Source organism: Heterocephalus glaber, unplaced genomic scaffold, assembly GCF_053883595.1.
Source record: "Heterocephalus glaber isolate CG9 unplaced genomic scaffold, H.glaber_assembly_v1.0 deba00001463, whole genome shotgun sequence".
Classification (NCBI taxonomy): domain Eukaryota; kingdom Metazoa; phylum Chordata; class Mammalia; order Rodentia; family Bathyergidae; genus Heterocephalus; species Heterocephalus glaber.
The window spans coordinates 919,942-1,156,645 of record NW_028258310.1 but is presented as its reverse complement, the minus strand read 5'-3'; the positions used below and the strand labels follow the sequence as shown (position 1 = coordinate 1,156,645).

The following is a 236,704-nucleotide window of genomic DNA, read 5'->3' as shown; positions in this document are numbered from 1 at the left end:
TCATGATTATGTGTTATGGTGATAAAATAAAATCCATGACAATAATTGTACAAAATTTCATTGAGGGCAAATGGAGGTAACATGTCCTGAAGTTCTTGTATTACCCAGAGACAAAAGTAACAGGTAAAATTAGGCTTTGAAGAATCAAGAATACAGGCTGTAATCTCTAGCATAATTAATGAAAGAATAATAAAACAGTTTATAACTATGAATCTGGTAGAAACAGCATACAAAGTATTAAAATCTGTTCCATCAGGGCCGGGGATTTAGCTCAGTGGTTTCGCCTCCTGCTCCACAAGCGCAAGGACCTGAGTTCGATCCCTGGTACCAAAAAAATAAATAAATAAAATCTGTTCCATCAAATCAGAATAAAATGAGAAAAGACTGAAAGGGGAACATAAAACAGGATTTAATGGAAGAAAAATGTTAAGATGTTGGATGTAAATCCAAACATGTGAGTATGTTAAATGTAAATAGGCTAAGGGCCGGGGATTTAGCTCAGTGGTTCTGGTGCCTGCTGCACAAGCACAAGGTCCCAAGTTCGAGCCCAGGTACAAAAAAAAATGTAAATAGGCCATATATTTTTTAAAGATAAAGATTATCAAGCTTCATTTAAAAATCAGTTTATGGGGCTGGAGTCGTGGCTCAGTGGTAAAGTGCTTGCCTAGCATGTGTGAAGCCCTAGATTTAATTCCTGGCACTATAAAACAAAATAAAACAAAAAAGCCTTTAAGATGTGATAGTATATGTACCAATTCCCCAAGATGAATGTAATTGTAATGTATTGCAAACATATACTAATAAAAATTTAAATTTAAAGAACAAAACAAAAAACCCACAAAACCATATAAAATTAATTTATACTATTTATAAGAGACGTATTAAAACAGAAAGTGAAAGAGGAAATGTAGAATTTTTAAAAAGTTAAACCATCTATTCAGTAACGGAAAGATGCTGAGTTATATTAATATCAAACTTTAAGGTTAAGAAAAAAGCATTACTAGAAATAAAGAGTGACACCTCACAATGACAAAAATGTAATTCATTAAAAGATAATTCTAGATTTGTTTGCACTCAAGTTGTCTCACAATATGTATAGCAAAATGTACAGATCCACAAAGATAAGTAGTCTACAGTGACGATGAGATATAGTTAAATATCCATCTCGCCTTTCCGAGCTGCCCAGCAAGGGGTCCACACAGCGTTGTTCTTGATTCCCATTGTAACTTAAAGGGAAACTTTCACAATGTCCGGAGCCCTCAGCGTTCTGCAAATGAAGGAGGAGGGTGTCCTCAAATTTCTTGCCGCAAGAACCCACTTAGGTGGCACTGACCTGGATTTCCAGATGGAACAGTACATCTACAAAAGGAAAAGTGATGAAATCTACATCATAAATCTGAAAGCGGACCTGGGAGAAGCTTCTGCTGGCAGCACGAGCCATGGTCGCCTTTGAAAACTCTGCTGATGCCAGCGTCATATCCTCTAGCAACACCGGCCAGCGGGCTGTGCCGAAGTTTGCCGCTGCCACTGGAGCTACTCCTATCGCTGGCTGTTTCATTCCTGGGACCTTCACTAACCAGATTCAGGCAGCCTTCCGAGAGCCGCGTCTTCTGGTGGTTACAGATCCCAGGGCTGACCACCAGCCCCTCACGGAGGCGTCTTAAGTCAATCTGCCGACCATTGCTCTGTGTAACACAGATTCTCCTTGGTGCTGTGTGGACATTGCCATCCCGCGCAACAAGGAAGCTCACTCAGTGGGTCTGCTTTGGTGGATGGTGTCCCAGGAAGTGCTGGGCATGCGTGGCACCATCTCCCATGAACACCCGTGGGAGGTCATCTTCTACTTCTACAGGGACCCTGAAGATTGAAAAGGAAGAGCAGGCTGCTGCTGAAAAGGCTGTGGCCAAGGAGGAATTTCGGGGCAAATGGACTGCACCAGCTCCAGAGTTCACTGCTACTCAGCCTGAGGTTGCAGACTGGTCAGAGGGTGTGCAGGTGCCCTCTGTGCCCAGTCAGCAGTTCCCTACAGAAGACGGATCTGCAGCCCCCACTGCTCAGGCCACTGAGCAGGTAGGAACCACCACTGAGTGTTCTTGAACAGTTTGTTCTGCAGACACTTTAGCAAAATGGGAATGAGATTTGATGGAAAATAAAACATGAGTTTCTAAAAACAAAAATCTATCTATTAGTAACTGCTATAACATGTAGATTAAAAATCAGTGGGGTAGAGAAATGAATGCAGAGCTGACAGCCTGGATCTACTGAATTTGTACACGGAATACTGAACCCAACAAGGGCAAAATCAAGAAGAATCATTCAGATCCTGTGTGACAAAGCAAGCATAAAAGAATGAAAAAATAGAATATGTTCTCTGATCCCAATATGAATAAACTAGAAATCATTAACAAAATGATGATTTAAAAGTCATGTTTTAAAGGTAAGGCACTATCTATCTACGTAGCACAAGTCAAAAAATGTAAATTAGAAAATATTTTTAACTGTAACAATGAAAATACTTAATTTTAATTAATGCAATTTATCACACTAATAGAATAAAGAGAAATCAAAGGAAATCACATGATTATGTCAATAGAAACACTGATAAACCTCTCCAGATTTGGAACAAAGTCAAGGCATATGAGTTTGTTACCACTGCTGTAACAAAGTACTCCAAATTGGGTCACTTAAGACAACAGAAATGGTCACAGTCCCAGAGGTTAGTGGTACCACATCACGGGTTGTTCTGAGAGTTCTAGGACAGGATCCTTCCTTGCCTTTTTCTCTCTTCTAGTGGTTGCCAGCAATCTTTGATATCCCTTGGCCTGTAGACTCATCACTCCAGTCTATACCTCTATCTCCGTATGGTGTTCTTTGTGTGTCTTTGTCTCACCTCTTTTTTTTAAAAACACAACATTTACTGGTACGTTTTAGGCATACATGATGATGACATTCATTATAGAGAATTTGCACCTGTACATGGTACATCCTGCCCCTTTTTTCCCATGCTGTCTCATCTCTCTTTAAGAGAACACCAATCTATAAGAGGAGGTACACTCTACTCCAGTATGACTTCATCTTTTTTAAAAAATTAATTTTATTGGTACATTTTAGGTATATAATGACATTCATCATTGGAAATCTGCACCTTTACATAATCTCTCTTGGTTCTTATTATTTCCTCCTTCCCCTGCCCTCCCTTCAACCCTTCCATCCCTCCCTATTTACAAAGACTTTGTTTCCATTTTTTCATTTTCTCTTATTAATTCCATTCCCTTATTTCCTTTCCCCTACCCTTCCCACTTCCCCTTCCCCTTCGCCCCTTTTCTTCCTATTTCACATTATCTATTATACCTTTTAGTCCTTATTTACACTTTCAATTTCTCACACTAGACAAACTATTCAGTATTTACATGTTAAGATGTCCTATTTATTTCACTTAAGACTATCGCCTCAATATGCATCCATTTAGCTATAAATGTTTCTAATTTCTCATTTTTTATGGCTGAGTAGTACTCCATTTTATTAAAAAACCACATTTTCTTTATCCAGTCTCCAGTTGATGGGCAACCGGGTTGCTTCCAAGTTTTCACTATCACGAATTGTGCTGCTATGAACATGGGTGCACATATAACAATGTGGTATGATTCTTTTAATTCATTGGGGAAGATACTCAGGATGGGGAATAGCTGGGTCAAATGGGACTTCCAGTCCTAGCTCTTTGAGGTATCTCCATACTGATTTCCACAGTGGTTGCAACCAGCCTACACTCCCACCAGCAGTGGAGCAAGGTTCCTCTTTCCCCACAACCCCGCCAGCATTTGTTATTGGTTGATTTCATGAGAGCAGCCATTCTTTCTGGGGTGAAGTGGAATCGCAGCGTTGTTTTCATTTGCATCTCTCCAATGACCAGTGATGCTGAACATTTTTTCATATGTTTCTTTGCTATTCCTACTTCTTTGTCTGAGAAATGTCTGTTCATTTCAGATGTCCATTTTTAGAATGGATCTCTAAATTTGGGAGGTCTGACTTTTTAAAGTTCTTTATAGATTCGAGATAGTAGACCTTTGTCTGAGGAACAGCAGGTGAAAATTTTTTCCCACATTGTGGGTTGTCTGGTCACTCTTTTGGTGGTTTCTCTTGCTGTGCAGAAGCTTTTTTTTTTTTTTTTTTTTTTGGTACCGGGGATTGAACTCAGGACCTTGCACTTGCAAGGCAGGCAACGGAACCACTGAGCTAAATCCCCATCCCGAGAAGCTTTTTAATAAGAACAGATCCCACTTGTTGATTGCGCTAACTCAGGGACAACTGTGGTTTTATTCATAAAGTCTTTTCCTACACCATTGTCTTCAAGAGTTCTACCTAACCTCTGTTCCAGCTGGTTCAGCATTTCTGTTTTAATATTTAGATCTTTAATCCATTTTGATTTTAGTTTAGTGCATGGTGAGAGATATAGCATGACTTCATCTTAATATGTTTACAGCTATAAAGATTATTTCTAAATAAGGTCACATTCACAGAGATGGGTTGTGACATTGATATATCTTTTGGGGGGGCAATTAAACCCACAAAACAAGGACTCCCACTGTTGCCACTTCCTTTTGTATTTTAAGTCCTAGCCAGTGCAATAAGTTAAGAAAAAGAAATAAAAGGTGTAAAGATTAGGAAGAAATAAAATTGTCATTGTTCATGGATGGTATAATTGTCTATGGAGAAAATTTTACATAATTCATAGATAAATTATTCGAATGAGTAAGTTTAACACGTTTGGTATACAAGTTAATATATAAAATTTATTTTATTTCAAAATAATAAACAGGAAAATAAATGTTTTAAAAAGTATAATTGACAATGGCATACAAAACCAAACATTTGGAAATCAATCTAATAAAATATGCATAATACTTCTGGGTTATAAGATCTTATTGACAGAAATTAAAGAAGATCTAAATATATTATGTCCAGGAACTGAAAGATTCAATATTATAAATCTTCCAACTCCTTCCAAAATGATCCATAGAGGCAATGCTATCCCAATAAAAAAATCCGTTATGTGGAAACTGACAAGCTGATTCCCAAGTTCATACGGACATGAACAAGGTCAAGGACAGCCAAGAAATTACTGGTCTAAGATAAGGGAACATGTACTAATGAACATGGAGATTTATTATAAAGCTAGTCTAAATTAAGACTGTGGTATTAGGACAAAAATAGACAAGCCAATGAGGCACAAGAAAGGGCCCACAACAGACCTACGCTATCCATGTATGCATGACTGGTCTGTGGCAGGATTAGTATTTCAGAGTAGTGAATGAAGAAGAGACTTTTTAATAAATTGTGCTGGGACAAGCGGATATCCTTACGGGGAAAAATGAATTTGCCCCATCCTGTGCTATGCACCAAAATAATGCATGCAAAACACAGATAAAATTTTACAAATAAACATTTAAGCAAAAAAATATAGTAAGATTCCATTCATGCAAAGTTGAAACAAAACCAAACCATTAGTGAAAAAGTCAAAGTTGCAGGTAACTTGGGGAGAAAAAAGTGAATAATTGGAAGGCATAAAAGAGGAATTTCTAGAGTGATAACACTCATTTCTTTGCTTTGGGGGGTTATAAATAGTGGTTAGATACATTAAGTCATTCAACAAACAAATACTTAGGAATAGTTACCACTATATTCAAGGCACTGTACTAGATCTGGGTAATGAAAAAAAATAGAAACAGCCTGACTCAAGTGCTCTGGTGGTGCTGACCTCTGAAGCAGAGAGACAAAAAAATAATCACAGCGATGAGCACAGATAAATATATACAGTCACCCAGTGGACTGTGGCTCTGAGTTACCCTTCACCTGCTGCAACGGCCGCTCCTTATTGGGTGCGGGTGGGGAGAAAGCCATTAAGGCCTTACTGGACTGGATCATAAAAAGTTATTCGCGCCATCCCTGATGAAAAGCAGCGGCCCCTCCTTTTATCATAAAGGGTTCCATTGTCATTTTAGATATAGGAATTCATCGCTTATCCAAGGAAAGCCTGACTTGAAAGTCAATTCCTTTAAAAAAAGAAAAAGCCAAAGGAATACTATTAATTTTAACCTTAATCTTAGAGATGTTACTGTAAAATATAAAAGTTCCTTTGATTCCTAAGTTAAAAAGCAATGAGTTTTAAAATGACTTTTCCCTAGGTTACAAAGTACTTTCTTGCTCGTTGTGGAGTATCTGAGAAATCAGAAAATTACAAAAGGGACAAAAATCCATTCTATCGCCATAGCTACTGTAAATATTTTCTTGGGTCTCTCCATTTTTAGAATGCCTTTATGCCATTATATCTACATTTGAGATCAGACTTCCTATGTGGCTTTGCAACCTGAGTTTTCCAGTTAAAATCATAATGGGGGCTTCTCCAAGTCCCCAAAGAATCTTCTTAAAACATAATTCTTAAGTTAATAATCTCATCCTCGACTTGCATACTTAAAACTCAGTCTGATAACTTGGTTTTCACAGGAAGGAGTTTTGTTTGGCCACGGTTCTGGGCTTGGAGTGGGTAAGTGCTGCCGGAAAACAGATCACGGAACCACTCTCCAGATTCGCGCGTAACCCTCATTAGTCTGTCGAGGGCAGAGGCTGCGATCCAGAAACTTCGCTTTTCCCCTAAACGTGATCACTTCAGCCAGAGGACTGGGCTCAACGCCCCGGGTGCCCCAGCCCAGGACCGGCCCCGCGCCCCGCGCCCCGCGCCTCGCACCCCTCTGCCCGGTCCCGCCCGCCCCCCGCGCGCAGGCGCAGCCCCTCCCGCCCGCCGCCCGCCGCCCGCCGCCCGCCGCCCGCCGCCCGCCGCCCGCCGCCCGCCGCCCGCCGCCCGCCGCCCGCCGCCCGCCGTCCACCGGCGCACCATGGGCCCCCGGCGACTCCCGCTCGCGCTCTGCCTGGGACTTTGCGTGCTCGCGGCGGCTTCGGGGAGCTCGGGCGTCCGCAGGCGAGGCCCTTCGGTGACAGCCAAGGTGACAGGGCAGCGGCGCCCCTCCGCGGGCGGGCGGGGGGCTCTGCCTCTCCAGGGCGGGTCCGCGTGTCCAGCCCGGGCCCCGCAGCCGGCGGGCCTCGCTCCGGGAAGGGCGGCCCGGGAGCCTCCTACCGCGCGGCCTGGACCCGGGGGCGACGGGAAGGGCGCCGGGCGTAGGCTGCAGGAGCGGGCTGGGCGCAGTCCTGCCTGCCTGTCCGGGCCTTTCCGGGAAGGGGCGCCTTCACACCGGGGTTCTCCCGCCCGGGTGTGTGGCCGTGCTGGGCCGGCCAGGGCAGCGCCTGTGTAAGGTGCTCTTGGGACAGTTGGGGGGCGGCGTCTGCCGGCGCGGGTCCTTACACCTCGGGTGCTAGGCCACTTAGTTCTCTTTTGAGCTGATATTACCCAGGATTAAAAGGTAACAGGGACGACGTGCAGAGGGAATATTGCCCTGCAGATCGTTCTAGGAAGCTTGGCATCTGGGAGGAGGGGCAGCTGGAAGTGGTCCTAATAATTGGTCAGGGCTTGCCAGAGGAAATGATACCTCTGAACTAGCAGAATACGTGGGTTCTCTAAGGCAGACCCACCCAAGGCGTGGGGAGGACCATGGCGAGGTTTGGAGAGGGAGGTCCAGCCCGACCATATACAGCCAAGGGACAGGAGAGACCCGCCAGGGCGCAGGCTGGGTGATGAACTCAGGCTGTTTCAGGGAGCACGGATTCCACTCAGTAGGCCCTTCTTTAGGAGTTCCAGCTTTGGAAATCAGCTTGTGCAAGGCCACAGAGCTGAGCAAGGTACTCTTTAAGGTCTTTGGATAAAGTCATAAACATAAACGAGAAATTTATATTACTATGAGATATTGAAGGATATGAACTTAATACAGATGGGTGACATTTTGAAACACCTGGTGAATGAGGACAAAAGCTTAGTTGGCAAAGGGCATTGCACGTGGAGAGGTCTCCAGGCGGAGAGCCATCAGTAGGGTGGTGTAACTGAGGACTGGCCTGAGAGCCGTGGCTGGGTGCACAGAGGTGAGCAGCCAAGATTGCCCAGGTCTCAGAGGCCACAGTGAGGGTGTGAGCATCGAGGCAGTTGTTATTAGAATTTGAGATCTTATTCTAGGTGCAGTTAGAGCCGATGATGGGCTTTGAGAATAATGTAATCTATGATACACTTTAGAGAATGATTGTGGTCACTGAGGTCATTTGGGGATGCATGTCCGGTCCAGAGGATTGCTTGGATCAGGGTGGTAACTTTGGGAATGCAGAGTAAAGGAGGAACTTGAAGTGGATTTTGGAGATACAACAGAAACTGCTGTTTAGGTGGAGTCAGAGAGAGGGAGAATTGCAGTATAAAATACAGAATGCCCAATTACTGTGGGTGTAAATTTCAGATTAATAACGAATAATCTTTACAGTACATCCCTGTTATGTTAGGGAACACGTTCCACCTGGGAAGAGAAACTTACTGATGCAGGACCCACACGAAGCAAGTCAGTCACCATCTTCGGGGGTGGGTGGGGCCAATGCTTACCTTTTAACAGCAGTCTAGTGATTCTGAGGAGAAGCCAGCCTGAAGCCACCGGAGGAACCAAGAATGGGGCAAAGTAGGGACATCCTGTGCCCAGGTCTAGGTGTGACAGTGAGGGATCTATTCATGGCATGGTCACTTAACATATCTCCTTTTACTTTTTCCATCACGTTTATCAAGATCTGAAGACTAATTGTATAGGCAAGCCTTCTGTAGATTCAACTGTTAGATTACTTTCAATGAAGGTTTTGAAGCAACTAAATATACTGGAAAACGAAGACATTAAAAATTATGGGCCGGGGATTTAGCTCAGTGGTGCTGTGCCTGCCCCACAAGTGCAAGGTGCCGAGTTTGATCCCTGGTACTAAAAAAAAAAAAAAAGATTTCTCTGAGTGCAGAAAAGTAGATTATTTGATCATTGTTCTAGTATATTGTTCCCCAGCAGTCTTTTCCTTTACTTCTAATTTTGTTTACATATAGGAATCTGTACATAAGAGGCATGAGGTGCTGTTCTCACCGTGGGACCCGTTAGTGGTGCTCACCTAACCCACCCACAGACCGCGCTGACAGGCCAGACTTGCAGCTCCCTGTCCAAGTGCCAGTGCTTTTGGAAGCCCAGCTGAGCCCCACAGATAATCACCCACCTTCCCATGACACTGTACACGACTTGTCTTATAAAGCCTGGCTTCTTGTCACGCACGTTACAGCATCTGGTGTGTTTTTCCGCTGGGCTGCAGGCTCTGTGAGGGTAGGTGCTCTGTCACCCACCTGTCCAACTTGGCCTTCTCAGGGGTGCTCAGCAAGTTCAGGGATGGGTCTGGTGTCTAGTTTGCCATGCAGCCCCACCTACTATTTAGGGGGTGCGCCCTGGCCCTCACGTAGTATCACTTGACTATGAACCATTTGACATTTTCCACTGTCTGTCTGTTCTGACATTGTGCTGGGATGCGGGGAGCAGAAGACACTGTCTTTCCTTTAGGGGTTCCCCGTCTGCGCTGGAGAGCTATGTAATAAGTCACAGTTTAAATTAGCCTTGCATTGAAATTCTGACTCACACTCATGGTTGGGATGCCTTGTCAACCATTTACCCTCCCTCACCCCTCCTTTTCTCACTTGTAGATTAGTGATGATAGTTGCTGGTCCTCCCCCCACCTACAAGTGGTGAGGATTGTTATAGAAGATGGCCTAGGGAAAGCACATGAGACACCACATGAGTGACATCTTTCTTCCCCCTTCCTCCCCAGCTAGTTCCTCCCTTTATTTAAATGCCTCTCCTTGCTCCCCTCCTTACAGTTTCCCAGCCTCCTCCAGGCAGCCCAACATAATCTCAGTCCCTGCATCTGGGTGAGAGCCTCCTATTCTCTTTCTCCTTCTCAATACCATTTGGCCTCTTTTCTCTCCTTCCCTCTTTTGAGTGACAGAACTTGAGTCTCAGAGGCTGACATTTCTTTGCTTTCTGGAACTACTCAGCAGCTCCTTTCCCAGCACCCCACATCCAGCTGTGGCCACAGGGCCATGCAGACCACATTCCTGCCAGTACTTTGGTCCAGGAAGAGCTGCCAGGTGGGACCTGTGCCACCCTGGCCCTTGGAGACTGCCCCATTCCTTCCAGGCCTGCTGCCCATCAGAGCTTCTCTGGGATGCCTCCCCTGGCCTGTGGCATTGCTCCTGCACTGGCTACCCTGGGTCCTACGGCATCTGTCACATGCTGGCTTATACCATGGTTCTGGGTTTGCTTACTTCCCTGTCTTTTACTTTAGGGCATCTCAGAACTGGGATTCTCTTGCACAGCTTTTGCCCTCACATTGCCTTTCGGAGAGATCTGTAATAAATAACTGCTTGACTAAATAAGATTTTTCTCATTTCCATTGAGAGTTGAGCCAACTCTGTTATGTCTCTATTCTCTCTGCTGTCCTCATGAAGGGGCACTGCAGTTTGGGAGGTCATATTGCTAGGCATGCTTCATATATGTGTCAATAGGATTTTTATTCCAGAACTATGCAGGGGGACAGGCACTTTTCCCCCATTTTTTCATGCTGCTCTCTCCCAAGTTTTATTCTTTTTTGCTTTCTAGATATTCACAGACATAACTCTCTCCTTTATTTAAAAATTCTGGAAAGCCCTTTTAAGTGTCTGTGGGGTCTGATTCTCGTCCTGGTGCTACGTTGTTACTGTCCACCCTGCCTCTGCACATGGCTTGGAAACCCTGAGAAACTGCTGCTCAGCTCCATGTGTTAAAGCAGTGTCTTGGCTCTAAGTTACTCTGTTCTCTTCCCTGCAGCGCCTCCCCTTGAGAGCAGGGACATTCATGCATTCTGTAAAGCTCTTCTGTATAAATAATAATAAAACTTTTGCTGCCTTGGCCATGTAAAAACTGTGAAATGCCACACGGAACACTAAATATCACATCACCCTATGACAGACGTACTGATGTATTGGCAGAAACCCTTATCTTGAACTAAAGCTTGACAGTCTTTACTTAGTGATTTTTCTAAACTGCAAGACATCTTTTTTCTTTGACAACCCTTCTTATATTTTTAAAGCCATCTCTTGAATGTCTTTTTTTACCTATTCATACAGTAAATTGGTTTGTTCATATAATCTAAACTCACTAATAGAATGCCCTTTGACTCCATGGCCTTTTCAGGCCTCTGTCTGAGAATCATCTTAACTCAGTGATTTCTGAAGCAAAGTGTATAAATTCATTTCAGATGAAAGTTTTTTTAAAAAGTTGAAGAGAACTTTTAAGGTTTAGTCTGCAAAAAAGTGACTTATACTTATTTCTGGATGTTTTCTTTCTTTGGTTGTAAGACTAACGTCTTACAGAGAAAGAACAGTCTGCTTATGGGACTGGGCCATGACACCAGAATGCAGTGTCTGAGTCTGCAGGGTAAATGGCTTTGTCAGGCCCTGAGCAGTGTCTGCTGTCTGTTCGATGAGACTGGGACTGGTGCTTTACTGTGCAGGGTGTGAGAAGCCAGCTTCTGAAGGATTTTATGTGTTCTCGTTGTCTTTCACAGTCCCCATGACAGCAGACAGCTATTGAGAACTCACTGGGAGTTTAGCAGTGTTTGAAATGACAAAAAATAAATCTGGATGGTTAGCCTTTCACTCCTCACCATTTATTCCCCTCATGCCAAGACTAGAAAGCATTACCTTTTAAAAGAACATTTGCCACTCTAGTCTTCATCCACAGAGCCAGGAAACAGGAGGCAGCAGAAGTGTTTGCCTAGGGTGTGGGGGAGAACAGAATTCCTGAAGACTTTCTATTGGCTGACCCTCATGGTATGGAATCAAGCTTTAAGCTCAGTACCAAGAACAGCACCTGGCTCATGGGGGGTGTTCAGTAAATGTTTGTTGAGTGACTATTTGTGAGTGAACCACACCCACATGGGTGTTTTAACTGATACCCTGCTCATCAAGGGGCAGTCTTCCCTTTGTGGATCGCTTCACAGATTTTAACTTTGACCTGTATTGTGCTTTTGTCTTCTCTACATTATAACCTTTTTCTCTGTTTCACCTACCAACAGGTCTTCTTTGATGTGAAGATCGGAGAGAAGGATGTGGGCAGAATTGTGATTGGTCTCTTTGGAAAAGTTGTACCCAGGACTGTGGAAAATTTTGTTGCTCTGGCAACAGGAGAGGTCTGAGTTTTATTTCTTTTAGCTGTGCATGAAATTATGTCCTTTTTCAAAGTCAAATAGAAAGATGTCTTCTACGAAAATAAGTATGAAATCATTATATCACTTGAACCTGTGACATCTTATCATATTTTACTTTATTTTCCTATAAAATCTTACTATTCAGGTACTCAGTGCCCTTAGGCTTCCAGAAATTGGGGAGAAACAATCAAGTGAAAATTCAGATTACTCTTTTTTCATTCAAACTAATACTTTATTTCCATAGTTTATTGTTTGGTCACCTAATGATAAGTTTCTCTCAGTAAATCATTGCTGGGACCTAATCAGTTCTATAGATACTTTAATTTTCTCATTTGCAGACAAACACTGAGGTTTATCTTTCAGTATGGTTAATTCCTACTTGTGTATTCAATTGAAATTACCTCTTTAGAAAGGCTATGGATACAAAGGAAGCACCTTCCATCGTGTCATCAAGGATTTCATGATTCAAGGAGGGGACTTTACTGCTGGAGACGGCACTGGCGGTAACATCTTCTTTGCCTTTCTCTTCCCTCACTTTCCAAGTGAAACCTAAGATTAAGCCATTATATTTCCCCAAAATACTGAAATTCCAGATTTAAGGAAAAATCTATAAAGACGACTAATTCTTCAAGAGGTATAGCATTTTGAGGGCTTCGTCTACCAGAATCTTAGTAGAAATGAATGCGTGAGGCTTCCTAATATTAAATAGGAGTGGTTTGGCATTCATTGCTTTCTCATAGTGGAGATGTGTTCATTTGGCAGCCTCTTTCACAGTTGTTAAAAATACTGGACTGCTAGTTTGTAGCAGTATAGAACAATGTCTGCCATAGGAAGGACAAGGTAAAAGCCTGGTGCCCTTGAGGTGGTTGCTAGCAGCACATGTGGTGTGGTGGAGAAGGACAAGCTGGCATCTGAGTGGCAAGATGGCAATGATACCACCCCTCCTTCCAAAAGCTTTTCCTTTTGTCAGTTTCTTTCTTTTTTGGTGCTAGGCATTGAACTAGGGCCTCACACATGCTAGGCTAGCACTCCGTCTTTGAGCTACACTCCCAGCCCTTTCTAAAATTTTGTACAAGGTCTCAATAAGTTGCTCTGGCTGATTGCAAACTTGTGAACCTCCTGCATTAGCCTCCACAGTAGCTGGGATTACAGGCAGGTGCCACCACACCTGGCACTGTCACCTTTTTTAATAATAAATTTAAGTCATAGCTGAGTAATGAATATAAGTCTTTAAAACAAAGTAAAAGTTCAATAAAGGACAAATACTTTTAAATTTCTAGAGTTTCAAATCCCTTTCAGTTTATTGTTTCTCATGGAGGATTACAGCTACCCAGTTCCATGGACTACTTTCCCGCTGAAATGTAGTGAGAGTTCTTTGCCTGAACACACACTATATGTTTAACTACATGGAATGTAAGTTTAATTCGCATTTAGGATTTAAATAATGCATTTGGTTTTTCTTTTCTTTCTTTTTTTGTACTAGGAATTGAACTCAGGGCCTCACGTGTGCCAGGCAGGTGCTGCACCACTGAGCTACATTCCCAGGCCTTTTTTGCTTTTTTGGGGGGTGGATATTAGTTGCTAACCTCTTACAGAAACAGGCCATTTTGGGGCAGCATTTCTCCTTTTATGTTTATTGCAATGTTTTATTTATTTAAAGCAAAAATAGCTACCATTCAGTTTTTTAGGTTGCCTGGTACTTTGTGAAGATTACTTTTAGTTCTTGCAAAATAGCTACATGGTATGGGGGTAGAAAGGGGCAGAGAAACTTGTTCAGGTTCCTCCGGTAATCACGTCAGCACTGGCTCTCACAGGGAGACCCTGATGCTCTGGCGCCGTCCCATGGTACTGGTGCGTCCTTCCTACCACAGGGTCTCAGGAATGGTCTACCTTGCCCTCTTTTCCATTCTGTCCTCTCTCTTCCTTGGCTGCCCAGTGTTCGTATGAGCCTTGGATTAAAATTCTCTGAGCTTTGGAGAGGAAATTGTGAACTGTTTCTGTTTAGCCTTAGAGCCTTCTGTGAGGAGTTCCTGCTAGGGTACCTGCATGTCCTTCACCAGTCAGTTCTGAGTTGCTAGGTTCTGATAGCCACTTCTGGTCCTATAACCGAGCCAGAATTTTGAAGTTGGCAACCAACAGATGGATCAGAACCTGGCGGAAGGGGTGATGGGCAGGACAGGCCCTGCAGGTGTTGGAGATGGGCAGATGCTTCTTACGGACCACAATTCTTCTGGAGAAGGGGCTTCTGCTATACCTGCTGCTTTGCTAGGAGTCTATACCACATGTTCTTCTGTGCAAGTTGATCCCTGGGCACTCCCAATTTCGGTTATCTTCTGTGCCCTTCTGGGCTGGGGAGTTGCTGTGCTTAACTTTATAACTGTTCCCCCAGGGTAAAATAGAACTGAGAATACTGATTCTGTAGGGTTATTGTAGGAATGAAAAGCTGAGGGCATATATTCAGTGCTTGGTGTGCCCTGGTTTGGTGCTAAAGTGAGAGTGACCCCGGACAGGTGACCTGAATGTAGGACAAAGAGCCACTAGCATGGCTCAGTACCTTTCTATCTGGCTTTGGAGCACCCTCCTACCCTTCTACTCCTCCTTTCAGAGGAGAAGTCACTGACTTGCTCTGTCAAGGTTTGGCCCTTTGTTTCAGGTCTTGGTGCCCTGCTTCCTTACAAAGTTAATTTTATCCCCTTCTTCTCATGTTTGACCATCTTTTCCACCTTCCCACCTCCTATAGGCTTCTAGTAACTGATTACACTAAAGCCTTGTGTTTCCTTTCAACAGTTACTTTCATTAAACATCTGTTCACTTTCTTCCTTCTTGTTTTCTCACTCAGGCGTGAGCATCTATGGTGAGACGTTTCCTGATGAGAACTTCAAGCTGAAGCACTACGGCATTGGGTGGGTCAGCATGGCCAATGCTGGGCCCGACACCAATGGCTCCCAGTTCTTCATTACCTTGACCAAGCCTACCTGGTTGGATGGCAAACATGTGGTATTTGGGAAAGTCCTCGATGGGATGGTAACTTGATGTATTTTCTTTTTCAAAGCTTTATGTTTGTGAAAGTACCTTCAGTTGATTCATTTAAATTTTTTTTTGGTACCAGAGATCAAACTTGGGTCCTTGCGCTTGTGAGGCAGGTGCCAGAACCACTGAGCTAAATCCCTGGTGATTCATTTACATTTTAAAATGGGTTGTTAGAGATCCATTATTATATGGTGACTGGCCTCTTCAAAGATGAATAAATTATGTATGGCATGGCATTTTAATTGTTAGGGGCATTAAAGCAGAAGCCAGGGACTTAACATGGAGAAGTTAAGTAATTTATTTTACTACTGGCTATAAATGGAAAGCCCTGTCTAATGGAACCAAATAAAATCATGGCTCCATATATAAAAGCAATGGAATATTACTCAGCATTAAAAAGGAAAGACATTCTGACACATGCTAAAACACAGAGAAGCCTTGAAGATCCTGTCCTAGGTGAAATAAGACAGTCACAAGAAGACAAAGCCTATGAGTCCAGTATCTAGTCAGATTCATAGAGAGAAGAAAGTAGAAGACTGGTTGTCAGGGGCTGGTGGGGGTAGATATTTAATGGATACAGTTTCAGTTTTACAAGATGAAAAATTCTGGAGATGGGTTGCACAACAGTGTAAATACACTTAACACTACTGAGTTGTGCACATAAAATAGATGAGATGGGAAATTTTATGTCATGTGTTTCTTACCACAATTAAAAATAAAATATTAAACCCTGAGCCTGTGTGGTTCAATCCAGGCACCAGGTCACATTCAAAAACACGCACTATAGCAACCAACAATTACTAAGAGAATCTGAATCTGTGCTGTTACTCCTCAAAGAATAACAAAGGTATCTATGCATAACCCATAGTAGTACTTCTACAGCTCTCTCTCTCTCTCTCTCTCTCTCTCTCTCTCTCTCTCTCAGCAGCTGCCCATAGCAGCTCTCTCAACTCTGAAACTGGCCACCGTAAAGTCTGCCTAGCCCAACCCTTGGCTATCCTTGCCTCTCTTGACCTCTTCTACATTTTGTTTTGTTTGCATGGGAGTTGTTTTGACCCCCAACCTAAACATAATTGAGCCAGTCTTATTCATGGCAGTTCTTCCATATCTTCTACCTGCTACTTTGATTCTACTCAACCAAAGTCCAGGAATTGAGCTGGAGACTCACTGTTTGGAAAGCCCATTTTTCTCAGTCTGTGACATCCTCCCTCCGTGCAGAGCCAAAGTGGCACATTGGCTTGTGAAGCCTTCCCAGCAGAGGAGGCCCTTCCACCACTGTGGTGTTGGGGTATAGGATTCAACCTGCAGAGTAATAGCTTGGGAAACCTTTAAAATGGGCAAACCAGGAACTAGGTCAACTTTTAAATCTGCTTTCTTGCCCATTTTATTAGACCTAGACCTAGAATAGGGTGGAGCTGAAACTGACCAACTCCATGTTAATCTTATATTGGGCTGTGGCAGTTGATTAGAAATGCTTTTTTTTTTTGGTACCAGGGATCGAACTCGGGTCCTTGTGGTTGCACAGCAAGCGGTGAAACCACTGAGCTAAATTCCCGGCCGAAAAATGCTTTTTTCATTGTATAGATACATGCTTACAAAATAGCTAACTATTTTAGAATATCAAATGTTTGCTTTAAAAGTGAGGAAATATACTAATATATTCTTTGACAAACAAGGTGGTTTTTCTGTTGTCTATCATCTATCTATTATCTAAACATTCGAGTTCTGTACACTTAGCTTGTATGGTTTTTGTAATGATAAACTTTCTTTCCCCTTGGGCTTCCAGAGTGGATATATGGCCCCCTGGGCTGCTGCAGCTGCCCGTGAGAACTGAGCACTCCTCTGCCCTCTCTCCCCAGACTGTGGTACACAGCATAGAGCTCCAAGCAACCGATGGGCACGATCGGCCGCTCACCAACTGCTCCATCGTCAACAGCGGCAAGATAGATGTGAAAACACCCTTTGTGGTGGAGGTTGCTGACTGGTGACACAGCTGGAAACCAGAAGCACGGTCCGCAGGGTCTTGTCCATGTATGTCTTTGTATGTGTGTGGGGGTGTAGGGCACACATGTGCCTGCCTGCCTGTCTTTTAATTCTTCAGTTACTTTTTTTTAGCTTTCTTTTAATTTATCATCAAGTTCACAAGAGATTTAAAAATCACCCACTCAAAATTTAGTTTGCATGAATTTTGGTAAATTGCCTGTTTAGGGACTTTGGACTGAAAAAAGACATATCCCTTCTACCATTGGTGCTATTTTTAAATTAGAAAATTTTGTACTGACTACTTACTTTTAAGAACACGATCATTTATTTGTTTTTGCTAAGTTTGTTGTTATTCCATGTGGGGTAATGCTAAAGATTTTTTTTTAAAGATTAGGACATGAAGTTTATTGTTTTGTATTCAAACAGTTCTTTTCAGGTAAAAGGAGATTGGATTTGTTTAATCTGATGTATGTCATAGATATTTTTCCTGATAAAAGGTACTTTGATCCTCTCTACAATAAATACTTTTTAAGTGAAGCAGCTCTTTTTGTAAGACTTTAAAGATCTTCAAAAATATACAAGATTAAATACACTCTAATGATAACAATGAACAGATCAGAGAAAGTTCTACAAATCAAAATACTAACTCAGCTGGACAATTTGGGATGGGAAGGCACAAAAACCATGCTCATCTATATCCCAAGTACGTAAATCAGTTATTAATTTTTACTTCCTATAGCAGTTTTAGAAAGCTCCCCTGAGCCAGCAGCAGAGGAAAGAAATCTTTTACTCGTGTACATAGAGGGAGTTAAGATGGGAAAGTGTAGTCCTCGGGGCCTTGATGTGACCTTGCTGGCTGGAGAGAGTGCTGAGCTCTGTTCAGATGGGAAGAAGATGGCCTGGCCTGTCCTCCAGCATATACACAATGAGCATCCAAGAAACACCTCTTTTGAATTGTACTCTGAGAAAATTGCCTCAACAGGCATTGAAAGTGGGCATTCCTGCCACTGGTAAGAGGCGTAAATTACCACCATCCTCTTGGAGAACAAAGTGTTTATTTCTTTTCAAAAAAATTTATTAAAGGGCTGGGGATTTAGCTCAGTGGTGCCGCCACCTGCCTCATAAGAGCAAGGTCCTGATTTTGATCCCCAATACCAAAAAAAACCCATCATTGAAGGTCTTAGATGTACCCAGTCCTAGTTTGAGTTTTGGGGATATAACAATGAGCAGAGAGAAAAGGGCTGGATGAAGCTGACATTCTAGTAGGGAAGAGGGAGGATAAACAAGAAAACAAATAAAAATGGTAGTAAGAGCTGTTGAAGACAATACACCTCTGTGTGCTGGGGAGGCTGAGCAGCTTAGGCTGAAGGAAAATTAGAGGGGCCAGATAAGACCTTTGAGGATGACCTCCTAGGCAGCAAGAAGAGGGCATATGAGGCTCCCGAGGTAAGACCTGGATTCCAGGGTAGAGCAGAAGCTAGTGCATTGGAGCCTGGTATGTGAAGGATTAGACAGCATGAGGGGGTGAGGTCAGCTGGGCTGATCAGCTGGGGCCTGGATGCCAGGGCAAGGATTTTTGTGTTCGCTCTAGTGGTGACTGGGAGTCATCAGTCTTCAAATTCAGAAGAGACAGTGTGTTATACATTTCAAGAAGATGATTTTGTCTGCTATCAGGAGGATTTTTGTAGTGCGCTAACATGGAAGCAGCAGTTAGCAGCAAACCCAAACTTTTCCTTACTGTTTCTACTCCCAGGATTGTCTTAAGAAGCAACCCATGCTGTAATGGACACCACTGTCTCAGTCAGCTTAGCATACTGGCTCCTCGGTCTGGTTATGGCTGCTTGATTAACTATTTTTTTTCTTTCAGAGAATCACAGCATTCCTTCAACACTTCTTGTCATAGGTGGGCTGACCCTATAGTTAGGAAGACCCTTGGCCTGGTGAAGTCTTTCATTAACTCATTTGGTATTTATTTATCAAGGGCAGGATAGAGCTACAAATAGTATCAGCTCTTGTGCTTCCAGGAAAGCAGACAGACCATTCAAACACATCACATAAAACATGAACCTGTAACAGAACATCAGGTAGTAAGGAGTCTGTGAGGAAAAGTAGACCAGGAAAAGCAGAGAGCAAATGAAGTGTGGCCAGGACAAGCTTCTGAGTGGGGACTGAAGGGAGTGAGAGATCAGTAATCCTTGAAGATACATGGAGAAGAAAGGCAAAGAGAACAGGAGCAGTGGCCCTCAACGAAGGGCAGGCAGGAGGTGCACAGAGCTGGGTGGGTGGAAGAGGCAGGAGTGTCCACTGGGCCCGCAGGCCTTTCCCTCACCTTGTTCACAGGGACCAGCTCAGGCCTGAGTTTTTGACCTCAGTCATGCTAATGAGCCTCAACTGTGGGACTTCTGCTGGAATTACTGAGAAAGAGCAGCTGTCTTTCTGCAAGAGGATGTAAAGGAGATGGGTTAAGAATGAAATCACCAAAGAAGGAAGCTGGTATAGAAGAGAAAAACGATGGACTCCTGAAGACACCATTTAGCCCCTCTATCTGGAGGTGTCTAGTCAGTGTACTCCTAGTTTTTCACTACACAAGCTGATCCAGCTCCTTTGATGCTTAAGCCAGAGCAAATTGATTTCCTTTGACTTGCAACCTAAAGTCTTTTATCTAATACAGCAATATTGAAAATGTTTTATGTATAAAGATGTGAGGGGTAGAATTTTGATAGCAAGATAACAGAAGCAACCTGAATCCCATAAAGGTTTTAGGGCATACATCTTATCATAGAGCAGTATACACTCATTAAGATTAACATTACAAAACTTAGAGTAACATGAGAAAATGTCCATTTTAAACAAAAAGTAGAAATTCTGTGTACAGCAGGACTGCAGTTATGTAAATACAGTCTCAAAGGAAATGTAACAAAATGTAGATTCACACAAAGGCAATGCAAATGGTGGATCTTGTTACTCTTTAATATGTTACACTTTTTACAGGCTCTCAATTTTTGTAGGGTGCATTTTATTTTTGTAATTAGAAGACAAATTTTAAATAAAGGCAACACAGGAAGACATTGGAGACAAATGACTTCATACAGAAGTGCCTTCAGTCTCCTATGTCAGAAAGCACAATAGGTGTCGTGTGCCACCCCCTCCACAAGGACATGCACCTTCCACCACATTGGCTATCTATGATTTAATAAATATGTCTCCAGAGACAGCAAAATTAACTCATTTTAGAAGTGCTAAAATTCTGAGGCCACTGGTGCACAGGTGGCCAATTATGTCTGATGCCAGATGACCGACGAGCTAATGCAACCCCTGCTAGAAGGAATTTGTTTCTTATACACTGAATGTCAGGCCTCAGACTGAAACGTTAGCAAATTGATGACTATCAAAGTGGGGAATGTTGCTCTTTATAGTCTTAATTTTTTTTCTGCAAAATCTTTCAAAATAAGCAATTCACTGTTTTGCAGATCATGTTACAAAAAGAACTAGCTGTGGGCTAGAATGGAATCAGGAAAAATACCATCACCAAGCCCACATTATTACAATTTAGTCTTAAATCATTTTAAAAAACAATTTAAAACATTTTGGCATCCTTAGCCATAATATATTTTATTCTCTTACAAGTGCTAGTTGGCAATTTTCTGGATCATCAACTGAGAATTCAATAAAATTTATTCTTGGGTCAGAATAGTGACACTTTTGGAATTATCAATTACTTCATTTGAGATGAAGTTTTAGATTTTGAACAAAACTCACCATGTTATTTCAGTTCAGCCGTTTTGAGTTACATAAAGACAAAAACATGGCGAGGATTTTATAGCAGGAAAGGATTTGTCTTTGTTTTTTAACATTCTTATAATTCAGACAGCTGAAGAAATCTTTGATCTACAAGGCTTGGAAATTCAAAGACCCGTCAAGGCACTTTTTTTTCAAATTAAAGAGAATAAAAACAGTATTTGTAGTGGAAAATTGTGATGCTATTAAGTACATAACAGCTTTTATGTAAGTCTGTAGTTCATCTTGTGGATTTAAGAGTTTGGCCAAGAGTGAGTTTTAGGTGTGATATAGCCTACTCCAGGACTTGCTAGTTTTCCTGATATATTGGAGTGGTGGAAAAACAGCTGGCATTAATGCAGAATTATAGCCACTCATCACAGGAATTGTGTCAGAAGAATAAAAGGTCTATGTGACAAGAGACAAAACAAAATGCATTCAAAAATCCAGTAATGGAATTTTTGTCCCGCCTCTAGTTAAAGCAGAATGTTAGGGAGTCACAGATTTGGAGGACTCAACATATCCAAAACCCTTCTTTACCTACTTTGAAGTTTTACTAACTTTGCAGAGTGCAAAAGACTTTCTTCCTGCAGCACCCTGGACCTTTACGACTTTGGTCCCCTTCTGTCTTACTAGTAAATCTTATACCTTTTTACCTGGGTAGATATCTCTCTTTGCAAACTTGAACCTTTTTCTTTCAGCTGGTCTCAAAAGATGGATCTCCTGATAGTCATACCAGGAGCCACAGTGACCACCATGACTGGCCAGCCTGGAGTGGAGAAACTGAAACCTCAGTTTAACCCTATTGGCCTTAACATAGAGCTGTCTTATAAGACTTGGGGACTCCTGGACTGGCTCCGTGCCTGGTTCCAGCTGCCCTCTACCTGGGGTCCCTTGTACTCTGTGTGGCCCCTGTGGAGGCCAGCACTAGAAGCTGCCTCATCCCCAGGCCCAAATCTCACTGCCTGGGCAACTCCTTGTCCTCCTCGCAATGGGCGCTCCTCTAGGGCAAGGAGTAGACTTTGTTCCTACTCTTATCACCACATCATGTTTTACACCTAACTGATCCTCAGTATGTTCAGAATCAGTGGCCAGAAAGAATACATCAAGATTTATACTATGAGGTATTATAATCTCTCCTGACCCGAAAGATTGGCAAATGTATTTGTCTTTCAACTGTTTCTACTATTTTTCAAAGGTTTTTTTTTTTTTTTTAAACAAACCTTCCATTTATTTTTCAAGTTGAGGTTTGAAGGGCTTGATAGAAGTAGCTTGGCAAAAGAGAAGGGAATGGCCAAGGGTGAGAGCAGCCTGGCGCTGCAATAGGATGCACTTTGACAACGTTCATTTGTTTGCTCTCCGTGCTTTTTTCCTGACTACAGAGCATGTTCCTGAACCCAGGGAACTGGGCAAAAAGCTGGCAAGGTTCAACACAAATCTATCATGATAGTAAAAATCTAGGCCCGTTTCCTCATGCTGGTGGGTCAGTATTGTTCTAGTTTTGCTTGCAGGTGGCTGCAGACATCCTAGTAAATGGGGAATCAGTGTGTCTGAACTGGAGGAAGGGATAGCCCTAGGAGGATTTCACCAAGTACCTGGTGCTCTCTGAAGACACGTCCCCACCATCTACTCTCAGCCCCTGAATACATAGCACCGATGTTCACAGGGTTGTTCAGGCCAGAACTCATCCTGACTTCTTTCTGCCTTCCCTTTATCTCTCACACTCAAGTCCATCTGGAAGCTCACAGGTAGGCGCGTGAGACACTGTGAGTATCGGCACCTCATCCTGTCTACACCTGCCTGACACCAGGTCATGACTACCTAGATTATGCAAGTGGTCCCCAGCAGTCTGCTGCACACCTGGCAGCAGTCCTTTCCTCACAAGCAGCCTCCCTGATCTTTGTAAAAATCAATCAGATCAACTGTGATACATTACTTGAAATTGCATATTATTTGCTAATGCCTGTGAGCTGGTTAGGTTTTTAAAACTTATGCCTAATAAATACATACATATTAGAAAATAGATCATAGCCCTCTGGTTCAAAAAATCCATCTGTGGCTTCCCATTGCACATTGGCTTTGAGCCAAACTTGTGAACACTACCTCATGAAGAGGGTGCTGGGGTCTGATTCCTGCCCGTCTCACCAACCTGAACCACTCCCCACCTTTCACACTTTCAGATTTTTTTCAGGACCTGGATGAAAGTTGTCTTCTGATTCAGGGCTTTGGAACCTGCCAATGTCACTGCAGCATCCTTTCTCTTCCTTCCCTGGCCAGTTCCTCCACCATCCTGAAGTGGTCAATTTCAGGGTCACTACCTCAGAGAAGTTTCCTCATCTGCCCAAATCTAAATCATCTCCCTTGTATCTAAGTGGACTCTTTCAGTTCTCCTCCATAACACTTGAGACATTTATATTACAAACTGGGAATTCATCCAGCCAGTATCACATTCTTCTGTAAGTTCTAGAATGACAAGGATTCTAGTTTACTCAGGAGCAAATTTAGTGAGATAGCAAGGATTTAGAAAGACATGACATTATCTTCTGTGGATGAGGAAAAATTACCATGATAACCAGGTACAAAAGTTTATGTGATGATAAGTGCATAATATTGCTTTTACCAATTTAAAATATTTATTGGACTACATACTTATAAAGGGAACAATACAAGAGGAAGAGATAACAATTATAAATATAAATGCACCAAATAGCAGTGCATCCAGCTGTATAAAACAAATATTAACTGACATGAAAAATCATATAAGCACTAACACAGTTGTAATGGGAGACCTCAATACTCCACTGTCACAAATAGATCAACTAGACAAAAAAATCAACAATGATAGATCTCAACCAAACTTTTGAACAAATGGACTTAGTAGATGTCTACAGAATGTTCCACCCCACAACATCAGAATGCACATTCTTTTCAGGCTGCACACAGGATGTTCTCCAAAATAGATTGCATCCTACCTCACAGAACATGCTTAAGTACATGCAAAGAAATTGAAATTATACCGTGCATATTATCAGACCACAGTGCAATGAAATTGGAAATCAGTGCCAAAAGAAACCACAAGAACTTCATAAACACATGGAAATTAAATAACACCCTCCTAAACAACCAGTGGGTCACAGATGAAATTAATAAATCAGATGGTTTCTACAGTTAAATGATAATGACAATACAACATACTGGAATTCTGGGGATACAATGAAAGCAGTCCTATGAGGGAAATTTATAGCAATGAATACCTGTATCAGGAAAACAGCAGGCTCAAATGAACAAACTAATGTTGAACCTCAAGCTTCTAGAAAAAGAAAAGCAAGTCAAGCCCAAAGCTCATACGAGGGAGAGAATTACAAAAATCAGCAGAAAATGCAATGGAGACTCAATGCTGCTATTTTTCAAAGTCTTTAATGAAATTGAAAGGGAAGAAATACTCCCAAATTCAATCCTGGAAGCATGCATTACCCTGATACCAAAAACAGAAGGATCCAACCAAAAAAGAGAACTACAGGCCAATCTTCCTAATGAACATAGATACAAAAATCCTCAATAAAATACTGGCAAACAGAATGCAGCAAGTCATCAAGAAGGTCATACACTATGACCAAGTAGGATTTATCCTAGGGATGCAGGGATGGTTCAACATACATAAATCAATAAATACAATACAGTATATTAACAGAGCCAAGGACAAAAACCATATGATCATCTCAATAGACGCAGAAAAAGTGTTTGACAAGGTCCAACACTCATTCATGATAAAAACTCTAGAGAAAATCGGTATGGATGGTCTTTACCTCAATCTCATAAAAGCCATCTATAACAAACCAACAGCTAACATCATACTAAATGGACAAAAAATGAAAGCTTTCACTCTAAAATCAGGAATAAGACAAGGATGTCCTCTCTTATTCAATACAGTTATGGAATAATTAGCCAGAGCAATTAGACAAGATAAAGAAATAAAAGGAATAGGGATAGGAAAGGAAGAAGTTAAACTATCATTATTTGCAGATGACATGATACTCTGAAAAGAAGACCCCAAAAACTCCACTGAAAGACTTTTAGATTTCATAACCAAATTCAGTAGCGTAGCTGGATACAAAGTCAACACTCAAAAATTAATACTTTCCTGTACATGAATGAATAACTCACTGAGAGAGAAATTAGGGAAACAACACCTTTCACAATAACATCCCCCCCCCAAAAAAAACCCTAGGAATCAATCTAAGAACCCTAACCCTAAGCCTAAAAGACCTTTACATTGCAAACTACAGTACTCTGAAAAAGGAGATCAAAAAGGATACCAGAAAATGGAAAGATATACCTTGTTCTTGGATAGGAAGAACCAATATAGTGAAAATGGCTATACTTCCAAAATTGTTATACAGATTTAATGCAATCCCAATCAAAATTCCAACAGAATATCTCACAGAATTAGAAAAAACAATCTTAAAATTCATTTGGAAGTAGGAGAGACCTAGAATAGGAAAAGCAATTCTTGGTGGGCTGGGACCACCATTTAGCTCACTTGGTGAGCTAAATGGGACCATTTACCTCAGTGGCACTGCATCTGCTTCACAAGGACACATCTTTCATCATGAACTAAACTAAAAATCAAAATGGATCTAAGATTTAAATATTAAAACAAAAAAATATTAAAACAGAAATACTAAATCTGCTGGAAGATAGAATAGGTAGAATGCTTGAGGACACAGGAGTAGGCAAAGACTTCATGAACAAAACCCAGACTTCATGGGAAATACTACAAAGAATGAACAATTGGGACCTTATCTTATTGAAAAGCTTTTGCACAGTAAGAGAAACCACCAACAGAGTGAAGAGACAACCCACAGAGTGGGAAAATTTTTTTACCAGCTATTCATCAGACAAAAGACTACTCTTTAGAATATATAAAGAACTCAGAAAAATTAGATCCTCCCCCAAATTTAAAGACCCAATCCAAAAGTGGGCATCTGAAATGAATAGACATTTCTCAGATGAAGAAGTAGAAATGGCAAATAAATACATGAAAAAAAATGTTCAACATCACTGGTCATTTGAGAAATGGAAATTAAAACAATGCTGAGATTCCATCTCACTCCAGAAATAATGGCTGTTATCAAGAAATTAACGAATAACAAATGCTGGAGGATCTTTGGGGTAAAGGAACCCTTCTTCACTGTTGGTGGGATTTCCACCATTGTGGAAATCAGTGTGGAGATTTCTCAAAAAACTAAAACTAGAGATTCTTTTTGACCCAGCTATTCTCTTTCTTGGTATCTTCCCAAAAGAATTAAAAGCATCATACTACAGCGATATATGCACACCCATGTTCATAGCAACACAATTTGTAATAGCTAATTGATAAAGATGTGATTTTTATACAATGGAGTACTACTCTGTGGTAAAGAAGGGTGAGCTTCAGACATTTACAGCTAAATGGATGGACCTTGAGACCACACTCTTAAGTGAAATAAATTGGATACACATGTTTAAATACATCATTTCTCTGGTGTGAAAAATCGGAAGTGGAAATAAGGACTAAAAGGTATAGATATTGGGAAATGGGACAAAAATGTTCAAATGGGAAGGGGAACAAGGAAAGAGAGAGGGAGAAAGGAAAGAAGGGGACAAGAAAAAGAAATAGAAAGAAAACATGGAAATAAACTCTTTGTACATAGGGAGGGAGGGTTCATGGGGGGATGAGAAAAAAAGGCTAGATGTATCATGTACAGGTGCAAATTCCCTGCGATGATTATGTATGCCTAAAATGTACCAATAAATATTTTTTCTAGAAAAAAAGAAAAAAATATCTATTGGGTAGGAAGATTTTAATAAGGCTGAGATTTTGGTATTTACAAATGAGTTAATTTCCTAGTGACAATGACTTTATAGTTAGTGAGAGGTTGTCCTTATTTGGGGGTGAACTGTCAAGAAATCTCCAACTTACTTTCATGCAGCTCAGCAATCAAAGCAAACAAACATCACAGATAAAGAGGACAAAATGTGAAAGATTTAAAAAGTTTTATTAGTGCATGTTTGCACTACATAAAATTGTTGAATCTAAGAAATTGTTATTTGTGTTTACCTGTACGATTCTTTCAATTCTGTATGTTTGAAATTTAGGTCGCTGGGAGAAATGGTTTTAACAACATTGTGGCAGGGGTATTCCATAAATGAAAGTAGAAAATGAAAAAAGATACTTCACTGGTTTTGTCCAATCATCCTGATACCCACTCAGACTCTTGTGATAAAGGTCTTTGTAGTAGCCGCCTCGCAGTTCTGTTTTGTGCCTGCTCCTCCTAGAATTTTTTTTAAATTAAAAAACATTTAAAACTTTAAAAAATGAGATGTGAAAATGATCTGATATGCCCCGGGAATGGGGTTGTCAAACTTGGTAGTGCCTCAGAATCACCTGGGTGGCTGGTCTGAGTGTCCCGATCTGAGTCTGGGGTGGCAGGGGAGCAGGAATTTGTGTTTCTGAGGAACATCTGGGTGATGCTTATTTTCTGGCCCAGGAACTGTGCTTCAAATGCCACTGCCCAGGGTGTCACGACGCCGCAGGATGTAATCTTCCAACTGGCTCATTCACTTGGAGAGACTTACAGGCATTTATTTCAGAGAGAAAAGTTGGCACATTCAGGGAACGAAAAGGCTACCATTATCAACAAAAGGTATACCAACGAACTTGGAGAGGGTGGCAGGAGTTACATTTTGCTCAAAGTGGGAATGGAAAGTACTGGATGGTGAGCAAGTAACATGATCTGAGGGGCATTTTAAAGATCACTCTGGCTTTTGGGTCAAGAATAGATTGTAGTAAAAAATGGAAGCAGAGAGAGCAGGAAGCGGGTGCTGCTAGCATAGAGTGTGGTTTAATCAAGGGAGGCAAAATATTTTGTATTCAATCAGCTAGTGCATAAATGTGAGCAACTATTATACTACCTTCTTCCGATTTGCATATTTACATCTCATTAAGACTGCACATAAATCCAGACAATTCTAATGTGACGCTGTCTGGGAAGTAGATTAGCTTGAGCTCTGCAGATGAAAAGTTCAGATCCCAATGCCCTTTATGAACTGGTGGCTTTGGTCAAGCTATTTCACCACCCTGGTTTTGCTTTTCTTATTATAAAGTGCAGTAATAACACACCTCATTCAAAATGCTGTGAGGCTTTGATGATACAGTTGTGAATAGGAGCTAGCCCAGGGCCTTTGGGCCCCACTTGGTGCTCAATCATGTTAGCCACTTTTTTTTTTTGGTACCGGGGATCAAACTCGGGTCCTTGCACTTGCACAGCAGGTGGTGAAACCAGAGCTAAATCCCCAGCCCAATGAGCTACTTTTTATTACCGTGAATCTCTGATCTTCAGCTTCTTCTCTAATGCACTGGGCACTACACTCAGCCTCATAGTGTAATTAATGGGATAAAGTATATAAAACCCTGGCCGGACACATGTGACACCCAGGAGACGCTCAGTATGTAAATTATGGAGTATCTCATCTAGGCACACCTTCGATGTCACTGAGATTGCCACTACACTTGAGGGCAGAAAATGGTCCACAATTTAGGTCAGATTTACAATCATACTCTTAGGGAGCAAATTTTTTTCTCTAGTAAATGACGTGTACTGCTATGGCTTTGGATGTATTACCCTCCTCAGGCAAAAGGAAATGCCACTTGCCTTTGTAGTACGAAGTCTGTCCATGTGCATCTGCAGGATGGAAACAAAACTGCAGGCGTGTTAGTTTGGAGTTAGTGGCTGCTACTTTCCTGAGTTTCCATGGCTGTATTTAAAATCTATAATTATCATCAAGGACAAAAACAAAACAAAGCCAAGATGATGATGATGACTTCCCAGGGGAGTAGACAGATTGAAGTTTTTATCCAATTCAGTAAAATAAAGACACTCCCTAGCAAATGGCTGAAAATTCAAGAAAAACAAGGACCATGTCTCTGTTCTTTAGACCACTACCACAGTGCCTTAATCCAATGAAGGAGTGCAAATGAGTCTTGCTGAGTGGCTGGGCGAATATGTGACTTGCCCATTGTGTACAGTCCGTTCCTGTGGCCATGGGTAATATCCTGACTGAAGAGGGGTTTTTTTGGTAGTGGATGCTGAGGCAGTTACAAGTCAATAAATGAATCAGTCTGGTGCAGTAGAGGATGCCTGTAGTTCTAGCACTTGGGAGGCTGAGGGAGGATCACTTGAGCCCGAGAGGTAGAGATCAGCCTGGGCAACACAGCAAGACACCATTTCAAAAGAAAGAAAGCAAGAAAGAGTCAGAAAAACAGAGACAGGGGGCAGGGGGAGGGAGGGAGGAAGGAGGAAAGAAAGAGACTCTCCATCAGGCCATCAGACTGTCAAGGTATTGGAATCAACCCAGCCGTGTTTCTAACTACCCAAGACAAGCCCCAGCCCAGATTATTGATTGAGAACCCTAACTGATTCGGAGGCACAGCTCTAACTTAGAACTATTATTTCACAGTCTTCAAAGTTGCTAGGGAAATGAGATTAGCAACTGGCAGATGTGCCAAAACTCCTACAGTCAGAGCTGAAAGCACTGGTTACTACACCCCACTCACTGAGCCTGCACCCACTCAAAACCCTTTTTGAAGTCACTTTTACTGAGGTAAAATATACATGACTGACATTGGTCATTTTAGCCATGTTTTAGCACACAGAACCTCAAGCACATTCACAGCAGTGGGCAACCATCGCCATTATCTCTGGAACTTTGCCATCTTCTTCACCCAAGACCCACGAACCAACCCTCCATCTTTCCCCTTTCCCAGCCCCTGGCAAAACCATTCCATTTTCTATCTCTGTAAGTTTGACTTCTCTCGGCAACCCACATAAATGTAATCATACAGTACTTGGCCTTTTGTGACTGGCCTATCTTACTTAACATGTCTTCCAGGTTCACCCATGTTGCTTCCTTCTGTCCATTCTCCATTGATTGACATTGAGTTGTTTCTATACTTCAGCTTCTGTGAATAAGGCTGCTATGAACACAGATGTACAAATGTCAGTCTGAGCTCCTTTCACTTCTTTTGGGTGTGCATCCAGAAGTGGAATTACTGGATCACATGATAATGCTATTTTTTGCTTTCTGAAGAATCATCATGCTGTTTTCCAGGGGCTGCATCTATTTACATTTCCCCCGGACATTCAGGGTTCTAATTTCTCCATATCCTTGTTGACATTTGCTATTTTCTGCTTTTTTAATAGTAACCATCCTCAGAAGTATACCAGAATCTTTCTTACCACAGCACATTAGGGAGCCACTCTCAAGTGATTGAAGTTAACAAAAAGATGAAAGCCATTTGTTGTTTCTGAAATGTGATTATTCCTCCAAATTGTGATTATGAGATTTCTACACTAGCTGACATGAGTTTGTTTCTGCAGGATTTCCCAAGCAGCAATGGTTGTAGTATTACTCAACATGCGCTCGTGGCTGATTCTGTGAAACAGGAGGACACCAAGAGGAAGGACACAGGTGGCCAGAGACTGGATGGACAAGAGAGAGCTCAGCCTAAACAGCGCTGGAGATGGCTCATGCAAAACACCAAGTCCAAAACTATTCAAGCCAGGAGGTGGGCTGACAATAATAATAAATGATAAGTCTTTTTCTTTTCTTTCTTCTGGTTTCTTCTCTCTACTTCTCTATTGCCTATGAATCCTGCTTTGAATAAACTAGTTTTCTGTTACTCTCCCAAGGGCAGATTCCAAGCACGACTCGGGGATGCCTTTCACCCTGTATTCCATGTGAATGACGCTGGCCAGACTTGTGCATGCACTGTCTGTGGAGCAGCTTTGGGCAACTACCCCCTAAGAAACTCACAAGAAGATACTAGAAATAATGTAAATGTGTGCTTACACATCTGTCAGCCAGAGTTTTTAATAAAAGTTTTTATAGTTTGACTTTAGATTTATGAAATTAATAAAATATGTGATTTATAGTCATTTACATGTACACACAAAATTATTGTCTGTGGCATTTTTTATAATAGAAAATAGAAACAAATATCCATTAGTATGGGACTAGTCACATATATTGTAGCAGATCTATGCAACTGTGAAGAGGAAAGCACTTAATGTACTATATGGAAAGATTGCCCAAATGTATCATTAAATGGAAATAGGTTTAAAAAAATGAGTATTGTATGCTGCTGTGTTTGTAAAAGAGGGATACATGGAACATGTGCATGTTAAATGCATATTTGCTTGCACATGGCTGAAACAGCCTTCAGAGTGCTACACACATAAACTAAGTACAGCACTGCCTGTGGGAGAGGATCTGGATACATGAGAAACAGAAGAATCTTTTTTATGTACCTTTTTATGTTTTTCGTTAAATTTTCAACCATGGAACTATATTCTATCATCTTTCCAGTGTTCCTTCCTGAGCTGTGACAAGAAGGCTATCAGCTCCTTCCCAGACTCTTGCAGTGGGGTATGGGCGCAAGCTTCTGTAGCTGATGCACAAGAGGTGCTCAAAAGACACAGTGAATGTTTACACATCTACAGAACTGAGTAGAAGACACAATGCTGTTAATCTTCCTTGCCGAGAACACACTTATCCCATTGTGCTTGGCAATGTGTTTTTTACTGTAATACATTTTTAAAAATTTAAACATTTGCCATATTTTTCGATGACACCTTGTACTTTGATGAGAAGTGGAGGTGAGTGAATATAGCTTCTTGCTGCTTTGGGTGGTGGTTGCTGGAGGCAGCAAGACCATGGTGTGGGCGGCAGCTATGGCACTGGTGTGGCTGCTGAACACTTTGTCTCAGTGCCCAGCGGCTGGCTTCCTGGGTGCTCCTTTGAGGCAGTTACAGCAACCCAGTTCTTCTTGCTCCCCTTGCTGTTCCCCGGTCTGCACGGTGCTGTTTAGCAGCTTCTGACTCACTGAGTTCCTGTGTAAGGCACAGGCTGGGGCTCCCTGGCAGGTTATGTGGACCTCTAAGGCTTTCTGAAGAGCAGTTCCCTCCTCTTGTCCTTCCGATGGGCATTGTAAGCATTCAGCTTTGAATACACAGCCCTTTATGCTTAAAAGACCTCCAGTGGTTTCTAGTTCCTGCAAGGATCCCAACTGATTAAATTATACGCTAAAAACTTAAATATAAAAGCGTAATATTTTCCACACTGGGAGGGGGCTTAGAAACCACATTCTTCCTGGGTCCCTCTAGGCCACTCCCAGCATTCCAGTTTTCTCGAGATGGGTTTGAAGGGGACCTGGTGTTTCCTGTGGTGTGGGTGCCTGGGGGACTGAAAGAACAGGCAAGAATCCTGCTGCCCCTCCAGATCCCAGCCCAGCTATGGTCCCCGACGCGGCTGAGAGAGGGCTTCCTTCCCGGGAAGGCGAGCGGGGGGGCGGGGGTTGCCTACTTCAGCAGGAAAGCTCGACTCTCTTTCTGCCACCAGCTGCACAATGTAGCATCAGTCAATGACTCCACCATTTGAAGGTGACAACTAAGTCTACGGCCATACCACTCTGAACACGACCAGTTTCGTCTGAAGGCAACAACTGGGAATACTCGGCAATCTTCCTTCACCCCATTTCTCAGTGGCCCAACTGTCCAGCTTCCTCAGGCCTGTCATGACTTTCTCATTAAATTTGTTCAGAATTGCCGAAAACAAAAAACAAAAAACTTAATATAAAAATGAAAGTCATTGCTAAGAAAGTACTTTAGTTCTCAAAAAAGATTTCTTGAGCAGTGTTCCATGCTTGGTTGTTACTTATTTTAAAATTCTTATCCTAGTAAATCATTGAATATTTAATGAGTATCTGTTAGCTTAATAATGGATGAATTAAAAAATAGATGAGTTAATGTAACACCCTGTCAGGTCAGAAGTAAATGTCTATGTGAAGATGTGAGTTTTATGTTTGTGTGCATATGTGAAAAGGGAGACACAACCCTTATTTCCATTAAATTTCGAGAAGACAACTTCCAATATTTCTTGTTGCCTGTTTTTATTTAACTCAAAATAGCAAGTAACATAAAAACATTTCAAAAATATTGCTAATGGTTGAATATTGTCATTTTTGGTTGAGAACACCTCATTACTCAGTTCTTATTTCCAACATGTAGTGACATAATCTATCACAAAACATAATCTTTAAGTTTGCAGCAGCCTTTAAACCTGTATATTCAGATTGTAATAAAAAATGACTTAGTTATTAGTTACAATTTTAAATATTTTTCTCCCACACAGAAACTTGTTAAAACTAGTAACCATAAACAGGCTATTAATTAGTATTCGATGAAATGCCCACATATAGCACATACATATAGGTAGTATATATGCTTTTATCCTTTACTACCCAAAATAACTAATGTTGCTACGATGTTCAGTGGAGTTATATACACATTTAAACTTCATTAAATCAAACATGAGGTCAGTGAAAAGGAAAACAGTGCGACACGCTGCAGCCCCTGGCCCTCCTCAGAGAGTGAGGTCCTTGCAAGGTCCATCTGCTTTCTTCCATTGTGGTCAGCTCACACCTGCCTGTCACCAGCGACCATCTTGCAGGGCTAAGTGTGATTCTAGTGTTTGAAAGGATGTGCTCTTTATACAAAATGGCCTCTAAAAACACCAGCAATGTCACTTGGTCTTCAAAGAAACCCTCCTGGCTCCAACATGAGAGGAAAGTCTTGATGGGGTGATGTACAGGCTTCTAGCCCAGTGCCTTTCCAAGGCTAGGGTCTTCCTAATGCCCATTTCATCTTATTGCTGACGTCAGAGGCTAACCCCAAGGTGTGACACAACTTCACTGTAATGCAAATCATGATTTTAAATGCCACAGTATTGTCAATATAATGTAACTTCCAGTTTGGTTTCTTACTTGCACTTAGCAGTGCTTCTGGGTTACACTTCTGGTTGCCAGTACTTTAGAATGTACCATCACTGGCTGAGAAAATCTCATGTACAAAGATCAGTGTGTGAAGAGATTTGAACAAAAAAGTGAGCCAAGTTGATCAGCCTAGTATAATTCAGGATATGGTTTTCCATTAGAAAATGGTGCAGTGAAGCAGAGAGTACCTTCGCTGTGTTACAGTTGGTACTCCCAGGAATCTACCATGGCCTCTTCCTCATGGGTTTCCAAGTTGGCAGCAATGTTCTACTTAAACACTTGGCTTTAACCTGATCATCGCCCTGGTTCAGTTTCTATTTTTAAAAGCACCATTCTAATGGAAATGTCCCTGCCCTGAATTAAGCTGGGACTGAATTTTACCACTAGCTACAGCTGTTATGTCATAGAGTTTAGGTTAATTTGGTAGATTTCGATTTCCTTGACTACGACTTTGAAACCTGCTTCAGCTTCTTTGAGCCATGTAGGGTTTCTACCTGGGCTGCAGATGAGGGTAAAATATCCCGCGGAGCACTCCTTCAATAACCACATCTGGAAAATCTGAAAAACAAAAGGAAAACTGATTCTCTTTTGTGCATCAATAAAATATAATTGCATTCAGCAGAATTTAATGAGCTAAGGCCTCCGTAAGTGAGGAATCCGCACCGCCGTGCAGTTTGCCTTGTTCACGACATGCCATCACTCATGCTGCTGCAGCCAAGAGCTGCTCTTGCTACCACCAGGCACTACAGGAATGCATGGCCAGATTTGTAGCTTATCGATTGAAGGGATGTTCTAATGGTTAATACTGCTAGGCCCCAGCTCTTTATCTGAATGTTTTCTCACATGGAAGATGGATTACACTGGCAATTCAATTTCTAACAAAATCTCAATATACTTGAAGGAATTCCAAGATTTCTACTGGGAATACTTCGCAGCAGTTTTTCCATTGTGGTTTACAGCAGTGCTTAGTTCAAAGTTGTCTTGCGTGTACTTGTTCTATTACACTGGCTTCCAGAGGGCGGAAAGATGGGGGTCTGTCTTCCTAACTTTAAAGGGCAAATTTCCAACAAAAGCCATCCTGTCAAATTTGAAAAATCAGCTGCTTTTGTGTAGGAGACACAAAGGGAAACCAGAGGTGCACAGTATGTTGTGCCACATGCCAGTTATCAGAACAGGTAAAATATGAATGGATTGCTTGAATGAGAACCAATTTGTCTCATGGTTCAGCTGTTTGTTCTAAATGTCAATCTGTACATAATTATACCCAGGAACTATGCTAAAGCTGAGCACTTTAAATAAGTATAGTTATTATACAAGGAAATTCAGTAATCTTATATTTTATAGAAAAGAAATAATGTTTATTAATCCATCCTCTATAAAGTACCTACTATGTAAAAACCATGTCCGAGGGTATTAGGCCTCACTGAGGAAGGTAGGGAGGCTGCCGGGAGGACAAGCTGAGGTGGGGCGCTAACAGGAAGGCAGAGGGCACCCTGGTGGGCACAGAGTCCTAAGTGGGAGCTCTGTGGCAAGGAGGAGGCAGGAGGAGGCGGGGGCAGGGGAGGGGAAACCAAGTCACACCTGGGTTAGAACCAGCCGGAAGTTTGGCTTTACTTGAAATATACTGAGAAGTTGTTGAGGGATTTTAAGCAGAGTGAGACAGGAAAAGATTGTGTTTTAAAAAGCTAACCCTGGCTGCCACTCCAAGAATGGACTGAAGCACATCTGAAGCAAACACAAGAGCACTTCAGTTACCAGGCTGCTCGAGGATAGTGTGGTGTTGCATGCAGAAAAGAGGGTGGGTTCTGAGGATGGATTTGATGCAAACAGTGAGCAAAGGGGAGGAAGAAGGCAAGGGAGCCTCTGCCTTGCACAACCACAGGGTGATGGCGGAATGAGAGGGAACCAGATGATAATTCAGCTTTGGACTTGTGTAGTTTGAGGTCCCCTGAGACTCACCAAATGAGAAGTCAAGTAAGTAAACACAGTGACAAGTTTACCTCAACAAATATTTAGTAAAAGGCCACTGTGTTCCCGAGAACTACTTAATAGCTTTATGACTGTGAGTTTTTTAACTTCTCTGTGCCCTCTTTTCTTCAATTGCAAGGTGGACTTCCTAACAATACCTACTTTATACTGATGAGGGAAACCAGGTTCAGAGGCCTGGGCTTGGCATACAGGAAGTACCAGATATGATTAGGTATCAAGTACTTCTTTATTGTAAATATAAGTGATAGTCTTGGGCTATGCTATAGAACCCACATGCTAGCTATTTTTTATTCTGAAACAGTCCTGCTACGTCATTATATTGCCCAGCTTTGGCTTAAACTTGCGACTTCTGTGCCTCAGCCTCCTGGAGTGCTGCAATTATAGGCATGGCATTCATCTCTGGCTATCTAGTTTGTCTGCCACGCCTGGCCTTCCCTCCATTTTACACTTTGGATTTTGGCTTCATGGCATGCCTGATTTAATACAAGGTCCATTACTGCTGGAATTACTCAGAACACTGTCCTTGTTCTTGTTTACCCTGAGAGATGATGAGAAAGAATATGATTTAGGGTATACGTTTTATTGGTTTTAATCTTTTAATGAATGTTTATTGCAAACCAGAAAAAAGAGTAAACAGGTGAAGGAGGGGCTCTCGAAAGCTCCATTAGAGGGGGCGTTGGCAAAAGCTTCTGGAGCTGCATCATTCGGCATAAGGCCTGGGAACTGAGAAAGACAACTATGTGTGCAGACCAGAACATTCAAGGAGAAGCAGCAGCAGGTGTTGTGTGAGGGAAAGGTGGTTGGCACGTGAATCCCAGAAAGAATTCAACGGTGGTGGGCCCAACTGTGTGAGATCTTAGTAGAAACATACGTTGGGGCATACCACAGGAACCTCATACTAGGTGGAAATACTCTTCATGCCTCAGCTTTGGATATGGGGTGTGCAAGACCATGAGCAAGGAGGAGATTATTAAAACAGTGGAGTGAGAGGGTCTATACAGCCTTCAGGTGAGCTGCTCAGGACGGAAATGGCAAAGCCACCGGAGATGGGTTAGAGGAGGGGAATGCGGCCAACACGTCTAATGCTGATGAGAGGGTAAAGAAGATGAAGAACAAATCCATCCAGAGGGCTCGGCCACGTAAGAGGCCATGGAGAACCTTTCAAAGAGTTCTTTTGAATTTCCCAGAAAAATCAAAACTAAGGTCAAAAGTACATGGTTTTCAATCTGGTAAGAGGGACAAAAAGTCTTTGGCCCCTGATGTTAAAAGCTAAAAGGATGTTTCATTGTTAATATTTTATAAGAAGATAATATTTAAATGTCAGAACTTTAAAGGTAGATACTCCTCTGACTTTGTAGGGATCAGTGTATCTATGAAAATATCTCCATATTCAGTATTCTCTGGAATAATAACCTCAGCATCTTGCTAAGAGACCCAACACAAAAATGTGATATAAGTGAAGTTTCTCTTTAAGTTAAGTGCTAAATGTTTGCAAGAATAGATCATTAGGATAAAATTTCTAAGACAACAAAAATTTGATTTATGAATCTGGGCTGGCTAAAATTCCAAGAAAACAGATGTGGTGACTGCCCCTCTCATACCTGGTTCCGTCTATCTACCAACTCATCATTTCCATTACTCTCCTAGGGGAACCCTACATTTTGCAATTCTTCGTCCACGTGCCCATGCTATCATCAATGCGTACTTCTTACTCTTTCTAGCTCCACATGTTTTCCCTGATTTTTTTTTCCCCAGAAGGCTCCTCCAGTTCTTGGCTGTCAAGCCAGTTATGTGGTGGCATTTGGTGGGAGCTGCTTATTAAGCTGGATGAAGTAGAGTGAAGAGTCATAAAATATCTCCCCTCTTCCATTAAGTACCTTGGGTATTCTTGTCAACAGTAATCATTCCATTCTCTGTATTTCTGCAGGAATTTTGGTCAAGTGCATGAAATATCTGAATAAATAACATCCTGAAAAAGTACTTATAGAGCCATTTGTAAAAGATAATAATATTTTACAAAACTGTCTACTTAATCTAGACTAGGTTATATTATGAATATTTTATAAATATAGTATTGTAGCATATATATATATATATATATATATATATATATGCATTAATCATGGGAAGCAAGTGCTTAAGAGAGGCAACTCTTCCTCACTGAAAAGACTTCACAGGAGGAACAGTATGGACTTTACAGAAAGGCCGCTTGCCTGGCCAGGTACCGGGACAGCCACTCAGAAGAATGGGGCTGTCCTGGCCACTCTTCTTTCAGCTGATAGCTATGGGGTGATCCAAGTGTGAGCGCCTTTGCTACAGACAACAGTTCCCCTTCTCTTGATGGTGACAGAAATTTGCTGTCAGAAACAAGGCACAGTTTAAATGAATCATTCGTCTATTGCCATCTAGTTGGTATGCTATTTAGTGACTCTCAGAAACAATGGCTGAAAATTACTTTCTGCAAAAACCACAGGAGAACTCAGGCAACAAGAGGTCCATGAGCAATCAAATCAAGTCAAGGACCTCTCAGAGTCCTAATTTTTTCACTTGACCAATGATTCTATCTGCCCTGCCTATTTCAAAGAGTTGTTAAGAAACTGAGATAATGTCTGAGGATGTACTCAGAGAGAGCTGCCCAAGACAGCACTCTGAAAGGGACTCTGAGGGACCAGAACTTTTTTTCGAACAGAGAAAGGAAACAAGGCTAACATACTAAGTTATACTTAAATAAATTAACTATATTTAAAATATGCAACCTTAAAAATACATATATACTTGGTTGTCAAAGATGCTACAATCTAAACGAAAATGGAGATACAACTGCAATATATATTTTGAGAAAAAACATGTTTCAGAAGGACTAGAGCCTTAAATTTGAAGCCTGGCATCTGGATAAAAACAAACAACAGCCCAAATAACACCACCAAAAAATTAGGCAATAAATACCTTCCTATCTTACTGCTTCTTACTCTAATTCAAAATGGCCTGGTAAGAGAGAAAGAAAAATTACATTTCCTGCTGAAAGGCTGGCCCCAATTAAAACTCTAAATGTCTCTTACACTGAGAGCACTGGTTTATTGGCAGATTATTAAGCCTTGGACCAATGTCACTCTGTTAGACCTGTATTAAAAACGTGGTTTATGTGGTACAGGGTCAGATCAGTAAAGAGCTGTTAGCAGATGACAGGTTTGATTACCGTTGGCTGCAGGCAAGACGTATGGATCCCTGAGGAACAGCAGCACTGGCTGGTGGGACAGTTTGCTAGAAAGGTCAAGAATAAGCATGTCAGCATCAGGGGACAACAGTAAACAGAAAACACTACAAACTAGCTTTGAGGGGATCAAACTGCTGGGTGGGGTTGTCTTGAGGTTTATGTATCTCACAGTGCGGGGGGAAAACAGCAAACACAAGGAACACACCAGCACCACACTCATCTTCTGAATGTTTCTTTGTGGAGTCTGAAGCAGATATGCAATCTATACAACACACCATGGCTGAAAAGTCCTTTCTTCAAAGTTTCATAATATGATCATAAAACAGGGCTCCTATTATATAAGACAATGTGGGGCTCCCTTTCCATCACTCCTAATTATAACTGCTTACTCCTGCAGCTCCCTGTCAAACATTCACAATCTTAAAACCAATTTTCTACAAAAGTTTTCCATTAAGTTTATTGGTACATTTTTGGTATAAAATACAGTTACATTTATCATTCGGATCATGTACCTGTACATGACGTATCTTGGTTCTTATTTTTTCCCCATTCCCCTGCCCTCCCTTCACCCCCTCCACCTTTCCCTATTTACAAAGACTTTCTTTCCATTTTTTTCCTTTTCTCATATTTTTTCTTTTCCCTTCTTTCCTTCCCTCTACTCCTCCCACTTCCCCTGCTCCTTTAGATTTTTTCTTCCTATTATGCAATATCAATTATACATTTTTAAAAATTATAATATCGAGATTTAGAGGACATTACCACAGATTTTACAGAATTTAAAAGGATCTAGAAAACATATTACAAAAATATTTTTTGAAATATATTTGACAACTTCTATGAAGTACCTTGGAAGACAAATTAATGAAACTGACTCTGGAAGAAATATAAAATTTGAATAGCACCTATTAAAGAAACTATATTCCTAGCTTGAAAACCTAGCTATATGACAACAACAGGTTCATATATATTTTAACTGATGAGTTATATCAAACATTTAAAGCAGAAAAAAGAAGGAAGACTTCGCCCCTCATTTTAGGAAATCAACATTGTGCTAATCCTAAAACTGAATAAAGATAATAGAAGAAAAAAGTATGAACATAGATAAAAATTTGTTTAACAAAACAAACAATTAGAAGCCAGATCTGGCAGTATGTAGAAAGTGGTTGTGTTTTTTTTGTTTTTTTGCTTAAATTCTTCTATTGGTACATTTTAGGTATACAATACGTTTACATTTATCATTGGGTGCTTGTTCCTGTACATGATGTATCTTGGTTCTTATTTTTTCCCCATTACCTGTGCGCCCTTCACCCCTCCACCCTTCCCTATTGAAAGTGGTTTTATTATAGGGATGGCAGTGTTGGTTCAGCATTGGAAGATCCACCCCCAAAGGTCATCATTTTAACAGAGGAAAGGAAAAAGCCACATGATCCTGTCAGTAGTAGCAGAAAAAGTAATGGACTAAATTCTACAGCTGTTCATGGTAAAAGCTATCAAGAGACTAGAAGTAGAACAGAACGTTCTCAACAGAGAAGCCATGTACTCCATACTTCCAGCAAAAACGCCTTATATGAATGGAGAAGATACAATGTTTTCTCCCTAAGCTGGGGAACAAGGGCAGCTATACCTACTCTTCATCTGTCCATTAAACTTTGAAACATAGACCCAAATCAAAATAGTCTGGCAATAAAATGACACAATTAGGATAGGATTGGCAAGGTGGAAGTAAAATCTTTATATGTAGATGAAATGATCATCTAAGAAATCTCTAGGAGCCAGTAGAACTTGTATGTGAATTTAATAGGATTAGAAAACACAAGGTATATATAAAAATTCAGGTCTATGTATATTTGCTGTAAATGAAGAATTGGATATTGAAAGTTAAAAGTTATGTAGGAGTACAAAGGACCTGGAAAAGTAAAAAGAAAAAAATAACAGTGTTGGAAGACATTTATTACCCAATTTAAGACCTCCTCTAAAGGTACAGTAATCAAAGGAATGTTGGTGTAAGGAAAGACATATAGATCAATGGAATAAAACAGAGAATCTAGAAATAGAACCATACATATATGATCTACTGATTTTTGAAAGATTATTTAACATTAACATTTTATAGAACATAAACTCAACAAGAGCAGAGGAAAAGATAATGTTTTCAACAAATGATACTAGAACACCTGGTATCCGTATGTAAAAAATTAACCTCAACCCTTTATTTCCATAGATAAAAATAACTTGAAAGGATCTATGAACTTAAATATGAAAGCCTAAAACTATAAAACTTTAAGAAGAAATTATAAGGGAAAATGTTCATGAATTTAGAGTAGGCAAGAATTTCCTAGGATACAAAAAACATGATGTATAAAAGAAAAAGTTGATAAATGAGATTCCATCAAAATTTAGAACTTTAAAAGACATCATTAAGAAAATGAAAAGTAGTCCTTAACCAGAACATATTTATAATACATATAATCTATGGCCAGAATATATAAAGAACTCTTACAGCTCATTAATAGACAGCCCAATTAAAAAGTAGACACAAGAAGATGATAAATAGCCAGTAAAGCACAAGGAAAGGTGTGCAACACTAGAATCAGAAAAATACTAACCAGTACAATAACAAGACTGAATTATACACTCATTAGGGAAATGAAGTAAAAAGTTTTAAAAGAACAAATGTCAGCTTAGGTGTGAACCAGTTAGAACTTTCTAATACTGCTAATGTGAATGTAAAATGATAAAACCATTTTGGAAAACAATATAGAAATTTCTTGTATTACTGTTAAGAGCCAATAGTTCTGTTCTTAAGTTTTTACTTAAGAGAAATGAAAACACATGTTCCAATAGATTTGTACATACAGGTTGACTGTCCCTTATCTGAAATTCTTGGGACCAGAAGTGTTTCAGATTTTGGTTTGAAATCCACTTGATCTGCAAAGAGGATAGCTACTTCTGCTTTTTTTCGGGTTCCTGTCACATGGACTATTGTTTTCCACCCTTTAACTTTCAGTCTATGAGTTTCTTTTTGAATTAAGTGTGTCTCTTGTACGCAGCATATTGTTGAATCTTGCTTCTTGACACATTCTGCCAGTCTATTTCTTTTGACTGGTGAATTGAGACCATTAACATTGATGGTTATAACTGATACCTATTGACTTATCATTGTCATGACTTTTTCTTTTTGTTGGATTCTCCCCCTTTGTGTTTAATTTCTTGCGCCTGATGGATTCATGCTTCTGGGCTTCCTGGGGTTATGATCCTCATTGTCTTTTCCTAGGACATTGTCTAAAATTTTTTGGAGTGTTCGTTTGGTATTCATGTAGCTCCTGAGGTGCTCTTTGTCATGAAAGTATCTTATTTCTCCATCAATTTTGAAAGATAGTTTTGCAGGGTACATCAGTCTGGGTTGGAGACTGTTTTCCTTTAGGGCTTGAAATACATCACTCCAAGCTCTTCTAGCTTTGAGGGTTTGTGTCAAGAAGTCTGCTGTGATTCTGATGGGCTTTCCTTTGTAAGTGATTTGTTAGTTTTCTCTCACTCCTTGTAAAATTTTGTTCTTCTGTTGGGTTTCTGGAATCTTAACAATTATATGCCTATGTGTAGATTTTTTTTTGATCATGGCTAGTTGGAGTCCTATATACCTCCCTTATCTGTATGTCAAGTTGTTTTCTCCTCCTTGGGAAGTTTTCTGTCATCAGTTCTGTGAACAGTTTTTTTATGTCATCTGCACTCTCTCCTCTTTCTTCATTGACTCCAATCAGTCTTCTGTTATTATTTGCATTGTCTAGCAGCTGCTGGATTGATTTCTCGCAGTCCCTTACTTTTCTTTTCCTGGGCACTAATTGCAATCTGATCTTCTATATCTGAAATTCTGTCCTCTCATTGGCTCATTCAGCTGCGTAAACTTTCAATGGAGTTTTTAATCTCCTGGAAATCTGTTTGCATCTGTTTTATGGATTCCATTTGTTTCTTATGTTGGGATTCCATCATGTTCCTCAGCTCCTCTATTTTTTTATCTGTATCCACTCTAGATTTTTTAATCATGTCTTGCTCTATGGGCACAATCTCTGCTGTTATCTGAGAAATTATTTCTGATTTCATTTTTCCCAGATCCTCTTTTGTTGCCAGTTCAGGGAGTCCAGGTGGTTGAGTATCAGATTATTTCATCTCATTTCCCTTTGGGGTTGCCTTAAGTGATTTGGAAGTTTGATTTTGAGACTTTTTTATGTGTCTTCTCATTTCAACAGATGCAGCCTGCTGTGCCTCTGTTGAGACAACTTTTTGCTCACTTAGTGGTCTTCAATCCTCAGCAAGCCACCTGCTGCTCACCAGTACACAAATTCCTGGGTTCAGAAAGTTGGTCTTCTGGATCCCTGAGCTGACCTGTTGTCTGGGTGAGCTTCTGGTCAGGGGCTATGCACACTTTGGATGGTATCTAGGTATGCCATTGGCTAGGGCCCCTATGTAGCTGTTGTCTGGGAGGGCCTATGGCTGGGGGCTGCGTACCCCAGTTCTTGTTGTGTGAGCAAGCTTCTGGCTAGGGTCTCATGCACTTAGTGATGGTACTGGGGCGATCCTCTGGCTGTTGTTTGTGTGCCTGTGCAGCTCTTTTCCAGGCTGGCCCTTGGCTTGGGCTGGTGTGCCCCAGCTTCTGGGCTCGGGGCGGAGCCCTGGCTGGGATCTGCTTGCAGTCATGCTGCTCTGGTCCACACCACTGCTCCCCCAACTAAGGTGGTCTGGTGTACCTTTGTTGCAGAGATTTTTTTCACTTTTCCAGTGGGCTTTAATTTTCATCAATGGGCCTCAGAGAGACCCTCTTTCAGTTGTTCATTTCTACTCTATCTTCTCAAGCTCAGAACAATGTCCTTTATGACCCCTGCAACTCTGCAGTGTGGATCCAGGTAATGGCTCCACAGAGCCGGGGGCGGGGGGTGGTGGTAGTGTGCTGGTGGCCGCTTGGCTCACCTCCTTGGCACTCTGAAGCAACAAAAGTTTTCAAGAAGACTTGACTTCGACATTTTATCAGGGTAACTAGATATTTAATAAAACCATTAATCCTATTTTTGGTCTGTATAACCCCTAATTGACTAATCCTAGTTCTTACCTTGACTCCTCAGATTCTGTCTCATCAAAAGATCTAAAATTTTTGTAAAAGAAAAGAGAAAGACCAAATGAGTACAACCCATGTTTATGGCAACAAAGTAAAAACTAGCCAGTATTATTACAGCATTGAATTGGGAACCATTAAAAAAAAATGGTGGCTTTGTGCTGAGCCACAGTGTAACTGTGGAAGCCAGGAAGACTCTTGGATTTCCATTTTTCTGGAGATCACTGTAAAATCCTAAGGTTTCAATACTACTTTGGGGCTTGTGTAATGGATGAAGACTTCACTCACTGTTATTTGTAATGTCTCTTCTTAAATTATGTAACTGTGTGAGCCTAACCTTGAGTAAATAAACTCACATAGGCTCGTGCTGAATACATAACAACATAAATAGTTAAGGGTGGAATTTAATTCTGCTCTGGGGCCAGTGGCGCAGTTCTGGTGAGGAGCTGTGACAAGTGACCCCAGCCTCTCATCTCACAGCTGGCTAGGGCTTAGGAGGACTCTGGGTGTGGCTAGGTGTGATGATATTGTAGTTAGTGTGATTCCTTCTGGAGAGACTGCAGGCTGGAGAAAAAGTTGGTCAAACCCCTGCTCTGCTGGGATTTTTGCAGACTTGTTTCCCTGCCAGTAGATTTACTCTGCAGGGATATTGCTCACTGCCTTCAGAGGCTAGCTGAGCCCAAGGCATGTGCTCATAGCTGGTCAAGGGGCTTGCTGTAAGTTCTTCAGGAAAGCCTTTCCCAATCTGGGGCTATCGGACCTCTGGCTCCATGGTAGACAGGGAGTAGGATCTGCAGCCCGGCTGCTAGAGGTTCCTGAGGAAGAAGTAGCAGGACAGTGGAGAAAAAGGGCTAGCACTGGAAGGCCTGGGTTCTGCCAGCTGTAAGGCAGGAGATCTTGAGAAAGGCACTGAATTCCTGTCTCTGTTTATTCAACTATTAAATAAGGGGATTTGGATAAAATCATTTCTAAGGTCATTTATGGCTTTAAAAATTTTTTTTTTTTCGGTAAAGGGATTGAACTCGGGACCTTGTGTGGCTTTAAAATTATATGACTAGGTACACCAAGGGGATATGGACTTGGCTCAAGTACCCACAAATAAATGGTCCCTAAGCAAGATATCTAGATTCATAATTGCCATCATATAGTTTCACTTACACAACAGCATAATTTAAAAGGTCATTTCTTTATGTCTAGACATGAATTAGTGTGTGTTGGCCATTTGGCCACAAGACAGTGATGAGGACTTGGGAGGAATTCTTCTGACTACAAGCAGGGGGCAAGCAAGTGCTGTCCCAACCAAAAGATTGGGTGTGGCTGGCCCGGCCCTTATGGCATCTCTCTGAGGTGCTTTTTAGACCAATCAGCTATTGGAAAGTAATTTAAAATACACACCCAATATGTAAACAACAATTCTTACCCACAACTTTCTGCCTTTGGTAGAGAGGGCAAGTGTCTCACATTTAGGAAATCAAGAAACAGTTTTGGAAGCTCTTCATTTTCTAAAATGACAGCCTGTGAAAGAAAAAAAAAAACAGAATTAGAAACTGAAGTGAAGTGTGCCAGGCAATCAATCAAAGGAATTATATCAAAAAGTCATAACTGTCCATCAAGTCCTCACCAGCCACACTCCTCACGATCACTACGAGGAATGGTCCCCAATTTACCCACCAAGAATCCAGGGTGACACACATGCTATGCAGCACCAGCGAATGGTGGATTTTATCCATCCCTTCATTAAGCCAGCATTTACAAAGCACCTCCTTCACTTCAGATGTGGTGCAGAACACAAGACCTTGGAGAAGTAGCTAGATAAGGCCCCTGCCTTCATGGAGATTCTAATCCAGAATATTTCAAAACCTGAGTATGTCAATTTTATTGCTTAGATACATAAACCAGATTTTTCTTAGTGATAAAGTGGTCTGGTATACATGAATGTATTTCCACAAGAGGTTACCGCTGTTTAGGAAATACTATAAGTTTTTCTAACTGAAAGCTTTAATCAAACCCCTCAGCTATCACCTGTTTCAGTATTAGTATCAACTGACATTGCCATTTGGACAGCTCCACTTAAAGGGTCAGTAACAACTTTACTGCTACGTGTAAATCAGTGTATACATTGAAAACATCTATAGTGTTCTTTCCTTTAAAGAGCTCTGCTAAATAGCTGGCATAATGGGATAACCATGTCAGTATTCAGAGATCCAAATTATGCAATTTCAAGCAGAAATCTGATACAGAACTATAGAGCGCATTTTCATATCTACTTTTAAAAAAGAATCTGCCACAGTTTGAACTGATTATATAGTGCTACCTTCCCCTCCTATTTCCTTCCTATTTACCCCCAAAGACCATGAGTGAAAGGCACCAAAGACTATGTAACAATCTTTGAAATTAGGACAACTATTCTCAGGGGTCCTTTTTTATAACTTACCATGGGCAAGTTATTTTTTTCCCGCAGTAAGTACATGTTGTTTAAAGAACAATGAGAATTTATGGGTAAGTATCATCCACAAAGCTAATCAGGAATGTAAGCTGGTGTATAAGATAACATAACAAATGACAAAAGTCAGGCCAAACTATGGGTACATAAGTCTGTGAAATATCTTGTTTTTAGCCATATTTCATATTGAGTTGCCCCATTTCTTGTAAGGTTTTGGAATCCCGTTACCCAGCCCAGAACAGACATACGGTGTCAGGGACACATAATCTGTGGTCCTGCCAGGCTGAGTTCTGTGCCACACTAGTGTCCAACCCTCCTGCTGCTTAGTGTCTGGAGAGGGCTTATCTGGAGAGCTGCTGTCTGGGGCTGTCACTGTTCCTCACATGGCCCACTGTACTGCCAGAAGGTATGGCATAGAAGAGAAGAAAAGTGACTGGGAATCCTGTTGTATTCATTAAACATTTACTGGACATCTATTAGGCACGGGGATGTATCAGTGAATATCGTGGGTCCAGTGGGGTGTGGGCTGATGGGAATCCTAGTAACAGACAAGTAAATATACATATACAATTTGAATTTGACTTAGAGGATAGTGATATAAAATCAAAATTCAGTACCATTCTCTGAATGTTTTCTCATCCATCCATCAACATTATATGTAATATTTATTCTTTCCTTAGTTATAAAAATAGAAAAATGAAAAGTTCAGTCAAAAAAAACCCTGTGCCTGAAGGCATAATTTTATTCTATTTCAGTTAATTTCTCCCAAATCATTTCACCTTCATTTAAATTTTACTGACCCAAGGGAGTTTTCTGGCTGCTCAAAGGTTATTATTTTAATACCTACAATACAAAAGTTCTAAGAATCACAATACATATAAAACTCCAAGATGTTCCTAGATATCTGCTTAAGAAGATGATTCAATACCTATTTGAATGTTTAAAAACTTAGTGTATTTTGGAGCTCTTTAACTGGGCAAGTCTCATCTATATAAGTAGTAGCTTTCAGATTTAAAAAAAAAAAAAAGACAGGGGTGCAACATTCTTATCTCCACCCCCACCTTTTTAAAATAAATTAAATCAATAACAAGTGTGGGACACTTTTAATGACCTGGACTACTTAATTTCCAGGATCTTTAGACATGTCATCCATCACTGCAGTATGGAGGAAGACATCTCTGGAGTGTTCAGGGGGTTACTTTGGTTTTATTAATGCAAGATTTAGGGAATTTTAACAAGGTGAATTGTTTATTTGCCTTGACAGATTGGCTTACAATGCACTGGCTACATCTACAGCATGATCATTAATGACAAAAGACAGGCAAAAAGCTGTTTACATCGAAACACGGGGATGGGAATTAATCCTGCTCAGCCTCCCCAGAGTTCTCCAAATAGATGATCACATTGTTTTAGGTAAGATGTGCTGGCAAACAGGAATACAGAAAACTCCTCCAGAAACTTGTGTTTATTTTTGTTCCCTGAATATTTTCAATTAATAATTTCCAGGAAACAATGATCAAAATGTTCTTTAGGACTTGCAGGTATAAGAAAAAGGCAGAGCTAGGGGCTGGTTGTTCAGCACTCAATTATGTAGGCAGGAATGTTTCCTAAACTCCATTAAGAAAACTTGTATGAAAAGAATTAATAAGTCCAAACAGAGATGAAGGATAACACAGGACAATTTACCTAACTTAATGTAATATGTATGAGCAAAACAACTGTCATTATTTACACAGAGATGCAAAAGAAGAATGAAATTACTTCCAATCTTTCAGTTCATAAACACATGATCTCACTCAGGAGAGACTGAATGGTGAAGAGGGGTCTCAGACTGCTCCATTTACATCTTCTTCGGCTCTTGGAAAGCATTGCCAGGATGAACGATGCCTCCTGGAAGCTGTAGCCTACCTTATTTCATATCCTCTGGACCCTGTCTGGTTAAAATCACTCAACTTTATTCCACAGATAAGCTCTTTATTTAAAAAGTAACATATTTGTACATCAAATCACCTCTCCTCATGGCTTTCGATTGCTTGTCTTTGTTTCTTATAAATCTTCAATGTTTAGTCATTTTCATTTTTCAGAAAGGCAGTGTGGTATACAGATAAGTATGTGGGCTTTTGAGCAAGACTTTGATTTGAATCCTTCCTATCTACCTTCTAGGGTCGTTGTGAAAATTAAATAAGATGCTTCCAAGAGTCTGATGCATACAATAATTAGCATTTGAGAGATGCTAATTATCTTTCCTTTAGGTATTATTGTTGCATCAATTCCCAACAACCTGCTTTATCCATTTTGGAAGTTTGTATTATTGTCCATTTGGTGAACAGAGCTTCTGAGCCTCTATGATTCATGGATTCTTCTGAAAACTGGAAAAGAGCTGAATATCTTGCTTGCTGAGAACTACACATAAATATATAATTGTGCTTTCAGAGGTAGGAGGTTCTCAAACGCTGACAGCCCAGTGAAGAGCACCTCCTTTAGCTCAGCCATGGCAGTCACACTGCTGGGTACTCTTCCTAGGCCAGGAGCCTGGCATACACCCAGGCTTCTGCTGTGTGCCAGCCGCCAAAGGTCACACCAGCCTTCCTGTTTGTTTTCCACCTCTTTGCCAATTAAAACCCTGCCAGAATGTGTGTTGCCTTGCTATTAGAATTCATTAATGCTTTCAGCTCTGGGCTGCAACTGAAAATATATGCCTGGCAATGAGCTACGATGGTAAAGGATTCTTCCTAATAATCCAAAATGCTTTGCCAGTTCTAGAAAGTAGTTCATATTTATAACTCCTGTGCCTTCTATGTATACCTCAAAAATTCAACATTCGGTGGTGTGGAAGGATCCCATACTGGACAAAACAGTATGGAAAATATGATTGTAAGCTCTATAACTGCTAGGTGAGTGTGCAGCTGTGAAGACCAGCTGGCTGGCCACACCTGCAAGGTGAGGGGCTTCAAAGGCCAGGGGCGCAGATCTATCTAATTGATCACCTAGGACCTGGTGATAGAGTTCCACTGAACACCACTCAGACCATTCATAGAGGCAAGTAGGCAAGCATGGCCCAGCAACTAATATATGCTGTAAGATATCAGAATTCAAAATGAAAGTGACACGTTGAAGAAAAGCTAGAAATAAGTCCCATTAAATTTTACAGGTATAAGCACTGAGTAAAATACTAGAAGAGGCAGAATTAATTACCCAGAGAGTGTCTGTTTACTCACAAGTGCTGTAGGTCTCAAGAGGAGGTCAGCAAGAAGTGCTGCTTCTATAAGGTGCCAAACAAATGAGTCAACACAGTGCTCTTGCTGAACCTAGCACCATATGAGCACGTCCCCAAAGAAAGAGAAGTGGGGATAGACATAGGAAGAGCTACAGGCAAGCAATGAAAATAACTAAAAGATTTCAGCTCCCATAAAAAAAAGAACATCCAATAGTGGGTACCAAGCATGGAATAAGGCAGTTGAGGGCCAAGGGGAAGGATCTTCAAGTTAACTAACTGCTGTTATGGAGGTGGCCACTCGGTGAAACAAGAAGAAAAGACTGTCCCAAGCAGCAAGGAAGAATTCTGTCTCTATCTGAAGCTGTCCAATAAAACTAGCAAAAGTGGCACAAATGGGAAGAAGAGGCAGCAAGGTGCAGCTAAATAACTTGGGCCCTTTAATACACATGCATGTGGGAGATCCTATAGAATTAACAGAAAAATGCACTGAAGAAATTTCCATACAGGTTATCACTTAGAAATAAATTAGAATAAAAATCTGATTATTATTAATATGGCATAAGAAAGGGATTAAATCAAAGAACTGTAACAAATGTGTGACAGGTAATTTGACACTTTGCTATTACTATACCTGACTCCAAATAAGAATTAAAATTGGACAAGTGAGTGGACTTTGTAAGAAGCAAAAGCAATTATCTTTATTCATACAATATTACTTTCATAAGAATAAATGACTTTCTTTAGAGAAGACTAGATATTCCTTCAGCAAAAACCACTCTAAAAGATAAATGGAAGAAAATTTCATACTTTACAAAAGCATTTATAAAAAATTGCCTGAACACAGCAGAAAAACAACATCACTACTACCAGCGGTTCCTGCAAGCTCAATGTTTACTCCCAGAGAAATGTCTTTTTTATTGAAAAGGTGCAATTATCATCATGTAACACAAATCACAAAATCCCGATTTTTCTACCTTATCAGCTTTACAAAATCATGTTCCCAAAGGATACCATTGATTGGTTGCACATGTTCTTTCTGTGACATCCCAAATACTTAATTGTCAGTTATCTTTTCTTCTTCAGTAAGTAAAATGTAGTCACAAAATTACAGAGGGACTTGTTCCACCTTAACCTTCGTGAGATGCCATCATGCAGCAGAAAACACTGATAAAATATCACAGGATAACACTGTCCAACAAGGGAGACATATAAACACTGTAATGATTTCCCACGAGTTTCCATTTGAGAAAATTGTCACTAAGGCAAGCATAAACGGTGACACATCTCCACCGAGGACACGGGGAAATCGAACGCTGGCATTCTAGTTAGGTCCAAACCTACCCGGCAGCCAATTATAACAGGAACAGAACATCTTGTTGAAAACTTGGACAAGACCACTTTGCTAACCTTCCAGCATCACTGCACAAAGCTGTGCTGTTTTCACCGATTTGATCCTTTTATTCGCTTTTCAAAACACACACACACACGTCCCTATTGTCTATCAAGGTTGCTGTACACTGTCGGGAACCTCTGTGTCTCAAAGGCCAGGTTACAGAACTAAGTCATGGGTTTACAAGAGTCCTTAGGGCCCTTTTCCCATTCTATCTAGTTTGCTCCGAAATGTCTGATTTCTGGGGTGCCAAAGTTCACCATGACATTTTTTCCTCTCTCTACCATGAAAGATGCTTCACACCATACCTACTTCAGAGGTGCTGCTAAGAACAGGGAGGGAGAAAATCAATACCCCTCACTGCAGTAAGCGGGCCACAGTACCACCATCCTCTGGGCCCCACACCTGCAGCTCAGAGGCTATGAGGCTCAGTCTTCCACGCCCACTTTCCAGCACTTGGTCGCTGTTTTGCAAAATGAGCCAGGAAAATCAGCAAAGAAACACAAAAATTCAGCCAATAAACAAATCTAAGAAGAGGCATCACCATATAAATCTAAAGAATAAAAATCAGATGGGCTTTTGAAGAACCCACTGCACACACCATGTAGTCTTCTTGTTTGTGACACCTTCCCAAGATCTGTCTGTTCGGTGCCTTGGTAAAAACTGCACCATTTGTGAAATTCAAACAGCCACCTGCTAAGGTTTCATGGGGCTTTTACAGACTATCTTACAAGAAATTCAAGGACCCTCAATAAAAGCTAAATGCTTCAAAGGGTCTATTTAAGGAGTAAAGAACTTGTGCAAAGAAATAATATAATTTGGCTAAAGATTTAAAAAGTTGTATCAATTTTGAAAATGTGGCTAAAAAGACAAAGTTAACTGCAGAACAGTATAAACTAGAAAATCAATTCTCTTTTGAGTTATTTTAATATCGAAGCTTTTACTCTGTGTTTTTGGGTTATTTATTCACATAAAAAATGTTAGTCTTTCTTAAGTGCAAGCCTGGTGATGAGGACACAATGTTTAGCTAAAAGAAACACAGTCTTGCCCTCCCAGTGCTTACCATCTGGTGGAAAAGATGCATGATGTTCAAATAATCACAGTAAATGAAACTGCAAACTGAGTTAATACCGTGATAGGAAGGGTTTCCTTGGTGATTCGTTACAAAGCACCCTTATTAACTCGTGGGACGAAGAAAAGCTTCCCTAGGGAAGTGACCTTTGAGGTGGGAGTTGAATGAGCTAATGAGGGTAAAGGGATGGGATATTCCAAACACAAACACAACTTGTTCAAAGGCATGTGGAAGGGAGGAGAACAATATTAAAAAAACTGAAAGGTAGCCAGAGAAAATAATGAAGCTAAGCAATGAAATGGGAGAACTTGCGCTGAGGTAGGTGGGGTTTCTGGGTCCTGAGAAGGATTTTGTTTTTTTCTCTTCAGTGAATGTGGGGAACACGAACACTGAGTGGTCTTGTATGGATAGATGGTGGCTGGGGTCTCTAGGTGTCCAGGACAGGATCTGATTTGTATTTTGACTGCACTTGGAGCAGCAATACCAGTTCTCAGAGCCCATGGACATGGCTTCAGTCTGCTCTTCGACTGTCTCTAAATACTTAACTGGTGCATTGAGTTAATTCTAATGACTACTTTTTTCATTTCATATATAGTTCCTTTTCAAATCTTCCTGTTCTCTTTTTCCTTTTAGATTCTTGTTCTTTTCTTTTGTATTCCATTATTTTAAACATGTTTTGGTTTCCATTAAATTGTTCTTTTTACTTGAATATCTTGGGATCTAATCCTTTTGGACTCTTATAGCTTTTATTTTCTTCTGTGTTTTGTAGTTTTGGTTCATGCGCACATGTTCAGCAGAGATTTATCTGCAGGAATCCACTCTAGGCCAAGTTCAAGGTAGGTCCCTCCTGAAAGATTTTGCTTCTGCTTCTAAGAAGCAGATCTTTGGAATTCTTGGGATATAGTCAACTTTGAGTCAGTGACTACATTACTTTCCCAGACTAGGGCTTCTGAGATCATGCAGATACTAAAAACACAAGCTTTAAATTCTTAGGAAACATTGTTATGAAGCACTGGGAAAGCTTTTGTCCATAGTCAATGGATTTTTCATACCCAGTGGCCTCAGTGGCTTATGGACATATGGAGAGCTAAGCCAGGTCATTAATTGTGATTCAGGAAAAGATATCAGAACTTATATTTCCTTTTACAATTACAACACACAAAAAATTATCTTTTCTAGTGCTTAATGTGTGGAATTGCATGTATAAAATTTATTATTAAATGTATATTGCAGTGTTATGCTAAAACACTTTTAAATGATAAGGATGTATAGATCAAAGCCAGTCTATTATACCTCTGATTATAGCATGTTAAAGAGTTAATAACTGGCAGTAAGCCCCATCTAGCCAACCAACCTACTTGAAACAGCCTATCTTATCCTAGTTTATCCTGAGGCAAACTAAGTAAAGGTGTACACTGTCATTGGAAATGCTCTTCCCACCTCTTCTCAATTGGCCAACTCTACCTTATCCTCAAGTTTCAGCTCAAGGACTACTCCTTTTGTAAACTTTCCCCAAACTCTCAAGTTGAGCTATCTTTTATTGTAAAATAATGGAATCATTTTTTGTGATGTGATAATTAATGTTGGGTTGAATCATATTAACTTTCAATAATTTTAATCTACCAAATATAGCAATTTTGTGCGGTTTATAACAATAATATTTAATGTCTACCCTGTGCCAGACTCCTTAACAGATTTAATTCTCATTAATATTGTGAGCCATTACCATTATCCAGATTCTACATATGAGACTTCGGGGCTCAGAAAGGCTTAATGACCTGTGCAAAATTCTCAGAGGTAAAGTGACAGTCTCAAGTGGAATCCAGGGCTCTCTGGTTCTGATCTACCATTCCAGTGGATATTTTGATCCACTTACTCATTCATTCATTTTCCAAATATTTAGTGGCATTTCCTGCATGCACAACAGTGCCATGTTACACAGTTTAGTCCTTTTCTTATTGATTTTTCTTGGAATATTTAACCTTTCCCAACACATATTTTTCTATTAAAATTATAAACTTAATTTATACCACAGATAAATTTAAGGAAGTCATTGAAATTAGTTTCTTTACAATTCATTCTTGATTTTCCTTGGATTTTACATTTACCTTAAGATCTCAACATCTTAAAATCTTAACATCTTCTTACAAGTATATAAAGACTTCCAGAAAACCAAAGGCAGTAATCTTTTTTATATTAAAAAACTGAAAACAAAACAAAAGAAACTGGTCTCATAACATTTCAAAACTTGTTAAACAACTTCTGATCAGCTCAATTTTTTCCAAGAATAAAATTATTTAAAGTCATATTTTGGAGCTGGGACTGTAGATCAATGGAAGATTACAAGCCTGGCATATGTGAGGTGCTGGCTTCTAATCCCCAGCACTGCAAAAAAATTTTTTTAAAAAGTCATATATTGGGCCAGGCATGTAGCTCAGTGGCACAGTGCCTGCCTGGCAAGCACGGGGTCCTGAGTCCAATCCCCAGTACACCCCCAAGTCATATATTATACACATTTGATGTGTTTAAATTACCTATATGTTGAATAAAAATGTGCCTCAGCTATACGTTGTAGGTAACATCAGAATTTAGGAGATGTGTTCTTAATGATTCAATAGAAAAAAATTCTACAAACAATTATAAAGTAAGTGTTTACCTGTAAATCAAAACTAAGATCAGGGGAGTAATGCAGTTGAATAAAACAGTGTGTTACAAAGCAAACTAAAACTGATTTAGTAATTCAAATTATGTGGAAAGGCACTAATTTAAATACAAATTATAGAATATGTTTATGGAAGTACTGTCTTATTAAAGAAGAAATAGGAATCACAACTAGGCTTGTAAGGTGCCTGGAGGTAGCCTCAGGAGACTGGATTTTAATGAAAGATTTACAATTAGCATAGCCCATGTGTGTTGACGAATTGATGTTTTTAAAGTGCTTGAAAACAATTTGCCTTCTCAAGTCCCTTACATATTCTTCCAACTACCTAGATGATTCCTCTAGCTTGTCTAACATTCTCTTCCTTTATGTACTGTACACTCTGACTCCACTTCAGCACAGCTGGGTCTCAAGCGGTAATTAAACAAATTAGCCTTCTGAGGTATATGCATACCTACTGCACTATGGTTAAGATGTAGTCCACTGGGCTAACATTTTTTTAAAAGGCGACTTCCAACACCACTTCGTATTTGTCCAGGTATAAACATTTAAATGCTAAAATAAGTCATACAATTAATGTTTTACATCAATTTAAGAACATTGATGAGCAGGGCTGGGGATTTAGCTCAGTGGTTCCACCGCCTGCCTTGAAAGCACAAGATCCAGAAAAGTGGCCCTTGTGAGCTGGCTTGTAGGCCTAAAATAAAAACATCTGTGCAAAAAATAATGAAAGGTGGGAGGAGGAGCTTGGCTTCTTTGCTACAAAAAATGCAGTCAATGAAATCATTCAGATAAAACACAAGGTAAGTTGACAGTAGTCTAAAGGGACAACACCAAGGGAGACAGAATCTAACTGAAGAAAGGTGAGAAGTTAGGCCTGTGTGGACACGGCTGGAACCTGTTCTCTGAGTTCTTGGAAAAATATTCCAGCCCTTCTCCCAAATCTAGCTTTACGATAAATCCTCCCATACCTTGAAGTTACATTATAGATATTTATTCAGGGATCTATCCCAACAGCTATCCCGCTGGCCCTTTCCTGGGATTTGTATATATTTTACCAGTCTTTCCTCAGTAGGCTCAGCTATCCCCAGAAAGCAGGCACAGGATGATCACACAGAAAGCTGCTCTGCTTGAGCAGAAGCACCCAGAATTTTTGCCTGCTCTGCCACTGGAAGCCATCAGGCCAGACTGATGGTGTCTACTCAGGATCAATGCTCCCCTTCTTCCTTGTTAACAAAACACTGATTTTGTTGGGGTGTATGGCAAGTTGTCATGCCAAAACAAACAAACAATAATAACAAAAACCAGGGAAAATAATCTCTTCCCTCAACACTGCCTGGCTCCCTTCGAATAGGGCTGATCTGGCCAGTGAGCTTCCAGTGAAGTCACTTTATGAGGAAGATCCATAGCTTCCTTAGAGTGACTGGCCAGGCTCCAGTGGCCTCTAGACCCTTTTCTGTTGCCCAAAACATGGGCATGATCTTTACTATTGGCTACATGATGAAGAGGATGAAAGAATTAAAAATTCTAATCCTTGCTAATCTTGAACCAATAACTCAAACCTACAACTACTCACGGCTGCACTTCTCAACACTTGAAAGATAAACCTCAGTTTTAGTTAGTCCTTTTGGGGGGAATGTTATTATTTGTGGTAAAACACAAACCCCTATAGGCACCTTACCTCTGCAAAGTGTGAAGTCCTGTTTTGGCCCATAGAGCAGAGTACTAGGTGAAGTACTTTAAGGGGGGTTGGGGAGAGAGAAAGAGAGAGGGGTTGGGAGAAGAGACACAGAAGAAAAATACTGTGATATTCTAGTTTAAATGTACCACCTTAGTACTGGGTAGAATATTTGGAAGGAAAAAAAGAAAAAAACAAACTTGATATTCTGTTCTCAGTTTACTACTTTAAAAAGCCCGTAACATATGAAAAATTTAAAAATAACTAGGTTCATAATACCTTGTGCCATTATAAAAAGCAAGAAAAGAACCAACACATGAAAAACATGTATGCCTAACTCAGCAGGTGCCAGGAACACATAAGACAATAAAGGAATCAAGCTTATCGTTAATGAGATGAGACTAAACAAGGAAAAATGTAAGCTGATTATCTAGAAAAATGTCCTCCCAAATTGGGTCTTTTAAACAAATCATAGACAGTATCCCTATGGAAATGGAGTATTTCATTAAACTTATTTTATAAAGGACTGTCCAAATCACTGTAGAATGAGCCACAGGGAATAATTTAGCATTGGCTTGTGGAAGAGAAGACAATTCTACTTTACTATGTCTTTTTAATCACATATTTTATGATCTTTTAACAGCTTTCTATAAAGAGCAATTAAAGGGAAATAGCAAAGATTCACACAAATATTTTAGCAGGTTAAAATGATGATATATATGTCTATCTTGAAGACCGTAGGTAAGTCTGAAGGAGAAACAAATTTATTTTTAAAAGCAAAAAGGAAGCAGCAGCAGCAGCAGCAGCTGGGAGAATTGCTTCTGGTGTATCAAGGTTACATTTTTGGGTCAATTTCTCTTCATGCTCCTGGCTGTCCCTGGATAGAGCTGCTGAGGGGCCAAACATTACCCTGGTGGGACAGAGGCTTGGGAGATCCAAGGGACCACCAAATACCACAGAGAGGAGAGTGCCTGAAACCCCAACAGCCTGGTCCCTGACCACTCCAGGCAGCCATATAAACTGCCCCAGGGAGCACCTATTTGGCCACCCTCACCCCAGCCAGTCCCCATTGTGCCCCAAAGTGGGGCCCAGGAGGTGCCTGGAGCGCCTGGCCGACATGCTCCCATTTCCTGCCAATGTGTTTCTCTACCTATCTTATCAAGGGTCAGCTGGTGTAATCACCCAGGGTCCACCAATGATCAAGTGAAATGATATTCACTATTTTATAATTACTGAGACACGATAGGTAGTTTTGGTTTACAAGAATTGTGTGAATTGCATGTGCTCATTAACATTTAAATTGTTTCAAATTCATTGTAGGGTAGTTTGTGCCTCTGTCTCTCAATTTCCTCATTTGTAAATAGGGTAAATAACACCATGTACCACAGAGGTGGAGACTCATGCCTGTCAACTTGCTACAGTGCCTGGTACACAGTAATAATCGAATGTCTGGGACACCTAACATAAGCTGTTATTGTTATTATATGAACAAAATAATCTGTTGGAGCTGAGTAATTTTAACAGCTGATATAAAGGGAACATTTTCTTAAATGTTTTTACTTATATCATTATTAACTTCTCTTTAAAAAGCTTGTGTTTTGTATGCAACCCAACTATGCTTTAACTTCCTGGCCCCTTCATAAATGTAGGCCAAAGAAAGCATTTGCTCTATAGATATTTTTTTTTTTTTTACACAGAATTCATTTAGAGAGCTCTTGAGATTGCTATCTTTGTAAGCCTCCAGTAGACTCAGACATGGCCCAGCTTTGCTGCCCAAAGGTCCTCTGCACACTGGTGTTGTCCACCACTGTCAGAGAGACATACAAGCCACTAACCCGCTGCTTCCTCACTTCCATCAGCTCACTCTTACTTTCCTGCCCTCCTTGTCCAGCCTAAGACTCCAGGATCTACCATCGGATGATTCTCCAGATGTTACTGTCCCCTTCCCTCTGCTATCCTCAGGACATCCATGTTTGGTTGAACCTCAGCAATCTCTTATCTGCACTTCAAGCCAAGCAGCTAAACACAGTGAGAAAATCACACAATATGAACATGCTTGTAATGATTTCATTTCATATTTCCATGGTTTTTGGCTACTCAACTCTAGCTCCAAGAGGGCAGCACTGAGTGTCTCATTCACCAATTTCACTTTAAATTCAACCTCTTATCCTCAAAATATTGTTCAGCAGTCTTGTCACTTTTCCCTAGAACTGTGGTTCTCAAACTTGAGCCAGCCTAAGAATCACCTACAGGGCTCATTAAAGCTGTCATCTGAGTCCCACCTCAAGAATTTCTGACCTAGCTGGTGTTTGGTAGGATCTAACAGTTTGCATCTCAAAAAAGTTACCAAGTTTCCAGGTGATGCTGATGCCCTGGCGTAGGCACCAAACTCTGAAAACTAGAATAATCAACCTTCACCTATTTGCTCACTTTCTCTTTTCTCTCTGTACCCTTCCTCCATTCTCCCTTGCAGCTGATAACCACTCTAAATTCAACAGCCACGTCTGTCCTAACTGTATTCAACTTCCCAGCAGCCACCATTCAACTTGATGACCACTTTCCCACTTCCTGAAATACTCTTCTTTTTTCCCCCTTGACTATTCTTGGTTTCTTCCCAATCACATCCCCCATTTCCTTTGTTGCCGCTTCATTTTCTATCTGACCTCAAAATGTTAGCATTTTTCAAGGCTTACCTGGTATCCTCTTCTCTCTACATCTTCTCCCTAACCAAGTATACTGCCATGAATTTTTATGCCTTAATGCTGATTAAATGCAAGTTCACATCTCTCACCTAGGTTCAAGATTTATAGAAATATCTATTTGACATCTCCACCTAATTTCTCACAATATCTCCAACTCAGAATGTCCAAAGAAACATTATTTTCTTAAACAAAAATTTTCCACTATATCTCCCATCACTTTCCCCATATTATCAAATGCTAGCACCATCCATCCACCCAGCTGCCAAAACTGGAGAGCCTGCTTTCCCTCCCCCAGAGATCTATTCCCCCAGCCTGTGAAGCTGCTGCCACAGTGGTCTTAGCCAAGCTGACTACATTCCTTCCACCCACAGCCTCTGGATACACCGTGGCCTGCCTTCTTCTGTGTGATGTGGTTAAGGCTCCTCATTCTCAAGTCTCAGCCTATATGCATCACAGGTACCACCCACCAGCCACCCAAACCCAGGCACTCTCATTCTGATAACCTTTTTCTTGCTCCCTTACTTCCTTCATAGCACTTGCAATTATTTCATGACACATTTTCTTGGGTTTTGTCCACTCAAGTCCAGCCCAAGGAGGGCAGGACTGTGTGTACCTCATCACCACAGCTCCCCTGCAACCAAGACATAGGTGTGAATGCAAATGGGTTCTTCCAGATGCAGAGCCAACAAAGGTAAATACTGAGAAGGCACATTTTTAAAGAGAATGTTATAGCTGAAGTCTTCTGGTGGAATGTTCTGTTTTGGAAGGTAACAAGTACTTGACCAAAAGCAGCTGGAGGCCCAGGCTGTAGGAGTCCCGATGTAAGGATTTAGACAGGCAGGAAATTAAGGAAGGGATTTCCTAAGGAAGAAATAACAACATCTAATACCTGCACAATGTTTTATGGCTTGTTGAGTGGCCTCACAGATACTGGATCACTTGCTTCTCAAGACCATATCTGAGTTGGACAAGCTCAAGAACACTTCATGGATGAGAAAATGGACTTGGAGACATTCATTGACTTCCATCCTTAATAAAACCCTGACTAGGTCCTTCAAGGTGTACCATGTCAGCCTCATGGGAGGGGGATTGAGATCCAAGTTTGCATTCTCTCCCTAAGTACTCTTAGGGATCCCTCTCTCACCACCTTCTGGTTTTTAAGGGTCAGCTGCTTCCCCTTCACCCTCTAGCCAGAGGTGGATCCACAGCCCCACCCAAATCTCTCCAGCATAGCCATGCTGTGCCTGACTATGTACGTAGACTCAACCAAGAAGGACAGAGGGAAACAAAGAGGGTCATGAGGCTTGATGATGTGCCTTGTAAGATACCAACAAAATAAGCCATTGATTGCTTAAGTCTTGGGGAAAATAAACCAAACCGAACAGAACAGTGATGCTTTCATTTGGGATTAGATTTATCCTGACACCTAAATAAGTCCCTTTTGGACCTCTTTATCGAGTTCATTGCAATATGAATCTCAGGATAAAATGGGAAACTGGAAACAGCCTTGTTTAGTACCCTTTTAACACACATGGGAAAACGCAGGTTGAAAACCAACTAGCATAATTTGTTTTTAATTTTTAAATCTTGTAAGTGCTAAAAACTAGCGTCAAATTTTCAAAAATTTTTGAATTTTTTTAAAGCAGCCAATCACATCTTCATTTCTGTAAGAGGAAAACACAACTTGATAGAACTATCTGTCTGGAGTAAACCTTGGCAATGAGAAAACGACTAAGTCGGACAGCAAACTGGACTCTTTTACAACATACCCCAAGAATGCAGTGAGAGGAAGCTTCCTAACTATGATAACTTTCCTTGTTTTGTCTCACTGATATTTCCTTATGAGGGTTTTTTGGGTCAGAGTAAACTCCTGAGGACTGATCTGACATTCCCTTTGAAACTAATTACATTAGACAGCAGGTGCCCATTTCAAGTCTGAGCAAGGGAATTCGAGATGTTCAGGGAAGTTAGTGCACTTGGGGTTAATGTTCTCATTTTTAGGAGCTTCTTTAAGCTTAGCTATCCTCCACTCCACTAAGTGTGTCATTTCTATAGAGATAAAAGATGGATCAATCTGATAAATTGAAATAAAACATTATGAAATACATTTTTTGGTGTGTGGTAACGGATGTAAGTATACACTCGGAAATGTTTAAGTGCTTTAAAGTAAATCGCCTAATCATAATTTCAGGGAACAAAATCTGCTTAACCAAGTTAGATCTTTCATCAGGTTGCTGTGATGATCACAAAAACCTAAGGGAGAAACAGGCTGCAGAAAGAAGGGTCAACAAACCTGTAAGTATTTGGATTTTCTACCAGTAAACCCAGTTTTGGGGAAAGAGCCATTTCTTCACTGATTAATACATAGAAAAACTATTCTGGAAAAACCACTGATGTTGATGCATACCAAACAAATTAATCTCCATGATTTTTCAGTGACCTTCTGCAAATGTAATGAATGACTAACACAATTAATATGAACATTTAGCAAATCCCAAAGCACATATTTTCAAACATACCAACTTCATTCTAAATGCTTAAAAATAATTGTTTCCCACTTAGAATCTAAAAATGGTGATGAAGTCTGAATTGCCAATCATTCTAACACTACAAGCTCCCTCCTAGTTTTGGTCTCAAAGTCTTCCTGGATCAGCGACTCCAATGATTTGGAGATGCACAGAGCCTAAGGTAAATAGGTTGTAGGTGGTACACAGTATGGCTAATAGCAAAAAAATGTTTAAAAATCATAGGTTCTAACTGCAGACAAAGAACAGAGAGAAAAATTATGAAATACCTTTCAGTTATGTAAAATTCAACAACATGAAAAATAATTATTTCATTTAAGAGAAAAAAGAAATGAAAAAGAAAGAATTATAGAAATATAACCTAAACTGATGTACTTTGTAAACACTTGAGTTTACTTGAGAATGGCTATGAGTCTCATTTACATTTGTATTTGGGACTAATTTTATAATTTTTCTTTTAAAACAGAGAAGAAATAGTACTTTCTGAAAACAGAAGTTATAGCCTGATGTACTGAATTTTTCACTGAAGCAAACAGGTCAGTTTTGGAAGTAAATGTTCAAAATTTTATTTGGAGAAGTAGATTAATAACTACTGATACCTTGTATTATCAGCATCATTACAATTTTTATTAATGAAATACCTTTTTAAAAAAAGAATACTTTTCCAAATAAAATATCTCAAGTTTAGGTGATACTTAATGTTGTATCTATTGTAGATAGTACAAGAAAATCCCCAATAAATAGACTTAATTTTTATTATTCTTATGTTCAAATTTAATGTTAATTTTGATTCTACTAAAGCATTTTGTTAAAAGCTAAGTAACTTCGCTGAACCACCTACGTGACAAACTAAATTGATTCCCCCTTTAGTATTTGTGCATGACTTCACAGTTCTTTGAAGCGCACATGTCACACTGTAGTAATTTGTTTAGATATATGAATGGCCAACCAAAATTACTCAAAGGCAGAGATTATATGGTAATAATTTGCTCTGTACTCAGCAGCTAACACAGATTTCTATGCATCTACTGAACACTGGCATCTTTCTCTTCATCTGTGGATAGCATGATTCTATTCTGATAACTACAAAATTCATTCCATGAGAAATGGTTTTGGTATCAGTTATCATTGGACATTACCCATAAGTCCTCTCTTCTTTCTAATAATAAAAATGATTAAGTTGCCTTAATTCCAACTTTTTGTAATACATAAAGTAATTTGCCACAAAAATACATTTTACATGGTAAATGGAGTATGATTAATATGTTTTAAAAAACTGCTCAAGAACAAAGGGTAAATAGCAGCAGTGGAATATGACACAACAGCAGCTCTTCAGTTTAATTCCACCACTCGTAGGAAGCCCAGGCAAGTCCCTAAAACATGGCAGGTGCTCAACCCATTCCTTTCTGCCTCACACATTTACACTAGTGGAGAATGAGGGATGAAATTACCACAAAAAAGGTTTCTACTTTCTACCAGGGATTCTTTCCTGGAAAACAAATGTGTTTACCAAAGGAAATGAGTAAGGCACAAATAGAATAAAAGTTAAATTACTTTCTTCCTGCCTTCTATCTCTTTCTATTGACTATCTGGGAGGGCAGTTTCCAAAGGCCACATTTTACTACAGCCATGACCTTTCAAGATGGCCTACATTTCAGGGACAAGTCACTTTCCAAACTTAAAACACATGAGTGAGCAGACAGGGCAATAGGTAAGAGAGGGGAAGTACCACCAATTGTACTATGTATTTGATTTTTAAAACTTCAAGTTTATAATGAAAATTATTCAAACTATACAGGCAAAAAATTGATGCTATGGGCAGGCCAATTTTGAGGGTGATATAAATGTTCCAAAACCTGTATTGTGATAATGGTCACACATTTGAATTTATGGCCACATGTGAATTTAATTTAAAAAGGTTTGAATAGTATACTATGTATTTATGTAATATAAATTACATCTCAATAAAGCTGTTTAAAAATGCAGTTTTTTCATCCTTTCACTCTTCTATAGCTGATATTTGAATCTGTCAGCTAATTAGGCTAAATACTAGAAGATGTTGACCAACTGTGTTTTGGATCAGCAAAACAGATTGTTGAATATGGCTATTGCTCAGTATCAGGTGTGGCCAACAGAATGCAGAGGATTTTTTTTCTGATGAAAGACTAACTAAGCATACCACTTTTTGTATTTTAATTGCAGGTCAAGGTACAAATACTTTCTATTAAAAACATATAAAATGGGCACAAATGACAAATGTTTTGTCTGAATTAAGACAAGTGCAAAATGAGAAATTTAAAATAGATTTCAATAATTTAAACTTTAACTGCCTAAATGAACCAATCTTAATAATTTTGCCTTAGTTTTTTTCACATATCAACATATTGGTGCAATGGAGTGCTGATAGTGTGATTTTAAAGCATTCAGATATCCTTTCTACAGGATTATATGCATCTTCAGCTTGCTGATTGCCTTTCTTATTTTATTTTTTATTTTTGGTACTGGGGATTGAACTCGGGACCTTGTGCTTGCAAGGCAGGTGCCGAAACCACTGAGCTAAATCACTGGCCCGCTGACTGCCTTTTGATCTCATGGACACAGCTCTTGTTTGTTTGAGAAAGGCATGAACATTGCCAACCTCAGAGGCTCTATTCCTGACCAAACAGTACAATCCATGGAATGAAGGACTTTCTTCTTTTCAACTTTCATTTGAGTGTGACAAACCTAATGTTAACTATTCCTATCTTTCAACCTTAGAAGTGAGAGCTTGTATTTCACGGAAAAGCACTGAATAGGTATTCTGTACATCACACTACATAATGGAAGAGACATGAATAAATCACAGCAGCTAGTCACAGACCTTCAGCTTAACACACTAGCATTTCAAATATGCTTCACCTATAACTTCCACTCTCCATGCAAAAGGTTTAAGAAATTAGTTGGGGTTTGTGTATTTAAAGAAGAAAAGAGAAAGAAACATAAAGTTCATCTTCTTTTGTTATAGAGAAATAAAATTTCACCTTTATTGCCAGGGTTGGGTGAGGTAGGGAAGAGACAGACCTCATATTCCCCTGGGACCCAGCAAAGTGAACTTGACTCTCCCCGCCACAAACCAGGAAGAGGACACATAGTAAAATGTTTCCACTGTAAGAAATAAATGTTACAGAAAAGCTTTCAGAATCATCATTTGATATAACAGTTAGGAGAAAGGGCCCACTTAAGACCTGCAAAGTTTTGTGATTATGGGCAAATGCTTTCAATGTAAAGTTTTTGTCAAGTACTTTACTTATACTTAAAATTATAAATTGCAAACAATTTAAGTTAGATAAACATGACTAATGTATTATTGAATAATGAATTCATGTTTTATTATAGTCATATATATGGCTATATAATAATAATATATAAATATGTGGCTATTATATATATTTGTTTGTTTGTTTGTACTGGGAATCAAACTCAGGGACTCGCACTTGCCAGGCAAACACTGGATCATATATAGCTATATTTACTACTTGTCCATATTGTTTTGTTTTGTTTTGTTTTTTGAGACAGAGTCTTACTTTGTAGTTCAGACAACTGTCCTTGAACTGACTATGTAGCCCAAGCTGATTTTGAATTCTGGACAATCCTCCTGCCTCAGCCTCCCAAGTTCTGGGATTACAGGGGTGTACTACCAGGCCCTGCTATTTGTTTGTATTACTTTTAACAAGAGGTTTCCAGTATTTAATGAGTCAAAAAGGGGTAAACACACACACACAGAGGCACATACGTGCCATAACTGGTAGGTTAACTTATCCTTAGTTTTTGAGATACAAAGTCATTGTTGGGCACAACTTCAGAGAAAATGTCTGTAATCCAACATCTGTAATCACCTATCATGGAAAGACATTTCAGAACCAAATGTGACTGCTGACAAAGGGTGTGGGTGGGCGCTGCATAGGCAGAGATGGCGTGACTGGTAAATGAGAGGTGGGCTGTCAGCTCAGCTTGTGTGCTCACACTGCTGAAGGCCAGAAGGCTCCCTGGAAGGCACTGCTGGCCTGTCTGACGTTACCTAGTTTACCCTAAAGCCAGGAGGAAAGGTTTTATTTAGTTTTCTTGAAAGAACACATGGTTAAAATTAGTATTCAGTGATTATTACTCTATGTGTTATTCACTGGAGACATCTGCATAAATAATGACCTCAAATGTTTTCTTTTAAAGCACCAGTGCATAAAGTGGCCCTATTGCTTCTGATTACATTAATTCACATTTTCATTTTAGTAGATATACACGAGTTACAAATAAGTTTTTTTTTTCCTTAAGATTTTGGGGCAGGCTCATCAGTCCTGCTTGGCTTCCATCCTGGTCCCTACATCTACACCCCTCTTCACAATGCAGGGGGCATGCCGGGTTGCAGGCTGCTCCTTAACTACGGAAGCAGATCAATAGCAGCTGAATGCCATCTGCTTCGGGCCGCAGAACAGAACCAGAGTGTGAGCCATGCATCTTTCCTTATTGAAAGGTTATTTTATGCAAGTAAACAATTCATCGTCTTCTTGCACGCTTGATGCTCATTTACCACTTTGATCAATAAAATATGCAAAACAACAAAAAAATTGAATCCTAAGAGTAGTTCTGATGCCAGGGTGATAGTTAATCAATACCCAGCCTGTTTGCTAGAAGCAGTTGGTGGGGGTACTCTTATTGTAACCTACGCAATCCAGACTGGTAGACACAGCTCTTTCAGAAGACTGTTTTAGAAGAGAGAGACATTACGCTTACCCTGTAGATTAAATAAAACATTCTCCCTGAATTAAATCAAAACACTAACATCAACAGGCTTGAATGTTACTGATCCAGGCCAGTACTTTCCAAAGCTCAGGAAAAAGTAATTTGGGGTCATATGCTTTTTAGAGTCTCAAAGAAAAATATTGGGTGAGATCATCTACATCGGACCTTTGGACAGCAACCCCTTTCAGCACTTCCTACACTCTGCCTTATTAAGTCTTGGTTTTCAATGTATTCACATTTCAGGTGAACTCAGTTTTTCTTCTAAAAACAAACTGCTATGGGAATTTCTTGTGCACAGTGTTTCTTTTAGTCATATCACAAGCTGTCTTATTATATTAAATCTCTTGACAATTGATTCAGGCAGAATACCTTTCTCTCAACAAAGAAAACTATATCATCTCATAGATGCTGCTGTGTAAAAGTCCTCAATTCAAGACTGTTTCCTAGCAAAATGCAAAGCACTAAAAAAGCTGGACATTTCCCCATTTTAACTGGCTCCTGCTGAATTGTGAGTTTTAGTGCAGTAGCACAGGAATAAAAATAAGATAAAATAAATTAGGTATTCTCCTAGAAATTCGAACAAGAAGCTTGCTAGAAAAGTACTGCCATGTAAAATAAGAAGTGCTTGAAGAAATGGCTTTTCTTTTAGCAGTTTTTCACATTTTCTGTATTCTATGAAAATGACAAGTTATCTATTAACCAAATGCTCTTTAGTTTTCCAGATAACTATTACAACCCAGTTAGAACACCTAAGTCTCTTTATTCTTTACCCTGATCTACCAAATTCACCACAGTATAAACACTTCTCTAATCATCAGATATAATTTGTATTAATCAATAAATATATTTTACCTTATTTTTCCACATGTACAACAAAGTGCACTTTTAAAGATCTAAGTGATGTATGGGGAAATGAGCAATGCTGCTCATTATGTGGAAGGACGTAAAGTAAGTATGTAAAATCTCAATATGATAACTTTAGTATGAAGAAAAGTACAATGAAAACTAATCCACCAAATTCCTAGCAATACATATTTATATGTCATATTACATCAAGTACTATTAAAAATACTTTTCTTTACAAAGTATTTTTTGTCACTGAGACTACAAGCTCTCCAGTATGAAACAAGTTAAATTCTATAACATTGATTGCACAAAGCAATTTCCTTGTGATATTCCTAGCTTCATAAAAACTCAAATGATAGAATTTTGCATTATTTTGAAATCATCATTCTAGACCTATATCTAATCCATCTCAGATTTTTAAATCACTACATATAAATATTTAAATATTTATTAATGTCAAACAATTGTGATGAAATTAACAACAACATGACTAAAAGTGGAGTAGCTTTGAGTCAATGACCCAACCAGTGGCCAGGGTATAATTTAAAGGCAGAAATTTCCAGTGCATGCACCGTTAGCCACAGTGAACCTGTTACTGCTCTAAAGGGAATTGTTTGCCTCTTATTAGATTTTCTACAGCACAGCCATAAGTGATAAATGTACTGCTGTACTCACTGTCAAGTTAATCAATGCTGCCAAAGTTTTGTTGACCTAACAGTAATCCATAAAGCAAGCAGCATTTTCTCTATCCCTATGACATCTCAGTCCACAGAAGGGATACGAATCTAAAAGTAGCTGCATACAAGAAAGAGTGTGTGTGGCAGTGGGCGGGGGTGACTGGAGCCAAAGGTTGGTAGGATAGACAGATTGGATGATTTTCAGAATTAGCAGGTATATGGGTCCCTTTGTCCTGAAGAAATAGCATTTAAAATACAGTGATGAATAGAAGTTCACATTTGATGTTCAAAACCTAATGAATAACTGTCCTAATGAAAGATGGTTCCTTCCACAATCCCCCTTCCTCACTTTAAAGCAAAACAAAATGCAACACCCCAAACCTTCCAGAATCTCAACGCAAAAGAGTCATGTCTAGTGCATGGTCTTTGCCTGTCTACAGTTCAAAGCACTGATCAAATCCAGTACAGGGCACTAGTAATAAGAATGGTAATGAGGACAAGAAAAAAAAGTACAAATTCTGCTTCACTGTAAATCGGAGTTTGTGAAAGACATGGCCATTAGAAACGAGAAAATAAAGGAAACAACGAGAGGAAAAGCTGCCCTGCAAACAAACCACTGCCATGCTTTCACAAGCAATTACAGATATATGAAATATGAATTGCAATTGATTTTCTTCCCGGGGTCACTGTGTTCTGCGTTTTACACACCCTAGGTGTTTATTTGGGCAGCAAACTAACAAGTTTTTGTAGAGTGACCTGAGTAGTGTACTCTTTGTTCAATCACGGTGGTTCATTGTGGCTTCTCTTCTTTGACATTTGTCCCTCCCAAAAACTCGCTGGCAAGGGACTCCTCAATAAAGACATGGAACAATGCAATTACCGGTGTAAAGGGCTGGCGGAACCTGACCAGGGGATGTTCGGCAACCTTTTGTGTGCCAATGAAAATAAATAGCAACCACCAGGAAGAGTGACTGTCATCTTTGTAGCTCTACAGAAACCCTCTTCTCTGCCAGTGATAATAGAGCAGGATTGCTAAACTCATGCAATTCATCTTAACAGTAAGAAAAATAGCAATAGGAAGTTTTGACTTTAAGAATAAAGAATACATAATTCTTATATTTAAGCCTTTAAAAAACTCTAATTATTGAAAGATAAAAATGATAAGATCTTTTATTTGCCTATTTTCTATGACTGATTATAAGATCTTCCTGCGTTTTGGTCTTTACAGAGCACCAAATGTGAATGGTACTGAGTAGAAGACAAAGCATTATTATTTTCTTAAACTTGTCTCTGGAGAATTTCTCCTATTTTTTCTTTATCAGTGCACAGTTGTTGGGCATCTTTTCCTATCAGAATACATAGATTCACAGCATTTGTTGGAACCACTATGGAATTTTTTATAAATGGATATTCCTATATATTTTTAACCAATGCCCCTCTCATTGCACAATTTTTAATTATATTGCCATGAAAATGCCTTACATACAGCATAACTGAATTATGACAGAATAAATGTAACACAGTTTCATAGAAAGAACTATCAAACTGCTTTCCCAAGAGGTTGCTGTACTTTGTAGTCCCCATTAAAGACACACGGGAATACTTATTTCTTTGTTATCCTTACCAGTGATGGGTACAAATGTTCCATTTTAATCTTTGCAGATCTGAAAGTGAATATTTATATCAATTTACCACTGTCTGATTAATAATGAAGTTTCTTTCTTATTTACTGACCATTTATTTTCTTTTTGAATGAATAAATTCTGCCGATTTTTTAAATTGGATTGTCTTCCAGTGATTTGTAAAAACTCTTTGCATATCATGGGAATCACATTTGTCATATGTATTTTACATATTTTCTAGTCTATTTGTTTCATGATTTAGATTTGTGGTGACTTTTCTGCTGTACATAATTTTAAAATTCTTATGTATCCCAATTTTAAGTTGCACATATCAATACCAACACACCCATCCACTCAGAATATGACAATGACAGCATAACAAACACATGACTTATTTGAATCTAAGAGTATGTGCCAAGCTGTCAAAGAAGAACAAAAATACATAAATTCATTTTCAACAAACCAAAGAAAGGTTAAAATAGTATCAAATATCTATGAACATTACCTGAGAACAATCAGGGTGTGCTGAGTGGAAAGCAGAAGTGAGACCAATACTCTAAGAGCTATAACAGCAGGTCAGTGTGAAAGGGTAATGGTCAACTAAAGTGTCTTAGTAATTAAGAATTTCACATATGAGTGTGGACAATAGAGGAAGGTCCCATGAAAGAGGAAGAACTGGAAATCAGTCTAGAGGGTGCTCTGATAAACAGATGAGAAAAGGGGATGTGGGGATGCACAGGTACATATGGGGATGACAACACATGGGCCAAGACACGCTGGAGACAGTGAGTTCATGGGGCTGATACATACATAAGTGTGGAATTCTAAGCACCTGGCCTAAGAACATTACATCTGGTACCAGACAAGGAGCCATGAGAAGTTTTTGGTATGTAAGTATTGTGATGAGAGATGAAGTTGGAATGGATTACCCATTGAAAGACTGTGAAGGTCAACTATAGCAGCCACAGAGAATGAGGAAACTACCATGACAACCTGGGACAAAAGGAAATATCACAATCAATGGTAATGGTAATAGGAGTGACAAAAAAAGAAAGCACTTCTTTGACTAAGCACAAATATCTTCCAGAGTATCATCATGGGATTATTTTTAGTGAAGAGATTTTATAATCAGAACCTAAGACAGGCCCAGATTTTCCCAAAGTAGTGCAAGAATGGCCTGTAGAGAAAGTCTCCAACAGGGGATGAGACAAAGAACAAAATGGTGGAAACAAGCAAGCCCCAGGAGCAGCAGGTTGGGTAGAAGGATGCTGAATGTGAAGTACATGGAGCATAAGGTCTCTGTGGGGCCTGAGGGGCCCATGGCTATCCTATAATAGATGGGTTAAAATAATAACAGACACAAATAACTGGAGCGCCAATATGGTTCAAATGGCATGCCCTACCCTCCTACCCCGATGTAGGAGGGATAAAAAGAGAAAAGTTGGTTTGCTTGTATGTCTGGCTCATACCAAGGAACAGAGGAAATGGAGTCATGTCACAATTCTGGTGGATTTTTAAAAAAATACCTATTCTGTAAACATGGGCAGAAAAACTAGGAGAGAGAACCAGGAAATGTTTTAGAAAGTATTTAAGCCCTTCGCTCCATTGCTACAATCAGAATTCACACTGGATTCAGGTGTATGGAAATAAGGCCCTTCAGCCTGCCCCAAAAACTCCTCATACTCATAAGCAAGTTTGTCAAATTCTGAATGGGAAAGGATTTTTAAAATGACTTTTGGGAAACAGGGCACCTTATTTAATGAACTGTAAGCCTCACAGGAGGTGTATCTTTTCCTTTAAAAAGTTGTAAATGCACTGTCTCTACACTGTTTTTCTTACTTAAAACTGTTGGCAGAAATGGACCCGGGGGGTTTCACTGTTTCCCAAACATGTTTCATCACACACAAAGGAAAACAGGCTGAGCCCTCACCCTGAAGGGTACACATTTATTCACTTATATTGACACAAAGGAACTATGGTGTCAGTTTATGTACCATTTAAATATACACATGAAGCATTTAAAAATAAATACAAAATAAAATAATATTTAAAATACTCTTGGGGTTGAGGGAGGGCAGGGGAATGGGGAAAAATAAGAACCAAGGTAAGTCATGTAAAGGTACAAGATTCCAATGATGAATGTAACTGTATTGTATACCTAAAATAAACCAATAAACTTAATAGAAAAATACTTTTTATTATATTTACTAATAATACAATGCCTCTTGTCATTCATATTTAATAATGACAATGATATTTTAAAATGTGAATATCTGTCTCTGAATATGCTCAACTAGGTTGGAACACAGTAAATATTCTTTATTCTATTCGAGTGACTAAAAATTCAGTTTACTTCATAAAGATTTGTTTTTAATGACTGCCACTGTTGAGAACAATATCTTTTTTTTTTCTTAAATTCTTTTATTGGTACATTTTAGGTATATAATACGTTTACATTTATCATCGGGTGCTTGTACCTGTACATGATGTTTCTTGGTTCTTATTTTTTCCCCATTACCTGTGCGCCCTTCAGCCCCTCCACCCTTCCCTATTTACATAGACTTCATTTCCATTTTCTTTTTCTTTTCTCCTAATTTTTCCTTTCCTTTCTTTCCTTTCCCCTTCCCCTCCCACCACCCCTACCCCTTTGAACCTTTTCTTCCTATTTCAAATTATCAATTATTCATTTTAATCATTTTAACACTTATTTACACTTTCAGTTTCTCACACTAGGGAAACTAGTAGGTATTTACACATATGTGTCCTATTAAGAACAATATCTTAATAAGTAGATACAACAACTGTACTGACTAAATCATAATACTGATTTTTTTCAATTCCACTGACTAATAATGCAACAACTTTCTGATGAAATTTGGCCAGGAAATTCTCTTCTTTTCTTTTCTTTTTTTGAAGGGGGCGGTACCAGGGATCGAACTAGGGACCTTGTGCTTGCGAGACAGGCAGCAGAAGCGCAGAGCTAAATCCCCGGCCTTCCTTCTTTTCTTGATGTCACCCAGTTATAAAACAAGTAGAAAATGCTGCATTTAATTAATTTTTGGACAAAGACCAATTGAGACTCTTCCTATGAAAGATTTCTGAACAGGCTCAAAAATTCTGCTTCCAAGTTTTAAGGGAGATAGAGAGTTTTTATAGGTTACATACATTGCTCTGGCAACAAAATCTCATATCAACAGCAACTTTTTCAAACACCCATGTCCAGGATGGTCTCACCAAGGCTTGAGTTCTTTTCAAAGTCACTCACTCACTTTCCTGCTGGGTGTTCACAGGGCCTTTGCCCTCAGCCTCAGGTCCGATGAGAGCTGCAGAGAATATGGAGGGTGGGAACAGCATCTGGACCGAGTAGCTGTGGCTCACATGCACTGGCCTCTTCTTCACCCTCAGTCTCCATTTTGGGGTGGGACTGCTATCATGCACATGTGCCTTCTGTGAGCAAATGCAGATAATAAAGCCCCAAATCCACCTAATCAGGTCCCACAAACTACCATGGGCCACAGTGAAGAAACAAGTCAGGCCCAGGGTCAGGCCCTGACTGTGGGAATGTTCAAATCAGGTGGGACCCTAGGTTGTCTGACACTGGAACTCGGGAAAGTGTCAGTGCCAGTCTGCACAATTCATTTCTTTATCAGATTAAAAATAAAAGGGAATTATAAGTTTCCTGATCCCTCCTGCACTTCACCTGGGCGACTGGCTAGCAAGAGGTCTTCTGGCTCCGGGAGACTCCCATATAGGCACTCTTTAGTCAGATCCTGTGACTACCTGGGTCTTTGTTTGTCTTTATTTTATTCTTTGCCATGCTGGCAATTAATCTGAGGGCCTTGTGCATGGTAAGCAAGCACTGTAGCCCTGAGCTATATCCCTTGGCTCCACCAGGATGTATACACTATTTGCTACTAGACTGCTCCATGAGGAAAAGCCACATGCTTCACCGTCAGGCTTCGCACATGGTCTTAAGCCAGTATTTAGGCTGAATGGGAATACAGATGACGGCAAGGATGGTGATGACTGGGAGGTAATAAAAGTAAAGCACCTTGCAGAGGTCTGGCCTAGAATCTGCCCTTAAAAGATGTTTGTGAATTAATAGATAAGTGAATGAATGGCTAAAAGATTTCATCAGAACTTTCCAGTCCCAACGTGCTGCACCATCTTTAAAATTTTCACCTTGCCTGGTCCCAAAGAACATTTTAAATCACGGTTTTCACTGAATTGTTGAGATGGTTCCTTGAAAAATATTTTGTCATTTAATTTTCATGATTAAGAAATTAAGATTAGGCATTAATTCCTGTGACTTTTCTGGGAATTTCTGGGATTTGGGGAAAATGAGGATAAGGCACCTATGCCAAATATGGCCTGCAGAGAAGAGCAAAAATAGTAGCTATTTTTTACTGTACACCTAATATATTTTAGGAACTGCATGATGCTTCATGTATGCTAGCACAAGTAGTTATTATTAACAACTCTGTGTCTTTTTATTCTCCTTTTACAGAAAAGATGCTCAGAGAGGTTAAGTAACTACCCCAGTTTATACAGCAGAGAGTGGAGGCTCAGGGTCCCGAAATCACCACCTCCTTATGCCAGACTGTGCTCTTCCATGGCAGCCCTCCATGGTAGCCTGCCACCCAATCTGCCACCACCCTCTACTCCAACAGCCAGTGTAGCCCAAGGGCCAAGTTTGGTTTGTTGCTGAACTTTTAAATAAAGTTTTATTGCAACTCCTCTCCTATGGAGTTTTTACACTGCAATGGGAGGGCTGAATAGCTGCAAAAGAGCCATGTGATCTTTTATAGAAAGTCTGTCAACTCCTTCCTGCTCTAGACATTCTCATATTTGCAAGTCCATCCATTTCTGTCAGAGGAAACATATATACTTCTCTTAATTCAATCACTTTATCTCCTTTCCAAATTCAAGGGTCAACTTCGACCCAGAACACATCAGACATCCTTCCCATATAACTAGAGATTTTAAAAAGAAAATAGTTTGGGTACTAAACAATATGATAATATTTAATTGTGTTTCTTTTTATATTAGCCAGAGGTACAAGTGATAGAGTTACCATGCCAAAATTTGCCAGGTTCAAATAATGTTGGTGCACATTCCCTATTATAAGAAATCTGGAACTAATTGCTCTCAATTAATTTGCTCTACTCTTTGATAGCTTATTTATCAGATTGGGAAAGATAGATTTAATAGTGTTTGCTGCAAACAGGTTCTTTAATTGGAAACATCACAGCATTTAGCTCACTCTGTAGGCTAGCAATTAAGAACAATTTGGAAAAGTGTTGTTGATTTTTTTTACGCTATTGTCTCCTTGATTAGATTTCCGAAGATCCAGACAAAACAAATGACAATACTAGCTAGCACTATTGGTACAAATAAAAGCCCAACAGCCAGATTACTTACTATGAGAAATGTGGGCCATCCTCATCCATTTAGTCAGAGTCGTACATTTATTTCCCCATATCCTTGTCTCTTGTGTAGGTAAGTGGCGATATCTCTTATAAAAGGCATCATTTTGCACCTACCTTTACACAATTATCTTTTCTCCAAATAAGCCAAATCAACAGAAGAAATTATTTTTCTTGATTAAGCACCCACATTTCTCTTGGGAGGGAACAAAACAAACAATTAATCTTTCCTTATTTGTTCTCAGAAGTCCCTGCCTCTTTAAACACAGGCTATCCAGGTAACTGTGGCAGCCAGTCGGCAGCAATTAGGCTTGAGCGGAAAATGAATGGACTCCGGGCTGAGGGCCTAATCTGCTGAGAGCCTTCGAGAGGGGCAAGGTTATACCAGGAAAATTCCCTTGTTGTCAGAACACTGTTCAAAATTACTACCTGACTTCAGCATAATTAACCAGGTTTGGGAATGTATATGAACTAAGTAATTGGAAAGAATTAGCAAGAGATATGTACATTAATCTTTACCAGTTACACAGTGTTTAATGAAATTAAGGGCCTTCTGCTCATTCTCCCCTTGCTTAGTTGGCACACCTTCTACTTCACCTGTAGAATAAAGAGAATATGCCGTATACAGATTACAGAAAAAGAAGACAAACCCAAAACTCCAACAAAATAAAATTTAAAATTCTATGGAGAAAATGAAAAGCAACTCCCAAAAACCAATAATAGGCTCTTAAAGTATACTGCATCCATATGATAGACTATTATGGAGTCTTTATTAAAATGCTTCACAAAGACAGTTTATCTATTAGAGACAGATCCTGAAATACTTATGGGTGAAAATATGGTATTAGGGTATTTGTCAAAATACTGTGAGGGGGATGGGGTGAGCGTGGGGAACAGGCGACGTAAGATTTCCTCTGAGTTGGTAACTGTGGAAGCTGGATGATGGCAACCTGGGATTTCATCACATTGTTTTCATATATTGATAATTTACATAATGGAAAGTTAAGAAAAATGTAAAAACCTTGTCTCATAGGAATATTTAATACATCATAAATGTTTATGACATCGTTTTAGATTAAGAGTAAAGCATTATAGATGACATAAATATTTAAAAATACATGATTATAAGTGCACACAAGAAAAATAAAAAACAGTACAATTTTGAGGTACCTAAGCCATGTTTTAAAAACCATCTCTCCTGACATTCTGGGCCAGAATGGTCTACTTTTGAGATCTGTCCACTGTCCCGAGTGCTGCAGGAAGGCAAACTCTGCCTGCTTAAGGCCAACAGCACCCTCGTCCTCAGCTTCGCAACTGAAAATGTCTCAGACATTGCTGAACATCCCTGTGAAGCAAAAGTTGTTCCAGGTTCAGAATCACTGGTGTAGCCAAGTGTAGTGGCGCACATCTGTAATCCCAGCACACGGGAGGCTGAGGCAGGTGGATTGCCATGAGTTCAAGGCCAGCCTGAACTACATAGCAAGACCCTGTTTCAAAACAAACAAACAAAAAACCAAAAATCCAAAAACCAAAACAACAGAATCCCTGGTCAAAGTCAATGGGTTATAGAAAACTATGAGAAAACTATGTTCTTTGTTTTCCAAGGTTTTTGAACATGGATATATGTGTACATAAAGTCAGAGTAACAAAGTTCACTATTACTTAAATCATATTAAACTTCATGAAGAGCTCCTGATTGCTGTGAAGAAACAGAATGCTAATATCAGAAAATGAAAGACCATAAAATAGATATATTGTAATTTTCCCTTAATTATACTGGTGTCCTCTAGCTAAAAGCAAACCTCTCTAAAACAGCAAGTTCTTCTAAAACTCATGATCCCTTCACACAAATTTGATAAAATACAAATCCCAAAGTATCTCATGAATAATGCCTATCTTCCTAAATCTTCCAAATGAAACAGTGCAGTTCTGAAGAGGGATTAAAGCCCACTATGGTCACCTAAAGGTCTGACAGTCACAGAAGTATAATGCTAGCTCAGGATATTAAGTTTGTTATTGGACAAAACCACCTACTTTTTAACAGAAATTTGAAAGTGAAGAAGAGGCAGTACGTATGTGATCTTTTTCTCTCTCCACATAAATGAAACCACAGTGGCAACAACCTGCTTGGGAGGGAGCTCTGAGTGCAGTGACGCCCGTTGGCCTCTCTAGGTCAGCTGAAGGGGAGGCGCTCACCAGCGGCTGGCTCTGGAGGAGAATTTCACCCACAGTATTCTTCCTGTGAACACAGGGCTCTATTCAGGACGTGGAACCTTAACACACATTATTATAAGTGCCTCTAAAAGAAAGGGTCCACACTGCCAAACTAGGTGGGCAACAACTGCTAATTCATAGGTTTAAAACTCCCAGGGCTTAGGGTTTAAGCCCAGTCAAAGCCTTGGAGCCATACTATGTCCTATTTCCAATGTATTCTCCACTCTCACATGAATTCCCCCATGAGATCATAAACATTTTGAGATTCCCAAAGCTTTTCAAATTGCCAATACTCATGGCGGCCTCCCCTGACCTGACTCACCCCAAGTTCTCATTTGCCACCTCTCTGTAGGCATGGCTGCCACCAGCCTTGTCCACCCAAGGTGGGCAAGAATGCATTATATGAATTTTCAATATACTGGTTTAATTAATTGTCTTGAAAGAGGAATGTACTGTTTGCCTTTAAAAATAATATATATGGCTGATTAAGGAATTTAAAAAATCTGCTCTGCACTAAAAATTAAAGTATATATTATTTTGAGATCAATGGAAAGCATGCAAATCACTACAAAAACAAAATGTATTTGGAATTAAGCAGTGTAATTCTCCAGTTAAAAATGCAAGGTCTTTAAAATATATAATGAGAAGAAATATCATACACTATCCTAAGAAATATTTGTAGCCTTCATAAAGTGTTTCCAGTTTAGCATAAAAAGTCTTATAGAATTACCATAAAATATACAAATCTATAGGTCACTGCCTACCTCAATGAAATTTACAAAGACTTCTAAAGTTTTCCTTATTTTTTGTATTTTGTCAATTATTTCACCAATTATGCTGACCCACTTGTCTGCCATATCTTAGATTAGTGGTTAGGGTTTTCTTATATGAAAAACCAACCACTGAAACAAGATTATAAGATTTCTAACCAGCCACAACAGAAACCTATACACAACAGAATCTGAAAACACTTGCTAGCAATGATGGATTTAAGTTATTAACAGATCAAAAAGAGATGGATGGTGGTTTGCTTTTCTTAATCTACATCATCATCTAGATCTATTTAAAGATACGTGGTGCACTAACAAACTTGGTTAAGGTTTCGATAAAATCAGTAAAAATAATTTGCCCCTGTTACATTGAGTCTATATCGATCAATAAAATCACTTGTACAAGGAAGGTACAGTTAAGTACTGACAATCCCAGTCATTAATATTATTTAACACACTGTTCACAATCTTTAACAAGAACAAAGAGCAGTTTGTCTCATGTTATAAGAAGGACCTTCATAGATGCTGTTATTTCCACAAGTTTCTGTGGTGATTTTATGAAGTTCTAACCATATCCCCCTCTTCTACTAACAGTCTCCCTTTCCCCAGTACTTAAAGTCTTATTCTTTACTGCAGTTTAAAGGAAATCCTTGGTAAGAACAGAAGCTGCCACTACAAATCACTGTTTCACCTATGAATTAAACTCAACATTCCAAGGATGCAAGCTGTAAGGGTTAGTGAGGTGACAGGAAAATCATAGGGCATCCCTACTGTACTCAGACTTTACTCGACTTCATTAATGCTTTCCTTGTCAGGGATGAAATAAAAGAGAAATTTTTAGTTAATCCTGAGCCAGAGTTAGCCAGCAACAGATATGCATACATTTAACTTGGGACTATAAAAATGGAAGGTGGAGAAAAAGTAAGGATAAAAATATTTTATGTAAGAAATGTTTTTATCTTTAAGGGTATCTATGATTTTATAACTGATAGTAATGAAAAAAAAACTCCTTTAAAACGTATATCTAACCTGGACGGGGGTGTAGCTCAGTGGTTCTGCACCTGCCTGGCAAGCACAAGGTCCTGAGTTTGATCCCTGGTACAAAAATAAAAAATAAAAAAAAGTACATCTAACTTAGAAATAAACATAATTCTAAAACATTTATTAGAAACCTCTTCCAAACCTCACCTTTGAAGCTTTAGCTACTCAAACTCTTAGCAGTTTATGATATGATATGATGCACAGTGGTTTGTATTTTGCTGAGATGAGCAAGTGGGAGCCTCTTTTCTGGTAAGTGGATCTCAAAAATGATAAAGACCTGAATCTTAGTTCCATTTGGTATAGTCTGTTCTTACCTCAATTATGTCTGCTATGCAATTTTCATAAAGTGTTTTAAAGAAAACAAAAACTTCAGAAGTTATATAGGACTTGGAGAAAGTCCCCCCCCCCCAAACAACATTAATTGCTAGTACTCTTTTAAAGGTGAGAAAAAGGAGCTGGGGATTTAGCTCAGTGGTTCCGGCGCCTGCCTTGAAAGCACAAGGTCCCAAGTTCGATCCCCAGTACCCCCCAAAAAGATGAGAAAAAGGTGGAAATGTACACCTAAAATGGCTCTTGCCCATAAAATAGGTAACTAAAAGGTAAAAGATCAACTTTTAAGTGGTTTATGAAAAATAAGTCCACCACTACACTGTAGAGTAAAAGAAAATGTACTTTGCAAAGTAGTTTCAGGGCAAACTTCTACTGGTGTAGAAATTGCTCACCAAGTGACAGAGATGACCTGAGAGAAGATGCCAGGAGGCACCAGAAGCCCTGGTGACTCTAAGGACCTTGTCCTTCTGGAGGTCAATGGGGCCTTGTTCAAGCATGCCATGAAGCAACAGGTGATGACAGCAACAAGGCAGCTACTATCTCAACAATTTTCAAAATAGAACACTGATTCTTGCATACTAGAAGCAGTTTTCACTGCCTAATGGGGAAGGGGGTCAAGTTACTGCAGAAGGTTTTCTTTAGGAAAGTGAAGAAGTACATGTAAATAAAAGCTAAGCAAGGAAAATATGTCAGATGCAGAAGGCTGCCAACTTTGGCAGGAAACATCTTCAGCACCAACGATGGTTGAAAAAGGTCAAAGGCAGACACAGAGACCCTGTTATTCATGAACCCATGACAAGCTTACATATAAGCTATGTAAAAAAAAACAAAAAAGGTCACGATACAGCCTCTGCTGGGATTATCCCATGGGAATGCTGAACATCTCTGTTATGCCACACGTGTGCAAGTACAACAGGCGGTGTTTTACGGGCTGCACACTCCATGTTGGCTGAGTTGGAATGCACAAGCTATATGATCGACCCACCTGCTGCCACAGTGGACAGCCCCAGAGCACCTGCGTCAGAGCCACTCCACCTCACCTCCTGTGTCCCCGCTCCTGGATAGGAGATAGAGTCTGTTTCACGTGGCAGGACAAAGGATCTCCTGGAATTTTGATTTGGGAAGCAAATAGTCAAGTAAAATTTTAAAGTCAGTAAAATAACTAAACTTGTTATTCAAAACTCTCCACATCTGAAAGTCTATCATAGGAAAGCTATGGGCATCATTTCAGAGAAGTCTACTGAACAGGTCCTGGTAATATCTGACTGATCATGAAGAGAGACTCAGTATCTGAAAACTCACTAGTGTGCTCACAATTTCTTGAGAAGGAATTATTATCATCCCAAAATGTAGGTATTAGAAAAGAGACTTCCTTACTGAGCTGATTTTAAAAATTTTTAAAAAGAGGGTTCTGCAGCACCTTTAAACTGAACATAAACCAAGATCGTGACAGGTAAGCAAGCACCAGCTGGCTGCCATCCAGCATGCTGCAACCCCTAGAATCTGAGTATCCACTTTGGAGGCTACAAGGGCCTCAAGCTCATGGACAGTCCCTAGGTTTGCTTCAGGTAGGTTGGGGTGGAAATCTAAAAGGTGATCTTTAAATACAGCTTGTGCCTCAGAAGGACATATCTGCAGAAGAAGGGAAAATAAGAAACAAATCCACTGTGAAGAATGGTCTGAGCCTCACATTGTAAGAACTCATAATCACAAGCTGGTTAAGGTAAAAAGTCCCAGCTGACAGACAGTTTTCTCAGATGACTGACAAAATCATACAGAAATTCTTTCTGTGTGATGCAGTTCAACCATGGCCATAAAGGAAGACCTTATATAAAGATCCAGGGAACTTATTCACCTACTCAAATAAATAAAAACAAAATGTCTCTCTCTCTCTCTCTCTCACACACACACACACACACACACACATGTGCATGCACACACACAACCAGGAAACAAAGAACCATGGGCAAGAATCAGCAGCTATAGGAGATGGTCCATCTGGGCCTGGAAGACAACAGTTGTTAAATCACCTGACTCCAAACAGAAAACAGAACAGAAAATGGGGAAGAGTATCAAGGATATGATTCTGCTCATTCCCCAGAAATGTTCAGGACAAGGAGTGTAGCTCAGTGATAGTCCAGCATACATGAGGCCCTGCATTCAATCTCTAGTACCACACACACTTAAATATATATGGGATATATAATATACGGTACATATATATATAATATATATATTACATGATATACACCACATATATGTATCATATATAAATTTTTAAAAATCAATACCTAGATAAAATAAATACAGCAATTAAGTTCCACAGTAAAACTGAAGAACACCAAAAATAAAAATAAGATCTTAAATTAAGCAGAGAAAATGACATTATTTTCAAAAGATAGAAAATTAAGGTAGCTCTATTTGTAAAAATTGACATTTCATAATTTTTGTTCTTTCTTACATGTCTTTGAAGAACAATGAGAAAGTTATATATCTTTAAAACTAGAATAAAATTCATTTATTATTATTATTATTATTACTGTTTTGGTTAAACTGGGGATTGAACCCAGAGCTGTCACACAGAGCTACATCCCTAGAATTTTTCTGTTTGTTTGTTTATTTACTTACTTATTTTTTGAGACAGAGTCTTGCTAAGTTGCTAACTTGTCCACACTGGGCTCAAATTTGAGATCTTAGGTAGGATCCTTCTGCCTCAGCCTAGGTGCTAGGATTACAGATGTGTTGTATCCTACATCTAGATATCCCCCAAAGCCTCATTCAGTCACAAGTGGGGCTTTTTCAGAGGTGGCTGGATCTAGAGTAACACTGGGATTGATTCATGCTGCAATGCTAGGATTAAGAGCGTGGTTACTAAATTAGTCCACTAACTGGTTTAACACCACACTAAACTGGGTAGCTAGATAGAATATAAAAGGGACAGAAAGAAGCTGCTATTGCCAGTTGTGGCTCATCACTTGTTGCTTTCGCTGGCTTCTGCCTGCCATGTGATCCCCCTCTGCCAAGCCAACCTGCCTTGGCGCCAGATGATTACGGACTGAAACTTCTATAAACTGTGAGCTAAATAAATCTTTCCTCTTTTAACTTTGGGTGTTGAATATTTTGTCTCAGCAATGAGAAAAGTAACTAAGACAAAGTGTGAGCCACCATGCCTAGCATTCTCCCCTTCCTTTCTTCCTTCCTTCCTTTCTTCCTTCCTTCCTTCCTCCCTTCCTTCTCTTCTTTCTTTGAAATGGGTTCTTGCTACATTGCCTACTCTTGGGCTCAAGCAATCCTCCTGCTTCAGCCTCCCAAGTAGCTGGGACTACAGGCATGAGCCCAGCTACTATACACATATATCAAAACATCACATGGAACCACAAAAATATGGTTAATTTTTACATCAATTTAAAAAGTAACAAAACTGTTAGAATAGTAAACTTTATGTTATGCATGTAAACAATTTAAAAACTTGAAAAAGAAATAAACAAGAAGTCAGTGGATGGACTTCTATTTTTGACAAGATGAAATCGATTACCTTTATTCTTCCCACTTAATTCAACTAAAACCCCTGGATTTTTATATATTTTTAACATATAAAACATAAGATTATGAAAGGCCCAAGGAAGAATGGAGAACTCCCAGGAACACCAAGCACCAAGGAATGATACAGAGCTTTCATCTCCCTGAGTTTGTACTTCTTCAGTACTCCAGACTATGATAAAGGCGGCAGGAAATTCTAAGAGTTGCAGACAAAGCCCCAACAGAATCTTATTTCCTCTCACCACAGAACCAGATGAGGGCAGCCACACAAAGCAGAACACTTTTAAACATCAGCCACTTTCTTCAGCCAAACACCATGGGAAAACTGACCCTAGCTCCACTCCATACCCACAGGTGAAGGCAGAGTGGGAACCCAGACACCTGCCCTCGGGCTGTAAGGAGTAAGGGTCAGAGAAGTCAAGGGAGGAGCCAGGACTTGCACCTCCACCAGGGTATATGCTCCCTCCAGTGGTGTCAGTGGGACGAGAAAGCCCTGTCCATCCGGCAGGGACAGGCTCCCTCCCATCTCTGCTGTGCTGGCATCACATGAGACCTGATGTAAAAAAGAACCAAATGAGAACTTTAGAACCAAAAAAATATAATAACTAATACAAAATGCTCAGTGTATGGGCTTAACAGAAGAATGGAAGGACCAGAGGAAACAATTAGTGACCACAAAGAAAGGAAAATGTAAAATATCCAATCTGACCTCCTAGGAGGAAACAGTTTGAAACAATACAGCCTCTAGTCACACGGAACACGCCTAATCAGCCCTCTACAGACAGGCAGGTCTGTGCACGCCCTACCAAGGTCCCAAGTCAAACAGAAAATGCCGAATCACCCCACTGCAGACAGGCAGGTCTGCCCACGCCCTACCCAGGTCCCTAGTTGCACAGAAGATGCTGAATCACCCTGCTGCAGACAGGCAGTCACCTGCTTCCACACTACAAAGATGCAGAAGAAACCACACCACTAGACCACGGTACTGAGTCCCGCTGCTCCCGGCCCAGAGGTAGGGGCTTCTGAGGCACCATCCCACTGTTACTGGTCCAGAGGAAGGGGCTTTCTGGTCATCATCCCTCCCGCTGCTCCTAGCCCAGAGGAAAGGGCTTTTAGGACACCTTCTGTCCCGCTGATCCTGGCCCAGAGGAAGGGGCTTCTGGGCCACCATCCCTCCCGCTGCTCCCAGCCCACAGGAAAAGGCTTTTGGGTCACCATCCCTACTGCCTCTTGTGGCCCCTGTCCCACCTCACCCAGCTCAGAAGAGGTAATCCCTGCAGGCGCTAACAGCCCCAAGGCCCAGTTGAAATGAGAAAACACATAAATAAGTCTCAAAACCAGACTTCCAGATCACCTACAGCAACCCCAAAGGGAAATGAGATGGGTCACTCTGATACTCAACCACCTGGACCCACTCAACTGGCAACAAAAGGGGATCTGGAAAAAATGAAATCAGAAATAATTTCTCAGGTAACTGGAGAAATTGTGCCCCTAGTGCAAGACATGATTAATAAATCTAGAGAAGAGATGAGGAACATGATGGAATCCCAACATAAGAAACAAATGGAATCCATAAAACAGATGCAAATAGATTTCCAGGACATGAAAAACTCCACTGAAAGTCTACACAGCAGAATGAGCCAGTGTGAGGACAGAACTTCAGATATAAAAGATAAGATTGCAATTAGTGACCAGGAAAAGAAAAACTGCTTTAAAATTATAAGGGAACATGAGAAATCAATCCAGCAGCTGCTAGATGATGCAAAGAAGAATAACATAAGACTGATTGGGCTCAATGAAGAAACAGGAGAGAGTGGAGATGACATAAAAAAATCTCTTCACAGAAATAATGGCAGAAAACTTCCCAAGCAGGGGAAAAGAGCTTGACATACAGATAAGTGAGGCATATAGGACTCCAAATAGCCTTGATCAAAAAAAATCTACACATAGGCATATAATTGTTAAGATTCCAGAAACACAACAGAAGAACAAAGTTCTCCAAGCAGTCAGAGAAAAGAAACAAATCAAATACAAAGGAAAGCCCATCAGAATCACAGCAGACTTCTCAACACAAACCATCAAGGCAAGAAGAGCTTGGAGTGACATATTCCAAGCCCTAAAAGAAAACAGCCTCCAACCCAGATTGATGTACCCTGCAAAACTATCTTTCAAAATGGATGGAGAAATAAGATACCTTCATGACAGAGAGCACCTTTGTAACTTCATGAATACCAAACCAGCAAGCCAAAGAATTTTACACAATATCCTAGGAACAGACACTGAGGATCACAACCACAGGAAGCAAAGCAGAATGAACCCATCTGGCATGACAAGAAATTAAATGTAAAGGGGGAGAACCCAGCAAAAAGAAAAAGTCATGGCAATGACAAGTCAATACGTTTCAGTTATAATCATCAATGTTAATGGTCTCAATTCACCAATCAAAAGAAATAGACTGGCAGAATGGGTCAAGAAGCAAAATCCAACAATATGCTGCATACAAGAAACACACTTAATTCAAAAGGAAACTCATACACTGAAAGTTAAAGGATGGAAAACAATACAGCGTGTGACAGGAACCGGAAAAAAAGCAGGAGTAGCTATCCTCTTTGCAGATCAAGTAGATTTCAAATCAAAACTGTTTAAGAGAGATGAAGAAGGACACTACATCCTTGTAAAGGGAAGAATCCAAGAGGAAGAGATGGCAATCATAAATATCTATGCACCAAACACTAGTGCACCCAACTATATGAAACAAATACTAATGGACATGCAAAGTCATATATGTACTAATACAATTGTAGTAGGGGACCTCAACACCCCACTGTCACAAATAGATAGATCAACTAGACTAAAAATAAGTAATGAAATACTAGAACTCAATCGAACTCTTGAACAAATGAACTTAACAGATGTTTACAGAGTCTTCCACCCCACAAAATCACAATACACATTCTTCTCAGCTGCGCAGGGGTCATTCTCCAAAATAGACCACATACTCACACATAGAACATGTTTAAGTAAGTGCAAAGGAATTGAAGTTATCCCCTGTATATTATCAGACCATAGTGTGATGAAATTGGAGATCCATAGCAAAAGAAACTCAAAAAATTTCATAAACACGTGGAAATTGAACAACACACTTGTGAATAACCAATGGGTCACAGAGGAAATTAAAGAAATCAGACAGTTCCTTCAATTAAATGACAATGACAATACAACATATCAGAATCTATGGGACACAATGAAAGCAGTCTTATGAGGGAAATTCATAGCAGTGAATATGCATATTAGGAAAACAGAACGAGCCCAATTAAACAACCTGATGCTGAACCTCAAGCTTCTAGAAAAAGAAGAGCAGGACAACCCCGAAGCTCATACAAGGGAAGAAATTATAAAGATCAGAGGAGAAATCAATGCAATGGAGACTAAGAGAATGATACAAAAAATTCAGTGAAGCCAAGAGTTGGTTCTTTGAAAGAATCAACAAAATTGACAAACCTTTAGCCAACCTTGTCAGAAAAAGGAAAGAAAAGGCCCAAATCCGTGCAATTAGGAACGAAAAGAGTGAAATGACAACAGACCCAGCAGAAATCCAGAGGATCATCAATACCTACTTCCCGAACCTATACGCCAATAAGATGGACAACACAGAAGAAATAGACAGATTCCTAGATACATATGAATTACCAAAGTTGAACAAAGAAGACCTAAAAATTCTGAACAACCCAATATCAACCAATGAAATTGAAAATGTACTTAAAAACTTATCAACTAAGAAAAGCTCAGGCCCTGATGGCTTCACTGCTGAATTCTACAAGACATTTAGAGAGGAACTGCTGCCACTACTGTTTAAACTCTTCAAGGAAATTGAAAGGGAAGCAATACTCCCAAATTCATTCCTGGAAGCAAGCATCACCTTGATCCTCAAAGCAGAGAAAGACCCAACTGAAAAAGAGAACTCTAGGCCAATCTCACTAATGAACATAGCTGCAAAAATCCTTAATAAGATACTGGCAAACAGAATGCAGAAGATCATCAAGAAGATCATACACCCTGATCAAGTAGGATTCAACCCAGGGATGCAAGGATGGTTCAATATACGAAAATCAATCAATGTAATACACTATATCAATAGAGCCAAGGACAAAAAACATATGATTATTTCCATAGATGCAGAAAAAGCATTTGACAAAATCCAACATGCATTTATGATAAAAACCCTACAAAAAATTGGAATAGAGGTATCTACCTCAAACTGATAGAAGCCATCTATGAAAAACCAACAGCCAATATCACACTAAATGGTCAAAAACTGAAATCCTTCACACTAAAATCAGGAACAAGACAAGGATGTCCACTATCACCACTCTTGTTCAATATAGTTCTGGAAACATTAGCCACAGCAATTAGACAAGAGAAAGAAATAAAAAGAATAAAGAGAGGCAATGAAGAAGTCAAATTGTCATTATTTGCAGATGACATGATACTCTATATAGAAGACCCCAAGAACTCCACCAAAAGTCTTCTAGACTTAATAACCAAATTCAGTCAAGTAGCTGGTTACAAGGTCAACACACAAAAATCAATAGCTTTCCTCTACACCAATGACAGACTCACTGAGAGAGAAATAGGGCAAAGAATTCCTTTCACAATAGCATCCAAAAAACTGAAATACCTAGGAATCATCCTAACAAAAGAAATCAAAGACCTCTTCTCTGAAAACTATGGCACTCTAAAAAGATAGATTGAAGATGTTATCAGAAAATGGACAGACATCCCCTGCTCCTGGGTAGGAAGGATTAATAGAGTGAAAATGGCCATACTTCCAAAACTGCTATACAGATTTAATGCAATTCCAATTGAGATCCCAGCAGCATACTTCATAGACCTCGAGAAAACAATCCAAAAATTCATTTGGAGCAAGAAGAGACCCAGAATAGCAAAAGCAATTCTAGGTAACAGAGACATGGCAGGGGGTATCACAATCCCCCACCTGCAACTCTACTACAAAGCTACTGTGATAAAAACAGCATGGTACTGGCAAAGAAACAGACTTGAGGACCAGTGGAACAGATTAGAAGATGCAGAAACAATGCCAGACACACTCAGCCATCTCATCATTGATAAAGGAGCCAAACACCCTCACTGGAGGAAAGATAGCCTCTTTAAAAATGGTGCTGGAAAAATTGGGCTTCAGCTTGCCAAAGATTAAAACTAGACCTGTATCTCTCACCCTGCACTAAACTAAAATCAAAATGGATTAACAATCTAAATATTAAAATAGAAACTCTGAACCAGTTGGAACAGAGGTTAGGTAGAACCCTTGAAGACATCAGTGTAGGAAAAGATTTTATGAACAAAACCTCAGTTGCCCATGAACTAGCACAAACAATCCACAAGTGGGATCTCTTCTCATTAAAAAGCTTCTGCACAGCAAGAGAAACCACCAGCAGTGTGAAGAGACAACCCATAATGTGGAAAAAAATCTTCACCTGCTGTTCCTCAGACGAAGGTCTACTATCTCGAATCTTTAAAGAACTTAAAAAGATCAGACCTCCCAAATTTAAAGACCCAATCCAAAAATGGGCATCTGAAATGAACAGACATTTCTCAGACAAAGAAGTAGAAATAGCAAATAAATACATGAAAAAATGTTCAACATCACTGGTCATTCAAGAGATGCAAATGAAAACAATGCTGAGATTCCACCTCCAGAAAGAATGGCTGCTATCATGAAATCAACCAATAACAAATGCTGGTGGAGCTGTGGGGAAAGAGGAACTCTGCTTCACTGCTGGTGGGAGTGTAGACTGGTGCAAGCACTGTGGAAATCAGTATGGAGATACCTCAAAGAACTAGGACTGGAAGTCCCATATGACCTCGCTATTCCACTGCTGGGGATCTTCCCCAAAGAATTAAAAGAACCATACCACAGGGATATATGTGCATCCATGTTTATAGCAGCATAGTTTGTAATAGATAAAGCTTGGAAACAGCCCAAGTGCCCATAACTAGAAACTGGATAAAGAAGATGTGGTTTTTTTTATAAAATGGAGTACTACTCAGCCATAAATAAGGAGAAACTAGAGACATTTATACCTAAGTGGATGCACATTGAGGCGAAACTCTTAAGTGAAATAAATAGAACACACATGTATAAATACTGAATAGTTTCTCTGGTGTGAGAAACTGAAAGTGTAAATAAGGACTAAATGTATAATAGGTAATGTGAAATAGGAAGAAAAGGGGCAAAAGGGAAGGAAATGGGGAGGGCTAGGGGAAAGGATAGCAGGGAATGGGATTAATGTGAGAAAATGGAAAAATAGGAACAAAATCTTTGTAAATAGGGAGGAATGGAGGGGTTGAAAGGAGGGCTGGGCAAGGGTGAAAAATAAGAACCAAGAGAGACTATGTAAAGGTTCAAATTTCCAATGATGAATGTCATTATATCGTATACCTAAAATGTACCAATGATTAGAATGAATAATCAATAATGAAAATAGGAAGAAAAGGTCCAAAGGGGTAGGGGTAGTGGGAGAGGCAGGGGAAAGGAAAGAAGGGAAAGGAAAAATGATGAGAAATGGAAAAACTGGAAATAAAGTCTTTGTAAATAGGGAAGGGTGGAGGGCTTGAAGGGAGGGCTAGGAATGGGGAAAAAATAAGAACCAAGATGCATTATGTAAAGGTACAATTCCCAATGAGAAATGTAATTGTGTTGTATACCTACAATGTACCAATAAAAGATTTAAAAAAAAATACAGCCTTAGGAGTCTGTGGGACTATAATAAAAAATCCAACATTCCTGTTATTGGAGCCCCAGGAGAAAAGGATGAGGGAGGAGCTGAAAGTGTGTTCTTTTTTTTTGTTATTCACCAATTTTACTAGACTTTGGACGATTTAATGTACACAAAAATATAAAAAAGGCCCAGAGACTGACACATTACTGTTTTTTAATATAATGATAATTGGATTACATCAAGATTTCATACCTGGTAAAATATGGACCTTATAATGATCAAAACTTTCCAAATTTATGTACTTGCTACATGTTAAGGTCAAAATAAAAGTTAAGGATTTGGTTTTCTTTTATTTTGTTTTGAATTTATATTAAATGTTTTATTTAAAAGCTGTAACATGAAAAAAGAAGAACACAAGACAGATTACATTATGATGACCAAGTCAGTGTTCTACATGACAAAAATCAAAACAAATGTATACAGTAAATATACCAGTGCTGAACACAGTACTTGAAATTTACCCCAAGATACATATGCAAAAAATGATCTGACTACAGGATTATGCAAAATAAATTTTTTAGAACACCAGAATGTCAACCATTCTGACTATAAACTGACTTATTTCCCCTAAAGAGTATTTTGAGACAATTTCTATATGACATGAAAAGAAGTGACATAACACTTAAATACTACAAAAATAGTTGAAAACATATTTGTGATGCAGTTCTCTATAAAATATACAGTTAATTTTATTCCTTAAAAAATTGAAAAGCAAAAGACCACCCTGAATAATGGTGAAAACCTCAACAAAGAAAAATGCTCATCATTTGGATATCATTAGCAGAAAAATGATAAGATTTTGTTGAGGGGAACAAGGAAGGTATCTAATGCAGTCATTCATGTAAAATTTGTTCCAAAATGTTCATACAGTTGTAAATTTCTGCTTGTAACATCTTAAAATATTATATCATGAACACACTTTCTACTATTTAACTGGAGGACAAAAGAATATCTGGAAGAAAGCGTTTCTCAAAATGAGGTTCAAAAGCCCAAAAGAACTCTAATGTGGGCTCAGTAATAAACATGGTAAACAAACACCCTGGGTGATTATTCTACACTATGAAATGCCCTACAGCAAAGAGCAACACTTAAAAGCAAGATCATAAACATATTTCTGACATGTTAGAATTCTCTATAAGTTTATGTTGTGAATACTGCTTTTTGTTTTAAAACAAGTTCCAGGCTTTGAAAAACATACATGCCTCGGAAATGAATATGTGAACGTCTATATTTTCCTTTGATGTTTTCATTAGTTTCAAAGTAAATTATATGAAGAAAAGACAATACACGAGTACAAGCTTTGGAAAAGTAATACTTCTCATGAAATGGGGCATCTAAAAATGGTTAAAAGATAATCTCTTAAATGTTTACAAACCTCAAATCATTCCAAATTCAAAACCAGATCATTAACTAAAATTAGGATGCTATATATCATCCTTCTGTTTTAGTATCATTTTTAGCCAAGGATTTGAAAGGTAACCATCATCATCTAAATGTAAATAAGTTATAATGCTACAATCTTAGTTTAATTGAATTTTAGTTAATGATCCAGTTCTAAATCTAGAACAATTCAAAATTTGTAAGCATTTAACAAATTATCCCCCAATCCCTTTCAGATGCCCCACTTCATGAGAACCACCAACCCTCCAAAGCCTGTAGTCGTATATTGTATTTTCTTCATATAAAAAAGATACAACTATGTGTGTTTTTATTCACAATTGTTGCTATGTTTTGGATTTTCCTGAAGACTACATAAACTGACCCCAAAAGGTGGTCAGTTTCAAAAGTGTAGTTGGAGAGAAACCAGCATAGGTAAGATATTTTACTGAAAAGACAAATTGTTTTCTCGTATCATAAGTAAAAAGAAAAAATATTAGGCATTATGTCCCACTCAATAAATGGAATGTATATACCAGTGTGGTTAACAAGCAATTGCCTCATTTTTATTTAAATCAGTTCATAAAAACTAATCGATGAACCAACAATTCCATATTCTCTACTATAGACTATAAGAATCGAGTATTACATCTAAATATAACTTCAAAACAATAAATTAAAATTCCAGACATCGCTGAAATGGTTAATTCTATCCAGGCTGGTAACAAGTTTTCCAAGCATTAAAAGGCAACATAAGCAAAATGCATAGTTGAAAAATGAGGATCAGACCCATTCTTCTTCATACATCATAAGACAATTGATATACTCAAAACCTGCAAATTCATATCCATCAAGCTCTCTCATGATGTCATTATCATCTGGGGTGAGGTGGACAGGTTCATTAGTAAATTCAGGATCAAAGTTGTCCAAACCAAATCCCTCAGAGATATTTGGTTTAAAGGGAGGCACCACCTGTTTTGCTTCATCATGTCCCAGTCCACATTTTGAAAGAATGGATGCTCCTGAACATCAGCAAAGCCCCTGTGAGGATGACAACCCAGTTGTTCTTTTGGGTCCCTGTTCAGAAAACTCTCTAGGACATTTGCAGCTTGTACAGACAGAAAACAAGGTATGACAATGTCTCTTTCCAAAATTTCTTGTAAGACATACTTGACTGAGTTTTCATAAGGGTTATCAGAGAACTCATCAAGATGGAATGGAGATTCTCTGATCATCATCATATATAGCAGTGCTCCAAGATTCCACCAATCCACACTGAAACTGTAATCTTCCCCTCTTATAAGTTCTGGAGCCATGAAATTAGGAGTGCCACCGAAAGTACGGGTAATGTGTCCTGGCTGTAAGCCTTCCTTACACAAGCAATAATCGATGAGTTTAATGTGCCCTTCTGAGTCCAGTAATACATTTTCCAATTTTAAATTTCTGTAAAGTATTCCTTGCTGATGAAAACAGTTGACTGCTAAACTGATTTCTGCAGAGTAAAACCTGGCATGTTCTTCAAGAAGCATTCTTTGTTGCTGCACATGAAACAGTAGATCGCCCCCACTGACATAGTTTAGAACAAGGAACAGTCTGCTTTTTGTCTGGAAGCAAGCATGCAGTGCAACTAGAAAAGGACAATTGGATGCCTGCTGTAGAATGCGCTTCTCTCTCTGTATCTGATCAATGTTAACATGCTCTTTTTTCAATGCTTTCATTGCATACATACGATTTGATTTTTTCAGTTGGACTAACAGTACTTTCTCATAACTTCCTCTGCCAATCACTCGGAGCAAATCAAAGTCCTCAAGACCTAAACCAGATGAAGCTTTGCCACTTTCCCTGGTGTTACCTGCCTCATTCTCTTCATCAACTTGTTCTAAAGCCCCATGAGTTGAAAGGTTATGTGGGATCGCTGTGTGTGCAGGGTCTGAAACCATGGATGATGGATTGACTGGCATTGTGGGCTCTGATGGTAAAGAATGCTGCCCACATTCAATTGTGACATTTGTGGCACTTCTTGTGAACCGAGAGTTTACAGTTGGTGCACTTATACACCTGGTAGCCAAGTCCCCCTACATGGTCTGTGCAGACAGCACAGCGAGCTCGCCTGCTGAAGCATTTGGCCTGAAAAGTGTGGCCATTTGCATAATACAACTTTATCCAGCAGCCTGCAGCTCTGTGGTGGATGGATTTCTCTTCTCCTGGATAAGGTGCTTTAGGATATTCTGGTATACAAGGTGATGAATGAATTAAGAGCTCAGAATCTTTCTTTAGCTCAGAAAGCCTAATGGCCTCTTGTAACTCCAACTGAGGTGACACAGTATACGGGTCTCCTTCCTCCTCTACCCAGTATGTGGTGAAAAGCTGTTTATTGTCCAAACACCACACATCTTGATCTTTATCACACAGGCCCTCAAAGAGGATGGAATTCTCAAGAGACCTTGTCATGATGTCTCTTCCCAAAATCAGGGCTGATCAGGTAGAGGTATGGGTCTTGGAGGTGCCTGGGAAGAAGGTACCATAGATGGGTTGGCTGCCCAGGGAAATAGGCAGGCAGGGCTCAGAGAATGAGAGGGGCCTGACTGCCTGCAGGGACCACACTGGCCAGAACTCTGCAAGGCTCTCTGTGAAGTTGTTTCCAATAGCGGCAGCCAGGCCTGGATGGATGTACACCAGGCTTCTCAGTGTTGCTTGGGAGCTGGTGACTGTGACTTCAGTTTCACCCCCTGGACTTTGACTCTCTAGGTTTTCTGTTCCAAGCTCTGGGGAGACCTGCCCAGAGCTACTGGGTGTTTCTGGGCCTAGTGATACTTGTCCTGTGCTCTTCCCAGTTTCTGTGCCATTGGTATTTGGGCTTAGGGAGACTTCACTGGGGTATCTTGATTGTGGTAGGTCACTGGTGGTCACTCCCAGGGAGACCATCCCTGGGGTGTCTGTGACAGTCATGAGGCATCTGGATGGAGTCAGCTATCTTCTCAGTCTTTCACAGATACTTTCCCTACCTGGGGTGCTGAGGCTGCAGCCTCTCGAGGTAGAGAAGCAGGTCAGTATGTTCACTGTTGACCATCTCTGGCCAAGTGAGCTTGGAACACAGCTGTTACTAGATTGTGACATCCATTAACAAGGGTTCCAAGTTCTGTTTGGAGATGTTGCCAAGGAAGTGAGCTCATGTCTTGGGGTTCCATAACCAGAGTCTCCATGTAATAGAAAAGCCTATAGCCCCTCCCCAAAGTTCAGAGAGATGGCAGAACAGGCTTAACCACCCGTAAAAAGCTGACAGTCTGTTGAGGTTGCACCTCCTCTTCATGCTGTACCCTGCAAAGCTTGGTTTGCTAAGATCAAAAGGAAAAAGAACCTTGGCCCTAAGATGTAAAGAACCCCTGAAAAGACCCTTCCCTGTTGTCCCTAGTAATGAGCTAAGTTAATCATTAACTAATCAAGTAGGGATGCCCTCAGCCCAGAGATAGGATAGGCCCCCAACTACTATAAAACCAGCATCTTGAGCTCCCCTTCAACAGTGGCTCCGTTTCGGGCATCCTTGACTGCCTCTCTGTGAGAAGGCAGCTGTACTCTTGCATGCTTGCTGAATAAAAGAAAAACTTTGCTTCTATGCTTTCAGTCTCTTATCTGATTCTTCCACAACCTTCTGCTTTGGGAGAGTCAGGCCTGGGACTGTGGGGACTCTCCCCCTGTCTCCGCCCATGACAGCCATTTTTTCTTCATACTAAATAAATCAGTGGCCACTTATTTTGGTGTTTTTTTTTTTCAGTTCTTTATTGGTACATTTTAGGTATACAATTTGTTTATATTTATCATTGGGTGTTTGTACCTGTACATGATGTTTCTTGGTTCTTATTTTGTCCCCATTACCTGTGCGCCCTTCAGCCCCTCCACCCTTCCCTATTTACATAGACATCATTTCCTTTTTTTTTTCTTTTCTCATAGTTTTTCCTTTCCCTCATTTCCTTTGCCCTTCCCCTCCCTTCACTACTTCATCTTTGGACCTTTTTTCCTATATTAAATTATCAATTATTCATTTTAATCATTTTAACCCTTGTTTACACTATCAGTTTCTCACACTAGTGAAACAATTTGGTATTTACACATGTGTGTCCTATTTATTTCACTTAAGAGTATGGCCTCTATATGCATCCATTTAGCTATAAATGACTCTACTTTTTCGTTCTTTATGGCTGAATAGTACTCCATTTTATAAAAAACCCCACATTTTCTTCATCGAGTTTCCAGTTGATGGGCACTTGGGCTGCTTCCAAGCTTTAGCTCTTACAAACTGTGCCGCTATGAATATGGGTGCACATATATCACTGTGGTATGATTCTTTTAATTCTTTTGGGAAGATACCCAGTAGGGGAATAGGGTCAAATGGGAACTCTAGTCCTAGTTCTTTGAGGTATCTCCATACTGACTTCCACAGTGGTTGCACCAGTCTACACTCCCACCAGCAATGGAGAAGGGTTCCTTTCTCCCCACAACCCTGCCAGCACTTCTTATTTCTTGATTTCTTGAGAGTAGCCATTCTTTCTGGGGTGAGGTGGAATCTCAGTGTTGTTTTCATCTGCAACTCTTGAATGACCAGTGAGGTTGAACATTTCTTCATATATTTCTTTGCTGCTTTTACTTCTTTGTCTGAGAGATGTCTGTTCATTTCAGATGCCCATTTCTGAATTGGATCTTTGATTTTGGGGGGTCTGATTTTTTTCAGTTCTTCATATATTCTAGATAGTAGTCCTTTGTCTGAGGTACAGCTGCTAAAATTTTTTTCCCATATTGTAGGCTGTCTGTTAGCTCTGCTGGTGGTTTCTTTTGAAGTGCAGAAGCTTTTTAATAAGATGAGATCCCAGTTATTGATTCTTTCTGCTAGTTCCCGTGCTGCTGAGGTTTTGTTCATGAAGTCTTTTCCTATGCCAATATCTTCAAGAGTTCTACCTAACTTATCTTCCAGAAAGTTTAGTGTTTCTGTCTTAATATTTATATCTTTAATCCACTTCGATCTTAGTTTAGTACATGGTGATAGGTATGGGTCTAGTTTTAATCTTTGGCAGGTTGAAATCCAGTTTTTCCAACACCATTTATTAAACAGGCTAGAAATTATTAAAATTTCTGCCAATGATGGTGGTTGGCTCCTTTGTCAAAGATGAGGTGGCTGAGCATGTCTGGAGTTGTTTCTGCATCTTCTAATCTATTCTACTGATCCTGAGGTCTGCTCCTTTGCCAGTACCATACTGATTTTATCACAGTAGCTTTGTAGTATAGTTTCAAGTTGGGGATTGTAATACTCCCAGACACGTCTCTGTTGCTTAGAACTGCTTTAGCTATTCCAGGTCTCTTATGGTTCCAAATGAATTTTTGGTTTGTTTTCTTTAGTTCTGTGAAGTATACTGTTGGAATTTCAATTGGCATTGCATTGAATCTATATAGTAGTTTTGGAAGTATGGCCATTTTCACTATATTGGTTCTTCCTACCCAGGAGCAAGGGATGTCTTTCCATTTTCTTGTATCCTCCTCGATCTCTTTTTTCAGAGTGCTGTAGTTTTCAGTGTAGAGGTCTTTTGCTTCCTTTGTTAGACTGATTCCTAGATATTTCAATTTTGTTGGATGCTATTGTAAAAGGAATGGTTTCCCTAATTTCTCTCTCAGTGAGTCTGTTGTTTGTGTACAAGAAGGCTATTGTTTTTTGAGTGTTGACCTTGTATCCAGCTACTCTACTGAATCTGTCATTTAAGTCTAGAAGTCTTTTGGTGGAGTTTTTTGGGTCTTCTATGTAAAGTATCATATCATCAGCAAATAATGACAGTTTCACTTCTTCTTTTCCTATCTTTATTCCTTTTATTTATTTCTCTTTTCTAATTGCTGTGGCTAATGTTTCCAGAACTATATTGAACAGGAGTGGTGATAGTGGGCATCCTTGTCTTGCTCCTGATTTTAGCGTGAAAGTTTTCAGTTTTTGACCATTTAGTATGATGTTGGATGTTGGTTTTTCATCGATAGCCTTAATCAGGTTGAGATAAAGACCTTCTATTCCAATTTTCTGTAGGGTTTTACCATGAATGGGTGCTGGATTTTGTCAAATGCTTTTTCTGCATCTATTGAGATGATCATATGGTTTTTGTCCTTGACTGTGTTAATATGATGTATTACATTTATTGATTTACGAATGTTGAACCATCCTTGCATCCCTGGGATAAATTCAACTTGGTCAAGGTGTATGATGTTCTTGATGACCCTCTGTATTCTGTTTGCCAGTATCTTGTTGAGGATTTTTGCATCTATGTTCATTAGGGAGATTGGCCTGTAGTTCTCTTTTTGGGTTGGGTCTTTCCCTGGTTTTGGAATCAAAGTGACACTTGCTTCCAGGAATGAATTTGGAAGTATTGCTTCTCTTTCAATTTCCTTGATGAGTTTAAAGAGTAATGGCATTAGTTCTTTAAATGTCTTGTAAAATTGAGCAGTGAAGCCATCAGGACCTGGGCTTTTCTTTGTTGGTAAATATTTTATTACATTTTCAATTTCACTTATTGTAATTTGGGTGTTTAGAATTTCTATATCTCCTTCATTTAACTTTGTCAATTCATATGTATCTAGGAATCTGCCCATTTCTTCTGTGTTTTCCATTTTATTGGAGTAGAGGTTCTCGAAGCAGGTATTGATGATCCTCTGGATTTCTGTTGGATCTGTTGTGACTTCACCTTTTTCATTCTTAATTGCATGTATTTGTGCCTTTTCTTTCCTTTTTTTGATAAGGTTGGCTAAAGGTTTATCGATTTTATTTATTCTTTCAAATAACCAACTCTTAGATTCATTGATTTTTTGTATTGTTCTCTTAGTCTCCATTGCATTGATTTCTGCCCTGATCTTTATAATTTCCTCTCTCTTGTACAAGCTTTGGATTCATTATGCTCTTCTTTTTCTAGGAGCTTGAGGTTCTGCATTAGGTTATTTATCTGAGTTTTCTCTGTTTTCCTAATATGGGCATTCACTGCTACGAATTTCCCACGTAGAACTGCTTTCGTTGGGTCCCATAGATACCTGTATGCTGTACTGCATTTTCATTTACTTGTAGAAACTGTTTAATGTCTTCTTTAATTACTTCTGTGACCCACTGGTTGTTCAAGAGGGTGTTATTCAGTTTCCATGTGTTTGTTGGGGTTTTGTGGTTTCTTATGTTATTGATCTCCAATTTTATTGCACTATGGTCTGATAATATACAGGGGGTAACTTCAATTCTTTTACATTTACTTAGATATGTCCTATGAGCTAGCATGTGGTCTATTCTGGAGAATGACCCATGTGCAGTGAAAAAGAATGCGTATTCTGATTTTGTGCGGTAGAACACTCTGTAAACATCTATTAAGTCCATTTGTTCAATAGCTTGGTTCAGTTCTAAAATTTCCTTGTTACCTTTTTCTCTAGATGATCTATTTGTGATAGTGGGTTATTGAGGTCCCCCACTACAATTATGTTAGTGTTTATTTGGTTTCTCATGTCTATTAATATTTGTTTTGTATAGTTGGGGGCACTTGTATTTGGTGCATATATATTTAGGATTGTTATCTCTTCCTCTTGAATTGTTCCCTTCACAAGGATGTAGTGACCATCTTTGTCTCTCTTAGTTTTGATTTGAAATCTACTTTGTCTGCAAATAAGATTGCTACCCCTGCTTTCTTCTGGGATCCTGTGGCATGGAGAACTGTTTTCCATCCTTTTACTTTCAGTCTATGAGTTTCTTTCTGAGTTAGGTGTGTTTCTTATATAAAGCATATTGTTGCATTTTCCTTTTTAATCCATTCTGCCAGTCTATCTCTTTTGATTGGTGAACTGAGGCCATTAACATTGATGGTTATAATTGATAGATATTGATTTATTCTTGTCATGATGTTTTACTTTTGTTGGCTCTTTTATTTCTTATTTTTTCCCCCTTTCCCTTTAGTATCATACCTTGCCTGGTGGCTTCCCTCTGTTGGGCCTCATGGACTTGTAACCTTCATTGCTTTTTTTCTAGGCTATTGTTTAGAATTGCTTGTAGTGCTGGTTTGGTGTTCATGAAATTTCTCAGGTGTTGTCGTGGAAGTATCTAATTTCCCCATCAATTTTGAAAGATAATTTTGCAGAATACAACAGTCTAGGTAGGAAGTGATTTTCTTTTAGGTCTTGAAATACTTCACTCCAGGCTCTCCTTAATTTGAGGGTTTGTGTTGAGAAGTCTGCTGTGATTCTGATGGGCTTTCCTTTGTAGGTGATTTGTTTCTTTTCTCTAACTGCTTGTAGGATTTTGTTCTTCTGTTGGGTTTCTGGGATCTTGACTATTATATGTCTTGATGAAGATTTTTTTTTTTATCATGGCTAGTTGGAGTTCTATATGCCTCACTTATCTGTATGTCCAATTCTCGACCTCTGTCTGGGAAGTTTTCCACTATTACTTCTGTGAACAGTTTTTTATGTCAATTGTGCTTTCTCCTGGTTTTTCATGGACTCCTATCAGTCTTATGTTATTCTTCTTTGCATCGTCTAGCAGTTGTTGGATTGGTTTCTCGTGGTCCCTTACTATTTTTAAGAAATCTCTATTTTCATGGTCTCTAACCATGATCATGTCTTCTATATCTGATATTCTATCTTCAGATTCCCTTATTCAGCTGTGGATACTTTCAATGGAGTTTTTGATCTCCTGAATATCTGTTTGAATCTGTTTCATGGATTCCATTTCTTTCTTATGTTGGGCGATTACAGTTTCCATTTCTTTCTTATGCTGGGTATTCATGGCTTCCAGCATGTTTCTGAGCTCATCTATTTTTTTTTATCTGTTTCTGTTCTAGATCCTCTAATCATGTCTTTCACTTTGCTCACCATCTCTATGGATATCTGGGAGATAATTTCTGCTTTGAACTTTTCTAGAGCCTCATTCATCTGTTTTGTTACTTCCTGTGCTATCAGTTCAGGGTATCCAGGTGGTTGGTTATGGGACTATTCCATCTCATTTCCCCCAGGATTTACCCTTGGTGGGGTGGAAGTCTAAGTTTGTGCCTTGCTTAAATGTCTTCTCATTTTTGTTTTTGGTACTGTCCTTGGTTTAACTCCTGGGTTGATAGTTTGAAATTGCTTATTGTAGGTATCTTTGTTGCTTGTAATTAGAACCCTTTTGGAATAATTGCTTCTCAGAGGTGTCTTCCAGATACAGCTGGTCTTTAAGTTTTGAGTCTCTAATGACTCTGAGGCTATCTCATTTTCCTTAAACAAGGAAGGTTCATTGACTAGATCAATAACAACACCTTAGCCCAAGTGATACAATCAGCAACATCATTGCATCAAGTACATCTTTGAAAATGATACTTTGTGTTAGTCATTAATCTATCACCTTTAGCTGTGTGAATTAAATCAAGATCGAGGACCATCCCAACATATAGTGAATAAACTCTTCAATATAACAACTTTACCCTTTGGGATGGGGAGTTAGAAGGGGTTGTGGAGGGAGGGATAGATGGGAAGAAGGATAGGGGAAGGTTAGCAGTGTGGCCAGAGGACAGAGGTGAGAAGGAAAAAGAGAATAATAGTAAAATAAAAATGAACTCCGAATGAGGACCAAAACAGGGACAATAAGGGAAGATGAACCATGTGGGAGAGCAACAGAGTGAGTGTAAGAGAGAGAGAAAGGACAGAGAAAAGAAAGAAGAAAAGAAAAAAAAGGAGAGAAAAACAAATATTTGCAAAGAGTAGGGAAAAAATTAAAGATAAGAGGAGCAAAAGAAAAGAGAAAAAACCCAAAATAATAAAACTAATTTTGGGAATAAAAAATAATCATGAAGATGAAGGGCCTCTTTCAGGGTATGTCTCTGCTGTCACAATAGAAAATGTGGGCTGCAGTGTGCAGATATAAGTCAATGAGTCTCAGCAAGCTAGTCGCAGACCCATGTGATTCAGGCAGATTTCTGGCTGCAAGTCCCAAGTTGAGCTCCCTGTCCTCCTGTAGGGTTGAACTCTGCAGAGTTGTATTGCAGGTTCCAGCTTCCCTTCCCCCTAAGATATTCCCAGTCCTGATGGGAGGTGAAGATGACTCCAACTTACCCAGTACAGTGGTCTGGTGGTCCAGTGTCCTCTGCATTTTTGTAGTGTGGAACTATGTGGCTGTACAGAGGAGCAGGTGTGTGGGGGGTGTCCAGTGGATTGCTGCTTGGGCGTGGGCTGATTCGCGGCATTCGGCTTGACTGGCGACGTTGCTATGGTGTCCGCAGACCTGCCTGTCTGTGGCCACTTATTTTTTTATTTTTATCTAAGTATCTATGAATATTTTTATCTATTTATCATTTATCTGTTAGTTTTTCACTTTTGCATTACTGGGGCTTGTACTCTGCATCTCCTCAGTGAACTATATCCTCAGACATTTTACTTCAGATACCCACTAAGGGTCTCACTAACTCACTGACGTGGTCACTGGGGTCGGGGGAGAGTAGTGCTTCTGGCACCCGCGCAACTCACCGCCTCGGCACTGGGGGGGTCTCTGCTCTTCCAGTTTTTTGCTGTTTTGCACTGTGAAGTACATCTGAAGATTTTATGTGGCTATGGTGTCCCTGGGCCTACTCTAGAAAGTTGTACAACAAATTTCTTCTACATGAGGGTCAACCTGATACCAGCAACAATGAGCTATTGAAATCTTAATTTCAGGATCTGCAAAGAGGTGAACCTGAAGAAGATAGCTTGTACAGGACAGTCCCTTTCAGAGCACCACTTGTTTACCCTTCATGACTGTGTGGCCAGCTGGGAGCAGCAGTGTTTATCAGGAAGAGAGTATCAGGTCATGTGTTGCCAGAAAATTATTAACTGCTTCCAGATGTGGTGGAGGATGCTTGTAATCCCAGCACTGGGAGACTGATATGCATTTGAAGTCAGCCTCAGCTACACACTGTGTTCAAGGCCAGCCTGAACTACATAGCAAGATCCTGTGCCTTGGGCTGGTGCGGCTTCCGCACCTCCATCACAGGGGCTCTCTGATGTCCAAGAGGAGGCAGCACAGCTCCTTGTCCTCCCTGCACTCCCAGATCCTGATGTCTTCACAGAAATCAGCATCCTGGTTCAATTATCACTGCACAAGGAACCATCTCAGATTATAAAGACTTCAAATATCTTCAATATTAGGGACCATGAGTCTGGTTGCATCGTCGCTTCTTCAGCTGATCCTGCCTGCATCATTCTTGGAGCAACATTCCATTAATGGACATTCTCAGTAGTATGCCTTGAAAGAACACCTACAAGTCACTGATAGATACCATCGCTGCTGTGGATGATCAGAGGCACAAATCTTTCTTGCTGAGATCAGAAATATGGCAAAGACTTCTCTTCTCACAATTTTTCTTCAATATCACAGTAGAAGTTGTAGCTGTGCCTCAGAGCCAAGCCTAGTGCTGGACACCAAAGCCTGAGCACCTGTGTGTGGTGGCAGGAGCTCCATTGACTCCCACTACAGCAGGTGTGTTCATCAGGGGTCCGGTACCTTCTGGTGCGTGGCTGGCATTCGTTGCCCCCTCTCAGCCATGACTCCAGTCCCTGAAGGTCAAGAACAAAAAACTGGAGGGTGTAGAGCCCAGTGGCCCTGGTGGCAGTAAAGAAGTCACTGAGACAGAGGGTGCTGGACAAGCTCAACCACTACTACCATGGCTTCCATCTGCTGTGGGAAGTTAAGGTTTTGGTAACTTGATAATTACAGTAGTACATTGGTTCACGGACTTAATTCTTTCCATAATTTTGGTTGCAAACTGAATTGGAGTTCATAGAGGTTTCGGTCCATAATCAGCCAACTCCAAGGCAGGGATGACAAACAGGTATGGCAGAGCAGAAACAACATGGGGCACAGAGGCAGCAAAGGTAACAAGAGCTGAAAGTGTATTCAATGAAGTCATGGCCCAAACTTATGAATCTGGCAAGAAATGTTAATCTACAGAGTCCAGAAGCTGAGATCTTTAAAGGGAAAAAACTCAAAGAAATACATACTAAGACATGAGACAAGTAAACCTCTAAAAATAAATGACAAGGGGAAAGTTCTGAAAACAACCATTTAAAAATGAATCTTACAGGTAGGGGGGAAACAATATGGCAGTAGATTTTTTTAAAAATCAGAAAGCATGAAATAGTACCATATTTTCCAAGTGCTCAGAGAACAGAGCCCTTATATTCAGGGTGATCAAATTTAAAACATTTAAAGATCCTTATAATGTTCAGAAAGAAAGTGGAAATAACATGTATAAACTAACAAGGGGTGGTGGGAACAGAGAAAAAGGAAAAGGAATGTGTCACCAATCCAAAAAGAAGCAAGAAAAAAAATTTATAGAACAAGTTTGATTAAAAAGCACACGTGGTTGAAAGAAGCCCAATTATATCACTGACAAGAAATTTAAACTGGGGCATTTAAGCAGATATTTTCTCTCACAGATCCAGCAGCCACATTAGGAAATGAGAGACTTAAGCAGCTTGCTTAAGCTTGATCTTAACTATATGCAGTCAAGAATTAAGAGAATACACATTTTCAAACACATGTACTCAACTTTAGTAAGTATTTCATGTACTGTTGGAAAAGTTAAGAAAAACAATACTCTTTGATCCACTGTGGATCACTGACCTAATGAATATTATACTACACTATCCAGGTGAAAAGGTCCTAGGAAGACGGTATCCTGTGTCTGCTACCCATGTAAAAAACCAGGCCCCCCCTACCGCTGCTTCAACACTGTTCTCTTCAAATGAATTTTTAAAAAGATATTAGTGTTGTTGGCTTAGATTATTCTTACTCTTAATTTCTTTTTTTGGTACCGGGAATCAAACTCGGGATGTTGCGCTTACGAGGCAGGCGGTGGCACCACTGAGCTAGATCCCTGGCCCTCTTACTCTGAATTTCTATGGGCAGTTTCTGCTTAGCTCCCAACATTCACTATATGTTTGATTATTGCTCATTCTTTATGAACCACATGAAAATATGAACAAGAATGGTTGTTCTCAAGTGAGAGATGTAAGATATGGGTACCTTTCTCAGAAAGGTAAATTTTCCATTATTGTAAAGAATGGAACAAGTAATGAATGCAAAATTACCATGAAAAGCTTTTGTTTAAAAGCAGGCAGGTTTGCAATTTAATGTTGCTACAAAAGAATGAAGGGGCCTGACTAATAAACTAGCTTGAAAAGAAGAAATGAAACCCTGACTGGATGAACCTCGACCTTACCCATCAATTTTTTTATAAGATGATAGATTTTATTTCTAATGTATTGAAATTTCACCAAGTATGTCTAGACATTGAGGAGCTGATGTCATTCTTTGTTTCTGTCCATGGAGAACTTATTTTTATGTAAAAAGTCATACTCTCTAGAGAACTGCCAAATATTTTTCCTTTGATTATTCCCTTCCTTACTCAAAAGCAAACAAACAACAACAACAACAACAACAAACAGTGATGGGGACTGAACCCAAGGCCTTGTACATGCTATTAGCACTCTATTACTAAGAGCAAACCCTGACCCTACCACTGAGCTGTATACTTTGTCTCTCTTCCTTTCATGTATTGTCCTTTTCTTTTTTCTAGGACTCCTGAAAGAAGTAGGATATTGGACTTGGATTTGTTCTCTATATCTTTTATCTTTTGAGAGTTTTTGTGTTTGTACATTATGAAATAGGTCCTAGAGAGAGATAGCTTCTACTGAATGTCTTTGATTGGATAACATATTTAATTCCAAGTCTCCTACATGTTCTTCAACTGTTTCCTTTACATAGCACTCTATGATAGTCATTTGGGTATAATACCTTTATGAAGCTATCTTATTTTATCAAGTCAATTTTAAGGTTTGTGTCCTGAATTATTTCTTTCCTGAAGACTCAGTTTAGTTCATCTTGGTCTTTTTGTTTGTGCTACTTGTATTCTCCAGAGGCCTGGTTATCAGTGCACACGGAGAACACAGCCTGGTGGCCAAGGGAGATCTCCTCTGCTCGATGCCAGCAGGATGCTCCACAACCTCCTTTCTAAGTGAGCCCGGGTGGAGTCAGGTCAGCTTTTCCTCGGAATAAGTGAGTGGGGAAATGGTTGTCAGCTTGGGGGCCCAATACCCATTCTGTATATTTGCTGCTGTTGTTGTTGTTGTTGTACTGTTTTGTTTTTAAGGGAAAAGTATTTGGAACTCTGTCTGGTGATGAATATCAAGCTGCATGTATTCTGTATAGGAAAACTGGTCTGAGCCCCTGTTCCATGCAAATGCTCTGGTGAATTTCAACTTCTATGTCCCCTGCCTCTGCCTCACCTGTAACCTGATCCAGAGCTGTCCAGTGTGGCCACCAGCAGGCATCCTCCACCTGCCCCACAGGCTCCTGAGGCCCTTTCACTCTCTCCCACGGTGTCTCACATGCACCCAGGACATCCATCTTCTAGGAAGTTATGAGTTCCTTTGATGATCCCTTCTTTTCCTTGGCAATTCACTGTGTAACTTTTGGTGTTCATTTCTTCTTAACTTTCTATATTTTTATTTCAGTGGGGTCTTGGGAAAGCTAGAAAGTCATTTCAATCCAGGAGACAAAACCATCATATAACCTGTATTGGATGGTTGAATCAGTTTGGGAAACAGCAACTTAATTTACATTTAAGATTTTTGCTTCTCCAAAATCCAACAATATGCTGCATACAAGAAATACACTTAATTCAAAAAGAAAATCATAGACTGAAAGTTAAAGGGTAGAAAACAATACTCCATGCAACAAGAACCCAAAAAAGAAGCAGGAGTAGCTATCTTCTTTGAAGATCAAGTGGATTTCAAACCAACACTGATTAAGAGAGACAAAGAAGGGAGTCAGGTATTTAGCACAGTGGTTTTGCTGCCTGCTGCGCAAGTGCAAGGACCCGAGTTTGATCCCCGATACCAAACAAAAAAAAAAAGAAAAAGAAAAGACAGACAAAGAAGGACACTAAATCCTTGTAAATGGAATAATCAAAGAGGAAGAGATGACAATCATAAATATATGTGCACTAAACGCTAGTGTGCCCAGCTATATAAAACAAATATTAACGGACATGAAAAGTCATACATGCACTAATACAATAGTATTAGAGTGGGACCTCAATGTCCTGCTCTCACAAATAGATCAACTAGACAAAAAATAAGCAATGAAATACTGGAACTCAATCAAACTCTTGAACAAATGAATGTAACAGAGGTTTATAGAGTGTTCCATCCCACAAAATCAGAATACACATTCTTTTCAGCTGCACACGGGTCATTCTACAAAATAGGCCACATATACAACATGTTTAAGTAAGTGCAAAGGAATTGAAGTTATCCCCTGTATATTATCAGACCATAGTATGGTGAAATTGGAGATCAATAGCAAAACAAACCACAAAAATTTCATAAACACATGGAAATTGAACAACACACTTCTGAAAAACCAATGGGTCACAGAGGAAATTAAAGAAGAAATCAAACAGTTCCTTCAATTAAATGACAACAACAATACAACATATCGGAATCTATGGGACACAATGAAAGCAGTCTTATGAGGGAAATTCATAGCAGTGAATATTCATATTAGGAAAACAGAATGAGCCCAATTAAACAACCTGATGCTGAACCTCAAGCTTCTAGAAAAAGGAGATCAGGCCGACCCCAGAGCTCATACAAGGGAGGAAATTATAAAGATCAGAGGAGAAATCAATGCAATGGAGACTAAGAGAATGATACAAAAAAATCAATGAAGTCAAGAGTTGGTTCATTGAAAGAATCAACAAAATTGACAAACCCTTAGCCAACCTTATTGGAAAAAGGAAAGAAGAGGCCCAAATCCATGCAATTAGGAATGAAAAGGGTGAAACTACAACAGACCCAGCAGAAATCCAGAGGATCATCAATACCTACTTCCAGAACCTACACGCCAATAAGATGGACAACACAGAAGAAATGGACAGATTCCTAGATACATATGAATTACCAAAGTTGAAGGAAGAAGACCTAAAAATTCTGAACAACCCAATATCAACCAATGAAATTGAAAATGTAATTAAAAACTTACCAACTAAGAAAAGCCCGGGCCCTGATGGCTTCACTGCTGAATTCTACAAGACATTTGGAGAGGAACTGCTGCCACTACTGTTTAAACTCTTCAATGAAATTGAAAGGGAAGCAATACTCCCAAATTCATTCCTGGAAGCAAGCATCACCTTGATCCCCAAAGCAGAGAAACACCTAACTGAAAAAGAGAACTATAGGCCAATCTCACTAATGAACATAGATGCAAAAATCCTTAATTAGATACTGGCAAATAGAATGCAGAAGATCATACATGCTGACCAAGTGGGATTTATCCCAGGGATGCAGGGATGGTTCAACATAAGCAAATCAATCGATGTAATACACTATATCAATAGAGCCAAGGATAAAAACCTTATGATCATCTCAATAGATGCAGAAAAAGCATTTGACAAAGTCCAACATGCATTTATGACAAAAGCCCCCCGCAAAATTGGAATAGATGGTCTCTGCCTCAATCTGATAAAAGCCATCTATGAAAAACCAACAGCCAGTATCATACTAAATGGTCAAAAACTGAAATACTTCACACTAAAATCAGGAATAAGACAAGGATGTCCACTGTCACTACTCCTGTTCAATATAGCCTTGGAAACATTAGCCATGGCAATTAGACAAGAGAAAGAAATAAGAGGATTAAAGATAGGAAACGAAGAAGCCAACTGTCATTATTTGCAGATGACATGATACTCTATATAGGAGACACCAAGAACACCACCAAAAGTCTTCTACACTTAATAACCAAATTCAGTAAAGTAGCTGGATACAAGGTCAACACACAAAAATCAATAGCTTTTCTGTACATGAACAACAGACTCACTGAGAGAGAAATAGGGCAAAGAATTCCTTTCACAATAGCATCCAAAAAACTGAAATACCTAGGAATCAATGTAACAAAAGAAATCAAAGACCTCTTCTCTGAAAACTACAGCACTTTGAAAAGAGAGATTGAAGATGATATCAGAAAATGGAAAGACATCCCCTGCTTCTGGGTAGGAAGGATCAACACAGTGAAAATGGCCATACTTCCAAAACTGCTATATAGATTCAATGCAGTCCCAATTGAAATCCCAGCAGCATACTTCATGGACTTTGAGAAAACAATCCAAAAATTCATTTGGAACAAGAAGAGACCCAGAATAAGAAAAGCAATTCTAGGTAACAGAGACATAGCAGGGATTATCACAACTCCCAACTGGAAACTATACTACAAAGCTACTGAGATAAAAATAGCATGGTACTGGCAAAGAAACAGACCTGAGGCCCAGTAGAACAGATTAGAAGATGCAGAAACAACGCCAGACACACTCAGCCATCTCATCTTTGACAAAGGAACCAAACACCCTCACTAGAAAAAAGATAGCCTCTTTAATAAATGGTGCTGGAAAAATAGGGTTTCAACTTGCCAAAGATTAAAACTAGACCTATATCTCTCACCATGCACTAAACTAAAATTGAAATGGATTAAAGATCTAAATATTAAAGTAGAAATGCTGAATCGGCTGGAAAAGAGATTAGGCAGAACTCTTGAAGACATCGGTGTAGGAAAAGATTTTATGAACAAAACTTCAGTTGCCTGTGAACTAGCACAAACAATCAACAAGTGGGATCTCTTCTTACTAAAAAGCTTCTGCACAGGAAGAGAAACCACCAGCAGTGTGAAGAGACAACCCACAATGTGGGAATAAATCTTCACCCGCTGTTCCTCAGACAAAGGTGTACTATCTAGAATCTATAAGGAATTTTAAAAAATCATACCTCCCAAATTTAAAGACCCAATCCAAAAATGGGCATCTGAAATGAACAGATATTTCTCAGACAAAGAAGTAGAAATAGCAAAGAAACATATGAAAAAATGTTCAACATCACTGGTCATTTGAGAGATGCAAATGTAAACAATGCTGAGATTCCACCTCACTTGAGAAAGAATGGCTGTTATCATAAAATCAACCAATAACAAATGCTGGCGGGGCTGTGGGGAAAGAGGAACCTGCTCCAGTGCTGGTGGGAGTGTAGACTGGTGCAACCACTGTGGAAATCAGTATGGAGATACCTCAAAGAACTAGGATTGGAAGTCCCGTTTGACCCAGCTATTCCTGTGCTGGGTATCTTCCCCAAAGAATTAAAACCATCTTACCACAGCGATATATGTGCACCCATGGTTATAGCAGCACAATTTGTAATAGCTCAAACTTGGAAACAGCCCAAATGCTCATCAACTGGAGACTTAATAAAGACAATGTGGTATTTTTATAAAATGGATTACTACTCAGCCATAAAAAATGAGAAATTAGAGACATTTATAGCTAAATGGATGCACACTGAGCCCATACTCTTAAGTGAAATAAATAGGACACACATGTGTAAATACCGAATAGTTTCTCTAGTGTGAGAAACTGAAAGTGTAAATAAGGACTAAAAGATATAATAGATAATGTGAAATAGGAAGAAAAGGGGCAAAGGGGAAGGGGAAGTGGGAAGGGTAGGGGAAAGGAAAGAACTGAATGGAATCAATATGAGAAAATGAAAAAATGGAAACGAAGTCTTTGTAAATAGGGAGGGATGGAGGGGTTGAAGGGAGGGCAGGGGAAGGGAGAAAAATAAGAACCAAGAGAGACTATGTAAAGGCGCAAATTTCCAGTGATGAATGTCATTATATTGTATACCTAAAATGTACCAATAAAATAAAATATATAAAAAAAAGATTTTTGTTTCTCAGAAACTAGTAAATGCCATGAGATTATAAATTTGTTAATTTTCTAGCTTCTAGTTTCATTGGTACTAATACTTTAAACGTAAAAGTAAACTATATTGGCTAATGTGTAATTATTATTTTATATTTTTAAAACAAGAATGAAAGGAAAGAATATCTCTGGACATTCAAGGATAACTGTGACTTTCATTCCCTAGAAACTTTATCTAGGAAAGAGGGTTGAATTTTAGTCTCAGGAACGGCCTACCTTTTCATGATTTTCAGCAGTTCACTCAGACTTCCTAAGCTTCATCATTCTCCTGGGCATCTGCTGACTGGCCTCTGCTCCTCCACTCACATTCAGGACACTGCCTTTTCTTTTACAAGACTGGTTATTCCTTAGGGAATCACCCACCCTCACGCCTGGCTTCAGAAGCAGGCTTTGGCCACAGCACAATTCAGAGATGGGTAAGTATGTAAAAATAAGCTAGTAGGACCAGGAGAGACTTCCAGGGAAAACCCTTCTCCTCCTCCCCTTGTATCTCCTAATGGAAACCTATTCTCCCTGGGCTCCGGGGTATGCGGTGAGAGCAGGTGAGCTCTGGAAGTGTACAGCCCCTCTGTATCCTCTCAGGGCCAGATGTGAAGCTTGCACCATGGAAAGCAGAGGAGAGAAATAGATAAAATAACTACCGTTACCTAATCTGGGCTAGGACTCAAGGGTTCACTGAGGCTACATCCACTCTTCTGCCCCAAAGACTCCCAGTACTTGGTGAATACTTACCAGTAAGTAAACTGACTTATTTTTACTTTCAAGTTAAAACATCTCCTAAAGCAGATGAATTTCTAGTACAGATGAACCTCAAATTTCAAATTTATGATGGTGTGAAAATGACTAGCATTCAGTAGCAATTGTACCTTGGATTCCGATCTTTTTCCTGCAGTAGCAATATGCGGTACTGAGACCAGGAGAGACAGGGACAAAGGGCAAAGTCCTGAGGAAACTGGATAAACTGAGATAAGCCTTAGGAAATTGGAGCACAGGGGACAAAGGCCTAATCAGAGGGCAAAGGAGAAAGGACTAATAAAATCTGCTGCTGACAAAAGCTGTTCAGTAGCAACTGTACACATTCATTTTGGCACATCTTTCTGCCCCTTTTTTGTGCCAAAAGCTGCATATAAGCCCCTAGATTCAGGCACTTCCTTGGTGTCCTCCCTTAAAGCCCCCTTGTCTAGGGAGGGCTTTTTTTGCTCTTTCTAATAAACCACACCCAGCTCAGTTCCCTGCTGCTGAGCTGTTGGCTTCGTTTTTCCACTGCCCTTAGGACAAGAGCCCAGAGGGAGCGAACTGGTGAGAGTCATGTGAAGCTGGCCAGCAGTAGCCAGCCGCAGCTCCTAGTCAGCTCTGTGATCACAAGTACAGACAACCTACACTCCATAGTGCACTACCGTGTGGCTAAGCTTTGGGCTCTGATATGCTAGGTGTATTAAATGCATTTTGACTTCTGGTATTTTCAACTTACAATGGGTTTACTGGACATAACCCCATCATAAAGAAGGCATATCTGTACATACAATTTGGAAAATAAAAAGTCTGTAGAAGGAAAATCCTTATTTGGTACAGACTTGGGATTAAAAACCAGTTAGTTTTCTCCTATTCATGTAGAAAGATCTTGTGTTGCTTAATTCTATTTTTACAGGAGATCAATTCCCTCATTTGTTAAACTTTAGGGAGTTTTTCTCAGGTGTATTACTTAGAGATTTAAAAGAACATGACAAGTAAGAGTTACTAGATTCCTATTCAATACACAGAAAATAATTCCAGAAAATAAAATTAAGGTTCACTGTTCATCAAGGTTCCATACTTCAAATTACTCAAATCAAGTAACTTTTAACCTATCCTTGGTTTACTCTAGTTTTTTATTCTAAGACATTGTATGTACTTAATTTTTTATTTTTTTCTTAGAATTTATTTCTAATTCAATCATTTCAAAAATTTAGGTAGGAAATGGTAATGGTTCAAAACATACTTTAAAATTAAAGATTCACTTATGGACATATTGTCTTTTTATAATCCCTGGGCAAGTAATTCTATATGTTAGCTACAGCTAGCTATTGTTAGGATATGTGGAAATGACCATTTTCTAAACTGGCAGAAAGTTCTAAAGGTAAAGTCACCGAGTAGAACTGAACTACATGCTGCACAGTTATCATTTGTACTGTGGTTATATCACACTACCTTTATTCGATATGCTTAAATTTAAAAATGAGGCTTTTTTCTTTTTTTTTTGAGATGGAATCTCACCATGCTGCCCAAGCTGGCTTTGAAGTCCTGATATTAACTGATCCTGGTGTCTTCACTTTCCATATAAATGGGACAAGGTACACACGCCATCGTGCTTGGTAATAGGTTGCTTTTTGAAATAAAATGTAAAATATTTTTAAAATAACTACACTCAAACTTACACTAGGAAAAGTTCCTAAATCCGTATGTCTTTGCTAATGTAATTTTTAAAACTAAAATTATTTAAATTGAATATTTAATTGAAATTGAAAAAGAGATGCTAAAATATAAAAGAAAGAAAATATTTACAAATTATATCTTGAAGATGAATATGTTGCTTTTATTTATGAACCAAAGAACAGCCACACTAGGTAGGTCATGCTGAGGTGGATTCATGGGAGGAAGGAGCCTGTTGGGAATTGGAGTGGCACCACTGGGGGGTTCAGACCAGCCCTGAGGGTAAAGGGGATTCCCGCTGGAGTTGTAGAAGCAAGCAGAAGAAACTGCAATGTATCTATCTTATTTTTTAAAAGCCTAAAAACTTAAAATCAAGAAATGATAGCTTGGCCAGGGTTTGCATTTCACTTGAGATGAATAAAATGTTCACATTTTTCTCTGCGACTATCATCTAGCTCCTACTGCCTACCGACAGAATTCAGGTAGAAAAGGGGAAAGAGAAAGCTTCCCTGAGGGAAATGACAACAAATTGAATATTAAATGTACAATAGAAAACAAGCTCTCCCAGCCCTTCAACCACATCTTTCAAGCCCTGCTTCTGAGAATAGAAAATGCTAAGCTCAATTTGAGTGTCACTATAAACCCCTCTCTGTGCCAGATGATTTTATTCACATATTTATATCCAAAGTAAAAACAACTTAAAATGTTTACACTGGGTAGTAATGGAAGTCATGTGTCAAATACAATGGAGCGGGGGAATAAAGCTTTCTTCAGAACTGAAGCTGGAAGATATACAATATCTGTGGAAAATCTGGCTTATAAATGAAAATACATTGTTTACCTATTCCATTTAATTACAGAGAACACGCATTTTTACCCTTTGCATCCAATTTCTGAAGTCTCATTTTTTGGTTTTTGGTTTGTTTTTTGCTCTGAAGTATTGCCTGCAGCTATGGAAGTATCATAGTTCCACCCAAGGAGTCTCTAGGAACATGGCCACACATTCTTGTGACTTGGGATCCCTATGTCCTTTAAGCTTTCACCCCTAATGAGAGACAGTAAAAAAGAATCCTTCCACCAAGCCCAAAGCACAGGAGGAAAAACAGCAAAGAGAGCCCCTCAGCCATCCTCAGCTATCTCCAGCATAGCAGCTTTCCTATTGAATGCTGAAAAGAAAAAGACAGTACTGTATAAGAGACCAGAGCTGGACTTTGGCATCGTTCTATGGAAAAAGTCCTCTGAATTTGTCACTAAGTTCAGGCCTGTGGTGACATCCTCTCCTTAGCTTCTAATCACCAATGATTCAAGCACAGTTGTTCACAAAAGCTGAAGAAATGGCATGCTCACTTCACAGTTTTCCAGTGTCCCTCCTAAACAGAATCTATCCGAGGGTTAAAACTTAAAAGGGGCCATAAAGGTGCCAGAGGAAGAAAAGCCATGGCTGTTGTTTTCTCTGATGTAACATGTCTTAGGAGGGTCAGCCACGAATTCATAACTCACATGAAGTCCAGCTCTTCTGTTCTGAGGCAAGACACCCACCCTTGTATGTTCCCCTCCACGTTCTCACACACCACTTCTCAGCTGGTACTCTGCTGATCTTGGGCCATCCATCCTCCTACCTGCCCTGAGCAGGGCCCTGGGGACTTCACTGAACATCCACCTGAGGCCTCTGGGCCTTTTGTTTTAAAACTCAGAGAAGCTGACTCAGTTTTGCCTTTCCTTTTGCATTTCCTGTCAGTTGATGAGAGAGTGCCTTTGTCATCTCAGGTGGTCCTGCTTGAGCCTCCTAACACACTGTTCCTAAACACATGTCCTAATTTTCAAAGAAGCTGGGCCTCCATCATAGGCAATGTTTTATAAATACATTCTTGATGTGATTCCACAGATGTGTTAGCCAGGCCCACTGAAAACTCACTTTTTCTCACTACCCCAACCAGCTTGCAAACACCTGAAACAAAAAGGCCCATATTACTATGAGGAAGTGGCAAATCACAGCAGAGAAAATAAACAAAAACAAAATAATTTGTAGAGTTGAATTAAAAATGGGGAGGCACACATCTATGATCCCAGGACTCTGGGAGGCGAAGGCAGGAGGATTGCAAGTTTGAGCTCAGCTTAGGCAACTTAATGAGATGCTGTCTCAAAAAGGAAAGAATATTTAAACAGGCTGGGGTTATAGCTCAGGGCAAATGCCCCAGATTCAACTGGAAAAACAAAACTAAAACAACAACAAAAACACCTGGACAGATCCTCTACTTCAGATCTGTCTTTTATACTAAATTTTCACTTCCCTAATGCATAAACCAATTTTAAACAGAACCTAATAAAAGCTAAACCAACCAATCAACAACATACTTGTAATTTAAACTTTCTTTATTCTAATTAGGACTCTTTGGCTGCTTGATTATTTGTTTTTGTTTTTGGGGGGTTTTTTTTGGTACCGGGGATGGAACTCAGGATCTTACGCTTTCGAGGCAGGCAGAGGTACCACTGAGCTAAATCCCCGGCCCTGGCTGCTTGATTATTTGTATTACACTCATGTCCTGAGAAAAAAATAGTAAGACACAGATAATTTAAGTCACAATGTATTAAGTGAATAAACATATCTTACCTGTAAATACATTTCCAAACCTTGCCGTCGTTGTTCTAAGACTTTTGGGACCCAGTTCCTGACATGCTTAGAAGGGATTTCTGGAGTTTTTATACATTTCTTAAGCTATAAATACACAAATAGAAAAAAAGAGAGATGTCTGTTAATTATAATGGGATTATTTCAAAGGAAAAGCCAAAAGAAAACAAACCACTGCTATTTCCAATTTTTAAAAAGGGAAATATAATTATATAGAAATTTTGTCAAAAAAATTCTTTACTTAGGTGTCCTCACTATTCAGGTTTCAGGAAGGGTTTTGTGTTTTGAAAGTTGAAGAATTGGAGTTATTGATATTTCAGATTGAAATTATTTTTCCTGAAAAATTAAGTCTAGTAAACGAGGTAAAAGAAGTATTGTAGTTTAAAAATCAATTTATTTTGTAAAAATCAATATAACATAATTTTATTTGAAGTATTTTTCTGATAAGAAGTCTTTCCTTTTTTTTTTTAACCTAAAAAAAAATAATGGTTTTTTGGAGAAGTTCTTGGAAATTCTATAATAAAATGAACTAAGAAATACAGAGGATAATCTCTTCAACATTCCTAACAATCAGGTTCAACTTCTATTCATGAATGTTGAATACTGGCTTTTAGCTAAGTCTTTCTGAACAGTACTTTTAAGGAATAATATAAAGAAAAACCTATTGGTAGTTGAGTTAGAGCTGCCTGAGATAGAAGAATCTCCCTCCACCAAAGACGGCCAAATCCTAAACCTATGAATGTTCATATGGCAAACAAGATTTTGTGAATTTGGTTAAATTAGTGATCTTGAAATAGGGAGATTATCTGGCAGGCTCAATGCACTCACAAGGATCCTTTCATGAGGAAGCCCAGAGGGCAAAGTGAGAAGATTATGGCTGGCCTTGATGATGGAAGAAGGGCCGAGAACTCAGGCAACCTGTGGCAGCCAGAAGGGATTCTATGGTGCGGCTTCCACAGGGCACACAGTCCTGTTGACCACCTTGGTTTTGGTGCAGTGAAACTCCTTTTGAAGCGTGGACTTCAAGAAATGCAAGATAGTCACTTCTAGAAAAACGGTGGATTGGTAAATAGCAGCAAATCAGCCTCTCCAAGGTTTGGAATCCAGACACTGGAAACATAACAACTTGGGGAAGAAAAAAAGGAGGGAGGTGGAGCCCTGGGATCCAGGAAGGATGTGAAGAAGAATTAGAGTCCTCAGGCAAACTGAAGAGATAGACCTCGATGCAGAAAAAAGAAGTGGCTGGGCCAGGGATTTAGCTCAATGGTTCCACTACCTGCCCTGGAAATGCAAGGACCCAAGTTCAATCCCCGGTACAAAAAAAAGGGGGGTCCATACAGAAAAAAGAAGTGGTAAACTACATGTTCTCTCTGACTCCAGCATGAGAGGAGGCTCGAATCTTCAGAGATACAGTGAGCACAGGTGACTTCAGAGGCTTCCATGGAGAAAGGCATCAGTAGAAGGGAGGAATAGATGCTATGAGCTGCAACAACTAGTCAGTGACTCCAGTCCAAGTGATCCCTGAAGAGAGTTCTTGGCCAGATGCCATTTTAGGAAGGGTCTAACTCTGCCCAGGACTCAGAGCAGCCATAGGTTGGCCTCATCTCAAGCCTCCCAGTGACTACGTGAGGCACAACCGTGGGAGACATCTGGGGTCAGGGAACTGAGATCAGACCAGCAACAGACACCCAGAGTGTTGTGGCCTGAAGAACTCAGGCCCCAACTTCACAACCAGAGGCTACAATCAGTCTAAACTTCTGTGAAGTTGAAAGCATCAGAATTGGCACCCCACCCTATTCCTACCACAGGAGGGTCGGGATCATCCACCAGCACAGATTTGAGCTCTGTCTGCCTGCTTTGTCTGCCAGTAACAGTGGAGACACAACCTGAATTAGACACTACCGTACCAGAAGATAACCACAGGCATAAAATCTTTTACTTTTCTTTTCATATTTTTTCTTTTTTCTTCATTGTTTTTGTTTTTTCATGAGTGTGAATATTGTTTTTAGTTTTATTTTATTAAGTTCTTATTTTTGTTTTTTTCCATCTTTTTTTCCCTCCTGTCTTCTTCACCAGTTTCTCAAAGCTTGGGTAATCTTCAATGGTCCTTCAGCTTTCCTTCTAATCTCTTTCTCTTCACTTATTTCTCTATTTTTTCCTTTTATCCCTTTAAAATTTTCTCCCCTGGAGGTAAAATCATTCTATTGAGGGGATATTTACTGTGTATAATTTTGTGATTCATTTTAGATTTTGTCATGTAACTATAAATCTTTACCGATGGTTAAAGGTGGCAAATTAACAGTTACCATAGTTTGTCATTTTCTAGACTGGGCTTGATGATATTGTTATTACAGATTGTACTACCATAGCAAAGGTGGCATAGTTATTGTGATCAGCTGTTCTTCCTTGCATGTCAATACCAAGATTGCCTAGGGGTCATAAACAATACTATAGTCCAGTACCAAAGAACTGGGTGCTAGGCTAAATAGGCCGCAACTTCTCATCCCTAATAAATTGAAGAGGCAGGATCTTGGGTCAGACTCAAAAGCCAAAAACCAGCTATTCCTAGAAGACATCTCTGAAAAGTAGGCATTTCCTAAGGAAGTCTCAATACCAGTAATAAAGCTACCTACTATAAGCAATTTACAAGCATCAAGGCAGAAAACAAATTTTGAAAAATACAAACTGAGAAGACATGGAAGCAAGATGTAACCCCAGAACTCCAGCTTGCCCAAGGAAAGTCTAAGGGGTGCATTAAGATGGAACGAATCAAAAGCCACCCAGCTGAACTTTCTGAAATACTTGCAGTGGAAGTAACAAAGTAAATGAATTAGGGTCTAGAAAAAAGCAAATTAGAAAGAATTTCACAGAAAGTTAAAGAAATGATGACGAAAATGAATGCTATGGTTAGCAAATCTAGAGTAGATACAGACTGAAAAAAAAGTAGAGGAGCTTAGGAAAGTGACAGAAACCATGAATGCCCAGTATACGAAATAACTGGATTCCAAGAAATAGAAACAGACAGATACCAGGAAGATAAAAAAAAAAATTCTATTGAAAATGTATGCAGCAGAATCAAGCAATGTGAAGCAGAATATCAGACCTAGAAGACAGGATTGCAGTTAACAATTACAAAATGAAAGACTTCTTAAAAATACCAAGGGTCTACACACATACATGAATCAATCCAAGAGTTTCTAGATGATGCAAAGAAGAATAACATAAAATTGATCAGAATCAATGAAAAATCAGGAGATAGCACAAAGGACAATAAAAATCCTGTCCACAAAAGTAATGGCAGAAAACTTCCCAAGCATAGCAAAAGAATTTGACATACAGGTAAGTGAGGCATACAGAACTGCGATTAGCCACGATCAGAAAAAAACTATACCAAAGTGTGTAATGGTCAAAGTTCCAGAAATTAAATATAAAAACATAGTATTAAAAGCTGTCAGAGAGTGGGCTGGGGATTTAGCTCAGTGGTTCTGCCACCTGCCTCGCAAGCACAAGGTCCTGAGTTTGATCCCCGGTACCAAAAAAAAAAAAAAAAAAAAGCTGTCAGAGAAAAGTAACAAATCAACTACAAAGGAAAACCCATCAGAATCACAGCAGACTTCTCAATGCAAAACCTTAAATCAAGGAGAGGTTAGAGTAAAGTATTTCTGGCCTAAAACAACTTCCAATCCTAACTGATGTACTTAACAAACTTATGTTTTAAAATTGATGGAGAAATAAAGATACTTCATGATAAAGAACACCATATGAAATTCATGACCACCAAACCAGCATTCCAAATAGTTCTCAAGGATATTCTAGAAAAAGACAACAATTCCATGAATCCCAGTAGAATGAATCCACCAGACAAGGCAAACAAACAGAGGGAAAAGAAAGGGAATCAACAACAAAAAAATAATATGACAAGGATAAGTCAATACATATTCTTTTTAACCATTAATGTAAATGATCTCAATTCACAAATCAAAAGAAATAGACTGGCAGAATGAATCAAGAAACAAGATCCAACAATATGTTGCATTCAAGAAGCACATTTAATTCAAAAAGAAATTCAGAGACTGAAAGTCAAAGGATGGAAAACAATACTGGATGTGACAGGAACCCTGAAAAAAGCAGGGGTAGCTATTCTATTTGTAGAGAGAGTAGATTTCTAGCTAAAATTGATCACAAGAGCAAAGAAGGTCACTACATACTTGTTAAGGAAATGATTCAAGAGGAAGTGATAACAATCATAAATATATATGTACCAAATACTATCACATCCATCTATATAAAACACATATTAGTGGACATGAAAAATCAAATAAGCACTAGCACAATTGTAATGGGGGACCGTAATAACTCACTGTCACAAATAGACACATCAACTACAGAAAAAAATTTAACAAAGAAGTATCAGAGCTGAACCAAACCTTTGAACAAAGGACTTAGTAAATATCTACAGATATTTACTAAGATATTTCCACCCCACAACAGAATACACATTCTTCTTAGCTGCACATGGGAATTTCTTCAAATTAGGTCACATACTAGCTCATAAAATATGCTTAAGTAAATGCAAAGGAACTGAAATTATCCCATGCATATTATCAGATCATAGTACAATGAAGCTGGAAATCAATGGCAAAAGAAACCACAAAAAATATATAAACACATGGAAATTAAATAATACCCTCCTGAACAAATAATGGGTCATAGATGAAATTAAAGAAGAACTCAGTTGCTACAATTAAATGATAATGCCAACACAACATATCCAAACTTATGGGACACAATGAAAGCAGTCCTATGATGAAAAGTTACAGGGGTGATTTCCCACATCAGAAAAACAGAGCAAGCTCAAATAAACAACATAATATTGAACCTCAAATTTCTAGAAAAAGAAGCACAAGTAAACCCAAAACACATATGAGGGAGCAAATTACAAAGATCAACTGGAAATTGAGGCAACTAAGACTAAGAAAACAATACAAAATCAACACTCAAAAATCAATAGTATTCCCATACACAAATAACAAGCTCATTGAGAGAGAAATTAGGGAAACAATATCTTTCACAATAGCATCAAGAAAAATGAAATACTTAGGAATCAATCTAATGAAGGCAGTAAAAACCTCTACTTTGAAAACTACAGTACTCTGAAAAAGAAGACCAATGAGGATATCAGAAAACAGAAAGACATCCCTTGTTCTTGGATAGGCAGAATCAATATAGTGAAAATGGCCATACTTTCAAAACTGTTGTATAGATTTAATGCAATACTGATCAAAATACCAGAAGCATACCTCACAGAATAAGAGAAAACAATCCTAAAATTCATTTAGTACCAGAAGAGACCTAGAATAGCAAAAGCAATTCTGGGCAATAAAGACAAGGCAGGGGGGTGTCACATCCCCAATCTGAAATTATACTACAAACCTACTGTGATAAAAACAGCACAGTACTGGCAAAAAATAGACCTGAGGATCAATGGAACAGATTAAAAGATGCAGAAACAACTCCAAACATTCTCACCCACCTTATGTTTGACAAAGGAGCCAAACACCTTTACTGAAAAAAAGATAGCCTCTTTAATAAAAGGTGCTGGGAAGCCGGGGATTTACATTACATCTTGAGTTTGATCCCTTGTATCCCCCCAAAAAAAGTGGTGCCGGGAAAACTGGCTTTCCACATGCTGAGATTAAATGTAGATCCATATCTCTCACCATGCACTAAACTAAATCAAAAGATCTGAATATTAAAATGGATACAATCTGCTGGAAGACAGAATAGATAGAACTCTTGAAGACATTAGTGTAGGCAAAGACTAGGAACAAAACCCCGATCACACAGGAAATACTACAAAGAATCAACAACTGGGATCTCATCATATTAAAAAGCTTTTACACAGCAAAAGAAACCACCAACAGAGTGAAGAAACAACCCACAGAGTGGGAAAAAATTTTTACCAGCTATTTTTCAGACAAAGGATTGGTATCTAGAATATATAAAGAACTCAAAAAAATCAGACTCTCCCAAATTTATAAACCCAATCCAAAAATGGGCATCTGAAATGAATAGACATTTCTCGGTAAAGAAGTACAAAGAGAAAATAAATATATAAAAAAATTATCAACATCACTGGTCATTCAATAAATGCCAATTAAAACAACATTAAGATTCCATCTCAGTCCAGGAAGGCTATTATCAAAAAATCAACCAATGACAAATGCTGGCGGGGCTGTGGGAAAAAGGAACCCTTCTCCATTATTGGTGGGATTGGTACAACTAATATGAAAATCAGGGTAGAGATTCTTCAAAAAACTAAAACTAGAGCTTCCATTTGACCCAGCTATTCCCCTTCTTGGTACCTTCTGGAAAGAGTTAAAAGCATCACACCACAGCAATACATGCACACCCATGTTTATAGCAGCACAATTTGCAATGGTTAAATCTTGAAAACAGCCCAGATGTCCATCAACAGATAAATGGATAAAGAAAATGTGATTTTTCTATACAATGGAGTGCTACTCTGCCACAAAGGATAAACTTGAGACAGTTTTCAGTAAACAGATGCAGCCTGAGACCATACTTTTAAGTGAAATAAATCCAGACACATATGTTTAAATACTACATTGTCTTATATGAGAAACTGAAAATGTAAATAAGGACCAAAACTGATGTTAGATATTGAGAAGTAGAAAGAAAATGCTCAAATGGGAAGGGGAACAAGGGAAGGGTGGAAGGAAAAGGGAAGGAAGGGAAAAGGAAAAAAAAGAATAGAAGAAAAAATGGAAACAAAGCTTTTGTAAGTAAGGATGGGAAGAAGGATTGAAAGGAGGGGAAGCAAATGGGAAAAAAAAGAAAAAGAAAGATATATGATATACAGGTACAAATTCCCTATGATGAATGTGATCATTATGTATATCAAAAGAGTACCGATACAAATAATTTACAAAAAAAGAAATGCAAGATAATATATTTGTGTTGTTTTAAGCCACTAAATTTATGACACTTTGTTTCAGCAGCAATAGGAAACTCATATACTGTCTCTAAAAATGGAATGAGTCTTAATGTGCTAATTAAAGTCTTAGAAAAACTTACCAAGGTTGCTCCTTTATCCTAATCAAAGAAATAGCATAATCATGAATAAGAAAATACACACAAGCCTGGGCAACTAAAAATGTAATAAAAAATCTTCCCCTATGTAAGAATATACTCACCCTGAACTATTCTAGGCTGAAAGTTGTCACATCGTGAAGGCAGATCTATATATTTCACACACCCAAATTTGAGTTGCAGCCCTGAGGCTCAGCCTGTGTTTGCCTCCTCCCTCCACACTGCCATTAAACTAAAGTGTGAAAGCAAAGCCCAAAATCCATTCAGCAAGAACACCTATATCGGTGCGAATAAAAAGAATAAACTTTGTTAAATTTAGCTTAAAAGCTAAATTTCCCCAATGCCTTTGTAATTTCCCCAATGCCAATCAGGTAATCGAATTCATGCTGAAGGGCTTTCTGCTAACTCTTTCACAGTGGAGCTCTGAAAAGCTTTTCACCTGGCTTGCACCTTCTGTCCTTGCCCCTGCCCTTTGTTCTGTCTGTAAGGTGACCATGACAGCTGTAGCTATTGCACCATTAGCTTTCATTTGGGAATGAAAGGTGAGGATGGAAGACAAGTGATCCAAAGGATGGAGAAGAAAGAACCACCATGCCTAAGAGCTCGTAACAGCCGTGGGCTGCCCATCACCACACTTGCATTTTGAGAGGAAGAAAATAATCCTTTTTTTAAAAAGTTATGAACATTTTGACTTTTTATGTACCTGAATATAATCCTGATAGACAGTGAAAAGAAACAGGGAGAGAGGGAGTCATAGAAGTAGGAAACAGAGCAATGAAGAGAGAAAGGCAGAAAAGAAGGAAGAATCACCAAGGGAAAAATTAACAACTTTCTGAAAGACAGAAAGAAGCAACACGTCAATGAAGAGAAGAGCAGAGGAAGCCTGGACCCAGAACACTGTGGGGAGGGGACTGCAGGGAGCTGGAACTCATTTACTCAGCAGAACCAGGAGGTTCTGTGCCCACATTTACCACTGGTCACTACCACTCTAGTCAGCCTGGTTTTTGTGGAGCCCCTAGTTCAAGCTGTCGCTTTCTCATTCCTTATAGGAAGATCAGACTTAGGTACTCAACACAGAGGAGCCAATGACAAACACTCAAAAAAATTAATCTAGTTGGATATACAGTCAAGGTTACTTTCATAGAAAAGCCAGCACTATGAAAGAGAAACAACAAGAAGTGAAACAATCTCAAAGGAAACATACATCAAATAACAGAAGAGATCCTTAACAATTCTTTCTAGTATCTGCAAAAACATTCAAGGAGTCTTTTTTTTTGAGACAGAGTCTTGCTGTGTAGTTCAGGTTGGCCTCAAACTCACAGTGATCCTTCTGCCTCAGCCTCCTGAGTGCTGGAATTACAGGCAGGCTCCACCATGCCCAGATTCCAGGAGCCATTGCTTCTATAAACTAAGAACAGGTTAGGCCAGGGATTTAGCTCAGTGGTTTTGCCGCCTGCTGGGCAAGTGCAAGGACACGAGTTCGATCCCTGGTACCAAAAAAAAGAACAGGTTGCTATGAAAAACAAAGTGAAGAAGAAAGAGCTTCTGGAGATTAAAAAACATGAAATAGAAATAAAAAATTAAAAGGGTAGAACATAAAATCACGGAAATCTCCCAAGATGTCGAACAAAGTGAGAGAAAAGATCAATGAGAAGATAAAATAAAAAGGGCATAAATTCAGGAGGCTTAATATTAAAATTAAAAACAATCCATTTAAAATAAGAGAAATTCTCAAAAACATAATACATTTTCATAGGACCTAACAAAGACATATATCTTCAGATTAGCCTGTTCAGTCCTGGCATAATAAAATATATTTTAAAAGACTCATACTTACCTACACTTGTCTATTGAGATTTCAGACTATCAATGACAGAGAAAAGATAAAGAGAAAACATGACATCACAAACAAAGGAAACAAAACAGTGGCAGCTGACTTCTCCTTGGAACAGTGGATGCTTAAGAGCTAAGTTGAAAACGCTTTTCTATAACCAACTACAGTTCCAATCATGTGAGAGAGAACAGGCATTTTCAGAATGCAAGGACTCTGTTTATCTTCCGTGCTTTCTTTTCTCTAAGGAATAGAGGATTTAATTCCAGAAAACAGAGATTAAGCAAGGGAGGGCAAAAATGGGATCAGGATTCATAGCTCTACCCCATCAGGGTGAGGAAGAGAAATCCAATGATGGCCAGGCACAGCTTTCTGGAAGGAGGGCAGTTCTATGGAAGAGGGTACCGAGAAGCTGGAGAAATTTTAGGATTTGTTAAAAGTATTATTATTTTGCCAGTGTTTAAAAAAAAAAAGTTCCAGAAAATCAAGAGCCCCTGAAGAAGGCTGTGGAACTGAGCTCTTCCTATAAATTCCTTGGTGCTAGGAACACCCCTGTCCTTGTGGGTTTAAGGCATGAAAAGACAATAAACAATAAGCAAGTTAATAAAACAGAGCAAAGACTGAGAGCACTGGAAAGGAGGCAGGAGTTGGGGAGCTGGGGAGGTCTGTGTGAAGTGAGAAAGCCTGGAGCAGCTCAGTCAGTCTGGGAGGAGGAAGGCAGGGGCTGAAAGAACACTCAGGCAGAGACAGAGTCACAGAAAGGGAGGGACACGCTCAAGATGTTTAAAACCAGCCAGGGGGATCAGAGCAGTGCAGCCCATACTGCAGGGCCTTGCATGCGAGGTGGGAACTGGGTATTATTTTAAATGGAAAGCAAGATGAATAGGTTAAGCACAGGAATGATACAATTTTTACTTTAAAGAAATCATGCTGGACAATATGAGGGAGAAGGACCATACGGAGCCTGGAGTAAGAGCAGGGAGCCTATCCATAAGGTCCTACAGAAGCCTAGGCAAGAGATGATGGGTCTTTAGACTGTGCTGGCAGTGGGTGTGGGCAGACACAGTGGGTGACAGACAGGTATGGAAGGCAGAAGTGATTAAGATGACTCCAAGACAAAACCCCAGTCTCAGGTTTTTGACCTCCCTTGGAAGCCATATTTTGGGTGACCTGGCTACCACTTAGTAAAAGTGGTTGAATTGCCAGGTTTGGAACAAGTACAGATATACTAGTTATCCTCCCAAATCATTTCATTGTCCCTGTGTTTTATGGAATATAACTCCTAATTTTTGGCTGTGTTCATACCATCCAGAAAAAAGAACACATTTTCCACCACCCACTCCATCCCAGTTATGTGTGGCAGTGTGACTGAATTCTGGTCACAGGCAGGTAAACAGACATGTGTGTAGCATCAGGAAGGACTTTTTAAAGGGAAGAATCTTTCCTTCCCTTTCATTTTTCTTTCCTGCTAACTGAACTGCCCATACAAACCCATGCATATGCCAAAGGTTGAGAAAGGTAAAGCAACAAGACCTGGGGTCCTGACAACCAAGCCTCATGAGCTCTAGACACTGTGTGAGAGAGGAACACAGTGATGTCTATGGATGTCACCATCATTCTGGTGTTAGAGTCATTTCAGCCAAATCTAATCCCACACGAGGGGGGGACATGGTTGACACTGCCAGCTGCCTACCCACTATTCATTCCTTCCTTCCTGAAAAAAATTAAAATCCAACCACCAAACCAAAAACCAGTGTCATTCAGTGTACTAACATGCTCAGCTAAAAATCTTGATTTTCTGAGTTCCCTTGCAACAATGGTGGCCACAGGCCAGAGCTGTTAATGAGATATAGTGTAAGTCTACTGGGGAGAGTTCCTGTTTTCCCGGCAAAAAGCAGTAGCTCTTCCTGTCAGAAATGTGTGAAGCAGAAACACAGGAGGAGCCTGGAGCATGGATACTGGACTGCCACACCAGAGTGGGCTGCTTGACTTTAGTTTTCTTGTGTGCATGAACAACAACTCTTGCTTAGGAAACCTAGTCAAGTTTCTATGATATGTAGTCAAAGATACTCCTCACGTCAAAGAAGCAATTGCTGCCTAGAGGTACAAGGCCACAGGCATCCAGGAGATGATGTGTAATCAGCTGTAAGGGAGCTAGGACACTGGGGCACAGAAGCAGTAGGTGTACTTAGAGCTGTGGAACTAAAGGAGACAACAGTGTGTGGAAGTCCCGGATGGAAAACAGGGCTGTGGTGAGCAGAGTGGTACACATGCCTGAATACGCCCTCCCCTGGGTTTGGGCCAGACCTGGGAATATGGCAAGACAGTCACTTCCACGACTGCCTTATGTTGGGGAAGCCTCAGTCCTTTCAGACAGCATGCTGGCTTTGAAGTAAATCATCACGCTGTGAGGAGGACACAGGACTAGGGCCCTGTGGTGGCCTCGAGGAGCTGAGAGCTGCCTCTGGATGATAGTAAGCACAAACAGAGTGGGGGGCTCTGTCCTGCAACTGCAAGACCTGGAAGTCTGCCTCGAGCACATGGAGGAGGCCCCCAGCCTCAGTGAGGTCATGGCCGTGGCACAGCTTGAGTTCATCCAGGTGAAAATGTGAGCAGAGAGCCCAGGAAACCATGCCAGACTCCTGATGGTGCAGACATGCAAATAATAAATGTGTGTCATTTCAAGCTCATTAGTGTGTAGTGATTATTATGCTGCAATGGAAAGCTAATGAGGGCCAAGGCGAAGACATCCAACTCTGAGGGGCAAGGCAAAGAGAGTGGAGGGGTAAAAAGCAAGTTCTGCAATGGTATTTAAGGAGGGGATGACAAGACTGCCTCGAATGACAACTAAAATTCATTACTCAGGGGATGGGAGGGATGTAGAGGCTTCCTCTTCAGAGACTTCCGAGGGATGGAATGTGGTGGCAGAACATGGTAAGGAGCACGTGGCCACAGGCAGGCTTTATTCTGATAAATGGGAAGGACTTTAACATGTTCCCACATCGTTTTTTAAAGTTGTTTATTGACCACATTATTCCCAGTTGCAAGGTATGTGGAGTTGCGTTTTTTGTTTTCTCGGTACCAAGGATCAAACTTAGAGCCTTCCGCTTGCAAGGCAGCCATGGTACCACTGAGCTAAACCCCCAGCCCACATTCTCATATTGATAAGGTTGATCCAGCACTAAGGGGGAAGCTAACAATGCAAGAGCGAGGAGGAGCTGGAGTTTAAGATTGCCTGCCAGGAAATAAATATCTCTATACTATGTAAGGTTTGTCACAACCAGAACAAGGCCAAAACTCTATGCTATTCTGTGGCAATAAGCTTATTAAATCTAAAGGTAAACACAAAGAATCTTCCTTTAAAACTATTGAATCCTATGTCTTATAACTCAGAATAGAAAATCAACTCCATTATCTATCTCTTCTCCTTTTTTCTCCTTTGAATCTTGAAGTTATAGCACTGAAAACATTTTTCCTTTTTGTTCATGTGAGGAGTATTAAGGAAGCTGACCGTCATAGTTGAGGGTCTGTGACACATTTTTAGGTAAGTAATGAATTGCTTTAGATGAGAGACAAACCCAAGACAATATTCTTCCAGGAGGGCTCAGCTGCTTATAAGATAAATGCCCCTCCGCCACCTCATCTGATGATTAACTGTCCTGGTCATGCTCTGCCCAACCAAAAGTCCTTTCTGATCCACGCAGATAAAGCACCAGATTCCATGATACCACAGACATGATTCCCCTCTCCTTAAGTAAACACTCCCTTTTTCTTCTCACCCTGCTAGAATTTACACAGAACTTACTACATGCAGACTTGCCAGCATATACACTGGTTAGAAAATCTACCATTGTCCACAGAAAGGGTCAGAAATACTTCTCATAAATACATGAATAAAAAGAAAAACTTGAAAATTAAGGAGGCTGGGATGTTAAGGAACAAAAATCTAATCTTCCCCCATGCCATCACCCTCATTGTCTCAGGGCTCCTGTAGAGACAGTGCACAGGACTGGGTACTCTTGGTTTGATCTCATATGACAGCCTTCTGGTTCTTCTGCAATGTGTACTTCATCAAATTAAACAGAAGAGAATGCAATATTTGACTCAAGCCCAGAGTAGGCAACAACAAAAATGGGGGCAGTTAATTTTACAATGAACATGCACCATAGTTCACTAAATACTTTGTGAATAAAAGGGTGGGCTGGAACTGACAGAAAACATCTGGGAAGGCATGGAAAATAAAATATGCTTAGCAATTTGCAATGCAGGGAAGATTTTCTTGCCCATGCATGAGATTTGGGCCTATGAGGTGAAGTCCTCTTTGAGCACCAACATCAAAGATGGTGAATTACCTGGCTGCAGAGGCCACAGTCAAGGGCACCTGGGACACAGGGGAAGCACTGCAAGCTGATGGCTCACCTTGTCACAGGAGCCTGTGCCCCAGCTATGGAGAGAGCAGCCCATTACACAGGCAAGGATGGGTCCTTGTTTTGTCAGTATAGCAGTGGTGTTCTTCCCAGCCGGTACCAGCAAAGCAGGAATTAAACAGGAACCGGAGCCGATGGGGCCCAGGGTCAAATTGACAGTGGACATGAGCTCCCAACCTGGTGCAGGCAAGAGGTTCTCCAGATACCCCATTCACCGTGACAACTCAGTGCCTAATATGTGCCTGACGCTCTAACAGTGCGGAAGACACAAAAGACAAGATGTGGCCCCCCCAAATTATCTTCTAATTAGACAAAGTTTAGGGATAACTATGTTTTAATTCCATCTCGGACGTTTTGATGTTTAAGTAGACAGCTCTATTCATAAACACAGAATAGGAGTTTCAAGAACAAAGAGATTAGGGAACAAAGGAAACCAGTTTAGAAGGAGAAATTCAAATGTCTGGGTTTAGGCTAAATATATCAGAACACAGAGCCTGGCAGACAGAGAAACTGTGATTTTCACAGCATAGACTGCATCCAGAACAAAGTAGACTGACATGGCTGACATTAAGTTTTCTTAGGAGCAGTTAGAAATATGGTCAGCCAGTAAAGAGTCAGAGACAGAATAATGGTGCCCTCAAAGATATCCAAGGACGTCTACCTCCTAGAATTTATAAATGTCTTTCCTTTTATGGGAAAAGGGGCTTTGCGGATGAGATTTAAACTAAGGATCTTGAGATGGTAATCCCTCCACATCATGGGAGGGCCAGTGTTACCACAAGGGGAGGCAGAAGGACCAAAGTCAGAGACAGCTGGAGGGGTCTGACCTGTGGACTGTGGAAAAGGAAAGGAAACGATTCTCCTTGAGCTTCCCACCCACTAAAAAAAGGAATGGAGTCCTGCCAACAAACTTAAGAGTAAGATAATAAATGTGTGTTGTTTTAAGCCATTAAATTGTGGTGATTGGTTATAGCAGCACTAGGAATCTAATGCCAGGTTGAAGAACAGTACCAGGTTGAAGAACAGTACCAGAGTCAATGTATGTGAGGTAGCAGATGATACAGGCCCACTTCTGAGTAAGAGAGGAGGATGGACATGAAAATGAGAATACATGAGACAGGGATCAGAGATGGTTAAAGCAACACTAATGCAAAGTAATACAACTCTGCACTGGAATGGCAGGAGGACAAAAGGAGACTGTGGGAGAGTGAATCGGCAGTGCTCAGTGACATCCTGGAGACCTTCAAGTTTCAACACAGGCTCCATGGTTCTGAGCCTCGCAGGTCCCTAGTGTGGCAGGGAGGGTACAGAGGGCTGTGTTTAAAGAATGCCCTTAAAAATATGATCCACAGGAGAAATTCTCAAACTTCAACCAGCATGAAGATGCTGTGTGGGGCTGGCTTCCCATGGAGATTCCTGGGCTCCTTCAGATCTGACTCAGTGTGTCTGGGGCAGGGCCCACGAATCTGCACTTAGGTGATCCTAAGTTCACACTCTGAAAAATACTAATCTAGAAAAATAAGAAAGAAAAGGAATGAAATGCTCATCTTAGCTCTAAAAGAAATTTTAAAATCTTAAATAAAGTCTGACCACATGAAAATATAAAATTCTTGCTGGGGATTTAGCTTAGCGGCACCATGCCTGCCTCACAAGCGCAAGGTCCTGAGTTCGATCCCTGGTACCAAAAAAAAGAAAATATAAAATTCTTGTGGATTAAAATAACTACCATACTCAAAACCCAAAAGACCTTTGGTGAAAAATATTTTCAGTAAATGACTAATATTTTACTAATAGGCCACACAAATTAATAAGCAAAAAACTGAGACCCCAGTAGACAAAGAGAAAGCACATAAAAACAGACAATTCAAATAAGAAGGACTTCAAATATTAAACAAATTTAAGAAATACCAATCAAAATAATAAAAGGCAACATAAACACTTGCTAAATAAATAAATATAATTTCTAGAGGAATAATATTCAAAATCAATGAGATGGTATGAGCTTTATACTTCTATACTTGCTAATTGTACTATATATCTGTTACAACCATTTTGGAAAGTAATTTGAAGGGAGACATGGTGGTGCATACCTATAATCCCAGTACTTGGGAGGCTGAGACAGAAGGATGGCTTTAAGTCTGAGGCCTTAGTGAGTGACTACATAGTTGAGTTCAAGGCAACTGAACTACACAGCAAGACCCTGTCTCAAAAAAATAAAAAAAGTTAAATTAAATTAAATTTAAAAAGAGAGATAAAAAAAAAGAGAGGATGTAATTTGGTAACATTTGTTGGGAAATATTAAAAGAACCATATGCTTTGACAGAGGAGTGCTTCTTTATAATCTAGCTTAAGGAAATAGCCTTGAATATGGAGAAATATATAGGTATAGATATGTAGATATCGACTATTGAGAGCTCACCATGGGTTGCACACGGGCTGTTTATCCTAGTAAATTAGCACTCCACTCTTATGTCACAGATGAGGATATGAGGTACAGGCAGATCATATTACTTACTCAGAACTCAGAGCTTGGAGGGGGTAAAACAAGCTTGGGAGTTTTCTGCTTCCATAGCCCATGCTTCCCTTCCATACCTTAGATACACCACATGGGAACAAGGTGAGCACAGCAGGGTTTATTTTTCAAAAATCCAATTAGATAACTAAAGGAAAATAGCAACTGTATTAAGATAGTAGAAACAGCATTAGGATAAACAGGTAACAAGGAGTTATTTCCCTGACCTCAACCTCCTGTACAATTCAGCATTCACTGAGACCCCCCCACCTAGGGATTGAATCTAGGGCCTCTGCACTCAACTACATCCATAGTCCTTTTTTAAATTTTGAGACAGGGTCTCATTAAGTTGCCAAGGCTGAGTCTGAACTTGAGATCCTCCTGCCTCAGCCTCCCAGAGTGTTGGGATTACAGACATGTCCCACTATCCCTAGCTAAGATTTAGCTATGTAATCTAGGAGTAACTTGAGGAGAAAATAATTTCATATAGAAAAATCATTTTTAAATTTCTCCAAATGACAGAAAGAAATCCTAAGAAAAGTGTAAACAATATTGTAATATTCTTAACTACAAAAGTTTAGTCCATATAATTACTATGGACTTTCTTCACGATGTTGAATAGGAGATAGCTTTGGTTTCTGCCTCAAAATTAGCAGTGACAATCAGCTAGGGGCATTTTTGTGTGCATGTGGCACAAAGAGAGAAGTCACACAACCATCATCCCAGAGGTGCAAGGCGCTTGCTAACAGTTCATGTGTTACTTTAACGTCGACTTGGGGACACTGGGTAAACACTATTAGCAAAAGAGAACTATAATGTAGAATGTAAAAAAGATCAGGGCAGGCAAAAAAACAAATTGTGTACACTGTAGAAATGGCTGGTAATTTCAAGAAAATTAGGTGACAATAGATTTAACTACATTTAAAAGGAAAACATTTCTCATAAACATATAACATTCATAGCCTGCCACAAATTCAAATATGGAAATTGAGAGAAACAAAATTGTAATTAAAGGATAAGGTTCACAACAGGACAACAATAATCAGTAAGTCTGTGTTTAGTGTGATATTTTACCCATCTCAATCCTCCTTTGGACAGTTTTACAGTCGAGATGACAGTGCAATGTTTATTTTTATATCTTACTATTGCTTATATTGAATTGCCTTTTATAGTTACCTTTTTGCCAACTCTAATACAGTCACAATGGAGCAAGTAAAGGAGACTTCTAGCAGTGGCTATTCCCTCTGTAAGGCAGAAGATTTGATAATGCATCCCAACAAAAACTGCTCCATAGATCTACTTTTATCTCTATGTTCCTTTAAGGATGTCTAAAATATTTTAACAAAGCTGCTAAAACTATGCAAAATTGATAAATGTGAGAAATTTTACTCTATGAACTCTGAAAGACCTCATTATATAATTATAAGCCTGCTCAACTCATTAACATAACTGCAGAAATTAAGAGAAGAGTAAGTCCTAGAAAACTCAGGAATGTTTTCAATTATGATCATTGAGAACTGCCTGTGCTGACTGGGGAAAGGATCCTCTGCTGCAGAATAAAATGAGTCATTTTGGAGAAGAGAAGAGGGGGTGTGAGACTCCATTCAAGCATCCTGGGCAGCTCAGGACAGGCCTGACCTGCAGTCACACCGCTGTGCCTATGTCGTGTGGTCCCCCAGTGTCTGGACAAGACAGTGGGGCTGGTGCAATGGGTGCTCAGCCAGGGGTCAGGAAGGACCCTGCACGTAACAGACTGCTGGGTCTAGACCCCTGGGCAGAAGCAGAGCAGAATGGGTCTTAAATCTCCCTGTAGGGACTTGGTTCACCAGGTACCCAGCAGAAACCTCTCTAGAACCTGTTTCCTCTAAAACAAACAAAAACAGAATTCCATGGAAACAGAATTCCATGAGAAGGAAGTGAGACCCAGATTCTGGGTCTTGCTTCTTTCCGAGTCCCCTGGGGTTGGTGCTTTGGTACAGTCTGCGGGCAACACTTGCATAAATCTGTATTCACCTGTATTGTTTCATTTGGAAGTAAACCTTGGCTTGAAAAGAATCTTATTGGAGAGTTAAGTGTGACTTATCTCTTGCCTTCCTGACAGAGAAGTGCAGGGAAACAGGCTAATGAGTCTGTCTGTAATAATCCTGGTGAAGTTCATGCAATTCTCTATTTTCCTGATTATAAGGTAAGAAAACTTAGTTTAAAAAATACTAAAGAACTTATAATACAGAGCTAGTACACGACTAGGTTATTTATATACTAGTATTTCTCAGAAAATTTAAGAGGTCATTAATGAAATTAAGAGAAAAAATTTTCTTAATATACTTCACATACATACTATCAAACCATCTGATTTTTTTTTTTTTTGGTACCAGGGATCAAACTCGGGACCTTGCTTGCAAGGCAGGTGGCAGAACTGCTGAGCTAAATCCCTGGCCCCCATCTGATTTCTTATTTAACAAAGGAAATAAAGAAATTGAGTTTTGTCATGCATTGTGTGTATTTATTTTATTTGTATCTTTCATATGTATGGGAGTATAATATGTCCATACATATTCCAAATATATGAAAGAAAAAATAGTAAAATTGTACTCATACCTAGTGATTTTCTGGGCAATTTCATAAGGTATTTCTAGTTATTAAATAATTTTTAACTCCCTAATAATAATTTATAAACTGTAAAAAAAAATCAGGGTAGATGATAAAGTATTCAGTTGTCTGATCATTTCTCCCTCCAGTTATTATTTCTGAGTCTCTGCTTCTTTCATCTAATACTTTAGTGAAATGTATCCTAGAACTGAAACATCAAAAGAAAGCTACCAGCTATAAGCTTCTTTTACATGCGTTCCCCAGTTCTTGAATACACGTGTACCTGTATATTATCTTTTCCAGGTACATGTATGTATAAATTGAGTTAAATAAATTTCTTCCTGTAAAATGATCATTTGCTTTTTTTCCCTATAAAGTATACTAAGTATATTTCATGGATTAAAACAGGGCTAGGATTTTATTCTCTTTGAACATAAAACATCTAATACAATACACTGCAAAGAGCTCACAGCTTCAGATTTGTGTATGTAAGTAGTCACAACCAAAAACCCACCTACTATAGAAAGCACTCCTTTAAGTGACTGAACAATGTCTTTAAAAACAATTTATGTCATGATAAGAGAAACAATTTATGTCATGATATATACACAGCAAACACTAGAATCACAGAAGAGTTCTTAATATTATGCCATCTGCCATACACAGAAAAGGAGAAAAAGAGCAAAAACCAAGTTACCTTTTTGTGCAAGGCATGAAACTCGCTGTACCTTTTTTCAACAAAATGTTTTCTTCCATTCATTAGCACTTCTATCTTAAACACCTAAGGAAAAAATTAAAGAGATTAATTCTACTAGTTCAAGACCCTCAATTGTCTGATGTGGTAAGTTTGTGACCATGATATATTTCATCCCTTAATTACAGTAGTGGATTTCCCCCAAACCCAGAAGGCTCAGGAGACCCTGGCCCAACAGCACTGATTAATGAGCACTCAGACCAAATGCTCACTAACCAACTGCAGGATTTTCCAAAACCATGTTTAAAATCAAGGGACACTTAAAAGCACTGAAATACTACTTAATTTTTTAAGCAGAGATGTTCTTCCCCTAAAAATTATTTTATCAAATGTATGATGACACTGAAATTAAAAGTGTGATACAACAACTATGTTATCTGCTAAAAATCTCAGGCATGTGGCATTCTGTTATGGGTATTTCAATGCAGTCAATACCATGTCATGTGTAAGACAATCATGCAAAGAGTAGTGCATTTTAGGTTAATTTCTTCCTAACCAGCATATTCGTCTGTAGTCTCAGCTGGGCTTATTCTGCTGTTTGCAAAACAGGAAAAATGTAATAAAGCCTCATTTTCCCTGCATGATGCAGGTGACAGCTTGTGCTCCCACCTCCAGAAGGTTGAGAGGCCAGAAGCAAAGGCCCTCTGAGCACACTAATTAGAAGAAACTGACGTGACACTTTTTTGATTCTTGGGTCAGTGGGTCAAGACTGGGAACAAGGGGTGAGAAGTACTGTGAAATGCTCAAGAAAATACAATGTTCAGGTCAGGCATGGAGGGATGCTTGGCAGGGACTGAAGAGCAGGTGCTCTGTTAGTCCAAGAGTTTGTATCTGACCCTTATTTTGCTAAGTGAGAGTTTGTAAACATCAAGGTGAAAGAATATTGTTTAATTATTTGATAAAACTAATTTCATGTTTTAATGGCCCTTTTAGAAAAAACAAACTGAACTGTAAAGTTACATGACACTAGAATATAAAAAACTGCTTACTTTAAGCCTAAAAATAAGAACTAGTCAAATTTAACATAAATAAGGTTACATATTTTCACTATGAAAACAGAGCCAAATGATTCTATATTTCTGCATTATATGTCAACATTACTATTTTAGAAATTGTTATTAAACATAAACTCTACATTAAGAAATGTTTCCATTTTCGTACTTTTCTGAAGCAAGAGCAAAATATTTCAAGTACATGACTCACTTTAAGTAACCTGGTTTTAAATAACTAGAAAATATTTTACCAATTTAATCAATATTTTATGTATTTAATTTTTTCAATAAATCTCCCTAAAGAAATACTTTTCTTTGGTGAATTGATGAAAATGTTTTCTTCTACAAAATATATGCATGTGCTTCAAACTCTCTGACATACATCTATTATTTTTAATAATTCTGCTTATTAATAATAATAAATAATTACTCTTTTTAAATAATTGTTTATTAATTCACTAAAGAAAATCCTTCTTCCGAGACTGCCAGAAATACAATCAGAAAAACACCCCAAGATACACAAGCAAGAGTGACAGAGCTTTAACTTAGGGCTTGGTCAATCAACTAGAGTCCCCTTTTTAGTGTCAGCTCCCTGATTTAAATCAGGACAGTATGGTAGCAATAAAAGTAGTTTCTATCTGCCGAGATGTATGAAATAAGTGAAGTTATGTTCTAGGTCTAGTTATTTAAAGGTTTGTCACAAAAGACACTACTTCAACTGGCACATTTGCCATGGAGTCTACTGAACAGGGAAGAGTTCGAAGACTCAGTAACCTAGCGGGCCTCCTGAACCTGCTCCTTCCTGCCAGTCACAGAAATGACGCACCATGTAGTCTGCTGGAGACACCTCATTCCTTTGCCTGACCAGAGGCTTCCATAACCAAGTCCCACAGGTACTGTTCACACAGTGGGAAGCAGAGGGGTGGGGATATACCCAGACACGAAGGAGAGTTTATTATAAACTTTGACTCTTTATTATGTTATCATTGAAAAAATACACGGTATACCTAGTACAATTAAGACTTTGTCTTCTAAATTCTGGGAAAATATCTTAGAAAGACAGTTAGACAACCAGGATTTCCACGGTAAATTGAAGAAACGAAGTCAATATAATAAATCCTATTTTTCTGAATTATCATACCAGACTTTTAAAAAATCATTCTAATTTTCTGACATCTATTGTTTCCGAAATGTAAAAAAAAAAAAAAACCCTTTTCTCACTTTCCTCTCCTAGAAAATTCCCAGTGTTGTCTAACTCATAAGGCATTTGGAAGGAACCCAAAACAGTATCTGGAACTCATTTGCTTATTTATTAAGCAGATATTCACTGAGGGCCTAGAATGTGCCTGGGAATTGTTCTAGGCCCAAGATTTAGCAGCGAACAAAACACAAGAGGCAGCCTTCATGGAGCTCGCACCCTATGCTGAGGGAGGCTGACCACACATGCACGAACAAATACGCTGCCAGGCAGCACTGCACTCCGCAGAGCCACACAGCAGGACAGGACTCAGAGCCTGACAAGAGCTATTCAGACAGTGAGGTCCAGAGAAGGCCCCCAAGCACACAGGCAGGGAGGGGCACAGAACCTGGGGGTAAGAACCAAGAAAAAAGGGTACACGAGTTAGTATCTTTAGTAATATAAAAATACCTTGCATCCCCCCAAATACCCAGCACGAATAAGATAAAATTCACAAAGTCTAGCATCTAATCAAAAAGAATCACCGTGGGTGGGGGATGCAGCTCAGTAGTAGAGCACTTGCTTAGCATGTGTGAGATGCGGTCTGATCCCCAGGACTACATTTAAGATGAAGCAGCTCAAAAATACAACTCACAATGAGAAGAAAACAATCAACTGAAATAGACTCAGAAACAACACAAGACAGTAAGTACACAAAGGCATCAAAATTGTTGTTGTGAGGGAATTCCTTACATTCAAGACCCCAGAAGATAGGCTGGCCATGTTAAGGTATGAAAGGGAGACAAGGAACCCCAACAGCTCTGAGTCCCACTGATGAAATTATCAATGTCTGTGATTAAAACACACACACACACACACACACATACACACACACACCATAGGACTCAGAGCAGAAGAAAAGATTAGTAATGAAGACCTGGCAGTTGAAACTATCCAAAATAAAACAGAAGGAAAAATATTTACAAGTAGATAAAGAAACAGTATCATTGAAATATGGAACAATACTAAAACACATGAAACTGCAATCCCCAAAGGAGGGGGTGGATGAAGATTAGAAAAAAAGGGCTGGGGATTTAACTCAGTGGTTCCAGTGCCTGCCGCGCAAGCACAAGGTCCTGAGTTCGATCCCTGGTACCAAAAAAAAAAGAATAAAAGATTAGAAAAAAAGACAAATACATATGAAGAAATCATGGCCAAAATTTATCCCAATTTGATGAAAATTATAAACCTATAGATCTAAGATCAATGGACACCAGAAACTTGGAAAGCAACTACAAAAATCAAAGGCATATCGTAATCAAATTGTTTAAAACTAGTATGAAAGAGAAAATCTGAAATGCAGGCAAACAGAAAAAAGGAACATTATACAGAAAAAGAAAAAGTATTGTGACAGCAAACTCTCTAATACTACTACAAATCAAAATCAGTGCATATATACTGAAATTATATTTTTAAAAGATTTTTACAGGACTTATTTTGTGCAGGCACCATCCCTACCTCTACTCATTTTAATAACTCATTTAATTCTCACAACAACCCTTTGTGATAGGTACTATTACTGCCATTTTTCAGGCAAGGAAACATTAAGTAAGCAAATGGAGAGATTACACTCTTGACCATGGTGGAGCTGCATTTTGAGCCCTGTTTTTTGGCTCCATTCTATTTCTTAACCACTGCACAACACTGACTTCCAGTGAAGAGACTCCCCAGTATAGTGCTCCTTTTCATGGGGAAACTGATCACTTGGAAGAGGAGAAACGCTGAAATATTCTGGAGTGAGGACCACATGTCCTGTCCCTTCTCCTCTTGAGGTTCAGTCTTTGGGGGGGTGTGGTTTTCAGGGAACAGACCTAGGAGGAGGAGGGGACACACAGTCTTTACTCCCAGTGACTTTGAGCCTGTGTACCTGAGAAGTAAGAGGGTGAGAGCAGAACGGTAAGTGAAGTGAATCAGGTACACAAGCTTAGATATAATATGCTTTCTCTTGTATGAGAACCCCAAACTATAAAGTGTAAAATAAAGATAGATAATAGGAAGTAGGAAGATAGATCTTTCTTAATTGGGAAGGGGATCAAGAGACGGAGGAAGGTTTCTCTTGCTGTGCAGAAGCTTTTTAATAAGAACAGATCCCACTTGTTGATTGTTTGTGCTAGTTCACATGCAACTGAGGTTTTGTTCATAAAATCTTTTCCTACACCGATGTTTTCAAGAGTTCTACCTAACCTCTCTTTCAGCCGGTTTGGTGTTTCTGTTTTAATATTTAGATCATTAATCCATTTTGATTTTAGTTTAGTGCATGGTGAGAGGTATACGTCTAGTTTTAATCTTTGGCAAGTTGAAACACAATTTTTCCAGCACCATTTATTAAAGAGGCTATCTTTCCTTTGGTGAGGGTATTTGGCACACCAGAAAGAATAGCCGCTATCATGAAATCAACCAATAACAAATGCTGGTGGGGCTGTGGGGAAAGAGGAACCCTTTTCCACTGCTGGTGGGAGTGTAGACTGGTGCAACCACAGTGGAAATCAGTATGGAGATACCTCAAAGGACTAGGATTGGAAGTCCTATTTGACCCAGCTATTCCCCTGCTGGGTATCTTCCCAAAAGAATTAAAAAGAACCATACCACAGTGTTATACATGCACCCATGTTCAGAGCAGCACAGTTTGTAATAGCTAAAACTTGGAAGCAGCCCAAATGCCCATCAACTGGATACTGGATAAAAAAAAAAAAAATGTGTTTTTAAAAAATAAAATGGACCTAGAATAGCAAAAGCAATTCTATGCAACAGAGACATGGCTGGGGGTATCACAATCCCCAACATGAAACTATACTACAAAACTACTGTGATAAAAAACAGCATGGTACTGGCAGAAAAACAGATCTGAGGATCAGTAGAATAGATTAGAAGATGCAGAAGCAACTCCAGACATACTCAGCCACCTCATCTTTGACAAAGGACCCAACCACCATCATTGGAGGAAAGATAGCCTATTTAATAAATGGTGTTGGAAAAACCGGATTTCAACCTGCCAAAGATTAAAACTAGACCCATGTCTATCACCATGCACTAAACTAAGATGAAAATGGATTAAAGATTTAAATATTAAAACAGAAACACTAAACTTGCTGGAAGATAAGTTAGATACAACTCTTGAAGACATTGGCATAGGAAAAGGCTTTATGAACAAAACCTCAGTAGCATGGGAGCTAGCACAAAGAACCAACAACTGGGATCTCATCTTTTTTTTTTTTTTTTTTGGTACCAGTGATCAAACTAGGGTCCTTGTGCTTGCGTAGCAGGCGGTGAAACCACTGAGCTAAATCCCTGGCCCTCTGGGATCTCATCTTATTAAAAAGCTTCTGCACTGCAAAAGAAACCACTAACAGAGATAACAGACAACCTACAATATGGGAAAAGCTTTAGCAGTTGTACCCCAGACAAAGGACTACTATCTAGAATATATAAAGAACTAAAAAAAAAAATCAGACCCCCCCCAAATTCAAAGACCCAGTTCAAAAATGGGCATCTGAAATGAACAGACATTTGTCAGACAAAGAAGTAAAGGCAGCAAATAAATATATGAAAAAATGTTCAACATCACTGGTCATTCAAGAGATGCAAATGAAAACAACACTGAGATTCCACCTCACTCTAGAAAGAGTGGCTGCTATCAAGAAATCAACCAATAACAAATGCTGGCGGGGGTGTGGAGAGAAAGGAACCCTTCTCCATTGCTGGTGGGAGTGCATACTGGTGCAACTACTGTGGAAATCAGTATGGAGATACCTCAAAAAACTAGGGCTGGAAGTCCCATTTGACCCAGCTATTCCTCTGCTGGGTATCTTCCCCAAAGAATTAAAAGAATCATACCACAGCGATATATGTACACCCATGTTTATAGCAACACAGTTTGTAATAGCTAAAGCTTGGAAGCAGCCCAAGTGCCCATCAACTGGAAACTGGATAAAGAAGATGTGGTTTTTTAATAAAATGGAGTACTACTCAGCCATAAAGAACAAAAACTAGAGTCATTTATAGCTAAATGGATGCATATTGAGGCCATACTCTTAAGTGAAATAAATAGGACACACATGTGTAAACACCGAGTAGTTTCTCTAGTGTGAGAAACTGACAGTGTAAAGAAGGGTTAAAATGATTAAAATGAATAATTGATAATTTGAAATAGGAAAAAAGGTCCAAGGACGTAGAGGTGAAGGGAGGGGAAGGGGAAAGGAAAAATTATGAGAAAAGAAAAGAAATGGAAACAATCTATGTAAATAGGGAAGGGTGGAGGGGGTGAAGGGTGCACAGGTAATGGGGAAAAAATAAGAACCAAGATACATCACGTACAGGTACAAGCACCCAATGATAAATGTAAATGTATTGTGTACCTAAAATGTAACAATAAAAGAACTTAAGAAAAAAATATATATATAATGGAGTACTACTCAGCCATAAAGAATGAGAAATTAGAGACACTTATAGCTAAATGGATGCACATTGAGGTGATACTCTTAAGTGAAATAAATAGGACACACACGTATAAATACCAAATAGTTTCTCTGGTGTGAGAAATAGAAAGTGTAAATAAAGACTAAAAGGTATAATAGATAATGTGAAATAGGAAGAAAAGGGGCAAAGGGGAAGAGGATGTCAGCGTGGTATGGGAAAGGAAAGAAGGGAATGGAATTAATATGAGAAAATGAAAAAATGGAAACAAAGTCTTTGTAAATAGGGAGGGGTGGAGGGGTTGAAGGGAGGGCAGGGGATTGGGGGAAAAATAAAAACCAAGATATATTATGTAAAGGTACAAATATCCAATGATGAATGTCATTATACTATATACCTAAAATGTACCAATAAAATAAAAAATAATAACAACAACAAAAAAGAGACGGAGGAAGGGAGAGTGACAAAAGAAATGTTATGTACATGTACCAATTCCCGCAGAGAATGTATTGAAAAAGAAAACTTTTAAAAAGAAAATAAATGTTGAAGAAGATGGAGAGGAAGAAAGAAAAGGAAGAAAAGGAAGGAAGGAAGAGAGAAAGAGAGGACCCTCACTGGTCGATATAAAAAATGCACAACTCTATAAGCAGAAAGGTCCTTTTCTGTGTTACCTCTTCCTGTCAGTGTCTGGCCACCTCACTCATCAATCTCCTTACATTATAGTCCAAACCTTAGATTGTACAGTTTTTATTGAAAAAGCAGTATGTGATTAAAGAGGGAAAAAAAGACAAAAACTACAGAATGGTATAAACTGAAAAGTATAAGGCTCTTACACGGAGACTTATCTAAGTCCTTTGAACTCAAGAAGTATCTTAAATATTCCTTCAAAATGGCCTGCACATACATACAAGCTCTGAATGTACATAAGTGTTATTTTATTTTCTTATACACATGGAGCCATACCTTACAGTTAAACCACTGTGTATATTCACTTAATACATTTTGAACATGTGTATTTATTGGTATATTTTGACAAACCTTATTCTTTAGTGGCCACATAGTTTGCCTCCTATGTATATCATAATTGTACTTACTACTCCTGTGGATATTTTATCATAATTTTTAAATTAGGATTTTAAGGTAGACAATAAGTTATCTATAGTCTTTTGTTATACACACTATATGGAAAGAGAGAGGGGACAACCTTGTGCCTATGTGTGCACATACATACATACATACATAACTACATAGAGTAAATTACCAAAGCATTTTGTTGAATTTCCATCCAGAAATGTCCTTACACTGTCATTAACAGGATATGAATATCTTCCCCATCCTGATCAATACTTGCTTATTAACACTTTGCCCAATCTGATACCCAAAATGAGAATAGTTTGGTATTTTTGACAAAGTACACGGTGTGGTGGCCTAAGTTTCCATTCCAACTATCTCACAAAAAACTGCATGGTGGCCCAACCCACTGGTTTCACTCTACTCCAGAGACTTCTTTTTCCCTTAGCAAGGATTCAGACTCCTTGTATATAAAGCAAGAGAAGCTGTACACTATTCAATAATTGTGTTAAGGCTTCCACTTAGAAACACAAATTATTTTGTTCACCTAACCAAATTTTGCCTGTTTTAGAAATATTATTAAGTCAATAGAATTCTAATAAGAAAAACGAATGCCATCACTTTAAAGGGAAGATTCTGATTCCTGTGTGACATTTATTATATGTCAGAACCATTTTTTCCCATTGTGATAACATTTCTGAGATTATACTAGAAGTCAATAATAAAATATTTCTAAGTATGGGTTTATATCCAATTTTTCAGGTGCATACCTAAGAACTAAAATAAACTTAAGCTAGGAAGTATGTCTAGGAAGTAAACCTAAGGAAGGACTTAAGCCATATTCCAAGTTAAATGTTCTCTCTCTTCCAGAAGTTTATACCTTCCAAATCCACTTCTGATCCAATCCCCCTAGACAAAGTTTCCCGTTTCACATTTAGAATGTTTAATAAATTATTCATGCAGCTGCCACCTACAGGTTGGGATTTTATACAAATAAAGTTTTAAGTTCAGTGTTCCAAGTAGTTTAAATTAGGATACTGTTACAGTGAGAACCTGATATATACATGAATGACAACACACTTGTTTAGAATATGGCTTTTATTGACACATACACATTTAATATTTGTTCAATCAGAACAAGATACATCAAATATTCACTTCAGGCTTGAGTTCAACATATTCTCCTTTCTGAAGAGGAATCAACAGTAAAGATAAAATAAAGAAGATTGTTATTTCACTAGTAAAAGGTAAATCTTTATTTTAAAAAGCTATTTATTGTGTGCCTGTTGTGAGCTAGGTTCTCAACAAGGTTATTAACCCATAATACACAATTTCACATGGGAACAAAGGTAAGAAAGTTTTTAATTATAAAAAATTATTATGACATTTGATTACCAAGTCCATTTACACATAAAAAGATGTAAAATTTCATTTGTTCCTATACTTAGTCTTACATCATAGTTCCTCTGTTCTAAGATGCCATATGAATAAAGTGAGAGCTATTACTAATTTCATTCTACTATTTTGGGTGGTGGAGAGGCAGTTTTTTTCTCAAATGTTTAAAAAACCTGTTTCAGAAATTATAAAATGTGTTTAAGAAAAATACTTATATACTGGTACAAATGAGCCACTGCTTAATAAAAAGCAAAACAACAACAAAAACCATTCCCTAAAGAATTGTTACAACATAGTATCTGTGTAAGAGTTAGATTAAATTTATGTGTGTGGGTAAGATCAATGTGTGTATCAGTACAATTCTTTCAGAAGAAAATTCATGATAACAAAAAGCACATTCCAAAAAGCATGATAGTTTGCACTGAACAGTATAGATTTAGTGATTTATAAAGCAACATTGTGTTTGCTACAGTTCCAAACACACTGCTTGACTATACAATGAAAATATTGCAAGTGGGAAAGGGGTCCAGAGATCGAGGGACTAGAGGGGAAGTGAAAAGGAGTAAGATGAGTGTGTACATGCACCAACTCCCAACAACGCATGTAATCACAACATACCTCAAACACGTGCTAATAAAAAATTAACCTCAAAAACAACACGTTAACAGGAAAAATGCATATGTATATACATATAACCACAAGAAACAATTATGCTGAGTTTTTATGATCAATCGAAAGAGCATCGCAGACAATCATTTTTACCAAATGTATTGTAAATATTTTAAGCCCTGTCAGTGTAAAAGAAACTGGTATAACAAGTAGAAGGTAGGCGGTGACCTGGGAAGGAACTGGAGTGCTGATTTTCTCACTGGAGATAATTGATGGTCAAACGACACTGCTAAAAAGGCAGTGGATACTGAAAGAGGATCAATTGAAAAATGGTAAGGAGAAAATAAATCCAATGTTAATGTTCTTAAAAACTGATGAAATAAGTCATATGCATAATAATACTGAGTATGGATGAAGCAGTATACCTGGGCAGGATAAACTGAGCTCATATTTCTCTTTTTTTCAGTATTTTTTTTTTTGGTACCGGAGATCGAACTCAGGTCCTTGTGCTTACACAGCAGGTGGCAAAACCACTGAGCTAAATCCCCAGCCCAGTATCTTTTAAAAAAAATTTTATTGGTACAATTTTGATATACATAATGATCACATTCATCACAGGGAATTTTTACCTGTGCATGATGTAGCTTGATAAAACTCATCTTTCAAAGAAGAGGGATAGTGTGGATTTCCAAAGGTTCAGGCAGCAGGACAATGAGATACAGGTAAGCAGTCACACCGCTTTCAAGCAGCAGCTTTTCACCTCACTTCTGTTGCTTGAAGGTTCACATCTTATTTTTCCTTATGTTTATGTACTATTGGAATTTTTTTCCATACACATATATTACTTCAGACATCCTAATAATAATTAACCCATTAAATGTTTTAAATCTTCCTGAAAAGATTATATGAAAACATTTTCTTTATTGATATTTATAGGATTATAAAATTATTTATACAATTCCAAGTTTTCAATCTAAACTCTAGTTCTGACTAATTTTAGCTGCAGCTCCTTGACTGATTAATTATTTGACTATGAAAGTCTTCATTTTTTTTCTCCTTTTAAGCTGCATCAGTATGACACAAAACCAATCAATCAATTTCGTGTGAGAGGAAATATGCATTCAAATACATCAGGTCATACGTGCTGATTGGCTAGAGATTTTCATTAGTTTCAATGTCATATAATGTTGACTTAGATATAATAAAATGTGAATACTGGCCTCTCTCTTGAGGGTCCACACTCATTTCTTTGAGAGTGTACTTTTAAAATTCTGCCTAATAAATCTCTCTGTGCCTTTTACTGAAGTAACCTGAAAATTATTTTTCTGCAATGGAAGTCAGTTAACCTGCAGCCTGTCCCTTGGGTGAGGTGAATCCAACTCCCCAACTTGTTTGGGGACCTCCTCAGACCCTGTCCAGTGACACTTCCTGTGCCCAGTCAGCTCCAGGAAGTAAAGAGGCATGGGGCTTTCATTTTTTGTCTTTTCTTCCCCACTTCCCCAACCCTTTACTTTCTAATATGTGCATAGTTTATCTGCCCCGCCCCCATCAGCTGCCAAACTCCTTCAGATTTTTTCTTTTCAGCAGATAGAGGCTCCTAGGTCCCTAGGAAATGAGTGCTTACATATAAAAGCATCAGAGGTGTGAGCCACTGCTCCCTCTGTCCCCTCACATCACCATACCCAGTTCATGGGTCAGATGTAATTAAAACTTGCTCACAGGGAGACTCAGACAAGGACAGACCATCTGGGTCTCCAGCAGTTGTCCCATGTCTCCAGTGTGGACATGGTGGAGAGAGGCAGCCTCAGAATGGCACCTGAGGAAGCTGTCCTGACCAGTCACACACATCTTTGGGTCCTAAACAATTTCGTTAGAAGAGTCCTGTAAACCGCTCTTGTGATCCTCTTTCTCCTCCTTTACCTCTCTAACTCAAAAAACTGAAGGACATAAGCTCAGCTCACCTAATCCCTTTTTTGCAAGGCTAGGAACATACCCTAAGCCGTGCAGATCCACGTGGCCATCCAGGGGATGGCTGGCAGCTGACAAGAAGGAGCCTGCTGGTTAGCTTTTCCTCCCCTCTCTCCCTAAAAACTCATTCCTCTTCCTTTCTTTACTCTGAGACTTTACTCTATCAAGAAATTCAGGTCCTTTAACTGTCTGTGATATTAATTAGCAGGAAAGATAGGGAGATAGAGGAGCTCTGAGGACAGTTACTGCTCTGCCCATAGGGAAGGGGGTGTCCTTGCGACCCACCTGTGTGTCATCTGATCAAAGAGGAAGAGGAAAACAAATTGTGCCCAAGCTACTGGGCTGACAAAGGTCCGGTCCTGCTGTCTCTCCCCTCTGGCCTGCAATATCTAACACAGGAAGGTGGGAGGTCTCCCTGTGTTTTCCATGGATACACTAGGAAAGAAAGACAACTCAGTGAGAGCATGATTAGCCAAAGTCCACCGCTTTCCTCTCCTCCTCCCCAGGTAGCAGCTCCAAGCTGTGCTAAGGAAGAAGAAAGGGACAAAACTCTCCTTCCACTTGGGCACACCTTAAAATGCAAGCCCCTCATCCCCTAGCAAGAAGTGCTCCATTTCAGCTGCTGTCAAACACCGTCTACCACATATCTGCCATGACCTTCTGGGTCCTAGAGCCACCTACTCCAGCCCTACAGCTTTTACTGTACTCTGCTGGGTCTCACTGGGTCACTTCTCCAAGGTCAGTTTAATCTCTCCCTCCACCTTGTTTGGTTTTAGCATTTAATGATACATTTAACTACAAGTTTATCTCTGTAACTAAAACTACATGTGCTTCATGGTTACTAAGTGGTATCTCCAGGCTATTTTTGTTTTGGTTTGGTTTTTTTGAGACAGAGTCTCACTATGTAGTTCAGGCTGGCTTTGAACTCACTATGTAGCCCAGGCTGGCCTCAAACTCATGGTGATCGTCCTTCCTCACCCTCCTGAGTACTGGGCTTACAGGTGTGTGCCACCGTGACTAGCTCCAGGCTATTTTTTTAACCACTTGTAAGTCGATCATATGTTATGGATTCATAGATATAGACTTTTGGGGTGACTTTTTGAGTAAAACCCAGCTGTTGTGTACAACTTCTTTATTTCTGCCTTTCTAATCTATTGTGGAAGATCCAAACAAGTTTTTAAACACTTTCAAAAGCTCAACGCCTGGAAGTAGCTGTATGCCAGGGGTGAGGACAGATGCTTGTTTTTCCCCCTTGTTATGACAGCAATAGGACTGGCCAGTGTTGCCTGAGCCTGCGAAAGATTTCCGAGTGACTGGCAGGAACACCTAGCCTGGTCAAAGCAGACAGCTGGGAGAATCAGGGTGGGTTGAGCACAGCACAAGCCCAGAAAGCAGAAATGGACGACTTATGTAGTCCAACCTTGAGAGAAAGTCGGGTGGGGCACTTGCTCAACCCTGGATGGAGGCGCTAAAAGGATCCTGTCTTGTCTTTTTCTCTTTTCAAAAGTACACAGAGGAGATCTTAGACTGCACATCTTAAAAGATTATGGGTCACACAATGTCTGTCCTCAAAATGTCACCGTCAGGTTGTACTTGCAAAACTGGGACCATTTTAAAATGGAGGGTCAATACTTTTAAGTGAAATGAATCGGACATACATGTATAAATACCACATTGTTTCCCTGGTGTGAGAAACTGAATTGGAAATAAGGACTGAAATGTATAATGGATGTTGGAAATGGGAAGAAAGTGTTCAAATGGGAAGGGGAACAAGGGAGGAGGGAAGGAGAAAGGAAGGAAGGGATGAGACAAAAGTGAAAATAGAAGGAAAAATGGAAACCAAGCTTTTGTACAGAGGGAGGGGAGGGGGGTTGAAGGGCGAATGGGATAAAATAAAATTTTAAAAATAAAAATAAAAATAAAATGGAAGGTCAAAAAAAGATTTTTCTTGGTGTTTTTCTAAATATAAATTAAGAGAATAAAAAGGTATAGCCTTTAAACTTGTTTTTATAACAAGGAGGAAAAATGAACAAAGATCCCACGTAGCAATCTGTGACTTTGCACCTCTTCCTGACTCTTCCTGGCTTACCTCTGGTGTTAACTATCAACATGCACAAAAGTGCTCAGAGTAGCTCACTGTGTAAGAGAAAATACTACTAAGAATTACAGGTCACGCCGAAGACTCCAAATCACCCCACTGCAGGGAGGCAGGCAGGTCAGCCCATGCCCTGCCTAGGTCCTGAGTCGCACAGAACACGCTGAATCAGCCCGCTGCAGACAGGCAGGTCTGTGCATGCCCTACCAAGGTCCTGAGTCCCGCTGAAGACACCGAAACACCCCGCTACAGACAGGCAGCCACCTGATTCCACACTACAAAGACGCAGAGGACACCAGACCACCAGACCAAGGTACTGAGTCCCATTGTTCCCGGCCCAGAGGTAGGAGCTTCTGAGCCGTCATCCCACTGCTCCTGGTCCAGAGGAAGGGGCTTCCCGGTCACCATCCCTCCTACTGCTCCCAGTCCAGAGGAAAGGGCTTTTGGGTCACCTACTGTCCCGCTGCTCCTGGCCCAGAAGAAGGGGTTTCTGGGCCACCATCCCTCTCACCTCTCCCGACGCAGAGGGAGGAGCTTCTGAGCCACCATCCCACTGCTCCTGGTCCAGAGGAAGGGGTTTCCTGGCCACCATCCCTCCAGCTGCTCCCAGCCCACAGGAAAGGGCTTCTGGGCCAGCATCCCTAGTGCTGCTCCCGCCCGTCCCACCTCACCCAGAACAGAGGAGGTAATCCGTGCAGGCGCTAACAGGCCCCCGCCCCAGTCGAAATGAGAAAACATGTAAATAAGTCTCAAAACCAGACTTCCAGATCACCTACAGCAACCCCAAAGGGAAATGAGATGGAACACTCTGATACTCAACCACCTGGACCCACTCAACTGGCAACAAAAGGGGATCTGGAAAAAATGAAATCAGAAATAATTTCTCAGGTAATTGGACAAATTGTGCCCCTAGTGCAAGACATGATTGATAAATCTAGAGAAGAGATGAGGAACATGATGGAATCCCAACATAAGAAACAAATGGAATCCATAAAACAGATGCAAATAGATTTCCAGGACATGAAAAACTCCACTGAAAGTCTACACAGCAGAATGAGCCAGTGTGAGGACAGAATTTCAGATATAGAAGATAAGATTGCAATTAGTGACCAGGAAAAGAAAAATTGCTTCAAAATTATAAGGGAACATGAGAAATCAATCCAGCTGCTGCTAGATGATGCAAAGAAGAATAACATAAGACTGATTGGGCTCAATGAAGAAACAGGAGAGAGTGGAGATGACATAAAAAATCTCTTCACAGAAATAATGGCAGAAAACTTCCCAAGCAGGGGAAAAGAACTTGACATACAGATAAGTGAGGCATATAGGACTCCAAATAGCCTTGATCAAAAAAAATCTACACATAGGCATATAATTGTTAAGATTCCAGAAACACAACAGAAGAACAAAGTTCTCCAAGCAGTCAGAGAAAAGAAACAAATCAAATACAAAGGAAAGCCCATCAGAATCACAGCAGACTTCTCAACACAAACCATCAAGGCAAGAAGAGCTTGGAGTGACATATTCCAAGCCCTAAAAGAAAACAGCCTCCAACCCAGATTGATGTATCCTACAAAACTATCTTTCAAAATGGATGGAGAAATAAGATACTTTCATGACAAAGAGCACCTTAGGAACTTCATGAATACCAAACCAGCACTCCAAAGAATTTTATAAAATATCTTAGGAACAGACATTGAGGATCACAACCCCAGGAAGCAAAGCAGAATGAACCCATCTGACATGACAAGAAATTAAATGTAAAGGGGGAGAACCCAACAAAAAGAAAAAGTCATGGCAATGACAAGTCAATACGTTTCAGTTATAACCATCAATGTTAATGGTCTCAATTCACCAATCAAAAGAAATAGACTGGCAGAATGGGTCAAGAAGCAAAATCCAACAATATGCTGCATACAAGAAACACACTTAATTCAAAAGGAAACTCATAGACTGAAAGTTAAAGGGTGGAAAACAATACTGCATGCGACAGGAACATGAAAAAAAGCAGGAGTAGCTATCCTCTCAGCAGATCAAGTAGATTTCAAACCAACACTGATTAAGAGAGATGAAGAAGGACACTACATTCTTGTAAAGGGAACAATCCAAGAGGAAGAGATGACAATCATAAATATCTATGCACCAAACACTAGTGCACCCAACTATATAAAACAAATACTAATGGACATGAAAAGCCATATATACACTAATACAATTGCAGTGGGGGACCTCAACACCCCACTGTCACAAATAGATAGATCAACTAGACTAAAAATAAGTAATGAAATACTAGAACTCAATCGAACTCTTGAACAAATGAACTTAACAGATGTTTACAGAGTCTTCCACCCCACAAAATCACAATACACATTCTTCTCAGCTGCGCAGGGGTCATTCTCCAAAATAGACCACATACTCACACACAGACCATGTTTAAGTAAGTGCAAAGGAATTGAAGTTATCCCCTGTATATTATCAGACCATAGTGTGATGAAATTGGAGATCCATAGCAAAAGAAACTCAAAAAATTTCATAAACACGTGGAAATTGAACAACACACTTCTGAATAACCAATGGGTCACAGAGGAAATTAAAGAAGAAATCAGACAGTTTCTTCAATTAAATGACAATGACAATACAACATATCGGAATCTATGGGACACAATGAAAGCAGTCTTATGAGGGAAATTCATAGCAGTGAATACGCATATTAGGAAAACAGAACGAGCCCAATTAAACAACCTGATGCTGAACCTCAAGCTTCTAGAAAAAGAAGAGGAGGACAACCCCAAAGCTCATACAAGGGAAGAAATTATAAAGATCAGAGGAGAAATCAATGCAATGGAGACTGAGAGAATGATACAAAAAAATCAATGAAGCCAAGAGTTGGTTCTTTGAAAGAATAAACAAAATTGACAAACCCTTAGCCAACCTTATTGGAAAAAGGAAAGAAAAGGCCCAAATCCATGCAATTAGGAATGAAAAGGGTGAAACTACAACAGACCCAGCAGAAATCCAGAGGATCATCAATACCTACTTCCAGAACCTACACGCCAATAAGATGGACAACACAGAAGAAATGGACAGATTTCTAGATACATATGAATTACCAAAGTTGAACGAAGAAGACCTAAAAATTCTGAACAACCCAATATCAGCCAATGAAATTGAAAATGTAATTAAAAACTTATCAACTAAGAAAAGCCCGGGCCCTGATGGCTTCACTGCTGAATTCTACAAGATATTTAGAGAGGAACTACTGCCACTACTGTTTAAACTCTTCAATGAAATTGAAAGGGAAGCAATACTCCCAAACTCATTCCTGGAAGCAAGCATCACCTTGATCCCCAAAGCAGAGAAAGACCCAACTGAAAAAGAGAACTCTAGGCCAATCTCACTAATGAACATAGATGCAAAAATCCTTAATAAGATAATGGCAAACAGAATGCAGAAGATCATCAAGAAGATCATACACCCTGATCAAGTGGGATTCATCCCAGGGATGCAGGGATGGTTCAACATATGTAACTCAATCAATGTAATACACTATATCAATAGAGCCAAGGACAAAAGCCATATGACTATCTCCATAGACGCAGAAAAAGCATCTGACAAAATCCAACATGCATTTATGATAAAAACCCTACAAAAAATTGGAATAGATGGTCTCTACCTCAAACTGATAGAAGCCATCTATGAAAAACCAACAGCCAATATCAGACTAAATGGTCAAAAACTGAAATCCTTCACACTAAAATCAGGAACAAGACAAGGATGTCCACTATCACCACTCTTGTTCAATATAGTTCTGGAAACATTAGCCACAGCAATTAGACAAGAGAAAGAAATAAAAGGAATAAAGATAGGTAATGAAGAAGTCAAATTGTCATTATTTGCAGATGACATGATACTCTATATAGAAGACCCCAAGAACTCCACCAAAAGTATTCTACACTTAATAACCAAATTCAGTAGAGTAGCTGGTTACAAGGTCAACACACAAAAATCAATAGCTTTCCTCTACACCAATGACAGACTCACTGAGAGAGAAATAGGGCAAAGAATTCCTTTCACAATAGCATCCAAAAAGCTGAAATACCTAGGAATCATCCTAACAAAAGAAATCAAAGACCTCTTCTCTGAAAACTATGGTACTCTGAAAAGAGAGATTGAAGATGTTATCAGAAAATGGACAGACATCCCCTGCTCCTGGGTAGGAAGGATTAATAGAGTGAAAATGGCCATACTTCCAAAACTGCTATATAGATTTAATGCAATTCCAATTGAGATCCCAGCAGCATACTTCATAGACCTTGAGAAAATAATCCAAAAATTCATTTGGAGCAAGAAGAGACCCAGAATAGCAAAAAGCAATTCTAGGTAACAGAGACATGGCAGGGGGTATCACAATCTCCAACCTGCAACTCTACTACAAAGCTACTGTGATAAAAACAGCATGGTAGTGGCAAAGAAACAGACTTGAGGACCAGTGGAACAGATTAGAAGATGCAGAAACAAGGCCAGACACACTCAGCCATCTCATCTTTGACAAAGGAGCCAAACACCCTCACTGGAGGAAAGATAGCCTCTTCAATAAATGGTGCTGGAAAAATTGGGCTTCAACTTGCCAAAAATTAAAACTAGACCTGTATCTCTCACCATGCACTAAACTAAAATCAAAATGGATTAAAGTTCTAAATATTAAAGTAGAAACTCTGAACCAGTTGGAACAGAGGTTATGTAGAACCCTTGAAGACATCGGTGTAGGAAAAGATTTTATGAACAAAACCTCAGTTGCCTGTGAACTAGCACAAACAGTCAACAAATGGGATCTCTTCTTACTAAAAAGCTTCTGCACAGCAAGAGAAACCACCAGCAGTGTGAAGAGACAAACCACAATGTGGGAAAATATCTTCACCTGCTCTTCCTCAGACAAAGGTCTACTATCTCGAATCTATAAAGAACTTAAAAAGATCAGACCTCCCAAATTTAAAGACCCAATCCAAAAACGGGCATCTGAAATGAACAGACATTTCTCAGACAAAGAAGTAGAAATAGCAAATAAATACATGAAAAAATGTTCAACATCACTGGTCATTCGAGAGATGCAAATGAAAACAATGCTGAGATTCCACTTCACTCCAGAAAGAATGGCTGCTATCATGAAATCAACCAATAACAAATGCTGCTGGGGCTGTGGGGAAAGAGGAACCCTTTTCCACTGCTGGTGGGAGTGTAGACTGGTGCAAGCACTGTGGAAATCAGTATGGAGATACCTCAAAGAACTAGGACTGGAAATCCCATTTGACCCTGCTATTCCACTGCTGGGGATCTTCCCCAAAGAATTAAAAGAATCATACCATGGTGATATATGTGCACCCATGTTCATGGCAGCGCAGTTTGTAATAGCTAAAACTTGGAAACAGCCCAAATGCCCATCAACTGGAGACTGGATAAAGAAAATGGTGTTTTTTTACAAAATGGAGTACTACTCAGCCATCAAAAATGAGAAATTAGAGACATTTATAGCTAAGTGGATGCACATTGAGGCAATACTCTGAAGTGAAATAAATAGGACACACATGTGTAAATACTGAATAGTTTCTCTGGTGTGAGAAACTGAAAGTGTAAATAAGGACTAAATGTATAATAGGTCATGTGAAATAGGAAGAAAAGGGGCAAAGGGGAAGGAAGTGGGAGGGCTAGGGGAAAGGATAGAAGGGAATGGGATTAATATGAGAAAATGGAAAAATAGGAACAAAACCTCTGTAAATAGTGAGGACTGGAGGGGTTGAAGGGAGGGCTGGGCAAGGGTGAAAAATAAGAACCAAGAGAGACTATGTAAAGGTGCAAATTTCCAGTGATGAATGTCATTATATTGTATACCTAAAATGTACCAATTATTAGAATGAATAATTGATAATGTAAAATAGGAATAAAAGGTCCAAAAGGGTAGGGGTAGTGGGAGGGGCAGGGGAAAGGAAAGAAGGGAAAGGAAAAAATGATGAGAAATGGAAAAACTGGAAATAAAGTCTTTGTAAATAGGGAAGGGTGGAGGGTGTGAAGGGAGGGCTAGGAATGGGGAAAAAATAAGAACCAAGATGTGTTATGTAAAGGTACAATTCCCAATGAGAAATGTAATTGTGTTGTATACCTACAATGTACCAATAAAAGAATTTAATACAAAAAAAGAAAAAAAAAGATTTACATAAGTAAAAAAAAAGGATTACATTAGGTGGAAGAAGCACTGAATGATAGCCCCTAGGGAAAATTCTGACTAGACTGTTTATAGTTATAAACCCAAAACCAAAATTATTACAATTTAACATGACTGACACTGACCATGACTAATGGAAAAGCTAGCTGTTCTGTGGCTGTACTTTATAATTCAAAGTCCCCTACAGCCATAGAGGGTTATAATTTGGATTCACACCTATTGCTCCACTTCAAAACTAGGGAAACTGGCCCTTTGGGTGTTCAACTACTGAGGCTTAGAGACCAAAGCTGAGGAAGATAATGGGGCCAAGAAAATAGCCAACATTTTGACCCTTGCCATCCAAGGTCAGCCAGGACCCAGGGCATGATGGGATCCCTCTAAAAGAATCCTACAACTCCACTGAGTCACTTACCATCCTAAGTGGGATTGTTGGACCCCAGAGGACACAGACAACTAGTGCTGTGCTATAAAGGGGTCAATAAAGAGGAAACTTTCCTCTCATGCTTCCACGGGAAGCCATAAGGTCAAGCAAGACTATGATCCACCCTGGTAGATGACACAACTGGTAGAGGAAAAATTAGGGGAGCTAAGAGCTCCTCACACAGCCAGAAAAGTAACCCATCAAGAGCCTTAACTGATGTTGACAAATGTAAATAGATTAATTTTGATTAACACAAGTCTGACTTGGTCTTAAACACCCAGCATGAAAGTATAAACAAAAAAAGGAGTAATTAATAGTGAAAAAAAAAACAGAACTAGGCCAGATATAAAAAAGAACTACAAATACAGTGGTACCTCGGAACTTAATTTGTTTCATGATTCTGGAGAAAATGGTCATGTTCATGTTCATGTTCATGAGGGGAAGATGGCCATGGCTGTGTTTGTCACCTGATGTGGAGTTCATGAAGGATGCAAAATTTTCCTGAACATTTCTGTTTATGAACCAAATTGTCCGTGAACAAAAGTATGTGTGAACCGAGTACCACTGAACTATACCAGCTATTGCTGGCAGTTTTCAAGTAGACCTATAATACTTCAGACTTTAGCCTACAGCCGCAAGAGATCATGAATCCCAGTCCCACTAACTCTTCCAAATATGTGTTGTTCAGGCTGGGTATAGTGGTAATCTCAGCACTTGGGAGGCTGAGACAAGAGGATTGCCACAAGTTCGAAGCCAGCATGAGCTACATAGCAAGTTCAAGGTTAGCCAGAACTATATAGCAAAACTCTCTCTAAAATAGAAAAAATAAAAATGTGTCCTTCAGCCTCTGTTAGTGTATTGCTATTATGTTATTTCAATGTACTATCAAGTACCTTAAGGTATAGATTTGGCTTCTTGTACAGGTGTGCCTACAGGATAAAAGTGTCAATATGAATATTCCAGCTCCTGAGCTTTACTTTTGGGATATACACTAAATTTCTGCTACTTACTTTAGACTTTATGTTTATATAATGTGGGATCAGTCACTACAGAAGGTGCTCAGGACTACAAAACAGAATCCACATTACAGGTTCTGAGCCCTGTACTAATGATGTTAACAGCCAATGGTCACAAAACTGTAGATATTTTTATTTAGTGTATTCCTTGGTCATTATTGTAATTAAAATAGGAGGACGTTGGATTTCTTATTGACAAAACAGGGAGGACTCTATACACTCTTAAACTCCACCAATATACATGGGTTAACCCTGGTGGACCAATGAAGGATAATATTAAATATAAAAGGCTTATGTCAAAAGGCACCTAACTTTGACATGTACAACTTTTGGGAGCTACTATTCACCTATATTCCACTTCTAATTTTTGGCCCTTGCTGGTTTAACATGGTTATAAAATGAACCTTAAAAGTTAATGCCTTGGTAACATTCCTGTCCTCTTGTCCAGACTATCAAAGGAAGCTGGCTCATCAAACAATAAAAACTCACCTTCCTTTGTCTCCTTCAGAGGGTCACAGAGAGACTTCTGACTCCCGGCAAGGGAGATTCAAGCCCACCACCACATGGAGGAGTCACAAGAAGGTGAACCTTGGAGAGGCCCACCAGTGCCGAGGAGGTGAGCCTTTTCGGCTGCCATACCACAATCCCCAGCAATGGAGCAGAGCCTCCCCAGTGCCAAGGAGCTGAGCCACATGGGCACCAGCAGCACATACACCCCACCCCCCGTTGAAATGAGAAGATACATAAACAAGTCTCAAAACCAGACTTCCAGATCATCTCAAGCAACCTCAAAGGGAAACGAGATGGAAAAATCTGACACTCAACCACCTGGACTCCCTGACCTGGCAACAAAAGAGGATCTGGAAAAAATGAAATCAGAAATAATTTCTCATATATCAGCAGAGATTGTGTCCACAGTGTAAGACATGATTAATAAATCTAGAGCAGACACAGATGAAAAAATAGAGGACCTGGGGAACGTAATGGAATCCCAACATAGGAAACAAATGGAATCCATAAAAGAGATGAAAATAGATTTCTAGGAGATTAAAAACTTCATTAAGCCAGGGATTTAGCTCAGTGGTTCTGTCACCTGCCTCACAAGTGCAAGGTACTGAGTTCGATACCCGGGACCAAAAAAAAAACTTCATTGAAAGTTTATACAGCAGAATGAGCCAATGGGAGGTCACAATTTCAGATATAGAAAATAAGACTGCAATTAGTGACCAGGAAAATAAATATTGCTTTAAAATACTAAGGGACCACGAGAAATCAATCCAGCAGCTACTAGATGATGCAAAGAAGAATAACACAATACTGATCGGACTCAATGAAGAAACAGGAAAGAGTGCAGGAGACATAAAAAAAACTGTTCACAGTGCTGGGAATTTAGCTCAGTGGTTCTGCCGTCTGCCCCTCAAGTGCAAGGACCCAGGTTCAATCCCTGGTACCAAAAAAAACTGTTCACGGAAGTGATGACAGAAAACTTCCCAAGCAGGGGAAAAGAACTTGACATACAGATGAGTGAGGCATAGAGGACTCCAACTAGCCTTGTACAAAAAAAAAATCTACACATAGGCATATAATAGTTAAGATTCCAAAAACCCAACAGAAGAACAAAATTCTACAAGCAGTTAGAGAAAAGAAACAAATCATATACAAAGGAAAGCCCATCAGAATCACAGCAGACTTCTCAACGCAAATCCTCAAGGCAAGAAGAGCTTGGAGTGAGGTATTTCAAGCCCTAAAGGAAAACAGCCTCCAAACCAGATTGATGTACCCTGCAAAACTATCTTTCAAAATAGATGGAGAAATAAGATACTTTCATGACAAAGAGCACCTTAGGAACTTCATGAATACCAAACCAGCACTCCAAAAATTTTTAGACAATATCCTAGGAAAAGACAATGAGGATCACAACCCCAGGAAGCTCAGCAGAATGAATCCATCAGACACAAGAAGAAATTAAACGCAAAGAGGAAGAATCTAACAAAAAGAAAAGTCATGAAAATGATAAATCAATACGTATAAGTTATAACCATCAATGTTAATGTTTTCAATTCACTAATCAAAAGAAATAGACTGGCAGAATGGATCAAGAAGCAAGATCCAATAATATGCTGCATACAAGAGACACAATTAAAAAAGAAACTCATAGACTGAAAGTTAAAGGGTGGAAAACAATACTCCATGTGACAGGAACCAAAAAAAAGCAGAAGCAGCTATCCTCTTTGTAGATCAAGTGGATTTCAAACGAACACTGATTAAGAGAGACAAAGACGAGCAATACATCCTTATAAAGGGAACAATCCAAGAGGAGGAGTTGACAATCATAAATATCTATGCACCAAACACTTGTGTGCCCAACTATATAAAACAAATACTAACAGGCATGAAAAATCATATAAGCACTAATACAATAGTAGTAGGAGACCTCAATAATCCACTGTCACAAATAGATCAAGTAGATAAAAAACAAGCAAAGAAATACTAGAACTCAAACTCTTGAAGAAATGAACTTAACACATGTTTACAGAGTGTTCCTTTCCACAAAATCAGAATACACATTCTTTTCAGCTACACACAGGTTGTTCTCTAAAATAGACCACATACTCACTCATTGAACATATTTAAGTAAGTGCAAAGAAATGGAAGTTCTCCCCTGTATATTATCAGACCATAGTGGAGATCAATAGCAAAAGAAAGACCAAGAATTTTGTAAACACATGGAAATTGAACAACATATTTCTGAATAACAAGTGGGTCACACAGGAAAGTAAAGAAGAAATCAGACAGTTCCTTCAATTAAATGACAATGACAATATAACATATCGGAATCTATGGGACACAATGAAAGCAGTCTTATGAGGGAAATTCATAGCAGTGAATACTCATATTAGGAAAACAGCGAGCCCACTTAAACAACTTGATGCTGAACCTCAAGCTTCTAGAAAAAGAGGAGCAGACAAACCCAAAGCTCATACAAGGGAGGAAATTATAAAGATCAGGACTGGGGATTTAGCTTGCAAGTGCAAGATCCAGAGTTCAATCCCCAGTAAAAAAAAATTAATTAATTAATTAAATAAAAAGGTCCTTAGGGGCTAAAACTGGAGTAGCTTATTTTTTTAAAAAAAAAAGAAATTATAAAGATCACAGCAGAAATCAATGCAATGGAGATTAAGAGAACAATACCAAAAAATCAATGAAGCCAAGAATTGGTTCTTCGAAAGAATAAACAAAGTTGACAAATCCTTAGCCAATCTTATCAGAAAAAGGAAAAAAAAGCTCAAATCTATGCAATAAGTAATGAAAAAGATGAAATTACAACAGACCCAGCAGAAGTCCAGAGGATCATCAATACCCACTTTGAGAACCTATATGTCCATAAGATGGAAAACACACAAAAAATGGACAGATTCCTAGATACATATGAATTACCAAAGTTGAAGGAAGAAGACCTAAAAAATTCTAAACAATTCAATATCAATCAATGAAATTGAAAACATAATTAAAAACTTACCAACTAAGAAAAGCCTGGGTCCTGATGGCTTCACTGCTGAATTCTACAAGACATTTAGAGAGAACTACTGCCACTTCTCTTTAAACTCTTCAATGAAACTGAAAGGGAAGCAATACTCCTGAATTCATTCCTGGAAGCAAGTATCACTTTGATCCCCAAAGCAAAGAAAGACCCAACTGAAAAAGAGAACTATAAGCCAATCTCACTAATGAACATAGATGCAAAAATCCTTAACAAGATACTGGCAAATAGAGTACAGAAGATCATATACCCTGACCAAACACAATTTATCCCATGGATGCAGGGATGGTTCAACATAAGCAAATCAATAAATGTAATACACTATATCAATAGAGTCAAGGACAAAAAAGAAATGATCATCTCAATAGATGCAGAAAAAGGATTTGTCAAAATCCAACATGCATTTATGATAAAAACTCTACAAAAAATTGGAATAACGGTCTCTACCTCAATCTGATAAAAGCTATCTATGAAAAACCAACAGCCAACATCGTGCTAAATGGTCAAAAACTGAAATACTTCACACTAAAATCAGGAACAAGAAAAGGATGTCCACCATCACTACTCCTATTCAATATCGTTTTCGAAACATTAGCCGAGGCAATTAGACAAGAGAAAGAAATAAAAGGAATAAAGATAGGAAACAAAGAATTCAAATTGTCATTATTTGCAAATGACATAAAACTCTATATAGAAGACCTCAAGAACTCCACCAAAAGTCTTCTACACTTAATAACCAAATTCAGTAAAGTAGCTGGATACAAGGTCAACACACAAAAATCAATAGCTTTTCTGTACATGAACAACAGACTCACTGAGAGAGAAATAGAGCAAAGAATTCATTTCACAATAGCATCCAAAAAACTGAAATACCTAGGAATCAACGTAACAAAAGAAATCAAAGACCTCTTCTCTGAAAACTACAGCACTTTGAAAAGAGAGATTGAAGATGATATCAGAAAATGGAAAGACATCCCCTGCTCCTGGGTAGGAAGGATTAACATAGTGAAAATGGCCATACTTCCAAAACTGCTATATAGATTCAATGCAGTCCCAATTGAAATCCCAGCAGCGTACTTCATCAACCTCGAGAAAACAATCCAAAAATTCATTTGGAACAAGAAGAGACCAAGAATAGGAAAAGCAATTCTATGTAACAGAGGGATGGCAGGGGGTATTACAACCCCCAACTTGAAACTATACTACAAAGCTACTGTGATAAAAACAGCATGGTACTGGCAAAGCAACAGACCCGAGGCCCAGTAGAACAGATTAGAAGATGCAGAACCAACTCTAGACACATTCAGCCACCTCATTTTTGACAAAGGAGCCAAATACCCTCACTGGCGGAAAGATAGCCTCTTTAATAAATGGCTCTGGAAAAAATGGGTTTTCATCTTGCCAAAGACTAAAACTAGACCTATATGTCTCACCATGCACTAAACTAAAATCTAAATGGATTAAAGATCTAAATATTAAAACAGAAATTGACTCGAAGAGAGGTTAGGTAGAACTCTTGAAGACATCGGTGTAGGAAAAGATTTCATGAACAAAACCTCAGTTTCCCATGAACTAGCACAAACAATCAACAAGTGGGATCTCTTCTCATTAAAAAGCTTCTGTCCAGCAAGAGAAACCACCAACAGCGTGAAGCGACAACCCACAACGTGGGAAAAAGTTTTCACCTGCTGTCCCTCAGACAAAGGTATACTATCTAGAATCTGTAGAGAAGTTAAAAAAATCAGACCTCTCAAATTCAAAGACCCAATCCAAAAATGGGCATCTGAAATGAACAGATATTTCTCAGACAAAGAAGTAGAAATAGCAAAGAAACACATGAAAAAATGTTCAACATCACTGGTCATTTGAGAGATGCAGATGAAAACAATGCTGAGATTCCACCTCACCCCAAAAAGAATGGCTGCTATCATGAAATTAACCAATAACAAATGCTGGTGGGGCTGTGGGAAGAGGAACACTTCTCCACTGCTGGTGGGAGTGTAGACTAGTGCAACCACTGTGGAAATCAGTATGGAGATACCTCAAAGAACTAGGATTGGAAGTCCTATTTGACCCAGCTATTCCCCTGCTGGGTATCTTCCCCAAAGAATTGAAAGCATCATGCCACAGTAATATATGCTCACCCATGTTCACAGCAGCACAATTTGTAATAGCTCAAACTTGGAAACAGCCCAAATGCCCATCAACTGGAGACTGGATAAAGAAAATGTGTGGTTTTTTTTTAAAAAATGAAATCGAGTACTACTCAGCCATAAAAAATAAGAAATTAGAGATATTTATAGCTAAATGGATGCACATTGAGGTGATACTCTTAAGTGGAATAAATAGGACACACATGTATAAATACTGAACAGTTTCTCTAGTGTGAGAAACTGAAAATGTGAATAAGAACTAAAAGGTGTAATAGATAATGTGAAATAGGAAGAAAAGGGGCAAAGGGGAAGGGGAAGTGGGAGCAGTAGGGGAGAAGGAAAGAAGGGAATGGAATTACTATGAGGAAATGAAAAAATGGAAACAAAGTCTTTGTAAATAGAGAGGGATGGAGGGGTTGGAGGGAAGGGGAAGGGGGAAAAATAAGAACCAAGAGAGATTATGTAAAGGTGCAAATTTCCAATGATGAATGTCATTATATTGTATACCTAAAATGTACCAATAAAATAAAATTTTAAAAATTAAATTTAGGGGCCGGGGATTTAGCTCAGTGGTTCCACCGCCTGCCTTGCAAGCGGGAGGATCCAAGTTCGATCCCCGGTACCAAAAAAAAAAAAAATTTAAAAAATGTCTCCAAGTCTTCGGGGGGTCAGTGGTGGAGCTTCTGAAAGGTGTCTGACTCATGGGGCTCTGCACTCACCAGTTCAGATGAGCTCACAGCTGAATGTGCTGTTGGGAGGCGGGGACTAGATGGAGGTGGGCCACTGGACTCAAAGGGGTTTTTTTTGTTGTTGTTTTTTCAGGAGTACTGTAAACTAAGCCCACCGGCTTTGCACTGAGCTACATCCCTGGCCTTTTTCTGTCTCATTTGAGACAGAGTCTCACTAAGTTGCTCAGGCTGCCCTCAAACCTGTGAGCCTCTTGCCTCAGTTTCCCAGAATGCAAGGATTATAGGCATGTGCCACCAGGCATAGTTCAGAAGAGTGTATTTTTGTCCTTGGCTCCTCCCTTCTCTCTCTGCTTTCTGGCTGCCATGGGTAGAACACTCTCCCTCGGCTATGCCATTTTTGCCTTGGAGCCAACCAACCATGGACTGAATCCTCTGAAAACTGTGAGCTAATATAAACCTTTCCTGTATGTTGTGGGTGCCGGTCATTATGGCTCAGGGACAGGAAAGTATCATTACTGTGTCCTCAAAAGAAGGCTACCTGCAAACAGGTAGTCTGTAGGACCACTGCCAGCTTCCAAGCTTTGCTGCTCAGCTCTGAAAGATGGGACAGAGAACAGGGGGAAAGGGCAAGCTCTGTACCCATGGAGCAACTCGAGCCATTGTGCGACATCTGCAACAGAGGCCCTGCTCGGGAGAGGGCCCTGGGTCTTCTCCAGGGGAAGGAGTTTTGTTCTATGGATGGGTGTTAGAAAGCATGTATGTGTGGTTTTAAAATGCCTTCTTACAAGAAGTAAGCTCTTCATATATTCTCAGCCTTCCTTCAAAACTCAGAAATTTTAATTCTCAAGAAAAAATATTTACCAAGTCTTTTACATTCCCAGGATATGCTTGGATTAAAAACTGTTGCACTACAAAAATGATTATCATATTCTTTTATTCAAATATTTTTAGAGCACATGCTAGTCCTTGTATCACGTGTCTGCTTTATCACTGAAGTAAAGTGGCAAAGTGCTCTGTCCTCATGGAATTTACATTCCAGAGAGTGGACAGAAAACAACGAATATTTTTTTTAAAGTATACTAATTGGTATGGGGGAGCAGAGATGGAGCCAGGTCAAAGGAACTGGGCATGCTAGAAGAAAGTTGGCAATTTACAACAGAATGGTTACAAGGGTAGCACTGGGAGATGCAATCGCAGGATGTGGAATTGTATCACAAAACCTAACTTAGGAAGGGCCTTTAGAGTTTGTTTTAAATTTAAATTAACCTACTTTTAAGAGTCTGCACTGCTACAAAGCTTTAAATACTAAGTTTATTTAACAAAAAATTTACAGCTGAATTTTTGTATGAAACCAATTAGTATCTCTTCTAGATCTATATAACCAATACCAGTGTCAAAGACTTTCCGAGAGATGTTAGGAGTCTATCAAGGCCAGGCCTCAGCATGAATCACTGTCATTCTTCACATAGAATGAGCATTTCTAAACCCATATGTAAAGAGCTGCTACAGAGAGAGAGAAAGGCCATTGCAAGAGCTTCTCATATTGATTATTTTTACCCCACACAAAGAGATTCTCCTAGTTACATGATGTATCATAATCACTTAATTTGTTTAACTGCTTTAAAGAAAGAACAATGGATTCAAGAAAAGGTGTTGACTTGCAAAAATATAATCATTTGTTGTTTGCATGGGCTGCCTTCCCTTAGTAACACAACATGTGTGGTCTCCATGGAGGTGCTCAAAGTGGGAAGCTCTAATCCACACTGTTCCCAGGAGCCCTGCTAACCTAACACTGAGAGCTCTCCCTGTTTCAAGTGCAGGACTGGCAGACCTCTTCTCCAAGCCTAATGCACAGGCATTCACAACCAAATCATTTCTATCACTTGGGTGTGATTATCTTTTCTCTCTGTCCATAGTGTTCCTGCAGAGACAGTGTAACACTGAATCACCTGCCACACTTCCACATGGAGCAGTGGACACAGAATTAAAGGAAACTTTAATTCGGTGTTCCTTCCTGTGCAAAAATGGTTCACAAGATTAATTCCTCCTTCATCTGCTAAGCAATCAAGCATTCTATTCCTCACTGAGGCTTTGCCAAGCCTTTTCTTTTTTGGACTAAAATTTACAGTACTAGTCCAATATGAACACATAAAAATTTTTGCAGAGGGCCAGGAATTTAGCTCAGTGGTTCTGCCACCAGCCTCAAAAGTGCAAGGTCCTGAGTTCGATCTCCGGTACCAAAAAAAAAAATGTTGCCAGGGATTTAGCTCAGTGGTGCCACCTCCTGCCTGGCAAGTGCAAGGTCCCAAATTCGATCCTCAGTACCAAAAAAAAAAAAGAAAAAAATTTTTGCAGAGAGGTGAGCTGCTTGGCCCTCAGGGGTAAAAAGTGCATGAATTTAAATATAGTTGATAGCAGGAAAGAAAAGTTGTATCAGTTTGCGCCTGTAGCTTTTCAAGGGATATATGAAGTGTGATTAAAAAATATGGTGTTATAAATTGTACTGATAGAATTTAATACCATGACACCAAACCAAAACTAAAATGACTTTTTAAAATGTAAAAGTAGGAGCCGGGGATTTAGCTGAGTGCCACTGCGCCCGCCTCACAAGTGCAAGGTTGTCAGTTCGATCCCCGGTACCCATAAAAAAGTGAAAAAGTAGCCGCCAGCTTGGTGGCTCACATCTGTAATCCCAGCACTTGGGAGGCTAACACAGGAGGATCTCCTTGAGTTTGAGGCCAGCCTGGGCTACACCGTGAGTCAAGGCCAGCCTGAAGTACATAATGAGACCCGGTCTCAAAAAATCAAAACACAAAACAAAAGTGATAAAGTATATTTATAGTTACAAAGATTATAAAAAGTACATTTAAAATTATAAAATTATAAACAACCTAATATTTTAATAAAGAATAAATGATAAGCCATTCATATCATGTCTGAAAAGACTTAACATGAAATGACATTGTTAATCTCAGTAACATATAAAAAAGCAGCAGGATACTGAAAAAGTACAGTTTGTCTCCATTTAGTAAATATATATGTATAATAGTCTATGCACACATGCATGTGCACCCCATTCTTTACCAAAATAAAGCTGGGAGGAAAAAAGTGTCAAAATGTCTACATTTTTTTTCCTTCTTTGCAAAACTTTTCAGGTTTTTTTCTTTAAATTTTTCTACATTACACATGTATAGCTCATATAGTTTTTGAAGTTTTGAGTGAAAACATTCTATAATTTAAAAAAACAGAATCAAAACCCTGAGTTCATGTCTTTGACCCTTATTTGCCATGAAGACAGAGAAGTTGCTCCTGACCTCTGTGCGCGTTCATCAGGTACCAGGAGGGGTGAGCAGACATCTCTGCACACGCACAATCCTCCTTACCCAGAGCCCTGTGTGTGCCTTGTGTAATCTGTCAAGGCACCTGTACTAACCACACAGGCCTGCACGACTGTCCAAATCACTGTCTTCAGGACGAGATTGTGTGGTGAGCAGTCCCGGTTTGTGTCTCTCTTACCAAAGAGCGAATCTGGTTCTCAAAGCAGGACACCATGCCCTCTGCTCTCTCCATGCAACCTGCTTCTTCACCTGTGTGTAACTCTGGCTGCAAATCAGAGCATCCGTCAGAGCTAAACCCAGGTTTACCTTGCCGGGCTGCAGTTCTCAGAAGAGTTGTGACCACATGCTGTGACTCTGCTCCCTTCGCGTCCCACTGCCACCTTTGCTTTTCCTAAATTCTTACTCCTTTTCTTCCCCAGCCTAAAAAGATACACAATGAAGCCTGCACAAGACTCTCTCCCTGATTTCTTCATCTCTAGACACTTCCTCTAGATTTAAAGGGACACATTCCACCACCAAAGTGTACAAGCAAGCACTTGTTCTCGGGAAGGATGGGAGCCAACAGGTCACTGTTGGAAAGACTGAACTAGGAATCGGCCACAATGATGTGACACATAAAATCAGATCCTTCTAAAGGCACTTTTCTGTTTGAGATACAGGAATAGTTCATGGGCCCAGATGCACGTGAACTGTACAGGCAGGGACTGATGAGGAAGATACTGCTGCCTTAGCAGGCCACATGGCCTCTCTATGGGCTACTGTGCAAAAATACACTCTCACAGACAGGCAAAGATGTATCTGTGTTTGGGGTTTTTTTATTAAAATTATTGCATCAATTATCTTCTTAATACTTAACCCTGAATTAAACTACTCTTCGAATCTCTTTAGTGTGCTTTCTTAAATACAATAAAATTATAATAATTTATTCTCCTGGCTATGAAAAATTACCATACCAAACACCACAGAAGCAAGGCTAGTGAAGCCCTCTCATCATTTTCCTGTTCAGGTTTCTTTCTGCTTATAAGATATGACCCTCAAATGAGTTTTGTACTTTTTCTTATTCAAAGATATTCCCACTTCATTAACACAATTCTTTATTTTCTACTTCTTTGTTAGTACCAGGGAGAAATTCGAAGCTCTAAAAGAGTCAAATGACTTGTATCTAAATCAGACCTGGACTCTCTTCTCCCGACATGCCGATTTACATGAAATCTCCTAGAGTTTCTCTGCCTCCATAAAACGTAGGTGCCACTCCCCATCAGGCCAGGTCTGCCTCCCTGCACAAACAGTCCAAAACAGTTTTCCTGATCTGTTTCAACTTGAAGTGTTGTCAATATATGGATTGTCCTGCTTTCTAATTCAGTGAAAAATCTAGTTTTCCATTAGTCTCTGCCTTTCTAATTTTCGATACAACTTTACTAAATGTAATTATTAAAGGCAGATTCAAGAAAGCAATTACTGAGCTACTGGTTTGTATCTCTGAAGTCTTAATAAGTAACAAAAAGTTGTAATTGCACTAAGAGAATAAAATAAATTTTTCTATAGATTAGACATATACACCCTTGAATTTGTATATGGGGAGACATTTAAAAGAGTATATAAAGCATCCCCTCTTAAATCACAAGTTTTAACCTCACTTAAACTTTATTCAAAGGCAGTGCAGTACACAGCAGGAAACAACATCTCAGAAAGGCCACATTCTGCCCTTTCTCCAGGACTCTGTGACATGTAAACTCTTAAATCTTCCTTCCATCAATAAATGTGTGAGAATATTATAGTAGTTGATCACCACATAATCTATGAGCACTAAAACTCTATGAAATATTTATTAAATTCCTAATGTATGCTAGGCTTTGACTAGACACAATCCACAGTTTCAAGAGGCTTCACATCTAGTAAAGACAATTAATTATAATTATATAATTATGATTAATTATGTCAATATATGAAAATGTTATCCCAATGATATAAACCAAATTACCTTTCCAAAAATCCTAAAGAATAGTTTATGTGTAAATGGAGGATGTAACTTCTTTGTCAGTCATTCAAATGATAGAATTTGGCCTGGTTTTTTTTTTGGTACAGGGATTGAACTGGGGACCTTGTGCTTGCGAGGCAGGCAGCAGCACTGCTGAGCTAAATCCCAGGCCCTTTTTTTCTTTTTCTTTCTTTTTTCTTTTTTTTTTGGTTTTTTGAAACGGTCTTTTGGTGTGTACTCCAGGCTGGCCTTGAACTTACAGCAATCTTCCTGCCTCAGCCTCCTGAGTGCTGGGATTACAGATGTGTGCCACTATGCCTGGCTTAGAATGTGGCTTTCTAACTCTGAGCAAATAGGACAGTGTTCATTCTATGTTTACCTAACATGAGTCCAGGGCATTCAACAAACTCTGTAAATGGAGCCACTGCCCCTGTTATGAACTGACTTGTGATCATCTCCCTTCCAGGTTCATATGTTGAAGCCCAACTCTCAATGGGACTGCACGTACAGAAAGAACCTTTGAGGAGGTAATTAAAATTAAATAGGTAATAAGGATGGGGCTCCAATCCAGTAGGATATGTGTCCTTGTAGGGAGAGGAAGAGACAACAAAGATCAGTCTTTTTCTGAGTGCAAACAGATGGAAAACCATACGAAGACACAGAAGGCAGGCGTCTTCCAGCCTGGAAGAGCGGTCTCACCAGAAGGAAACCTTGAGGACAACTTGATCGGGGACTTCTATTCTCCAATACTCTAGAAAATAAATTTCTATTGTTTAAGCCACCTAGTAAACTATCTTGTTAGGGCAGCCTGAGTTGACTAATAAGAGTCCTCAATCTAAGGTGTCTCTGAAACATTTAATAGTCATGCAACAATCATTTAATCAACCTTAGCTGAATATTGTGATATTTAATACTTCCTGACAGATACAAGGAACAATCTACTATCATTATTTTATAGATGAGAAGATCAAACGAGGATCTGAGAAGTAAGTGACTTTTAGAAAGCCTCACAGCAGGTTAGTGGACAGTCCTCCAAGAAGTTACCATGGCTGCCTTTCTTCAAAATGCAATTACTGAAAAAGGCTGAAGGGGCCTGTGGCTTGTGCCTAGATGCCCCCCCAAAGCCTCACGTATTCTAAATACAAAATATGAAATAGTCACTGCAAAAAACTAAGTTGTACATGAGAGGCTGATGCAGGAGGATCACAAGTTCAAGGCCAACCTGAACTACACCCTGCCTCAAAAAAACAAAAAGAAAAAAACCAAAACCAAAACAAAACAAAACAAAAAAAACCTAAGAAACATTAACTTCTGGCTTATAGTGCCACGAAAATGAAGATGACCCCCAAGGATGAACCTTAAGGCAGGCAAGGATATGCGCTAGAGGGAATCAATTACCCAGAAGGGCTGAGAACAGCACACAGTGAGCCAGGCCTCACTGGAAACAGTCAGGGGCACACTTTTCTCTTGGAGCCAGAATGAACTGTCACATGTGTGCAGACCCAGACTACTAATAAAGGACAAAAACCAGACGCAGTAGAAGGTGCCATGGGCTCCATCCTAATTCTGCTAGTAAGCAGCAATGCCACAGTGGATAAGTCACACACTCTCAGTTCTGGCTCTTGTTGCTTTATTTGTTTGTTTAGTAAAACTTTATCAATCATTTCTGTGTGTAAACATGTGCTGGATACTGAGGATACAGTGAGCTAAGGGTGCAAGGGACAGCATTATCAATGCCATGAGGGAAAGATGGACAACTGAGAGCATGAGAAGGCAAAGCCTCACCAGCGCTGAGTCTCTCTGCGGGTAATGCCGAAGCTAAGGCCTGAATCCTACAGAGGAGCTGAGGGTGGAGGAGAGGACAAGGCAAAGGGAGAGAGGAAGTTACCAGAAGACTCAGATTCACGTGAGGAGCTTGGGGCACAGGGGGCTGGGCCTCATCCACTGCACCAGGGAGGGATGCACTCCAGCTCATGGGCAAAGAGAAGCCACTCAGGGACCGAATCAGAGGTACAGAGTGAACAACCCTGCTGATCACCAAATAATGGGTTCTGGCGCTCAGACTGGACAGGGAAGCCACGGCAGAGGTGACTACAGTAGTCTGAGGAGAGACCACGGGATGGATGGTGTGAGGGTGGCAAAGGACACGGCCAGGTGAAAGTGGGCAGCCACAGAAAGATGAGTGAGAGGGTCGGAAGGACTTGTGCCAGAGTTCATAGACATGGAGGGTGGCAGAGAGGGAGGAGGCAGATGGCTGGAAAGCTGAGTGTACAGTGGTGGCCAAATGGCTGAAAGGGAGGGGAAATGCAGTGGAAGACTAAAAGGAAGAGGCTGAACCCTCTGAAGTCTTTTCCAGAGTTTTCTTCCATTTCAATTATTTGTGTTTCCAATGTCTCACTCACTTATGGATCTGATAATTACATGGTATCAACGAAAAAAGTGAACTCATGTAACAATTAGAAAGCTGGGCCTTTAAATGTTCAAGGAGAAAGTGGATAACTGGCATTTTAAGGATGAGGTTACCTTTGAAGAGCCTTCTCACTGGCTGGGCATGGTGGCCTATGCCTGTAACCCCTGACACTCTAGCCTTAAACTCACAGTGATTCACCTGAAGCCCCAGTGCTGGGATCACAGGTGTGTGCCACCACAGCCAGCAAATTTTTTTTTTTTTTTGGACACAGGATCCTACAAAACTGGAAATTTGCTCAGGCTGGGCCTGAATTTTCAATCCTACTGTTTTAGCCACCCAGAATGCTGGGATTATGGCCCTGCGCCACCACACCTGGCTCCCCATATTAGAATCTCAGTCCTGAAATGAACAGGGAACTTAAAAATAAAAAAGTGAAAATAAAAGACAGTAGACATGTGGGTTTGTGAATGGAGAAGCATCCTGGACTGTAGCCCAGATGATTATCTTAGGAGAAGGGAGGTCTTAAGACATTGGGACAGGAGGCAAACAGTACCTTCACCCTCGAAAGTCATATGGGGGATTACTAGTCTAAAGTAACTTCTATTAAAAGTTACTTATTACTCTATTAGATTTCCCATTCTAGTAAATTTCCCATTCTCAAAATAAACTTGATCTCTGGTAAATTTTTAACTTCCCAATCTGCTTTCATGACAGCTCTTGGTACTGATAATGAAGTGATAGTTCACTATTTATACAATAAACTGAAATCTTTCTGCACTGAACTTGTCAACAAGTTCTCAACCCACTCTGGCCTCCAGGCTGTGTCCCTCATTAGGGAAAAGCATGCCCTAGAAAGAATTACCTGCCTGGCAGTTTGTGGGAGACAACCAGTGAAATGTAATCTTGTCTTTGCTACTGGACCTGCCTGAAGTATGGGAGTCATTCCTTCAGCAAGCATTATTAAGTACATTCCCTGGGCCAGGCTCTGCGTTGTGGTACAATGAACAGCAAAAACGATGTGGTGTCTTTCCCACTGAACTCTTTCCATTGTCAGTACACAAATTTACTTTCCTTTTTTAAATTTTATTACTGTATACCATCCTATTGCATGAATACTGTCATGATAAATGTCTTTTTGGCTACATCTCTTTCTGGACTAACAAACTTTCCTAATTATAGTTTTGGCAGTGAGTAATGCCTTAATTATTCTTTGTTGAAAACTAACATTAACTACTTTTGTTCTATTTTATACGAATATCCTACACAATCACTGTGCTACATAATTTTTCCTTAAATTATTTTAAACTATCTGTTCTATCTTTTACACATAAGAGGATCATTTTCCTTCATGTTTATATGGAAAAAGTGCCGGCTGCTACAGTATCCAATCAGTTACCCTAAGGAGATGTCAGCTGTCAACCATGTCCATTGCAGCGATTTCCCTCTCCTCTCTCCGTGCCCACTCTGGGTGAGCTGTCAAGTATCTAGTTTCTGACGTGCATTTACATCACTCAATAACATCTGACAGCATTGAAAGGCCACAGAAAACTGCTTATTGATCAGAGCAAAACTAGTTGACGGAACAGATGAGGTTGTATCACAGAAATGCAGCCACATTCAGGTGATGACATTTTGCTCCCCATACTCAAGTGCTTAATGGAATACAACTTCATTATATCATGCCATTTGTGCTTACAGCATCAAACCCTCTCCTGACTGTTTTGTCTATGTGGTGATGAGGACAATCTATTTGTGCTGGTATCAATGTATTACTAACCTGATTTGTTCATGAGCACTTGCAAACTACTTGTGAATCTATCCTGACAAATATACCAAAAGACACTGAAGTTTCAATCCTACCAAAATCTAATTGCACTGTTCCTTTTTTTATTAAAAAAAAAATAGAGTTACCATTTAGTGAGCTAACTGCTCAGCTGAAAATTTCTGTATCGGTATTTCTTCAATTCTTGTGGTACTGCCAAGAAAACAAACACAAATTTGATAACTTGAATTATAATCAAAATTTACTTATAAATGGGTGAATTTAGTTGTTTCCAAGAACTAAGATACCAGATGAAGGCCCCCTGCATACAAATTGTTCCACTCAGGTTTGGAGACAATGTAACCACTTACCATTTCCACTGCCAATGCAGACAGATGGCCATAAAGTTATAAATCAGTTCATGTCTGGAACAGGCATCATTAAATCAGACAGACTTAATATTCTGCCATGTGACTCTCCAAACATAAGAAAAGGAAAAGGCAGCAAAGGGGACAGCTCTCCTGCTCCTGGGTGAAAGAATGCTAAAGCCCTGCCCTGAGGGTTGCCTGGCTTTTATCTTTACTCCTTAATTCCTCTTAAGGGATTATTTCTCCCAAATTAAGAATTCCCACACTAACTTCACCACTTGGCCACATCTGCATCTTATATAGACTTAAGCCTTAAGATTTTTAGACTTTTTACTTCAATATGATGTAAAGAAAATTTTATGTCAGAACCAACTATGGAAAGCCAGTATTGCTTGGTATAAATAGAAAGGGAGCATTTAAGAAAAAAACCCACGCATTTTAAAATTATGTTTCTTCAGGCGCTGAGCCTGAAGTGGCTCTCTTCCTCAGACAGATTAGCAAAGTCAAGTTAAAGAATGTTTTAGGGGAGTGAGCGAAATGACACAGGATTAAAAGATAAGTGCAAAGAGAATAACTTTCTCCCTTTTGAGTCGGTGTTATTCAATGTCTAGGCACCACTTAAATCATTTCCTGGAGCACTGATGGCCTGTATCCAAACCCAGCAAACACACACATGTGTGCAGAACGAGCTGCAGTCCTGCTTCGAGGTTCAAATCTGGTCCCTCCCACTCACTATGTGATGACGATAAGTTATTTAACCCCTGAAGCCTCACTTTGCTCTCTCCTGTAAAGGATGACATTAACAGCATGTGCACCTTAAAGGGCTGAGAAGTAAATAAGATTGTATGTGTAGTGTTTGGCATAGTACCAATACTAACAAAATGTTTAATAGATATTAGCCATTATTATTATTTTTATTATTTTTTTTTTTTTTGGTACCAGGGATCGAAGTCGGGTCCTTGCGCTTGCAAAGCAAGCAAAGGAACCACTAAGCTAAATCCCCGGCCCTAGCCATTATTATTAATTTCTTTCCACCTTCTTATGTAGACCTGAGTTAAAAAAAAAAACAAAACAAAACATGGGCGGGGGATATAGCTCAGTGGTTCCGACACCTGCCTCCCAAGCTCAAGGTCCCGAGTTCAATCCCTGGTACCAAAAGAAAACACACAGGGCAAAAGAAACTCAGACCTACGTAAGCACCTTCTTGTTAACAAAGCTCTCCTCTGTATTCTGTTCCTTTCTTCTGAGCACAGATCACTACTCTCCTCCCAGCTCCTACAACACTTTGTTCATGTTATGCACGGGCCTCCCCCTCAGGTCTGGAGCCCCATGAAGAAGACGGCACTAACTCTGACTTAGGGGTCCTTGGGCCCAGGACAGCACCCTGTCCAGGGGGCATGAAGAAGAGTTGGCTAACTGAATGCACACCCTTCTCAAGCTCCTTTCAAGGCCATGGCTACACTGGGAATCACACAGCCTCACAGGGAGAGCGGTGTAGACCTGGATAAGAGTGTCTGCTGTGGCTTCTGACCTTTAAGACAACAGCTTGAATAATGAAAACAAGCATAAAAAAAAAAGCAGCACAAAAGCACTCAGTGTGGTTATTTCAAAAAAGTTAGATTCTTCACGAAATACTCTAGTTTTACTGTTTCACAAATCATATCATATAAAATACTTCAGCTTGATTGTTTGTATTCTGAGATCACTAGAATAAAATCTTCCTTTTAATCACTCAGACCAAAATGTGTGCCTTAGGACCAAGTAAATTCAATGCTTCTGAACTGCAGGCCACATGTCACTGTCCAAACATACGTGTCGCACACTCTTTGTGTTCTAGGTCCATATGGAAACCAAAAAAAACCACTCAAACCAGACTCAGTCTGCTGTCCTACTATTAACAAGGCGCATGATAACTGTTAAATGTAATCTTGGAAAGTGTGCGATGAAAATAGGGTGGTGTGGTAGAACCCAGAGTGACCCAGGGGCAGGGTAGTAAGTGAAAGGAGTGACCAGGCACCCAGCTGTCCCCAGACAGCCCTGGTTTACTGGCTGTTATCTTGACACAACTATCAACTTTCAAAAGCTTGTCAGTTGGGAAAAGTTATATGATCACCCTAAGAAAGAAGAGCAACCTGTACCCATGCAGGTTCTGTAGCCTTACAGCTCTTTTTATACCTTAAGTGTTTGTGGTTCATTGTATTCAGGCATTATTTGTTAATACATATTCTCTGCCTGACTCTCAGCTGTTGCTCTAATCCTGTCTCCAGAACCTAATTAAGACCTTACCAGACTGTAGGTATTTAATTGTGGTTGAATGATTAGTCATGAGACATCCACAATTCAATGGACTGGAATCTACCTGAGAGGACTAAGTTTAAGCAGGGAAGGTAGTGAATAGACAGATGAACTTCACTTACACTTGAGTTCCATATCCCAAAATATGGAAATTGTAATTACAAATATAATTTTACTGATAGGAATAATGTCTGAGTTGGAATGTAAGAAAGACATTAAAATAGTGCTAAGGAAATCTGGGCCAAAGTCTAGTCAGGTGTCTTAGGGGCAAGCTGTGATGCCCCACAGGGAACATGCATCAAGACACAACCAAAGGACAGGATGTGGATCAAGAATCTGGAAGATGGGTATGAGGGTGCAGCTGTGTCAGAGTGCCTGCCTAGCATGTGTGAGGCCCTGCATTTGATCTCTAGTACTGCAAAGGGGGGGGGGTCTTGGAGCATAAATGTGTGAAATCCGAGGGCAATGACAGGAGACAAAGTCAAACAACTGAAGGGCCAGCTGTATACCTTATACTCACACTGTATACCTTAAATATATACAAATTTTGTCATTTTGGACTGGGGCAAGACTATGGAACAAAGGCAGCAGAGGGATAGAGGCAGAAGATGGGCTGGGATGTCCATGTGTCTCCTGTATATCTGCCCTTCTGGGCTAGGTCACTAGTCCCTAAATTCCCAGAATGTTTATTACCTTTTTGGATTGTATTTTGTGCCTAAAAAAATATTAGTTTTCGTCACTGTTTACGTGTGGTATCTCCAAACAGCCTGTAAAGGCTGGAGATTTAGCTCAGTGGTTTTGCCACCTGCCTCACAAATAGCCTATAAGTTCCTACAAGAGTGATATTGCATTTTATAAATCTTCTACATTCTCTTTATTATCCCCCACAGTACAAGGCATAAAGTAGGAGCACAATAAACACTTGCTAAATGAAAAGAAAACAAGCTATATTTCTCCTTCTCCTTCTTCTGTGGTACGGGGGATTGAATTGAGAACCTTGAGAAAATTTTCTAATGCAAAGACTTGCATGTTCCCTATTTCTAATTTTTAAGGAGGTTTGATATTTCACATTTTAAAAACTGCTCCTAGGGGCCAGGGATTTAGCTCAGCAGCACCGTGCCTGGCTCACAAGAGCAAGGTCCTGAGTTCGATTCCCAGTACCAAAAAAACCCTGCTTCTACACACACACACACACACACACACACACACACACACAATAGTGACTGGGGTGAGGGATATGCTAATTAGCTTGGGTGTGGTATATCAAAGATATCACACTGTATACCTTAAATATATATAAATTTTGTCACTTATACTTCAATAACACTGAAAAAAGGAAGGAATCAAGATTTTAAAAATACTAAGGCCTTTGATTTCTCCAGTTGTGAATTAGTCTTAATTAAAAAAAAATGTCCCGGCTTTGCTATGAAAACACAAAAGCAAGTCCTGCCCTGAAGATGCAGCGTTCACTGAATTCCTTCATCAGTGAAAGATTAGCTCAGTGCAAGAGTCAGTGCTCACATAAGAATGGAAGGAACCTTATGTTGTTCAACAGCAGCATTCTGAGAGATTCCTCAGTACAAATGGTGAATGGCCATGGACTCCATGAGCAACTCAAGCTACTGCACCTGCGGCCGGCACCGACCTCCACTGAACCCGTTTGTTGCCAGAACCTCACCAACAGTAAGTTTACTGCTCCAGCCCCAAAGTGCCATAATGTACAGCCAGGTGTGCTGAGGACAGGAGCACAACAGCAGAGGGACACAGAGGCTGGCAATGGGAAGGAATTATCTTGCAGGAATGCAAAAAACAAGCCTTCCATATCAAAGAAAAACAGTAAACGCTGGCAGGACAGCCACTCACTGGGAGCCTTTGCCACCTCCATATGCACACTAGGTGGAGACACTTAGGAGGTTCTGACTCGGATTCCTGGACTCTGTTTTGCAAACTTGCCTCATCAACCTTGTATGTCCTGCCTGTTCAGTAAAAAGGCGCTTGTGGACAATGCTTCTCAATCCTGCAGAAAGTTTTAAAAATATCAATGCCCTGGACTTCAACCTGACCAATTAGATCAAAGCCTCTGTACAGAAAATGGTACGAACAAACACACCAGCCTGTCATCAAGATCTAACAGATACTTAAAACTTTTCCATACCTAACTTTGACTTCATTTTTTCTTTTAAAAAAACTAAAATGTCATAAATTGAGTTGAAACCTCATATCTAACCTTCACAACATTTGTTCCCATTTCCCATATGAGGGAACTCAAACTAGAGGAAATCTGAGCTCCGCCCATAAGCACACAATTTGCAGTATTGTGTGGCACTGGAGTCTGTCCCTCTATCCAGGATACTGCACTGCCTGAGGGACTTGGATTTGGGCAAGGCTTTCCCTTCACACAAGTACATTCAGAACCTGTGAATCTTCTCTAAGTCACTCTTCACAAACAGCAATTCTCTGAATGGAAAAACACACCTAAGTGTAATAAGACACCCAATGCTTCTCATAATGTACATCATAATTCTACTACACACACACACACACACACACACTCACACACACACAGAAATACAGCTTTCCACAGCACTGGTATAAGGCGATCTATACTAATAAACTGAGGAAAACATTCTACAATGTTACCCGTCTTTTTTTGTTGTTTTGCTTAAATTCTTTTATTGGTACATTTTAGGTATGCAATACGTTTACATTTATCATTGGGCACTTGGTGTACAGGTGTACATGATGAATCTTGGTTCTTATTTTTTCTCCATTCCCTGTGCTCCCTTCCCTATTTACAAAGACTTTGTTTCCATTTTTTTCTTTTCTCATAATTTTTCCTTTCCCTTCTTTCCTTTCCCCTTCCTCTCCCACTTCCCCTACCCCTTTGGACCTTTTCTTCCTATTTCAAATTGTCAGTTATTCATTTTAATCATTTTAGTCCTTATTTACACTTTCAGTTCCTCACACTAGAGAAACTATTCGGTATTTACACGTGTGCGTCCTGTCTATTTCACTTATGAGGATGGCCTCGATATAGTTACCCATCTTAATAGCAAAGCCTTATAAGTAAGTGAGCACCTAATTATACCCTCACAAGCACAATAGAAAACATTAAGTCCAATATTTATACTTTTTTCAAAGAGTGAAGAGGACAGTGAACCCATAGGGGAAAAGACTCAGCTATTTAAATAATTAAGTTCCACAAATATTATAGGGCACCTGGTTAGGACTATAAAACACAATTAAGAAACAATACAAATTTCTTCTCTTAGAAACTAAAAAATGTGAATAGCAGTCTAATGAACATACAGAGTACCTAAAAATACTTGTTTAAAAAATCCTTAGGTAGAAATTGTGCATGTGCTGGCACACACATGTATTTATTCTCTGAATGGTAGTAGATTTTTAAAAAATAGTTTTGGATTGTCACAAATAAACATCTGGAGTAACGATATCTATTCCCCCAAAAGAAAAGTTCCTAACAATAAAATTTGATACCAGGAGTGATACACATTAGTGAAGAAATGATTCGTTCCTACGGGTGACATGCTAGCCCACATGCTGTCTTCTGGTTGTTACAAATGCACCCAAAACAAAATCTTCACATGCCCATGAGAGCTCAGGTAAGGTAGGAAGGTAGCAGATCAGGCAGAAAAAGAACAAATGGCATGTTTTCTTAAAATAGCCTAAGAAGATAATCTTCAAAAATACAAAAAAGTTAGAGGTAGAAATATTCTTGCTTATTGTTGAGAACTGTTTTTGAAAAATCTATAATGATACTTACTTTGAAAATTCTTTTAATGACATTTCTGATTTCCATTTAATGTACACAGTGACACCTACTGGCATACTGATGAGGGAATGTGGATGAAATGGGAAGATTCAAGCATGGACAGAGGCCTTACACAGATCTGTCCAGACATCCCCTGTAAAGGAAATTTTAGTGAAGCACAGTGTTTTACAGTGCTGTACCAATGCAACACACAAGGGGAAAGCCCACGTTTCTGCCTTTCAGGTCTCAGTACTGGCACCACGGGAGTGATACTCTGGGTTTGGAGGCTTCACTTCAGGGTTCAGTTCACAATTTCCAAAAGCCATTGGCATTTATGCCTGGGAGTTAGAGCCAAACCTCAGCCCTCACTAAGCTCAACATGTTTGGTTGAGAGCAGTCATACAATGTGATAATTTTTAAAAACTGTATATACCAAGAAAATAGTAGTTGGGAGGAATTAGCTGCTTTATAAACAAACTGTGGCCTATTATAAATAAGCTTTGGTCTATTATAAATAAGCTGTGGTCTATCACAGAAACAACGCAAGAGTTTTTTTTTCCTGACTGTACATATGCTATTCTTAAATTTGACCAGAAGGAGAGAAATAAACTCATATGAAGCAGATGGAAAAAATATACTTAAGTGGGTAGAGCATCCACCACAGATCTGGTAAACAACAGGTAATTTAGCTTAAATACAAATAGCAGGGTTGGGGCTAGATAGGACAAGAGGTTCCAGAGATGACAGGAATGGTGTTGCCACTAGAGTATGAGAGCCGAGAGCCCTAGCCAGCAGCCACTAAGCCTGCCCCAATCAAGCCAGACCAAACAGTGACATGATACGTGCATGACAAATTCTGTCTATGAAGCTAACTTGTTGGCAAGTTTAATTATATTAAGAACGAGATGTACCATGCACATGCCAAGTCTCATTGATGAGGAAGTTAATTGTACTGCTAAGATTTCCAAGGCAGAATTAACAGAAAAGAGTGCTGGGATCAGTTAGCAATGTCTGCCATGGATACAGAAAAGGGAAATTAAAACACACGTGCCAATGATCTGCAGCCGCATTACCCTAAGATTAAAAACAAAGAGCTCTGCTTTGTAAACTCATCCATGACATACTACTGCATTTTGGGGAGGTATGTGTTTAGTTTTCCTCTTTGTTCTGAGTGAAATCTATTTTGAAAACAGATTGGTTGTCATATTAGCATGAATGAGCAGAAGGGGAGCTTTTCCATGGCTTGCTGGAAAGGCATGGTGAGGACGACAGGGGCAATGCTGAAGCAGGGCACCTGCCTGGACAGGGGCTGGCAGTGGCTGGGAAGCACACCTGACACAAGTTCCCTTGACAGCTGATCCCACAGCTGAGGGCTTTTAACGTGATCTCACCATTCACCAAAAAGAACACAGCCCAGACATGGGCTCGGTATCAGATCACTAGGACTCAAGGTTGGTCCAAGACAGGCAATCTGAGATGGTGTAAATTATCCCAGGGGGCTGACTTCTAAACCTGAACAGCAATAAACCATCTACCAGTAAATTAATTGACTTTTTAAAAAGTGGCTCTAAAGTACTGTATTTCATTAGTTAGAAATGGTATATTAAAAGAAATGTTTTAGCTAAATAAAAAGTTAACCACAGGTAAGTTACTAGCTGAGGCTATCCTAGGTTTATTTTCTATACTCTTCTGTCTCTAACTTTTCAATTATAAATACATATTGAATTTTAATCCATTACACAGTAACACATTAACTGTGTAGAAAAGTCATTATAAGCCAAATCAACAGTTAACTGCTCCATTCCAGAGACAACCACTTTTAAATATTTCTACTTTCATGTGTTCTGATAGTTACTGCCCAACTGGACTGATACCCTCATTCTTCTATTTCTTGACCTGACAATCTTAAAAAATATCTACTGACTCCTGTACGAAAGATGAAGATATAGATTGCTATATTACTACTCCTCCCCAATGTCTGAAAGTTATTTTGCTTCTATTTCTTGTCCTAGTTGCTTTTGTACATTGCAGTAACTCTGTAAGATCCTCCTTAGTATTCTAAACTTCTCCAGCCCTTTGCTTACTTCCCACCACCTCCATCCCCCTTACTTGATACTGTCAGAATTTGGAGGGGGCAGGGAAAAATCCTGGGCAGGGCTGTAGCTTAGTGATACATCATTTGCTTAGCATGCACCAGGCCTTGAGTTCAATACCTAAGAACACACACACACACATACACACACACATACACACACACACACACAAATATTGACTTTTTTCACTTCACTACCAAGTGTTCATTTATTTTCTATAAATTGATTCGAAAAGCTGAAAAGCTATAAATGAAATTTACGTCATTTTCAAAAAATATGTATGGAAAGCCAAGCAACATGAGTGCTATTCACAATGACAGAACCATCAACATGAATTTCAGTAAAGGCAAGATAATAACATGAAGAGAATTGTGAGAAAGCCATTCAGGATAAAAATACTGATACACAATGAAATTTCAAAAGATAATTTTTGTGCCCAGTTATTTAAAACTGTACAATCTTCAAGCTTTTCATAATGTAGAGTTCCTTTTTAGGTCTAATTAAGATAAAATGTAAATTGCCCTTAAAACACTTAAACAAAATGTACAAATCTGTCCTTCAGATACAGGAATATTTATTTGAAACTTTCTGTGGAAATCAGTACCTGTAGGTTTTGGGGGGCTCCCCACTGCAGAATGAGTGTCAAGGTGGGAATGGGCAATAGAGTTACAAGGCAGAATGAGCAATGAGTGAGGCAGGAGAACTTGGGAAGAGATGAGCCAAGTTCTGCTCCAAGTCAGCTAGAAAATTGAAACCACAGCATCTGTGTGCTGAATTTCTAAATTCCCAGAGCCAACATATATAGTCTGGGTGTAATCATAAAACAAAATGGTAATCATCATATATGGATAACATACTGCATATGATTTCAATTTATATAATAAGGTCAAAATTTTTAGAATAAACTACAGCTAGGCGTAGTGGTGCACACCTGTAATTCCAACACTTGGGAGACTGAGGCAGGGCGCTCGCTTTGAGTTTGAGGCCAGCTTGGGCTACATAATGTGTTCGAGGCCAGCTTGGGCTACATAATGTGTTCAAGGCCAGCTTGAACTACATAACAAGACCCTGTGTCAGAAAGATGAGAGAGAGAGAGAGAGAGGCTAGCTTCTACATCTACATGAAATATCCTGTAGACCATGCAATAAATGCACAGAACCAAAGGAAATTTTGATCACTATGTGTGCGTTCAACATGTGGCCCTAAATACAATATTTCAGAACCAAACAAATCCCCTGAAAATGAAGGCAACTATTGGCTGGGGATATAGCTCAGTGGTGCTGCACCTGCCTGACAAGTGCAAGGTCCTGAGTTTGATTCCCAGTACCAGAAAAAAAAAAAAAGCAAGCAACTAGTCATCCAAAACTATGAATGGGCTGTGTGGTAATGTTTGTGTTTACACTGTAGGAGTGTAAGTTCAATATTAAGTTTTTTACAAAATTTTAAAATAGACATTATTTTTACTGACTTATACTAGAAAGAGAAAAATTTCTCTACATTTTCCTTTAGAAAGTGCTGTTAAGCTACAATGAAGTAATTTACTGAAACTTAGCACTTATAGCTCAATAAATTTATTAAACAGATTTATTGAAGCATATCTATCTTAACCTAAAAGATTTCTTTACTTTTTACTTGGAAGCTAGATTACAGCATAACAGTCACCATTTATTTGTCTCATTCTGCTTCTGTGAGAATGTGCAGTTAGTTGATATTCAGAATTACTGCAAACACCCAAACTGTATTTAAAACCATTAGTATAGACTGAGTGAAGATCTGGGTTTGAACTCTAGCACAGGTAGACTTAAGGGGAAGCCACTAATACTGGGCCACTTCCCATCCTGGTGCACTTCCTTCTAAGAATGTCCCGCCACTAGACTGCAAACACTCAGGGGCAGAAAATGTATGTTATTCTTCATTACATCACAAACAGGACTACAATAATGGCTTTTCTATAGCAGATGTTCACCAAAACACTGGCCGTAAGAGTGTTAGTTGCAAGAGAAAAAAATACTGAGAACAACCCAAAATGCCCATTCAAAGAAAACTTGTCAGATAAACTATGACACAGCCATAGATGAAGTACCACGTAGCCACTAAAATATGAGCATTCTTTTTTTTTTACTGGTACCAAGGATCGAACTCAGGACCTTGCGCTTGCAAGGCAGGCATGGCACCACTGAAGCCCTGCTCCCCCTTTTTAAATTAATTAATTAATTTTTTAATGAGCATTCTTATGAACTCTTTTTTTTGGTACCGGGGATCAAACTTGGACCTTGCACTTGTGAGGCAGGCACCGGAACCACGGAGCTAAATCCTCAGCCCATTCTTATGAACTCTTATGGAGTGTTTTCTCTTTGACTGAAAAAATAACCACAGAACAAAGATTACATATAGTGTGATATTTACTTCCAAGAAGAAATACAAGGGGTGAGGATATGAAAGATGCACATACATAAATAAAAGAGATACAAAAGAAGTATAAACAATAACCTAATAAAAAAAGATTATCTATAGACATGGGCATAGGATGGAGAGGAGCAAGACCAAAAAAAAAAAATATATATATATATATAAAATTTATATTTATGAACGTATAGAACATTTATTTGGTTCAAAACTCAAAGCCATATATATTTTTTGGGGGGTACCAGGGATTGAACTTAGGACTTTGTACTTGTGAGGCAGGTGCAGTGTCACTGAGCTAAATCCCTGCCCCCCCAAAAAATATATAAATATATGGCTTTGAGTTTTGAGCCAAATAAATGTTCTATACATTCATAAATATAAATTTAATTTTTAAAATTTTAGGGTGCTAAGGGTTGAACCCAGGGCCTTAAGCATGGAAAGCATGTACTGTACTATTGAGCTACCCCCTCCATAAATTTAAAGGGAAATAAACCTCAAATTGAATATAAACAGACAAAAAACATTATTATATGTTATACTGATTACATAACAATAGAGAGCTAATAATTGTTGAAGTAACTTTTAAATGTTACTCCGACAGTACAAACCAATATATTCTAAGATAAAAAGAACTACATACAAAGCTTAAGTTTTATTTAGTAGATTTATATTAAAATGGTTTTGGTCTTAAAAACTGTAATTATTATACATGAGGGAAAAAGATGCAACATGAAATGTCATAATTTAAAATGTGTGTATATACTCAAATTTTAAAATACACAATATACAGTTAAATAGTTAGTATATATAAATATATATATACATACACATATACATACATCCCTAATCCAAAATCTGAAATGTTCTAAAATTTAAAACTTTCAACACTGACATAATGCCACAAATCAAAACTTCCACACTGGACCTTATGTGACAGCTGTAGTAAACATGCAAGTGAACTACATACATTAGGGTTGCCTTTAACTGAAAAAATTACCTTCAGGCTCTCTGGGTAAGGTGTACATGAAACATAAGTGAATTTAGACTTGGAACCCTCCCCAAGATATCTCATTATACATCTATAAATATTTTTAAAATGTGAAAATATCCATAATCTGAGACAGTTCTGGTCCCTAGAAATTCAGACATCCAACCCATATACGCATAAGTGATAGAATTCAAAAATCACCTTGTTGCAATTATCAACATAATAACTTATTTTAGCGAAGATCATTTATTCTTCATTAACCACTGGGTCAAACGGGGGAAATATAATTTAGTGGTGACAGTAAGAGCATAACTTACTTTCAAATGTTTTACCAAAAATATAAATAAGTAAAATTGCCAGTGTGTGGCTGTATGTAGAGAAAGAGCAAGACTAAGAGAAGAATACAAAGCAAATATGGCAAGAGGCTAACTGTGCATCTAAGTGCTCTGTGTACAGTACTATGCTTTCAAGTTTAAATTTTTTCAAAATTCATCATTGATGGGAAAAGCAAAAAGAAATGTCTTTGGTAAATTCTCCCATAGTTTTAAAGTCCTCACTATGTTGCACACTTATGACTTTGACTCTAAATTCTTTTTATCTTTTTTAATTTTTTGAGACAGGGTCTCACTATGTAGCCCAGGCTGGCCTCGAAGTCACAGTGATCCTCCTGCCTCAGCCTCCCAAGTGCTAGGATTATTCACCACCATGCCTGCCTTAAATTCTTGTACTTTCATTCCTATTTCACTGGTGGAAGCACCATTTGAGTCACTAGACAGCCTTCAACTTACACACATACTTTATTCCTATGTCTGTTTATAAAACAAGTCAATATCTAACATGCACAACACATTTCTTCACAAAGACATTAAATTTTCCTGGCCAGCCCCAAATGTCTCTTTAAAGAGTAATACAGCTGAACATAAAAAGAATTTGAAAAAGATGAGTCTATGCATAAATAAATCAGAGCAGAGTCAATTTAATTTTTAATGAAACTTGAAGACCCAGAGGTATAGTGACGGGCTTTCCCGGAGCAGGCATCTTGCTGGAATAGCAGTAAATGTGGAAAACACAAAGGAAATATGTGGAAGATCATAAAATAAAACTTACACCTTTAAAACAAGATTGCATTTTTTAATGAATTTATTACACTGTAAAAATTACAAGTAAAACAAAATGAAAATTCCCCAGCTTTGGGCCGGGAGTGTAGCTCACTCATAGAGTACTTGCCTAGCAGGTACAATGCCTTGATTCAAATCCCAGTATCACAGAAAAGAAAAAAAAATTCCCTTACTTTACCTCCCACAGAAAAAGCATTTTCCCTAGATAACCATGATTCTCAACTTCTTGCGTATACAGTTATAGAAATAAAACTGATTTGTTATTTTTTCCCATAGTTTCGTGCTGTATATTGCATTAGGCAACTTGGTGAGAGTTCCTAAAGTACTCACCAATCAGAATTTTAAAAAACAGAATATATTAATATTTGAATAAATAAAATAAGCTCTCAGAATCAACCTCTTAGTTTTGAACAGGAAAGTATCCATAGGTAAAAAAAAATGTGAGGTAACGTTTTACAGAATAAAAAATATTTGACACATAATTGCTTCATTTGCAAAAACAATTTTCAAAATGGTAATTATATTATGATTTTACTTTTGTCTGGAAGGCTACCTACCAAACTATTACCCCTAAGCAGAGACAGGCGTGGTGATGAACACCTGTAATCCTAGCATTTGGGATGCTAAGGCAGGAGGATCACCACAAGTTCAAGGCCAGCCTAGGCTACACAGTGAGTTTGAGGCCAGTCTGGACCACTGGACAGACCCTGTCTCAATAAACCAAATAGGGTACAAAACTATTACCCCTAAGAGGAGGGACAGGGAAGAAAAGGGGCTCATAATTTTTACTTCTTACACTTATTCATTATTTAAATTTTATTTTATAATCTTTCCATAAAGCTCTTCTTGGAGAGATAGTTTTACTGGTAACGTTTCTAAAAAGGTACATACAAGGTAACAGGTAAATTCACTGTCCAACTACAGCTTGTTTCCTTACAAACAATCAGTTACAGGAACGGTAATATGGGGGACTTAACTGGTAGGATCAGGCTTAAGTAACTGCTTTAAAATTCCCTCACAAAAACTCTTCCTCCCAAGGGAAAGGATGGCAGAATTGGAAAGCTACCTTTTGCCAACACCAGAGTAAAAGCTTATTTAAGGGCTGGGGATTTAGCTCAAGGGTTCCGCTGCCCACCCCCGCAAGCGCAAGGACCCAAGTTTAATCCCCAGTACCAAAAAAAAAAAAGCTTATTTAGACAAGAATCATCAATGTCTGCTGAATCAAGAAGAAAACAGGGCCGAGGATTTAGCTCAGGGGCACTGCACCTGCCTCGAAAGCACAAGGTACTTAGTTCCAACCCTGATACAGCAAAAAGAAAGAAGAAAGAAGAAGAAAACATGTGAAGAGGAACAGAATTAGTATAATCTCAAAGTCTCTACCCAGATGTTACTTTTTAATTACAGAAGGAAAATGGTATGATGGGCATGGTGGCACATGCCTATAATTCAAGCACTCTGGGAGGCTAAGACAAGAGGATCACAAGTACGAACTCAGCCTGGGTGACTCAGTGACTTAGAGAGACGCTGTCTCAAAATAAAAAACAAAAATGGGCTAGGGATGTAGCTCAGTGCAAAGACACTGGGTTCAATCCCTACACTGGAAAAAAAAAAAAGTAAATATATGACAGAGAAAAAATCAACAAAGCCCAACCAAGTGGTCAAAATTAGCATCACTAGGGGCCAGGGATTTAGCTCAATGGTTCCAGTGCCTGCCTCAAAAGCACAAGGTCCTGAGTTCAATCCCCAGAACCAAAAAAAAAAAAAAAATTAGCATCACCAGGTATAAGCAAATAGATGCAGGTGCCTCTAGATGTGACACCCTAAGAAAAACCCCATACCACTCATGAACTTTCCCATCTCCAAATGCATCAACCTCCATTTACCTATCAGAAATCATTAGAAAAGGCCAACTAGAAAGGTGGTCTACAAAATAACTGACCTCTTACAGAAATGACAATGTCACAGAAGACAAAGAAAGGCTGAAAAACAGTCCTAGATTAAAGGGAACTAAAAAGCTACGACAACTAAATATCATACACTATCCAGATCCTGTATAGGAGGGCCGTGGGGAGACACAATAAAGAACATTATTGGGACAACTGACAAATTCGGAATGCAGACTACAAAGCATTATGCTAACATTAAATTTCCTGATTTGACAATTTTATTGTGGTTACATGAAGATAACTTTGTCCTTAAGAATAAAGAAATAATGAGGAATTAATAGATATAATGCATGCAATATACTCCCAAATGGTTCTTTAGAGAGAGAGAGAGAGAGAGACAGAGACAGAGACAGAGACAGACAGAAGGGGCAAGGGGATAACGATAAAGTAAAAGTGGCAAGATGTTAAAAACTGGTGAATCTAGGTATATTGAAATGAGAACTCATCACATTACTGCAACTTTCTTGTACATTTGAAATGATTTCAGAATAATGTTAAAAATATATTCTCAGGGACTTCCAGGAAGATGGCAGAGTGGTGAGCAGCAGAGAAAGGGACTCTCCAAGATTTGGTATCCTGACACTGGAATATAGCAGCAAGAGGAGAAGGAGGAGGCGGGAAGCAGTTCCCTGGGACCCAGGAATGATCTGAGGCAAGAATTGAAGTCTACAGGGAGAGTGAAGAGAGAGACTTTAAGAAAAAGGAGGAAGGTACCAAGCAGCACTCTCTCCAGAGCTCAGGCTCCACGAGGGAATGGCGGGCCAAACCTGCAGATGCACAGTGACTACTGACAACCCCGAAGCCTCCAAAGAGAAACACAACAGTGGAACGGAGCAGTGGACGAACCGGACTGCAGCGGCTGGTGAGTTATCCGGGTACAGACCTCACCCAGGAGAGGGTGATTGGCTGGTAGCCATGTTGGAGAGGGGCCAACTGAGCTCGGAACTTAAAAAACAGCTGTGGGCCACCTCCATCTAGTGGCTCCCAGTGCCTCAGTGTGGGTGCTGAGTTCAAGATGGCAGGAGGTCAGGGAGTGGAGTTCAAGCTGGCAGGAGACACAGACAGTTGTAGGCTCAAGGAATCCAGTTCCAGCCTCATAGCCAGAAACTATCCTGAATTTCAGAGGAACTAAAGGAGCAGGATGGCTGCGATCATTCATTACCCCACCATGAAGTTGGAGCTAGCTTGCTAGGATTAATCAACTTGGCTCTGGACTCTGTTTACCCACACTGCCTAACAATGACCGCAGAGATACACCTTGAATTGGATGTTTTTTTGGTTTTTTCTTTTTCCTTTTCTTTTTTCCCCCTCTTTTCTTGTTCTTGTTTTCTTTCTTTAGTTTTTTCTTGATTGTTTGAACACAGTTCCTAGTTTGTTGTTCTGTTCTTGTTTTAATTTTTTCCTTTTTCCTTTCCCACCTGTCCTCTTCACCAGTTCCCTAAAGTTTGTCCTCCAGCCTTGCTTCTGATCTCTTCCTCTTATTCTATTTCTGCTATTTTTAACCCCCTAGCCCCTTTTAAATCTTCTCCCCTAAGGATAAAAATGCCATATTAAGGGCTACAATTTTTCATTTTCTAGGCTGTATTTGATGCTATTGTATTATTGGTTGTACTAATTTAGCCAAGGTGTCATCGTTGTGCTAATCAGTTGTTCCTCATGGTATACCAAGACTGAGATTGCCTAAGGGTTAAAAAAAAAAACAAAAACCTTATAGGCCAGCGCCAAAAAACTGGCAGCTGGGCCAAAGAGGCAGAAACTTCTCATCCCCAATTAATTGAAGAGGTAAGATTTTGCAACAGACTCAAAACCCAAAAGGTAGCTAGCTACACCTGGAAGACGCTTTTAAGAAGTAGTCATTTCCTAAAGGTTCTGAATATTGGCAATAAAGCTACTCACCATAAGCAATTTACAAGCATCAACTCAACAATCAAACTTTTAAAAAACAGAAAATGCGAAGGTACTTAAATAAGATAGAATCCCCACTTGCTTTCAGGTCACCAAAGGCAAACCAGAAGAGACCTAGAATAGCAACGACAATTCTGGGCAAGAAAGGCAAAGCAGGGGGCATCACAATTCCTGACTTTAAATTATACTACAAAGCTACTGTGTTAAAAACAGCATGGCACTGGCAAAAGAACAGACCTGAGGATCAACTGAACAGACTAGAAGATGCAGAAACAACTCCAGACATACTCAACCACCTTATTTTTTTTTCAATTTTTATTTTTTATTAGTACATTTTTGCCTTACATCATGATTACATTCCTTGTGGGGAGGGAGTTGGTGTATGTACATAACATATCTCAATTCTTTTTTTATTCCCTTCCCTTTCCTTTCTCTCCTCTCTCTATCTGTTGGTCATCTTGCTATTTGAAAAATGATTTATCTCCCTTTGTTCTATTTTATTTTGCTCTTCATTTATGTTTTTTTTCCCATTAAGTTTATTAGTACATTTTTGGTATAAAATACAGTTACATTCATCATTGGGATCTTGTACCTTTACATGAGTATCTTGGTTCTTATTTTTTTCCCTTTCCCTTGCCCTCCCTATTTATAACCACCTTATATTTCATAAAGGAGCCAAACACCTTCACTGGAAGAAAGCCTCTTTAATAAATGGTGCTGGAAAAACTGGTTTTCTGCATGCCAAAGATTGAAACTAGACCCATATTTTTTACCACACACTAACCTAAAATCAAAGTGGATCAAAGATCTAAATATTAAAACAGAAACACTGAATCTGCTGAAGCGAGAATAGGTAGAATACTTCAGGACACAGGAGTAGGCAAAGACTTCATGAACAAAGCCCAGACTGCACAGGAAATACTACAAAGAATCAACAACTGGGACCTCATCTTATTAAAAAGCTTTTGCACAGCAAGAGAAAACACTAGTGCCAGGGATTTAGCTCAGTGGTTCCACTGCCTGCCTTGCAAGCACAAGGACCCAAGTTCAATTCCCGGTACCAAAAAAACAGAAACGAATGAGCAAGAACAACCACCAACAGAGCGAAGAGACAACCCACAGCCACAGCGTAGGAAAAAATTTTTACCAGCTATTCAGATAAAGGACCATTATCTAGAATATATAAAGAACTCAAAAAAATCAGACCCCCCAAATTTAAAGACCCAATGCAAAAATGGGCATCTGAAATAAAGAGACATTTCTCTGATGAAGAAGTAGAAATGGCAAATAAATATACTGAAAAATGTTCAATATCATTGGTCATTCGTGAAATGCAAATGTAAACAATGCTGAGATTCTATCTCACTCCAGAAAGAATGGCTGCTATCATGAAATCAGCCAATAACAAATGCTGGCCAGGCTGTGGGGGAAATGGAACCTCAAGCACTGTTGGTTGGAGTGTAGACTGGTGCAACCACTGTGGAAATCAGTGTGGAGATTTCTCAAAGAAATTAAAACTTGAGACAGGCAGGTCTGTGCACGCCCTACCGAGGTCCTGAGTCACGCGGAAGACACGGAATCACCCCACTGCAGACAGGCAGCCACCTGATTCCACATTACCAAGGCGTAGAGGACACCAGACCACCAGACCAAGGTACTGAGTCCCACTGTTCCCGGCCCAGAGGTAGGGGCTTCTGAGCCGTCGTCCCACTGCTCCTGGTCCAGAAGAAGGGGCTTCCCAGCCACCATCCCTCCCGCTGCTCCCAGACCAGAGGAAAGGGCTTTTGGGCCACCTTCTGTCCCACTGCTCCTGGCCAAGAGGAAGGGGCTTCTGGGCCACCATCCCGCCCACCGCTCCCGGCCCAGAGGGAGGGGCTTCTGAGCCACCATCTCACTGCTCCTGGTCCAGAGGAAGGGGTTTCCCAGCCACCATCCCTCTGGCTGCTCCCAGCCCACAGGAAAGGGCTTTTGGGTCACCATCCCTAGTGCTGCTCCCGGCCCCTGTCCCACCTCACCCAGCTGAGAGGAGGTAATCTGTGCAGGTGCTAACAGCACCCCACCCCAGTCGAAATGAGAAAACACATAAATAAGTCTCAAAACCAGACTTCCAGATCACCTACAGCAACCCCAAAGGGAAATGAGATGGAACACTCTGATACTCAACCACCTGGACCCACTCAACTGGCAACAAAAGGGGACCTGGAAAAAATGAAATCAGAAATAATTTCTCAGATAACAGGAGAAATTGTGCCCTTAGTGCAAGACATGATTAATAAATCTAGAGAGGACCTGAGGAACATGATGGAATCCCAACATAAGAAACAAATGGAATCCATAAAACAGATGCAAATAGATTTCCAAGACATGAAAAACTCCACTGAAAGTCTACACAGCAGAATGAGCCAGTGTGAGGACAGAATTTCAGATATAGAAGATAAGATTGCAATTAGTGACCAGGAAAAGAAAAATTGCTTCAAAATTATAAGGGAACATGAGAAATCAATCCAGCTGCTGCTAGATGATGCAAAGAAGAATAACATAAGACTGATTGGACTCAATGAAGAAACAGGAGATAGTGCAGATGACATAAAAAATCTCTTCACAGAAATAATGGCAGAAAACTTCCCAAGCAGGGGAAAAGAGCTTGACATACAGATAAGTGAGGCATATAGGACTCCAAATAGCCTTGATCAAAAAAAATCTACACATAGGCATATAATTGTTAAGATTCCAGAAACACAACAGAAGAACAAAGTTCTCCAAGCAGTCAGAGAAAAGAAACAAATCACATACAAAGGAAAGCCCATCAGAATCACAGCAGACTTCTCAACAAAAACCATCAAGGCAAGAAGACCTTGGAGTGACATATTCCAAGCCCTAAAAGAAAACAGCCTCCAACCCAGACTGATGTACCCTACAAAACTATCTTTCAAAATGGATAGAGAAATAAGATACTTTCATGACAAAGAGCACCTTAGGAACTTCGTGAATACCAAACCAGCACTCCAAAGAAGTTTACACAATATCCTAGGAACAGACATTGAGGGTCACAACCCCAGGAAGCAAAGCAGAATGAACCCATCTGGCAAGACAAGAAATTAAATGTAAAGGGGGAGAACCCAACAAAAAGAAAAAGTCATGGCAATGACAAGTCAATACGTTTCAGTTATAACCATCAACGTTAATGGTCTCAATTCACCAATCAAAAGAAATAGACTGGCAGAATGGGTCAAGAAGCAAAATCCAACAATATGCTGCATACAAGAAACACACTTAATTCAAAAGGAAACTCATAGACTGAAAGTTAAAGGGTGGAAAACAATACTGCATGCGACAGGAACCTGAAAAAAAGCAGGAGTAGCTATCCTCTTGGCAGATCAAGTAGATTTCAAACCAACACTGATTAAGAGAGATGAAGAAGAACACTACATCCTTGTAAAGGGAACAATCCAAGAGGAAGAGATGACGATCATAAATATCTATGCACCAAACACTAGTGCACCCAACTATATAAAACAAATACTAATGGACATGAAAAGCCATATATACACTAATACAATTGCAGTGGGGGACCTCAACATCCCACTGTCACAAATAGATAGATCAACTACACTAAAAATAAGTAATGAAATACTAGAACTCAATCGAACTCTTGAACAAATGAACTTAACAGATGTTTACAGAGTCTTCCACCCCACAAAATCACAATACACATTCTTCTCAGCTGCGCAGGGGTCATTCTCCAAAATAGACCACATACTCACACACAGAACATGTTTAAGTAAGTGCAAAGGAATTGAAGTTATCCCCTGTATATTATCAGACCACAGTGCGATGAAATTGGAGCTCCATAGCAAAAGAAACTCAAAAAATTTCATAAACACGTGGAAATTGAACAACACACTTCTGAATAACCAATGGGTCACAGAGGAAATTAAAGAAGAAATCAGACAGTTTCTTCAATTAAATGACAACAACAATACAACATATCGGAATCTGTGGGACACAATGAAAGCAGTCTTATGAGGGAAATTCATAGCAGTGAATACGCATATTAGGAAAACAGAACGAGCCCAATTAAACAACCTGATGCTGAACCTCAAGCTTCTAGAAAAAGAAGAGGAGGACAACCCCAAAGCTCATACAAGGGAAGAAATTATAAAGATCAGAGGAGAAATCAATGCAATGGAGACTGAGAGAATGATACAAAAAAATCAATGAAGCCAAGAGTTGGTTCTTTGAAAGAATAAACAAAATTGACAAACCCTTAGCCAACCTTATTGGAAAAAGGAAAGAAAAGGCCCAAATCCATGCAATTAGGAATGAAAAGGGTGAAACTACAACAGACCCAGCAGAAATCCAGAGGATCATCAATACCTACTTCCAGAACCTATACCCCAATAAGATGGACAACACAGAAGAAATGGACAGATTTCTAGATACATATGAATTACCAAAGTTGAACGAAGAAGACCTAAAAATTCTGAACAACCCAATATCAACCAATGAAATTGAAAATGTAATTAAAAACTTATCAACTAAGAAAAGCCCGGGCCCTGATGGCTTCACTGCTGAATTCTACAAGATATTTAGAGAGGAACTACTGCCACTACTGTTTAAACTCTTCAATGAAATTGAAAGGGAAGCAATACTCCCAAACTCATTCCTGGAAGCAAGCATCACCTTGATCCCCAAAGCAGAGAAAGACCCAACTGAAAAAGAGAACTCTAGGCCAATCTCACTAATGAACATAGCTGCAAAAATCCTTAATAAGATACTGGCAAACAGAATGCAGAAGATCATCAAGAAGATCATACACCCTGATCAAGTGGGATTCATCCCAGGGATGCAGGGATGGTTCAACATACGCAACTCAATCAATGTAATACACTATATCAATAGAGCCAAGGACAAAAACCATATGACTATCTCCATAGACGCAGAAAAAGCATCTGACAAAATCCAACATGCATTTATGATAAAAACCCTACAAAAAATTGGAATAGATGGTCTCTACCTCAAACTGATAGAAGCCATCTATGAAAAACCAACAGCCAATATTGTACTAAATGGTCAAAAACTGAAATCCTTCACACTAAAATCAGGAACAAGACAAGGATGTCCACTATCACCACTCTTGTTCAATATAGTTCTGGAAACATTAGCCACAGCAATTAGACAAGAGAAAGAAATAAAAGGAATAAAGATAGGTAATGAAGAAGTCAAACTGTCATTATTTGCAGATGACATGATACTCTGTATAGAAGACCCCAAGAACTCCACCAAAAGTCTTCTAGACTTAATAACCAAATTCAGTCAAGTAGCTGGTTACAAGGTCAACACACAAAAATCAATAGCTTTCCTCTACACCAATGACAGACTCACTGAGAGAGAAATAGGGCAAAGAATTCCTTTCACAATAGCATCCAAAAAACTGAAATACCTAGGAATCATCCTAACAAAAGAAATCAAAGACCTCTTCTCTGAAAACTATGGCACTCTAAAAAGATAGATTGAAGATGTTATCAGAAAATGGACAGACATCCCCTGCTCCTGGGTAGGAAGGATTAATAGAGTGAAAATGGCCATACTTCCAAAACTGCTATATAGATTTAATGCAATTCCAATTGAGATCCCAGCAGCATACTTCATAGACCTCGAGAAAACAATCCAAAAATTCATTTGGAGCAAGAAGAGACCCAGAATAGCAAAAGCAATTCTAGGTAACAGAGACATGGCAGGGGGTATCACAATCCCCCACCTGCAACTACACTACAAAGCTACTGTGATAAAAACAGCATGGTAGTGGCAAAGAAACAGACTTGAGGACCAGTGGAACAGATTAGAAGATGCAGAAACAACGCCAGACACACTCAGCCATCTCATCTTTGACAAAGAAGCCAAACACCCTCACTGGAGGAAAGATAGCCTCTTCAATAAATGGTGCTGGAATAATTGGGCTTCAACTTGCCAAAGATTAAAACTAGACCTGTATCTCTCACCATGCACTAAACTAAAATCAAAATGGATTAAAGATCTAAATATTAAAATAGAAACTCTGAACCAGTTGGAACAGAGGTTCGGTAGAACCCTTGAAGACATCGGTGTAGGAAAAGATTTTATGAACAAAACCTCAGTTGCCTGTGAACTAGCACAAACAGTCAACAAATGGGATCTCTTCTTATTAAAATGCTTATGCACAGCAAGAGAAACCACCAGCAGTGTGAAGAGACAACCCACAATGTGGGAAAATATCTTCACCTGCTCTTCCTCAGACAAAGGTCTACTATCTCGAATCTATAAAGAACTTAAAAAGATCAGACCTCCCAAATTTAAAGACCCAATCAAAAAATGGGCATCTGAAATGAACAGACATTTCTCAGACAAAGAAGTAGAAATAGCAAATAAATACATGAAAAAATGTTCAACGTCACTGGTCATTTGAGAGATGCAAATGAAAACAATGCTGAGATTCCACTTCACTCCAGAAAGAATGGCTGCTATCATGAAATCAACCAATAACAAATGCTGGTGGGGCTGTGGGGAAAGAGGAACCCTGCTCCACTGCTGGTGGGAGTGTAGACTGGTGCAACCACTGTGGAAATCAGTATGGAGATACCTCAAAGAACTAGGACTGGAAATCCCATTTGACCCTGCTATTCCACTGCTGGGGATCTTCCCCAAAGATTTAAAAGAATCATATCACAGTGATATATGTGCACCCACGTTCATAGCAGCGCAGTTTGTAATAGCTAAAACTTGGAAACAGCCCAAATGCCCATCAACTGGAGACTGGATAAAGAAAATGGGTTTTTTTTATAAAATGGAGTACTACTCAGCCATAAAAAATGAGAAATTACAGACATTTAAAGCTAAGTGGATGCACATTGAGGCAATACTCTGAAGTGAAATAAATAGGACACGCATGTATAAATACTGAATAGTTTCTCTGGTGTGAGAAACTGAAAGTGTAAATAAGGACTAAATGTATAATAGGTCATGTGAAATAGGAAGAAAAGGGGCAAAGGGGAAGGAAGTGGGAGGGCTAAGGGAAAGGATAGAAGGGAATGGGATTAATATGAGAAAATGGAAAAATAGGAACAAAATTTTTTTAAACAGGGAGGGCTGGAGGGGTTGAAGGGAGGGCTGGGCAAGGGTGAAAAATAAGAATCGAGAGAGACATGTAAAAGTGCAAATTTCCAATGATGAATGTCATTATATTGTATACCTAAAATGTACCAATTATTAGAATGAATAATCGATAATGTAAAATAGGAATAAAAGGTCCAAAGGGCTAGGGGTAGTGGGAGGCACAGGGGAAAGGAAAGAAGGGAAAGGAAAAATGATGAGAAATGGAAAAAATGGAAATAAAGTCTTTGTAAATAGGGAAGGGTGGAGAGCGTGAAGGGAGGGCTAGGAATGGGGAAAAAATAAGAACCAAGATGCATTATATAAAGGTACAATTCCCAATGAGAAATGTAATTGTGTTGTACACCTACAATGTACCAAGAAAAGAATTTAATACAAAAAAAAAAAAGAGAAGAAATTTAAACTAGAGGATCCATTTGACACAGCTATACCTCTTCTTGGTATCTTCCTGAAAGAATTAAATGCATCATACCACAGCGATATATACACATCCATGTTTATAGCAGCACAATTTTTAATAGCTAAATCTTCAAAAAAGCCCAAATGCCCATCTACAGACAAGTGGATAAAGAAGACGTGGTTTTTTAATACAATGGAGTACTACTCTGTCATAAAGGATGAGCTTCAGACTTTTATAGTTAAATGGATGCACCTTGAGACTATATTCCTAAATGAATAAATTGGATATACATGTTTAAATACTGCATTTTTTCTCTGGTGTAAGAACCTGAAAGTGGAAATAAGGACTGAAGTGTATAATGGATGTTGGGAAATGGGAAGAAAGTGCTCAAATATGAAGGGGAACAAGGGAGGAGGGAGGGAGAAAGGAAGGAAGGGATGAGAAAAAAGTGAAAATAAAAGGAAAAAATGGAAACAAAGTTTCTGTACATAGGGAAAATATAATCAGGCATGAATAAATACAAAATGATGCTATTATACTGGTAGCAGTGATTAACAAAGAAGAAAATCCTTAAATGAGCAGAAATATGACTCAAAACAATTTCAGCTTTGACAGGAATTTCATTTGAAGCAGTGATGTGGTCACAGATCTGGAAATGGGAAGACCTCTGTGGAGATGTAGGCACACATACTACACACAAGATATGGGATGCAATTTTCAGATTAGGAATCCAGTCAATCCCCCCACGACACACACACACACATCCTTTCTCTTAAACACCGACAACGTTGCTGATCAATACTAAACCCGCAGACCTCCAGAGCCATTTGATTCCTCTTGTTGGTCTCTGCACTCTCTAGCTCTGTCTCCACGTTTGGTTTCTTTGTTCCTCTTTCCTGTAATCAGCTTTATTGGTTCCCACCCCCTTTTGTGTCTCTCTGCCTAGCCTTCCCCACCCCTCTCCCAGCCCCATTTCTCCTTGTGTACACTCCTATCCCCATTTTCTTAACTGGTTCAGACTTGGAAATAAATTGTATGTTTAGTTAACCTAATTTTTGTGTCATTATTCATAATTTTAAAAGCCACTGGTCTGAAAACTACATTAACTGAAAAACTGAGCTAACAACTGTGAGGAAAAAAAGGAAGGAAGGAAGGAGAGAAAAATCAGTATTTTTATATCTGGCTTTGAATTTTTTAGTTAAACTAAATTAATTTTTTAAATGATACATAAAAATTGTACATATTTTAGGGGTCCTATGTGATGCACTGATACACGTATACATGGCGTAATGTCTACATAAGAGCAAGCATCTATGTCCTCAAACATTTATAACTTCTTTCTGGTGAAAAATTTCAAAACTCTTCTCCTGCCTTTGTGAAATGTACAGCACGGTGTCACTGTGGATGATCGGCTCCTCTCTCACTGACTCGGCTCTCACTGGCCAGCTCTGCCCTCCCTCACCCCACTGCTCTCCCCAGCCTCAGATAACCACCATTCTACTCTCAGTTACTTTAACTGACACATAGTAATTGCATATATTTATGCAGTACAGTATTGCATTTCATTGTGTGTATATAATATATAATTATCAGATCAGAGTAGTGGCATAGCTATCACCTCCGAAATTTATCTTTTCTTTGTCTGAGAACATTTAAAATCCTTTCTATGAGCTATTTTTTTTTTTTTTTTTTTTTTGAGACAGGGTCTGTCTTTTGTAGTTCAGGCTGGCCCTGAACTCACTCTGTAGCCCAGTCTAGCCTTAACTTGAAGCGATCCTCCTGCCTCTGCCTACTGAATGCTGGGATTACAGGCAGGCCACCACCATGATGCCTGGCTCTATGACCTAATTTTGAAATAATTTTCAACCATAGTTACCCTACTGTGCCACAGAACAGCAGAAGCTATTCCTCCTATCCAGCAACGCTATAATTCTTGTCTCCATATTTTCCCCTATAGTTTGTTTTGCATTTCTGCTTGTGACAATCAGGAGGTTTCAGGGAGCCCCAAATGTCCATACTGGGTCCAAAACACAGGACACAAAGACAAGGGCAAGAGCTCCATCCAAGCCAGGCCAGGATCAGGAGGCCAAGAGGTCTCTGAACACAAGATCTAGCCAAGGCTAAGGTACCACATCCAATCTCCAAAGATCGGCAGAACATTTCACACCTCTCCAGGTAGCAAGCGCTCTCCACAGCTCAGCTATACATGTACTCTGAATCTTGACAAAACAATGCTGTAGGACACAGCAAGATACCTGGTTATCTGGGAAGGGACAGAGGCATCCTAACACTAAATCCAGCCAAGTCCATCTATAAAATTCTTGTGTGATGGAAATTATTTGCAGGTGAATTATTTCACAATTGGACAAATGTTGATGCTCTTAAGGTAAAGTCAGGAGAGTCACCAGTCCACAACACCATCAATTTACTCCACGCTTCCTCTGTCTGGCACTGAATAGTTAGATAGAGGCACATATAATAATTGAATCCTCAAAATAACCGTATGACGTAGTTATTCTAACCGTCTCTCTGAGGATGAGAAATGTGGAGCTGAACACAGAGGATCACACTGTCCAGAGTCACACAGACTAAGGAGAAAGATGGACTCTCAGGACAGATCTCCATGGCTCCAAAGCTTGTGCTCAGAGCCCCACAGTCAGCTTCTTGACCTGGACTGAGCACGTGAACCCCAGGGGTGTGGTGAGAATACAGACTCTGACCTGGGGTTCTGAGAGCAGCCTTTGAGTCTGCATCTGTAACACACCCGCAGCCCCACCACTGCCACTGCCACTGATCCACCAACCACATGCTCAATAATAGTAAGGTGCTGAATTAGCCAAGACTGACTCCATTCTTACAGCCTTGACTTCTAAAAGTTCAATCTGTTGCCAACAGTATACTTCTAGAAGCAACAAGAGAAAAAAACAATGTTTCATACACATCAAACTGGGCAATGAATTTTTCTAAATCAGAAAATACCAGGGCCGGGGATTTAGCTCAGTGGTTTCGCCGCCTGCTGCGTAAGCGTAAGGAACTGAGTTCGATCCCTGGTACCAAAAAAAAAAACAGTCTATAGGCTAGTAATTTTTTGGGTGGGGTACCAGGGATCGAACTCAGGACCTTGCCCTTGTGAGGCAGGCACCGGAACCACTGAGCTAAATCCCCAGGCTGCTAGCAATAATTTTTAATGAGATAAAATGAATCTCCAATTCTTCTGCACACTTTTCTATTCTTTGAACAGAGGAGTCCCTCCCATGTCCTATGTCCAAACCAGACACATTCTGTGTTTCTACAAGGAAACCACCAGAATTCATTAAAATCACTGCACACTGATAGCAGCAGGGACACAAGTCACAGGCCAAGAGTCAGATACCACAGAATGTGTCTCAGGGCTTCGAGGCCAGGCCTATTTGCAACCAAATGATATTGTGTGAGGCTGGCGTGCTCAGTGCATGACAAACTGGTGCAATTTCAGTGCTGTCTTCGGACCAGGGGAGATCTCTCTGATGCTGGCTGTGGTTAGTTTACAGAATTGTGCAGAGTTTCCAGATTTGAATCACTTGGGGCTTGAAAGGGCTTCACTTGACAAGCTACAAATAATTACCCTCCACTCTTTCCATTGTACTCTATTATTTTGCCCCCTTATCGCTAGGACTTGAGCTTTTGTGAGCAAGCAGGGTCAGCTTCTATTTTGACCACAACACGACAAAACATTGTTCTTTCCTGATATGATAAATAAAACAAGGTCTTGCAGACTAAACATTTTTATCAGGTCCATTTTCCACTTGCATAGCCAAAAATCAACTCTGGGCTCCAGCAAAAAGGCTGAGCTGGATCTAAGCAGGCAGGCAGGTGTGTGCATCCTCTCACAGTGACGTGATCAAACTATATGGTTCTGTAAAAGCTCATTTGAAAAATGGGGCATTGACTAACAGATAAAAGACACCGAGAGCAGCTTTCATGAGGTTTCTACTTCCCTTCTCACATTTGCCTCGCTCCCAGATCCATTCTCACAGCATCCTCAACCAATATTCTTAATGAAGTTTTTCCGACTTGCAGATGTAATTGGAACACAGCCGCCTTGTGCCCATGGCCCACTTCTCCCAAACTCCAGCGTGTCAGGGTTAAGTCTGCTCTTCCGTTTTCGAAGGAGTTTAGAGCATGTCTCTCCAACTCTAAGGGATCTCCTAGGAATAATGCATGATAACTTCTCCATGTTTTAATTTAGTACACTCAAAACTTGATGATGGGATATTCTCCCAAAGACCACATAAGATTGAAAGAGCGTTTTGCTTAAACTCTGACTTCAACATTACATAAAGTTCTAGTCCCTAAAGTGTTTAAAAAAAAAACAACTACAATTATGATTAACACTGATTCAAATAAAGTAATCTAAACATTGTAATTTTTTTGGTACCAGGAACGAACTCGGGACCTTGAGCTTGCAAGGCAGGCAAAACCACTGAGCTAAATCCCCGGCCCCTAAACATTGTATTTTAAAATTTATTTATTAAGCCATACCTGTGGATCAAGCCATTGGCTACTCCAAGCCCTCTACATTTAATTTTTGCAATAATCATCTAACATACTCCAAGATATAGAATTTCATTTAATTAAAATTTGTTATTTCTATCCCCATCTTAGACTTTGGAAAACTGAGGCACAGAGAGGTAAAGTAACTTGCCCACTGTTACACAGCTAGCAAGTTGCAGAAATGTAGACTCAGTCCAAGGAGTCCAATTGGAACTCCCTTCAGTACTGCTTCCTAGTCCCACAGATGCATTTACTTAAGGACAGGATGACCACAAGCACTATATACCCTATCTTGAGCTGAAACGAAGAGCCTGGAGAAAACTCACATTGACAGTGTAGACAAATACTGTAATAATGAGATTAACTTCTCAGTAGGAGCTAAGGATGCTAAAGCTTGAAACTTCATCTCTTGAAAGTGGGTAACTTTGTTCCTGGGTCACTGTGTATCCTGCTATAAAATATAACCCTCCCATTCTCTTCCCCCTGCTCTGTTAAACACAGTGGCCCTTACCACATGCTCTTCCAAAAGCAGAGGCCCAGTAAGAGTAAAATAAAGACTGAATTTCAAAGAATTCCTAATAATATAAACAAAAAACAATATAAACAATCTTACTAATAATGTTAATGTTTATTACATGCTTAAAATAATATTTTAGGTTTATTGAGTCAAATAAAAAATATTATTACAATTCATTTCATCTGTTTCCTTTCATCTTTTAAATATGGATATTAGAAAACCCTTATGTTACTCCCATTTGTGGTACATGTGATAGATATTTCTACTGAAAAAATGTTGCCCTAAACTCATGCCTTAATCATAAGCTTTGTGTGGTGGAATTGTTACCATAAATCTGTAACAGCGAGTCAAAAGCAGTCTGCCTCCAGAACTTTTGCTCCCTCAAACCGCCCTCCAGTCCCTGCTGCTTCTGCTTCACCTTCACCTTCCAGCTGCTGTGATGCTCCCCCCTCAGTCACTGCCCTGGGGGCCCTGCCTCCCCCAGCTCCCTCAACTCTATGATCTGATTCCCATCCTCATCGCCTGACCTATCACCCCCTCTACAATGGCTTCTTGGTCCCCAAACAGCCAGCCTTGATGACACCAACCCCAGCTGGACACTGCAAGGGAGAAGTAACAGCAGTTGTGTGAGCAGGAAGGCCACCTCCCCATGCCCCCCCCCCAGTGGCATCGTATTGTCTAGGACTCTCTCAACCAGTGCAGATGTGCTGCTCATGGCTGAGGGTCAGCCATCCTGCTGTGCTGTCCTCTCACCTAACTTTCCTGGCATGAAAAGCCAGGGCAGCCTGAGCTTCAAGCATCATCTCGACATAGTGGACACGCAGGCTCACGTTGGCCACCTGGTAGAGCAGGCCTGAGGCATCTGTCCCTGCAGCAGGAAACCGAGAGGATGCCAGTGAGGACCACATCCAGCGGCTGAGGCCAGAAGATGTGATCCTGAAGCCAGGAACAAAGCTGGCACACAAGCGCAACTCTCACTAGGGCTGTGAGGAGGAAGTGAAACCAGAACCAGCTTGGGAAGGGAAAGCAAGAGGCAGCTGCTTGGGCAGGACAGGGCAGGGCAGGACAGACTTCCTCAGGCAATCACAAGGGCAGAGCTGCGTGCAGGGTGGGAGGAGGACATGGGGTCAGGAGAGGGCACAAAGGCTGAGCGACAGGATGACTAGAGGCGGGATGCTTGTGGGACAGTCATGTTTTTAATTTATCCTTTTCTTCCAGCCACCAATCCCAGTTGGTGTTAAGGACCACTGCCATTCTCTTCAGACTCTCCCACCCTGCTCACATCACACTCTGTCCAGACCACCACCCCGGGCCTAAACACAGTCCCACAGTGGTAGGACTGCAGTCTCCTCCCTGAACAGGCTCTGCACCCCAGGCATGCTGAGTCAGCATGATCTCCTCACTTCCCACCACTCCCCAGAAAGCAGCAGCGATCCCTCTACCCCTCTGCCCCTGGAATGCACCCCACTCTACCCAAAGTGCAGTGGTCACACCACCCTGTGGGGAACTCAGCACAGAGCTGTCCTGAGCTCTCCAGAGCTCAGCATTGTGGCTGTGCCTCCCACAGGACCTGCAGTGACCTCTTGTGCAGTAAGAACCAAGGTGGTGACAGGGATTGGGAACAGGAGGAAAATGTTCAAATGGGAAGGGAAGCAACGGAAAGGGCCAGGGAGACAAAAGGAAAAAAGAACAGAAGGAAAAAAAATGGAAACAAAGCTTTGTAAAGGAGAGGAAAAAGGGCTGAAGGGAAGGGAGAGGAATGGAGAAAAAAGAAGAATCAAGATATATCATGTACAGGTACAAATTCCCTATGATGAATGTGATCTTTATGTGTATCAAAAGTGTACCAATAAAATTAATTTTAAAAAAGAACAGGCTGTAGGTCACTCAAAACAAATTATTGGGTCTGTTTAAGAAAGCTTAAAATCAAAGAGACCATAAAATAATCTAGGTGTGAAGTTCAGGGTTGTATAATATTCCATTATACAATGAGGTGCTCCTTTAATAGACTCAGGGTAGCCAAAGGAAGTAGAAACTGGACAAATCCTGAAAGAAGTGTTTAAATCACCTTTCAGATAACCTAGCACAACACATACACAAAGATTTCAAATCATTATTCTCCATCTCCATTTAATAGGCCAGTCGTGGTACTTCGGTTTCTGTACCCACTTCCTATAAGAAGTCATTTCCTATAGTCTAACACATTACTGGACATTCAAGTTTGCAAAACACCTCCTCAAATTACGAAAAGTCACTGTGCTGTGGCCCTCTGCGCTGAGTTTTCACTTTCACACTGGCTGACAGCACTAGGGAACTCATGGACTCCGACGGCCTGGTGGGTGGGGCATCTGGGGTCTGACTGCCTCCCTTCAAGACCGGGGCCTCCATTGGCCAGCACGGCTTCCCAGGGGCCACCCCGGGTCAGGGGTCCAGCCCACAACAAGGGACAGCACCGGAACGCGGCCCCCAGCAGACGCCTGCTCCTAGCCCGAGTGCGGTCTGAGAGCTGGGCTGGGGCAACACAGGAAGTAAATTGAGGCTCGTGCCTACCAGCAATGAGGAAAACCTGGCCTTCTCTTTGCTTTTAAACCCAGGCTAATAACTATTTTAAATTCATGCTTTCTTCTGCACCAGGGGCTTCGTGGCCTCCGTGAGGCTTTTGTCCCGCCGCCTCGCTGGTCTGCTCCTCATCCACTGAGCTCAGGGCTTCGGAGCTCATGGGCCACGGACAAGCATCCAGCGGCCGACACCACACTGCACGGGGCCTACTCAGAAGCACACACCCGCTTAGGCCAGGCCAGGCCTCCATCTTCCCACGAACACGAAATTCATTGCTGTTCAAGGTGTGTAGCATTGGGGCCCAACTTTGCTCACAGCATTGTATTTTTCATTTGTTGAAGCCATATCTTTAATAAGTTTTAATGATGTCTCTACTAGAGATAAGAAACCATTCTTTTTTGTTTGTTTCTTTGAGACGGTCTTGCTATGTAGTTAAGGTTGTCCTTGAACTCACTGTGTAGCCCAGGCTGGCCTCAAACTCATGGCAATCCTCCTGCCTCAGCCTCTAGAGTGCTGGGATTATAGATATGTGCCGCCACGGCCGGCCATAAGAAAACATTTTAAACAATTGGTGGATACAATAAACACAGGTTAAATTTCTACTTCAACTTCATGTACCACAAATTGCTTTGCCATACTGAATTTCCATCAAATGTTTACCTGAAAAAGCATCATTTTTGTTGTTGTTTAGCTTTCCTCATAAAATGAAGGAACAGGATAAGGTTTTACAGGATTAACTGCACTCGTATCAGAAATCTCACATAAGCCTCTAAAGTTATTTTAGAGAGCTCTCTAAAAAATCCAAATAAAACTTAATTTTTAGAAACGATAAGGGCAATGTGTCTTTCACTGTAATAAATTTTTGAAACATTAAAACTTTTTTTAGAAACAAAGGCCAGCAGTAGCTACTGTACAACCAATTATGTATTAAGGGATTTACTCTATTTCATTTAATTGAAATAATCTCAGCTGGGTGTGGTGGCAGACACTGGTGCTCCCAGTACTCAGGAGGCTGAGATGGGATAATCATGAGTTCAAGGCCAGCCTGGACCACACAGCAAGTTCAAGGCCAGCCCAAACTATATTAGGTGTGATCAAAACATATGGGTATAGAAGTTTAAAATAATTTCAGGGTAAAAGACACATTGCCATTAATTTCTCTCAAAATACATTTATCCCTTCATTCTGGCAACTTTCTGAAGCAGTTCTGGAAGTTCCTTTTCATGAGTATCTATAGTTCTGCTGTCATGGCTGCCTAGATGTCCCGAATCAATTCAAACCATTTCTCTTTCATGGTCAGTTTGACTTTGGGGAAGAGCCAAAAGTATCATGGCTCTTCCATGAATCCAGTGAAGAGGTGGCTGAGGAGACACTAGTGTTTTTACAAGCCTGCATTTCAGCTGGCTGGCACTTGGGAGGAGTATTCACCTTTTTTCAGGGCTCGAACTCTAGACCTTGCGCTTGCAAGACAGGCAGCGGCACCACTGAGCTAAATTCCCAGCCCCACCTTTCTTTTTTTAAAATCACACCTCATGAAGTTTTGAAAGAGGACTTGCAAACTGTTTCAGAGAGTGGCAAGAATATGGGATAAGTGTGTTCGAGGTGAAGGGGAGTGTTTTGAGGGGAAGTAATGGCAATGTGTCACTGGAATAAATTTCTAAAATTTAAACATTAACCATCTTATTGATCACCCCTTGTATACTGAGGCCCTGTTTCAAAATTTCAATAAATACATAAACAGGTAAAAAAATAATCTTTATTGGTTATGAAGCAGTTAACAGTTATACCTTGGTAAGACTGCTCTGAACCACGTCAAATTTGGTCTGGACATACAAGACTCAAAAGTTTTGTTCTGGTACTTTAGTCCTGGTGCTTGGCACCTGTTTAGTTCTGACACGCAGGGTAGACCTTGCCAACATCTGCTGCCTGATGACTCGTGCTCTTTTCCAGCCAAAACAACCTGTTTGGTACTCATCGTTTCTGGTGCTCACTGTGCCTCCTGGAGCCAACTGATGACAAGTTCTGAGGAGCCACTATAGTTACCTCCAAACAGCCGGCCAAGGCTACAAGCATTGAAGTGAAGCAGGTGGGCTACCATTCAGCACACTCCTAAGAAGGACCAGGGCTGGAGGCTCCCCAGCTGGATCTCATTCTTTTTTTTTTTTTTGGTACCGGGGATCGAACTTGGGTCCTTGCGCTTGGGCAGCAGGCGGTGAAACCACTGAGCTAAATCCCCGGCCTGGATCTCATTCTTAAACTGTGCTGCTATTTCCCTTCTCATAGAACCTCCTCCCAAAAAGATCAAGTTTACAGAATGAACCCTACCCTGGCTTCTTCCTCACTCCTAAGTACTGGCTCTAATGCTGCATGACCCAGTATCAGAACAAGTGAAACACACTGTACATCCATCGGCACCCAAGGTTACACACCAATCTTTCTCTCTACTTGAACACCCTCTCCTACTGAACACTCCAGCCCCGTTCCTGATGTATAGAAACCCCGTTTTGTCATTCACATAGGTTCCTTGACTGGACTTCAGCACTTGGGCTCCAGGGCAGGGGCTGAGCCAAGGCTGGCAGGACAGATGGCCTGATAACAGCAAACACAGGCTTCATTTCCCTTGAACCTGGCAGTGACCGTGTGGCCAGGTGCTATTGTTAACCACTGTAAAGATGAGGAAATGGAGGTTAACGGTTTGCTCACATTTAAGCTTGCCAACATAACTGTATTTACATGTTCAGCTCTAAGGATAAAGGATTCACTGATTAAACTACATACTACTGTTTCATAAACAGGAAGACTCCCTTAAGAAAGACTTCTGGTATTTCTTGAGAGGCCTGGGAAGAAAACTACTGAATAAGAGAGCAATCCGAATAGCTCAGTGGAGTGTCTACTATACTTCAAGACCCCCTGGTTGAGTAAATGAATCTAAGTAAATACCAAGGTTCATTCACTGTGCCGCACGCCCCATTTCTGTGCCTTCACCCAGCCCCAGCTGCTGCCAGCACACATGGCCACTGCCTGGCCTTCAGCAAGTCCTCCCTGCCAGGCCCTACCTGTACCCACCAAATCAAGTAACTCTGAGCTAAACTCCCAGTTAAACAGGCTGCTAACCCCTACTCAGGCACCGAGAGTTCGAGGAACTACAGAAGGATGAGTTTCACATAACCTGCCTAAGCCAGGACTCACTGAAGGAGCAAACCCTCACTGACGCTGCAAAAACAGCTTCACAAACAAACTCCAGGCTACAAAGACACTCACTAAAACTGGCTTCCACAGACGCTGGCTGAGCCTAAACACTGGTGAGTCAGGAGTCTAAAGTTCTACTCTGTGCATAACATAGCACGCAGGAATGCATCTGGGTGGGGACCACCCCATCCTCCTGCCAGACTAAAGCCCAGCTCCAGGACACTTTTTCATTTAGGACCGGCCTTTCTTATAACCAGGAATAGTAGAAAACCAATAAATGTACAGTTTTACCTGAGAGCAAGTCCTGTTAGAAGCTTAAAGCAAAGAAGCTGGACTTCCATTGAGGTATTCTGTGATAGTAAGCGGCTGCTGTTAGCCGTCAGTTATTTAACCTCAGAATCCCCCTCTTCATTTGTTCTTACATAGGAAATGACTGGGACAGCTCAAATGTCATTCTTTAACTTGGAAATACTAAGAGGATATTGTGATATTATTGCAGATAGGTAAATTAATTAGATATCTTGTAGGCAGTTAGACAGGGCCAGCCCACGAGGAGCCAACATGGAGGACAATCAAGGAGCCAACAGGGAGGACAGTGAAGGAGCTAACAGGGAGGAGAGTCAAGGTGCCAACATGGAGGACAGTGAAGACACATTCACTGAAGGCCAAAATTGTAAAAGAGAAACCACCACCCCATGTAGGATGAATAGCAGTGACTGATATTCTAAATACATATTGATCACCTGGGTGGGGGGCCAAGGTCTTAACCCAGACTTTCTAGGAAATATCCCTGATGCGCACCCTTAATGAAAAATCCTTGTATACTTGCTACGTGACTTGCTCCCCAATTTGATCCCCATTTAATCAATATTACCTGGGTGACTGTACTTGTAATCTTATTGGTTGGTCATGGTTTTGTCTCACCTCATGCCCACCTTGTAAATTTCCATTGGGTCTTAACAGTTTTGTCCCACTTTGTACCTGCCTCACCACATGGCTGTGCTGTATAAAACATCTTTGAAAAGTGGGGTGGGCGGGCAACCCACTTTCCGGTCCCTCTTCTGTCTCTCCTAGGCAGAAGCTTTCTTTCTGCCAAGAAATTTTTCCTACTCTTAACCTCTGTTGTTCCTAGACTTCATTCTTTGCTTTTAGAGAACACGAACTCGCCTTTCGGATATCTAGTAGGTTTGGGAGTTACATCTCTTCCCCCTATATCAATATAGCTTCTAAGAAAGTAATTTAAGGCGTGAATTAAATATGAAATTATTTAAAGCTAAGAAAAAAGTTTCAAACAAGGTAAAATATATGATGATATCTTAACCCTATCTGGCAAAAATTTAATAAGATACATCAGAGATAACAAAGTTCCCCTCAGAGCAGTTCTTACTGTGTGCCTGGTTCTTCTATCTGGTCTCTATTCTGACGAAGCTGAGCCCCACACTTTCTGGCAGTGAGACTGAGCAAGGTCACCTCCCAAGTGAGTTGCCAGGCTAGAATGTGCACCCATGTCCCTCCAGCTCTGGCCCTTACCAGTGACATTTCTTAGAGGTTCCTCAAACAGGCTGAGGTCAGAGAAGTTTTGCTGAATCAGGATATGACTGGTCCTTTACAGCTTTTTTAAACAGCTGACGATTCTCCTTCATACAAACTATATACTCTTATAGGACATTTTTTTCAAAACAGGCTGGGCTCGTGGTGTACACCTGTAATCCCAGCACTCAAGAGGCTGAGGCAGGAGGATGGAAAGTTTTTTAAACCCAGCCTGGGCAACTTGGTCACTTATCAAGACCTTGTCTCAAGAAATAAATAGGGGGACGGGGGATGTAGCTCAGTGTGAAGGTGCTGGGTCAGCCACACACACACACACAATCATGTTGAGGCAAGTGACCCACAGTAAGGATCTTCACAGCATCCTCGCCATCTTAGTGCAGCTGTTCTCCTCTTTAACTCCACATGGCCCAGGGACCTGGTTAAACAGTCTGACTCTGGCGGGGTTACTGCTCAGGGGCAAAGCACTTGCTGAGCACGTGCACAGCCCTGGGTTTGACACCCAGCACAGAAGAAAAACAAAACCCTGACGTTCAGTCCAAAGCCTGGAATCTTAAGATGCTCTTGGGGGGACCCAAGCACAGCAGACTGTACGCTCCCTGGTGACACTGGGCCTGCAGGCTCCGCTGCTGGCTGTGCTTCTGGAACCTTGACCCTGTGTGCTAGAGTCCCATGCACATCTGCCAGCAGAAGTCCCATGGCAAGGAGCCTTCTTCTCAAACTCCGCAGTTTCTCCCTGGCGTCAGGCACCTGAAGCTGGTGCCCAATGCTTGAAGTCTCCATTTTCAGCAACATCCCCCACCCTGCACTTAGGAGACAGGTGCGCTCCCTCTCAGTCACTCCTGACCCTGACTCACCCCAGGAGCAGCACAGGCAACATCTGATATTCCCCACCACTTTCAGTTTTACTACTCCCCTTCCTTCTCTCTACTGTTAGCACTTTCAGCACTGTCCCTTCTTTCACCACTCTGGACAATGTGAGGTTAATGGTGCTTCGGACATGTTGAACCTAGGCAGGAAGCTGCAGCCGAGGGCAGCACAGCTGGCAATGAACAGCACTGCCAAACCGCTGTCCTTACAGGGCAGCCAGAGCGGTCCTCGCTGTGTTTACATCTGAAAAGTTCGGAAGCAGAGGAGCCTGCACTGCCCTCTAATTACAGGAACCCCCTCAAGTGCCAAGCTCAGATTACCCTGAATTTCAAAGCATACTTTTTGGGGGTTTTTGTTGCTTGCGTTTGGTTTTATTTATTTATTTATTTTTTTTTTTTCAGTACTGGGGATCAAACTCAGGACCTTGGGCTTGCAAGGCAGGTGCGGTGCCACTGAGCTAAATCCCAAGCCCAGCATGCTTTTGTTTAAGGACAGATTTTTTTTTTTCTTTTTGGCACCTGGGATTGAACTTGGGACCTTACACTTGCAAGGCAGGCGGCGATACCAGCACCACTGAGCTAAATTCCCGGCCCTAAGGACAAAAATCTTTAAGGTTGAAAAGAATAAAAACCATTGTACATTTCCATTCTAAACTTTTGAATTATGCAAACATCCTTCCATGGGGTTTACATGAAAACAAAAAGATTCTTATCCATCAATATTTAGATGCAAAAGAAGCAGCATTCATTGTGAAGATACTCTCAAAAGGTAAATCAGGTGTTGATTAAAGCTTCCTTAAAAAACCTACTACTTCAGAATACTAATGAGTGGCTGACAAAATTAATCCACATCCTCTGCCTGCAAACAATCCTCCTTCGACCTCCATACAGCAGCATCAATGAAAAAGCTCAGAGCACTGAGAAAATGTATTTGCTTGATAAAGTACTCCCTCTAGTAGGTAAGACTTTGTCCTCTACTTTGCTTTTTCCAGTGCTAACTCATATTATTTCTGTAAAACTATCAATAGAAAAGCCACAATGAATTCGGAATCTGGTGGAAAAAGCAGCTCTGATTTCCATATAAATTATGAGATAAATAAAGCAATAATATACTCCACTAATTTTTATGGGAAAGATCAAGATTATTGACTTTTAAAATAAGGTCACCACTACTGTCCTAAGTTAATTTCAATCCTGCTCCTAATAATTGGTGCTTGAGAAAGAATGTAAGATAATATTTAAAAGTTAATTAAAAACAGTGTAAGCATTCATGTCAGTCAAGCATGATCTCTCCTCCTCGATGCATTTAAATGCATGTCACCTTGACCTGTAACACAGCAATGTAAAAAATTTTGGTCAATATAAATCAAATGTACACTAATTTATTCAGCAGGTTTCCTGGTATCTGAATCAACACCAGAAATCTAACCAGTATTTGTTATTCTGTTATTGACAAAAGGAAGCATATTTAAATGATAACAAGTACTCATGTCATTTGGAAGTTAAATTGTTCCCCAAGGACAGCTTCCATAAATGGTTGCATTTAAAGGTCATTTACCACCAAATTATGAACAACTGTTGCATTTATTAGCACAGGCTCAATAGTTTGGAAGCTGTAGTCATCAATTTTTACTGACAATGGGTTCTAACTGCTTACTGATGATACACAAGGAAAATAGACTTTGCACTATAATCACATTTTAAAAACTGGGATGAAAACATTCCATAGGTCTGTATCTGAGAAAAATACTTTCCAAATGAAGAAAAGACAGGACACAGCTTAAAATATCACATAATAAAGTATAAACATCTGCTTTCTCGTGTTATGTTCACCTGAACAAAAAAAGGCAGAAAAATATTACAATGTTTATTTATGAGTGAAGAGTATAATTTCCTTTTAGAAGTGGCCATATTGGTTAATTTTATGTCAACTTGATAGGGGCATGGCATGCCGAGAGATTTGCTCAGACATTCCGAGTGTTCCTGTGAGGGTGAATTTGGGTGAGACTTACGTCTAGATCTGTAGACTGAGGCAGAGAGCTCTCTGTAACGTGGGTGAGCCTCTTCACATTTCAGAGGCAATGTATTCCCATTTGGGTGTTACTCCAGCCTATGTACCAAGCTACCAGAAGAGCTGTGACTTCCGGTGGGGTCCAGAGTAAGTTAAGGCTCTGCACAGATCAGCCTGCCAAGCAAGGGGCTCCTCCGCTAAGCTGTGCTCAAATGTCCATGGCAAGTAGGGATGCTGCTGGGACTGCAGAGACTGAGTGCTTACCAGGGGCTGGTCAGTCTCCATGTGACCTAGGCTGCACATCTGACCCCTGAGGCCATGCAGTGGGCATGCACAGCAGCCCACCATGGTTGGATGGCAGTAGTGTGGACAAGATCAGCCCAAGAAGGCCTGAAGAGCACAAGTTGCACGAAGAAGAAGTCCAAATGCCCAGTGTTTCTATGCCTTTTACACCAGCTTCTCTCTTCTAGCTTCACAGGAAGTCCCAGGTGACTTGGGCCTGGCTATGTACAGATAACGGTTCTGCACTTACGCAGGTACCACTGCAAAATGAACACTACAGCACTAGACTTTCGCCAGGGCAGCTATGAAAGACTTGTCAGTGGGCAGACCCTCAGGCATTCTACCTAGCTGTGCACTTTACCTGGAGAGAGACAGGACCAGAATGGGCTTATACATCAGCTCAGAAGCTGTGGCCAATAGTTTCCCTGGACAGTCACAAACTCAGAAGAAATATGATTGGAAAAGTGATAAAGAAAGGGAATGAGCTGGGCATGCTGGCCCCTTCTTGTAATCCCAGCATTTTGGAAGGCTGAGGCAGGAGTATCTCAAGTTTAAGCCCAAGCTGGGCAACTTACAGATTTAGCTAGATGTTGTCTAAAAACAATAAAAATTTTTAAATAAAAGGACCGGAGATGTAGCTCAGTGCGTAGGCTCTGGATTCAATTCCCTGTGCGAGAAAGATGAAGGAATGGGTAATGGAGACAGAACAGGGAAGGAGCAAAATGAGAGAAGAGAGAGGGAGAGGGAGGGTAAGAGGGAGGGAGGCAGGGAGAAGGGGAGAAAGAGAGGGAGATGGAGAGGGAGAAAGAAGAGGAGGAGGAAGTGAGGAGGAGGAGGAAGAGGAAGAAGAGGAGGAGGAGGAAAATGAGAGTTAGGAGCAGTGATGTGGACCTGTGGTCCCAGCTCTTTGGGGAGCTGAGGCCAGAGAATCATGAGTTTAAGGCCCCTTCTCAAAAAACAAACAAAAAACCATAAAGAAAAAGGAGAAAGTAATTAGGGGTAATATATATGGACAGACTTGAATGAGTAATGGATACAAAGATATTTGTGTCCCTTGTGAATGAAAGAAGGATTTTAATAACCGTGGGGGTAGGATGACCTGATTTGTAGACACCAGTCACCCCCTTACCCGCCTCACCTCTATCACTCCCTAGTGGACCTCCGACAAAGAGGTCCTGCTGTCAAGGATGGAGGCTATGAACTGGCTTACACTCTTCAAACCAGCCTGACTCACACTGAGCCCCCAGAGGACCATTCTGATCTGCCAGCTCCATGGAGGTGAAGAGATTACAATAAACCACTTCCATCCTGGAAAGGGCAACATTTTGTCCTCTCTGGAATAGACACTGGACACAACGCTTCTACCAAGACTACCATTAGTAAAAAACACCTTATCTACTCACATAGCATTACATGTAGCATTGCTTCTGACCAAAGAATACATTTCATAGCAAATGAAGAGTTGCAATGGGTCTGTGCTGACAGAATTCATTGGATTTACTATACTTTCCAACATTATAAAGCAGCTGACTTGACACAATGGTGAAATGGCCTTTTGTGGGCTCAGGTACAATGCTAAAGAGGTAGCAACACCTTGCAGGGATGGGGAAGAGTCTCAGCATCCAATATACAGTATTGCCTCTTCCAGAGCCGGATTCACAGGTTCAGAAGTCAGTGAGTAGAAATGGGAGTGGCACCACTCACAATTATTACCATCAGAGACCCACTAATGAAATTTTTGCTTCTTATCCCCATGTCTTCTTTATGCTCTGTGGCTGAAAAGTCATAGTTCCAAAGAGATGCTCTGACCAATTGTCTCCTTGTAGTTCTACTAGGGGACAAAGTGATCTCATTGAGCTGATCCCAGCTATGGCTGCTGCTACCTGGCCACTTAACTTCAATCACAAAACAAGGAAGGGAATGACGGTGCTGGCTGGTGGTGATGGATCCTGATTACAAAGAGGTGGCATAGTTTTATTCCAGATAGGTAACTTAATTAGATATCTTGTAGGCAGACAGGGCCAGCCCAGGAGGAGCCAACGTGGAGGACAGTGAAGACACACTCACTGAAGGCCAGAATTGTAAAAGGAGAGAAATTACACACTCTTGTGCTTCCTCTGGGGATAAATAGCAGTGATTGATAATTCTAAATAGGTATCAATCACCTGGATGGGGGATCAAAGTCTTAACCCAGCCTCTCCAGGAAATATCCCTGACCCCCACCCTTACTGAAAATCCTTGTAAATTTGCTACTTCTCCCCCATTTGACCCCCATTTAACCCCCATTTAATCAACATTACTTGTAATCTTATTGGTTGGTCATGGTTTTTTTCTCACCTCATGCCCACCTTGTAAATTTCCATTGGGTCTTATAGTTTTGTCCCACTTTGTACCCGCCTCACCACATGGCTTTGCTGTATAAAACATCTTTGAAAAGTGGGGTGAGTGGGCAACTCACTTTCCGGTCCCCCTTCTGTCTCTCCTAGGCAGAAGCTTTCTTTCTCCCAATAAAATTTTCCTACTCTTAACCTCCATTGTTTCTAGAATTCATTCTTTGATTTTAGAGAACATGAACTCGCATTTCAGATATCTAGCAGGTTTGGGAGTTATATCTCTTCCCCCTATATCAGTATTACCATGCTCTGTGATTAAAGTCAATGAAAATCTACAGCAATCCAATTCAGGCAGGACTACTGATGGCCCAGACTCTGAGAATGAAGGTCTGGGTCACCCCACTGCATAAAGAAACATGGCCAGCCAAGGTGCTTGCTAAAGACAAAGGGAATACAGAATAGTAGTGAAAGAAGGTAGTAGTTCTAAGAATCAGCTCCAACCATGAGACCACTGTAGTTACGGAAATGAAATCTGTAACTGTCATGAGTATTTCCTCCCTATTTTGTTTTGAATATGTTTGTTGGTACATATATTAAGTAAATATCTTATTTTCTTCTCTATCCTACCCCCTTATCAAGTAATATAAAATATACTGGTTTTATATCACTGTAGACTATTCATTGTTAACTTTCCACCACAATACTTAGGCAGGCAGCGCAACCACGGAGCTAAATCCCCAGCTCTTACCACAATACTTAGGTTACAGAACATCAAGAGTAGGTGTAAACATCACGCAAGGACTCTACCTTGTGTTCTGGGGAGCAGGTTAATATAGTTTTGGTTGCACACACGTGTATTAGTTAGCTTTTTCATTGCTGAGACACAATACCTGACACCCACAACCTGAGGAGGTTTAATTTGGCTCTGTCTCAGGGGATTCTACCCTTGGCTGACTGGCTCCAGGCACAGCAGAGCAAAGATGTTTAGTTTACAGCAGCCAGGAAGCAGAAGAGGCTAAGAATGCCAGAGAGGAAGGGCCCAGGGACGTATCTAGCCCCCAAGTAACTAAAACAGAGATTAAATAAAATTAAGGATTTCCTTTGGTTGCTGTCCACAAGAAGTAGACATAAGATGGGGAATTCCACGTGTCAACATCACTGGGCCACCAGGGTATCAAGGTATTTGATGAAACATTTCAAATCAAGGCTGGGGATTTAGTTCAGTGGTTCCGCCACCTGCCTTGAAAGTGCAAGGTCCTGAGTTTGATTCCTGGTACCAAAAACAAAATTCAGTCTACAACAAATTAAGCAAAATGGGACTCCTGACTTTTCTACTGCTTCTTCTCCAGCCACATTCTTCTACAATAAACAATGTCATCCTCTTTCTACTTGTTCAGGTTAAAAACCTTGGAGTCATCCTTGTTCCTCACATCCAAAATCCAATCCATCACTGGATCCTATTGCTCCAACATCAAAATCTATCCAGAGTCCCACCTTCCATCACTTGTCACCCACAGAACTATTCTAAGCCATCATTTTTTACTTGTGCTATTAAAATAGCTTCCTAACTGAGCTTCCCACTTAACCCACCCCTCCTAAAATCTACTGTCCATACCAAAACAAGAGTGATCCTTTTAAAACACAACTCATGTAACCAATGGGTGAGCCCTTTGAGTACAGGGATTTCTACCTCGTTTCTTCTGTACTGTGGGCTTGGCATCTAGAACGTGCCTGGCACATGGCTGGCAATCAATAAATATTTAATGAATCACATCACTCTTCTGCTCACATCTCTCAGAGTAAAAGCGACATCCATGTCAGTGCCACCTGGCCTAATGGCTATGACTTCCCCATCCCATCACATTACCCCACCCCACACCCCTACAACCTCCTCTCCCACGGCCCTCTGGTCTCTTCTTCCATCCCAACCCCACTGGCCCCTTTCTGACCCTAACACACACTGGGCACACTCCTGTTTCACATCCCTTCCCTCTGCCAGGATCAACTTCCTCAGATCACCTCAGGCACAACCCTTCACCTCCTTCAGGTCTCTGTTCCAGTGTCACTTTCCCATAGGGGCTTCCCTGCTGATCCATCAGCAGGAGGATTACTGTGAGTTCAAGGCTAACCTGGGTGGGATACACAGTGAGTTCAAGGCCAGCCTGAACTGCATAGTGAGACCCTGTCTCAAAAAATAAATAAAGATGTAGTAAAAATCCTCTTAGAATTTTCTTAAGTCACTAACTGCATTTACTTATCAGACTAGAAGAGGGAAATAGTAAAAAAGACACCTGCTGAGTGAAACTAAAATTAACTTTAGTTCTTATGAGGTGATATTTTTCTATTTGACAAATAATTCAGTTGTTGAAACTTGCCTCCCAGTCCTTACAAATTGTTAGAAATTTATGATGCACCTCCACTGCTAATAATGCCCCTCCAAAAACCATGCTCCTCCACATCCCAGTAGGATAATTTGACTCAGTGAAAGGGGAAAAAAATAAATAAAGATTTTTCTTTTAATGTTAGAGAGAGCCAAAGATGACAAGTACAGTCTTTGAGCTAGAACAATGAGCTGGGAAGTGCCTCAGGGGATTTACACTTGTAAAGCACAGGGATGAAAAGTACACTTCCTACTAAATTTCTCCCTTCCTTACATCTCACTGAGGTGAGATTGGGGAACAGAGGTCTCTTCATTCATTCATTCATTCATTCCCAATGATTACTGTATCAGTGCACAACATCCAGAAATCAAAGGCGTTAATACAGGCATGATACCTGCCTTCACATCATAACAATGACTACCAATTGTAAACACAGAAGCATTTACCTCACCAACTACTTTCAAAGCACAAATTCACAAATATGTATGTCAGACATCTCTTTGTTCCTATTTAGTCCCTTGTTTTCTCACACCAGCTACTGACCTCCACCTTTGTAGATGAGCCTCTATTACTTTATTATATACTCTTATGTTCCCTGGAATACAGAGCAGGCAATCAAGTCATATTTTAGATTAAGTGACTCTGCAAGTCTTTGTATCTCACAGATTCAGTGAGCTACCTTATGGCTTACATGTGATTAATGACATTTCATCTCTAAATATTATTGTTCCAAAGTAGACAACTCCAAAGCCCCCAGCAGCCTCAGGATTACAAAGAGCTATTTACCTGCACAGTGTACCACGGAGAACCTTCCATTTTCAAAGTTTCGCTCAGCTCTAAGGTTTCTGCAGTGAGCATGAACTTGTCAGTCTACTCTGCAGGCTCAGGACGCTGCCCTCAAGAACCTTCTAGGCTTCACAGATGACTGGAATTCTTGGAAACAACGTGTGACCTGGTGTGTGGAGCCTCATCAGTAGGTCCCTAGGACTACTGCATCCCTGTGCTCTCTCCTTCTCCCCTCAGCAATCTCAAGGAAAGCTGGGTTCAGATATAGAAGTCTTCATGGTGGGAATCTGCTTGTGAAATGCACCTTTCCCACTAGTCCAGTGTATGAATAAACATTCCAGCTACAGGATAAAAGATCTACCTTTTCTACTAGTTTAAACTTAAATGAAATATTTTTATGAGAATATGTGATTTCCACTTTCCTTGTTTGTGAATTTACCTCCCACAAATGTGTGAGGTTGGAATTATTTTCAGTTTCAGTGGCCAGTGAAAGAAGTGGCTGCTTCTCTTTTAATGGGGCGTTAAGGCTCACTGTGACTCATTGCATACTGGGTTTAATAAAATCTGAGTAATTAATATAGATATAAGAAGGTTATTGAAAATAGTAAAAAATTTAATTTTTAAAGCTATCACAGAAAGAGAAAAGCAAATGGTTCTCAAACATGCAAAGATGCTCAATATTCATAATTCAAGAAATTACAAAGAACCCTGTACTGACACACGACTGCTCACCCATCAGACTGGCTCAAGTCCATGAACTCATGAGGACAAATGCGCTCTCATAAATGGATAAGGAGATGCAAAGAGCACCAACCCTCAGGAAACTGATAGTATCTGACAAAATCACATGTGGATTTACTTGTGACCCAGTAACCTACCACTAAGAATCTAAAGATATGCTGACAAAAATACAAAACAACTTGCGCAAATCTGTTGGCTGTAACCGAGCAGTGGAGAACAATGCAGCCACAGAAAAGAATGGCAGCGCCTCCCTCATGTGTACTACTGTGTACTGATCTCCAGCATATCTTAAGTAAAAAAAGCAAGAAAGGAAATGTTGTAGTATCCTACTGTTTATTTAAGAAAAGGAGTGGAAGCACAAATACATTAATGTTTGTTGATACATGTTTTAAGTGGAAGGATAAACAATTTTTTTTTTAACCTAGGAAACACTAGTGATTAGTTTTACATTCCACCTTTTGATTTCATAAACCTGTTAGCACAGGTCTTCTATACACAGAAGAAAAAATTTCCCTATTTTCAGTAGAGTACTGATAACAGCCTCATATTATAATTTTTTTTTACATGGGAATCAGGGGCTGGGGATTTAGCTTAGTGGTTTCGCCGCCTGCTGCACAAGCGCAAAGACCAGAGTTCGATCCCCGGTACCAAAACAAAACAAAACAAAAACACAAAAAATGAGAATCAATGAGAAAGAGAACAGGAGTGTAGAGGGCATAAACAAAAGCAGGATTGCAGTAGGTGAATGAGGTAGTACAATTGATTCACCGCTGTGTACATACTTTCCCCAAAGGTAAGACAAAATTAATTCTTTTAAAAATCCCTAAAAATACAACATAAAACGAGGTTCGGAAGTCATCTGGTGTTATTAACAGGGAAGAATTAATTCACATGATTTTAATTTCTTTTCTTTTTTTTTGGTACCAGGGATCGAGCTCGGGCTCTTTCGCTTGCAAGGCAGGTGGCAGAACCACTGAGCTAAATCCCCAGCCCAATTCACATGATTTTAAAACACTGTCACTGGGCTGGGGATTTAGCTCAGTGGTTCCGGTGCCTGCCTCGAAAGCGCAAGGTCACGAGTTCGATCCCCGGTACCCCCCCCCCCCAAAAACCCCCAAAAACCAAAAAAAAAAAACACTGTCACTTGTACACTCCTAGTGGAAGAGGTCTGAGATCAAGCTTTAAAAAAATAATTTCAAGGATTAGCTCAGTGGTGCCACCTCATAAACACAAGGCTCTGAGTTCGATCCCTGTACCAAAAAAAAAAGAAATAATTTGAAGCTGTATTTCATTATCATGCTGTTGACACTAGTACTGGTATTATAATTAAGAGACATTTATGTATATAATGAGGCCGGCAGCAGAACCACTGAGCTAAGTCTCTGACCCCATTTATGTATATAATGAGAGATAAAGTAAATGGTTAAGTGTGTGATATTCTAATTCCATCAGTCTCAGCAGTTAAATAATTAAGATTTTTTCATGTGACACAAAAAAAGACAGTTGATGATGAAGAAACTAAGGGAAAAATTCCTGTTGTCCTGAGAAAATACAGACACCTTCACAAACTCAGAATATACCCCATGCCATTTAGGGCTTCTAAATACCATTTTCAGTAAAAGCCATCAAGGATCTTTGGAGAAAAAGCTAATTCTAGGTCTGGGATGGGAATATAAAAGAGGTGCTGGGAATATCTTACTATCAAGACTACTAAGGTTGGCCCAGGGATTCAGCTCAGTGGTTCCGCTGCTCGCCTCAAAAGCGCAAGGTCCAGAGTTCGATCCTTGGTACCAAAAAAAAAAAAAAGGCTGCTAAGGTTGTATCAAGAGCATAACACCTGACTAAAAAAGGCCAAACATGAAAATGGACAAAGATAAGATAAAAAGTACATAAAAATGATAGTAAGTATAAATGATACTACACCAAATATAACCACAAATTTATTACAAGTGTATATAAAAATAGGGCTGGGGATTTAGCTCAGTGGTTTCGCCGCCTGCTGCACAAGCACAAAGACCCAAGTTCGATCCCCAGTACCAAAAAAAAAAAAAAAAGAAAAGAAAAGAAAAGAAATGACAAGTGTATATATAAAAATGGGTTGATGTTTGTAATACTGATGATTGTTCATTTTTAATTGACTGTGATCATGACACTGTGGCTATGTTTTAAGAAGCAGAATTCTTGGGTTTTTGTATCTATAAATATCTGAAAATCTTTACAGATAGGTGTGATATTTTCTTCAGAATGAAAAGAACAGGTTTGGACAAGGAGTATGGGGAAGTATAGGAAACAAAATTGGCTATGAGTTTATAATTTGGGTGGCTTATTTATTTATTTTGGCGGAGGGCAGGGAGTGCTGAGAATTGAATCCAGGGCGATGCACACAAGAGGTAAGTGGTTTAACACTAACCCCAGTCTAGTGAGTTTAAATTTGGAAACCTGCATAAAGGAGCCCTTTTTCTCTCTACTTCTGTAAACACTGAAATTTCTTATAACACTTATTTTAAAGGGGATGAAGCAAGACAATAAAAAATAACACAGTAAAGATATACACAAAGCAAAATAAGAATTCCATCAAAAATCTAACAAGTACTGGAAAACTAGCATGAGAATGAAAGGCATAAACCTGAGAGCTTCTCTGTCCTCAGGAGTTTGGGCGGGAATGGTATCCACCTGACCTCTACAATATAGTCTAATCATTTATGAAAATATATTAGCCTTTATGATCATGAAGGAAAAAAGCATCCATGGTAAATAAGACTAGCAAACTGAACCTTAGTTGAACACACAACTGTAATATCAGTTCATTACGTATATAATTATTGTTTTTGAAGTACTTCAAAGTTTTTGCAAAAAGTTTTTTTTATAACATATATATTTCTCCTGGAGTCTGTTTACATTATTAATTTATATCAAAGAGCTATTTATTTATTTATTTACTTTTTGTTTTGTTTTTTGTTTTTTTGACATGGTCTTGGTATGCAGCCCAGGCTAGCCTCAAACTCACAGCAATGCTCCTGTCTCAGCCTCCCCAGGGGCAGGACTGCAGGTGTGCACCACCACACCAGAATAGGAGCTTTTAAAAAAGTAAGTAGGCTGGGGATTTAGCTCAGTGGTTCCGGCACCTGCCTCATTAGCAAGGCAAGTTCGATCCCCGGTACCAAAAAAAAAAAAAACAGTAAGTAAACTTGAAGGCGGTGGGCCAGGGATTTAGCTCAGTGGCACCACGCTTGCAAGGCAAGTGCAAGGTCCTGAGTTTGATCCCTGGTACCAGAAAAACAAAAACTTGAAGGTTGTTTATGTGAAATGGCAGGGACAAATCACAGACACAGCCAGAGACCCCATCCTGGCACTTTGCAAGCTTCATCTCAGTTCATCTTCAACCTGGTCCCATGAGGTAGGCACTACAGTATCATCCTCTTAACAGAGGACAAAACAGGGAACTGGGAGAGTAAGTGGTCTGCCCAACTCTCACTCTGGGCTAAAAGCTGGCTGTGAGGTTGGAATGTAGACAGCGGGAGGCCCAGCTGACCTCTCACTTCTGGGGCACACACAGCACTTTCCACCATAAACTAGTGAAACATAAATGACCCCTTTCCACAAGGCAAGAACTACCCAGGAAGCCTCTGAAATAACCAAAATGAAATCTGACCTGTACAAGTCTAATCATCTCTATTAATATGTCTGGCTCATTTTTGAGACAGTGTGTTACAATTTAAAGCACTAATTTAGTATCTGACCAAAGCATACAAAAATACAATGTGGTATTCTAGATTGGATTCTGGAATTTAAAAAGATTAATGGAAAAATTGGTGAAATCCAAGTAAATTTACAGCTTAGTTAACAGCAATAAACTCTTGTTAGCTTCCCCATCTTGACAAAAGTGCTACAGTGATGTAATATACCAACAATTGGAGTTACAGGGTGAACATACAAATGCACTCTATACTAACTTTCCAACTTTTTCTGTAATCTAAAATTATTTCAAAAAATTATAAATTTATAGAAAAAGATAAACAGAAGAGGTATGTCCAGCTCAATGAAAATAAATTTACTTGTGTCCCCAAAATTTAAGCATATTTTCAAAATTAAATTCTCTTGTACTTGTTTTGATTTCTATTATTTTTATCATTTATTTCATCTAACCAATTATTTTTGCTGTGCTGGGTATTACAGCATGGATTCATGCACACTAAATACTCAATGACCAAGCTACATTTCCATCCCTATTTTGACTCTTAGATAAATACAATAGTCATTCTAAGTTTGCTAATATTCAAGAACTTTTTAAACTGCACTGTTTGTCCTCAGGGTAAAGAATTTAACTAACATGTGCTTGATTTAATCATTCAGCAAACATTTAATGTGTGCTTCTGCTCTATGCTTACCACAATGAGGCCCTCTGGGGGCTGTGTCCTTGTTTCACAAAGGCCTCTTTCATCATAAGTGCTTACAATGAGTGACCAAAAGGTTCTGCTGTGGACACTGTGGTCTCGTGATACCCTTCAGACCCACAGAAGTGCCCACAGCGTGAGGGGCAGGAATGGACCATCCCATTCCCAGCTCATCTTCCTTGCCATGCTGATTGGCTCAGATAAACCTAGCCTCAACCAATCAGTACCCAGACTTCCCCTGGCAAAAGGAATTACTGAGAAACTGGACTGATAGTGAGATGTGAAAGGGGATTTATTTGCTCAGCGCTTCTGGGAAAACAGAAAAAAACTTTACTAACAGGAAACATCCTCTCTTCCTTTGGATTCCATAGTATACAAAAAACAAGAAGTCTATAACTTTTGTCACCAGAAGTGTGCAAGCAAACAGAAAGGAGGGCTGGCCTCTCCGGGGTGGTCAGGCTGCCACTTGACTTCTCAGCCTCATTCTCAAAATTGTAAAATGGCAATAACAATAAAATGTAAAGCTCAATGTTTCCATCACCTGCTTTGCAGGCACAAGGGCCCGAGTTCAATCCCCAGTACCAAAAAAACAATAAAATGTAAATCACTGTTCAATTCTAAGGCAATATTTATATTGGTGTTATTGTTAGAAACAACTGGGACATTAAAGTATTTTCAGTATATATTCACACTAACATTTACATTTTGCTTATGTTTAAACCATTCTTCACCTGTCAGATATTCATAGTAAAATATTTGCAGGTGAAACTATGCCTTGGAGTTGCTTTAAAGTACTTTAGAGTTAAAAAAAAAAATGAGGAATGCTGACCGAAGTAAGAGTTCTAAATAGTTGGAGGTAATGGGTAAATGCTGGTTTGTTACATTGTTTAATTTTTGCATTGTAATCCATTAAAACTTTAAAACAATAATGATCCTGTATGTATCACAGTACAATGATCATGTACATATGAAGCTGTACATGTTGAACAGAATGATACATTTCCAAGTGTTTATCAAGTAAACAATCCATAGATTCCAGGCCCCAAGAAAAAGATGTATTTGTATAAGTACAATCAGTGCCAATCATAATCCCCAAATGATGAAATCCCAAAAGATTTGAAATCTCCTTGAGTTGAAAATCTTAACTCCAGGCTAGGCATGGTAGTGTACCCCTGTAATCCCAGTTCTTGGGAGGCTGAGCCAGGAGGACCACTGCAAGGTCAAGGCCAGCCTGGACTACAATGAGTTCAAGGCCAGCCTGGACTACATATCGAGACCCTATCTCAAAGAAAAAAATCATACCCTAAAAGATTAAAATCCTGCCCGATGTGGTGGTGCACACCTATAATCCCAGCCCTTGGTAGGCTGAGGCAAGAGGATCACTGTTAGTTCAAAGCCAGGCTGAACTACATAGTGAGTTCAAGGCCAGCCTGAAATCCCATCTCAAAAAAAAAAAAAAAAAAATTAAAATTCTGAATGTTGGGCCAGGGATTTAGCACAGTGGTTCCGCTGCCTGCCTCAAAAGCACAAGGTCCCAAGTTCGATCCCCAGTACCAAAAAAAAAAAAATTCTAAATGTTGAAAGGTACAATCTCCAAAGCTGCAATTTCCATTGAAAAAAAAAGGGTGGTGGTAGTGTGTGGGAGAGAAGTGGAAAGCAGAATTCTGGGATAGCAGTTAGTGCATTTTCCATCACCAGATACTTGCATCCTGGTTAGGTAGAATGAATACCTAGAAGTTTGGTACAGCATTATTTTAGGTTTGTCTGCGAGATGTTTCCGAAGGACATTAGAGAAAGTTAAACCATATTCTTAAAAGACAAAAAAATGTCTCGAGATCTCTTTAGTTGACTGCATATCCAAGGGTGACCTATCTCAGCTTTTTATCAATCTTGTCAAAAGACTCTGGTGCTCTGTCATGGTATTTCAGATGACCACAGTTAAAAAGCCAGGCGCTCATAATTACCAACCATTCGTGATGTGCATTTATGTTTCTCTTTTGATCCTTTCTGCACAAATATACTTCATCTGCTCATAGCTCTTACACTTGTGCAGATGTCACCAGTATACTCCAAATGCTTATGCTTGGCAAAAATCTGTATGCTTTACTGCCTATTTTGTTTTGTATAGTGCCCTATGAAGTATCACGTTTTTATGCTTCTCAAATAAATGTTGAGATTTTACCCTCAGCTTTCCCTCTTTCCTCACTTTGTTTTTTCATCTCCTATGACAAATGATCCCTTAGGACTTTCCTTTTGGCCCAGACCTCTATCTGATCTGAACACGAAAACCAAACAGCTGTACTTGTCAACGAAAACCAGTAGGTTCCCAAATGAATGCACCCTAAGCACCTTGCTTCTCTTCTTTTTGGCTACTGGCGCCTCCATCCACAGGAGCCACTCTCTTCACACCAGCCTCCTGGCACTGCTATCCCTTATTTCCACGTTCACTCTCCCCACCTGGACATCTGTAAGTATCCTGCAAATAATGGAGGACCCAAGGTCACTGCTGTGATCTGAATGTCTGGTCTCCTTCAGGTCGGAATGTTGACATACCCAACTCCAAGCTGACAGCATTAGGAGATGAGTGTGGAGCTCTGGTAAATGGAACCAGCATTCTTTTAAAAATAGCCCAAGGAAGGGGCAAGGATTTAGCTCAGTGGCACCATGCCTGCCTGGCAAGAGCAAGGTCCTGAGTTCAATTCCCGTTGCGGGGGGGTTGCGGCCCAGGAAGCTCTTTGTCTCTTCCACCTCAAGAACACAGAAGGCTTCTTTTATGAAGCAGGAAATAGGCCTCAACAGGTAAGGGATCTGCTGGCACCTAGATCTTGTACTTTCCAACCTCTAGAACTGGGAGAAATCAATTTATATTAATTATAAACTACCCAGTTTATGGTATTTTTCACAGTAGTACAGAATGACTGAGATAGTCATCCGTCTAAATAAATGAAACACCATTGTGTTACTTCCTTCCTTAAACCTCTGCAATGAATGCCTATGGCTGCCTCAGCTCACCCCTGCACTCCCAACCTAGTCTCCTTTCACTCCTTTCAGCAATCACTTTCACAACTGCAGGTACTGTACCTACTTGAAAATCCAGTCTGCACCCAGCCCCAGCCTAACCTACCAAGCCCCTTCATGCCTCAAGAGGTGTGCTCTTCTGGTCTTCTACTAGAGAATTCAGCATTCATTATGCATTGAACTGATGCGTACTGAATCTTTACTCCAGGACAGGTCATGTACCATGCAGCAATAGAGACAGACACCTTTCCACAGTGAAACAGACTTGAAACAAGCAAGCCTCTATAGAGGGGAAGACACAGGATAATCTTCCCCAGAAGCAACACTGGAGTTTATCTGCATTTTACTACAGTATCTTCTCCTACTTCTTTATAAACCAAACTGATTTAGAAGTTGCTATTTTATTTTGGCATATCTAGGAGCTTTAAATACTTTTGTTCAGAGATGATTTTTTTTGCCCTGCATTTCCTCTTTCTAAAATTCATGATCCTAGCAAAACACTAATCAAAGCCAGCATTCCTAAACACCCTGCCCCCAGCCCAAGTGCTCTACTCAGCAGAGCAGGACCAACTCCTCTCCCCTCAGCCCCAGACTGGGCTCAGCAGATATTTCCTCTTTTCTCTTCCCCTGTGGCTCCAAGCCACTCCAGGACTGGCTGAGAACTCTGAGGGCAGTAGCAGCACCCTTCCCCTTCGTAATCCCCTACCCAAAACAGAGCAGACCCACACTAAAATCTTAAATGTTTAAAGGGCAAAAGTTCACAACTTTAATGGTAAATTACTTTGTACACTGAGCATAAATTTGTGTGCCCTTTTTGAATAATAATTGAGTAATATCTGAAAACTTTTTTTTCCCCAATACTGGGTTTAAACCCAGAGCCTCCTCATTGAACTGGATCTCTAGACTTTTTTTTTTTTTTTTTAAACAGGGTCTCACTGACTCTCCAAATTGCCCAAGGCTAGGCTCAAACTTGCAATCTTCCTGCCTTAGGCTACCATAGTGCTGGGATTACAGGTGTGCCCCACCACATCCAGCCCACAAAAAACTAAAAGGTCTGGAAGTACCACTTTTAAAGAAAACGCCAGTAGTTGCTATCAAATTGCAAGTAAAATGAGGTTTTATTTTAACATCAGCTACAGTTGCTAAAAATTAACAAGTATCAAGGGCCATTAATAGGTCTCTAGCTAAACAAACTATGGTATACTGTTATCATGGAAGAGGCTCTGCCAACTGAAAGATGTTCACAACTTAGGTAATAAAAGTTGTAGCAAATTTGGTAATTTATTCTTTAGAAAGAAAAAATAAATATGTTTTACAGCATAGAGAAAAAGTTCTCTAAGAACACATCCTCATACTTTTTCTCTGGAAGCACAGGACTACCAACAGAAGAGAGAAACCATTTCATTTATACTTTAAGCTTCCAGTCACTGAATTTTGTTTCTACTTTAAGCTTCCAGTCCCTGAATTTGTTACAGGGTTTTACTGGCTTCCTATTTAAGAAATTGAGATTATACTGTTTTAATTCTGGTTTTAACCCAAAATAAAATTCACCACTTTGTTCCCGGCACCTAGAGCAGTCCTGTAACAAGCACTTAGTTAATATTTGTTGAATGAATCATAGCTGTACAATTATAAAATCAGTTACTAAAAAAAAAAAATACCTATCAGCTGCTTCACAAACTCATAAAGGAAAAAATTACTTCAAAAATATATTAACAGTTTGACTCCCAGTCTAAATGAGTTACAATTTTTAAAGTAAATTTTTAAAGATCACACAAATGCATCATATAAGCAATCTTCAAACTCTTGTACAAAGTTTACCCCAAAAAAGAGTTCTTCCAAATCAGTTTAATTCACAACCTGCAGTTTGGAACATGCCTGGTCATACATAGAAGTGTGTTTTCAGAGCATACACACACATTATTGCTTTCTCTGGAGGTGTGGGATCTTTAGCAGGGAGGAGGAACCATCCCTTCTACTTTACACTAGCCCCTGAACATGTTAGCATCCACCATGACGTTTTTAAAATTTCAAACACAAACATGACCACTAAGTAATAAATATGTAGCTGAAAATGTTGGGAAGTGAGATACAGGTCCCCTAATAAAAGAAAAATAAATGGGCAATGAGCCTTCACTTTGATCTATTTAAAAGTGCTCATTTTTACAGGTGGGTAACTTTTAGCTTGGAACCCTGAAGCCAACTTCATCTTTTCTCTGAAGACCAAGGCCCTAAAACATCATCTGCTGATCTTCAAACCCTAAATGAATGCCCAGGAAACATGACCTCATTGAGGCCGCTGAGGGAAAAGGTGGGAGACCTGGAAAAATGAAGGAATACAGTTGTAGTTTGGAGTCTTAGATGAAATTCCAAGGAAATAGCTTCGAAAGGGTTCAAGTTATTTTTCTCTTCTCTTCTCTTCTCTTTTCTTTCTCCCTCCCTCCCTCCCTTCCTTCCTTCCTTTCTTTCAGAAAACACAGGATATTTAACCAAATACTCACACCCTGGGACAGTCTTCTATAGTTATAGCACAGCTTCCTCTCACTGCAGTTTTCCTCACCTTGGAAAGTACCTGAAGTATTCGGGACACTTGGGCCCAGCAGGCTACAGAATGCTAAAAACCCACATACAGCCTGGATGTTTTTTCCCCAATCACTGTCTTAAATTCCAAGTCTTCCTTTGTGAGAGTGATTCAATTTTCACTGTGAAAACACAATGCCTGGCAGGGGTGGCGGTGCACACTTGTGATACCAGCACTCCGAAGGCTGAGGCAGGATGATCTCTGTGAGTTTGAGGCCAGCTTGAGCTACATAATGAAACCCTGACTCAACAAAACAAAAAAACACAATGCCTTAAAAAGACTGTCACCAAATACCAATAATATTTAGAGAAGGGGTGAAGGGTTAAAATATCAAATCAATGTACTGGAACCTAGCCAGTGAATGAATCTGTTGTACAAAAAAATAACAATTTTTTCAGGTTGCTCTCTGCAATCTTTCTTCAACCCCAAATACCTCTAATATATCTCATGAGAGCCTGAAAATACATATATAAAATACACCTATTCCTAATTCTTAGACTAGAAATGGCAGGTCTCATCTTCAACTTGACAGTGACTAACTACCCTAACCCCACAGCAAATATCCTATTCAACATCATCTGAGGAGGCATCGGGACAGTGTCAGTTACTTTATCATTATCACTCTGACATTTTGAGGGAGGCCCTGGCCGATACAATAGCACAAATAAAAGAAATAAGTACAAATATTGAGCAGGAAGAGAGAAAGCTAGGTTTATTGGCAGGTGAAATGAGTAAGCAGAATCCTGTCTGTTCTCTGACAATTACTCTTTCCATCTACTCCACCTGAGGCGTTTCCGCACTAGCGAGGGTGGCGTGGATATGGATGCCTAAAGTCCCTCCTGGTCCACCCAGCGCCCACTGCTGACCGAGTCACCGAGGCTCTGCCCCTGACTCAGATCAGGTCCCGGAGGAGGTGCCCAGGGATGCCGAGTGCATCTCAGAGCGGGGAAGAGAGGGCACGAAACTTGGGAAACCGTCTAAGATCCACAGACGAGTTCACTCCGGCTAATCAGCTACAAGGGTGATCTTTTACGGTAACACGCTGTCCACCTGGGCCAGCGCACAGAGCTCGGAGCGGCGGGCTGCCGGGAGCTGCCTCGGTCTGGACACAGCCGGCGGCCGGTCCATTCCGCGGGCGGCGCGGCCCAGGCGGCGGCGGGGACTCGGGGCCCGGGGAAGGCGGGAGGGGCGGCGTTTCCAGGGCGACAGCGGGCGCCCCGGCCGGGGCGGGGGCGCGGGCTGCCGGGGGGCGGCGCCTACCGTGTACCCGCGCTCCAGATCGCTCTCCTCGTGGCGGAAGGACGGGATGAAGACCTCCATGGCCCGCGCGTCGGGAGCGGAGCCGGCCCGGCCGCGCCGCTGCGGCCTGCGGGAGGGCGGGCGTCAGAGATCAGCTGGGCCGGAGGAGGCGGGGCCTGGAGGCCGGGTCCGCGGGGCGCCCCACACCCCCAGCCCCGACCCCCAGGCTCCAAGGACGCGATTGCTGCAGTTTGCAAGACGCCTCCCCCAGCCGATTGAAAGGGCGAAGAACAGTGTTCGTTTTTTAAAATTTTGTTTGGATTGGTTGAATTTTCGTTTTTACTCTCGACTGGTATTAACAGCGGGGCACCTCCTAACTTTCCCGGACTCTCTCCGCCCCCTTCTCGGCGAGGCCGCATCCCGGAGGGCGCAGCATTGGTCTCCCGCCCCGGGAGAGTGCCCTCTGAGGAAGGAGCTTTCTACTCCGTGAGGATTCTGGAGGGGCAGGGCACCGTGCCTTTGGACCAAGGCTCTGCAGCCTGGAAAGTGTCTCCGTGGAGGGCGTGGAGCAGAAGAGACATTTGGAGGGGACTCTGGGTCCCTGAGAAGTGACCTCAACCAGCCCGGGAGCACGGGTGGGGGTGACCGGCCGCCGGCTTTCAGGGCTGAGGGAAAAGCAGAGCCTCAGTTTGCCTGTGATGGCTGGGACATTCATCCGGGCACAATGAAGTTGGGATGGGACCCTAGGTCAGTGAGGAGACTAGCCCAGCTTCCTGCACTAAGGACTTACCTGGGGTGACCCCCAAAGCCCTCTACCTCAGCCTATCTGAGGACCTCTGCCCTAGGCGGCGCCTGCACGCGAGCAGCTCCGTGCGCCCTGGGACTGGGCCACCTCTCCTTCTGCGGGCTCACCTCCTGGTGGAATGTAACGCCTCTGTGGCCTGTATGGCAAATACATATATAAAACACCGAACAGCTAGCATCTGCTAATACAAGTGAACAATTTCCATATACAGAATAATACAATTTTGCTGCAATGTGGGTACCAAAAGTATTACATTTATCTAATATTGGGTAGATGTATACTTTAACAAATAAACTGCTTTAAATACCAACTTATTGGAATTTTTAAGCTAAAAATCTCAGCAGAATGTATAACACATTTAATATTTACATAAGACTAACATCATGACTAAGGAAGGTTTATCCCGGAAATGTAAAGATAAACATTAGGAAATAATGTTGATATATTTCAAAATATTGTCAGACTTGAAAAGATAAAACCCAGTAGATTCTAAAAAATAAAACAGTACAACTATTCCTAATTCTCAGGCAGGAAGTACCAAAATGCATCTTTAATTTAATAAATGTAACTACCACAAATCCCCAGCGGGTGTTCTATTCAACACCATGTGAGGAAGCATCATAATAATGTCAGTAACTCTGTCACAACTCTATTTTGACATTTTGCAGGAAGCCCTAGCTAGCCAATGTAATAAGACAAGTAAAGATATGAGAGGTACATATTGTGGACAGGAAGAGAAAATAGGTTATTTGTAGATGAAATAAAACAAAAAGATAACTCTCTCAAGCCAGGCATGGTAGTGAACACCTGTAATCCCAGCACTCAGGAGGCTGAGGCAGGAAGATCGCCCTGAGTTCAAGGCCAGGCTGAGCTACAAAGTGAGTTCAAGGCCAGCCTGAACTACATAGCAAAACCCTGCCTCAATAAATAAATAAATAAATAAATAAAACAAATTCTCTACGTAGTAAAAAATAACTCAAAAAAACCAGAGCTACAAAATATAGGAAAATATTTCCACAAATTTAAGGTACATAAAGTTTTATTATATGATATACAAAATGTCAAAGGCACTGAGAAAGATATTTTTAGACTTCTAAGATTTTTAAATTAATGTAAACCAAAGACCACAAAGTTTAAAAACTATTCTACAACCTGAAAAAAATATTTGTAATATATAATTAAGAATTAATATGAATGTTATATTGTTTAAAAAGCTACATATTTTTAAATGGACACAGTATGAATATGCAATTTCCAGACAAATGCAAAGACACCAAAAAACTCTGTATAGATTAGCTATACATCATTATATATCCCTATACATAACAAATTACCTCAAACTTGGTTGCTTAAAGCAATGAGTACATATTTCCCCCACAATTTCTGTAGCCCAGGGTTCTGAGAGCAGCTGAGGTCCCAGTCAAGAGATCTGCCACAATGCGGTTATCCTAAGACTCACCTGGGCTGCAGGGTCCACCTTCAAAGTGGTTTACTCCCTGTGCTGGCCAGTTAACTGTGATTATGGACAGGGAAGGAAAAGTATGTGCAAGAACACTGCATTGGGTGGAAACAAATTCTGTCAATGACAATCAGATAAAAAGATGTTGATTTATCTGCTCCATGCTGTGTTTAAAGACTGATAAAGACATTTCTGGTTTAGGATAGCAACACATGGTTAGTTTTAAAACTACAGGGATTTTTTTTTCTTTTCTTTCAAACCTATTCTTATAAAGATAGGAAAGGTAGAAGAGGAGATATTTGTAAGCTAGAAAGCCAATAGATAAGAAGAAACTCTTGAGAAATCCAAATCTTAGCCAGCAGTGGGAAAGCTGAAAGACAAGCTAATACATACACCACAATACTTGAAAAGCTTCATGGCAGGAAATAATAGGTAGTCCTAGATAGGTGGGTGGTTGTTAAAGTAAGGGTTGGGCAAAAGCTCAGGCTCAGGGAGATCCCTGTTCCCCCCTCTGTTCTGGAAAACTCTGGGGTTATTTCCTCTGAGGGTAAAAGAGGCAGTCCTTGCATTGGAAACTGATGGCCTACCTGAGCACAGACAGGGACAGACTTACTGAAAAATAAAAGGGGCCTGGAGCTGTGTGACCATAATGAAGGACAGGGATGCTAGAACCCTACAAAGGTTGGCAGCTACACCTTTACCTAAAACAAGAACAGTGTTCTTCTAATTTTCAACTCTCACTTCTAATCACAAGGAGACACCCAAAACTAACAGAAACCTGAGTAATCATCCACATGGAAAAGAACTCAGAATAAAAAATAATAATAATTTGGAGGAAATAGAAACTGGGAGGACACAAAAGCCTTAAAAACTTTATTATCACTATTCTCAGAGAGAAAGACACTGCATTAACCAAACAATAACAGGAATCTATGAAAATAGGAACAAGGGGAGGCCTCTAGTAATCTCAGCACTCTCAAAGTCTGAGGCACGAGGGTTACAAATTGAACTTAGCCAAAGTGGCCTAACCAGATTCTGTCTCCAGATAAATCAAAACTTTAAAAGGCCAGGATGCAGCTCGATGGAGAGGTCCTGGGTTCAAGCCCCAGTACCAAAAAAGAAGAAAAGAACAAGCTGGACATGGTGGTATATTCCTGTAATCCCTGTCACTCAAGAGGCTGAGGCAAGAGGATTGAGAAATCCAAGTCCATCATGGGCAATTTAGCAAGACCTTGTCTCAAAGTAAAAAATAAAAGGGACTTTCGATACACCTTAGTGGCAGGGGCACTTCACCATCAAGCATGAGGCCCTGGCTAGATTTAATGCCAGAACTATTTCGTTTAATGGATTTTTTTTTTTTTGAGATAGGGTCTTGCTGGCCTTGAACTCACAGCAGTTCTGCCTCAGCCTCCCAAGTGCTGGGATTACAGGTCCAGTGCTATTAAAATAAAAAAATCAGAAAACAGAGCTCCCCAAAAGTATAGCAAAGTGACAAAGATGAAAAATAGGAGCGAAAAATAAGTCCAGACATCCAGTATTAAAATAATTGAGACTTCCAGAAACAGAAGACAGATAATACAAAGGAAATCATAAGTAAAATAAATGGAAAAAATTTCCAGAACTGAATGTCATGTTTACAGATTGAAAAGTGCCACATAAAGTAAAAGCACACGCACTACCATTTAACAAATTTCTAAGACATTTCAGTATATGTGCTGCCGAAGTGAGCACTCTAAGACATTTCAGAACACTGTGGGTAACAAAGTGGGTTCCATGTCACCAAAGAGGAAAGAACACCTCATACACAAAAGGTCAGACAAAAATCAGAATGGATTTGGAATCCTTAATAGCAACACCAGAAGCTAGAAGACAATGCGACACTCCCAAATTCTCAGAGAAAATGATCAAGAATAAGGGGATTTAGCTCAGTGGTTTCACTGCCTGCCTCGCAAGCACAATATCCCGAGTTCGATCCCCGGTACCAAAAAAAGAATGAGTAAAATAGTCTCAAAAATATACTTTGTAATCTGAGGAGAAGAGGAAAAATACTTCTTATTTGTCCTTCCTCAGAAATCTGCTCTATCCACCAAAATGAGGAAACAAATCAAGAAAGAGAAAAACAAGGGTTACGGAAAGCATAAGATGTAAGTCAGGGGAAAAGCAAGGTGTACCTTCAGGATCACCCATGTACAACAAGGTAAGCAGTCCAGGCAAGAGCAACACAACTCGAGTCGGACCTTTCCTGCTTTCCACCACACACACTTTTTTAGCTAAAGAAACTACTAGTGAATACACTTTACCAACACAAGAAATTAAACCAAGAGAGACAAACACGAGACTCAAGGTACAGCGAATACATCCCAGGAGAAGGGTAAAAGCAATTCCAAAGTTGGGAGCAAGGGGACTTCCAGAACAATATGCTATCAGGCCAGGCAAGCACCAGCCTGGAGGGAAGGATGGACATCCCCAGGAGAGACAGGGCAAGGAGGACAGTGGGAATGGCTGCATTCCCTAAATGAGCTGTCCAGAGGGTCGGCACCCTAGCGATCAACAGAGAATCAACCAAACAGAAAAAAAGCAAGGCATGTTTTACCTCAAGAGAAAAACAGGATGGTCATTAGGCAAAAACTAAGGACATCTGAATAAAGCGCAGAATTTAGTTTATTAAAATAATTTATCAATATGGGTTTATTAATTGTAACAAACATACCATCCTAATGTAAACTTTTTTTTTTTTTTTTTTTTGAGACAGGTCTCACTATGTAGTTCAGACTGGCCTTGAATTCACTAAGTAACCCAGGCTGGCCTTGAACTTGCAGTGGTCCTCCAGCCTCTGCCTCCCAGTGTTGGGATTACAGATGTGCACCACCACACCCAGCCCTGATGTAAACTATTAATGGGAAAAAACGATGCAAAGCATATGGGAACTATATGTATTACCTTTCACAATTTTCATTTTTTCTTTTTTCTTTTTTTGAAACAGGTCTCACTATGTAGTTCAGGCTGGCCTTGAACTCACTATGTAGCCCAGGCTGGCCTTGAACTTGCAGTAATTCTCCTGCCTCAGACTCCTGAGTGCTAGGACTACACTCAACTATCCTTCACAATTTTCTGTAAATCAAAAACTAGTCTTTTTTAAAGGAAGAAAATCATAATTTAATACACTGCAACTTTCAGCTGTGATCAGTATTTATATAGCCACAACAATGCAAACATTGAATATTGATTTAACCAAATAATACTGTAACATTTCTGCTTTTGAAGGAGGGGGAACAAGTGTGTGAAGCAGAGAGGTGGCAGAGTGGGAGAACTCAAGTCACATTTACTGCGAAACAAGATAAAATGTGAAGGTGCATAATGGCAGATGAAATGGCTAGAAATAGAGGTTGCCTCTGAGGAAAAGTTGGGAACTTGGGCAAAAGTGGGCATAGAGTCACTATATCTTGCTTTCAAGCCCTTTCAAACACTAGCATAATTTTCAGGGTGTATACATATATTAATTTGATAAAATAAGCATTAATTTAAAAATCAGGAGACAGGTAATTTCTTTTTATGTACCGACAAGCAAAAACTTCCCAAAATATTAGGAAATCAAAAAGCAAGTTTTCTAGAAGATACCACAAAAATAAGCCTAAGGGCTGGGGATTTAGCTCAGTGGTTCTGCCGCCTGCCTCAAAAGTGCAAGGTCCTGAGTTCCATCCCCAGGACCCCCCCCCAAAAAAGCCTAAGGGTGTTTACTACAAAGTATAGGCAGTTTGTTTCTGTTGTTGATCTTTTCATTTTTGTACTGGAGATTGAGCTCAATACCTCATGCATACTTGGCAAGCACTCTACCATGGAGCTACATCCCTAGCCTGTTTGTATTTTTAGAGAGGATCTCATTAAATTACCCAGACTGCCACTGAACATGTGATTCTCCTGCCTCAGCTTTCCAAGTAGCTGGGATTAGAGGCACATGCCACCATACTGGCTAAAGAGTAATGTCATTTCTGAAACAGGTCTCAAGACCTCTGTCCATTTTGTTTTCCTGTTCTCTCATTCCTGGAAACTTTCACTTCATCCCCTCTCAATTCTCCAGTGTATGCCTCCCACCTCACTCTCACCTTCATTTCTGTGTAACCTTTCCAATTTTTACCTCAGAATCTCTTCCCCCTTGACATTCTCACAACCCTCAGCAACTCCCTACTTAAGAAATCCAACACTCTGGTTTAAGTGGTTTTCTGATGGTTAAAGAAACTTTTACTTTGATTGGCTTCTTCATCATTTCATAATTTCCAAACTCATTTGAAAGTAAGTGCTCTGCACTTCTCCTACTCATCTCTACTTCTTCCTAAATACGTGCCACTCTTTCAGTCTCTCATTTTCTTTGGTCATGCTGCTGAAGGCCCACATTCAGGCTTTAATACCTACAGTTTCTATCTCCAAATATTTCTATTTTCCTTTCTTTTCAGATGAAGAGATATCCCATTCATTTCCTTGTTTTGCTTTTTTGTCAGGTTCTTTGTGGTAGAGGTTGGCTCTCAAACTCCCCACACCCCTGCCTCAGCTTCCTGTGTGCTGGGATTGCAAGGGTCCACCACTATGCCTGGCTTCTCTACTTATTTTTGAGGCTCTTTCCACCTATCTGACTTCTCCATTCTTCCCTTAGCATTAATTTTATCCACTAAGCACGCTGTTCTCAACACGAGTAAAACAAAGAATGAAACATGCCCATTTTTACTTCTGTTCCCTTTCCTATTTCTACTGCTATGGCGCAGGCTCTCACCACTCGGCTGCATGGTTGCCATGCCCTCAATTGTTCTCCTGATCTTCCTTCACTCTTCCTTGATTCCTATTTCCCTTAGGCTTCAACATACTCATTTCACTCATGATTGTACAGAAATTGATTTCTTCCCCTAATTACCACAACTCTGCTTCCCCCTTTCTTGTCTCCAGGCCTTTTAAGGTCTCTAACAGTTACTGACTACACTTCTTTAACTACAGTAGAGTATCTCTACACTTTACAAACTGAATGCAAAAATTCTTCCCCCTCAAACTCCGATCCTCAGCCCCCAAGCTCAAGAGGCACACTCATTTGGGAAGGACATTTTTTTTTGTACCGGGGATCAAACTCAGGACCTTGTGCTTACAAGGCAGGCAAGGTGCTGCTGAGCTACACTCCTGGCCCAGGAAACTTCTTGGTAAATGCATTTAAACCCCAATCAAGGATACAAGATTGGTAACAGAAATGCAAGTGTGCCTTGCTCTGTTAACTGCTCAGTACACTACATGCACAATAGCTAATCATTTATTAAGCACTTGCTAAGAAATTCCTTCTTTCTAGCTAAGGGACATATTTAAAAGGAAAAATTTAAGATGCAGACTTTATGTTTGGCCTTAAAG

General features: G+C 39.9%; 2 protein-coding genes and 2 pseudogenes across 6 annotated transcripts; 3 read left to right on the top strand and 1 right to left on the bottom strand.

Moving 5' to 3' along the window:
- The first annotated feature begins 1,213 nt into the window (after positions 1-1,213).
- LOC101714539 (small ribosomal subunit protein uS2 pseudogene) lies at positions 1,214-2,097 on the top strand (annotated as a pseudogene).
- Positions 2,098-6,842: 4,745 nt separating this feature from the next.
- On the top strand, positions 6,843-17,736 carry Ppic (peptidylprolyl isomerase C). The gene is made up of 5 exons (XM_004854481.4): positions 6,843-6,998; positions 12,055-12,168; positions 12,596-12,689; positions 15,026-15,210; positions 17,076-17,736. Exons 1-5 carry the CDS (start codon positions 6,891-6,893, stop codon positions 17,202-17,204), a joined length of 630 nt encoding a protein of 209 aa, XP_004854538.1. The 5' UTR covers positions 6,843-6,890; the 3' UTR covers positions 17,205-17,736.
- A 14,473-nt stretch (positions 17,737-32,209) lies between these two features.
- Positions 32,210-32,454, top strand: LOC147826633 (uncharacterized protein C17orf114 pseudogene; annotated as a pseudogene).
- A 494-nt stretch (positions 32,455-32,948) lies between these two features.
- Snx24 (sorting nexin 24) lies at positions 32,949-229,227 on the bottom strand. 5 transcript variants are annotated; one of them, XM_013075757.3, is made up of 9 exons: positions 229,080-229,211; positions 171,787-171,850; positions 134,276-134,359; positions 115,089-115,193; positions 45,575-45,669; positions 44,152-44,184; positions 39,033-39,097; positions 34,342-34,405; positions 32,949-33,766 (listed from the first exon to the last, which is right to left on the bottom strand). In XM_013075757.3, exons 2-9 carry the CDS (start codon positions 171,787-171,789, stop codon positions 33,733-33,735), a joined length of 483 nt encoding a protein of 160 aa, XP_012931211.1. In that variant the 5' UTR covers positions 171,790-171,850; positions 229,080-229,211; the 3' UTR covers positions 32,949-33,732. The 5 variants fall into 5 exon arrangements, with proteins under 5 accessions (XP_012931211.1, XP_012931210.1, XP_087036643.1 ...); XM_013075756.3 differs by lacking the exon at positions 171,787-171,850 and having other exon boundaries at positions 229,080-229,227; XM_087180517.1 differs by lacking the exons at positions 115,089-115,193; positions 171,787-171,850 and having other exon boundaries at positions 229,080-229,227.
- Positions 229,228-236,704: the final 7,477 nt, after the last annotated feature.

Coding starts and splice junctions, on each gene's coding strand:
- Snx24 (XM_013075756.3), bottom strand. CDS start 229,139: ATGGAGGTCTTCATCCCGTCCTTCCGCCACGAGGAGAGCGATCTGGAG. Junction 44,185..45,574: donor CCAAAGGCAGAAAGTTGTGG/GTAAGAATTGTT, acceptor CAAAAATTTTAG/ATCTTTTGATGAGACAGAAT. Junction 39,098..44,151: donor ACAGAATCTGAGGAGTCAAG/GTAAGAACTAGG, acceptor TGACCTTTCTAG/CAAACTGTCCCACCAGCCAG.
- Ppic (XM_004854481.4), top strand. CDS start 6,891: ATGGGCCCCCGGCGACTCCCGCTCGCGCTCTGCCTGGGACTTTGCGTG. Junction 6,999..12,054: donor GCCCTTCGGTGACAGCCAAG/GTGACAGGGCAG, acceptor ACCTACCAACAG/GTCTTCTTTGATGTGAAGAT. Junction 12,169..12,595: donor TTGCTCTGGCAACAGGAGAG/GTCTGAGTTTTA, acceptor TTACCTCTTTAG/AAAGGCTATGGATACAAAGG.